At 39.6% G+C, this 279,243-nt stretch overlaps 12 protein-coding genes and 1 long non-coding RNA gene across 20 annotated transcripts; 6 read left to right on the top strand and 7 right to left on the bottom strand.

The window, feature by feature from the left end:
• Nucleotides 1–4,492: 4,492 nt before the first annotated feature.
• On the bottom strand, nt 4,493–24,451 carry slc71a1-2 (solute carrier family 71 member 1-2). Its single transcript, XM_026149023.2, has 12 exons — nt 24,182–24,451; nt 21,283–21,378; nt 17,570–17,632; nt 14,734–14,861; nt 14,485–14,599; nt 14,180–14,398; nt 12,588–12,701; nt 11,632–11,703; nt 10,691–10,803; nt 8,871–8,968; nt 7,698–7,855; nt 4,493–7,589 (listed from the first exon to the last, which is right to left on the bottom strand). Exons 1-12 carry the CDS (start codon nt 24,266–24,268, stop codon nt 7,377–7,379), a joined length of 1,476 nt encoding a protein of 491 aa, XP_026004808.1. The 5' UTR covers nt 24,269–24,451; the 3' UTR covers nt 4,493–7,376.
• A 1,523-nt stretch (nt 24,452–25,974) lies between these two features.
• Nucleotides 25,975–57,259, bottom strand: myo9b (myosin IXb). Of its 3 annotated transcripts, none has more exons than XM_026149528.2 (41): nt 56,399–57,259; nt 55,353–56,193; nt 47,948–48,042; nt 47,722–47,784; nt 47,441–47,540; nt 45,615–45,715; nt 44,485–44,608; nt 44,175–44,264; nt 43,252–43,368; nt 42,849–42,983; nt 42,346–42,467; nt 40,531–40,672; nt 40,116–40,305; nt 39,837–39,906; nt 39,500–39,622; nt 39,383–39,422; nt 39,155–39,277; nt 38,897–38,977; nt 38,685–38,795; nt 38,444–38,566; nt 38,041–38,190; nt 37,719–37,861; nt 36,864–37,187; nt 34,833–34,911; nt 34,407–34,598; nt 32,396–32,481; nt 32,207–32,286; nt 31,701–31,885; nt 31,251–31,355; nt 30,934–31,104; nt 30,810–30,842; nt 30,612–30,723; nt 30,451–30,524; nt 30,156–30,348; nt 29,849–29,977; nt 28,915–29,020; nt 28,710–28,841; nt 28,488–28,611; nt 27,836–27,933; nt 27,614–27,747; nt 25,975–27,016 (listed from the first exon to the last, which is right to left on the bottom strand). In XM_026149528.2, exons 2-40 carry the CDS (start codon nt 56,130–56,132, stop codon nt 27,618–27,620), a joined length of 5,376 nt encoding a protein of 1,791 aa, XP_026005313.2. In that variant the 5' UTR covers nt 56,133–56,193; nt 56,399–57,259; the 3' UTR covers nt 25,975–27,016; nt 27,614–27,617. The 3 variants fall into 3 exon arrangements, with proteins under 3 accessions (XP_026005313.2, XP_026005310.2, XP_026005312.2); XM_026149525.2 differs by having other exon boundaries at nt 27,626–27,747; nt 56,399–57,255; XM_026149527.2 differs by lacking the exon at nt 34,407–34,598 and having other exon boundaries at nt 27,626–27,747; nt 56,399–57,253.
• A 27,806-nt stretch (nt 57,260–85,065) lies between these two features.
• Nucleotides 85,066–93,814, top strand: LOC113011174 (uncharacterized). Of its 2 annotated transcripts, none has more exons than XM_026150584.2 (3): nt 85,066–86,500; nt 88,678–89,319; nt 93,209–93,814. In XM_026150584.2, the coding sequence occupies exons 1-2, from the start codon at nt 85,511–85,513 to the stop codon at nt 89,215–89,217; spliced, it is 1,530 nt and encodes a 509-aa protein (XP_026006369.2). In that variant the 5' UTR covers nt 85,066–85,510; the 3' UTR covers nt 89,218–89,319; nt 93,209–93,814. The 2 variants fall into 2 exon arrangements, with proteins under 2 accessions (XP_026006369.2, XP_026006370.2); XM_026150585.2 differs by having other exon boundaries at nt 85,109–86,500; nt 93,212–93,814.
• Nucleotides 93,815–107,270: 13,456 nt separating this feature from the next.
• Nucleotides 107,271–114,437, bottom strand: loxl5b (lysyl oxidase-like 5b). The gene is made up of 7 exons (XM_026148801.2): nt 113,367–114,437; nt 112,382–112,490; nt 111,798–111,935; nt 111,441–111,597; nt 108,659–108,754; nt 108,436–108,551; nt 107,271–107,598 (listed from the first exon to the last, which is right to left on the bottom strand). The coding sequence occupies exons 1-7, from the start codon at nt 114,289–114,291 to the stop codon at nt 107,592–107,594; spliced, it is 1,548 nt and encodes a 515-aa protein (XP_026004586.1). The 5' UTR covers nt 114,292–114,437; the 3' UTR covers nt 107,271–107,591.
• Nucleotides 114,438–116,620: 2,183 nt separating this feature from the next.
• LOC113010031 (uncharacterized) lies at nt 116,621–120,644 on the top strand. Its single transcript, XR_003270277.2, has 3 exons — nt 116,621–116,736; nt 116,966–117,153; nt 120,301–120,644. It is a non-coding gene; the product is annotated as an uncharacterized LOC113010031 (long non-coding RNA).
• A 1,052-nt stretch (nt 120,645–121,696) lies between these two features.
• nmrk2 (nicotinamide riboside kinase 2) lies at nt 121,697–124,315 on the bottom strand. 2 transcript variants are annotated; one of them, XM_026148806.2, is made up of 8 exons: nt 124,092–124,315; nt 123,891–123,981; nt 123,117–123,165; nt 122,702–122,879; nt 122,530–122,601; nt 122,316–122,422; nt 122,080–122,165; nt 121,697–121,979 (listed from the first exon to the last, which is right to left on the bottom strand). In XM_026148806.2, exons 1-7 carry the CDS (start codon nt 124,115–124,117, stop codon nt 122,080–122,082), a joined length of 609 nt encoding a protein of 202 aa, XP_026004591.1. In that variant the 5' UTR covers nt 124,118–124,315; the 3' UTR covers nt 121,697–121,979. The 2 variants fall into 2 exon arrangements, with proteins under 2 accessions (XP_026004591.1, XP_080149378.1); XM_080293252.1 differs by having other exon boundaries at nt 121,697–121,976; nt 124,092–124,269.
• A 2,111-nt stretch (nt 124,316–126,426) lies between these two features.
• Nucleotides 126,427–140,316, bottom strand: atcayb (ATCAY kinesin light chain interacting caytaxin b). Of its 2 annotated transcripts, none has more exons than XM_026148802.2 (14): nt 140,110–140,316; nt 139,660–139,845; nt 136,367–136,473; nt 135,132–135,181; nt 134,806–135,033; nt 133,126–133,284; nt 132,830–132,932; nt 131,009–131,140; nt 130,754–130,840; nt 130,411–130,509; nt 128,634–128,669; nt 128,489–128,536; nt 128,091–128,137; nt 126,427–127,082 (listed from the first exon to the last, which is right to left on the bottom strand). In XM_026148802.2, the coding sequence occupies exons 3-13, from the start codon at nt 136,441–136,443 to the stop codon at nt 128,098–128,100; spliced, it is 1,059 nt and encodes a 352-aa protein (XP_026004587.1). In that variant the 5' UTR covers nt 136,444–136,473; nt 139,660–139,845; nt 140,110–140,316; the 3' UTR covers nt 126,427–127,082; nt 128,091–128,097. The 2 variants fall into 2 exon arrangements, with proteins under 2 accessions (XP_026004587.1, XP_026004588.1); XM_026148803.2 differs by lacking the exon at nt 140,110–140,316 and adding an exon at nt 139,968–140,102.
• Nucleotides 140,317–146,133: 5,817 nt separating this feature from the next.
• On the top strand, nt 146,134–150,936 carry cplx4c (complexin 4c). The gene is made up of 3 exons (XM_026149975.2): nt 146,134–146,460; nt 149,366–149,453; nt 150,366–150,936. Exons 1-3 carry the CDS (start codon nt 146,294–146,296, stop codon nt 150,582–150,584), a joined length of 474 nt encoding a protein of 157 aa, XP_026005760.1. The 5' UTR covers nt 146,134–146,293; the 3' UTR covers nt 150,585–150,936.
• A 3,100-nt stretch (nt 150,937–154,036) lies between these two features.
• On the top strand, nt 154,037–161,650 carry LOC113011408 (retinal homeobox protein Rx2-like). 2 transcript variants are annotated; one of them, XM_026150979.2, is made up of 4 exons: nt 154,037–154,279; nt 154,927–155,239; nt 158,282–158,538; nt 161,062–161,650. In XM_026150979.2, the coding sequence occupies exons 2-4, from the start codon at nt 154,957–154,959 to the stop codon at nt 161,500–161,502; spliced, it is 981 nt and encodes a 326-aa protein (XP_026006764.1). In that variant the 5' UTR covers nt 154,037–154,279; nt 154,927–154,956; the 3' UTR covers nt 161,503–161,650. The 2 variants fall into 2 exon arrangements, with proteins under 2 accessions (XP_026006764.1, XP_026006763.1); XM_026150978.2 differs by having other exon boundaries at nt 154,114–154,279; nt 154,788–155,239.
• Nucleotides 161,651–164,690: 3,040 nt separating this feature from the next.
• On the bottom strand, nt 164,691–201,788 carry LOC113010180 (dynein axonemal heavy chain 8). Its single transcript, XM_080293030.1, has 87 exons — nt 201,635–201,788; nt 200,228–200,339; nt 199,993–200,127; nt 198,780–198,864; nt 198,331–198,482; nt 194,874–195,057; nt 194,615–194,778; nt 194,139–194,375; nt 193,164–193,277; nt 192,446–192,553; nt 192,246–192,347; nt 191,999–192,145; nt 191,715–191,912; nt 190,990–191,109; nt 190,768–190,903; nt 190,489–190,676; nt 188,295–188,411; nt 188,041–188,214; nt 187,812–187,944; nt 187,608–187,714; nt 186,993–187,116; nt 186,422–186,588; nt 186,199–186,325; nt 185,815–186,050; nt 185,441–185,545; nt 185,201–185,314; nt 185,047–185,109; nt 184,786–184,886; nt 184,513–184,650; nt 184,164–184,404; nt 183,852–184,051; nt 183,441–183,594; nt 183,184–183,347; nt 182,762–182,864; nt 182,328–182,432; nt 181,884–182,045; nt 181,233–181,457; nt 180,667–181,105; nt 180,144–180,331; nt 179,975–180,061; nt 179,784–179,891; nt 179,572–179,706; nt 179,256–179,417; nt 178,928–179,174; nt 178,595–178,836; nt 178,348–178,488; nt 178,029–178,260; nt 177,795–177,937; nt 177,570–177,704; nt 177,349–177,471; nt 176,859–177,072; nt 176,671–176,780; nt 176,423–176,586; nt 176,154–176,346; nt 175,929–176,051; nt 175,714–175,844; nt 175,271–175,424; nt 174,951–175,115; nt 174,559–174,785; nt 174,308–174,426; nt 174,105–174,208; nt 173,805–173,981; nt 173,546–173,713; nt 172,647–172,862; nt 172,264–172,401; nt 172,044–172,171; nt 171,724–171,895; nt 171,472–171,627; nt 171,230–171,385; nt 170,965–171,147; nt 170,686–170,791; nt 170,342–170,594; nt 169,978–170,168; nt 169,767–169,888; nt 169,570–169,685; nt 169,269–169,471; nt 169,094–169,167; nt 168,673–168,825; nt 168,405–168,560; nt 167,217–167,333; nt 167,019–167,123; nt 166,760–166,920; nt 166,500–166,656; nt 166,268–166,420; nt 165,681–165,870; nt 165,357–165,478; nt 164,691–165,231 (listed from the first exon to the last, which is right to left on the bottom strand). The coding sequence occupies exons 2-87, from the start codon at nt 200,267–200,269 to the stop codon at nt 164,944–164,946; spliced, it is 13,419 nt and encodes a 4,472-aa protein (XP_080149156.1). The 5' UTR covers nt 200,270–200,339; nt 201,635–201,788; the 3' UTR covers nt 164,691–164,943.
• A 396-nt stretch (nt 201,789–202,184) lies between these two features.
• Nucleotides 202,185–205,873, top strand: calr3b (calreticulin 3b). The gene is made up of 9 exons (XM_026149127.2): nt 202,185–202,363; nt 202,746–202,847; nt 203,158–203,361; nt 203,452–203,546; nt 203,655–203,864; nt 203,960–204,073; nt 204,181–204,324; nt 204,412–204,504; nt 204,636–205,873. The coding sequence occupies exons 1-9, from the start codon at nt 202,267–202,269 to the stop codon at nt 204,843–204,845; spliced, it is 1,269 nt and encodes a 422-aa protein (XP_026004912.1). The 5' UTR covers nt 202,185–202,266; the 3' UTR covers nt 204,846–205,873.
• Nucleotides 205,874–206,733: 860 nt separating this feature from the next.
• Nucleotides 206,734–226,650, top strand: eps15l1b (epidermal growth factor receptor pathway substrate 15-like 1b). 2 transcript variants are annotated; one of them, XM_080293064.1, is made up of 23 exons: nt 206,734–206,954; nt 207,398–207,439; nt 207,590–207,679; nt 207,780–207,827; nt 207,946–208,041; nt 208,219–208,284; nt 208,399–208,524; nt 208,622–208,681; nt 208,763–209,047; nt 210,235–210,392; nt 212,802–212,967; nt 214,276–214,361; nt 215,808–215,880; nt 216,129–216,290; nt 218,341–218,538; nt 219,402–219,566; nt 219,834–219,945; nt 220,093–220,232; nt 220,493–220,553; nt 221,938–222,023; nt 222,300–222,366; nt 224,654–224,670; nt 225,102–226,650. In XM_080293064.1, the coding sequence occupies exons 1-23, from the start codon at nt 206,928–206,930 to the stop codon at nt 225,246–225,248; spliced, it is 2,478 nt and encodes an 825-aa protein (XP_080149190.1). In that variant the 5' UTR covers nt 206,734–206,927; the 3' UTR covers nt 225,249–226,650. The 2 variants fall into 2 exon arrangements, with proteins under 2 accessions (XP_080149190.1, XP_026004787.1); XM_026149002.2 differs by lacking the exon at nt 224,654–224,670 and having other exon boundaries at nt 206,736–206,954.
• A 1,084-nt stretch (nt 226,651–227,734) lies between these two features.
• Nucleotides 227,735–230,526, bottom strand: klf2b (Kruppel like factor 2b). Its single transcript, XM_026149005.2, has 3 exons — nt 229,834–230,526; nt 228,714–229,626; nt 227,735–228,583 (listed from the first exon to the last, which is right to left on the bottom strand). The coding sequence occupies exons 1-3, from the start codon at nt 229,903–229,905 to the stop codon at nt 228,408–228,410; spliced, it is 1,161 nt and encodes a 386-aa protein (XP_026004790.1). The 5' UTR covers nt 229,906–230,526; the 3' UTR covers nt 227,735–228,407.
• Between the last annotated feature and the right edge of the window lie 48,717 nt (nt 230,527–279,243).

Genomic DNA, 279,243 nt, shown 5'->3' with positions numbered 1-279,243 from the left:
AAATCCTCCATCACTTTTACCAGGTGTGAACTTTTCATTTCCCCAAATAGGGCTAAATCGCGAAAGCGATGGAGGATCGCCCACATATTTATGAGCTGCATGCCAAATTATAATTGTATTTTTCGAGAAATATTTTTTAAACTTTTGCTCAATTGACTCTTTGAACTAACCTTGGTCTTAATGATAACTGCTGCATATGAATTCATTATTCAGAATTTGACTTTGAAAATACCAGCAGATTAACATAATGCAACTTTTTATGAAAGAAAACACACAAAATATATTTTTTTTTTACTGTGTACAGAGTACACTAACAGTAAACAGAAATCCATGTAAAAGTCCAGTAGAAGTATATAATGTATTATTTTAGATTTTTACTCTTCATCCATCATGTGTCTCTGATTCATACAGATTTTAACCATTATTGTGCAGAGACTGATTCAAACTCTATATTCATATTCTTGGACTCTGCTTGAGTGACTTTGCATGGATCGCAGTTCAAAATAATCTTTATTTATCTTATATTCATCCCCAGAGCCTTGGAGGAGCCCTCAGTTCATACACTGTTTGTAACAAACTGTTTTAGGTCCTCTGACTTTAAGGCTGCCTTTCTCCTTCTGGCTCCCTCTCAAAAATTTAAACAGCAGGTGTTTAACAGGAGGGGCGGTCACAGAACAACAGAAGAAAGAAAATAACGCGTGTATTTATAAACCTCTCAAATTAAAGCTCATAATCTGCATTTCAATCACATCTTGATTCTTTGGCTTAAAATCAACTGCAGGGGCGTAAAGAGGCAAAACTAGAAAAATTACGTTTTTGTCCAACAAATTATGAAGCTAACTGTAACAGGCCCATTTTAATCACTTTTAGTTGGGGGTTGAAAACGGGTGGAGATGTTCAGCTAAAGATGAAGGCACTTGGTCTAATCGTTTGTTGTGCTGTGGAAAACAGCAGGATGCAGCGCAACAGGCATGTGGTTAAAAGCCTCACAGATGCGAAAGCCACCGCTGTGGTACTTTGAGCTGCCACTCATAGCACAGGTGCGTTGGTGTGTGCCGTCTCCCTCTCAGTAATGACATAAATCTGTCTGAAATGATCAGCTCACTGCTGAGAGGGATTAAAGTGCTCTTACATAAAAGCTGAAGCTGCACTTTCTGCCACTTTACCTTATTCCAACATATGGTTATATGTAGGTAACACCCTGTTTGAATGTGACAGCAAAAACAACAGGGTCAGGGTTCAGAGCGATAAGGCCGACTCTCTCTCTGAATATCACGTACTTGGGTTCCTTTTTTCAGTCCGTGCGATCTGTGAGAGGTGCTGGAGATGCAGTACCGGTGAGGAAAATCCAGTTTAAAGTTAGTAAAGTATATTTTTAAAGTATAGACTTAGAGGAAAAAGTCAGAGCTGTGATGTTAAACCTTGTTTAGGCCCACGCCTATCCCAAAGTTAATCGTCAACCACAAGTGCCAGGAAGTCATGTGAGAACGCATCGGTGGTCTGCTTATAGAACATGGGAAAGGAGTCAGCGAGGGAGAGGTTAGCGAAAACCCCACCTGCTTGACTGGAGGGAACAATAAGGTTCACATATGATTCATCTCAGTGCTCTTCCTAGACGCCAGTGTGCTACACTTTTTCACTGCAGGAAAGCTGCTCCCGTATGTGAGGACGTAGTAGGACATCCACCAACTCGGTCCGTTTCCCCTTTCCAGGGCGTCCTCGGGGCATACGAGATGTACGACTCCAGAGAAGGATTTCTTCCTTCCGTTGCTTGCAAAGATAATACTTTGATGGGTGCCTCTCTGAGGTTAATGGACACTCACATTTTTAGCAGTGGTGCTGTGGACTGGCCTCCAGCCAAGTGCAGGAGGCCCGTTTTCAAACATGTAAGCGCTCTTTCACTCTTGTGCACCTTACAGAGGCCTGGAAAGTAAATGCGACATGACAGCTACTCTGCATCACAATGCATTCCAGCAGCTCCTCCAAACAGTCACACGGCCTCGTTTCATCCAAAAACATGAGCACAAATAAACGACAGGGGAAACACTAGATGGGCTCCTGCACTCACACTTACATCTTGGAAGTCACCTGAGTGACTCAGTAAAGTTGCTTGTTAAAACATGCCCAATCCTTTCCCTGCCAGAGAGCTGTTAATCCCGACAAGACTGTGTGGCCCTAATTCTCGGAAAGCTGGAACCTGCTATTTGTTGACTTGCTGAGGCGCTACAAGCAGTGGAGGCTGCAAAGTTAAAGCATCTCCTCTCGTTTCTTTTTTAAAACCAAATGTGTTCATGGGATATGTAAAGGAAGCCAAAATCATTGTGCCATGTAACCACAGCAGCACAGTGCTTGTTTCCCACGCTGCACATTTGTTTACTGAAGTATGCGTGTCTGTGATTTACTGAGAACTGATAGAGTCCACACTGTCCTGATAAAGCTGTCGTAACTAAATCAAGCGAAGCTTCCAGTGCTGTTAGAGTGCTCGTCGGGAAACAATGGGCATGGATTATGGTTAAGAGCCTTATTATTATCTCTTTTATCCCAGGTTAAGACCACGTAACACCTGCTGCTCCACTTGGGCACTTTTGCGGACATCATCATATTCCTGCTGACACAAGGAAACACTGGAGAGGAACTCTGCACAGACATGCAAAGATTTCTCTTTAAGTGCAAATGTTTACGCATAGAGTGGCTGGAAGTTCCCCCAGTTAGTCATCTTTCCAATGCAAGAAAAAAAGTGATGAAAAAACAGCCTTAATGAAACAGCAACATGTCAGCATGTGTGAAGAGTGTGATGACAGGAAGCTGTCACGTGTCAACACTCTCTTAACAATCCCACAGACTTATTATTTTGCAGGACAAAAGTTTTCTGTCACGTACGGTCGTTCATGTCATATCTCCATCAGGAAATGGGCACACTAAGGTCATAAAGGTCTGGACACGGCCAGCACAATACTCTGTTATCGCGGTGTGTTTAAATGATGCCCCCAAAGTGCGGTGAAATCATTACATTGATCCACACTTTCATATTGTTTATTCCAAATTCTGATTCTACCATCCGAATGTCAAAGCGTAAATTGAGACTTATCAGACCAGGAAATGTTTTTCCAATGATTTATTGTCCAACTTTGGTGCGCTCATGGCACTGGGTGTGGTCTTCTGCTGCTGTAGCCCTTTCTTCCTCCAAGATGCACTTCTGTATACTTTGAGTGTAACCAGTGTTTGTGTTTCCTTCCCATCAGACCAAGGGATTTATCCACTAGATAGTAGCTCTTTTTCATACCCTTCAATGTAAACCCGAGAGACAGTTGGATGGGAAAATCCCAGCAGATCAGCCCATCTGATACCAACAACCACATTCAAAGTCGCTTAAAATTACCTGTGTTTCCCTGTTCTGATGGCCTGTTTGAACTTCAGCAGTCTACGTCAACTTGCTATCATTGATTGGCCAACTAAATGTTTGCATCAACAAGCAATTAAACAGGTGTGCCTAATAGAATGTATGTCTAAGTAATGGCTGTGACCAAAAAGGTCAATTTCAGACAGGTTAACGGGAGTACACATCGTGAGATACGGCAGGCAGCGCTGGCTGTACTTCCATCAACTCTAACCACCTGTTGTTCAAACCTACTGTTTAAATCTAGAGCCAATCAGAAGAAAGCTGGGGTAGTTAGGCTGGCTTTATGGAAGAATTAATGAATCTAATAATTCTCCTTTCGAACAATTTTATCCACAAGCGCTTTTCAAAAGAAAACAGTAATTACAAGTAAGGCTTCAAACAGGAAACATTGCTTTATATTATGCAAATACTCATTAATCACATTAAGATTTGAGCATTGACCCAGTAAAACTTCATCATTCACACAGTAATTCAACAAAATGATGGGCAAGTTATTAGCTGCTAATTGTAAGACATTAAATTCCCCTACATTACATTGATAACAAAAATAAATTATTCTGGCCACTTTATCACATTCTTTTATTTTGGATTAATATCACATTTTAGGTTTTTTTGTTTTGTTTTTTTTACATATCCCGCTTTGCATTCACTGTTACTCAGGGAGAAGACTCTAAAGTTTCTGCCAGATGTAACTACCGCCTCCATGTGGATTTAATTACAAATCCACCACCCATAAATGAGCTCAGGTCAATGCACGACTATATACACAATGTAGGTGGAGGAGGCATTAGTGGTACCATTAAGCTTCAAAGGGCAGGTTTACTAAACCAACAGCCAGCAAACTCAGAGCATTACATTACAAAACAAAGGGGGGGGGGGGGGGGGGGGCAGTAATATAACAGCAAATAAAGCCCAACAGGAATGCTACCAGTTTATAGTGAGATTCACTGGGATTTAGCAGCCGTTAACTATTGGATCATCGCCTTAAACGAAACGACCGAGTGATTATCGCTGCTCAGACTCTCACTCACTGCCACATTAACACGATTTCACCTGTGTTACCCACCCAGAAAACAGAGGCAACCTGAAACGTTTCATTGTACAATAAACCTTTAATAAATAGTTTATCATTAGTTTCCCATATTTACATTAATAACCACCATTTTACTTACTTAGGTTGCCATACTCATTTCTTGGCTAATTTTAGGCACACAAAGAGGGGGGGTTCAGGCCACAAACCACATTGTACTAAAAACAGGAGTGGCTAGCAGGTAATTCTGGAGAAATATATAGTAATTATAATAATTGCACCATACAACCAAATTGACCAAGAGGTGGCCATCTCCTTGAGGAATAAATATATACATTTTTCTCTAGGTACAGGTGATCTTTGTACATTTACAGTCGTCTGCTTGGAGGCTGTAGGTGTGCACGTGGGTGGTGGTGGGGGGCTGGTGCAGAATCTTACCAATTTATGCAGGATCTGATTTTCTGTTTTTCCAATTACATGATTTAAAAAAACAAACAAAAAACATCCCCTCTTAAATGACAAAAACCCCTTGAGGGTATTGAGGGTATGTGTGGTCAACATGTTCAGTTTCATTCGAAACATTCAGAGAAATCTGGGAAAAAATATGAGCTTAACAAACCATGGTGAAATGCTTGTTATTAAATGAAGACAGAGGCTGGAAAAAAAAATCCAAAACAAACATAACAAAGGGGACACATGGACATTTGATAATTTCCCATCCAATTTTGACAATTAATCCTAAAAAATGACTGAAGTTTTAAAAAGCTATTAAAAAAAAAAAAAAAAAAAAAAAAAAAAAAGCATTAAAACTTAAATCTTCAGTCAAAGAAATGAAGACGAGAAAATAAAAAGAACAACAATAACACTCAAATCACACAAGTGTACATTCACACACACACAGTACAAAAGAAAAAAGCAAATCAAGAAGATATGGCACTAAATACGTGTTCATACAGATGTTAAACAGCATGAAACCAGTTGTTAGCTACGAGAGGCATTCACAAATCAAAGTTACAATGTGGAAAGGTGGCGATGTATTATGTGAACGAAGGGAACGCAGTATTGCTGATCCAAATGACCGAAAAAAGAAAAAAAAAAAAACAAAAACACACAAGCACCTCACAGGCATGCCAGGTACAGACAGCGCCACCTGTTGACAGGGGAAAATAAAAAATAAAAAAACAAAACCAAAAACATGGCAGCAGCGGTTCAGACCTGCAGACCAACCCAGAGACATCTGCAGGCATTGACGATAATAAAAATTCAGGGCTTACACTTTTAAGTGGATTTTTTTTCTTCTTTTCTCTTTTTTCAAACTAATGAAATCTGGGATGACTGCAGATTTCTCAATACTCTCCACATCGACACAACCTCCAGATTTTACTTTGCTTCACTGTTTGAGGATGACATCAACATTTTCAGCCATCTAATCCACTACTGCTATTCGTTTCTGCCTCTTAGGTGGCGCAGGCTGGCATCTGCAGAGCTTCTACATAAGTTGCCAGACACGTCTGTGAGGTGCTTCATGTCAGGCATTTGGAGAAGCGTGGCCTGCCTCTGAGTGTACACATGTCAGGTTAAACGTCAGGGACTATATGACACAGTTATGATTCTTATCCACCACTTTACGCCACACTGATTACCCTTTGTATTTACTACTGCAGCAGCATGGCTGATATTCTGCTGAACCTAATGATATCAATTCAAACAGTCAGTGCCGACACCGACATCCTGATAGCAATGCTCCAGCTCCAAATGGTCCAGAGGCTTTTTAAAAATAAAACCGTGTCTCTGTAAGCCTCAACTTGATGGTGATAAACGTCAGGAATCAAAGTAACAGGAAGGGCATGAATACAAAGGAATAAAAAGTGTGTAACGGCTCCGATGGGAGCAATAGCACAAGATTACAGAGCCTTCTCAGACCTCGGTCTTCATACAGGTTACGTAATGTCTCCATATATATCTTAAGTGACTTCAAGGCAACATTTGTTTCTTGAATAAAAACTTGAAGCACAACTAGCCTTCAGTTTGAACAGAGAAAAATATACAACCCAAACTGTACTACTAATCTAGAGAATGGCAAGTAAACATTGAAAAACCATTTTGAGCTAATAAAGTGGTCTCTTCTAGTCATCTCTCTGTAAGAAATTTGATATTTGAACAAAACCTGGTCCTAACAAAGCTTTTTGTATCTGAACTGGTTGCCAACCCTGACTGCAATTAGGCAGCGCCTCTCCAATACTGGTTTGCAGGCTCCTTTCACAGGTTTAACAGCTGCTGCGCTCCCACAGAAGAACAACTAGAAGAAGAACTATGTTTCCTTCTTGGATGCCTAAACAGAGCTGTAGTCATAAAGACAAGCATCAGAACAGAAGTTAGCTTGTGAAAGGGCGTTCGTTACGCTCTTCTCAGACAAACGAAGGTGCCACTTGGCTAACTAAAGAGGAATAATCAAGAGTCACACAGGTATTTAGTAACGTATCAGAGATATATCCCCACTCGCACTTTAAACCCAAGTCACTTCAGTTCTGTTTCGCGCCAGGAGGGGGGACAAGCTGTTGTGTGCTCCACTGTTACAACTTCAGACAAACCAAAGATTGGAGTCCAGCTCAGTCTCTCACACACACACACACACACACACACACACACACACACACACACACACACTTCCACTGCAGCCCTGATAATGCTCGACACACTTTCTTCACACAGGGTCTTTAGAAAGTCCTCACAATAACCCAGCTATTAGAAAGAAAAGGGCTGCTAAGGAAGGAGCGCCCAACTTTGTGCTGTGGACAGCAAAACAGACAAACATCTCTTTGCGGCACTCGAGTGTGACGTGTGCCTGAGGTGTGTGTGTGTCCTTGTGATAAATTATGTGTATCTGTCCATGTGTGCAGGGCATTTTGAGGTGGAGCGAGGGAGTCTGCCCCCCCTGAGCTGAGGTTATACGCTGCTGTCCTCCAGCAGCGGCTCCTTGCCCTCTGCCCCGCTGCCTTGCGGGCTGTGGGAGTGACTCTGTGCCCCGTTGCTGTGCTTCTTGTAGGAGCCAGGCCTCATACCGGGACCCGTGTGCTCCGGGATGAACAGCGCCACCAGCAGAGACAGCAGCACTGAGCATGCACCAAAGAGGAAGGGAGGACCTGGGATGATGGCACTCTAAGAAGGAGAAGACAACACTTTGGTCATTATGGAGCACATGAATAAGGAAATTCTGTATACACATCCTTGCAGATGGCTTTAATGTTATCTCTGATTCAAGCTCACCTCATCAGTGGGGTTGGCCATGTTCGGTTTGGCACCTTTCTCAGAGCCGTCCGTGTCGGTCAGCTCCACGTGGAATAAGTAGAAGATGAAGCCGTAAAGAGCAGGACCCAAACCGTTACAGAGGCCTCGAATTCCAGTGATCATGCCCTGAACAACACCTGAACAAGACGCATATGGAAAAACCTTCAGTAGATCCCCCCACAAAAAAATTGGAACGCGAAACACACAACATTCACTCAATAACATTTAAATGGACAAGTTTCTGGTTCTGAACGGGTTAGCTAATGCATTAAAACCACTGACAGATGAAGGGAATTATGTTGATCATTTATTACAATGATATGTTCTCTCCTGGCCCTTGAAAAATATCAACCACCGACCTATATACTGTAGACGAGCCACTGTGTGGAGCATAGCTACCCCTCTAATAACACAAGTACACAGCTGCTCCCTTATTCACAAGGGGTTGCAAGTTTGATTTGGCCGACTTTCCACACCGGATGCCCTTCCTGATACAACTCCAACAGGATTTGTATCTCCTCCTGGGATTGTACTGGAGGATCAATAAATATGATGATAGTGATGGTGATAAACTGGGCCTCCAGCTGCATCTGAGCAGTTTACAGTGTCCAGGACCTCAGGTGAGGAAGAAGATCAGGGTCATGATTGTTTTTTTGTTTCCCCCCCCCAACAGTCACAGGGTGAGCTCTACTGTATCGCCATGTGGCAGAACATCCTGTGGAAACAACCCGGACTCTGGTGGGCTGAGGCAGCAGTTTCAGGCCATAATAATACGTTGCTTTGCTCAACACTTGCCTTGATCCCCACACCTTCTCAAAAATAAGAAGCGAGTTGAAAGGTCACCACTTTTGACAGTACACACATTAACTTAAGTGCAAGTGGTCAGAACAGGATTCCCACAGAGATCTAAAACTGGTCTTTTCCTGTAACCTTCGATCATATGTGCTCATATTCACATCTACGACCAATAAAGAATCACCAATTAACCTAAAATAGATGTGTTTGTACTGTGGGAGGACGCTGAGTGCCCACAGAGAACCCACACAGACACGGGGAGAACATGCAGACTTCAGGAAAGACCACAGTTGGCCGACATTTGGCAACAGGCATGTTTTTGTGCATCTTTGACCTCTGTTCCGATGACACTCTCACCTTGCTGGTCAGGGTCCGCATTACGGGACACAATGGCGCTGATGGCGGGGAACGTAATGCTGGACATGGCAGCAACGGCTCCAGCTGCCCACATCATCCTACAGTCACCAAACACAACACAAAGATTTTACTTGCCTAATACTTTAAGGAATAAATTGTGAAATATGCACTTTTCTGATGACAAAGCTAGTTTTAGATGAAGCTGCACTTCCTGTTTTATTTGAAAATCTAAACTTCAACAGTGTGTCAACGTGCATTTCATCAGAATGTGATTTCTATTCTGATTTTAAAGGCAGATTTTTTTACCCTTCTGTGAGCAACATGAGGATTCTCCCCTTAATATATGACACAGCCAGTCTAACCTTTATTTAACCCGATTTAAAGAGTATTGACCAAAGCTCAGAGGAGCAGCAGAGAGACATGCTGAATGTTTTCTTTCAGAATCAATAGATATTATAGTCGCCCGTCTTCTCCTTCAGGCCAAAACAACATGAGAAACTGAAGCTGCTATGACCACACTTGAAGAGAAATGAAACAGAGCGTGATCAATGTGTCGGGGTGGTCGTTTATCGAGTTCTTCATATCAGCAGGTTTAAAGCAAGAAAAGCTTGAAATATTATTTTTCATTCATCTGACTTAAAATAAATCGATTAATTGTTTGACTGAGAGTCAAGTGCAAGTTTGATAGGGTTAAATATCTACACTTTTGTTTTAACGTCTCACAATCAATCATTTATGTGTTCAAAGAGTCACATAAAAAAATATTACATCTTATGTTTAAGTTACAATAGTAGCATTAGGTAAGCCTCTGCTTCCCTCTAGTGGTCTCTCAGGGTAGTGAAATAGGAGTGCCAATAGATAACTAGCTGTAGTACAAAGTTGTTGTTTTTTCTAATTTATCTGCAAAAATAAGAAAAGCTTTTAGTGTTAATGGAGAAACAGTCCTGATATGCAGATGCTGGTTTTAACGATAGTAAATGTAATTGTGCTGATTGATGAGTAAATTAAGTGTTTCTGATGATTTCTTATTATTTTAAAGTTAAATAAAGACAAATAAATGTTTTAAGTTTTCTCAGACATTTAATACTTACTTGTTTTTATTTTTTATTTTTAATCCTGAAGGATTAGAACCACTGTCACAAAAAGGGCAGGAAATGATTTGTCAAGATAAACTTCCTTCCCCAATTCTTTGAAATCATAGGCACAACAGTTATTGTATTTCATTTTGTGTTGAAGGGGTACGCAAGGTATTTGCATGTTTTCAGATTGTGGCTGTTTTATAGTCCAACTGTCTGTGTTAGGACACCTGCCAAAAAAGACCACGCCCAACTGAGGCAACCGTGTTTACGAGGTATAAAGAAATTCAACCCACATGGATTCATTACAAAGGGGCTATAAGTATGCTTTTAACACTATGAAGTTGGACATTTTAGCACTGGAGTCTACGGGAACCAACTGGCGTTTGTAGCTAGCATTGTAGCTAGCATGGCCACTAGAGGAGCCGCAGTGCTTTTGCACTCAGGCGTTGGCTTCATTTCTTTAACTCTCCTCCGTCGCATTTGTAGCCCTGCTGTTCTGCACACAATCAGCATTACAGCGGCTGGATGGTGTTACAACATTTAACCGCAGTCACCAGAGAAACCATGCTACACTCTCAACCCGGGCTCCATGAACACACACATTACACATGGAGGAAGTGAAAACAAATATGAAATACAACTACACGTTCCAATTTTCAACCAGTAGGATCTTGGTGACCTCAAGTTCTGCTGATGCGAATAAATGAAGAAATGTGAGTGTTTGCATTAGGAAATACTAACCAGGGCTGAGATCCAAAGCCATACCAGGCCAGCTGGAGGATCTGAAAGCCGAGGCCAAGCAGGATTGTGTTCTTATTTCCTATAGAGCGCATCAGGATCCCCAACACAACCGTCTAAGGGAACACAAAACATAAAGACCCAAATTATACCAGGCACTGATCAACAACAATCAAAACCCACATTAAACTTAAACAGCTTCTCATCCAAGTCCTGAAACGCAGCTGAAATAATTATGCATGAATTCAAATGAGAGAAATTTTGTTTTTGTCTTCTTTTACATAACACTCCCCCATGTTTTTCTTGACGGCACGGCTTTAAAAGTAATGTAGGGAGCAAATTGTACAGACAATGTGGGTCCACAGAGTCACCATGTCAACCAACAAACTAAAAAAAAAAAAGTGTCAGAGACCCCCAAAAATGATGTTTTAACAACTCTAACCAAATGGCTTTTAATGCCTAACCCATCTATGATTTCAACTTGGGTCTCAGGAGTAAAATCATCATTGCCACAACAAATGCCTCCAACCCCCAAATGAGGTATTTTTTTGTGTGGAAAAGAATAATTTGGTGGACATCGACAGCAAAATGAGACCGCAGACGGATTGTGTTCAGGAACATGAAAATAATGCTGGAAAACTTGTGTTCGGGAACACAAATCAACAAAATAGAGACTATAAGAGATAGTAAGAATAGTAAGACAGCGCTGCATTAAAATAAAAGCATAAATGAGAGAAAAAGAAATCCGATCAAAATAGACCAATCAAAGTGGGGCAACATGATCCAAAAGCCAGTCTATAAAGTTTACAAAGACAGCATTTTGACTGAGAAAATAAATCAGCCAGTAAAAAAAAAAAACAACCAAAAAACAAAACACCGTCATGCTTAATGGAAGTAAAGTAGAATGATTGATATCAGATGTAAATGTAAATAAACAGCAGTACCTGAGCTAATATTGAGAGGATTCCCAAAACAGCGATGAAGGCAGCCACTGTCTCTGAGGAGAAGCCTATGACCTGAGGGTGAGAGAGAGCGTTGAGCTATCGCAGGTTAGGACATGAACAATAGAGCACAGATCTTACCATAAAACCTTCAATTGTGTGCACATTGGAAGAACAGGGTTTGGTTGGAGTCTTCAGTAACACTACTTTTTCCTCAGAGAAAATGCGTTCTTTACATTCCTGGTGTATTTATGCTAAGTACACCAGGAGTGCTCCCTTTTATTTCCATCAATGCAGACAGCAGAGAGGGGACAAGGGGTGTGTTAGCCCTGGTGCCCCAAAACGACAGCGTCGCTTCTTCCCCCCACAAAATGAGCCTGCGTGTGAAGGACCTGCCTAACTGGTTCACCTGACACCGTTTACACAAACTAAACAAACCCCCACTCGAAACTTTCAGTTAAACAGAAACAATCCCACAGCTGCTCCCGTATGCTCCTGCAGCATAATGAATGAAGCCGTCCACTTATTTCTGCTAGGGTGTAAAGCAATGATTTTCCTGTGATAGCATTTTGTGGAGAAACCTAATGAATCTGCTCTAGTTTTAAAGAAACGTGCGGCTCAGCAAACCTGTTCGGCCAGTCTTGGAGCAGTGGAAGTGAAAGTGTGTGGTCAGCAGGTTTCTCATGTCCCTGAGCTTTTCAGCCTTTAATTACCCAAAATGTAAAATAATAAATTTTATTGTCCTCAATAAAAAACAAACAAACAAAACACCCCCCCCCCCCCCAGTATACTATATTTTACACTTTTATAGCATCTCCTTTATGCTCCAGTAATGCCATTTTTATTTAGCAGCTCAGTCCCACCAAGTGGTTGTGATGTGTCTAAATTTTGCTTTGGTGTATATTTCAGGCATTTGTGGTCTTTCTGGAAATGTGTGAGGAAGAAAGTTTGGCGTTCACCTGTCTGAGATAGAGGAAGAAGCTGGAGTACTGGCCGGCCTCAGGGAGGTAGGAGAGGAACACTGTGATACAGATGAGGAGCACCGTAGAGTCCTGGCCCACTTTACGCAGAGACTGACCAAGAGAGCAACAAGAAGAGTTAACATGAGCAAGAATTCAAAACAGGAGTGGTTTCTGACATGCTCGCTTAATCAAATATACTTATTTATTAAGCCATAAGCTGCAAAGGCTGTGAGGGCGATAAGGGTGAAGTGTTCAAATTAAAGCTTTACTTTCACATGTGCTACATATATACGCTAACATAACTTTATCTTAATCTGCAAACCATCAGCAACAATGATAACGACTCTGTAATAAAAGGACTTTTTGAAGACGCTGTGTGAAAATGAGAGAAGTCCATAATCTGCACATTTAAACAGATTGTTCTGTTAAACAGAGGAAATGTATTCCTTCTGTTCTTAATGGACATCAAAATATTTCATCTGAACATGTTTTCACTGGAAAACTCAAGAGATGGGAGGAAAAACTCCACAGCGCAGTGCCTTAGAGCAAAAACAAAGTTTGCATTCAGTTTGACACTTTGCAAGTTTTTGCTGGTGGGAATGAGGTTCTAGGAATAATTGGACAGATTTGCATTAAAATGCTAACAGACATTGGCGGTCCTAGCCTGTTTGGCGCCCTGGGCGAACACTCCCTCTGGCGCGGTTATTGGACTGTACTGACTAAAGTCAGAGTGTCTTTTTAGCATTATGAAAAAGCTCAAAATTGGACATCCACATTGTATTTTCACAAATACATATTGAACTGAGAAAAGTAAAACTGGGAGACATCACCTAGATGTTCAAGAAAATATCACAAGCTAATCGAGATCCAGATAATCCTCTTGGATCCAGGGATGCAGCTCATGCATGTTGTCAATGCTGGAATTATCAGCCTTGGTATGAAACCTCAGACTGCTCTTGTTTACTACAAATTCCTCCCAGTGTTATGTGTTCACAGCAGCTCAGCAAAGTACTTACAGAGTAAATTTGCTACTGAAAAGATTAAGTTTGGAAGAGACACGATTCCAATAATCCAGACTTCGAAAGTCTCAAGGAATACATATCGCCACACAACAGTGGATTTAAGCTTTCATAACTACACTGTGAAGTTATGCTTTAAATAGTTTAACAACTTTAGGTAAATCATTTGTTTTCTTGTCAGCAGCACCAAGATCTGAGAAGTGCGCAACCAGCAGCTAAATGATTAAATGCATAATTTGGATTTTTAAAGATTATTATTAATGACTCATTTAAAAAAAAAACTGTACTTTTTGTGTTGTGCTTTGAACGTAAAGGGTAGTTACTTTTCTCATTATTTCTCACTTATTTCAATTAATTTATCACTGGTTGTGAATCACAGTGTTAAGTGTTCTTTCAGTTTAAGGCTCTTAGCTAAAATTAGAAACATTCAATTATGCGTGAAGTAAGTGTTCACACAATGTTTTGTGTTTTTCTTTAAGCCAGAGACTAACAGATAATAAATCACACTGCTGTTGTGTTGGCCCAGCCTGTACACTGAAATTTATCAGTAAAGATTACTGTGTTACTCACAGCGAAGGGGTCTGCCTGTTCCCAGGAGATGGGCGCTCCCCATGATGCTGGCCTCATCTTCTCCGGCAGCGACTCTGGTACAGCCATCAGGATGAAGCAGATGTCGAGCAGAGCGATGACTGTGGCCAGGATCACAACTAAGGTGTCACTGTAAGCCTCAGACAGGTAGGCTCCAATGGCTGGGCTGGTAACCAGGCTTGCTGCAAAGGTAGCTGATACCTGAAGGAAAGAGGGAAAGAGGGATGAAATAATTGACAGATTCTTAACTGACACCTTTGAAAAGCTTTTGAAATGTGCCTCCTTACCAAACCATAAGCAGTGCTCCTCTCATGCTCTTGTGTGATGTCTGCCACATAGGCAAAGATCACAGAGAAGGTGACGGCAAAGACACCGGACATCGAGATGACTGCAAAGTACCACCTGAATAAAAGACAAAAGCTTCACCTGTGAGCATACACAACGGCTAAAACTACAGATTGTTTTGGTTAATGTTGATCAGTGACATGCTGGCGTTTCAAAGCTTCAGCACTGAGCCGTCGGTATACTGCACTCACCATGGACTGATCTTCATCAGCGGAATGGGCGCGCAAGTGAAGAAGACTGTTAGCAGCAGGAAGGACTTGCGTCCCCATACGTCTGACAACGCTCCAATTAGTGGAGCACTCAGAAATGATAACAGGCCCTGAAAAGATAGAGGGGAACAGAGGAATAAGATACTGCTGGATGTGTCAGTAATGTTACTAATGGGTAACCTTCACTTTCAAGAACATGCACACACTGTAAACAAGAACTCAGAGTTTCAAAACTGTAAAATAAGTCTCGATGACTGAAAAAACTTTTTCCATATTTGGCAGCAAATATTCAAAATATGCTGTACTGGATGAGAAATTTTACTACAGAGACTCCAGCTTGGCTCCAAATTGAGTCATCCAATTGTGTCAAAACGTGCCTATCAGCTTTGTTGAGTTGAAGCAGTGAAGCAGCTCCTGAAGCACTTTAATGTTCCCCAGCAACATTTTTTCCGCTATTTACAAATTCGCCACTTTGTAAAGAGTCTATTTTTCTTCATTTCCGGAATTACTTGAAGACTTCTTTGGATTATTATTAAGATAAACAGTGATAAGAGAGGGGCGATTAAAGAAATCGATGCTATATTGTTAGGTCTTCAATCTCCTTCTTTCTCCATCCTTAAAGTACAGTGGGAGAAAGACCTTGGGATGAATATAACAGATGAACTCTGGAAATCTTTTCTCCATGCGGTACAATCTTCTTTGATATGTGCCAGGCATGGGCTCCTCCAATTCAAGGTCCTACACTGATTACATACCTCCAAGGAAAAGTTAGCCAAGTTCTATCCAGGAGCTGACCCCCTGTGTAACAGATGTAAAGCAGAAACAGGTTCACTCCTTCATACCTTTTGGACATGCCCCAATCTTCATAACTATTGGGTGTCTATATTTAACACCTTTTCAGAGATATATAACGTTAAATATGATCCTTCTGTTCTAACGGCTATCTTTGGGGTGATACCTCAAAACATCACTCTGCCAAAATACTATTCGAATTCTATTGCCTTTGCTTCACTCATTGCAAGGCGCGTTATACTTTTAAGATGGAAGCAGGAAGCTCCTCCCACACATGAACAGTGGCTTGCAGAGCTCATGAGGTTTTTGCACTTGGAAAAGATGAGATGTACACTGGCAGGTTCAACCACCAAATTTCTTAAGGCATGGCAGCCATTTCTAATGTACATGGAAACATTTAAAATGACCACCTTATCATGACCGGATACCATATCTCTATATCACTATCATATTTAACTGTACACTGAATGTCCCTTATACATTTTATTTTTGTGTTTGTTGTTGTTTGTTTTTAGTTTTGTAAGGATTTCTTTGGTTTGTTTTCCTTCTCTTTCTGTTATCTCTTGGGGTATTGTAAATACTGAACAGCAAAGTACTGTATGTTCAAAGTTTTGCTATTAACATGCTGCTGTGACTGAAAATAAAATTATATAAAACTTTTTCCAGCTGTCTGTGAGTCATCCTCAGTCCCTACTTACTCCTAATGGAAACTTTAAACCAGAGCAAACAAAATAATAACAGAGCGCTTATAGCTAGCTGGCTGGCATGCTAAATCTAGAATAAATAAAGACTTACAGGCCAACACACGCTGAGAACCGAGACCATCTTTAAAATGCTGTGACCTGTCATAGAGGAACCTTGCTTAGGATTGAATTTAACAAGCTTTGCAGTTTTGCAAGGAAAAATTATTGGGCCACAATTCTTAAATCCTAGTAACCAAAAACTTGAAATGATTACAAGCATGTCCTTAACCAATCTGTAGATTATCTTACGCTACATCACCTTTGAAGGAGCTTCATTTATTCTTAGTCCAGCTTGGGAACCTGCTACAGTTACTGGACAGCTTGCAGTCATATTTCAACATGGAAATACACTGATGGCAAACATGATGATGGACACTGATTGGGTTTTTATGGGAACTGGCCACTTGGTGCAGTAACAATAATGAAAGATTTTAATGGGGTCATTTAAAAACCCTGTTTGTTTTTCCTCTTTTGGTACTTTTAAATTGGCTTTGGTTTTTATTTCCATTCATATATCACTTTGTTTCGCACGGCTGCTGCAGAAGCCTTGAGATATATTGACAGTGATGAAATTAAAGTGAGATTATAGCCTGCTTTAAAAAAAGAAAAAAAAGAACCCTAATTGATTACACTCAATTTAATTTTGTGAGATATAATGTGAAGGACAGATGACCCTTGTAATGGTTGTAAAATCATTGTGAACTACAAGGTCTTTGTAAAATGGTTACTGCACAAATCTCACTAAACTTGCGTAATGTACACATGAGCAAAAACAAAAATTCTTCACCTTTGGCTAAGCAATGACATATGAAGGGGAAACTTATCAGCAAACACACACAAAAACCAAAGCACGCTTAAAGATTGAGGATACTCTTTATCTGATTAGTGGCATTAACTGTGCGATTGTTATCATTCCTCAAGTGCCTTCTATATTTGCAGATTTACAAATCCAATAAATCCACTAGTACTTTTTCTTTCAATAACAAGAAACATAACCAGATATCTATAACATTTGTTATATGTAGTTATTTATGAGTCCTATGCAACTTCAACACTGATAAGATGGTTAAAGGGTGTTTCTCCCATTTCCTTATTTATTTATTTCAAAACAAAAAACTCTGGTGCAATAATTCTGATGTAACACAGTCATAGACGTCTGAGCATTTTCCAACAGCTTTGAACATCACACAACCAATCAGAAGGAAGGACAAGAACCAGCTGTCTTATAGTGAGACACATGAATCGGACCAGTTATTGTATTGTCTTGTTGTGCTGTCTCTTACCTTCACACCATGAATGAGCCCATTCATCAGGAATGTGTGCTGGGGGAATGTCTGGTGTAATACCTGCAGAGCAAACACACATAAAAGTAAATTAAACCACTTTATTAACACTGAATTAAGCCTGCAGAATTATGGCAAGAAACATGATCACAATTATTTAGGGGGAACACTGCAAATTTTATTATTTAATAAGATTACTCATTAACACACAGATGGATATTTAAAAACAAAACCCCAACAACCAACCAAGGCACAGATTTAAAACAAACAAAAAAACAAAACGTATTTTTCCATGATACCACAAACCGTTGTCTCCCTGCTACACTGGTTACAGCAGATGTAGTTTTACAAATTGCTGTCACATATAATTCTGTAACATTATTTTTTCTGCTTGCCATTTCATTCAATAAAAAGTTTTGATGCAGATCTTCAAGAAGGGCCATTTGAAATATTTTATTTATTTTTACTATGAATGCTGTAAATGTCCATTTAGAAAAGGGATCATTTTGAAAGGTCCTAATTTCATGTTTTGTTATTGTGCTGGAAAAAATCCTCCACAAAAGGTCAAGAGCTGCTGATAGGGGGAGGAAAACCAAACAAAAACCCAGCCACCGCAAGAACGTCTGCACTACGACGTCCTTTCCTGTCAACAGTGCAATCTTGTTTGAAAGGTTAACCCGGGCAGAATGAAAGAACCATCTGGGCAGTCGCCCTTGGAAAATGCTTGGATAAGGGCACACTTGGTTGATTGGATGAACAATGTAGCTGCTTTGCATGTTTAAAACAAACAGAAAAAAGATCCCAGAGACTTCACTGTCACTGAAAAAGGTTAAAACTTGCACAAAAAAGGAGGGGGAAAAAAAAAGACTAAAGAATTTGGCACCTGGCTTTTCCCCCTCCTTTTTTATTTTTTAATGGCTTATTACAACATGATTCAATGCTCACGTTGAATCACACAATAGACAAACTTGTCTTCCCATCCACCTGTGAGCACTAAACACAATCGAACTGCAAATGCGCAAAGATCATAAAGGCTCCAGACAACATGCTCCCGGTGGTCCCTAGTAAATCTGAGTTTTCCTTTCCACAACAACTGACCCGAACATGTTGGAGTGCCCACATTTTATTCGGGAAGGAAACACGATGAAGTTGCTTTTGTTCTGCTTATGTTGGGAAGATAAACTCACAGCCTCATTTGTTTGAGCAGTCAAATGACCTGCAAAGTTTACTAAACTAATAAAGCTTCCAGGGTTGCTCAGCGCTATGCTGACTACAGTTTTGTGTTTTTCTTTAGTTTTTGTTTCAAATTTATTTCAAATGTGTGTTTTAAGTTTCACTTTTAGTAACCACGATGGGTTAGACTCCTTCAGTTTAGTTTTTATTGGTCTGAAATGTTTAGTTTCACATCAGTTTTTGTTGGTTTCACAATCACTGTTTGTTATAATAACAGTATACTACAAACCAAATGGCCGAATGTCATAAAACACTGCCATCTCAATAAATTCAAAGGCATCTCAGGTTGAAGGTGCTGATATATTAAAAAGAATTTGTCAGTTGAATCTAAACTAAACTTTTAATTTATTTTGGTTAACCTAAACACAATATTTTCTTAGTTTTTACATTTTTTAAAGTCTAGTGTTCATTTATATTCCAGCTAACTAAAATGACATCAACTACTTGTTTGGTTTAATTTTAGTTAACTATAAATAACCTTTGTCCTCGATGTTATCATCTCCAGAGTGGAGTGGTTAGAGACTGATCAACAAAATGATTATTTCTGTTTTATAGCATATTTGTTTCACTCTGCTCTGTTAAGAGTAAATGTTTACCAATTTGCTAAAAATCAAGAATCTGCAAATAAAGCTGAAAAAAAGTGGGAACTGTCAGTCTCTGTCTCACTCTTGAGATTAAGAAATTCTTTTGTAGGGACTTAAAGGGCTTAACAAAATTAGTAGACTCCACCCAGTGTAATGGTCGAATATAATAATTCTTGTTATCCATGAATTTTTTAAACAACAACAACAAAAAGAGAAATGGCAAATTACAGTCATTGACTTGCATTCCTGAAATCTGTTTGATTCATTTCTAAATTCTCAGAGAAATCTGGTTTTCTAGCTCAAATCTGAGTGTAAAGACACGACTTCAGTTCAGTTAATTTAGTCATTTTCAGTTTTAAACAAGTTTCTGACTTATTTCTCTCTGGCATTTAATTTACGACAGGTGATCTAACAAATTTGTTAAGGACTGTACCTAGCGTGTCTTTTGATGGCAGGAAAAATCCACTATTTTTTTTCTGCAAGTCCAAGAGTAACCCTGTTAAATAAACATGATCTCAGTATTAACCAAATTAAATGCAATTCTGATTTTTGCCATAGTCAAGCAGCTCATTATTAGTGGGTGCAGAACGGAAACAGGCGTTCAGATAGATGAAGTTCACAGGTTTAAAGTCCACGGCAGATATGGTTCATTGACACTGGCGCAGGAACAAGCAGTTTAGGACACGATGAGCACAACTGGGACAACAACAGGATCTGATTATTGTTTGGGGGTACTGAGGGAAAGCTGATGGCAAAGCTAAGAATCCCCTGTTTTCCTCTGGGAGTCAGTTACCCAACACACACACTCTGAATGCTCTGTGAAGACTGTTGCTGCTGGATACTAATGAAGCAGTGCACTCACTGGGAGCAGTGAAGCAGTGGCTCTCATCTTCAGGCGTCCTCTGATTAGTCTAAAATGCAAATCCTGCCTCTGTCCAGGGATTGTGAAGGCAACAGCCCTCCCAATCCACCCCACCCATCCAACCAGTAATTAATGCTAAACAGTTACACATACAACAAGCTCCTCAAACAGGAGACTGCTGTGAAGCATGTGTTGCGTAAGCCTGTCTGCTTTACATCATGTGGCTCACAGATGTTTACTCATTATTTGTTGAGACACCAGTTTCTCCTCACAGACATTTACACGAGAAGGAAAAGGAATGTGCACAAAAAAAAACCCAAGGAGAAACTAGAAAGGAAAGAATTCAGTAAATGCCGAGTTTGGCTGAAATGTGAAAAGGCAGGGTGAGAAGAATGAAAACTATTAACATACAATCCCCCGTTGGCGTGGTGTTGTTGCAGTCCTTTGTTTCACCAGGAGTCTACAGGCTTGATGAACACACAATCCCTGCTGGTATAAACTAAAGTACTTCATTGGTCTCAGTCATCTTAGCCCTTTATTTATTTAAAAAAAATATGAAATTGTGCAAAATACTTCTTGATTGAGACATTTTAGAGAGAAGTTCCTCTAAATGACGCTGTTCAAACTGTGAGTCAAATACTTGGAACCACCCCACGCTGCTGTGTGGTGCAGCGAGGTGATTGTATGGTGTGGTTTTCCGGGCTGACGGCACCAACCAGCGACCCCCTGATAAGCCTTTTAGACAAAGAACTAGTGCTCAGACAATACAACACTTTGGTGGCCTTTTCATATTTTTCAGTTCGTTAGCTGCTGGCAAAACATCTGGCAATGCACATTCACAAAAACCAAAACCACGCCACCCTGGTCTTGCTCAATCGATTGGAGATTCAATTATTCATAGACACCAATGGTCTGAGAAATGCCACTCGCTGGCTGGGGTTTTAAAGGAGGAAAGGTGGGTGTGTTAGACTATAAACAGTTATGTCAGTATACATAACAGAGTGTGTATGTGCATGCGTACACTCTAGGCTTACCGTGAGCATCGGGGCAGTGAGTAGACCCCATGCAAAAAACTCCAGGAAGATGACCACCACGGCATGGTAAACACTGGGCTCCCCAATTCCCTGAGGCTGAATGGAGACAAACACAGACATACAGGTAGAAAGGCGGTTAGATGACAAGCAACAGAGACCGTAACATGCATTTAAGTGCCTGTTTGTGGGAAGACATTAACAAATCAAACCTAGAGCTGGAATCTGCTAAATGATACAGACTCCACATCGCCTGATTCTGTGGAACAACCCACAGATGGGTACAAGAGTGAAATTCACTTCATACCCTGTATTTGAATAAGTGTCCAAATTACGGGATTTTTTCTTTTTGACTTGACAGATACACTGCTAAATAATTGTATTTCATATGCTTTTTCTGCATAAAACGACTACATTTACTCAACCTGACAATGATTAGGAGATTAACATGCACATAAATTATGTGAAAACTATAAATAAAATAGACTAAAGGACACTTACTGAGTAAGAAATGTTTCTTTTGTATTTTAGCCTGCAGATAAGTAAATGACCTTACAGATAACCTCAGATTGCTTCTACTTAAACTAGCATTTGTTTTCACTAGCAATAGCCAAGTTATGAGCAATATTTTGTTACCAACACACTTCTCTGAACGCACTTTACAACAGGAAGTTGCAGTAAATGATGCAGCGTTCAAATCTAAATTGCACAAGCTGACATGAGCAAAAGAAGCACAGTGGTTACATTAATGCATTACATACTTACAACATTAAGACACATCTATACTGCTTTGCCCTCATTATGAATTGCACTAAGTCCAAGACAATGACCAGAATGTAAATCAAGAGGATTCGTTTTTACCAAGAGATGCGAGGTTTGTCTGGAGCCTACTAAATGGGTTTTGACATTCTCGCAAAGTAAAAATCTCCAGAATCGTTTTCTTTGAAGTGGAGTTTCATTTCCTGAAGCTTAAAATTGATTTTTCATTATCAAACAGACAGAAATAACAAGAAATGAACAATTAAGGCAACTCTTAGCAATATTCAAACCAATCATGTTAACCACCCAAAATTCCATTGTAAACCAGGGGAAAACCCAAGTTTACTCAATCATAATTTACTAAATTCATAAAAATTTAAATTATACAGTTTGATTTAACAGATGACATAGTACAACAGTTAGTATTTTAGCTTACTGGGTCACTCTTAAAATAAAGGCCTAGATCTGTAATGAGTAACACGCAAATAGAAATCCCCTTTGCCTTTTATAAAAACCACATCGTGGGGAGGAAGTCACTATATTCCAGCTCAATTTAATCTTTGCAAAGGTGAAGATGTCGCATGATGCCGTGTACATGGACACTGAGAACAAATTATGGCAGGAAATGACTTTGTGTGATAATTGTAGAAACTATAAAATACGCCAGCCTAAACCGAAAGACTCTTGTGCGGTTTGTAATTTCCCAGCATACCACACTAGCCTGCAGGCCTGACAGGGGCGTAAATCAAATAAGCTCCCACCCTTTTTGCTCCATCACAACTGTATCCCTGGGATGCCTGCTTCTCCGAGAAAATGAAGAACAACATCTAACTGTGTCACTGAATGGATGCAGCAACTTCTCCATTTAAATGACACCCTGCCTCGCATTCAGAGCTTAATGCACTGCCATTGACTAGGGAGTCTAATGCTATCATTCACTCCTGCTCAATGTTCATAAATGAAATCTTAATAGCTGAGTGGTCAGAACCAGTCACAGCCACAGTAAAGACTGATTACAAACATGGAGCCTGAGTGGAAAAGAGCCCCATCAAGTAAGGTGATCATCTGAAGTGGTTCTCCTCATTATGATCACAATTGTTAGTCTTCATATGGATTTTCAGTATGTTTGGCATTACTGTCCCACTGATTACGTAACCGGTACAGATGCCTCACTGAGTTTATAACAGCTCCACCATACTCACACTGCCAGCAGCCTAATTTAGGAGAATCACCACCATCTACAGTCAACAGTCAAAACAAATTTAAATGAATCACCTATATAATCCCTTGTATGGGAGTTGCCCTTTAGTCAAGGCAACTTTATACAAATATCCAAAATAAAAAAATGTCACAACATTACAGCTTTACAGGTGTCAATAAACCAGAGACAGGAGAAAAATATGGCAATAGGGCCTGACTCACCAAACTCTGGACAGCTAACGTACACTTATCCTACCTTACATCAGATCGGGATTGGCTCTAAATCCGGAAGCTAATACCAATGTTTTTAGTTGTCCGATGTTGTGTTCTGCTTGTTTTTAACCAACATGACAAACCCCATGTTTAAATATGCTGCCCTCACCTACTTATAAGATTAACCAAGTAACTGCACATTAGCTTTGTACCGCATACAGCACCTTAAAACTACCCAGATGTAACTATTCAGCTAGTAAGGGCAAATAAAAAATAAGCCCAATTAAACACATATGCTTGTAAGCTAACGTTGAGCTAGTCCCAGCTGGTACTTTTAGTGCCACATAATTTAAAGAAACGTGAGTTCCTATTAGCATTAATGTAGAGTGAAAAAGCTAAAAGTAAAGGTAACTGAATGTCTGCTTTATCAATAAAAGAAACAGAGCTAACAACGGTATCAACGACCTACCGTTACCTGAGCTGACGTGTTAACAAGCAGCTAACGCAGGCCGCTAATACTGGAAATGCTAGCCCACAGCTAGCAGTGTTAGCCCTCCCAACACCCAGCCTCCGTTAACGGTCAACGTTGCCCGCTACCACCGACAGCCGCAACAAAAGCTGCATTACCTCGCGTATTTTCACGAAATAAACACACCAGCACAGGCGGCCGAGAGCCCGTTTAACTCAATGGCAGGCTAACTTACGGGAGATAAATAAATATTTAACTCACCCTTCCTCCATCTTTTATTATAATTTTCTTTGCAAGAAGAATGCTGCGGTTCAGCCGCTTCTTCTTCTTCTTCTCCCCCGTCATCATTAACTTATGTCCATTCTTGGGGTCAGAGGGTCATCGTTGCGCCAATCAAAACCAAAAAAACCCACTAATTTCGCCTCCTGGGCTCATCGCACTTCGGGCAAATCGGCTCCAGGAGGCAGCTAGCAGCGAGCTAACTATTTTGTGATCTCTCCTCCCCACCTCACCTCAGCCTGGCTTCCTGTACTAGATGTCAACCCACCCCTTCTGGCGCAATGACGTCCAGCGATTGGCTGTCTAATACAAGGGCGAAGCAGAACAGGGCGTTGGATTGGCTCAGATGATGTCAACGCTATCGATCCTCACACGGTGATTTGTGAGCATCACATAGCGGGTAACAAAGAGGAAATGCTTTATTTGGAGAGTGACTGTGTTTACGAAGAAACGTAAACCGTGTCTGACTACTTCTTCGAACCCAGTGAAGAAAATTCCTTTGGAGGAAATACGTATTCAAACTCAAAATATTTAATGAACATCATACTCTAAAGATGGCTATTTTATTAAACCTAGGATTAAGATTGTGTAGTATGCATACTAAGTTAGCGATTGTGCGTGTGTGTAGTATAGATGTAGGTGAACGTTTGGTTACATGTAGCCTTAAAATAAAAGTTTGCATGGCATTAAAAAATCAATACAGTGGGAGAGAAAATATGTAAACACCAATTGATAAAAACAAATAAGAAATGTGAAATAGTTTAGAAAATTATGATTTAAAATATCAGCAAAAACGGTCTAGTTATATATAAACATAAAATTTACTATGTAAAGCAAATAGGGGCTGGTGCCTCTTTTTGCTTGTGTAGCAGAAAAAGAAAAAAAATTAAAACAAATGAAAGTTTTAGACTTCTGGGTAATGGAAACGCAAAACCACCACAGGATGTGTGCAGATGTAACATTCACAGTGAGCCACAAATAAAGCAAAACAAACCATGTACCTCCAAGTTTGGCCCTCTGAAGAGCGTAATCAATGAAGACGAAATTCAATTAATATCATTATTGAACTCACATTTTTGTGACTGAAATCTCATTTAGAATTAAACAGTAAAAACTTTATGGCTGTTATACAAGAACATTGAAATTTAGAACTGTATCTCTCCAACAGGCATAACATAAGAATCTCACAATTTGAACTTACCAACTCAAGCCTCCCAGTAAATAACTAGAAATGTAAAGTTTTTAAGTAAAGATTTTGAGATAACTTGATATTTTCACATGTGATGTGATTTTTTTTCCAGTGTCACAGTTTTTCAAAACCACCTCATATGACAATATCTGCATACATTTTAGATTTAAGCTCCAATTGTCTGACATTTCAATTTTGATGTGGTCAGGGCTTCACTTCTTTCTATTCTAGTGTAATTTCATACCTTTACTTCATTCTCCGATGTTGTGTTTGTTTTACTGAGTTGTGTTTCACTGTTGACTGCTGTAACACTGTAATTTCCCAGCTATTGGAATAAATAAAAAATACTCTAACACTTATTCCAATTAAATACTCACTTATTAAATTTGCCGCAAATATGAGTTTGAATGTCAACAGCATTACATTTAAATTCAGCTTGTTATGATTTGACCCGATTTCCAGCTTCATTTTTTTATTTTTTATTCTTGACTTGAGTAATAAAATAATCAAAATAAATTTTTCCTATTAACCTTTAACACATGACAGAAAATAAGTACATTAGTGACTAGAGGATGTTGCAGCACGCTGAGCCTTGATAACATTTGGTTTATTTCAGTCGGTGATATTGGCAAAACTTGGATGATGTCCTAAAATAAAAAAGAAAACGAAATTATAAACAGATGCTGACTTGGTGAAGTTGCACAGCTTTGCAATAGCAAATAAAGTCAGTCAGGTAAACTTAATCAGTCACAGTAGTGTAGAATTAAATCAATATAACTAGAAATACAACTAAAGGGATGTCTTTGTGAGCAGGATGAGAACACAAAATGCAGCACTGAAGTCTTTAGGAGACAGAATCACTTTATGTACAAGGTCAGAAGTTTTCTGGTACAAGCACAAGCTATTTATTCCCCAACAACACACAAGGCATTCATTAGTAACACAGTGATTGAGCTCAGAGTTAATTAGTAAAAGACACTCTTGTGTACTTGAGTGCTCTTTATCACGTTCTATATTTCTTGACGGAGCTCGTCACAAAGAACACGTCAAAAATATCTGCCTTTTATTAAAATCAGAGCTGTACAATTCTGAAATAGGTTAAAAAAATTACACGCAGTATACTGATACAAAGAGAAGTACTAATCCAGATCTGCCATAATAATAATAATAATAATAATAATAAAACCTCCCCCGAAAGAACAGTCAGCATCATCTCCCATTAAATACATATACATTTTCAAAGCAGTTCATTTCCATACCAGCATGGACAAATCGAAACGTCTACAAAACAAAGCGCACACTTTTTTGTTTCCATTAATACACATTTGGGAATTTTTCAAATTATAACAATTTATGGTGTTATTCTCCGTTTAAATCTTCATCCTCGTCAATGTAAGGGATGTCCAGGTCGTCAGAGCTCCCGTTAAACTTCTTACTGGCTATCTGGGGCGTGCTGGCTGGGGAGGGAGTGTCTTTTCGAGGCTGGATAACATCTGCTTTTTCTCCAGATGTGAACTCTTTCTGTTCATGATCGCGTTGAACCATTAGATGTCTAATTCTCTGTGTCAGGTCAGCAGGTTTGGGAGGGAGGTCAGGTTCCTGGGTTTTCACATGCGTGATTGGTTTTCCTGAGAACACAAACATTACTAAACACACTTGGTATGGCAGATGTAGTACACAAGAGAAGCTCCCGTTTAGGTCATAATTTGTTAACCTAAGACATAATTTTTGTGTTATAAAAAAAAAAAAGAAAGATTTATTGTTAGGGAATTACTGCGATTTATACATAATTCCTCATTTACATGTGTTTCATGGCCAGGCGAGGCCTGTTCTTTTGTAATTTCATTAGAAATGCGGCAGATATAACACCTGAAGTTGGTTCAGTGTTGAATATGTACTTTAAAGCTTTGCACTATAATGAGAGATCAGTGCAAGTGAAAGATACTATCATATCAAAACAAACAAACAAACAAAAAACAACCCCTCCCCCCCTCCCAAAAAAACAAAAGTAAACACACTCTCAGAGTGAGGGAGGGAGGGAGGGAGGGAGAGAGAGAGAGCAAAAACTTTAAAGTGGCCAAAACAGACCCCGGACCAGCTCAGTGACATCAAAAAACACAGAACACAGGTTAAGTGAATGGTGGTTTGTGAAAAACAACTTTACAATGTTTAACCAAGTGACAAACTCTCATTGTTACACCCAGAGGAAGGCGAAAATACCATACCTCTTTACTGACCTTCCAAGTCCAGTGTCCCTAGTAGGTCCAGGCTGTCGGTGCTCAACCATGATGAGGAGTCTAAGTTTTCAATGTCAGATTCTTCCTGATCCAGCTCAGGCAACCTGGAGACCAAGTCCAACCTGTAAACAAAAAAAGATATTAACATTCAAATGAGAGAAATAAGAGGAATAAAAGGAGTACAACTAGAAGTAAACATTACTAGCTCACTTTTCTTGCTTGAGGGACTCGATCCTTTCAAGGAGGGTCTTCACCGCTTCATCAGGCTGTGTTTCCTGTGGAACCTTGAGCTCAGACTGTTCAACAACCTGCACAGAGGCCAGAGCAGCATTATTGTGAGCTATCTGTGGGTTTATCTCTCTCTCTCTCGTATTTGTTAGTGCTCCCGAACTTTTATAACTTCTACTTAATCATTTACCTACTTTACTTTTTTTGTGCTCAGAACTGTTTGCTAAGGACCATTTGCGCCCGCTATTTTGGAAAATGTCGAAAAATAGGAAGAAAGAGGAACAAGAACGTGATGAGTCGGCGAGCCTTGCTAGCACAATCACAGCTCCGCTAACCGAGAAGCTAGCAGAGCACAAAGCTGAACCTTTGGCAGAAATAAGAGACACCTACAAGAAGTATGAGACCAAATTTCAAGCTGTGTGGGAAGCGGTGGAAGACCACAAACAACGCATCTCGAGCTTGGAGCAGTCACTGAACCCCAGAAAGGACAGTTCCAATATGTGTTTCTGGGATAGTTTACTTTTCTCTTTAGCAGGGTCTGTCTTAATGCAAAACATCACCCGGACTGATGCAGTTAAACAAACGCTGTTTGGTGTCGCATTTGTTCTGCTCTTCCTTTGTAGCGTCCTCTCACCGTGGCTTGTCTTCTGAGTCTGAGTTGATTGACAGCCATGGCCTCCGCGTGTTCCAGCTCCTGGATATTTTGCATCTTTTCGTTGTAGCGCCTGAACTGCTCAGTGATCAGGATCTCCACACAACTGTGCAAAACAGTCAATTAATATTATTATTATTTTAGAAATACAGTGTCTAACAAGGACTGTGTAAAGTTGCAGTAGTGCACAATATGATCACTCACAGTGTAGTCCTAGGCACGTCCTTCATACAGAGGAGGGGGTCATCAGAATCAGGTGAACGCAGGATGCAGGGGGCAAACACAATAGCAAGTGCACTTGGTGACATCTTATTGTGCTCTTCGTCCTTTGCAACTCTGAGAGAAACAAACGGGTCAAAATCTCACTGGACTTTCACCACATGACTGAAGAAAAGTCGACTCTGCCTACCTGACAAGGTGAAAGATCAGCCGCTCTAACGTGCTGAAATTAGCAGGAGGAAGTTCTTCGAGCTTTTGGTACACGGCCTTTATTCTCTCTTCTTCCTCGGGTAATTCTGGGGATGAATTAACAGGGGAAATTTTAAATATCTGCACTCACATTTGTTTATATTTGAAAATACTGAAAATTTTAAAGTCACCATTGAAACACAGAGTCAACATGTACATAGTGTCTGTCAATATTATGCAGAATAGTCACACAGTTATAACTGCTATGTTTCTTTTTAAGCAATAACATATACACATAACACGCCACATTATTAGTTACACATGTTCAACTGTTTATTAACACAAATATCTAATTAACCAAATGCACGACAGCAAGTCAATGCATTTAAACATATAGACATGGTAAAAGTAACAAGCTTAAATTCAAACTGAGCATCAGAATGCGGAAGAAAGTAGACTTTGTGGTGTGGTAGTTTGTACCAGACAGGCTGGTCTGATTATTTCAGAAAGTGTTTTATCTACTGGGATTTCTTACACAACGTTTACAGAGAATGATCAGAAACCGAATGAACAGGAGTTCTCTGGCTGAAAATGCCCTGATAAGCATCTCAGAATGCCACACCTACCTGCATATTGTTACCAACTGTGCCAAACGAAGATCACATTGTGTCATTGCTCTTGTGTCAAAAAGCTCAAATCATCTCAATCTGGTTTCTTGAACAGTTAGTTCACTGTACTTAAATGACCTCCACAGTCTCCAGATCTCAATAAAGTGGAGGACCTTTGGGACGTGGCTGAGCAGGTAATTAAAAATGTGGAGAAGCTGTGTGACACTAACATGTAAACATGGAACCAAAGTCTAAGAGGATGTTTGCAGAGAATTAAGGCATTTCTGAAAAAAAAAAAAAGTGCTCAAAGTTTAAACAGTTCCTCACCCACAGCATGCAGAAAGTCGTGGTAGAGGGAAAATGTCATGAGGGGGTCAGGCAGCTCTCTGAGCCAGCGTTTAATCAGGCCTGTGATGGTGTGGATCGGGTAGTTATCCAAACATACTGTCTCAGGATCTGAAGGTAAAAAACAGGTCACACACACACAAAAAATTATACTCAAAAAGAGGTTATTTTAAATGGCTTTTTTTGCCATTAGGTTATGGAGATTTGATGACTTTTTTTTAGAATTTATACTCTTGTAAAATAGTTTTTCTGGAAACTTCGTGCATTTCAACTTTCATTAATTTCTTACTTTTCTGCAGAACCTGGTGAAGCTCCTTCGCTCGGCAGGCCGAGCCCGACTTGCGGTAAATCCCTTCGGTGTAGAGGCCGTTTAGCTCCACGTGCATCAGCAACGTCTCCATCACTATGGGCACGGGGTTGGCTTTACTGGTGAGGGCGCACACCTGCACGCCAAAGTGAGCTGAGGCTGGTAAACTGCCATCCTATCACAAGATAAGAAGAGTAGACATGAGTCTCAAGCAATAAAAGGGAACGTTTTTATACTTATTCTTTCATACTACGATATTTGATTGAAAAATACCTACCTGCCTGGCACACCGTGTCGAGCAGTCCGTGATGATTTTGCTCAGACATTTCTTGTGACATATCAACTTACACGCTAAAATAAAAACAGGAGGAAAACACAGTCAAATTGAACTGTCTATTGTTTCTTGAAATGCTCATACAAATTGTTTTCTTAACTCACCACTGCACATATAGGCTTTCTCCATTCCCCAGATGTAGGAGCCACACAAGTCACATGACTGCATAATGTTCACCTGGTATGTGCTGAACAGGTGATCCAGAGGACTGTCAAGCTGTAGACACAAGAAATAAAGCAAGATCCCTCATGAGACTCAGCAAGATTCACGAGAAGTAAATTCAATTATGATATTTCACTTACACTTTTATCCTTTTTCCTTCTCTTCTTCAACGTCTAGAACCCAGAAGGGAAATATACATATAAATGAGCTGTACTCTTAAAGTATTTTAGCAACTGAGGATCGACCGAATGCAATAAAATTTACCTTTGCAGGTTCAGACGCTGCTCGTTTCTTTGTGGCCCTGATGAAGCCGTCCAGCACAGACTGGAAGAGGTTTACCACCATTGGAACTTCTCCCTTTTCAGTGGCTCCTGCTAGCGTGTTCACCTTGTTATGGAAGCCTTTCATCAGATCTTTGTAGTGAATCTGGGGCTTCTGAGGGTGCCAACAGAATTATTATTTTCAAGCTATTTGGTCAGTAAAAGTGTAAAAAAAATGAAGATTTTCACAAGGAAAACATGAAAAAGCTGCCTTCCATATTCCTCTGTCATTTGAGCCAACAAGTTAAAACACTGACTGACCTGGACAGAGTACATGTCTTTGATGTTCTCTCTGAACTGCATCGTGGCTGTGAGAAAAATCGTCTCAGCTGGCGACAGATCCTTTCTAGTTTGCAGCTCATTCACCTGATGACAAAGGTGAGGAAAGTGTGAACAACTAGACGTTTTTCTAAACGTGGATAGCTGATATTGAAGCTGAAGACAGGAAATAATGTGCTAAATATGGACAATATTTAGTGCCAAAAAAGGAATTTTTTAAATAACTTGTAAATCTGGTTTTAAAGTTGTGTAAAATAACTGGGCTGGCTATAACTGGGACCCATTTCATGTTGCCCATCTATGTGTACAATGATAATCTACCTAAGAAGTAAGTCCTGAAAATAGCACATTTATGGTATAAATGAGAGAGTCGTGTGGGTTTAAACTCAAGTTAGAAACCTGCTCCTTCTCCCTCTTAAGTTGTGATCTCACCTGATTCCCAAGGAACTCATCCAGGTTTCGTAGCTCCTTGCTGTCAGTAACCTCTTGGTCCAGAGAGGAGTCCCACTGCAACCCCCGTGTGGCACGGCTGATTCGAATGGTGGGGTTACGATTTGATTTCGCACTGTTTTGGTTTGTCGTTTGGTTAGAATGTGAAGTGTGCTTGGAGAAGGTGACTGTTGGCAGCAAAAGGACAGATAGCAATATTAGTAATAACATTACAATAAGATTTGACTTAACTGAAGGTTAAATCCTGTAATTTTAATGAAATGCTCATTTTTTAAAACTATGTTGGTGTAGCAGGAATGGCCATGGAGGAGGTCTTTATCCAACAGTTAAAGCTATAAAACGTATCAAATACAGTTCTAAATCCAACATCTTTTGACTTAAATATCTCCTGCAGCCCATTTAAAGTTTACTACATGTCAGTCATTAAAGTGTCATCAGTGTTGCATTATATAAATACACTGAATCTGCATTTCCAGACTTGTGGTTACCTGCTTTATCTGTTGGAGATTCACTGCTGGGGGATATTCTGGGTGCCATTTTCCTCAGGAATTTACCGAGAGACCAAGTCCTGCAAAAAAGACAACCTGCATAAATTCCATGTAGCAGAATATCAAATTACCACAGAACGTTAATGTTGGATTTTGAATTTTTATAAATTAACTGAGTGAGGGCTTCACCTATCAGGGGTGCTGGTGTCGTGATGTCCTATGCTGTCCTCATTGGTGTTGTGGATTGGAAGGGAGAACGTTGAGCCATCAGTTATCTGAAACACAAAGATTTTAAAAACTGGAGCACAAATTGTGTAAAGAAGCCAACAACAACAAAACAAATCACGTTCTGATCCAAAGTGACAGTCACTCCTTTCCCCCCAACCGTGCTCCCCTGCTGCGCAAGCACCAATATCATCTTAAAGGCTTACATTTAAATTTACAAGTGCCTCCACCAAACCACACCCAATGCACATGATATAACTGCAGCACAATAGTGACAGTCCATCACCAGCTTCCGTTAAACGCCAAAGAAGAAGAAGCAGTCTTCGGTATCTTAGCTGTGTCCAAGTTCAGAGGTGTCTTTTGCATCTTTCGGAAGTCGCATTTGCAGGTCGATTACGTAACAGCGATGCGACAAAGGATGTCCAAACTCAAAGACTCCTCCAAATGCTGCGACAAATGCGTCCTCCCTTTTACCAGATTTGTGTCGGGTGTCTTTTTGGGTCACAAAATAAACTTTTAAGATATTTTTAGGCGAGAATGTAGCTGTGTAAACTTCAAATATTTGCCCAATTTATCAAGACATCACATATTTGCAAAAGTGCCCTGACGTTTTCGGAGACGTCTGTTACCCACCAGCTCGATAGCTAGCCGGGTGGTTAAGGCTCACTAGAGCCGGTGTTCCAGATTAACTGGCATCGCAGATCAGTTGGTCGAATAGATGTGTGGTAGACTTGCTTTTAAAGGGCCGCTACCGACAAGCCAGCAAATAAACACCAAATATTAAATCTGTGACATTTGTGATATTACCTCAAACACAGTCCGTCAGTCTTGTTGCTGCTGAACAACAAAATGTTTAAAAATGTTGCGAGTTTACTTGGTGATATAGTTACAGTAATCACTACTCCTGTTGTTCATCATGATTTTAATTTTCTTTGTTAGAACAAAGAAATACGTTTGAAATATGACACATTAATATTTCACTAGTGTTGTAACATCACATCCTGTAAGCATAGTCTGCCTTTGTCTTTTAACTTGTGACACATGCAGTACAGGCTGAGTGGCTGCACTTACACCTCGAGCATTCAAATCTATACTATAACTACTGTTATATTGTTCACACAGCTGAATAAACGTCAAACAGAAAACCGATTAAACAGAAGTGTGAGATGGTAGAGAGTTTACTCCAAATTTAAAAATTAAAAGTTTAATAAACTATCATCTTGTCTTTATTTTTAGTTAGCACATACCTTAAACACTTCAAGCTGTAAGCTAATGATAGTTATATAAGAGCACATGCATGCTGGTGCAATAAGCTGTACGTTTTACGTCCAATGGATGATGATCTGATTAGTCGACTAATTGCAAAAATAATCGGTTACTAACAAAATAATCTTTTTGTGGCAGCCCTAATGTTAAGCAGTCGTTAATAGACCAGGATGGCTCTGTAAAGAGGAAATCAACAAGTCATATTTGCATATATGCATTATCAGGGTCAAGGGGAACATATGTTACTTTAATATGTACAATTCCTTATAGTTAAATATTAATAGAAGTTTCAGTCCACAATTAAAAAGACTTGATGATAAGTTAATAAATCAAAACTGATTTAATAATGGCCGCCTATTAAATACTGTATGTTAGTTTGTGTTGCATAACCATAACGACAAGAAGTGACCAAACACACTGACATCAGAGCACATAATAATATTCTTTTCATATTCTAATATTCTGTCCTTGCTGACCCTCTCCTCATTTTGGTCGGAAAGACAAGAAAGATCAGAAATGAGCTTTAAAAACGGGCTTTAATATTTCCCTTCTGCTTGAAAGCAACAGCCCATTTTTCACTGTCCTGGCCTGCACAGCAGAAATCAGAAGTCCCAGAACAATCCAAGCTATCCAACCATTTGGTACATACACATGCAAGAGTTGCATGCAGAGAAGAGATCTGGTTGGCAAAAAAATCCCTATATCCAACCTTGGATTTGAGGTCCTGGACATCGGCGCTACTGACCAAGCTCGTCAGACTGGCCACACAGGGACTTATGGGCGGCAATGGAAAGCTCCAGTACTCGCTCTCCTTGGAGCCAGCAAAGTTACACATCAAACCACTGCGGGCGTAGGCTAAGCGCCGCTTGTGTTTCTTGCGCTTGCGGACCCGGACCTTGACCTAATTGGGCCAGGGAAAGTGATGAGGTACGAGGTCTGCGAGACCTCCTTTGATGTGCAAGAAGCCTCCTTTCATGTGTTTTTCACTGTAACATTAGCTCACAGTACACAAAGCTACAACACTATCATACATGCAGCAAGGACACTAACAATCACTCAATAAGAGCACAAAAATAATAAAGACAGGTTAAATTAAACTTTTTAGGTCAATCACTGATACAGGAGCTGATGTTACCTCGTTGACTGAAGATGAGCTGTCAGAGCCTGATGAGCTGATCTTGGAAAGTTCATCTGCAGACATGGACTTTTTGGTGCTGTTTGTAGAGGGAAATAAAAGCAATGAGTGATTGTTTGACTAAATATAAAACACTTTCCAATCATTATTAATAGCATGAGAATCTATACTTTAGGATCTTAAGGCAGAAATACTTATTCAAGATGCTTAAACAGAAAGCATGTCATACAGTTAGACCCATAACTATTTGGACAATGGTATCATCTTTGTAGTTTTGTCTTTTTAGTTTTGAGGCAGACTGTGCAGACTTGCAGCTTTAACTCGAGGGTTGTACCAGTACTATTGTACAGGGTTTAGGAATTACAGCCTTTAAAAAAAACCCAAAAAACCAAAATCACAGACAGTCCCCCATTTTCAGAGGCTCAAAGGTAATTGGACAAACTGACATAATTTCAGGTGATTTCATCTGTCCAAAAAAATTTTTTGTCTTCTTTTCCAGAACTGTGCGAGCCCAATCAAGTTTAATGCCTTTCTTTGCCTGAGTGTAAACCCTCTGCTTTTATTACGCCATTCATTGGAAGCAAGTGGCAGAACCTGCTGCTGTTGTGCTTTTTGTTCATTTTACTAACTTTATCTCCATCTAACATTGTTTTTTTTGGCTCACATTCAAGCAAATGAAGTGGCTGTCTTTTGTTTCCCCCCAGTCTTTCAAAGTCAAGATCTAAAAGCCTACTACTTGTCTTCCTTTGCACTCTCAACGACAGAGAACTTCCAACACCTGATCATCAATGATGATGTGACTGCCCGGAGCAAAGTCTGAAATCCCAGCTGCGATTTGAAATCTGGAGCTGGTCTAACGATCATCGGGGAGCATGTGATCTTTGTGGAATATAAGATGGACCAGCTGTGGTGAGCCGATTAACACCAGAGGGAACAAAGAGTGCAGTTTGATGCGCTTTTCATGAAGACACACTCTCACTTCCCGGACCACAGTGTGACCTTCCATGACTTCAGGACTTTTCAGGGAGACTGGGATGTTGATTGCGTAATAATTTCCTGCAGAAATGCATCCGTATTACTCACTAAGGGAATTTGTCCTTGCTGCTGGTGTTTGGATCTAGTGTGAATCCACACACTGTTTGGATTCCTCTGTCAGGTGATGCGGAGGTCATCCAAATAACTGTGGCTGTGGATAATGACCATCCTCTGCACCACATAGTGGAGATGCAGCTAATCACTTTCTCAAACGTGTTTGCACTGTGCTGCCACAAAGACAGACTCAGAAAACCTTGGTCATACCGCACGCCCTACATTCATTTTGGGATTAAGCTTCTTGCTGAATCATTTAGATTTGGACTCTCTGAGCTCTTCGCTGTTTAACTGAACTCCTTCTTTAGTGTGACTTTCAACTTTCTGAGCAAAGTTTTTTTTTTTTTTTTTAAAGCTGCAGTAACAGACATTTTCCCGGCTATTGTCTCATCTTCACCCTATTCACATTCATGAAGGCGCCTCTTGATTGCAGACCTTGACAATGATACGCCTACCTGCTAAAGAATGTTTTGGACTTGCTGGGTGAGGTTTTTCTTAGCTAAGGAAAAAAACGTGTCTCCCATTTTGGGCCTTTTGGTGTGCTTTGCACTCCCTACTCTTTAAAAATTTATTGGATTTGTTAATGTGGCCACGCCTAAAGTTTCAAAAATCTCTTGGTGGGTTTCTTTTCAGCCTAACAATGGCCTCCTTCACCTACATCATCGTCTCACTGAGTCTCACGATCAGATTTTCAGTGAAAATCTAAAAAAAAAAAAAAAGTTAAACACTTATCTGCTTAATTGATCACTGAAGAATGAGGAAACAGGCATCCTATTAAACTTTTACTTTTGAGTCTTTGTGAGCTCAAAGTCTTCACTTCAAAAACATCAATAATAAAATGCACTGTGGTGGTTGCCCAAATTTGGACCTTGGACTGTATTCAAAACATTTTTCTGAGGCCATGTTAGCAGAACCACTGACTGTAGAAGTTGAAAAACTTACTGAAATTTATTTCTCCTATAATTTCTTTGCCGGAGTGCTTCAGAACCTGAATCTCCTTCACTATGTCTGTTGTCCTTCCACCTATCGGCCTTCTCCTTGAATCCCCCGAAATCTTTGTAGCGCTGAAGTGTGTTTCCCTTAGTGTGGCTGGTGGAGTCATTGTTAATGGAAACTAGATCTACAGGGACGGAGAAGGGTCTGGTGAGTGATGGAGGGGATTTGCCTTGACGTTTCTCATTGCCTTTGTCCCGCTGTACAGCAAGACTATTGACTGGGTCAGGCTGCTCCATTTTTTCCTGCCTCTTCAACTCCCTTTTTCCCAAGCTGTTATTAAAAAAAAAGAAAAAGATTAGAGAAAAAAGTGAAATGAATATGAATCCTAACAGTTTTTAACTGCTAAATTCTCATTTTACCTGAAATTTATTATTAAACCAGAGACCATTTTGCTTCCGTAAAGCTATCACAGATACAGCAGATTAGCACATATCCTATTTTGTCCTACTATTATTTAGCCACCAGAGGGCACTGACAAGCATATTTTTCAAATGGTGCATTTCAGCGTACATACCCTGATAAATGCATGCCTTTAAAAATAAACTGGATTGTCAAGGGCATGTGTTTGTGAGCAAACACATATTTCCTTATAGTATTAATCTGAAATCATCTACTGCTTGCTTGCATGCCCTTGAATGCAGCACTCTGCGCCAGATAAATGAGCCTAATGCACTGAGTGTGGGATACATCATCAATTCAAAGAGATCAATCAGTGTAATGCTCACAATCCGAGTAATGGCATATCTGAATAATAACTACAAGAGCTGTTACTCCTGTAATGCACTTCAGCCACATCAGTACCTTTCCTGTCCGCCCCGGTCTTTGGAGCCGCCATCATCCTGCTTCCACTCCGTGTGTTTGGATGCCTCCATGGACGTCCTCCATGCTGCCTGCATCAATGTAGCGGTTCGATTTTGGGTCAGAGAAAACTGACGCCATCTCCTCTGTAAGAGCAGAAATACTATTTTAGCCCTAATCAAGTATGTTTTTGACTTTGAGGAACATTTTCAGTTACTGGCACAGCAAGAAAAAAAAAAAGAGCCTAAGTGACCCAAATCTTACTGGCTCAGCCTCAGAGTTTTTTGTTTTTGTTTAGCAGTGAGCATAAACAAAAGTGCTGCACCTGTATGATCATTGTAGCATCTCTTTTGTGCAGAAAGTGGAACCTTATGAGGCACGTGCGGAACCAGCGCTGCAGGGTGATGATGCGGCGCATCACTTCTTTGTTGAGTGTGTCTTGAAGCAGTTGCCGTTGCTTTTCCTTAAGGAAAACCTGAGTAGATAAGAAGATGCCATACATATAATAAATGCAGACACATTTGTGCAGTTAACTCTTCTCTAGATTTTAGCACACACACACCCTGCTTCTCTGACATTTATGCGTGTTTATTAGTTTACTTGCGTCAGAATTCTAAAATGTATTATTGTAATTCTGAAATTGTAGTTATTAACGAACGCTTTTAAAGGGAGACCAGAGGCAATTTAATATGGGGCTGATTGGTTTGAAAAGCGATATTGTGATCTACCTTTGTTTTTCCTATTTGGTAGGTCTTCTTATCCAAAGCCATCCACTCAAACAGTGCCGTGATGTGCGCTGGAGTTGCAGCAGTTCCTTGTGGAAACAAAATCCTAAACTTCTCAACAAATTCCTGCCATTGAGAGAAAAACAGCATCAGAAGATGAAAATGAATGAATCAGTTGTTCCTTTCCTGAGGATGATTATTTATATACATTTATAAGTAGAATCACATTAAAATGAGTGCCCACCTCAAATGTGTATTTGGCACTGTAGCCAGACTTCTGGATGTGAACTATCTGCAGTAAGCCTGTATACCTGATTTGGTTTAGGACAAGTTTATCATCAAAGCACAGCTCCTTCTGTTTAAATAAACAAAAAAACAAAAAAAAAAATGATGAAGTTTCTTATTCAGTGAAACATATAAACTTCATAATGATGATGCCACAGATTCACAGATTACCTTTTCAGCATTGGCGCGCACACAGAAAATGAAGAAAGGCTCGGCTTTTGCAATTCTGTCCATCAGAGTTGTGAGTGATGCCTGCAAGAAGCATACAAACAGTGAGCAAGTTTTCATTAAAGTACTTCATCTTAAACGGCAACAGAGTTTTTAAGCCTTTCTGATAGGGTGTCACTTGAGGATATCACCGTTAAGAATGACATAGTATTAAAATGTTTCCACACCAGGGATATTTTAGATGTTATGCTGAAGACAAACCTGGAACTGAGAGCCTACTGTAGAAGGATTTGATTTTCGGTGAGGATGGAAGATGGATTTGCTGGTTAGGTCGTGCCCCGTGAGACCAATAATGTGTCGGAGAGAACGCAAATCAACAAGGTTCTGTTTGATAAAACATAAATATAACTGTGAGCTTCCTGACTCTAAAACAAAATCAAAGACTATTGATAAAGAATCAGTTAACATCCATGAGTTATGAGGCTTTACCTTTGGGATAATCTGCTTCTGTCGACCGCTTTTAGTTCTCCTGCAGAAAACAGACAGAAAGAGGATTATGAAAAACTGTTATATATAATATAACTGTTTAACCAAAAGCAAGCTCACCTTTTCTGCACAGTACAGCAGACGGGCTGGCTGGTTTGGTCGTGACCCATGGCCAAAAAATCAAATACATCAACTGGTCGTTCATCAGAGTGATCAAAGGAGAAATCCAGACTCGTGCTGGTACTGCAAGAATGAGAGAACCTCTTTAACTTTATCAGCACAGAACCGTTCTTATGTTATGTTTTGTTTTTTGCTTATATGACCATGTGAAACTTAACTCACTGGATGTTAAGCTTTTTATTCATCATCCAGTGCTAAACGACATATATCTTGTTGGTGTCTGCATCGAGACCAATTCCCAATATGTGTCATTCATGTACTTGTGTGTTATATTTACCTGGATAGTTGAGTCAAAGTACTCCGGCGCTTATCTAGTATCTCTTTAAAAGACTTCCGTCTTGCAGCAGCTGTGGCGACAGTAAAGCAAGCTAGTTGTACATTATAACAAAAATGAGAAACATTTCACATAAAGAAACTCGACTGTCTTGATAAAGGCTGACAAACTCATTAAGGGCAGAAAGTCAAACAAAGGTGCCAATGTTGTCCTACAAAGGAAATTCACTTTTCTCTCTCTTTTTTTTTTTAGATAACTGTCAACCATAACTAAACTACCCACTTAATTCTTCCCGTCGACGTCCCAGGTTCTTGAATACTGTGAGGATGCGGATGGCTGCTCGGAGGACACCCCATCTGAACTGTGCTTCCGGGCTGGAAGCAACCAAGTGATGGATGAAGGAGCGCTCACTGCTCCGTAGAAGTGATATGACATCAGGACGCATGTGTTCTGTGTTTTTCTTTCTGAAGTCCTAATGAATGAGAAATAGTAATGATCAGTACACAACCGTGTGTGGTTCACAGCCTTCGCAGTGTTTACACATGTGTCTGACACTAAAAACTAACAATGCTTCCACAGTTTTCTCTGTGGAGGGAATTAATGATTTACTTGGCTGCAAAGAGTTTTTTTCCCCCACACTTCCTTATCAAACAAGGTTACTGCAAAGCCAAAAAAAAGAAGAAGAATTTTACTCCACCTTGATGTGATATTTAACCCTCCCAGCAAAGTGTTGAATCACAAAAGTTGGCTCTGTGTGTGGAGATGGTTTGAAGTATGGGTTGTCCTGATGCTGCTTCTTTATCTTTACCAGCAGACTCTTGTCTGTGGCCTCGGTGAGGCTGAAGAAACACAGTGAGAAAGAAAAATACATGACATAAGGCACCAGCCTTTTTTGGGCCACGGACCAGTTTATGTCCAACAGTATTTTTACGGACCGGCCTTTAAGGTGTCGCAGATAAATACAACAACAAAAATAACCCAAAAAAGATTTATTGATAACACCCAGGAAAAGACCCAGGAAAACGGAGTTAACGATAAAAAACGCAAAAAAAATTAAATAAATAAATAAAAAATAAAAACACACTAAAAAAAAGATAAAAAACAATAAAAACCCTGAAGACCTGAAAGCCTCAACTCTCGCAGCCCAGCACCAAACGACTCCTGGGGGTTGGGGACCGCTGACATATGGAATAAATGTACGACTAAACAATGGTAAGACGAGATAAAGGCAACCTCAAAAATAAATAAAAAAAATCATTTCATCCCATAGTGGTTTTTGTTTTTTTTAAACTGACGTTACATAGAGAAATAATTACATTTTAAAAAGAAGAGTTGGCTCTGGCATATTTACTAGACTGACAATACAGAAAGTATACTGTGATGAACTGAATCATCTCTACCTGTTATTAGCTGTGATTTGCCCGAAAAATAATTCAAACTGAATTTTTATTTAACTCCTTTTTAATTTGAGCGTTCATAAAAGATTAATTACAGTCTGTTCTAATGCAAGTGTACTTGATTTTTTTTCTCATTACAGTAACAGGTTACAATCATTTAAATATATAACCATTTGAATACGTGTACAACCTGTTTTAAACCAAAACAAACTTCAATTAATATTAATTACTGAACACTTGAATGAATTTTACTACAATTAAATGAACGCTACACATGAACTACAGCCGCATTAAAAAAAAAAAAAAAAACAATGATTACACACAGAATTATGTCATGTATATCAATGTGTCTTTCACCAGGTCAAATAAAAGCCCGTCTGAACTTGTTTTTACTGAACTAAAAACTTCTTAAAGTGTGAAGAAAAACAAAAATGAAACAAAACAATCTGAATATGTGCAAAATAAAATTAAAACTGCCCAGAATGTGAGCTGCCTCGCTGGAGGTTTGTGCTCTCGGATACTTCTTTGATTTCAGTATATTTTTGGTAACAAATGAACTGATGCAAAAGGCAAAAAGTTTAACTCGTCTGCTAATACATAACTAAAGTATAAAGTATGTCCTCACCGAAGTTATAATTGTCATTATAGGCTATTCATTAATACAAAATTTCTATTTTAACTACATTGCCTTGTAATTAAACAATTAAATAGTTTCAATAATGTAAATTTTATTTGTTTCTTTAACCCCCCCCAAAATATTAACAAAAACTAAACTAAGATTTCACACTAGTTTTAAAATACATTTTAGCGAAAGTAAAAAAAAAAAAAACAAACAAACAAAAAAAAACTAACAAACAATATTTTTTTTAAAAAACATGTCATAGTTTATTTTCCCTACACAGCCAGCCTGAGGTGGCTTTAAGTACTGAAACATTTTCTGTGTCTTGACAGTCTAATTAGAGTGTAAAACGAACACCTGAACTAATTAGACATTTTTATGTAACAAAAAAATAATTTCAACAAGCAAATGAACTATGGAAACTGAATTAAAAAAAAAATATATATATAGATGAAAATTAAATTAATAAGGTCTACAGTAGTATGAGTTCACTTACTTGCTCTCCTTCTCCAGCAGGTCGAAGAGTCCGATCGACTTCTTGTCGAACAGCTGAACGCAGTCGCTGTTGTCGCTGAACTCGATGTTTTTCCAGACAATGCCCTCTTCCACAAACTCCTCCTGGCATTTATCACAACATATTTACGCAATCATGTCATGTGTTACTGTGAATCAGTCTTCCAAGCTCAAGAATGCCGTTAGTAACACAGTGTTGCAATGATAGTAAAATGAAATTTACTATCCGCAAATTTCAATTTATTGCACATATTCAATTTGTTGTCTGATTGCTCAATGTTCTTTGATTTGAAAGTAAAGAAAAGAGAAAAACAGAAAAAAATGTGGCCATTGAGTGTATGTTGTAAAACATGCCAATATGTGCGTGAAAAGCTGTGAAGAAGAACGTATTTCAGAACTTGCCAGTTAAGCGCACGTGTATGGTGTGTCCAGTTATAATAATGAAAAGAACTTTTTCTTGTTGTAAATGTGTATAAATAAACCTACTTGCTCAAGCCTGAAGATGTTGTGGTTGATGTAACATTGCAGTGTCTCGTTGGCGTAGTTGATGCACAGCTGCTCAAAACTGTTTGACTGGAGGTTTTCAAAGCCAAACATATCCAGGACACCGATGGACAAACACTAAAAACAAAACAGCAATGCAGACAAATTCAAAGGCACCATACTCAAAAGTGTTAATTTATGAGCTAAATATTACACAGACCTGTTCCATTTAAAAAAAAAAAGCACACATATATTAATGGATTTATTTGAATCTAATCGTATAAAAAAAACCAACTAAATGAATCTAAAGTGAAGCAGCCTGGCAGGAATGAATTTGGACATGGAAAAGTAAGGAAAGGCTTTTCATCTCAATTATATCGTTATTATATTGAATCATGCGACTCACTGAGATGGACTCCTCCATGTCTCGTCTGTTCATGGTCGCATGGTTGATGTGAAGGATGATCCAGTCAAACAGAGCGCCGTATAAAGATTGGGCCATGGAGTCTCGCATTGCGACGGCCTGAAAGCACAGGAGCATAACATTACAGTCACATAATATTAGCATCACGAGTGTCAAAACTCGTTTTTCAGTGTAAAAAGGGAGTGTTCCCTTTCTACCCTGATGTGTTTACATGCCTCTTCTGTACGGCTTTAACTTGCCTGCTCGTTCCCAGAGTTTGGGAAAAAGCCTCCCCTAATTGCAGTAATAGTAACCAACAGCAAATGATTGCTCATCTTGGAATTGCTGAATCACTAATGTTGCGGTGTCTATACCTTGTTATGGAATGTGGTTGAGGCGTGTTTTCAACTGGTAATATGGACGCTGCTAATAAAGTTACACAATTACACACTGAATTCGCGTTTATTATTATAGTTACAAAACACCACAGTTTTTGTCTTGGTCGTATTGTTGTATTTATCTGCTACACATTAAAGGACGGTCCATGAAAATATTGGGGACCGCTGTTTTAGGGGTTTAATTCTATAAAAGTCTATGAGAGAAACAGGGCTCAAGCCCCTTGATCTATAATCTTAGCAACACTTTTCCTCATGAGTTTTGTTTTGTTTTGTAAATCTTGGTTCATGTAAGAATCAGAATGGAGACTAATTTTGGAATTTTTTTTTTCCATACACAGAGTCTAGTCATCTTGATGATGACGCTGAACATGCTGAGGCTTGAGGCTTCCTAAAAAGAAACTAACCAACTACTGAGTGACATCATCTCTCTCTTCTATATAGCTGATGATTAAAATGTGACGTTAATGTAGGAAGAAGGCAATAAAAGTTGACTTGTAAAATTAAAGATCAAGTTAACATTTAAACTACCTCATCTAGCGTGTACGGTAAAGCTATGGTGAAGCTGGCAGTTATCATTTTTCTCTTGATCAAAGTATTCACCAGTGATTCCTCTTCCACCTGGAAATAAAAAGAAATACATAAGTATTGAGGCATTTCTTCAATCTTCTGCAAATGCCACTAAAATTACAGACTGAGACATGTTTATTTACAAACCACACTGACACAGTTTAGTTTTCATTTTCTCTGGAACTTAACTGGACCCTTTCAAGTGACCATTACAAATGTAGCAGTACGCAGTACACTGCAGTAACACTAAATCGGCTGTTTCTGATCATACCTTCAACAGGTCTGACAGTATAGACAAGACTTCAGGAGGTCCAACCTCCAAACGCGGAGGGTCGTCTGACTGAGTGAATGTGACGTTACCCAAGTGGAGGATGGCGGAGAGGATGGAAAATATGCTGCACATTGGACACAAACACAGTCAGTTAATCTTATCAAATGTATGAACCAAATGTCCACTTTGTCATATAATATCACAGAATTTCAATTTCAATATAATCTGTATCCGTAATATAATCTGTCTATTCATCCTCGTCTGCTTCCTCCCACAGTCCAAAGACCTGAATGGATTGTGGGAGGAGGCTGGAGCACCTGGAGACAACATGCAAAGTCCACACAGATGGATTCAAACCCAAGGGCCTGTCTTGGGGCAGGCACCAGGCCTCCGCCCCTTTAATTAAATAAGTAGAAGAAAATTCATTGGTTTTTTTACTTTTTAAGTGTTCATATTAAAGGTGGTCAGTGTTCCTTAAAACCTCAGATTGCTCTAAATGACACTGGCAACATCTTCAATGTAGTCATCTCAGCAAAACCCACAAAACAAACGTATGAGCTAAATACGGATTACTTAAAACTGTGAACCATGCAAAGTTAATCTAGTTGTGCCCAAGACCAAATGAGACAGCCAAAGGACACACAATTACTTTTACATTACTGTTTAAACTTTTTTCCCCCCCTCAATCGCATCCACACATCACTGATGAACTGGTGGCATATTTAACATTGTTTTGTTGCTCTAAATATATCAGTGCTGCCTTTTGGGACATCCAGTGCTTCACATTATCTTAAAAGAAAAAAGCTTAAAAGCAAGCTGCATGTGTAAGTCTGCACCTCCTTCAATATAAAAAAAAAAAATCATGACCAAATCTATAAAACCCTTTATTACTACTTTTGTTTTTTAAACTTCCCACCTTTTCAAACTATGAATTGCTGTGGGTGTTTTTTTGTCAGGGAAACCAACCTGAACAGCATACAAACTATGTTGTTTTTGCTTTTCTGCACATGCCTTGTCCCGAGGCTGCCAGGTGCTTTCGGACAAGCTCTGACCTGTTACTGACACTAGTATAGTATAACTTTTATTCTAGTCTGTAGCATTTTAGCTCTTTCTATCATTATCATACATACTGTTTCTTAGTGGAGGGCAGGAACCCAACCATCTCCATAGCTTGATGGAGCCTCTTGTACTCTTGCCCAAGTTTCTCCTGATCGTCTAAAAGCAGGTCTTCCTGTGGAACATGCAGAACACAAATACATGTTAAGCAAAGACAGATGTTTATGGATGTAGTTATATAAGAATCCACACACTGCATCATGCAAGAACATGCAAACTGAGGAATGCACAAACCTGTATGTTTGGTTTAACTCAGTAACGCTGAGATCAAATGCTTTCTGTGTGGATTTTTATGTGCGCATGCACAGGTATAGAGTCTGTATTGCAGTGGGTAACGCTGTTGTTTCCATGTATACTTGTGCACTGGCACGTCTTCATGAGTGAAACTGAGCTGATCATGTTGGACTTGAAATACTGAGCAAAAGTCGCTTTTTCTGATACGTACAAGACTTCAGCAGTGATCGCGTCTTCACAGTGAACGAACTATTAGAGGAAAGAACACGAGAGCAGTGGCAGATGTATACACTGGCAGAATACAAGCTGCTGCACTATGGGCTCAAATTGTGGTAATAAATAATTTGTACAAGCACTCTTTTCAGGTGGTTAAACTGTAATTTTAGTTAAATCTACATCTATAAACAGGGAGACAATGGTAAAAGAGTCAGTGAAAAATAAACAAACATGCCAGACTTGTTCTTAAGTCCTGCATTTAATAATGTAATTTAGTGGAGAAGCACAGGCAGTGTTTCAGTTAAAAGTGCAGTTTTTCAGCTTTACGTGAACAGATGTTTATTTCCTGTACAGCAGCTGCATAATGAACAACCTCAGGTAAAGCATACATACACATCTACACTGACACAACATTTATGTTTATCGTTGGCCAGCAGGTTCAAGTCCCTTCACTGTCTGGTTCTTAAACGACAATTCACTGCGGCTGGTGTCTCTAGCTTAACATGTCTCAAAACAGAATCGCCATTACCCAGCGTTTGTTCCTCAGTGGGTGTGTCGCCACGAGAGGAAAAACAATTAGAGACATGAACAGGTTGGTGGTGTACCAGGGACTCTTTTTAGGGTTATGGTTCCTCTTCATCCTCACATAGAAGGCATGTTTTCAGCCCCTACAGATAGCTATTGCTGTTGTTGCTATAGAAATGAAACTGAATTGGATTACTTTTACTCCAGTTTGTAGCATTGCAGTTACTGTTGCATTGTGTGGTGACATAGTATGAGTCAATGTTGCCACAAAATCCAGTCACCTTCCTTTCAAGTTATGGGCTGCTGGCTATGACACACGACAGATGAATGTCACATGACTATAATAAGGAAAACATATAAAAACAAATGTTTACCATCATTAAAATATAAAAGCTGCTAAAAAATAAAAAAATATAAATGGGAATATCAATTTTCCCTGGTTGATGCAATAAACAGGAGACACTCTTATCAGGTGGTTAACCTGTAATTTCAGTTAAATCTACATCTATAAACAGGGAGACGAGGGTAAAAGAGTCAGTGAGAAAAGTAACGAACATGTCAGACACGTTCTTAGGTCCTCCATATAGTAATATTATTTGGAGGAAAAGCATGTGTGGTGTTAAGTGCAATTAAAGTGTAGGTTTTTTTTTTAGCTTCATGTGAATATCTGTTTATTAATTATACTGCAGCTGCTTTCACAGGCTTCTCTTTACTTCCAAGAAGTTTCAAGACACTGTAGGTCTGTTTCCATAAAACATATCTCGCTGGTTTTCACGCATTTGATAACGTTATATATGGCATGTATTTAAGCTGGTCTTCCACTTTCTCTCTCACTGCTGCTGTAAAGCCTGTGGATCAAAGGTACCTGTTTGAGGTAGAGATAATCCTGTGGCTTTAGAAGATGTAGCTCCTCCTGCTCGTCTTTGGACGCGCCCATCAGCAGATAGTAGAACACATGGAAGTTTCTGCAGGAGAAGCAATTTTCACTTCAACTTTCCCAATGACTCAGCGCTTTTATTGGGCTATGGTAGACATAAGGTTTCTTGTACAAACTGGGGAGTGGTGTGAACATGATTATTGCCAGAAGAGATTTTCTAAAAATTGCACATGTTTGAATCTTGTATTCTATTTGAGTCTTATTTATACCTCTCACTCTTATCTCTGGTCACCACGCGGCATTTTTCCAGTAGGTACTTTTCAATAACGGCCCTGAACGAGAGACAAAGGAAGAGAACGTCAACAAAACCCATGAAGCTGCAATTGTTCTTTTGTGACACTGGAAGAAAAACTACTATGAAACAAACGGTTAACTTTGAAGAGACACGACTCAATCAGAGGTGGTCCATGAGAAAAACAATAAAGGGCGCTTTACCCTCTGATGACACCACTTTCCAGGTAGTTGAGCTGGATGAACTTCCCAAAGCGACTGGAGTTGTTATTCTTTGTGGTCTTGGCGTTGCCAAAGGCCTGTTTAAAACATAAAGAACATCAGTTTTCAGTAAAATAAACAGACTAATTCATCGGCATGTTTTCCACAAACACTGGCACCCAAACACAGTAAATGTAGGTTTGTGGATGGCAGATTACTGTTACCATTAGTCGGTTTTATGTAATGACATGGATAGAGTTGGTGTAAATGAGTTGTGCTTCAGTGCACATCTTATAAATCAGGAGTGAACACAAAAAGGAAAGCAAAAAAGCACCTTCACTTTATAAACTGTTTTTGTGTTTTCTGCAGATATTTAACCTGTTTTGCTCAGAGAGGTCGCTAACAGCTGTTCATCTCTATTACAAGCAGGAGCACTGAGAACAGAAGCTCATTGAAATTGTGTTTTGCTCATGAGTTCATAAAAACTAAAACAAAAAAGAGAAAGAAAAGAGATTTGCTGTCATTTAAGGCCCAGTTCCTTCTTTGTTGGCTGGTATTTTCTGCCTGCTGTTGCTCAACCTCACAAATGTTTATTCAAAAACTAAAACCTATCAGCTAAGCGCTGATTAATGCATCCTTTTAAAATTCTCAACATCAGCTGGTTCTTATACCACCGTCTTTTTGTCTTTTATATTTGTTATCAATTAAACTAAGATTTATTTCCCTTCCTTGAAGGAATTTTATGACCACTGTCACGGTTATCAGGTCTCTTCTTAGTCCCGCTATTAAAAGTCTCAGATAAAGGCCCATAATTGTTTGTCACTTAATAGATGCTGCTGACTCATCCATGCCAACCATCTAAAGCTTGCATGCATGTGCGACAGAGTGAGACGCACATGGATTCTGTCTACCAAACAGTCCAATTTGTCCCCCCAGATTATTTGAAAACTTTCTAAAAAGGAAAGCAAAGTTTTGGGGGCTGCTCATTTAAGCCAAATCAGAGCACTTAGGTCAGTTTGACTGTTTTAAAGACAAAGTCACCACCCTGCCACTGAAGTAAGGATGATAAATTGTCTGTGTCACTGTATTTTTAGCATGATGACTGTGACATTAAAAAGTCATGACTCAATTGCTCTTTCTTAGGAACCTCAGGCTGTTCAGGTTTTGTTGTAATGGGCGATGTTTACGGGAATTGATTACGCTTCTTCACACTCAAAGAAAGGTAATCGTCTGCATTTTTTTGGGTAGTGATTAAATAGTTTTTCCTAATCAGGCCCAGGTGCTAAACTAACACCCCTTCTTTATCTGCTCGGCTGACGGTCATGTCCTAACAGGTCAGAGCAGCGGTGCAGACAGTGAGCTAGATACGCACACGGCTCTGATCACATGCCAGGAGGAACAACTTTAAAAATCACTGAAAAGTTCTCAAAATTACACCCATGTAAATTTCGACAGACTATCAAATTTCCTTTTAAATTTCAGATGAATCAATTTCACATAAAGAATAAAGGCAACTAAATAATGTTGGTGGATGCAGCTGGGAAAAAATAAAAGGTATGTGGAGAGACAAAAAGATAGCTGGTATGCAGTATAAAGTATAAATAAAAAGACTTTATACTGGGATCAAGACTCAGTGTAACGAGCAGCTCCCTCAAACACGGGTAACAATTTTAACTTAACCATCACAACACTGACAAACGCAGATGGTGTAAAGAAAACCAGAACAAAAATCACAGTCATCACAGTAAACCACCAATCTGTGAACATAACAAAGACCAGGTATTCTTCCTCTCCCATCCTCAATCACATGCTGGAAATGTGCACTCACTCGTCAAAACTCAGAGAACCCATGATATGCAGAAAAAAGATGGAGGTCCTTTATAGACCCAAAGATAATGGAGGTACTAATTCAGGTAGATATGTAGATGCTTGTGAGGTTGGTCTCTATGAATTAGCCTTGAGAAAAAGCAATTACCATAGTGGGAAATACCAGAAGTGAAAGAAGTTATAATGGGGAACTTTTTTTTTCACATTGAGGACATGCAAATGTAAAAAATAAGCTGTTTTCTATTCTTCATGAAAGAAGAAGAAGAAAATTTCAGTGATAAATTTTAATATATTTTATAGTTTATTATTTTTCAAGCAGTGCTAAGATTATGAAACAGGTTTTAAATGCCGTGTCGTGTTATCTGTTCTGGTCCTTTTCAAAGAAAGTTCATGGTAAATTGGGCCGGCTCACTGTTGGACCGACTATCAGCCCATTCACAATTTAAAGCAGTATTACCAAAACCAGCAAGAACTGTAACTAAAGTTATCTGAATACAGAAGACAGTTGATGGAGACAGGATGTATATGTGCTGTGTGAATATGAGTGCAAAGTATAAATACGTAAATGGGACATGCAGTGATATAATGAAATAGAAATTATACTGGAGAATACGTTATGTCTGTAGAGTGATTATGCATTGACTCTAATGCAGGTGTTTTTTTTTTAAAAATAATTTCTTATTGTTGTGTCTATGAAACTCAATGCTGCTTGTGTAAGAGGAACCTGCTTCTTTCATGTTTATGTGCCGTGGCTGTTGGATGGTGTGTGTACAGATCCCAGGTAGATCAGCTTAGACTGAAGCTGATGGAGATCCTGATTAAAAACAAAAAAATTGGAAATGAAATTATAATTGATGACAATAAAAATAAAGTTGCTAATACACAAAAAAATGTGGCATTAATGTCAAAAAATTCCTCCGATTTTGGAGTAGTTATTTTGTTCTTTCATTAAATTTTGTGGTTCTCCAGCTTGTGTGCAGACAGTCTGCGACACCTTTCACCGCTGATTTGAATATGAATATTATATCAACAGCAGCAATGTTCTGTCTTGTTTTATTTGACTAATGCATTTGCATAATACAGTACTGTTTGACTTATTTGTTCTGTTAGCAAACTAATATACGTAATCACACTAACTAAAGCAAAAAGAAAGAAAAAAAGAAAAAAAGAAAAGTGTGGTAGAGGATGGTTATATGTAAAAGAATTAAAAAAAAAAATCACCTAGCATGTTGCTTTAAGCTTGCATGATTTGGCTTTTGACAGTACAGGTGAGAGGTTACTGTCATGACAATAAAAAAAATGGTTTGGTGCTTTTATTGCTATAGGTACATAAATGCTATCATGCTGCTAATATAATCATAATGCTAGGTGATTGCTAGGCAACACAATGACATGATAATGTCTGATATAGTTAATAACCATCAGGGGCCTGAGATACATTTTTGTTACGTTTGATTGTCCTAGACCAAGACTTGGGCAAAGAAACAAACACTGAGACAGACAGACACGTTCATCATGTAAAATACATCAAGCACATCATCTAAACGCTCTCGAAATCCTGCTCATTTAACTTCTCCTTTTTTGGGGGCCAATTCCCACACTAGGAATGGTTGGCTTAGCTCATGTTTACCAGTGAACACCTAAATGTCGCAGTTGCTGACTTGCAAATCAAAATAAGTAATGGAACTGGTGCCAAATGGACTGTGGAATGCTGAAGGCGGAAAAGGGGAAAATGGGACAGAGAACAGCTTCAAATAATCTGTAATCTCCTTCGATATGTCGACTTGTGAAAATCCATGATCCACGGATTAAACTAACCAGGGGCATGGATTGAAAGAGTGCCTTTATTAGAGAGCAGAGGGATACAGAGAGAGAGAAAAGTGATTTATACTTTGTTCTTTATGTTTAGCAGCAGGCCTGCCCAAGCACGTTCTGACACGTTCCTGTTTCTTTTCTCTACTCTGTTTCATTCCCTTCAAGACAACACCCTGCAAATCCTCCCAGTGGAGCTCAGCAATCTCATTCCTGATCACCAATACCTACCCAATCAATCATTCACCATTTCTGGATAATGCAAGGTGTCGTCATCTGCGGACTAAAGACTGCAAATAGTCTGAAGTCAGTAGCCGTTTCCTAGCACCAGAAAGATCAAAGCTAGGTGTACTTTCCACTACGTGCCAACAACAGTTGAGATAACACTGAAAGTTACAGGGAAAAAACAGAAGGCCCAATATTTTCAGATTTTAGATAAAAAGGAACAAGTCTTGAGGCGTGACTCATGCATACAAGGAAATCCCAGTGGCTTAACTACACGACAATAACCCCCCCCCCCCGAAAGAGATTAACGTCAACTGATCCTGATTGCTACAAGAGTGCCTATTTCATGCTGCAAGGCCAGACTTTCTGTGGTAAACACTGTGGCATGACAACTCAGACATCAGTAAAAATTGTTCAACATTTTGCTGGTTAAAAAAAATAAAGAAATAAAATACAACAGATAAACCACAGTAAACACAAATAAAGATATACTAAATAAACCACGCAGCTAAATCGGCGATTCCCCATAAGCTTTTTGGGAACAGAGCACAACACACTATAAAAGGAGGTAAAGCTCAGCTAACAGGAAAAATATTTATGCTGCAACCTGTTGGAAGGAGAAACTCGCTCAACTTGTTTAGAGCGAAGAAGAATCCATATTTAGCAACTGTCCAGTGAAAAGCTGGTCCTTTGGGATTGTGTTTGCATGTGGGTGTGTGAATGTATGTGTGCGTGCATAATCGGAAACAAAGTGGGATGATATCCTTTGTATGAGGTTAGTTGCTGTACCAACAGAGAGATAAAGCCTGTACATAAACTCAAACAGAGCATTCTTACACATTTTGGTAGCTGGGAGAGATTTAAGCAAATCTCTGTCACCAAGTCAGCGAACTCCTCTCAGTCCTTGAGCAAATACAACACACACTTAGATAAGTTTAAAAGAGGAAAAGCATCTGGCCTAGTTTCATGTCTGCTCTCTGTCATGCACTGTGCAATTGTGCAACAGGCAAATGAAACAGAAAGCAAGTGGGAAATGTGTCGTTACTCATTTACACGGACACTGTAGCATGACGATGGTGTGATAGAAACAACACAGACTACAGTGAAACTACAGCGGTGGGTAAAAAACAAAAACAAAAAAAGAAGTGGGAATTCCCAGCCGGCAGACTTTGCTTTACTTTCTGGTGCCTTCAGATTTTGGGAAATTGTTTGAGCTTCATGTAAATCCTGATGTGAGATGTCATGATGTCCTGATGTGAGACATGTTTGCAAAACAAATAGATCACAAACAAAAAAAGCAAAGCTCATTTGTTTTCCTATTCTAATGTGATGGTATTAATAGCTCTTCAGAGCTTTTCACTAGTAAATGATTACAGGAGCTTCCTTTAGAGCTGAATTTTTTTGTGGTTTTTCTTGATTAAGCTGAGGTTTCTGCTGCAGGAAGTTACTAGTCAGTGGTTTCACTATTTGGAACATTCTGCATTTCATTTGCATGTCTAAAAAAGGATAAGAAAACAAAAATCACCCTCATCTATCAGAAAACTCATATCAGCACAAGTCAGACCTCAGCTTGAAGCAATCTTTCTGCTTTAGTCACGTCACTCACAGCAGCAGAATCAAATGATCAACATTAGTCTGCTAGTGAGATGACATAATCACTCTGTAAAAACCAAAATTGTCAAACTTGCAGGCCTGCAAATGCTTGATTATGCTGCAAGCTGAGGTGAAACTTGAACAAATAGCACAAAAACTGACAAGTCGACATCTATTGGTGCCTGCGATAGTCTGCTAGCTACCAAACCAATCACAGAAGTTTTCAGTGAAGCACCCCTTTGTCCTCCAATTTCACTTTGCAACTGCCAGGAACCACTTCCCAACTGGTTACAAAATCAATCAAAATCATTGACGACCAATTATTTTAGTAGTCGACGCGTCGTTTGAAGCTTTGTAAGATCCGAAAGCAGTAGGATAAACGTCAAACAGACAACTGATTTAACAGAAGTGTGAGATGATCGAGAATTTACTCCAACGTCCTGTTACATTTTGGATAGCAAGGAGTAGCTGGCTGACTTTATTAAACTCAACCGAGACAATCTGCTAATTTCATTAAAAGTTTAATAAACGATCATCTTGTCTTTATTTTTAGTTAGCACATACCTTAAACTGTAAGCTAATGATAGTTATATAAGAGAAGATGCATGCTGGTGCAATAAGATGTATGTTTTACGCATTATCTGATTAGTTGACTAATCGCAAAAATGATGGGTGACTAGTCGACTATCAAAATAATCGTGTGTGGCAGCCCTACTCCACAGTGTAGCAGCTAACACATTCGGATAATATACAAGAAATCTTGGTTTGAGACCGGGAGAAAACACAAATCCCTGTATCGTGGACATGTTAGAAAGGGCACCCAGTGTGAAAATCTGTGCCAAATAACACTTGGTGAATGCGGGCATTTAGTTACACGTGAAACGGACTCCACACAGAGGAATCAGGAACCCCAGGTAAACCACGCTGAGCCACTCTCTTTGGTGACAGTGCTAACCACTACACCACCATCAATGGCAAAAATGCCATTGATCTGAAGGTTTTATGACTTTACAGTTTACAAACCACAGTGCAATGTAGTCTAATGAAAGTAGTGTCAAGCTGTATAGATTTAACCGTTTCCCCACATTTGTTAAGACATTCCATGCTGTTAATCCGTCTGATGTCTGGTGTATAGCTGCAGCTTTCTAAGGGCTTGGCCATGGCCCAGGTGGAGGTTTTGAATGTACTTTTTTTTGCACTTCTTTTATCTTTTTTATGTTACAGTGGTTTTACTGGTTTGCCCCACTGTACCGTCAGCTCAAGCAATGTGTGACCCATAAACTAAAACAAGTTTGACACACCTGTTCGAAAAATTAACCAAAACTAATATGTTTCAACAAAACTTAAAATGTTATTTGGGGTTTGCAGTATGTGCTGGTGAAGAAAAAAAAGAGGGAGAGAAAGAGAGAAAATTGGGGTTACAGGTAGAAATACTGAAAATATGTTTTCAGTAAAAGAAAGAAAAAAAAAACCCAGAGAGGTAGATGGGTGTGCTGCTATCTGCAAGATCTAAAATCTAAAGTGATAATTTCTCATACCAGGAAATCACCTCTCTTTTAAAGAAAAGGTTGAGTGTTTTGTCAAATGTCACAAAGCAAGAACTGATTTTTTTCAATCGTGGGTTTAGCTCATTCAGTTTGCAGTGATATTTAACAGGTAATAGAGACGCTGTGAAAAATGTTTGTGGCAGTTGGAATCAGTCGACTTGGTGAACTGTTTTGGTGACTCAGGAGGCAACAATGTGAATTCTTCAGTGTTTCTACACCTAAATGATAACAATCGAAGGTGATTTTTATCAGATGTTGTGCTATGTGAGAAGCTCTGGTATCTTGTTGCCTCTGCCTCTTTTGAGGGGGGGCAAACTCTGGACTGCTCCAACTTTTATTTTGAAATTTTTTTTTTTTTTTTTTTACATCAGTGGTTTGAGCAGCATCACATAACAGTGACCTACCTCCAACACCGGCCCGGACCCGAGGATGGTCCTTTCCAGCCCGCTGGAGTACATGTTCTGGCTGAGTGAAGTCAAGCAATGAATGAGATAACTGCTGCTTTCAGTCTTCCCTGAGCCACTCTCACCAGTTATCACAATACACTGGTTAGCCTGCCTGTTCAGCATAGCGCGGAAGGTCACGTCGGCGATGGCAAAAATGTGAGGACTCAGTTTTCCCAGTGGCTGGTTCTCGTACATTTTGACGTACATGGGGTTGTAGTAAACAGGCAGGAACTTATTGGGATTGATGGCGATGAGGATCTTGTTGGCGTAGGTGTAGATTTTGTGCTTGTAGAAGCGTTGGCGTAAAACCTCCAGAACATTCTCCTCGGTCAGTGTGGAGAGGCTGCAGAGGTCATCACACTCCCCTGTGCAGATCTCTGTTCTGCACCCTCCATTGTTGACCTGCTGCTGCTGCAGGATGAAGTAGTACCCTTTGCTCTGAGGGTGCCACTTCTGCACCTCTCTGGGCCACAGCAGGACTCGCTCCAAAGGGGAGTCCCCTGCCTCCAGCGGCCTCTCCTTTCCCCCGCTCTTCCTCACCTCCAGCAGGTCGTATGCCTGGTTGGGGTCCAGGTCCAGAGTAACCACAGCATTGTGGATGACCAACGCCACGGTGTCCCCAACACTGATCTGCAGGGGACAGTAGGCAGCTGTGTCATACGACACCCTGGGGTAAATCTGCACAACACGGGCCTCTTCATCATACTCTAGGGCCCCAGATCCATCTGTAGTGCTCATCCTGACAGTCAGAGACAGTCCTCAGCATAACTCACTGCTCCAAAACCTCAGCAGGGGTCCGCTGTGTAAGCGCACACACACACACACACACACACACACACACACACACACACACACACACACACACACACACACACACACTTAAAATCAGGAAAAGAAGGACAAACAGCAGTGTTTAAGTTCCCACTATTCCCATCTAAATTCCCAAGTAAACAGCCGCACAGGTAAACAGCACTAAAGAATTAAAATGCCAAAACGAGCCTCACCTTTTGAGCAAAACCTCTCATTTCATCTTTTAAAAGCAGAAAAGGCGCTGAGAGCCGCGGGAAGACGAAGATCTCTGCACCTCCGTTTGGCGCTAACCGACTCCTAACACACTACTTTTAAGGAGGAATAAATAAACAAACAAAAAAACTACCTTCACCTGAGTGTTAAAGTAAAAGCGAGCCAAGAAACTGTTAAGAGAGACTTTCAAATGAAGACAGAATAATTTCCCAGCAGGTCGGCGTCGTCCTTCCTCCTAGAAATCACAACTTCGTTCAGAAACTCAGGATTTACGTCTCCGCGTCGTCCTGGTCCGAAAGTTAGGTTAACGTTACTTCCTACATTTCTACACACACACACACACACACACACACGAACAGCAACACGCCCGTCGATGTTTTCGTACGTCACTGACCTGTAAAATATTTATCTTTGAATAACAGCAAAGAAACAAAAGCATCACCAAATAAAGAAAGAAAGAAAACCACAGAAGAAGTTACGTTAACAGACTGAATGAGAACTTTAATTGCCCCAATTTGTGTGCACAGGTGAGCGTGGGGTTTCAGCTCCACCTAGTGGAGAATTGGAGTATTACAACCAACTAACACCACTTTTTAAATGTATTTTTAAAACCAGTAACCAATCATATCTACTGTATTTACACTCCTTATTGTCTTTTACAGAATGTTTCTGTTTTCACTTGGATTAGGAAATCACTAACACATTTCATTAATGCCGTCTGTACGTGTCTAGTCCTAAAATAATTTTAATATTCTTTTCACATTAAATAAAAAAAACCAAAAAACTTTTTACATTATGCCATCAACATACCTATCACTGCTCCTTATTTACCTGCTCAGGCCCTTAAAAATCAAATTTCTTTTAAAAAAACTTTCTGAAGCACATTTTTAATGTTTGAAAACACCAATAATAGGATTAGAATTAGATGAAAAGGACATAATTAAAGCTGCTGCTGCTAATGTTTGTGGGAGTCTGATCTAGCTAAAGAGAACTACTGATTGTGTAAATGGCTGCTGATGTCTGACATTAAGTTTGAGTCTCTATTTAAACTAGCTGACTAGGCTAGTTTAAATAGAGAGTATCTTTGTGGTACTCAGTCACTGATTAAATGAAGGATGTCTTAGGTGTCCCTTGAGAACTAATGCCGTAGTTTGGTAGTAAACCAAATATTTTTTTTTTGCCTTTTGAATCAGGCTATTTTACGCATAAGTTAGACATAAAAACTTATGCAGAAGTGGAAGAACGCACACCATGTCCTAACAATAAAAGTCAAAGGAATAATGTCACAATATTTCATTAGAAGTAGTAACCTGTTAGAAAAAGCTAAACTTTATATGATACTTTATTTCATTTTACTGACTGAGCAGTGAGTAAGGAGTGTTTTATTGTTTGTATATATAGTACTGTGAAAAAGTCTTGAGTGACCTCTCATTTCTTCATATTTTCCTGTGAAAATGAGAAATAGGTGCGCTGATTTATTGTAACATGAGCAAACATACATGGAAACACAGTGTATATAAGGCAAAAACAGCTTTAGCTGCCACCAACAGGGTTTAGGCCACCCCAGAAATTGTTTTCTCTCCTCAAATGTGTCCATTTATTCAACCCGTATTACAAAATACTGATGATTGCATCTGTGTGGGTCTTAAAGATATTTGAACAATTTCAGAAGTACTGTCTGAGAGCTTTCAGGCGAGTTTTCTTTCATCAACTCACCACAAAACACTGCATTATGTCACAAAAATGTAAAATTATGAATTAAGAAGTAGCAAGACTATATTTTTAAATCACCTTCTTTGTTTTTTGTTCTTTTATACCGTATATAAAGTTGCTGTTTAGGATGGCAAAGATGTTGAAATCCATACATTAAAAAATGCTTGGTGGGTGCAAAAGGAGTTTCATATAAGATGATTTAAATTTACATGTCTTTTTTAAGGTCTGCTGAAGCCGTTTGTGTGCTTGTAAATAACCCTACAGTGCTTATAGTTCTCAATATGGAGACTCAACGTGTAACAAGCAATAAAAAGCAACACGTGCATTATTATGCAAATCAATACAAACCTGAAGCAGCCTTTGTTTAATCATGAAGTCCACTGTGGAGGTTTGTACCGTTGTACGAACAGTGTAATAATAAAGGGTGTGACATCCAAATGCATGCATAATAATGTCTGCACAAAGTTCTTGGGGGAAACATAAGATCTGACTTTTTACAGTTAAACAGAAGTTAATGAATCACTACTTCAAATAAACTGGAGTACGTTTTCTGTCACCTGCTCAAACAGGCTCCAGTGTATTTGACTCCCCTGCTGTTATAACCACAGTTTCATTGAAAGAGAAAGCAAAGGGCGCGCCCCCACCTTTAAAAAAAAAATTGAAAAAATGCACCGTACACCCTCTTTAATGCTCTCTTGTTGTTCACAGTAGCACTGTGCTCACCTACAGTGAATTAATGAAAATCTATATGAAATTCCATTGCATTTTTGAGTAGGCTCTTCTCATTTTTGCACATCTCTGCAGATTTTTTTAATGCATGAGTCCACAGGCTGATGGCCCAAGGTGAAAAGCAATTGTTCACACGGCACCTCAACAACTGAGGACGTCCAGAATCGATAGCATGTCTTATGATGATCAGTTTTGCTTATGCTAACGCAGGGCCTGTCCATTCAGGTATATAATGACTGCAGAGGTGTTGGAGCCGGTGTATCCCAATTTGGTGAAGACGCTTGGAGACACCCTGACAGCTTATTATCGTGTGAGGAATGAAGAGAGGCGACGCAAAGTGTTACTCAGCACAAATCAGCTGCTGTTGGTAGCGACTCCCTGCAGAGGCAGCCAGATTTACCCACACAGGGAGACAAATTAGGACACACACACACACACACACACACACACACACACACACACACACACACACACACACACACACACACACACACACACACACACACACACAACCCCGTTCAGCTATCTTAGTGAGGACCCTCATTGACATAATGCCTTCCCTGGCCCTTTACCCTAACCATTACAAATGAACAGTGTTGGTCAAGTTACTTGAAAAAAGTAATCAGTAACTAATTACTGATTACTTCCCCCAAAAGTAATCCCGTTACTTTACTGATTACTTATTTTCAAAAGTAATTAATTACTTAGTTACTTAGTTACTTTTTAAAAACACAATTTACAACCTGAATAGGTGATAAAGCGATAGATCTCTCAGCCCAATTCTACTTTTTCTACATAATCCATCATACAAAATGTAATCAAATGGACAAGTCCCTTTTTAAAACTTGTTTTATTAGTTTTAATCTTTTAACTTTATGCATCAAGCACAAACCTAATTATATGCAACATTCACTGACTGGAAGAAATTTGTTTAATATTTAAACCTATTTTCTGCACATTCCAGCACATAATTATTTTTTTTTTGTGTTTACACTCACTCTTTCAAATAGATGCAAGTAAAACACAGCAGAAAATAAATAAAATCAAAGACTAGCGGTCCTTTTGCTCTATTTTCACCTGTAAAGCAGGAGTAGGGTAGGCGGAGGTTTACCCTGGTGCAGGTGTGCCGCAGCGGTCAGTGGAAGGATACGGCAGTTTCTCTGTGAATTTCCCATTACGTGGTAGCGCACTCGGAGCTTGCTTGGGAATTTAGGGGGTTTTTTTCGCTGTAAAAAGAAGTTTTCTTCCCACGCACAATGCTAATGGACGCTAATGTTTTTGTCACTTTTTATGGAATCAAACTCAAAGTAAGGTCAGTACTTCCACGCTTTAAACGCTGCATGCTCATACTCTCTCCCGTACTCGATATATGATCCACTGTTGATCTGCACACAGCTGTTGTCATGAATGTCACACTTGCTTATGCAAAAAAATCACGGTTTTAGTAACGCAGTAACGCAGCGTTCCTACGGGAAAGTAAAGGTAATCTAATTACCGTTTTTGCAATAGTAATCCCTTATGCAGTAACGCGTCATAAGTAACGCAGTAACGCGTTACTGCCCATCTCTGCAAATGAATGCCTAACCCTAACCCTTACCATAAACCTAACCATAACCTAATTGTAACCCTGACACTAAAACCCAATTTTGAGCCTCAAAAATGCCTTTAAACGCCTTCAAAAATGTGAGGATCGGGTTGTGTGTCCTCACAAGTGACTGCTGGTTCTCACAAGTATAGTAGAATGCAGATTTCGGTCCTCACAAAGATAGCTAGACAGGAACACACACACACACACACACACACACACACACACACACACACACACACACACACACACACACTGGATGGATGAATGAGGACACATAATCTCTCTATGTCATCATTTCTCCTGAAATCATGCTGCCGAGTGTGGTGATAAACATGTTTGTGGTCATTTTTTGCCACGTTGTGATCCTTTCGAGGGGATATTGATGGCATCCTTGGTTATGCTGATGGTCATTAGGTGTCACTCTTGTTCCTGCTGGACTGAGCCAGTTCTGCAAAGACACACTGAATCCAGTTCAGTAGGCACATGAGTACACACCCCGGAAAATGATTCATTATTTCACTCCCCAAAGCACCAACTTTGACAAGATGTGGTTCTATTTTTAAGCTCTGCAAAAATAATAAAAAGAAAAGCGCAAATTTGACACACCAGTATTCTTGTGACTCAAATCATGAATAATAACCCCATCAGAAAGTGAGATGTAGTGCTGAAAATCCTCTGAGAATTAGGGCTGTGCAAATTCACACTGATTCAACCTGCTGTTATCTGTCGTTGCCCCTTTTCTTCTTCTTCAAACCCCCCCTTAAATCAGAAGAACCTAAACTACCTTCCAATTTGTCTGGAAATGCAAAGTCTTTTACAGCATTCCTCTTTGTTTTACGGTGCAGCCGCTTTTTGTTCATCCCATGCGTCCGTTCTCTCCACTCGGCTCTCAGTTTGAGGAAAGCTTAGACTCTCAGGTATGCAGGAGTTCATTCTTTCATGTTGGACACTGAACTTAGCCACTGTGAACAATTTCCTTTTTTGTGTAATGCTCACTAATGAGCTAAGTTCTGCATCTTCAGAAAACTCTGCCCGGTGCGTGCCGCTTGCAGCAGGAAATCTGAGCTCGGTGAGGCTCATTCTGCAAGAAAAAGAACCTTTATACAACTTATTATAGTGTGGAGATTTTTTTTCTTTAATGGAGCTCACAGATTAATAGTGTCTGCTGCAGAAAACAATCAGCTGCTTTCATGCGGTGATTCATTCCAAATGAGAACTCCGGGCTTGCTATAAAAAAAACACATAATTCACTCATCAAAACAGGCTGTATCAGTCTAATCGGCCACAAACATGACATAAGATGAGGGGGTGGCCAAAGAGTTAGAGCACATTTTCACTTTCAAATACAATAAATGAGTAGCTCTTTTCATGACCTGCGTTTTTAATAACGCTTTCAATCCCTGAAGCGATGTAACAAAATACTCTTCTACACATAAAGGTATTTAGGCCTCGCTAAAGTAAGGGACAGATGACTAAAAGTAAATTGTGTTCATGATATGAAAAGTGCAAGTTATTTAATCGCTGTGCTCTGATAAGCTACAGTTTAACGTCACAGATTAAAAGCTTCATATAGTGAGTTATAGTGTCTAACACTTTCATACATACATATTTTTCCTGTGAAACACAGAAAATGTTAAAACCCAAAGCACTGAACTAAAGACTGCCTCAGTACTTGAGCATACTACTACTAATCAAATATCACCACAAAAGAAGAAAAGCTGGCCTCTCACATTCATGATCCAGCTTTGTGCAGGAAAAACTAAAAAGATTTACTGAAGAACATGTGAACATTCACGATGCCTTTGTGCCCCAGAATCTTCAAACCCAAATATCAGCTTTCTCTTATTTCTTACCTTATTCTTTCCCCTGGCGAGCGTGCTCTGTTTTCGTCGTGTGGACGCATATAGTTTGTCTGAGCCTCGGGACACGGGCTCAGTTTTCAGAATAAACTGTTAGTCCGCTCGAACGGCGGTGTCATGACATCACCGCTCAGTGGAAAACAACTTACTCTCAGGTTTGTGTGGCCTCGCTCAGGAGCCTGCACACATCAGCTCTGATGCTCTACACTTTGCTCTTTTCTGCCAGTTAAAAAGTCCGAATGTGTTGCCTCTTAACTCCTCTCAGATTTACGAGTTCAGTCCTAGTAAATGCACAGAAAAAGTACAAAACCCCTCCCAAGCTAAGCTTTTCAAATTTATAAATTATTCCTATAATAACTTGTAGACTCGGCTCTCGAAATGAGTTGGATTTCACTCTCTCACAATGGCACAAATCTCATAAACACATCCCAATAGATGGTTTAGTTTCAAGGGTATCGGTGTCCAAGTGAAGTTACCTGAGCTCGATGGCCATTATGTCATTTTCACCCAGCTTTCGGAGAAGAAAAGGCAGCTGCAGCCTTTGTCATCCCACCACATCCTCCTCCTCCTCCTCCTCCACCTCTCCTGTGGAGAAAAAGTGTGATGATCCCTCTCAGAATCAAATAAGCAGGATAAAAATAAGTCTCCGCTATCAACTTCACACATAATCGTAATCAGGTTCTCTGGATTTCTTCTACTCAGGGTAATGTTATCTCCAACAAAGGTTAGCCGAGCAATGCATTTAAAACTTGTTATTGTAGAAATGAGCAAAAGAGAAGGATACAGTGGCACAGGCAAAAGAAAAGAAAATAGTTGCAGCACCAAATTCTGCTAAAATACTCCCAGAATAAGAAAAAATGCACTTAGGATGATCATTCCATTGCACCTTGCATGCAAAGCAAAGCACCAACTGATCTCAAAAAAGCACCTGTTAAAGATGTGAATCCAAACTTACCTGTGTGCAGGGGGGGTGGAAAGCAGAATGATGAGACAGAGCGAGGCCCTCTGTGTGTTCAAACCCTTCTCTGCTTTGTTGTTGCATGTTCTTAGCAAGACAGCGCTGCTATCTGCTCCTCAAGCTGTTCGGTGTGAGGTGTGGAGTGAATGGGGGGGGGGGGAGCATGTGTGAAAAGAGAGAAGGCACAAAAGAGGAAGGGGAGGGAAGGGGAGAGGGCCGAGGGGAGGGAGGGGGAGAGGATGATGGGACAGGTGTGGAATTTACACACCCCGCCGGTAGCGCATACTATTGGCATACGTGCTTTAGTGTGATGAGTCACCCTTGTTATGGTGAAAGTGAGGGAAAATGTGGCTTTTTGAGTGAGTAGTCTGCAGGCCAATCTGCTGAGTTTTACGCTGTCACGTTTTTTACATTTCAAGTGGCCCCGAAAACAACTCTGCAGCTTCTTTAATGAGCATTTTGCAACAGGCAGATTGTAGGAAAAGCACAGAAGACTGCTAGTTTTCATTTTGACATCGGTGGAGCACTTTGCACTGTGATTTTTCTTTTTTTGCCCCAAAAAGCATCGTTTATATAACCTCTACCTACTTGCTTACTTACTTATAAACATAACACCCTGAACATATAGTCAAGGTACTCAAACATTTAATATCAACTGCTAGGGTAACACTTAAAACAATGTAAAGGTGATTCTGATTTCTGGCTGTTTTGTTACGGCTCCATGTAAAACTTGTTAGCTACAATGACATAAAAATGTAAAGTAAAATAGTGAAAAATCATTTACAGAAGTACCATATCTCAGGGTTTGGCGGAGGATTGTGAGGACTGGGGTTGAAGCAGGGATCAGAAATCATAAGTAGAGCCCTTGTTGTTTTTAACTTTAAAGTTCAGTATTTTAACATTTATTAAAGAGTGCAACGCTGATGTGAATTATAAAACTGATTAAGGTCGAATTGCAATAGGTAGTTATGTAGGCAGTGAATAAATTACCCAAATAGCTTATTCATTCTGTTTGTTTAACTGACACACATTATAATAAGGACTTACAGTAAATGTCTATATTTTTATTACATATATATTTTATTATAAAATGTGAGCCCCAAAATTAGAAACTTTCAGTCTCTTTTATGCAGAATGTTATGTAATTAAAATAAATATGTACAAAAGACGAGTTAGCAAAGCACATTTAAACCACAGCTATAACCAATGTCCCCAACACAGATACCTATTTTACTCCTCATATGATAACCTTTACCCAAATGTACCTGAACAAAGGCATTGTTTGGCCTTGTACATCCCAGCAGAATATTAGTCCCACCTTCATTAGAAACACATATGCGTGGGACTGAGCTCCAGGTAGGAAAGTTAGAAAACACCGAGATATGGATTAACAAATGGCTGATTTTGGTTTGTTGACTAAAAATGTGAGAAATTATTGATTTTGCAACATGTGATTTTTCTTCCTTTTGCATCTGAATATGAATATCTTGCATCAGCATATCGATATTAAAACACGGAGGCACTCTAAACAGTTTGATTTACCAGAGTCGCCACTCCACGAGTGTTTGTGGGTGTTTATGAGACTGAAAGTTAACCAACTTGCAGCAAAGGAGAAGAAAGACACCAGGAGACACATTTACAGTATTTACACTGAATAATGACATCACAGTGCAGTGAGACAATGCATGCCTTCTCCAATGAGATGAATAAGTAACAAAATGAAAGTTTTGTTACTTATTCATCTGGAATTGTAAAACTCTAATCCTGTGTCACACGAGGACCCTCAGTCATCAAACCTTCCTTGTACATTCCTGCCGTCACTCCATCAGGATCATTGTTTTGATTGGACAGCTGCAACCTGATATGTGGCGCTCCTCTACATGGCTGCTACATGTCACTGTCCCTCCGCAGCGAGGCTGAAAAAGCAGGGAGGCTGCTTTAAGTTGTTTTTCTCTGCTCGCCTTTTAAGAGCACTCTGCAGAGAGCTCCTCCCTGGCCCCTAATGCACCCGGTCCATTTAGCAAGGCAGAGCTGTGAAACCCAAGATCACAGGCATGGTCAAAAACAATTTCACCCTCTGATTGAGCCAATATCCACTTTACATTTTGAGGAGAAACAGGAATTTGATATGTGCTACTGTATGACTTCTTCATCTCACAATTTGCTGTGGCGAACATTTCAGAGTGCATGTTAAACTTGTGAAGCCCTTTTCGCCTGTAACAACCCTGAAAATGTGTAAATGTACCAGTTCTTAACAGCCTTGTAAGACCTTTTTATCTTCTAAAGACAGAAACTGTATTTGTATGAGGGAGAGAAAAAAGGGCATCATTCTCTGTGCCGCATCCAGCAGCAACTCTTCCATGATCTGCTCTGTCCGGTTTCTCAGAGGTCATTGTTTTGGAGCGAGAGTTGCCCCGAGCACAAAGAGATGAGGCGGCTCCTGTGTGAAACCAGATCCAGTCTGGAGTGATGGGCAGCGCATGGCGGGGAGTCCTGGACGCATTAGCCCAGGCTAATGGGCTAGCTGGCTCCGAGAGGCCTGACTGTCCATTATGTGCTGCTACGGCTAGAGGAGTTTAAAGGTAAATGGCTCTCTGACTGCTTTGATAGCCAGCAAGTCCCTGAAGTCTCATACCATTATGTGATGCTGATTTTTAAAAACCTGTCTAAAATTGTGCTGGACAACCAGTTTGTTTATTGGCATTTTACTGCACGGCAGATTTTTGCTTTTAAAAAAACATAAACTGATGATTTCTGTCTGGCTTTTCTCTCTTTCAATCACAGTAATGGATGTAGAGATGGCAATGTTGCCTGAAATATCTCAGCAATAAATACTGTGCAGTCATCCATGCTGCACCTATTGCACGTTTTTGATCCCCTCCACTATTCATCTAGCACCACCAGCAGGTCATTGTTTTCACTTCACCAGGTAAGGATATTTTAAAGGCCTGCTCAGTGGATTCATTCAGTCCTGCTGAAGTGGTCGATCCTGTGTCATTTCTGTGATTTCAGCCTCTGTTTTGATAACTATTAGATGAAATTCTGTACTGCTATCAGCTGAAATTAATGACGACGTTTCTGCAAACAAGATGATATTACCACCAGCCACAGCAGCACTGGTATTTAGTGCAAAATACCACTAAATACCAGATGATCCGATTACTTTATTTGAACCTGTGAGTAGATGTGGTTTGCAGTAGGTGAGTCATCAGTCCTCACATCCACATTTTCGAAACATAAGCATATTGAAACACAATGAAGAAGAATAACGAGTTCACACAGCAGGACATCAACAGCTACACTTTATTCATTTGAGTGATGGCTGCTTGAACAAAGCTGTTTTGCTGCTGATGTGTTCTGCACCTTTGGACTACAAGCATCTGCCCAGAAGGACGAAACTGAAACTCACTATGCAAAGAAAAGAGCAAGTCATCGGGTAAAATCTGACCGGCCAATCGCTGTAATGGGAAGACTGGGTTCAGCTGTGACTTGCAGGTGTCAGCATGGTAACGATGTTAAACATGGTAAACATACCAACGGTCGAGCTGTCCTTTTATAGTTTTGTGGTAATGTAGGCAAGAAATCTGAACGTTTGAGTCCCATAATGACAGGATCAGGTGGTTCTGATGCATCAAAGGTCATTTTGCAGACATATTTGGGGGTCCATCCATTTCAGGTTAACTGGTGATTTTAAATTGTTCGTAGGTATGAAACTGAGCATGAACTGTTGTCTGTCTCTTTGACAGACTGACGTCCTCTATGCTGTACCCCGCAATATGAGCTGGGATGGGCCTGAGCCCCCCTTGTGATACTAAAATGGTTAAGAAAATGATTTTAGCAGTACCTTTGGAAAAACAAAAAAAGGCTTACAAAAAAGGTGTTTATTTTTCTCCTTTGTTTCATTTCTATAATTTCATAAATGCACAATTGTTATTGTGATGAAAATACAAAGTTGAAGCATTGAATTATCTTAAACAGCCAAGAACAGATGGGTCACAGTGGTAAAAATTCTAAATATTTATACAGATCACTAATGTTGACAGGCTTATCTGTACTTAACAGGCTGTGTCACCTTGATCAGATTGTTTGTGGCTCCATCAATATTGGTTTGGTTTAAAGAAAAGTCTCGTTAGATTGTAAAGGTTACTGTTACAGTCCCTACATTTATGGCTCAAGGGAACCTGACATATAAAATATATAAGTCATGTTATTTTCAGTAAGATTTTAATAATAAATTTATAGTTACTTACAAAGGAGAACCAGGCAAAACAATCAGAGGAAGAAGGCCTTGAGCTAAGTCCTGGAAAATGTAACTATCAGAAACAAAACTGGAGGAAAAAAAGGCCTGCTGGTAACTCCCAACTCAATTCATACCTAATAATCTAATCTGTGAAACCAAAAGGAATATAAAGCTAGTGCTGATGGAGGTGAAGGAGGAGAAAAGAAGTGGCTGACTACCACTCTCTGGGTTTATACTCGAGCAGTGAGCAGCTAAGAATAAATCAGAGCAGTGAGAAAGCAGGCCAACAAGGGCGACAGTAAGAACACAACAAGTTGACTGGACCAACACGCTCTGCCTCTTCCATCTTTAGGACATACTGGGTCACAGACCATAGTTTTCTATACCTAAGCACTTTGTCAAACATTCACACACACACACACACACACACACACACACACACACACACACACACACACACACACACACACACACACACACACACACACACACACATTTTCATTTGACCTGACATTAACAAAAATGTCTGGATAAATGAGAAAAGAACTTGAGATTGTTGATGTTATTTCACTAAAGTCAAATGGAGGACTCTGCTTTTGTCCTTGAGGTGACTTCGGGATTTTGGCACAGCCCTGAAGGAATGCGTGTGGTAGTTAAAAAGGCCACAGGGGCTGAACAGCTCTTTATGCAGAGAGAAGTAGATTGATCTGCATGCTTTGCTGCATGTGTAGCCAACGGGAAATGTGGAGGGAGTGAGTAATGTAATAGAGCAGGAGAGAGAGACGGAGAGAGAGAGCGCACTTAGGCAGCAGCCAGGTTGTTGGATGCACTGCAGGTCTTTAGAGGATGTGCCATAGAGGGTGCTGTTGCATTAATCAGCTCTGGAGGTGATAAATGCCTGAATAAGAGCTTCAGCTGCCAAGAATGAGCATTAAAATGAAAGACAGAGACAGTCTGTGTTTTGTTGGCAGAAAAGGTTGTTTCACTCGGTGGGTGTATTCAGAAAAACATAAAGCAGATGAACATAATTTTACTGCGATCAAACCTATACTGTTTGGGGATGTAACAGGCATATAAAAGACATTTTTCTTCATCAAACAGGACTAAAAATGTTAAATCTTCAGGGGAAGAAATGGATTTGTTGCCGACTCACAGTCTGAAGGAAATTTATTCCCGAAAACAGATGACCTTGCAAAACTGTCAAGGATCATGAGTGCCACCTATTGATCATGATGAGAATGTATTTCAGAGGCATAAGAGATCATTTCAATCAATTTCATGCTTGCCTGGTTAAAACTTGGATGAAAATGTGACAAATTTCACATTATACAAGTGGGATCATTTACTTAGAAGCAGCTTAGGTGATATCCTTGACTTACTGCAGGATCAGCAGAGACTCAGTTGCCTTTAAGAGCAAAAGAACACCTGTGAAAACAATTTGACAGCTGACCTTTGACCCTCTCTGTGGTTACTGGGACTTAGTAACACTTGTGCATACCGAGCTGTCAGCTCAGCTGCAGAGCTGCTCTCTGTGGTCCACGTGGTATCACATGTGGTAATTATAGTGAGTAAATTTTAAGTTGAGCTCCTAAATAAGTGTTTCAGTTTTAAGCTAAAAAACAGAGTAATGGCCCAGAAATAGCGGCGTGAACTAACAGTGCATATTTCATTGGTTGAAGGAAAGTTGGAGCTGATATGAACTCTGAATTCAGCTTCCTGTGAGTTTCACTGGATTCTCTGTAAGAGATATAAATATCTTCAGTCTGTTTTATAAACCTTTTTTGTTGCCTTGACATAAAGAGACAGTGAATTTTCATATCTGAGAAACTGGAACTTCTGCTGCTTCAAAAAAATATTAAAATTGTTAACAACATTCAATTTTCTGTCAATCAGCTTGCCATTGCCTCGTCACTTACAGTTATTGTCAAATACTTGACCTCGGTTTAGCTCAAAGGCAGTTGACTAGTATGTGAAACTCTTCATGTTACTATTTCTCAGTCTTGCAGATGTTTGAGCACATTTAGGGAAATGACTAAGCACAGTTATCTACAGTCATGCTGAGCAGTCCCTACAGGCCTCAGTGAGTTGTTAAATGTTAAAGTTCATGACCGTACAATAAAAAAAAAAAAAAGACTGAACAAGTATGGCTTGTTTGAAAGGTGTGTCTGGAAAAAGCCTCTTCTCTCTGAAAAGACCATGGCTGCACAACTAAGGTTTGGAAATTTACACCTAAACAAAACTACAACTTTTGGAACAATATCCTTTGGACACCACAACATCAAAGTGGAGATCTTTAACCATATTGCACAGCACCATGTCTGGAGAAACCCAAACACAGCAAATGGGCAAAAACATCTCATACCAACTGCCAAGCATGGTGGTTTGGTTCTACAACCACAACCTGGGCATCCTGTAGTCTCTGAGTTGACCATGAGCATCCCTTATCTACAACAGAATGAGTGAAAGGTGTTTCAAGTCAAAGTGCAGAACTCTTAATAAGCTGAATCAATCTTGTATAGAAGGGGGGGCCAAAATTTATCCACAAAGCGAGAGACTGATGACATCATACAGAAAACAATTTATAAAAGAGTTAGTGCTACCTGGGCACCGGTTTAGCTCAGTGCTTTGAGCAGGTGACTACTTGCCACATGGCTGAGAACGGCTGGCTCGGGTTCAAGCCTGACCCGCTGCCCTTTACCGCATGTCTTCTGTCCCCGCTTTCCTGTCCTTTCTTCACTGTATCTATCAAAGTTGAAAAAGGCCTCCCTCCAAAAAAGTTAATGCTACTTAAGGTGGCTCTACAGGCTATTGAAAAGGGCGTACTTAGTTCTTACAATCTGAACAGTTCCTTGATGCATGTACAGTATATTTATGATCAAAATAGACACAGACAGCTGGAGACATGAAAGCCAAGTTCTCATTCCTATTACACTTTGAAGTCCACTTGCATGTGCAGTTGCTGCATTGTAATGTAAATTCTCTGTGGACGATTCCAAGCGGTCACTAAAGCAGGCATACATGCAGACATTCACACGGACCCTCGTGCTCATCGTGTAATGATGACATTTTCATCACTCGGACTCAAAATAGGATCAAGGCTTTACTCTGTCCAACAAGTTAGAGTTTTAGTCATTAAACACACAATAGTCCATCTATACTGATCAAAAATATAAAACAAATTTTACATTTTTTTTCCTGTTCACTATATTGTACTGGGTTGCGTGACCACTGCAGGAAAAATAAAATTGCTTTTTTAATGGAAAGAAAACAGAGACATGAGAAATGCCCTTTGAGCCCAGATCAAAACACTTTATCCACACAGAGCTACAGTGTCAAAGCAACTTGTTGTTTTGATAGCAGTAACCAATTTACAACTTTTTTAACACATGGATTAAAGGTTTTGTGCGAGTTACAACTTCTTGCAGGTTGAGAGCTAGTTTAGGAGCTTGAAAAATGTTTGGAGAAATGTGCCAAAGTAGTGAAAAAACTATGAGAGAGAGCCAGGGGCCGTGTCCTGTACACCAGTCAGCTTAGCAAACAATTCAGGCAGGAAGAGGGTGGGGAGGAAAAATCAGCTGAAAAATTATACATGATAAAAAACAAAAACACAGACGGAAATATAAAAAAAGCTAGAAATGTTTACCTTTAAGGAATCTGCCAACTGTTCAAGATAAGTGGAATGCACAAAAACAGAGGTTTTAGAAAATCAAAGTCATAAACGACAGAAACAAAATCCATGAATACTGTGTATTTGCATGCTAATCTTGATGGATTTAGCCAGTTTGTGTATAAAATACCAACAGGAACTGAACTGGAAATTCATAATTGCAGAATTCTTGTTTTCGGAGATCCTTCAGCAGCTGCCTCGACACTACTTTATTTAAATTCTTCGCAGGTGTGACCACCACTCCAGTACCCACAGTGCATAAATGGCATTCAGTGCTCTCACGCATCAAGCATTTTTAGTGTGCAGCCCCATGTTTTAAAGCACACTTAATTTTGTTGTCTTTTTCTGCAAGAGCACACTATGTGTTAGACTAGCTGTGACCTAAATGTCCACACCCAGAGTCCTCTTTTCGAAGAGGCGAACATCTGAGGAAGAAATAATCAGAAAATGTCTCTAAAACGTTTCTGTAAATCATGCAGAAAATGCTTGCATGACTGCAAGCTGCTGTCTACCAATCAATCTGATGCCCGCCGTCCAAAAGCTCTTTCAGGGAAAACATTGTTGTGACTGAGGCCAGCTGCTGAGGGACATTTCATTTATCTGAAGTGGCGCGCTCAGACGGCTCATGAGCTCACGCTGTTGCTTTCAGCATTTCGCTTCCTTTTCTTCTGCATGAAAGCAGAAGGAGTTTCAAAGTTCTATTTTTGAAAGTTTGTGAACAGCTGCTTTACTGTCTCACTATATCCAGTGATATAATGAAGATCAAAAGAATAACACCATAAATTAAAACACATGCCTGCGTGTTCATACATGAGCGAAGCGAACAAGCGCCGCAGGCTAGTACATTTAAATAATCATGAGTATAAACTGGAATAATTCACATTTTAAATGACTGATCTTTAGTTTTAGCCAATAACTTAATCCTTCTTTAAACCTTTTAAGACTAAACTTCAAAATATGGGCCTGAATTGGACTGAACATTTCCTCATATGATCTTCCCCACAGTTCAGACAGTGAGTTACAGGACAAAGAAGCCTCGGCTCCTGTGGACAATGCTAGATGAGCGCTGCAGCACTACTGCCACTTAAGAAAATAAAAGAGGTTGCGAAGCCAAGATTGAAGATTGAACAGCACAGCGTGTTAAACCACGTTCCCAAACCTGGCTCTTCCTGGAACCGGTTCAGCCGCGGTCTTTCAGGACTGCCCGTCTCTCTTTAATGGGTGTTTATGAAGCTTAAAAGCCCTCTCAACACCTCCACTGACCATCAGTAGCTCTTCTAACTCAGACCATAGATGAAGTAATCTTTGCAAACTTTCTGTAAATGAGGTCAGCAGCCGTTTTAATGAGGCTCGATCTATGTTGGCACGCTTCTCCTCAGATTAGACATGAACCAAGTAATAGACTCACCACCAAGAGGCTATTGCTCTCAAGTGGCTCGACAGTACATCAGACAGCGATTTTTATTCGCCCACCTCCTCATAATAAAAGCCCCGGACATCCATATAAAGATGTATATAAAGTTTTTTTTATATATTTTGTCACTGCAGCTTAATATGTCTCTTTTCTTCTGTGTGTTTAAAGTCATTGTTTGAAGATTATGTGAAATGGTGAGAAGCAAAGGATGTTCTGACATTACCTTGTTATCTTGGTGGATCTCATTGCATTATCGTAGCTGATGTGAATTTTAACACAATAGAAAGTGAGGGCCTGTCAAGTTGAGTACAGCTTTGATTTCTCCCTCGGTGCTCTACTTTAAGTGCATCATTTCAAAAGGGAAAATTATGAAGGCCGGCTGCTTCACCATTTGTGTTAAAAGTCTTCTCTTTCCACACTTACCTCTTTTTCGCGTCCCTCAGTTTGCTGAAATTCCTGAAAGTTTTCAGATGCAAATCTTTAAATGGCATTGAATGAAATATTCAACTTGTTTATGTGGGTAAACATGAGAGATAAGTCTGAATAAAGCGATGATGACCCAAAATTTCCCTTGGCTGTAGTGCAAAATGTCTTAAGGTGGTGGTTCTAATATGTTTGCTTGCCACTGGCGGTTGGATTTTTGCAATAAGGTTTTAAAAGCTTAGAAAATGACAGAAAACTAATTTTGGCAAAAAAATATACACGCGTTTTATGTATAGTCAGCATAATGTCAAGTGGTCAGACCATTATTTTACTTCAAAAGGAAGTATCTCAACAGTTATTGGGTCGATTTTCATAGGATGAAGAGCTTCCACTTAACTTCACCCGCATGATCGGCACAGTTGCCTCTGTTCTCAAATGTCAAAGTGTTATCCTCCCATTTTCCTAAGATCAAAACCTCTTAAAGGCTTAAAACCTAAATAGTCATGAAAACATGAAAGTGTTCAAGGCAAATTTATGATCAGAATTTCATAAATAAAGGATGCTGAAAAGCATCCAAGCTGACAAATTTAGAATTAAAATATTATTTCTCTTATAGCGAGGAAACACCTTAGGGGAGAATTGATTTCTATACTCTTTCTGCATTTATTGGATTACAGTGATCTGCTCTATATGGTTGCACATGTCTGATATTTAAGGGAGTAGGATACTTTATTCTACTATGCTTTACGTTATATTACCGGCTGCTAAGTGACCATATAAATCCCTCTTTTCTCTGTAGATACATGTGTAAAAACCAGAATGGTCTTTGCCAACACAATATTTGGAAAGTGTTTGCTTCCAGAGCTACAACAGAACTTGGCAAGAAAGCTTTTAAATAGAGTGCTCCTTTTTTATGGAACAATTGACTGCTTCAACCTGATAGGAAGGCAACAGTAACCCCATGGGGTACCACTCTGGTCAGCTAAGAACAGGAAACTGAGGCTGCAATTCACCAAAGTTGCCTGCTCTCATGACTCTATGTTCCTGCTGTGACGTTTGGATGGTAGAGCCAAAATTAGGCATGAATGCACAAAGCCATCCTGCCTTTTATTAGCAGTTCAGGCTGTTGGTGTTGTAACGATGTAGGAGATATTTTCTGGGCACACTTTGGAGCCCTTAGTACCGAGAGTTGTTTAAACACCACAGGCTACCTTACCCTAACCTCTGAAGAATGTTCACAGCATGTTTTTGTATTCATATCATGAAGAATCAGCACTCAAGGTGACCCAATTGTCAAAAAAATTATATCAGCTCTAGCAGCAATTGGTATCTAACGTCACATAAAATTTGAAGATAATATCTTGAAAACTGTGCATGCTAGATTGCTAACAAACAGACAAACAAACTGAACCGATTAGATACTCCCTCTCTTTGGAGCAGTTATAAAGGTAAAAAAGGGTCCAAGCCGGTACCGAACAAAGTGTTCAGTCTGTGTTTATATTTCACATATATATCATAAAGTCCATTGCTCTGATATGCTAACATGCTATAAGAAAAGAACCCTTAGCGTGTTAGCATGCTCGTTAGCCTTTAGCGGCTTTGTTCCAAGTTTCAGTGTGATGGCACAGAGAAATTGTTAAGACTGCTCTAAATAGATTTCAGTTTTCCTGAAACACAAAATGATAAACCACTTTGGCTGATAGCTGACAGCACTCTATGCTGCAGGTAAAGACAGACTGGGTGAGTAGATGAATTTCTTTCTTTCTTTGCTATTTCCAAGAGCCTGCTGTCAACGCAACACGGAACAAACTTCTTCCACTTACTGTACATGCAAACAAAATGTAGCATCTTCACAGAACATTTGTGCTTTGTTCCCTATTCATGATTTTTCTCTTCAGCAGTTGGATCGTTGAAAGCCAGTCTGTAACACGCTGAGCTTCTGTTGCCTCAAATATGCCTCCTCCTGCCAGTCCTACAAAATGTTTAGAGATGCACCAAATGTTTCATTCAGATTAAATTTATCCATGGGACACTGACACTAATTATTGCTTTGTCTAATTCTTAACTTCAGCTTTCACCAGTGCATTTTTCATCATAATGAATACTTTAAACACATACTTTTACCTTCCAGGACTTGTAATTAAGTATGTAAAAGCTCTGAGTACTTCTTATTCTATTGAAAAATACATACAGTGCATGTAGTCGGTAGAGTTTGGCAGTGGTCATTTCAAATTTTCAGCGCCGGCCTAATGACCAAAGGCACTTGCACTGCTTAATGAAGATAGCTGTGTGGACTTATCTGGGTCAGTATATGTTATTGCTGCAGGTCAGATCTGAGTGAAAAGCAGTCTGACTTTTTGCTCCTCTTTCAGGCGCAGAGTCAAAGCTGAGAGACGTCGAGGGGCCAGGCTTTCATGTCCGTGACTCACATGTCACACTGTTTACTTCGCAGATGAAATACTGTACGGGTAGGAGCCAGACTCTTCAGTGAGATGTTTTTATGTTGTGCTTTAGCTTGTAGCAATGCTGTAGTTTTTGAGTCAGAAGTAACGCCTTCTTGACATACTGAACTTCTGTCTGCCAGAGACGGTCGTGACCGTTGGAGTCTTGAAATGACTTTTTTAGCATACAGCAGCTCTCTTTATGACTAGACTGAATAGATTGCAGCAAAGTCTTGATTGTGGATGTTCTTCAGGGGATAAATACATTTAATTCTTCGTCTTTAGAAGTAAAATACATGGACTGTATATACAATATGGGCATAACCTCTGTGACATTACCCATTGCTTGTTGAAGTCTCATTGTGAAACCTCTAGCTGAGCATTATTACTGTCATTATTTTGGTGTTTTGAAATGTGAAATGTTCTCAAAGTTTTAAAGTGACTGAAGAAGCCTTGGACACTGCAAATGAGTCTGTAAATTCATAAGGAGAGTGTTTGTTAAGGCCAAAATATAAAGGCACTCAGTATAGACAGAAGCAAAGACCTCCCATTGTTTTTTGAATCCACAATTTGGAGCTTTAGTCTTTGTGTTCTGGCTACACTATGTTATGAGCTTAGCCTTGAGAGACTTTGTTCTTGGGAAGTTTTATTTTCTCAAGTTATTTTTTCATTTTTAAATTATTTTCTCTGAAGTTTTGCAGTGATGGAAACAAACTTCCAGTTTTTTTCCACACATTTTCTTGTTGCAACCTGGGGGTTCGACCCCCTGCTGACAGTTTGAAAGAATGCACGTTTGAATAAATTTTGGAGATGGGAGAAAAATTCATGTCCCTCTCAAGATAAATTTGTTCAGTTTTGTGCCCATGTTTCTTTTCCCCGAGCCTCACAATAAGATCAGCATTTTAAATTGTAAAAAAAACCTTCAGATAACAGATATTTAATGCTGATTGGCTAATACTAACGCTGATACATTAAACTGAGCAGGTAAACATGGCAAACATAAACACTCACTACACTAAAATGCAACTTCAACAATATCCTAACATTGCTTTAACAAAGCTTTAAACACTAATGACTGATCTGTATTCCACCAGATACAGATATTCACATCAGAAACAATACAAATAGAGGGTTTAATCTTGAAGAAGAAGACATAAATTGCACTCCTTTCTGTCTTGGCGTGGGCTCATGAAAAGAAATTTCTCTTCAATATTTCACACATAGATGTGGTCTTAGAATTGCCTTGATCTGAGGAGGCCTTAACTACAGCCCTGCACCTGCATTTGCTGTAATGTGTCCTTTTGTGCTGTCAGTGCAGAGCTGATAAAACTGGGCTCCTGTGCCCACCATCTATCTCTTCTCCTTCCCTCTTGTCATCATTCAGGAGCCGCGTAAACACAAGCTGTTTTTTGTTCTCTTCTCTGCACTTTGTCCCCATGGCAAGTGCAATCCTATGCTAACAGGGCAAAATGAATCATTTCATTCCCATTTTCTTACTGTTAGCCATGGCAACAGCTTTCTGTGAGCCATCTCAGCTGTGCTTCTCAAGGCAACACTCTCACTCCTGTCATTATGCTGTCCATTAGTGCTTTTTGCCATTGTCATTTGGATTTCAGGCCTTTTCTTAACAGCTGGCTGCCACGTGGTGTCCTTGGTGCTGGTCATATAAAGACAAATTAACAACAGCGCCCTGAGGTCATTGGAGGTCTTTGCAGATTCACTCTCTGCATGTATTGTGAAAGGAGTCGCATGTGATGATTCACCACGTTAACTCATGTCAAGGACTTAATGCAATAAATTTGATTTGAATTCATGTAAAGTACATTTAAATGCATGAATGTTTTCTGTCTTCTGAAGAATGGTTTTTAAAAGCCTTGCACAAAGAGTTATAAAATAAACCTTTAAAAAAAAGTGCTTTTGAGACCTTTAAAACAAAAGCACAGCGTCTCTGAGCTCCCAACCAAGAATAACTTGTGAATGAAATACATGACGCAGCATTTTCTGTGGCACTATGATGCAATTGAGTTTCCTGGCTTGGAAATGGGAATTGTTTTGTAAATCCTCTTTGGAACAACCTAACCATTGTGCTCCCTTAAAGCAGGACATGCACAAGCACATTGAACCCTGATAGAAGATAAGACCTCCCTGTGCGTTTGATCTAACGCGGTCCTTTATCAGTGAGGCTTGACACAAGTCACTATCCCACACTGGAGATATTGCTTCTGTCTGAAGTTTTTTCTTTAGCCCATCTCTCTTGTCGGAGTAAGTTAAATCCTGCTTCAAAGCCTTTCAAGCACCTTTAGTAAGCAGAAATCTGCATGATTAAGTATGAATCTTGTCAGTTTTTGATGTTTCACACACAGAGTTGTTCACGTATTATTAAAGAAATGTAATCTCATTTCAAGACTAGATGAAATTTTTTTTGCTTGCTTTTTTACCGTGATGGGGGCTTCTCATGAAATCCAATAATCTCCTCTCAACGGGAGATCAGTTTGGAGTGAAATTACATTGACCTCATCTACAGATACAGGAGCTCTTCATCCTCATTAAAGCACTCAGAGGGCTCACCCTGTTGTGTACTCGACAAATAACATGAAAACAGGTAAAGTCCTTTTTTTTGTCCCAGATTTATTAACACTGTGATGTCTGAATACCTTTAAGCCCTGTTGTATCAGAATATGTGATATTTAGGTTTTGAAAAATTGTTCTCCCATGTCAATACAATCATAGGAAATATAATAAAATAAAAATTATTTTGCCTTACGTAGGTTTAGGGCTATTTCTCGGTCATGTCAGAGTTAGAAAGCTTCTCTCTGTAAAAGGTGTAAAGAGAAGTTTGACAGAAAAAAAACAACAAACTGTGAAAATTCCCCAGAGAGATCTATATCCACATAACATCACAAAGCCAATCCTCCTGTTACGCCACATCCAAAAAATACTCACCTAGATTGAGCCCCTGTGACTGTAGAGGCCGTTTGAGTAAAGAGAACTCAGTGTTGTGAGTTTGAGAAAGCAGTTTGCAATGATGTGAACTTTATAACATGGTCCCTTCTGCTGGAAGCAGCCATTAGCCAGTAGTGTTGGACATAGTCAGCAACAACAGCCCATTCTCACTCCCGAGGCGTAACGTGACAATTTGTCACGTCCCGCGGCGTTCCTGAGGGACTCGAAAGGTGCCATAACCATAACCTTACCCCTAACCTTAACCAGCACCTTAATGACGTTAAATAGTGTTTTCCAAAGCGATTTAAGTATCATGAATGAACATGTGTAGATTGATTCCACACAGTTCTCATGTTTCTCAATTTTTCCGATCTCTTCATTTAGGGACGTGTTGGGTGCCCGGTTGACGATTTGTCACCTAGCGTAAAATATTACGCTTTGGGAGTGAGAACGTGTTGGCAACAATGTTCAGGTAGGCTGTGGTGTTTAAATGATGTTCAACTGGTACTAAAGAGCCCAAAGTGTGCCAAGAAAAGACACCGTTACACCTCCACCACTACCCTGAACCAAGGCAGGATGAGCTCATACTTTCTTGTTGTTTACACCAAATTAGACCGTAACATCTGAATGTTGCAACAGAAATTGAGATTCATCAAACCAGACAGTGTTTTTCTTCTGTTGTCCAACTTTGGTGATTTGTTTGAATTGTAGCCTTGGTTTTTACTGCTCTTAGCTGACAAGAGTGGCAACAGGTGTGGATTCTTCATTCATATTATTGTATTATTGTAGGGTCCTTACTTTACAATACAAAGCACCTTGAGGCAAGTGTTGTTGTGATTTGGCACAATGTAAAATAAAATTCTCCTTTCTGTTTTGATAGTCTGTTTGATTTTTAGGAGGCCATCTTCAGCATGTCTACATGCCTAAATGCACTGAGTTACTGCCACATGAATGGCTGTTTCAATATTAGTGCTAATAACCTGTTGAACAGGTGTACCTAATAAGGTTATATTATAGAAGACAAATTCTTGTGAATAACTAATCAAAATACTAGTCAGCTGTTGCTGTAGCCACTTTCACACCGTGTATGATCCATACTGTTCGGAGATCGTGTGCTCTGATCTGTGTGCCGTCAAGATACCAGCACAGTACGATGTGGGAGTCATGTTTTTACATTTTGTTGTCAAAGTCTCACAACTCTCTTCTTTTTTGAAGAGTTTTACTATTACTTTATTTTTCTTGAATTATGACAACTGCTGAACATCAGAAGCTTTAACTGAAGCTTTTTCTTACATGTAGTTTGATCACATTTCTGCTTGAAGACATAGTTTGCCCATCTTATAGTGTTTTGTTTACTATAATGCTTGCCTGACAGCATGTGTTTTGAAAACAGTTGAGAACTATGGCTTTTCTTTGCTGTATAGTAGAAAAATATTTGTTTTATCGGAGTATGAAGTGGAAAGAAGATGATTCATTCGTGACTGTGGAACCTGGAGCCGAGAAGACAATATCACCACATGGCCCGTCGACTTGCATCTGAAGCTTGAGCAGATGGAGTTTGCCCACTTCTCGTGGAATTGAGGATGTTCGCATTTCCATTTCCCTCTGTAATCTACATTTTTGTGATAACAACAACTGGGGAAACTGCATCTGCTTGTGATGACCATGTGATGTGACCCAGAAATTCTCCTAAATAGATCTTGTGTGGTCATCATGAACAGTGAGCAATTTCAAAAAATGCCTTGACACATTGAGGATATGCATTTTTTGGTCGCTCAGTCATGCAGTCTGACATTTTCTTTGTTTTTATCCAAGTCTGGACTAATAGTATACTACATTCATGTTGTGTACTTGATTTTATATTATGTTACAGTTACAGTAGGGATAAACAGGAAATATCAGCAGAAAGCACATGGGTTGAGTTGTGAAGAAGGAATTAAACTGTGGATTTTGAATAATAAGTGACTTTTAAGGCAGAAATGCTGAATACTTACAATGAATGGCACATTTCAAAGATTGTGCAAAGGTGCAGAAACCTTAAGGACCACTGCAGATTAAAATCAGTACTTTAACTTTTGGAAAAATTTGTTTTTTTTATATGCTGGATTACAAATCACAAGGATAATCATCAGTCAGATGTTTCTTGTTGTGTTTGCATGGAGCGGTGAAACGAATACACATGCACACGGTGAAACAGGAGAGGACAACAGAAGGTCTACCAGCAATATAAATGACAGGAAAAACAATGGGACTCACACTACGCTGAAATGAAACGAGTGCACTTAAAGTATGAGAGAAGCCCTGTGATACTAATTAGACAGCATAATAAAAGGACGCAGCTACCCTGACATCCATTTGTTTCTGAAGGCTCAACATTAGCATTTTCTGAGGGTTGGGACAGACTGTGAAACCACTTGCACACCAAGGATAATCTGCAATATTTAAACATGGTATGACCAAGATAAAAAAAAAAAGGCTTAAATGAGTGACTGAACCCATAAACTCTGCAATGGAGGTAAAGTCAAAAAAGTTGTTTCTTCAAGGACCACAAGTCTTTTAGCAACTACAGCTATCGCCGTCTTGTGGACTTCAGAGGAATGTTTTTAGGCATTTCCACATTGGCTAATTTTGTTCGACCTGAAGGCAGTGCCCATGTTTTATAGTTTCTGAGTTAGCTGACAAAAATTTATGTTACTGTAATTTAATTTACGAGGCCCAGCAAGCATTAATCTGGGTAAATGTGTTGTTTTTGATGACAGTTTTGTTTAATAGATGCAGTCACTGAATATTTTGAGCCGACCCCCCTGACATGCTAGAATAATGACCTTTCCCCCTTGGACGCCTGCTAGGGGTGACCCTTGTTTCTCTTTTCTGGACTGAGCGGGTTTTGTCATGTTTCAGGTCTGCTTCCAGATCACTGCCTTTTCTAGAGCTACTCATGGAAAAATCCAGAAGCTATTGTAATTGTCGTCAAACCACATCTTCATTGATAAACACTGAGGTGTCAAAACTCATCATTAATGATACAGGAAAGGCCGTTAAACATTGTCTTTATGGGGGAAACAGCGAAGGAATGTGTTTTCCTCCTTTTGCTGAACTAAACGCACAAGTGGGAACCTAGCAAGAGAAGCTGTGAGCAGCTGGGGCCAAGCTTGCCCACAATTGCACACTAAGAGTGGAAGACTGAAATGGAGGGAGTGCATACCAGTCTGCAGATACACACATTTGAAATATGCTGTGAAGCAGACTTACATTCACTCTATTTCAATCCATAAAGAGATTATTTCTAATGGAAACAACTTTGGTATATTTAATTGTGATGAAAAGGGATGAGTGTTTAGGGGATAAATCAATAAACATGGAGTAACAAGAACAAAGGAGGATATAGGTATTCTACAGAAGATTTCAAAATAAAAGGGCAAAACTCAGGGCCCATAAACTCAGGAATGGATTTAGAGGTCAAGTCAGAAAGCTTTTTTCTTTTTATTATAAGGCTCATGATAAAAGGACTAAGCTCTCTTCTCTTCTTTCTTTCTTTCTTTCTTTCTTTCTTTCTTTCTTTCTTTCTTTCTTTCTTTCTTTCTTTCTTTCTTAGCATGAGAACAGTTTGTAAATTTACATTCAGCAACAGAAAAGGGTCAAGCTGATTCTAATTTGTTGGACCAGATTTACAAAAGCCCTTTCTGTTTCACATTTAGGTTCAGTCACTGGGTTAGTTGGAGTATTTGATCATATTCTGATGCTTGCAGACTTATTGAGGGACAACATGGCTTGAAATATTCAGCAGTGTATTCTGAGGTAATAAAAATAAACCTATATATTTATACAAGTTAGTAGCTAGTTCAGAGAGGCTAAAACTAGCCTATATATTATGACAATAAACAGTATAATACAGACAAAACATACTCAAACACTACACATTGAATTATCCACAGTAAGTCTGTACATCTGCAGGTGGGTAAATAGGCCACATGCCATCCAGGACATTCCAGACACCATATTGAGCTCTTGTTAAGGGCTCAGTTCGAAATATCCATATGTGCTAATTAGGTCATCTTGACCATGGCGAGGACAAAAGAGTTCAGAGTGGTGAAGTGTGGCTCCTATTTTCTACTCGGTGCTTCCCCTCCAGTCGTGCAGTGAAGCGGGCCGGCTGACAAAAAACAGTGTGATGTAAGAGCTGCACAAGCTGGGAACTTTCTGAGGCAACATGCACACATATAGTGCACCCATCTATATGTATGGGCACAGACCGTGTGATAATGACAACCTTTGATATTCCTTTTACCTCACAGACAAGGATCTGGCTGAGAAAACCCTCCTGAGAAGCACTGAGAACCCGATGACAGGCTGAGGTGTTGCTCTGTCTTCTCTTATCGACTTTCTCATCTGTCTGTCTGTCTGGATTGAATGAATTTATATGTATGAGAGCGAGATGGCTGGAGCGCAGGACTTATATTCATGGGTTTAAAATGGCACCGAGAAAGTGTTCAAATGTGACTGATGACTGCTTTTTTCCCTCGCTCTCAGCTAACTGACTCTTTAGTATCGGCAGGATTGTGCTAATAAAAGCAGTCAAAATGTACTCAGTCTGGTTTGTTGTTCTCTATAGACAGATAACAATGGGGCATTTTGTCATAACATTTAAATAAGGCATCTATCCCTTTAATATCTCTGGCTGGAAATGGGGATCAATCACTCCTGTCAGGATTGCTAACAGTCATGTGACTAGAAGCAAGCCCAAAATGGCTGCTCATAGAGATTAACCCAAACAAAATTCAAACCACTTGTTGGTTCCCTTTAGGGATATAAAGTCTTATGGCTTCCTTCAGATCTTTGTTTAGCTTTCAGTGCAGCAGCTCTACCTTTTAGGTCCACCCTCACTGCTTTAAAAAACCCAGCTGTAGCTGCTTGCATACTAAATAATGTACACAGTTATCTGCTACTGTAGCCGACAAATACCCTGACAGAAATTATTCTTTAAAGCAGCTGTAATTAATATTTTTACTTTATCAGGGTCCTATGACTCCTAGCTTGTGTAAATGGCGTTTCATGGTGATTAACCCACAGAAATTTTAAACCGTCAGTTCCCTTGAGCACTATAGAGTCTTTGACATTCTTCAGATCTTTGTTTAGCTGTCTGTTTTGCAGCTTTGCTGTCTGAGTTTAACCTCACTGCTTTCAAAAAGCTTTAAATGCCGACTGTAGCCACCTGCATACCAAATAAAAAAAGTTATCAACTAGTGAAGCTGCTAAAGCATTCAGCATCTACAGTGGCAGATATTTCCCCCCGAGATGGTGGAGACTAAAACACGGCTAGAAGGAGAGGAATTATTATTGGACTTGCAGTCATCTAGTGGCCAGACACATGTTGCTCTGTAACATCTGGATGTGTCAACAGGTCGTGTTGGTGCATGTTCAGCATTGGAGGTTTCTACTTAATTTATATACCGATGACCGATCACAGCTTGTTCCCACAGAAATCAAGTGGATGAACATTGAGTTATTGCAGATTTTAAGAATCACTACACACTCAATCTGAACAACTTTACCTTTGTATATTTAAATATGCATATCTGTGCCCACATAAATAAACTGCACACAGATATATAAATTCCTCCGGCTGTGTTACACCAGTCTTTTCCAGCGGCTGCAGCTGCACTGCTCATCCTCCTGCTGCGATGGATGAATCCCCTTCATCTTCCTCTGCTGTTATTCTCAGTAGTTCTTTTTTACAACCCATTGTTTTCAAAGCTCCAGTTATTTTCTTTGAAAATAAACGCCTTGCCGTCCTCAGCCGCTGTGGACAAAGAGCTGCAATACTGACGCACTGTGCTATTTTGGAGGGAGAGAAAGAGAGAGAGACAGAGAGAGAGAGCGATCTTGATTACTCATCATGCTTATCTAATTCTGTTTTTTCTTTTTTGCTCCATTCATCTGGAGATTATCTTATCTGAAGAGAGAAGAAACTCAATCAAACAGATGATGAAATTAACATGGCTTGCAAACATTTAACAGTGTGCTGTTTAAGTGGCATTCAAATCCCAATGTATAGATTTGAGGGAGCAAAGATATCCTGCCTGTGCTTGCCTCAGCAGAAGGAAGTTTTGCACAACTGTTGAGGTGAAGTCACTTTAACTGAGACAGTGACAGAGTGCGGATGATAGGAGAGGCAAAGGACGAGGAGGAAAAGAAATTGGTGTGGAGAGAGGTAGAGAAAAGTGAAAAATGCTCCCCTTGTACAAAGGCAGTGGCTCTGTCTCCTTGACTCAGAGAGCTGTCTACTCCCTTGTGTGTATATGTTAGAAACCCCACCTCCCCCAAGTGCTTCTCTCCACCCCTCCCCTTCTCTCTCAGTCTCTGGCCGAGGAATCCCAGGCAGCGTTTAATTGCAGAGTGCAAAGGCTTTAGTTGGTCTAATGAGCTCAGCACCGGAGCTGGGACTCTTTCACACGCTTCTCTCAGAGACAGAGATCCATGGAGTCCTTTAACGGAGGAGCCTCACAAAGCTGCAGGATTTCAGGTGGTGGGTGAAGAAGAAATTCTCAAATTCAGGTACAGCCGACGAAGTGAGAGAATATACCAGAGGCAAGAGACGGAGTAAGAGGTGGAGAAAGAGAAGAGAGCGGGAGAGGGGAGGGGAGGAAACGGGAAATACACTGCCAGAGTGAGAGAGAGAGAGAGAGAGAGAGAGAGAGGGACTGAAAGCCTGCAGCAGCAAATGAGACAGAACAACGAGGCGGGAGAGGTAGAACGAGAGACAGAGAGAGAGGGAGGGAGGTGGAGAGGGGCCCCGTGCAGGAGAGAGGGCTACAGGGTGAGGAAGAAGGAGTAAGAAAAAGTTACGAGAAGTAGGAGAAAGAGGGTATAGGGAAAGTACCTACGCAAAGATTACTAACTACAGAAGTGAAGACGAAAGGAAACAACAGGCAGGAAGGAAGGGGAGGGAGTCTTGGGTAGAGAGTTAAAAAAAAAGAGCTGGTGAAAAGTTTTCTTGTGGGAAGACGCAGATGAGGAAAACAGAGCGAGTGAATGACTGGGCTGGAGAGAGCTGGGAGGGGAGGAAACCAGTTGTTTTCTAAGTCGTTTTCGACGCAAGTCTTTGGACTTCTTCGGACATGTACACAGAAGGCGCACAAGCAACGGGACACCAACGATTTCTTCAGCACAGCAACAATCCTGCCCCATGCCCCTGCCAGCACTGCATCCACTATGAGCCGTACGGCCATCACGGTGGACTGGGATATCAACCAGCATCACCCAGACAGACAGACCACCCATCGCTGGACTTCAGGAGAGACACCCGGGCTCCTCGGGTTAAAGATGTAGGAGGTAGAGCTTTCGTGGTGGACAGAGTTGAGAAAAGTGGTCATCACAGCCCACAGAGGAGGTCTGTGTTTGCAGGGCAGGGCCCTTATAGCCAGTCAGATGACTTGAGCCAAGTCTTCCCCTGGGAGTTGAACGCTGCCCAGTGGAACTACCCACTGGAGCCTGGGGTGAGACACTATTCATCTGTCAGAGAACAGTGTGGCTGTGTGGTGCGCAGCAACAGCAGGGCACACCCCTTTAACGCTGGGATACCACATCCTCTCCCTCATCTTCAGGTCAAAGGTCAGGGGTACAGACACAGGAGGACTGTCAGGTACGTCTCTGTGGATGAGGAGGAAAGCGATGGATGCAACTTTGAGAACCATCATTTGGACCTATACAATCCCCAACTGGGCCATTTGCACATGCCAAATGGCCACTGTAGACCGAGGCCTGTGTTCACCGAGGGAGGGGAGGAAGGAGATAGCCATCAGGACCCAGGGAGACTGAAGGGTGGATCAGAGGAGGTTTTGAATGGATGTGGTGGCTTTTTCCCCACTGAGGTCCCACAAAAGAATTTGAACCAAAGCAGACGGAAGGGGTCCTACATCCCTCCTTCCGACATCCCCAGTCCAGAAACCTCAAAATCACCATCCGGAAACAACCACCAGCTCCAGGGTTTGGAGGTGACAAAGCAAAAGAGACGGCAGGATTTGGTGAGGGATCAAATTCGACAAGTGGTGACAGATCTGGAGGATGTGTTGGGGGGTTTGAAGCAAGTTCACGTCGAGATGAAAGAGGTAGGAGGGTCTATTATTATAACTGTATAATCCTTACGTATACATCAGGTGTCTAATATAGAAAAACCTGCATCTGGTGCAGATGACCCAGTCTTTCATCAATTCTCTCCTGGAAACTGTGACATTTAAAAGGATTAACACAAAGCTCAGATGCTGACATAACAATCCACTGTGCAGAACAGATTGACACAGGTCGTGTATCTCTGAGTGCACGTTCATGAAGAGCATGTCATTATATGTGTCCTTGTGTATACGTGTGTATGTGTATGTGTGTGTGTGTGCATGCTGACTGCATTGTTTGCAACTCAGTCATCATCTCCTACCGAAGCAGTGATTGAGAACGATTTGCTCTGACCTTTTGAAAAACGCTGCCGAAATTGGCAGCGTTCCGGGCAGCACATTAAAAAGCCTGGCTTGAGACTGTTACTAAATTATGCCCTGCTCTTACAGTATCCATTTTGCATGCAGCTGTAAAATGGCATTGATTCACAGCTGACTGCGTTGGTGCAAGGTCTGGCATTTTGCTGTTACAAATAAAAACCGCCATAATAGTGAACTGAGACAGTTGTAAACAAAAGAGATCCAGAGACAAAAAAGAGCTTTAATTTGACTAATTGGTTAAATTGTCTCAATCTGTTGTAGTTAGAAATAGAGTTTGGCAGCGGAGGAAGAAGCTTTCAGATCCATTACTTCAGTACAAATACCAAAACGTAAAAACAAATTCCTGCATTCAAAAGCCCACAAAAGTCTCCAAACTAAAGTGTTATGGCCTCGAAGAGCTACAGCTATCAACAGCATGTGCTAATACTGATGTATGTAGCATGTGACTGGTATTAAGGTGGAGCAATAGGTTAGGAAGAAATAAAAAAATGTAGATTTTTTTACGTTTTTAAAGTTTTCACACGAAACATGAAGTGTAAACCATTATTCAGTCCCTTGTAGAAGCACTTTTAGCGGCAGTAACTTGAAGTGATTGTGTTCTGTGTGACTTTTCAGTCTCACTTGTTGTTGTGGAGGAATTTTGGCAAAATCTACAATGTTGCTTCAAGTCATTGAGGTTTGCGGGCATTTGTTTATGCACAGCTCTCTTAAAATACCACTTCAGCATTTTGACACAGCAGGTTGAGGTCTGGACTCTGGGCCATTGCAACACCTTGATTCTTTACTTTTTTAGCCATCCTGCTGTAGATTTGCAGCTGTACAGTGGGGATCATCGTCATGTTGTATGACCCAGTTTCGGTCAAGCTTTATCTGTCTGACAGATGTCCTCATATTTGGCTCTAAAGTACTTTGGGATACAGAGGAGTTCGTGGTTGACTTGATGGTAAAAGGTGCCCAGGTCCTGTGGCTGTAAAACAAGTCCAACTCATCACCTCCCCACCATCGTGCTTGACGTGAGGTTGTGTTGATATGCTGTGTTTGGTTTTCTCCAACTGTGGTGCTGTGAATTATGACGTCTCAACTTTGGTGTCATCTGCCCAGAGGTGTGGAGTCTTGAACTTAAACCATGCTGAAAAGCGAAGTCTTTCTCCTAAACTCTTCCACAGAAGCCATATTGGTTCAGTCTTAGAGCAATTGTACCTTCATGAAGTTTAATAATAATAATAATGGATTGGATTTATATAGCGCTTTTCAGGGCACCCAAAGCGCTTTCCAATGCCACTATTCATTCACTCTCACATTCATACACTGGTGGAGGCAAGCTACGGTTGTAGCCACAGCTGCCCTGGGGCAGACTGACAGAAGCGAGGCTGCCATATCGCGCCATCGGCCCCTCTGGCCAACACCAGTAGGCGATAGGGTAAAGTGTCTTGCCCAAGGACACAACGACCAGGACAGAGAGCCTGGGGATCGAACCGGCAACCTTCCGGTTACAGATGCGCTTCCCAAACCCCCTGAGCCACGGTCGCCCCAATATTAATATTATATTCAACATGCTAACTGAGATCTGTAGGTGTAGAGATTGGGTTGTTTTAAACTTCTCTGAGCATTACACAGTTTGACCTTGTTCAGATGTCCACTCCTGGGATGATTGTGGCATTTCGTTGACACATGAATGCTACAGACCAGCAAACTGCAGCAGAAAGTCGAATAAAAATGCAAGTACACAAACAAAGTACTGTAACTGAAACTCCACTGCAGTTTGTTCATATGTATTTCTCTCTATTTTCATTCAGGTGGTTGAGCAGATTGATCGTCTCACAGCGAATATCGACCTCAGTGAGGAGCCGCCCTGCATCGCTCAGGGGTCATCCAATAACTTTCACGACTCAACGCATTCAGGAGACCTCAGGGTCACCATGCTGCCCAATCACAAGCCAGCTTCAGTTCAGGCATCACAGCACGTCGATGAAGACCGCGTCATCCTCAGATCTAACTCTCCTTCTCCTGTCCACATGGCGTCGGTAGTGAAGACCAGCCACTTCACCCCGCCCAATCTAATTAAGGACCACGAAAAGCCAGGTTTGAACGGCCACCCGCCTCACCTGTACCCCTCGAAAGACTCCAACCACACAGGCCAAGCTCGTCCCGAACCCCACCCGCAGACCCTAGACCCTAAGGTCATCATAGGGAACAGCACCTCCAATCTAAGAACTCAAAAGCCTCCGCCTTACCCCCAAAACGGCCGCTGTGGGAAGGGCCCATACCCACCTCCCAAGCCTGTGAGGACCCCTGCCTACCCTAGTAGAGGTCGCCAGAGCACCAGCATGGTGTGAAGGAGGGGGGTGGTGTCCTCCAGTGCCATGGGGGCCTGAAACATGAGACCCTGCTGTAGTGACTGGAGGTCAAAGAGGGACCAGGCAGGGGAACAATTAATGGTACGTTTAGAGGAACTTTTTTTTCCTCCCTGTCTCTCTCTCGCTCTTCTTTTACAATGTTGATGTTTCTGTCCGGGCTCACTGCTGATTACGTTGGCTCTGTTTACTGGCAGCGCAGGGTTTAAAGGCAGTAAATGAATTGCAGCGTTCCTCCCTTTTTACAAAAAAGGATGTATGTGTTTGATATATGTGTTTTTGTGTGCGCGTGCGAGTGCGCGGTGTCTGTGTGTGGGCGGCAGCGAAGGGATTGTTATGCGTCTGCTTTTGTTGATGTCACATGATTTCCCAGTCTTCACTACACTGCAAAACGTGTCTGTCTTGGCAAGTGAAATGAGAAATTAGAGTTCATTCTTGAGTCTGGTTACACATGTGGTTGCAATTAGTCAACAGGGTGAGAAAATTTCATTCGCTGAAGTAAAATTCTTCTTTTACGAGTAGATTTGAGAAATTTCTGATCTTGCGAAATGCAATTAGCTGTTGATTATTACTCATTGCTGTTATTTTGGCTTAAAAAAGCACTTTAATATATTGAATGTGACGGCCTTAAATCTTGAGACTTTTTTTTGCAGTGTACCTTAGTCATAACTTCGAGGGAACTTGAACTTGGCAGGAGCTCAGCCGTTACTGGCAAAAGAAGACCCCACAGCCGCCTGACTGCAACCATGTGACAAAAAAAAAAGTCGTCATTAGATTTACAGGAAGATCATAGCTCTGCCTCAGAGCTGGCATAATTTACTGTTATGGGCTGATGAGGTGGGACTGAGCCTTTCTTCTCATGCCACAGACAGATGTATCATCACAGAACCAGACTTAATAACAAGATGACTCTGTGAAAAAGTCCCTGTAGCAGAGGCAGAAAATTAGACAGCAGATATAGAGTTAAGCACTGGTTTTAAGAGTCCACCTTTGCAGATGCTGAAGACACGTGCGTGTTTCTGTACTTCCCTCTTGTGCAGAGTATGCGTAACTACAATCTATTTTTCTGGCTTCGAGTCGGGCAAGCACAGTCTGGTTTTAATCATAAACCCCCACCACCCCACCCCCCGGCCATGTGCCAAAACAAAATGAGGCAAACTTTGGGTTTATTTGTGATGTCCATATAAACAGAAGCACTCCACATCCACTGCTGCAGGAAGAGGCGCACATCCAAAGCTGCAGCTTCAGGTCGAATCTGACAGGCAGATGAAAAGGGTCGGCAAGGCGTGCGCCTTTGAACATTCTTTCAGTTGAATGAGATGAGGGTGTAAGTGTAACATAGCTCGTCCGCTCAACACTGTCCTTTCACAGTTTTTCAAAGCATCGTTGCTGTTGACATTTTAAAGGTCTGAGTCATTTGAATTAGTCATCTAGAGCAGGTTCAGTGTCAAAATGACAAGCACAAGACATTCTGTGCCTCCATAAGTTTTTCCTTGACTCCTTTTATTTATCGCTAAAAGATTTTCAATTAGCTTCCTTTAACGTGATCAGTTCCTATGACGTGCATGACTAACACTAAATACCTCATTTACTGCGCAAAAATTAAAGGTAAGACATTTACAGGAGGAATGTTTAAGGCTCAAAGTTGATCACTGGATGTTTTTGTAAAAGTGCCGGCAAGAAAAAATTACATCCTGGCCAGTGGGGACAGTTGCCTGGTTGTATCTTTGTGAGGACTCATAGGTGAATGTGTTATATACAGCATTATGTCTAACTTCAATTAGGGTTTATGCTTTGTTTTTTTTATTATTAATGATGTTTATTTATTAATATTTAACAAGAATGATACGTATTGATGTATTTTATTGATATCACTATTAGCTAGTTTGTCATTTATGAGAAAACCGGTTGAACTGGCTTTAAACAAACCAGAGGTCATTCAAACAGATAATGAGTGATACAGTTGTACATTTACAAATAGTGGTTTCAACTGTGGTAATTCATTATGAATAAGCTGCTCCCTTACTTGTAAGAGGTCACTACAGCAGGTTGAGCTGCATATTTGATCACTGCCTTTAAAGCAACTTCATGGCACAATTGTGTCATAAATTATTTTGTTATAGTCCAACTACTGCTGTATTTTATAGTCTCAGGTTTAAGAGTGCTCATGTTTTATATTTAGCAACACTTTTAAATTCATAACATGGAGAAAGTTGACAAGTTATTAAACCTTTTTTTTTATCTCACAGAGAAGAGTGAAGGGCAGAAAGTTTGATCATCTTAAACTTAAACAAACTGAATGAAAAAGATGAGTTGTATAAAAAGTCCCTCTCCTATCATCGGTTTGTAGGTGCTTTTTGCCAGTACTTTTCCATTTTTAAATATATTTATTTATTTATTTATTATTAATTATCTATTTATTTATTTTTGTCTTTAATTTTATTTTTAAGGACTTTGATCAGCACATGCTTTTTTCTTTTAAAAGTACCATATAAATAAAGTTGGCTTGGCTTAGCTTGGCTATGATGCATTTTAGGAATTGAGACATCCTTCAGCACGGCGCACTGAGATTGATTGTCATAGGCGGGAATATGGAGGAGAGGAGGAGGCACAAATTAGTGAAATGAGAAAAGCCCAAAGGCTAAGCACACACCAGGGAGAAGGGCAAAAAAGCACAGGTGAACTCAATCAGCGGGAAGAAAACAAAGGCCCAAATTTATCACAGGCGTTTCTTTTCTTACTCATCATTGCATCTTGTATTAAAAAGTGAGGTGGGCCCACTGGAGAATCAAAGAGAGCAGCATTATCATGAAATATGATGTTTATTTACAAGGCCCTGCTGCAAAGACGGATTGCTTCCCTCTGCTCTTTGATTGAACTGAAACACAGTACTTACAGTGTCTGGTCATTAGCCGTACCTCTGATTCACCCTGAATTTTTAAAAACTGCTGCCTATAAGTGGGAGAAGGTTAAAAAAATTGCATAATGGGTTGTTTTTTGGTGTGTCTGTCTCAAGTTTTGTGTGTGCTTTTTGTCCACGGTTGAAAGAGAGCTCTTGATCTCAGTGAGACTTCCTTCCTTCCTAAAGGATTTAACCATTAAGAACTTGTAGAGCCACATTAGGTAACTTTCAAAATAAAACTGGGAGGAACAGAAAGGAATAAAGTCATGCAGACCAACAAGAAGGCAAAGGGAAAGTTTGGCATAAAAACCAAACAGAAATAAAAGGGTAAAGCTAGTAAAACAAAGCATCTGTGGCTGGCTTCTTTGACAATGAGATTGTGCCTATTTGTTGTTACAGTTTACTGAGGTTGGACTGTAGATTTTCTTTCCCAGTTTACATTTAAAAAAGGATGGAAATTTAAAAATGAGTATAGTCTGTGCAGGAAGTAAATAGATCTGATTAAGTCCTGAAACACTTTTTCTATTAAAAGTTTAACTTTAAAAATGTGCACCTCATGTTCTGTGTGTTTAGTGTATGCTGTTTGTATTTTATCCTTTCACTGCTGCCTTGGTTACAAATAAAAAAAGGGAGTCAGATCAGGAGCATCCTTTATAAACTCGACCGTGACCACTTCCAAAAAAAACCCACTCCATGGCAGAAATATCGTTCCTCTGAAAGCCAGAAACCTACCGCGGCTTTCTCTGAAACAGACACAAAACTCTTCTCACAAGTTTGATAAAAGCCATGTTTGAGGTGCTTCTTTACAAGTCAGCAACATGACTCACAAGGACACACACACACGACACTACACACACTGCCTCACTGTCAGTACAGCACAGACTTACGCTCTGTTTCCATGGCTCCACCAATGAGTAATGCGGCACGAAAAGCCTTGAGAAGAAGCATAGTTAATATGAATGTACTGTGTTTCACCGGGAAGGGCAGGCGGCACCAAGCCTGAGCTCACTGAGGTGCTGAGTTCTGCATTTAAATAATTTTTCCCCCTCTTCTCTGATGTGATGTTTCCAGCAGGAGCTGATGCCACTGAGACGAGCTGTCAGCTGGTGGAAACAGAGCACGGCCTGAAGGTGGGGTTATTTCCAAAGGGAAAGCTCCCCCGAGAGTCGACCTGTGACTGCACGTCACGTGAGCGCACAAGTGTGGAGGAGAGGCAGTCGAACTGTTTGAGAATTTAAATGTGTGAGAAAGTAATGAGAAGGATAAACTGCAAACTTATTCTCAACAACCATCAACCTGAAACATAAAGGTAGCTTTTCATGACAGTATTTATTTCTACTATTTTTATATTGAAAAAGATTATCTATTTTCAGGCAGCTTATACTAGTCTGGATACTACCTGTACTATATTAAGATTTATATCATATAAACTATGGTGAAGATATTTTCCATATCAACTATTTCTCTCTGTAACATGGCTTTTAAAGTACAAGAGGAAAGAAAGTGAGGATAGAGGAAGCTAAAATTAAATGGCAATACTTTTGATTTTCCTGCACCTTCCTCATGCAAATAAATCCAACATCTTAATCATCTGATTCTTGATAAGTTTCACTGACTGCTGAATGTCCCACTAAATATTAAATATGAAATAAAAGAAATGACACCAGCATTTTATTACCCCTGCCTCTGAGAAATGATTTATACACTCGCTGAGCCTGACTGAAGTGAGAGGAGCTGTTGTAGGAATACTTCTGGGCCTGATCTGGAGATGGCAGTGTGTGATCTCTCATGGCCTTATTCTGTCAGCGCGCTTGAGGCTGTATCCATGGCCAGCAATGCCAGCGTCTGTGTCTCTGTTTGTTTAAATCTTGTCTGAGAATTTCACCACTCTCCTCTCGCAAGCGCCTGCTGCTATCCAAGCGCTTGTTGCTTCCTCTGAGAGCCACTACAATCCAGCTCCCTTACAAAATATCCCAGTTTCTTGGCCTCTTTCCGTGCCCGTATCGCTGATGGAAAGCTACAGTGACAGATGGAGCATGCAAACTGTTAACTGTCCTGGGTGTTTTGTCACTCACTGTCTGCAGCCTGAAGCGGTGTAAGTAATTGTGCTGTGTGACTGGGAGGCAAGGTTGTAAAGAGTTGATAAGCTGCTGTGGATAGATGGGGAAGGTCATGTGCCAGAGGCTGTTATTAACTTGTCAACATTAAAAATTAAAAATATTTTTTGGCCCCTCAAGCAGGGCCTTGTATTGCACCATTGTCTGGTAACAATATACAATAACGCTGTAGCCAAAGATTTTTTTTAAATTATGGGTTTTATAATCTGATCTGACCTGAAGTGTTTCTCAAGTTTGCAAATAAACAAAGAAAATAATGATAAATTCCTAGCACACCTCAACAGCTCAGTGTTAAGCCAAAAATCATTACAGTTGAATATACTAACCCAACTCTAGCTGTCTGTCAAGCTCTCCAGCTCAGCACTTTAGGCAGTGGATTTAACACTCAAACGCCACGGTAATTTTTAAACAACTGGTTCTGAATGTTGATTTACACACAGAGGAAAATGCACTCCTCAGTTCTGGCCATGTTGATTAGCTGAACGAGATCATTTTTTAAGTTCATGAGATTGATTAAAGCACCATCTCCAGGTTTAAAGCTAATGCCTCTGAGGATATCAGCCATTAGCACTGAGAGTTAAACAGATTACTTCAGAACTTCATCAAGGTGTTACGATAAAGTTCAAAATCCAGCCATGCATGTAAATAAGGATTTACAAGGTTTAGCAGAGGAGTGAGCAGACCAGTTTACATCTAAAAATGAAAAACCACGTTCTGACTTAAGAATTTCTAAAACACAGCACCGCTATAACTTTGGATATAAACATGGAAAGCTAATTAGCAGGAATCTTTTCAGGGATAGTGAAGTTAGGCTAGCTAGAATAACTGAACCAATGACTGTAGAAAACATTTACTTACATACATGTTTCCAAAAGGCATTTTTTATTCAACAGACCCCCATTTTGGATGTGTGACAATCAGAGATGGGCAGTAACGAGTTACTGTCATCCGATTACTTTTTTCGAGTAACGAGTAAAGGGAGTACATTACTATTGCAAAAAAGGTAATTAGATTACTGTTACTTTCCCGTAAGCACACTGCGTTACTAAAACCCGGATTTTTTCTGCAAGTGTCTCATGACAATGACATAAGCGAGTGCAACGTTTGTGGCAACAGCTGTGTGCAGATCAAAAATGGATAATATATCGAGTGCAGCGTTTAAAGCGTGGAAGTACTGACCTTACTTTGAGTTTGATTCTGTAAAAAGTGACAAAAACATTAGCGTCCACTGCTCACTGAGTGGGAAGAAAACTTTTTACAGCGAAAAATCCCCTAAACGTCGAGCAAGCACCAAATACGCTGCTGCTGGAATGTGAAATTCACAGAGAAACTGCCGTATCCTTCCACTGACCGCTGCGGCACACCTGCACCAGGGCAAACCTCCGCCTGCCCCACCCCTGCTATATAGGTGAAAATAGAGCAACAGGACTGCTGGGTCTTTGATTTTATTTATTTTCTGCTGTGTTTTACGTGCATCTATTTGAAAGAGTGAGTGTAAACACAAAGAAATATTTTATGTGCTGCAATGTGCAGAAAATGGGTTTAAATGTTAAACAAATTTCTTCCAGTCAGAGAATATTGCATATAATCTAATGTTTGCTTCATGCATAGAGTTAAAAGATTAAAACTAATAAAACAAGTTTTAAAAAGAGACTTTTTCATTTGATTACATTTTATATGATGGATTATGCAGAAAAAGTAGAATTGGGCTGAAGCTAAAGCTATTCCGCTTTATGGTTGATCTGATATCCTCGTGTTGGTGTTGTTCCCAGATCATCATACTAAATGTTGTTCCAGGATCAACATTGCAAGTGACCAATCAGAATGTTGTGACGTCATACTTTTGCGACTTCGGGAAAAACCGGCGTAAAACAAAAAACTGTACTTAAGCTGCGTGAAACCGCCTCTGTCCGCCGATCAACGGACCCTGACCCTAACCCTAACCCTTTAATAAACAGTAAGCAGAATTGATATTGTCCTTGCAACATTGGAATTTCATAAATGCACGAATGGCTTGGCGCGCAAAGAAATAACGTCACAACAATGTGATTGGTCACTTGCAATGTTGAACCTGGAACAACATTTTCATGATGGTCTGGGAACAACACCAACACGAGGATATCAGATCATCCTTGCTTTATCACCTATTTAGGGGATAAATCATCAGAGGTGTGGACTCGAGTCACATGACTTGGACTCGAGTCAGACTCGAGTCATTAATTTTATGACTTTAGACTTGACTTGAAAAAATGTTCTAAGACTTGTGACTTGACTTGGACTTTTACACCAATGACTTGGGACTTGAATTGGACTTGAACCGGTTTACTTGAAAAGACTTGATATTTTACCCCAAATATAAAATTTAACATGCATATTATATAGAGATTGAAAATGTGACGTCATTCACGGGTAGAACCGCAAAGGATTCTGGGAACTCGTGGCAAGCGGTACTAGCGCACGCAGGCTTTCAATTAAAATCAGTTATACAGCAATAAAAAGAAACACAAAAATGTCAAGAAGCCGTTGTATTATTAACTGCAATAGCCGGTCGCATGACAGCCACGGGAAGCCGACGGGTAAAGAGATCGGTTGTTATCGGATTACGTCGTTGAAGAGAAATTGTTCGAGCCATGTTTCCGAAGTGACAAAGAGGCGACGGATGGCCTGGATTGCAGCCATTCAAAGATCAAATATAACGTCCCAGAACACTCCAGCTCACAGGTTAGTCTGCTCCAAGCATTTACACGAAGGTCAGTGTTTTTTAGTAGTTAATACGTCATTTTCATAACATAATTGGTGATATAGGTTACAAGCAAGTCTGGCGCTGAACAGAAATTGTCGCGCTATGCTCCTTTATTTATTGTGCATAAATAGTGAATTGTCCTGACACAATATTGCGTTTCGCTTCTGTTATTATGGTACATTGACAAAAACATATACTTTTATTCACAGGATAAAACAGGTTTTTTGTATCACTAATTGCCCAGTACGATTACAGCATACAGTATTATTGTCACTGCTACATTTCTGTGATGGGTACCAGAAATTATTTCCACTACTAATTAATTACCGTTGAGCTCAAAGGTCCTATTAATAAACGGTTAAGGAATGTATATTTATGACGACGATTTGTGAGACTGGTAAACTTATGATACGTACGATGGTCTTTCGTTCGACACGGTGCATTTCAAGGTCCTGCACCCATCCGTCGGTAAACTGTACCTGGGCTTGTTGCAGTGACCGGAAGTTACTAAACTTCATGAGTGTATGCGCTCACTCCAAGAACCGTATGATTATAAATATGCATATAAATATGCTACAATGAGATAGCTGACTTCATCTAACTAGCAAATGTTGTCCAGGCTACGTTGGTGATACAGTTTTTTTTAATGTGTATGATATTTTTGTCATGCGATTTTAAAGCTGGTCCTACAACCGCATCCAAGAATAACATGCAGCTTATCTCAGAACTGTCGGTGAAAATTATTCTTGGAGCTAGGTTTAATTGAGCTGCATTTTAAAGAGGTGCAATTTCACAATTTGTGTATATTTTCTAAGTTCACTATTTTGTCATGTGTTGAGAAAAACACAGATTTTAAAATTACATGGTCTAATATTTACATTTAGCATAACTGCAACATGCTTTTTTTCGTTTTTTTTTTTTTTTTTTAAAGACTCGAAAGGACTTGAAATTCAAAGTTTCAGACTTGTGACTTGACTCGGACTTTTACACCAGTGACTTGAGACTCGACTCTGACTTGCCTGACATTACTTGAGACTTGACTTGAGACTTGAGGATAAAGACTTGAGACTTACTTGAGACTTGCAAAACAATGACTTGGTCCCACCTCTGTAAATCATGTCTTAAAAAGTAAACTAAGTAACTAAGTAACGAACTACTTTTGAAAATAAGTAATCAGTAAAGTAATGGGATTACTTTTTGGGGGGAAAAAGTAATCCCATTTTTCAAGTAAGTTGACCAACACTGGTGACAATCGTGACGATAATTTATAATCAAGTGACACAGGCCAACAACCATCTGACAACCACCTGTTGCTAGGGACTGGTTGGCAAAAGCCTCTGAGTGATTGTTTCGGTTACTGGCAGATTGCCATGGTTGTCTGTAAAAATCCTGTTACGACCCAGACTCATGAAAGCCATGACCTGCTGTTGATTGCCTGGCATGGGAGGATTGTCAGCTAATGCAGGTAAGTGTCTTACAGCCTATAAAGCGGGCCCAGATGAACTGTTCAGTTCCTCTCTTGTACTCATCCTGACATCAACCCATTAGTGATCTTTGTGCCTTAGATTGTGTTTTCTAAATTATTTTATATTTAAGTAACCAATTTGTGTGGACTCTTTCCTTGTTACATAATTTGAGCCAGTTCGTGATAATTCTTGCTAACTACCAACACCCTTTGAAACATGTTCACTCCAGTGCTGAGGAACAACTTTAACTTTTATTTTCTTTGGTTTGCGTCACACTTTTTCAAGTAGTGTTACCACTCAGCTCGTTTTTAGTGAGCATTTGCAGACAAACTGCAGGCAAATACAGCAACATGTTAAAAAGTGTGCAGCTAGTCTGCATTTCTAATTTCCATCGCACTTCTTCAAATGTACACAGTACAGGAAGTTAGCGAATATTTACAGAGAAACATGAAGAACTCTAAGCTTTTTGGTGTAGCACCTTCTTCACAAATAACCACTGTTGCTGAGTACACGTTTCTCAAGCAACCAGTGGTTGGACAGCTCTGAGCAATGTGTGCATGATGTTGTGTTAAAAACCTTAGTAATGACATGCTACCTGGTGGCTAGCTACAGAGCTACGGTTAGGCTAATATAAAAAATGAGCACAGTGAAGATCTAGTATGAGGGTTAAATTGTTCGTAACCAAAGTTTATGTTCAGTGCCTGAACTGCCTGAGACAAACATCATGTGGAAGGAAGAAGATGCTGAAAAGAGACCAAACTTCAGACAGGAGAGCGTCTGAGATGATCCATGCTCAGGTCTAGGTTAGTTATTAATATGTTGCTGCATGGTTTGGATTACTTGCTATGAAAAAAATCCGATCCTAATCCTATTGCCAAGTGATTCTTTCCTGAAGAGTTTAAATATATTTGGTGTGAGCCCATGGGCTGTAGTGTACACTGGGAGTTTTGAAAAACCTAGCTCGAAGATATTCTGCACATGAATTGAGAAACCAAAAATGGCTGCTGATTATTTCTGGGGGGGGGGGGGGGGCTATTTATCTTAAATAGCACATGACAGACTTTAAAAAGACACAGCTTCAATCAAAGCAGCAAATGCCTGGTACTGGAAACAGGGTTTTTTTACACCATCGCTTCCATGCGAAAATTCAGAGACGGCATAAATATGTTTGTAGCTACTGTGAGATCACCCAATGGTTTTGGATTTCTGCATTTTGAAGCTTAGCTTTAGCTTCAAAATGCAGCTTAGAGAAAATGTAAATCATATCAAGGAGTCGAAGTGCATTAAAGGCTAAAAGGTTCTGTATCTAAATGATTTTCTCTGGAGCATGGAGCTGAACTGCCATGTCTCAAAAAAAGGTTGGGACATTTTATTACCACCAGTGTATCCAAAAAAGTGGCCAAAGTTATACTTAATAAAATGGCCAAAGTGCACTTCACAGAGTGGCCACAGGAGTACCTAATAAGTCAATCAACGTGAAAGCATGTTGGTAATCTGGTCACAGTTTGTTTCTCAGTGATGGCTGTGTTTACTTCTCTCCATCAAATAGAGTGGGACACAGAAATGCACAGAAAATCCTGTTGAAGGATCCTAGAATAGCTCCTTGCTAGACAAAGACAGCAGCTCTTAGTGAAAACATTTTTTGCCATTATGAGCACAAGGATGTGTTACTGAGGTAGTCCATACACTTTCTTTTTTAGTGTTAATAACACTAAAAATGGCACAGAAATTGCTGTTTTAAAAGTGCCTCCACTTCTGTTTTTTCTAAAGAGAGAGGAAACAAGTTAACTTTGGAGTGAATTTGAGTGAATATGGAGGAAACATTATAAGTCAGTCTATCTTTTAAAGGACATTTTGTGAAAGACCACAAAGAGAGCACCAAAATGTCTACTATTTGAAGGGCAAATGTGTAGGTGGATTAAAAATGTAGGAGTAAAAAGAGCTGAAGTAGAAAAAGGTTGTAAAATGAAAGAGCTGAAAATGTTCATTGGGCAATATCATTGCTGATGTCACCCACTCTAACTGGAAATACATTAAAAACTCATACTGAAATTGGCATGAAACTTAAGCTATCATCATTTAAAACCCCCCAAAGATTTGAACTTAATACAGCTTTAAGAGTTCAAGGTATTGAGGCCATATGAATGGTGTCTTTAGCTCAAAACAGGATGAACTACTTAACTACTAAAGTCAGCTGGGTTTGAAGAAGATTTAAGGTTTGTTCAATTATTTCCATTATTTAAAAAATGCTTTAAACCCAAAATAATTAAAAAGTTGCAGAAAAAGAAAAGCAATAGCACAATTCTCTCCCTAAAATTGTCTGTCCTTACATGGGGGACATCACATTTAAACTTTTCTGTGCCTTATACTTCTGCTCTATGAGATGCTTCATACTTTGTTAAACAATAGCTCGGGTCTCTTGAGGTTAAGAGATTAACCTTAATTAACCTTAATTTTAAAATGTAATCTAACATTGTAAAGGCTGATCCATGAAATAATTCAGCGTTTTTGAACACTGAGTTTTTACTGAACCTTATGTCAAATAAAAAAAGAAGAAATTAAATATTCACAAGTTATGATTTGCATCATATTTGTTATGTCCAGATATTTTCATTGATTGCTTAAAAATAATTTGTGCAATTTATTTCGTTTTTTGGGGAGAAAAAGTACACTGAAGGCTCAAAAACTCATGTATCAAACATGATACACGTGGCGTTGCAGGGTTAACAGGAAAAAGCAGCACCTCCTTCCTGTTCAGAAACATGAAGACATTTGTTTTTCTTTAGAAAAGTTATTAGTTTCTATCTCTTGACACATTCACAGTCCACTAACTGAGTCAGCACTTTGAACTGTAAGCCATTTATTCATCATTGCATGATTTAGTCCTCTAGATTCAATAATATGCTGAAGGAGTGAATACTAACTCTTTCCAGACTGTAACTGTCGGAATATTTTCTTAATGAAGATACAGGATCACCCTGCTTTCTCAAAGGGCTGGGCAAGAAAGTAAAAGCTTATTTTGTTTTCAGCTGTTATTCTTGACTGAAATATAACTTGTAAGCCAAATATATTAGGACAAGGAAACTACCATCAATCCTCTGGGCCCTCATTTTAGTCTGTAAGGCTGGATGTTAGTTAATGTCTGCAGAACCTGAAGCCCAGTGGACTTTGACAAAGGCCACGTCTCAGCCTGCTGTCCAAGTCTTGGCCTTTCTGCACATCCTGTCTATGAATCTTGTCAGACCAAAAGTGCACTGGCTGAGCTGTTGGCTGTGCCGCTGTTGTAAATACTGGAGTGAGTTTGGAATGTCAGACACAGATTCAAACCAAGAACAACACCGTCTGCAAGTATTGCCACCTCCAGTTTGTCTAGTCCTACCAAAAATAATACATGAGTAGGATGCAGTTAATGCCAGAGGTGCTCAGTGCTTGGCTGATGGAGTATTGTTTCCTGGTCTGTTTAGGTTCTGGATGGAAAAATACAGCATGATGAACAACTGCAGTGTTTATCTCAGAGGCAGCTACAACAGCTAGGTGCTAATGGGTCTAACCAGCCCCCCGAAACACAGAGCCAAAGGGGGAAAGAGCAGAGCAGGGCTCAAATAAAGACAAGAAATGCAAGAAAACAAGAAATATAGTGAGATGAAAATGCACACAGATCAGATTTGGGCTAACAAGATACATTATCAGTGTATCAGAGTTTTTTTTAATTCAATTTAATTCAGAATCAGAATCAGAATCAATCAAGCTTTATTTGTCACTAGCAGGTTGCCCTGCAGTGAAAATTGAGGCTTTTTATTAGAGCACCTAAGCAAGGACTGGGTGAAGTCTGTGGCTACATCCATCTTTTATATACAGTCCATTGTTCAAACAGGGTTACTTATGAATGATACGTTGTCATTATACGTGAGCTTATATACGTTAATTTCCATCGTATACCCTTTCTTGTTTCTCATACTAGAAACCAGAACTAAAAAAACATTTTCAGAGTTTAGCAGAGCAGCATGAAAGCAGGGTGTTTTTTTTCCGTCAGAAGCCAAACATACCAGGAATTCATTTTCTAAAAATCCCTCTCAGCTCAAAATCAAAACACTGTTTTGTCATTTCATTCATCATTGGGAGATTCCTTTTGGTAAATGAATTTGCACTAAACAGATTGCTTCAGAGAAAAATTAATACAAGTGTTTGAAGTAAGAGATGAAGAGCTTATAGACGGTGCAGTGGATCAACAATCAGAGAACAGCAAATCCTTTGAGCCATCCCACCAAATACCACCCAAGTCAAAGTACCACCCAGCTTGAAAGAGAAACAGAATTCATCATCAGTTTGACTCCGCTGTGTTTTGTCTCCGAGCTCTGTGTAGTTTTCATTGGCCAAATTTACTACAGTGTGTCTGCTGGTTGTGTAACCGTCCCACCCCCAAGGAAGTAAGAGGAAGTAGCCCAGTGCGTCTACCCTGCACACCCTTGCTGGTCTTCAGCTGACCTCAGCTCTGTTCTCGATCTCGGCAGGATGACAGAGCTGCTGAGGAATTTCTCTGCCCTGTGCCTAAACCAACCTGCCAGGATGCTCTCTTTAGGCTCAGCACGTTCCTCAGTTACGTCCCTGCCGACTCTCACATGGCCCCGCTTTGTTGAAATATGACCTTCAAATACCAAACCCTGCCCTTAGTAACGTCTCCAAACACTGTCCACCTACGTGCAGATGCATCCGGAAAATGTCTCTCCTTGCCACAGCAGGCTGCAGGCACATGGCAGACCGGTCCCTTCCACACCTAACCTACCTGTACGCTTGATTATATTTGCTGAGCCTGAATGAAAAGTAGTGCCAAACTCCTTTTTTTTCTTTTCTTTTTTTCCTTTGGCTTCGTCAGGCTTGTGTAAGCCTAACTCAAGACTCTGTCCAGATGTTGGTGTGAAGCTACACAGCTGAGCAAACAGCCACTGTCTTCTCTGCAGCATGACATGATTAAAATGACATGCTGGGCCAAAAAGACCAGCTGAAATCTGACAGAGTTAAAGGTTAACATCTTAACTTCAGAGATGGTAAAGTTAGCCTGACCTACAAATGGGCAAAACTCAAATGTTAACTTCAGTGGTGAAATATGAAGATAAATACATACATTTGTTTACTTTAATGATAGTGTAGACTTTAACCTCATAAATCTTCCATGCTGATTATACGTCAGTTAATGTATAATAGTGTCACATATTAAACAGTGTAGACAGTTTTTTGATATCACAGGTTAACCTTTTATCATAAACCCTTAAAACAAAAATGACCCTTTCAAACATTAGTGTATTCATTAGTCAATTTTAAATATAATAAAATACTACTAGTGAAATAATTTAGTAATAATAGTAGAAAATGTGTTCAAAGGCAGAGATACTTTCATCTTGTTTGTGGATTTTTGCTTTTCCCCACCTCAGATTTCACAGTGATTTTGACATTATGTTTTTAGCAAAATACCTTGTGAAATATTAAGAAGATGAAATCTGGGTTAAGATGATTCTAATGTGTTTTTTATCCAACACCTCTAGCAACTCAGTTTCATGTCAGTTATCAGTTCAAGTGTTATCATCTATCATCCTTGACATTTCCAGTTGTAGCACAAGTTAGATGGCCTTTTTGTTATAAAAATACAGACATTACTTTAAAAAAATACAATTTAAAATACATTCACTTTTAATGCAGTGCTATCACCAACACTAAAATTATGCTGTGGTAAAGAATATGCCTGAATAAATGAACAATGTAAATCAGATTGTGAGACTTTGAACCCCTGCACTTAATACAACCATGGCCACGGACTCTTAGTCTTCATTTATTTTTGTCTGTGAGCATGCTGAGACTTTTAAATCTCTGCTGCAGATATCCTCTGCTGAAATAGTCACAGTCTGTAAATATTGTCTCCAAAATGCCTGGACAGACTGAAATGGAGTCGACTTAATAGGAGCAGGGGGGATTTTTTCCAGACAGTTTCAATAACATAGACAATCTATTCTGGCAGGGAAGCACCTTGGCAACTTCCAAACCATTTCAATTGTGTCTAATCTCCCCGGTTCGCTTCTTTTTTAAGCCGAGGCTGAGCTCTGTTCCGTTGCAAATACCCAACATCTGTGCATTTAACGGCGCATACATTGTCTGGGGCCTGTTTTCCAGTGCATCACTCAAAACCACTTCATAATGTACAAAACCTGCACGAGTAAGTAAAAACATCTTTGAATCAGACAAACCATCATCCACTCAAAGCGAACGTGATTGGAGCAGGTTTGCTTTTTTTTTCTTCCGTCACTCATTGCTGTTTGAAACCGTCTACTGCTTGCTGCAAAAACACGGTTGCCTTTAGAAAAAAAAAAAATTTTCAGCAACACGCTGGACATCCTCCCTGGCGTGATGTGTCAATCCTCCCACTCAGACAAAATATCCCAGAGCTATTAAAAACACCTCATCCCGGACAAGCCCCCGCGCATGTGAGTCAAACCAAAATGTGGTGAATTCTGAGCCAAGAAGGATTTTACAACCCTTTTTTAAAATATGCATCGAAGAAGAGAATTGGAAAAGGCCTCCATTCATCATGCTCTGACTGTGTTTTAGTAGATATGGCAAGGATGCAGAAGATCTTGTGTCTTCACAGAGCGTCTGCCTGCAGGCCTGTTTGTCTCTGAGGCCGCACACTGAGGATAGAAACTGCTTTAATCCTGCAGTGTGCTTATGAGTTATCTCAGATCTTACATCACAGCTGTTGTCCAACTGTGATGTAAGATCTGAAACTGTCAAAAGTATAATTTATACTACTTTTCATATAGTAAATCAACAGACAATCTTGAAAAAAATCCAAACATATTTTGGCATTTTCTAACATGAAACTTTGATTTGTAATGTAATGCATCAACACATCAGACTATATTTTCAACACTGTTTTATCATGTGAACATTTCCATTCACTCAGTTATACACTAACACACACTTGTAGAAACATACTCATAACATACATCCTTGACAATTTAACATAAAACGAGTATTTGCAGTTTTCTAATATGTCCAAGTTAAAGGATGAGCTGGATGTGGTTGTTTGTTTCCTGTTGTCAACAGATCCCCTGAAAAGATTAAAATGAAGGATTTCTACTAGGCCTTGTCTGTGTTTATTCAAAACCTGATGCATGTTATTCATCTGCTCCCAAGAGCTCCACTGAAAAATATTCTGAGTCACACTCTTTAACCGGCTGACTTATTTCTTCTTTTATCATCAACATGGATGCTGTGGTTTATTTTTACTGGAGTCTTCATTCACTATCCGGCTGCCATAAATACTGCTGTTTGAGTAGTGTTCGCTTACTTAGTGTGCTGCAGTTTTAGAAAATTATGTTTTTTTTAAAGCCACATATATTATACATATGCAGTGTGATCCTATAGAAGGCCAGGATCACACTACACAATAGTCACCCAGTAAGAGCTCAGTCCTGGGACTAAAAATGGGCTGCTTTGACCCATGGGGTGTTTTGTAGTGACCTATTGGAGAATACAACTTCTCTTTGTCTTTGTAAAACCTTCCACCATGTGTTGTGGATCTTCTTCTCAGTTTTGGTTTAGATGTTTTTCCATGAGAATTGTTGACAGTAGCGACGATCTAGAATATCTTTTATGTAAAAACCTCTTAACATCCACCAGATTGGATGGTGATCTGTTTGGGGTTATGTTTAGGATGTCTCTGAGCCACAGGCTAATAAGCAGGTTTCAGATTCTATCAGTAACCTTTAAGATGTGGTTTCATACATGTGTTCGGACCTTCTATTATAACTAATGTAGCTCCTGTATTATAAGAGGAGCTAACCTTTTTCTTATTTTTTCTTATATACAAGGTATGGTCAAAAAGCTCCAGGAACACTATCATAAAATAACAAAACAAACAAACACAAAAACATACCTGATTTAATTTCAAATTGAAGACCGACTTCCTTGGTGGTACTTGCTGGTAATTAGAATTGGACCTCCAGCTATGACCCAGCAGTTTTCAGTTGAAGCGTCCTAAGTTTCCAAGCCCGATGGCGACACTTCAGGTCAGGAGTGTGACGAGGAGTTTTTGGAGGGGGTTTGGAGGGTGTTCCATGAATTCACCCGTCATGACCAGACTATCAACATGGAGTTCTACAGTAACATCCTAAGTTGTCTACAGGACAACGACAGACGTTATAAAACATCACTACTTTGCCTGTTGGCTCTGAAGCGTCAACCTTAGTGTTTTGGTTGCCATGGTTTTTCAAGCCTGATTTGTAGAGCATTTGATGATATCTGATGTACAGTTTTACAGTGGTTGATATTCATATGATCAAAGTTTCAAATAATAATGTCACTGTATGTGGAAGTACTGTACTCCCTGTGATCCACAAGATCAGGCATCAGACTGCTCTAAATGCGTGGTCAGCTTTTTTCCCCTAATATGGTCACGCCTAATATATCAGGCTCTGGGTGTGAGCAGACCAACCCGATCCAACGTGATGTTTAAGGAAGGGCAGCCAATCACTGCTGAAATCCAGGGGACCTTGTTTTGAACTGGTAATCACACAAAACTCCTCTAGTAGAGAGGAAGAACAAATTATGGAGCTGACAATGAGCAACATTAAACCTTATCCCTAAAAGAGTTTCCCCAAAAGAGTGGATGTTATAAGGTTAAATAAAACTCTAGATGTTAATAATGTGCACATAATAGTAACAAAAATCAGAAAAAAACATTAACAACGACATCAAATGACAAACAATACACACATTTCAAGCGAGTAAGTAGCACTTAAAGGAAGAAACGTGTCTACGAACAGTACTTGTATTTGTTAAGAAAAACAAACCAAAACATAATTTGTAACCAATCGTAGCACATTTCTAGAAATACACAATCAAGTAATTCTGATGACATCACTAGTTCCATATACAAAGTTTGTGTAAACTAATTTTGCATTTATTCTGAATAAATGCAACCCCAAGACTTGCAGGAATGCAGGAATGCAGCTCACCATTACAATACAACATTTTACCAACTGCATAAACCTTTTTTCACTGATGTCGTTGAGCCTGTGCAGTACAGACGGGGTCTTACTGCCAAACTTCTGCATGTTTCCAGAAAAATTTATATTTCAACCCCTGAAAACAGATAAAGAGAAAATCATTAAGCATTAGGAATTAGAATAAAATATATTTGATACAGCTTTGATGCAACAACCTGATAGTTTTCACTAAAACATTTCTGGGAAATGTCCCAGATTTTTGGAACCACTAATTTAAACTAATTTGGATAACATATATAAAGAGACATCTCGTGTTGACTAAATCTGAAATATTTACCAAATGAATCATTCATTCCAGTTCAATAAAGGGAATGTGGTGTTTAAAATGTCCAGAGTACAAAAACACAGCCTACAGTCACATGAAAAGGAAAGTGTTTGCAGTACGAGTGCAGTCCTGTGAAAACCTAAGATACAAACCTAAGATGTGCTTTCATCTTTTTTTCTTTTTGGTTTCTTCTTCTTCTTCTTTGTTTAAGAAAGAAGAGACTTTCTCCTGTTAGCCCTTCCAAATAAACCATGTTCAATCTTTTTTCAAAGTGGTGTTGTGAACTTTAATCTTTTAAATGCTGTGTGGCCTGTAGAGTCGGAGATGCAGCCGTCTGTTTTTTTGCTGTTTCTCTGAGAATTGCAGTCTGACCTTGAATTTGCTGAGATGTCAACTCCTAGGAAGATTGTGGCACTGGGTTAACACAGACCAACAAACTGACAAAGCTTCTGCTTGCTCACACTTGCTGTTGATCAGTTAATCAAATCTATTCGATTAGCAGCACTTTAGCTGCTACTTACCTTCCTAATTCTTATGAAAACAGGGTGGACTTGGTTTTTCACAGGACTGCACTGAGCCCTCTAAAAAGCATTGTTTTTCACTCGAATCTATGCTACGATCATGCTCAGAGAAACCCTCTTATAATACCTCGTTATTCGACAGTTGCGTGTCTGAACATAAACGCCTGTGTAAGTAATATCACATCTCACTACGTTGTTGTTGAAGTCTGACTCCAGGATGTGGAAATTGGGATTGACTGTAACCTGACAAAAAAAATACATAAATCATGAATAAATTCTGTAGCAGGAGGTTATAAACATTTATTTCTGTGTTGTGAAATACACATACAGAGAACGAACATGTGACACACCTTCAAGATGTAGTTTCCTGGAGGCACATCAGTGATGTCAATCCACTGACAGTCGATGTTGGCAGCGTAGATGTCATGGCAACCTGGGCTCAGACCCTACAAAACACAGTCACCTCAGTGAGGTTTTATAACTTGAACAGGCGCACGCATATCTGTCATAAGAAAGCATTAACCTTAAACATTATATAGAGTCAGAATCACAGAGCTCACACAAAAGATACGATAAATATTCCTGTGGCAACAGGATGTTTAGTTTTATTGGAATAAATGTTCTAGTTAGAAAAACATTTCTCTGAAGTGGATTTGGAGGATTTGCAAAAGACAAAAAACACAAAAGCATCTTTATTTCTAATGTGATAAACTAAACAGAAGGATCAGAAGTCTGCTGAATAGCTTATGAACTTTTTTCCATTGTTACATATTTTTCTTTTTTTCTGTGTGTGTTATTTTATTACTCAGCCTCTCATTTCAAATACCTCCTCCCGTTTCTCCTGTTTGATTGCGTGCTCCGCCCTAATGCGTCCCACTGCCTCTAACTGTCTTCCCTGTGTATTTAAGCTGCATGTCTTCCCTTTTTTCCCTTCCAGACTGTCTTAGTGTGCAATTTGCTTTCCAACATGCTCTTAATGAGCGCTGCCTTGTGTTTTCTACCCAGTTCTGTTTCCTGGTATCTGGTTTAGTCTACTCCTCGTGCTTTTGTCTGTCTGGATTCATCACCTGCACATCAGACTCACTTTTACCTCAATAAAGACTCGTATTTTCTCCTAAAGCTCTTCATAAAAGTATCTGGGCCTTCAGAATAATGCAAATGAACACTTGCAGTTGTTTTCCTATTGAACTACTTTAAAAAGTCCTACCCATTCTTACTTTTCTTGTTTAGCTCTTATTTGCTATTTAAAGTGGGTCTCCAGTGATTTTACAGCTCAAGTATATTTACTCATCATGGTGAGTGGCTGTGAACACAGCTGTTTAATGTCGTCTGTGGCTGTGAAGGAGCTTTGTGAAATAAATGGCGAGAAGCCTGCGAGCCAGTTCAGTCAACTCAAGCAGCATTGCTTCAGACACACGTGACATGTCTCACTTTCCTCACATCACCCTCCCAATTTGGTGGTTTGTTTAAGCTTCATAATTTGCAATCTCTGTCCTGCACTGCTGCTCCTTCCACTTCCTTAAAATCTGCCTGTGCATATTTAAGTATCAGTAGTGTCCCGGAAGTGTGTAAGTGCTGTGCACAGCTTTACAGATCCACATTGTCAGGGGGCAGGGTCAAAACTCTGTAGAGGAACCGGTGAGCTACTTTACATGTTTTTGCTGTTGGGCCTGATGCAGTCATAGTATACAAAGAATGTGTCTGTACCGGAGTTACTGTAGTTTTTTAATTTGTTTTTTATTTTTATTTCGATTTGATATGGGGTTTTTTTTTCAGTTTCTTTACAGAGTGAGTTTTCATATTTCATTTTAGTTAGTAAAATTTTAGTTTTAGTTTAGTTTTTATTAATTTCAGTCATAGTTCTAGTTTTGTTTTTTAATTTTCATTGCATGGAGAGAGGCAATATTTAGGAAAATCAATGCAATACAAATACTGACTCATAGTCTTGTAGACATTCAGAGCTTCAGTAAATGCCCATCAATGCCTCTTCAGGCATTAATCAAAGTAACAGATACTAAAACTAATGATGTTTTCTCTACATTTACATATTTTATTGCAGTTAGTTTTCCAAGTTCGCAAAATCATTTCAGTCTGCTATTTTTTTTCCAAAAGTCTAGTTTTTATCTATTATTTTATTTTATTTATTTATATTTATCCATGATGGGTTTTTTTCTTGTTTCTCCTTCAGTTTATTTAGCCAGTCAGCTTTCTACGGTTAGCGACATCATCTTCGGGCTGCAAGCCGTTGGTTTTCTGGAGGACTTCGCATAAATGTGTCTGTGTAGTCTCTGTGCTGGCTGAATTGTGTGAAGTTAGAGCTTTGGATGGATGTTTCACAGATACGTGAAGCCATAATTCCTGCATTACTCATCACTTTCAGGCTTTTACATGTAACAGATTTGCAGGGAGAGTATATTTTTCTGCTGCTGTAATAAATCATTTTACACCCGGCTTGTCTGATTGAGCTGATCTCACCATGAACTTGAAGACCTCAAATATACCAGAATCCTGGAGAGTCCAATGCAAAAAATACTGCTTGAGTTTGGCACAAAGGTGGTGATAGTTGATATATAGCAAGTCTCTACTGCTGTTTTAGTCTTTACTTTACAGGGTAGTTCAGAGAGCAGAGTGGGGGAACAACACCCAGGAAATAGCCTGAAGCAAATTAGACTTCAGCCTCCATGCTTCACCTGAGGTGCATAGGTCAGCGATAGCAGTAGCTTTACATTTAAATTTAAGTGCATGTAAAAGTATCTCCGTCACAAATCTCTTTTTACCAGATCGGGAATGATGCATCTCATCTCAACTTTAAACCTTCACTTCACAAAGATCTTAAGACTTTGCATGTCTACTGTTGACCTATCCCACAAAGTTATGGAGGGTTCTTCCTGTTAAAAAAGACTTTATCTCCACACTGCCCTCAAATGAAGTTGGGCTATGAAATCTTGCGAGAACTGTTGTAAATCCGCAAGCATTCCGACTCAGAAAACAAATAGGTGGATGAATGTTTTAAATAAAATTAAACCTAACTGAACTGAGCGTCTTCTTTCTTTATCTTTTTCCTCAGCTCTCGTGTAAAACAGATATCAATCCGTGCGGCGTTATATCACATAACATATGATGGTGTGCTACCTGCGTATGAGCTGTACAGGCGTAGCGTCGCCTGAATCCAGGATCACAGTTCGTGTCCTCCAGACAGAAACTGGCCTTGTGTCCCTCTGCCACTTTACGTCCTGTGATAACATCCAGCAGATCGTAGTTGCTGAAGGCGTCCATGCTGTGGTAGTGTCTGTGGGTGCAAAACAGATGGAAAAGAATCAATAGCGGATATTTTGTTATGGCTCAGGAATGTCTAAAAAACCCGCAATTTTATTGTCTTATGTGAATTTTGAGGGTTTGGTGTTCTTCCTAGTTTGTCATATCTGAATGGCTAATCCCTTTTTAAAAATTTTTTTTTAAGAAAAAGGATTTAGGAGTCATCAAACTCACTGGTGACAGCTGTGCCAGTCCCACTGATATCTGGGCTTGAAAGGGAGGAAGTCAGCGGTGCCTTGGTTCTTCACTTTCTGTGGAAACCGCAGGAGGACTCTGAAGTTGATGTCTCGCACAGTGGGTCCATAAGCCGATCTTGGATGAATCACAGGAGAAAAAAGCGTAAGCTGCATTGGAAAAGTGCTACTGGCTGAGCTCCCAGGTCTAGTTTTCTTAAAAGTAACAGAGCGCAAAGGGTTTGTTCCATTGTGCTTAATGCTTTTGGGAAAACCAAACCAGAACATTTATGTCTTGGCAGGACATGATGTTGGACAGTCATGTTGGACAATCATTGCTACGTAATAAGATCAAATGCTTTTGTAACTCGCTTAACAAAACAGTTATCCCAGCATGCTTAACAGCTTACACTGGCATAATTGAATGCAACCCTAAAACAACTAAAAGTTGTTCTTAAGCACGTAAAAGGGATCCCCACTGAGAAAAAACAAAACAAAGGACATAAGTATGCGTGTCTGCCTCAGTGTCTACGTGCTGCTCTGTTCATACTGAAGAAGTGAATCACTTCTGGCACCTCAGATTACCTGGCCAGACAGTTCTCCTCAGCTGCACAGCGAAGCGCGTACATCTGCATGCGCTGGACATAGGTACCTGCTTGGATGGCATATGGGTCTGGCACAAGGTCTGGCAGTCCTGTTGGGAGGAGATTAAATGGACAGTCCAAGTTTTTTTTTTTCCTCCTGACATCTTAATGTTCCCAACTTATTCAGGCTGAGAATAATCCACAGAAATAGACACCCTGGAAATGTAAGCTGCTTTGTGTTTGTTGGCATAATTTAACATGTTTCACATTCCTTACAGCTCCAAAAGCCAAATAAGACTTTTTTTTCTCTCGCTCCTTGGCTTTTTGTTTAAGGTGAGACATAAAGTTATGAAAATTGTCCTTAAATAATCAAACAAGCAGATGATTTTAAATATAACAGTGTTTTTGTGTGTTCATAGAACCGTTACATGAATGTAAAGCCAGTAATATTCATGCCAAATAATGGATAACAAGCTGTTTTAAAGTAGTGGCCAAATTAACACTAAAACAGGTTTTGCTTGCTGGAATTATATTATTTTAAAATATTGATCACAGACACAGTTTCTTAATCCACTCTTAATTTTAATAATTTACATTGCAAATCTATCCATTTGGCTAACTATATGAAATATAAAATTTGAAGAACAGCTAACAAATATCAGGGATCTCAAACTCATTTTACACCGTGGACGTTCATGTGAAGTGGGCCTGATCAGTGAAACGAAATGATTAAGGTGTAAAGGCTCTGTCTTGTTATCATAAATTTAGAATATAAAGTTTTCATTAATTCACAGAAAATGTACTTTTATGTAGTATGAATGGATCAATAGCAAAAACTGTAAAACTTAATAAATTACTTTTAAAAGTTCAAAATCTGAACTATCCTTTACACCGTCCCGTGGGCCAGACAGAGGCCTTATGTCTGACACCCCTGATCTACATAATCTGACTTCTCTAATATTATATAAATGGAACACTTGACCTACCGTTTTGGAAATATCCTGTGCCGTACCCTGTGCCAGGCGGACGGAGGGTGCGGGCCGCTGACCTCCCTCTGGTCGGATACATGTTGTAGAAAACAGAATTCCTGTGGTTTTTAAGCGGGTTTCGAGGGTCGTCATTGACCATGTCCTCTCCATTGCTGTTTTCCTCAGTAAGTGCAGGAAATACAGCCGGTGCCTCAGACTCATTTTCCAGACCTGACGGGTTTGCTGAGATGGAGCGATCAGTCTGAGCAGGTTGCCTGGAGACGGGCGTCACCTCCGGCCCCGCGCGTAACTGTTGGTTTTGCGCACCAGGTCCGGATTCACCTATTCTAGTATGTAGTGCGGTATTATCCACAGTGACAGAACCTCCATTACCGCCAGAAAAATCTGTTGAACTCCCCGGTGAAGAGGCGTTCGTGGTTCTGGTGAATTCACCATTAAAATGGCGTGCGCCTGGATGTCTTACAACTGCTGCTGTAGGGCGTTCAAGTCGCTGTCTGAACCCTGACGCATGACGATTCACGGGCGCATACGGTCTAACATCGTGTCCAGGTGTGAGAAGTCCCGACTGTGCACTGTTATCAGTCCTGAACTGTCTGGATTCATTTGGTCCGGTTCTCACAAGCGTCATTCTTCTGCGCGCTCCAGACATCTGGGTCCCGGTACCATCCCTCCGACTGCTCACGTAAACCCTCGACTGGCTGGTGGACCGATACGGAGCCTGGTACTCCAGCCCAGTGCTCATTAAACTGTAAACCTGCCCGTTGTTCTCCCATTGAATCCGGTGCCGCCAGGGGCCAACAGTGCGCTGCTGCCCAAAGCTGAGGGGGAGTAGTCCTTGGAAAATATATAAAAATAAAAGTGATCGTTTAGCCATGGCAATTAAACTTAATAAATTAAAGCCTACGTGTAAGTTAGCAAACATCACGTAAGTTTGCGGGCACAGACGTTGAAGTTTCGTGGAGAATGGATTAAAATCGGCAGTGCGCTTCCAGTTTCAGCTCTGACACAAAACAACATAGCACTTCTCAGGAGGACTGAGAGATGGAGAGGAGAGGAGGGCTGAATCCTTTTTCCCCGGCTCGTTTGTCGAATTCAGTCCAGTTACTTTCACTAAGTCAAGCTTCTAAAGAATTTAACCCATTCCTTGCTGTGGTTACGTGCGGTTAGACAAGTACGTTTGCTGAGTAAATTTCACGCAAGGGTGTAAACTTAACTCAGCCAAATGCATCACCTCGAGCTGGTAAAGCTCAGGGAACACTAAAGAACACAAAAGGATATGAGTTGTTGTGTTTAAGTAATATTTTTTGTTGAGCAGAACTTTTTTATTTCAATATCACTCCTTGTTATTTGACACGTTGATCACGGCTAAAATGCGAAAAAGCTAAAGATATCTTTATATGGAGTTAAAAAATCACGCACGACCAGTTTATCAAGCTAAAAACCCCACAAACGAACAAAAAACAACAACAACAAAACAACGATAACAGTTGACCGTTTCAAATGAAACATGAAGACATGCAACAATCTGGAAAAACTTTACATTGCGTAAATAGTCTTATTGACCACAAGGTGGCACTTTGCATCTGTATCAGACCATCCCAGTTTGCAGTGCCCTAACAGCTATCACGGAGGGAGCCCGTTCCCATAAAATATGTCCATCTTTTCTTTTGTCATTTATGACTATAACTCTTTTTTAAGGCTAGCTGCACAGGTTTTAAACACGCTTCTGTTTGTTATGCTCAAAGGTGTTTCTTTGGGGATTTCTTTTCAAAGCCTATGGTCAGTGCCTTCATTGTTCAGCTATACCTTTTTTTAAAAAAATCAATATATTACCAAATAAATAATACAAGCAAGCTATTATGTTTAATCTGATTCCAGATTTAAATCCTACATAATATAAATATATTTTGCATCTTTTCTGTTTTATTACAGATAATATGATCTGTCTTTACAAATTTTTAACCCACTCTTTAAAAACAAAATACAGTTCATTTGCCCTTATCTGGAGCAGAACAGTATCATGTATATTTAGCTGAAACTGCACCACATGGTATTTGAAAGTGAGGTGGAGATTTTATCGCAAGGGGTTAAAGTTAGGTTTAAGATGGAGCGGAGTGTTGTGTAACAGTGTGAAGTTGGCTCAATGGTCTGCAAGGCTGCAGTTGGACCTGATAGTAGCTGTGTTCGACACACAAGCTGCTTGGGTTCAAGCTTAAACACATGTTTGGTGTATACTATCATACCTTGTTTTTAAATTAAGTGTGCCAGAAATGCTGGCGTCTCCCACTGCTGCTCTGGACTTTCTGCCCCACGATGCTCTCTGCCAGCTACACAACAGCAGAGCCTGAAGGTAAGCAGGTCAAAGCTCAAGGCACAATGTTAAGATTGTTACGATGAGCTAGTATGTCCCAATCACATTGTATGAACTGCTATAACAGTATGAACCTTGTGAGAGGATCTGTAGTAAGTACTGAAAGAAAAACATCAGTCTGCTATTAGGAGCTCAACAGCTGTCTTAAACATCAGCAATTACAAGACGCAGTGACTATGCACAATAACGAAACACTGTCTTGTTCCAGACAAGTCCAATATATTAATAAAATGATTATATAAGTCCCGTTTCATGCTCCCTATTTTTTAAACTACAGTAAGAAAAACCACTCAGCAACACAGAAAGTGGGAAGAAATTAGAGAACCAAAAACAAGAAAAGCACAACAAAAGCAACAGACATACAAATCTTATAATGGACGTTTGTGCTGCTGTGTTAGTTCCCTTTAAGCCAGACGTTTTCTGATTGGCTGTCCCATGCAAACAGAAGGTGTGAAGTTTTTGGCTCACAAGAAGTTCCTTTATGTCTACCCAATATTAGAACTTTATTGTTTTTTGTAATATTGTGACAGAAAAAGGGAGAGCACAGTACTTTCACTCATTAAAGAAAAAACTTTTTTTTTTTAAAAGAACAGGGACATAAATACAGATAATATTTCATTGTGACAAACAAATATACTTTGATACTTTCTTTTACTGCGTGTCTTAAGTTTTAAATCTGAAAATTAGCTGAGAGTTTGATTAACATCAGCAGGATCTTTTTTTCAGGTAAGGTATGAGTTAGATATGGGTCACGAACAGGTTAAAAGACACTGACATATGGAGAAGTGCTGCTGAAGTGTCGCAGTATCTTTCCTCTGCCAAAAAGGGCATCGAGATGGTGAGCCTTCATGCTTTTCTATTCTTAGCTGGAGAAACCTTCTCTCTTCCAAAGTCTGGCACCGCCCCTGCATCTAGATTTATAACAGACGCAGATCCTCGGCACTGGTTTGGCACAAGACTTCCCGAGCAGGACAAGTAACCCACAAAATGTAGCCAGTAAGTATTAATGTTGAATTAAGTCTTTCTTGTGTGTCTGAACTGAAAGTAAACAAATCACGACAAATGCTGCCACAAAAACTAATCTGTGACTGTGAATTGGGAGTGCTTGGAAATAAAAATAAACAGTTTCTGGTTGTTTTCATGGTACACCTACAGCAGCAGCAGCAGATCCTTCCCCGGGTGACTAATTCTTTTACACTGAATATATCTTATCCCGTGAATCTAGGTATCCAGGGCTGCTCACAGCTTTGCTTCTTGTTAAGGAAGATGATGGTCTTAAAATGGTTTTACCACAAGAAACTTCCCCTACATGGAATATACCTGTTGCTTTCCCCTGAGGCCTCACACTGCCACTCTGAGGAGTATAATGATAGATCCAGAGGGTTTACCACAGATCATGGGGAGACAATACAGGTGAGATACTGAAAAAAAATGCTTGAAAAATGACATTTGTTAGTAAACTGTTTTGGGTTCTGCGCTCATGTGGATGTTTAATGCCTGTTAAAGCAAAAAGCTTTAAATAAAACAAGTTCCTTTTTTAGTGTAACCTGAAATAAAATGCTTCAATGTCTAGTGGAAGATTAATTATAGGCTGTCGGAGCGGCAGAGCGTCAGCTTTCTTGTGAAACGCTTCTTGCTTATCTTTGATTAACCCTTGGCACAAATCAGCCCGTCAGCGCTCCTCACATTTCATCAGTGAGACACATGCTGCTGTGTCCATCGTCACGTTTTCATTCATTCATTCACACGTGGCGATTTGTCTGGTGAACTTTTGATATGTAACCTATTAAAAACTGCCTTAATGTGACCCCGGGCCAAAAACTTTGTGTTTTCAAGGTTAAGCTTGTCAGAGTCCTTTTACTTTACTGAGTGGTTCCATTTTTACAGTTTTATTCAACTTTGTTTCATTTAAAACTTAAGATGTGAATAATTTTCCACATTTGGATCATTTGTTAAAATATTCAGTGTGATGTGTTGTAATAAATTAAACAAAACTCTATAAAAGCAGCAAAAACAAGCTGCAACATTACAGCCAATAAATAATATACATGCCTTATATCTAATACATATATAATATATATTGATTTATTATGGGCTAATCTATATGATGAGCATGTTTTTTAACTTGGTGCTGAAACTTCTGTAAGTTTAAGAAAAGTTTCTGAAGCCACACTGTAGTATACCAAAGTACTTAAAGGTTGAGCGCTGTTATACATTTTTATGTTCGATGATGAAATCACATTTTTAAAAAACATATTAATAAACGAATCTTGTGTTTACTTGTAAAAATAAACGATCAGCCATGTGGTGTATTGTTTCAAATAACAATGAGCAAGTCAATGAAAATCCAAAACTACATTAAATCACTCTTGCGTGGTACATGTTAAGTATTAAAGACTAAACTATTGAATTTTAGCCTGTTTATGTTAACTAAACAATGTGTCTGCTCCTGAGTAGGTGGAGTGCTCTTCTGCTGGGAGGGTCAATTTGCACTAATTGTGCAGTTTCTAATAGCAACTGTCAGTCATTAATTCATGGAGTGTACAATCATGTGAAAAAAAATGTTTTCACGGGACTCAGTGCAGTCGTGTCAAAAACAAAAAAAAAAAAACTAAGTACACCCTTACTTCTTCCATAGGAATTAAGAGGGTAATTAGCAGCCAGGTGCTGGTAATCAAATGCACTTGATTAATATTCCTCAGGAACTCTGAGCACCTCTATGAAAGCAAAGGTTTGGCAGTGGACATTTTTCTCAGGAGTGGACATCCCAACAAATTCATTACAAGCCAAAAAACCCCAAAGAACAAGAACCCAGACTCTACAGGCTTCAGTTAGCATGTCAAATGTTAAAGTTCACAATGGATAAATTAGAAAAATAGTGAACAGCTGTTGTTTGTTTGGAGGATTTTCTAGGTGAAAGCGTCTTCTCTCTAAAATGAATATGGCACAACAGTTTAGATTTCAAAGTTGCATCTGAACAAACCACAAGAATTCTGGGACGATGTCCTTTGGGCAGATGAGACAACATCGGAGATACTTGGGCAAAATGCAAAGCACCATGTTTGGCAAAAACCAAGCAGAGCAGGGGTTGATGATTTCAGCTTGTATTGCAGTCACATGACCGGGGCATCTTGCAGTAATTGAGTCGACCATGAAGTCTTCTGTATACCAAAGTATTCTAGAGTCAATGTGCAGGTGTCTGTCTCACAGCTAAAGACTGACTGAAACTCCCAAGCACAGCATAAAATCTGCAACAGGATGGATGAAAAAGAGAGGAAATAAGGGGTTACAATGGCCTGGTTAAAATCCAGACCTCAACCTGACTGACATGCTGTGATGGGACCTGTGCATAAACAAATACCTGCAAACCTCAATGAACTGAAGCAAAGAACAGTGAACCAAAATTCAGATAAACAGAAAGTCACTACTTCAAGTTAATGAAGTTTTACTTCAAGTTATTGTTGTTAAAGTTGGTTCTACGAGTGACTGAATAACAGGGTATGGTTCGTTTTTCACACAACTGCATAAAGTCCTGCGAAGCTTTCTTTTACACAACTGTTTTTCCTCCTCACTTGAGTTAATTATCTTCTGCTGCCAGGATCATTTGTTGGTATCAGGTGGGTCGAGTTTCTAATAGTTGCTGTCAATAACACACATACTGCTGGAGGACAGGACCAGAATACAGTCATGTGTGTATTTTGGCCTAAGACCAAAATACACATATGACTCTATTATGGTCAGTCATGTGTTTGACTGGCAGAAGAAGTCATGCAGATTAAGCTAACATGCACTTTCAGCACAAAAGCCTAAATCTTTATTAATTTATCATCTTTTCTTAGAGATATTTAACATTACCCTTTAATACTTGCTGTGTCTGCAGTTCTTTATGTTATCGGCTATTACAAAAATGACAAATCAGTTGAAGATCTCCAATTAAACATTTAATATTTTATAGTAACTCACAAAAATTTGTTTGTTTATCACCTACAATTCAACCTTGTGGGATCCATAAGTAAGTATGGAGGTGGGTTTATTAATTTAAAGGAGCTTAAAAGTTATTTGAAAATATTTGAAATGTTTTAATCCCCGCTTATTGTTACACGTGTAAGTCATATGATAGACCACAACTGATTCAGTTGTTCATACATGTTTGTCTCAGTGAGCCACCATAAATTTTCCTGTCATTCATTCACTGGTGAAACCACAACTGTTCACATACCTCAGGGGTCCTCGTTCTCTCATACAGAGGCTCTGCTGAGCTTGTGACAGCCAGTCATCTCCTGTGTCACTGCCTCTCCACCCTAATATGGACACCCCGGCTCTTTATTTGGGGGTTTCCATGGCGTTGGGGTGACGTGGGAGCACATGCCACGTATCGAGGTTCTCACCTTACTGGGCGGTTGCATGAAGGCAGATAGCCCCTGAGTCAGACTGGGCTGCGGAGCCTCGAGTGGGTGTGTGGCAATAAGTGATTTCTGTAGGCATGCTAAATCTATTCCCCTGACACCTCAGGCACTTAGCCTAAATATAAACTAACAGAGCAGCTACCCCCTGCTGCAGGCCAACGCTGGCATGTGAAGACTCCAAGAAACGAATCACAAGACCCTGAACTCTCCCCGACACACCCTCTGTGGATCTGCCAAGTCCAGGGACAGAGCTGGCTGGACTTTTCTCACAGTAATGTACAGTATGAGTAAACTTTTATGACCAAAACCTTTATCCAACACTGAGCTATTGAACTGAGTATTGCTATTGTTGTCACTGGCCCCTTACAGCAGAAATTGTCCATTTAATGGTTTAAAAATGATTCTGTGTCATCAGCTGGAGTAATTAAAACCCCTTATTGTAACCATATAATTCATTTTGGTGCTTGATATTAAAATATCAATAAAAGTGAAAATGCATTGCTCAGTGTCTCCCCTTGTTTCTGTCGGCTGAGGCCGGGGATTGTGCTATGTGGGTGACTCTAAAGGACTTTGAAGAAGTGCAGACATGGTTCACACTGCTGCTTGTTGAAGCTGATGCCAAAAATGAAAGATTTGCTCCTTTATTTCTGTAGGAGTGTTACAGAATAGGTGATAGAGAGGTCGTGTAATGTTGCTGGATGGGGTGTTGAACACCTCTGGGAAGCATATTGAAGTTTTCAACCAGCCTACCTCCCAGTGCTAAAGCTTTAGCACGACCTCCTGGTGGGCTGTGACCTCTAAGAGTAGATGTAAGCGAGAAAATCATTTCCCCATCAGAGCTTACAGAAATATCACGCTGTTAATTTCACAAGAGCCTTAGAGGGAGACACTGTGTCTTGTTAAGTGCTCACTGGTTGAAGCTGCTGCTTCTTCTCTCCAAGACTACATAAAGCGTTTGTTGTTATAAGCAGTAGAAGAATATGGTGTGCAGGTTTCTCTGAATGAGGATCAGAATGACTCTGAATAAACTTGAGAATGTCTGAAGGACTTCTCTGTGTTAATTATTATTTTCTACATTAATCACCAAAATTATACACACTATGAAAAATGAGCAACGTGTGTGGGACAAATCATTCAGCTTAGTTACACAAATAGATGATTAAAAGTAAAAGACCTTTAATGAGTATGACTGAGTTTTTTATATTATATATGTTTGTTCACCATGTTCTTAAATGCATGAATGCTCCAAGTACATTTAATATATTGCTTTATCAGAAGTTTTGAGAAAAAAAGGAGGCAGGTCTAATAAATAACTTTTCCCTGAAACATTTCAATTCCTGTCTTTCAAAGGGGAATCAGCCACTCCTACTATTGTGGAGCACTAAATCTTATCTATATGATAAGAAGGCTCATTCAAGTGCAGCCAGATGTTAGGTTTGTGCCTCAAAAGAGGAACTACGCGGATGTGTGTTTGTTTCATGAGATACAGAAGGAAGAAAAACAGGAAACATGAAGTGGTTTCAGTGGGGTTTTAAATCAGGAGACAAAAATCCTTCCAAACAGTGAGACTTTATTTTTATTTTTTTTAAATACAGCAAGACCAAAGTTACTGGTGTTTAAACACTGGGCGGTCCAGAGGTGGCTTATCTTTGTTAGAAAAACAACAGTTACAGAGGATTATACAAAACGCAGCACTTCTGCCATTAGTTCTTCATATCTTACATGATTATCTATTTACAAATCAGGCTTAGAGCTACTGAACGGATGTTATACATTTACTCAGATTTCTATATTTACAAGTTTATACACAAATCCGCTGTTAGACCCGTTCTGCTGTAAAGAGAGAGAGAGAAAAGCAAAGTTAGTCACACGGAATCAAATGATTTTACTGATCTGTCAGTGAAAATGTCCAAGATTTGATTTTTTTATTTACCTATAAGCTGTTTAGAAGGGAGTTGTTAATGGTTTCATACACTTTGTTGTAAATCTCTTCCTTTGAAGTCATCCCATCAAGGTACTCTGCACAGAAATGAAAGGAGTATGAGAGCATTTCTGCTCACTGGTTGGTGGTTAAATAGGTTTTTTAGATCTGTGGCTAGGCTTATGGACGAATGCGGGGATGCAGAGTCTCATTTATATTTCAAGAGGAAAAGCACTTGCTTTACAAACCTATTCTGTCGCAGTTGTCCTCCATCTCTTTCCTGTGTTTCAAGTACATGGGCCAGACGTGGCCATCGAACAGGCCGGCTGGGTCAGGGACCGTGTATGTCCTTGTACTGCAGAGAAAAAGAGATCAGTGTGGGGTTGTTGTGTTATTAAAAGCTGTGCTGTGGTGTCCAGCTCTTAAGGGGATTCTGGTAAAGTCACTGCAGGAGCTTGTTACCTTCTCCTCCTTTTGCACTCCTCATAAGGAATGGAAATGTAGAAACATTTGTCATAGACATCAATAAGAGGCCTGCGGAGAAAGCAGAGGTCAGATTACTCAAAAGGTTTAGAGGTCAGAAGGTTTGTAGGTCACAGTTTAGAAAAAATGAGTAAGGTCCTGGGAAGCCCACTTGTAGTTGTAGATGAGGAACCCCTCCACGATGAGAATGTGGATCCCCTTCTCCTCAGAGCCGGCTTCTTCAGCTTCAGGTGACAGGCTCACGCCGTGTGAGCGGGCAAACTTGATGGGGTTCTCCTGCCAGCCTTTGACAGTGTTGATCATAGCCTCCATGTCCAGAGCGGTGATCACTGATACAGAACAAGTAGAGAAAAGAGAAGAGCACGTTTTACCACACACGAAACCAACACTCCTCACCAATGTGCTTTAACACACATTAGTCATGGTTAGTGAATGTCTCTAGCATCCACAGAATATTTGATTGAATATCACAAAGTTTAGGATTGATTGGTTACCAAACTACAGAAATGTGCAGGAAAGAAAGAGTACATTACTGCATGGTTTTCTTACGCGAAATCCATTCTTACCATCCCACTGTCTAAAGCCGTCCTCCCCGACTTCTATTTGATCGGGTTTCTGAAATAACAGTCACCAACAAAACATTGCTGCAACCTAGTAACCAGTCGGAACTGATCACACCTGGACAGGACAAGTCAAGGACTCGTCTCCACCAAAAGTGAACACACGGTGACGGCTTTCAATGCGGCTGAATTCGCTTCCCAACGTTAGGCTTAGAAAATCTGACAATTTTTTCATCAAATCTTAAAACTATTCTAAAAGGTACTAACGCTTGTTGTCGCCTCATCTTGATAGTGAAACATGCTTTGAGATGGAATATCTTGAGTCTGTGAAATAGAGATTCTGATTTGTCTTCAAAAGGCTTAAAAACATTTAAGGGGAAAGTTTAAGAAAAAGGCTTTCGACGTCAGTCATCCTTTACTGACTGTGAGTGGATCATGTAAAGATGGGTGTGGTAGATGTAAGACCTTCTGGCTTCTTTTACTCGAAGTGAGGTTTAAGTCTGACTTTAAGTGGGGACGCTCAGCCCTTTCATTAGCTGTCCAGGAGACAATCAGCCAAATGCATTACTAGACTACTGCCATGACAGGACATCTGCAGGTCAGACTGAGGGTTTATTTCTGAGCACAAAATGTCTTCAAGGACAAATTTTAAAGCAGCGAATGACATATGAAAAATAAAAATGCCTTGCACTAACTCAACTTTAATGCCATTAAATTATTACTTTAGCTTTCAAGTTTACTTCAAATGAGAAAAAAATAAAATACTTTCATGCATCTTACCTTGAAAAAGTCATCCTGATGCACCACACAACAGTTGGGTAATGTCTTTAGTAGTCTATTTGTCAGAGTGGTCTTCCCACCGTTGGTCACTCTGAAATGGGTGCCACTTAGTTTTATTTTCTCTCAATTTCCATAAATGAACATCGATACATGAATATATATATATATATATATATATATATATATATATAAAAGACTTACCCTCCTATGCCAATGATGAACTTCATTTTTTCTTATTTCTTTTCTGTATTGGTCACCTCTGGAATTCAGTAAATAAAAGCAGGGAACCCAGCCAAAGCAAACACTCTCTCAAAGGCTTCTACTGAAAACCTTTCCCTTCTCCTCCTCCACAAATGTCCCCTCCTTTTACTACTTCATTGATAGACAAAGTCTTTGCCGTGCATTTAAAGGATTTGGCTTCAGTGTCACAGCCTCCCAAACCAATCAGCGTGCTTTGTCTCGTAGCCAATAAGGTGCCACTTCACAGTCCACGGCACCAATGATGGGGCAGGACTCGGGAGCCTCACAGCTTCGTGAAAGCAAAGCCCATAATTTGCACCTGCTCTGAGGAGTCAGTGAACACCAGCCAATCTAATGCACGAATAATCCCACACCCAATACACGTCTTAAAAAGATAAAGAAAATAATATGAGACTAAGGTGTGTGCCACGGTCGTATGTAGTGCCTCAAACAGGAAGCTGTTTGTTTTGTTCTAAAATTTGGGATGTATTTTTGCAAAAACTGAAAAGCTTTCCCATTTAAAAGTAGACTGTGATTTACATGCAGAGGACATTTCTCATAAAGGAAGAAACTATATAGCAAGGGTGTAGACTGTAAAAATCATTAAAAATGTAATATTGTGTGCATATATGTATATATATATATATATGTATATGTATATACACACATATATATATATATTCCAAACAATCTGCATCACAGCATAGTGTGGAACCTGTGATTTTAAGGGGGAATTTTCCATGCATAGACAGCTCTGGGTAAATGAAAACCAGGAGCACTATATTTAACTGGCTGTGTCTGACTGCTGCGTCACGAATATTTCTGATGCAACTAGTTGGAGTAAATGGCAGCCAGCCATGTGACCACAGTGTCTCGAGCTACAGGTGTGATAAACCACGGCTATTTCTTTGAAGTTAAGCGCCCACTGCTTATCAACTCAGATTGCCGCACATTCCCAGATGTGTGCGGAATAAACTCGCGTTCATTTTGTTTGCACAGTATTTGAGCAATCTATGTTACTACTGCGCTTTTCTTTGTTGGTGTAGGAAGGAGTTGAACTCTGACCTGGAGATACAGGAGCACGTGGTCTTTTTGCCAGGAAAGTCTCAGTGGAAAAGGGATGCCTCACACTAAGTTACTGACAGGTCTTATGTTGTGTAGTAGTTTGGCGTTAGTAAACAGAAAATGTTACGTACACGTAAGAACCTGGAGAGTACAAATCTGTTCCATATAGGGGATCAAACCATCTGGTCTAGCACAGGGAAGCATGTGGTGCACATACGTTTTCCACCCTGGAATCAAAAGACAGACTTACCTTTGCTCTCAGTCTAAATTTGGCTTTTTAAATATATGTCCATACGCTCGTTACCAGGGCTTATACACCGGAAGACAAAAAGGCAGATTCTTGTCTGCATGTCTGTAGATCTGTAATAAATATTTTAGTTTAACTCAGCAGAGACAAGCAGCTAGTCTGGTTGCACAACATTAGTAAATAACCAGATCTGCAATGCCTGTGTAGTTTCAAGATGTACAAAAAAAAAATAAAAAATGCTATTTGGTGGTTTCAGAGGATGTTGCATAACTCCTTCTGGACAACATGGATCTGGAAAATCGTTTCATCCCAAAATCAGTGGTCAAAAACTCTTTCCAAATATAGATTTGTTTGCATACAGCAGTGTTATTCAGTCAGCTTTAGAGGTGGTGGTGAACTTTGGACAGAGGCAGGCTGTTTCCTGGTGCTTCAAGTATTAATACAAAATCTAAATGTGTTATGGCTCCATGCCTTTGTGTGTCAGGCGTCTCTTTATTCCAATCTCATGGAATGAAATCCATATTTCAAAAGGCAAGATTATTCTTATAAAACTAAATAACAATTAAGAGTACATAATTAAATATAACATCATAATTTAACTCAAGCTGTTTCTCTTTCACATCTGAATGATTGAATTTACACAATAGAACATGATTAAAATATAATAAAAAATGCAGGGCAAAGTTCAGTTTCTAATTGGTTATGTATTGTGTACATAAACAGAAACGGGTTACTCCAAGGGCATTAAGACCTCCATAAAACGCAGCACAGGACGGTCAGGTGACATCCACCGAGCATCCACTGACGATTATCCCCGTTAATAACTCAACTGCCAAAAACATTCTGGACCGAAGATGAAAACACGCAGCTGCAATAAAAGGATGAAAATATCAGCTGCAACGTACATGAGCAAGTCTGTGCTTTTGTTCTCTTCTGTTTTAGGACTTAAGGCTGAATGCGGGGGACAAATAATCATGACAAAACTTTAGATCACTCATTTATTACATTTTTTTTTTTACAAACAGTAAATGGCACGTTTTCATAAATAACACTAAGCAATTCATTTTAACTCTCTTATTAAATAGAATTCTTTTCATTTGTAACAATGTTTCTTCCCATCTTGCAAAATTACTTTTTGAAACTTAACAAATGTAACAAAGACAGGAAGGATATAAACAAGCATGCCACCTGCATATTCAACTCCGGAAAACTTGAAAACACACTTTTTGCATCAGAAACATTTAGGAGGAGCGATATCATTGCACTTCTTTTTTCAGCAAATAGCCAATAAACCAAACAATACCAACACCGTCTGTGTGCAAACACTTTTTTCTCAAAAATATATTACAAATATGTACAAAATGCTCCCGGCAAGTCTTTTCATTCACGCATAGGCAAAGTCATGCTGTAGGTAAAGGTCAACTTGACATGCAGGACAGTTTTTGATTTAACTAAGCTGCGATGCTTTGGTGTAACTGAACCTTAAGTTGTTAGAAGCAAGCGTGTCACTTGAAACAAGAGGAATATTGAGGAATGATTGTCCTCTGGCTAATAGATCCATTTAGGGGATATAATCCCAGCTGAGAAGCTTGTGGGCTTCTGTTTTTACGACCCCCCCTCGGGCTCTTCAGTTTAAAGCTCTGCAAGGCAAATACAGAAAGTTTAAGTCTCACTTTAATCCCGTCAGTCACAAAGTTTCATGTAATGCAGTTGTTAAAATTGGCAGTGTGTCAGTGAGCGGCAGTAAATCTAAACTACTTGACACATATCAGGTTTGACCATTCATTTTTTTCCCCCTGCTTCCTGTGCTGGCATTTAGTTAGGGGACAGTCCCCGTGTCCATTCCCGAGATGTCAGCCAGTCCACTGGCTGGCATCTCGTTTGATATATGAGGGCCTATAGGAACAGTCAGCAGCCGGGGACAGTTTCTAAAATAATCCACTTCACCCGCCCTAACCCATCCCGGCTGGCTGTGGTGGGCATTTCACCCAGTTAATGACAGGCTCGGTGGGGCAGATCAATTTGCCCAATAAAAATAGAATTGATTGGTTGCACGCAGGCAGGCCTGAAGAGACAAGCAGCTGTGCTTTATGTAACATGGGGTGATGTTTGAGGATTGAGTAACGTTTCTTGGATCCATGCACAGTCGGAATTTAAAGAAGTTAAACATGACTTGGCAAAGATGAAAATGAGTTGGACAGGGTGAGTGACAGAAGTCAGTCAGCAGTGTATGACATGTTCCTGTTCAGCGTCCAGCACTCTCAGAGAAGAATTGGAAACCTGGAAGGAAACTGAAGCGCGATTTTTGCATTTTTAGATCAACACCTCATCAAACTCAGCATAAAGCGGATGATTGTTGTCTTTTGCACTGCACAGAGACTGCACAGTTTCAAGGAATTGGAAATCTTCGAGTGTGTCATAGTAAAATTTGGATCCCACAGCCACTGAACAGAAAGCTGATCCTTTGGGCCCAAGACAGGCCATCGTCCAGCATGTGATTTACTGTATCGTGTCTCTTTAGCACACGTAAGCAGATATGTGCAGAAAAGAACATTTCCATGTATGTCGAAGATTAATTACTGTGGGCTGACATTACAAACCAACCTGAAGAGTTGATGTAGAGGCACTCAGATGGATGAGTCCCTTACCTTAATGTCAGATGTCACGGCCAACCTCTGCTATCATTGACTTCGGCCTGGAAATAACAGATTAAAATTGACGATAAACAAATATAAATATGTTGCCTGGTCGTCTAAACCATGTTAGGCTGTGTTGCTTAATCAAATCTATATGTCTGCAGAAGTTCAAGCATTCACAATCACATTAAAGAGAAGCAACGCACTGATCAATTTGCTGGTGAACCTCTTACATAATATGCTCTTCATGCCAATGGAGGAAGTTGTTTAATTTTTATTGCTCTAACAGATGAAATATAAAATCAGTGGCTTCTTGCAGCCACGGGATTTAAGTGCAACAATATATGAGTACTTTTCCATATTGTAGCTGCATGCGCTGTAGGACTGTATGTACTACAAAATTGGGTCACCTTTCTTTGGGGAGTGTTGAATTACTCTGCTGCTGGTCTTGCTCAAGTCTGGGGGAGAGGCACATAGTAGTAACATGCATGTTTAAATGAGCATGTGTAAACAAAGAAATTTTAATATAAAATCACTTGAAAACATGTGACTCACCTTTCCTTTTGTGCTCTGATCTTCTCATCGTCATACCTTTAAGAAAAGGGGATAGAAATGCAGAATGATGAGGAGTTCTGTAACATCCTTCTCACCAGTGCTGAAGTTAAAAGTTCATCGCTCTGTGTTGATGAAGCTCATATGCAGAGACATGTTAAAGAGAAGGCTTTTGAAGGAATCTGCAGTCCTGAGATAAAATTCAGTCACTTGTAGAAGCACTTTTAGGAGCAATAACTTAAGCGAATCATTTTCTGTATGACTTTATCATTCTCCCACATAATTGAAGCAGAATTTCAGCTCACTCTTCTTTATAGTGTTGCTTCATGTCATTGAGGTTTAAAGGCATTTGTGTATGGACAGCTCTCTTATGGTCCTTCCACAGCATTTCATCAGGTTGAGGTCTGGACTCGATCCTTTTCTTTTTCATCCATCGTGTTGAAGATTTGCTGCATGTCCTCCTGCATGACACAGTTTCGGCCAAGCTTTCGCAGTCAGACAGATGGCCTCACATTTGACTCTAGAATATTTTGGTATACAGAGCTGACTTAATGGCTACAAGGTGCAAAATACCCAAATCATCACACCTCCACCACCATGCTTGACAGTTGATTTGTGGTGTTTGATTTTATTGAAATGTGGTGCTGTGTATTACGGCCATTTGGTCTAATCTGTCCGAAACTTTCCCCTGGAATCCTTCCAAACAAGCAACACTTATTTAATCGTTTTCTATTTGTGTTGTCATGAAAGGTAAAATTTAACATGCTAACCAAAGCCTTGAGAGTCCGATATGTAACTCTTGGGTTTTTTGCAGTTTCTCTAAGCATTGCATGGGAAGATTGTGGGGTTGTGTTAACATTTGATTAGCAGCATGTATTAATTTCTATGGAAGCAGTAAAGGTGCACTTGGTTTTCCACAGATTCCACAGAGACTTTCTTTTGCACACGACAGTGGAAAAGTTTGTCTGATGTTGGCTCTGTTTCTTCTGTTTAACTATGCACTGCAGTTCTTCCAAAGCCTCAATCATCTTTTGAATTTGTTTTAAAATCAGTCTGCCATAATTCAGTTTTGAGCACTCTTGCACAGTTTGCCATAATAAACAAAAAAAATGAAAAGTGAATGCCTACTCAGAGTTGTAAAGCTCATGTTGGATTTCTTATATGTTTTTAATTTCTTTCCGTGAGGCACATTGTAACTTTGCTACATATATAAAGTGTTTTTTAAACATTAATATTATTTTAATCACCTGCTGTTTCGTCTGCACAAGTCCATCTAAGTAAACAGTGAGAAGCAGACATTTAAACAAATGTGAAAAACTGTATATCAGTCTTAGTTATCCATAAACACTGTTGGACTGTTTGAATTCTTTCAAGATGTCAGGATTTGGACAATGATGCATGTTTTGTAATTTTGCCTCTGGACATCATATCACAAAAAAACATTAATGATGTGACCAAAGTGCAGACTTTCAACTTTAATTCAAGGAATTAAACAAAAGTATTGCAAAAATAGATTAGGAATAAAAACTATTTTTATATATTCCCTAATTGTCAGAGAGTCAGTGGTGACTGAACAATAGACTAACAACAGTTTCGTGACCTCTTCCCTCTTTATTCCATAACAAATTAAGCAGATAACAGACCTGGAGTTGAGTCTTGCATTCAGTAGTAAATACTTATGGAGCTGACTATATTGCTGTAAGCTTGCAAAGCAGAGTATAAGCTATGAAAGACACTTGAAGCATCTCAACAGGGACCCTTGGTGGCTGAGAGTACTTACTGCAGCACACATTCAGGAATCTGCACGTGCTCCATGGGGATAATCTGACCGAGTTCCTTCAGGGTGTGAACGTAACGGATCTTATCCATGAACTTCACACTTCAAAAAATATAAACAACATTGGGTTACTGTCACAAATTAATCCTAAAATATATGTGCATTCAGCCACGTAGCACAACATACGTACTCTGATTATGAAACAGCAACACTTTTCTCTTTTTAATGTTTTCAGTGTAGCGATGTGACAACTTTAAAATGCTCCAACCTATTTTCCCCTTTCTCTCTTTTGTTTTTAGATTTGTTAAGAGACAAGCTTTCACGGCCAAATGTGTCATAAATATACCTAATGAAGGGTCTTGAGATGGCCAGGACAGTGCGGATGAACCATGTTGGGTGAGCGATGATGAGACACTTTAGATTCTTCCTCAGTCTACAGGAAACAAACAGAGTTTATTACAATCCCCATTATAACTTTTAACTGCATGAAATCCCATGTATATTGGTTATCTTCATCTCTAGCATCAAGAACATCTTCAGCTTCACTATCTTCTAATTTCCCAAATTGTTTTCCGAGTTATTTTGACACTGTTCATCTTACTTTCTGTCTATCATCTGGTAGCATCTCTTCAGCCAGCTGATGCCAGGCATCTTTCTGCGAGGAGTTGCTCCATTCAGGTAAACAATCATGTAATCCTCTGCTACCAGCAGCTCCAGGCTGCTCACAACATACCTGAGAACAGACATGAACAACCTATAATTGTACATGAAAATAGCACATAAAATCCCCTCATTTGATTTATGATGAAAAAGAGTTCTGATATTTTATTTGTGGAGATAAAATGATCTTTCATTTAAAGGGGGATCCATTAAACTCACTTCCAGCTCTAGTTCATCTCATAAACTGTACCTGCAGGATGTTACACTTTGATTAGTGAGGCCCTGTTTTGAAGCTTTAGGCTGAGTATTTTTGGCATCACCATTTCATGTTTTGAAGCCAAACATGTTGCCCACGGTCTTCCCCGATCCATATCATACTTTAACACCCCTTTTTAATGGGGGTGTTTTCTGGTGTCTGTGTGTGGCGCTGCTGGGTAGTCTGTGCTGGCAAACAAATGTTACCGGTCTGGTAGTTACTCCTGGGTGGGTCTGGGGCAGGCTTGGGGACTTGGGGTACCTCTGGGCGGGGGTTTTGGCTGGACCTGGGGGGCTTGGGTGTATTGGTGGAACGAGGAGCCTCTTTAGCTAACTCTTAACCTGGGTTTTTATTGGCTTATGTAGTCTGGTAGTTGCCTGAATGCTGGGGTGGGTATAGTTCGGGCGGAGTGAAGCACACACACTCCCGTTCTCTGTTCGCCATCCAGGGCTGGAAGAGCTGGCTGTCTGGTCAGGGTCTGGGTTAGGGTTATGAGGCTGTTGGGCTGCTCTGCTGCTGCGGAGGCCAGGGAAGTCTACTTGTCTCCATCCCAGAGTGAAGGAGACCATCTCCTGGGTCTGTGGGCTGATTGCCCTTCTACGGGTTGTTGGTTCCAGGACCTGGGAGTGTATGGGGAGTGTGAGTATGTGTACGGCGTCCATTTCTGTGTCTCTATGTTGGGTGTGTGTGTGAGTGTTTGTATACCTGTGCATGAGGGTGGGAATGCATGCTTGTGTTGTCCTGTTTGTCTTTGTGTGTCAGGTCAGGTCTCTACCTCTCTTAGAACATCTCAGGCCAATAATGCCTAGTAATGCTCCACTTGTGAAAGTAAATCTGTTTGTCATTTTATGGCCTTCAGACAACAATTCTGACTTCTACACTGCTGCAAAAAGACAGGAGGAAAAAAAAGAAGAAGAAAGGGGTGACTCAAAACTCATGCACAGTACTGGAGGGATTTACTGAGGTCATAGGAGCAGAGGATTCTTCTCTAGAATCTGAACTCAGGAGTGCCACCTGCTGGCTATTAGAAATAATGGCACAGATTTCAGGCACTTTACTGGCTCAAGTTCTCAACATGACGTCTGGTTTTTTTCTTCATCAGAAACAAACTGTTTTAGCTCCCTTTAAGGTCAAGGGGCGGGGCTTCCATGCTCAAAGCCAGAGCAGCGTGACTGAGATGACCATATCAGGATATCCTCTCTTACTGACATCACACAGCGCCAAGAGTAGAACAAGCCGTTTAGAACTGACTATTTTGAGCAGTCTGAAATCAGGGATCACTATCTCAAACTTTAATATAAGCTCTCCCATTACAACAGTATGGATTTAAATAACATAAAAAAAAACCCATAACAGGTCCACTCTAATTTTAAGAATTATTTGATTCATTATTTTACATCCTCATTGGATAGGAGACTTTTTACATTGGAAACGTTTAATGGATTGTAGAGTGAGAAAAGAAGGAAGTAAGGTTGTCGCCATGTGATAACAAAGAAAGGATCTTACAGGAAGAGATTTTCCATGATGTACGTGTAGTCGTCACAGCTGCTGTCAGGAAGGTAGCAGGCTGCAAACACGATGATGGCATTCAGACCTTCCCCGTAATATCCTGACAGAAGAGAGAGATGCAGTTGCTCCATTCGTAGTGGCAAATTATCACGTGGCAGGTAGGACATGTAAATGTGTCTGTACTCTTTTACATTTCACCTACGTTTTACATTTAATACCAGGAAGTGGGCTGATAAGATTTATAATAGCATAACCATCCTAAGGAATCCATTTGGGGAAACAGTCTAACTAACCTCCATGTGTGACCACTCTCAGGTACGGCCTGATGACCTGCATATCGATCCGTTGCTCCTGGTCGCCAATGATCACTGTTCGCCACAGACGACCTGACGAGTCTCTCTCCTCTTCGCTCTCACCTGGGAGACGCTTAGCAGTAGCCACAGGTGTGTCGTCTGAAAACAAGGTGACACCAGAAAGCAGCTGCTCACAACACATGTAGCCAACATGAGCAGAGCTGGCAAAGGGAAATGAACCTTTTCAAAGCTATAAATCACGATTTATGATGACATTTAGCATACAAACGTAAAATGTACTCTAAGCTCTTTTTACAACATGTCTAATTCATACAAGCACCTTTTTCTTCTTCTAAATGTTTCTATCTAACATTCAAATAACAATTTGGGGGTTCAGCATCTTGCCTGAGGATACTTTGGCTGACTGGAATTGCCTCAAACCACCATCCTTCCAATTAGTAGCTGACCTGCTCCACCTCAGAGGCAAAAAAGGTCCATATTTGTCAATGTAAACAACAATATTGCTGAAGTTACTGCACATAACCTGGTGCAATTCAAATTTTCCCTTCTTTGTAAAATTAAATATCATGAAATTCTGAATTTTTCCACCTCATTTACAATGCAGGCTTACTCTTCAGCTCACCTTTATACTAAATATGTGGTATTGGCTTGTTCAGACAGCTCAGAGGCCACACCAACAACAATGCACAATACAACTACTCAACATGACTGACAGAGACAACGCCTTTAAATGGAGCATAGAATAAGCGCTGATGTCACTGCATGGCTCAAGCACACGATCAAAAATATGTTACCAGAGAGCAAAATATCTGCTCCCCTTGGATGTGACCTTCTTGCGTTGCTAAAATTTAATAAACAAACAAAAAAACCTGCTCAGCTGGGTAAAAACTCATCCCAAAAGGATACACAGACCCAGCAGCTATTTGTTTTAAACCAGCACGATCCATCAAAGCTGGAAGCACAGATTTAGAACAAGAAAATCCAGAGGAAAAATAACTAAAAGAGATGTGAAGAATGAGAAGCAGCAAAGGATACACCAAAGGGCTCCTAACAAAAGCCCCTGCAGAGGGGAACGAAAAGCTACTACTGCTTAGAAAAAGCTGTAACATCTGGACCTGAGCTGATCACTGACTGTGCTTACATTCATGTACTGCACAGACACGAAAGCCTCCCTTATACCTGGAACCTGAAGGATCAAATGTAACCCCTCACTAGACTGTAAAACTGCTAGAGCTCCAGAGCAACACAGGAGTTAGGATTGATAATGTTAGAGCCACCAGCCTTAAATTGGTGTTAAGGCTAATTTTTAACTCTCTTCGGCTTTTCTCCTTTGTTTAAATCAACACACAGTACAATGTAATATCATGTTTTATTGTTATGCTTTGTCTTTTGTGACAGTACCCAGCATTCCCTCTTTTTTAGAGTGTGTGTCATTGTTTTCATTGTTATACTGTGTGTGTTTAATAGTTATTGTGTTGTTTTTAGCTTGCGGAAATAAATGTGCCTCTATTCTACATTTGTTCTGGTTTATTACAACTACCATATAAAACTATATCATTACAGAAAGATTATGTACAGTTTGTTGATTTGTCCTCATTATGTGTTCTAATAATTTCCCCCATAGAAGTTTTTGGATGCTAAATTTGAACATGCATGTACCTTCCCACTCTAGCTCGTTGCCGTTGTTGATGAACTCCAGTGAGTCAGTCTCATCTGGAGTCTCGATGTCATCAACATTGATGTCCAGGTCGTCGGGCGTTTCCAGGAAGTCATCAGAGAGCACCGACCCCTCGCTCTGATCCAGAGACAGGTTCATGTCGGGGGCGACCAGCGTGCGACGCTTACGTTGGGTCATGGATTCGCCGACATTCAGAGTGGTGGGAGGATCTAAGACAAAATGTTATGAAAGTATGGATACACCTTATACGTATAAACATGAGTGTGTCTGTATAAAAAATATAATGGTGTCTATTTAGTCCACTTACTGGTCCTGCTGTCAGAGAGGCCACATGCATCTCCATCCTCTGGCAGTGGCCTGCAGGGAAACGAACGCAGCATAAATAAACAGTTAAATTGGAAATAATTGTACATACATAAGAATTATATCTGGCTTAATGTCTTCCTGCTGCCAAGTAATGATTGTTTTGGCTGTTATATAATTGTATATTATAAGCACAACTGTTAAACTAAATAATCTGCGATGATGAAAACCACTAAAAAACCATGAAGTACTAACAGTCAGTCCCAGCATTTTGCTCTTTGCCCTTTGTTTTTAGAGAGGCTGCGATGCGAAACCCGATTTAAATGTATTTCACCCTGTCGTTTGAGAAAGCAACACCAGCAATTACCAACTCCCCTCTGATTTTATAATAGGACAGCTGAAACCTCGGTGAGGGACTGAGCAGGCTAGATTAGAGTGCACACACATATGCAGACAGGCAATAACAGAGACTTGCATACACAGACAAACACACCCTGAAACACCACAAGTATGGACTGATGGAGCTGCTGGATAATTGCTGTTATTAAATTGTCAGTAGCTATGTAGAAGCAAGGTTAAGACCGCACCGACAAGTATTCAAGAGCGAATTAAGCAGTAGGGAAGAGAAAAACAATTTTCAGTGTTAAATAATTTGCTTCTAACACAGACCTCCAGGTCTGAAATCCCCCCAGATGAATCACAATATTCCACTTCTCTTACCTAATATTCCACCACCATAATTCATGTGAAGTCATCCTGAGATATTTTTAGCCTTGTTAAATGCATTAAACACACGCATTAGTGATTCTGACACAAAAGCATTTTTCAGACAGTCACAGGACTTTGCTGCATGTACTATGTGTGGATGTTTTTGGAAGATAATGAAGGTTTCTCTGATCAGCTTCTAAAAGCATATTTCCCCTGCTGTCAAAGAAAGATTTTGGCCAGCAGTAGAGCGAGTGGCTAGTCTCCCATAGCTTGGACACTGCGAGGTATTTGACTGCTCCTCTTTTTCCATCTGCTGGTTGCTATTTTGTTCGCTGACTTGCTACAGCCTCATCACATAACACCTGATGACTACATCATGGAAAGTACACACCTGCTTCCTTTCGGCCCTCCGCGCACTCACACAACATGTGACAGACTTTCCATCGAAGCTTGATCTCTTTGAAAAAGCTTCTGCACAAATCAGACAAACTGCACGCACAAACACAGACTGTTTGTTTCTCTGCCTCGTACCTGGGGAAGTCTTCATCCTGCCACTCGTCCTTAACCTCCATGCTGTCCATACGTAAAGTGGCTTCCGCTGTACCCATCCTCTGACAGCGAGGATGGGCTTCAGCTCGCTGTAATAGGCAAACAAACAAAAGAATTCATTGAGCCGTTCACCAGGAAGTTCACCGAATGGTTTAACACACTGCTAACTAACTAATTCAGTCGTTGCAGCCTTATTAAAGTAGACACTCCACCCAAATTGCACAACCTGAATGATGTCTTTTTCTGGCTTCTTATACTTGTCTTTATTACAAACTGAAAGTGGAGATAGATGAGCGTGGCTGCTTTATGATCAGGATTTAACATAAAAAAGTTTTAAGCCACTACCAAGGAGTTTGTTTATCTCTTTGTTTGCTTAGACGCTTAACCTGACCTGTCAATCATTCGGGCATTAAAAAAGACACCTAACTGAAGGGATGAACCAGTGTTGTATCTTCACTTAACAGAAAATATGGGGAAGAACCTGTTTTAAATTATATCTTTAGGCACTTTGTTACTAGCAGCCTGTTGTGACACATTATTTGTTCCTGTTTCTTTGGTTGAATCTGTGAAAAATACCACAGATAACACCATGTGACAGACATAAAATAACATTTTTGCAGCAACAAGGTGTTTCCCCAAAGCTCTTAGCTGAAAATTCTACATAGTAGCAGACCTAAAATCTATCTACTGCAGATGAACAGCATCTGAAAGTCATGTTCTTATAAAATGGAAAAACAAAACAAAACAAAACAAAACAGAGAAGATGTGGCACAGAATATGAGAGATGCATCTGGCCTCTAAGTTGATGTATCTCTCTTCTCCTCACTGACGTCTCCTCAGAAATGACCTCAGTAGAAGGGTGGCGGCACAAAACTATTCTTAAGAAAGGGAAGCAGGGACAAAAGGCTGGTGTGTGCCAAATTACACAAGAACTAGACTGAAAACCATCCATAAACAGGTCTTATGGAGGGATGCATGTCTAAGGTCAGGGGAGCAATATAAGAGTGTTTATAGTCGTCTGTAAAACATGGTTGGGACTGAATTTCAGTCGGTGGTGTTGGGAATTATGTCGAAATTGATGGAAACATATATGCAGAAAAGAACCATCAGATTTTGATCCAGCATGCAAGACCATGTGAAAAATGTCAGATTGGAAACAATATCATTTTGTTCAGCATGACACTGATCCCAAACACACTGTAAATGCTGCAAAGTGCACTTGGATAGAACAAAACACACAATGGAGCACTACCAGAGCCTAGACTTCAACTTCACTGCAGCGGTGTGGGATCATCTTGACAGAGGATGCATTAAAAGTCACAGTATGCACAGTATTGTCTCTAGTTGCATCATGGGAAATGTGTCATGTATGAAGCTTGACCCTTGGAGGTGACACAAAAATTTGGATATGTCACCCACCTCTGATTCTGTCAGCTTCTCTCTGTTAAATTAAAATGAACTTCATTATGTAGCTGTTGCACTAAAGTAGTTGAGTATATCATAAACAGGTGAAGCAATGGACTCAGAGGAATTAGAGACTGGAATTGGACGATCAGGAAAGCAGAGTAGATGCGTTGTCTTGTTTGTGTCGGGCAGACTGTATTTAAGAACAAAATCTGAACCCAAGAACAATTTAGCCCTATGTGTTCTGTTGTTAAATCACAGAAATGATAGTTTGACATAACCAAGTCCCAGTGGGTTTCCTTCCCCATGATCCCTGGGGGAGGGTGACATAAACAGTTTCTCATACAATACAGATCCTCAGGGCACAACAAGCACCTGCTTCTGTAAAGCAGATCATGATCTAAGCTTCCATATTATATAGAATCAAAGCAGATATCTCCCTCCATGACATCATGCTCTATATTTGGTATTTGATGTAAAGGTTCACAGTGTTTTATTTATAGCAGCCTGACCATTAGGGATTAGTCATGCACAAAGTAAACATCATGTGTAAGTCTTGTGTCTCCCTATGTCACTCTCCTAGCCAGAGTTCCTCAGGCTACAGACACAGACTTTACTGTGATCCATTTGTCCACTGGGTTGGCACTGATGTGTGGAATAAAAAAACAGCAAATGTGGGCTAAAAGGTGCAGGTCCTCCAGCTACATGTTCCCAGTACAGCTGTATTGTAAATCGATTCTAAATGATGGAGAAAAGAGGTATTTGCACTGCATTGCCTGATAAGAAAGTTGCAGTGTTTGGTGCAGATCCTTAAATGCCATTTTAACTGAGACCTTTCTGCTTAAATTACATTTCAAGTTGCCTTCCTCTGATCTCACACGATGACTGCATGTGGTTTATTGTGGTGCGCATGTCTCTTTCAAAGGCTCAGCTGCATGCACAGTGAACTGCTGATTGATGGACACAAAGTAATGTTGCAGCAGCACGTGTTTGGTGGGGATTTATGTCCAGATGGCAGGCCTGTCCTCATTTCCCAAATGCTGTCTCGTGAACTATTGATGCTGTTGCGCTTGGCAAACCTGAGACCTGAAACAGGCGCAACACTTGCATAAATGTTACCACATACTTTTTTCTGACAAGTACTCTGTCTTTGATACACAACAGGTGGGATCAAGTGAAGCGGAGAGGTAGTTTTCGCTCGTCTCTGTTATGAAATCATTTACTCAAAGATAAGCATTAATAGAACAGTTGAAGATGAAAGGCGACAGAGAGGTGGTCATGTACAGCCTGAAGAGAATGATGTCCAAAGCCTAAAAACTTCTCATCTTTTCAACATCTCTTAATATCTCTGACAACACTGAAAACAAAGTAAAAAAATGATCTGTTTGAAGAGTGTGACACCTGAAATCTGCTTCATCCTGACTGTGTAGTTGCAGTTTGATCAGATCAGCTTGTGTTCACAGAAAACCAGCGGCTCCCACGACTGTTATCCCACTGTGATCTAAACATTTCCCCTTTTCCTTTTTTGAGCCCGCTCCACTTCAGAATAAACAAACTAATAATAAAAAGAATAATCTTGGGTCTTACTGTATCACTCTTATTGAGAAGCTGACAAAGAAAATTTGTGTTTGCGTGGCCTTTAAATGCGTGCAAAGAAGCTATTGTGTCACGACTGCCAGTCCTCAATTAGCAGAAAAACTAAAACCGTCTCAGTGATTAATTGCGTGCAGTCACAGAACGAAACAAAGCACTGAATGTCACGTTTGATGTTCTGCCCTCTGGGCCTCCCATCAGTAGAATCTGTTCAGAAGAAGAGCTCTTTATGAGAGCGGAAAGCGGAGAAAACCATGGTTTAAAAGCAGGATACTCACATACTGTAATTACAAAGGCTTTCTGCGTCCCTGCTTCCCTTTCAGATGGTCCCCCTTCCTTAAAGCTGCTGAGTGTGGATCATCGCTGATTACATCTGCAGGTGTGTGCTGAGGGCCTGGGCTGCTGGATAATTCTTGTTGTTTACCCCTGCTGTTAATGGAGGCTGAGGCAGTAACTGTGTCCTCCTGTAGAGAGGCGAATGAGAGGAGAGTCTGTCACCGTGCAGCAGAAACATCCCGCTCTCACCTTCCCAGCGTCCTCACTGTGCTGCTTTCTGATCTAAATAACAATAATCCTGACCGTGTACCTTTAGCATGTTTCATGATGATCACTCTCCTCCTCCTCCCTCCACCAACTCTAATGCCCCCACCCCAGGCTTTAATCCTGCTGCGATGATGTCAGCCGTATGGGAACAGTGTTATGATGGTTACGTAATAACAACTGCCTACCTTCTCTTTGATTCTGTCAGGCCACTTGGAGTCAGGATCACCTGTTTCCCTCACATTCAGTCCATTCTGGATTCTCCATCACTGACGGAGTTTGTTTCCTCCGGAGAGCAGGAAAAAAATGGATGTTTCTATTTCAGCGCTGTTCCCTGGCAACAGCATCTTCACCCATTACGCGCACAGTTTCTCGCTCTCTCGTTTTTTCCCCCACCATCTCTTATAACCTCTCTCTCCCTCGATGAAGCCCCTCCTCCACACAGATTCCCCTCCTTTTCTCCTGCTTGCTGGCTCTGACTCTAATTCACCTTCCTCCCTACTTCTCCTGCGGTCCTCACAGCTGCACACAGCTCTCCGCAGTGTCACCGCACACGGAGTGGCATCCCTCCGGCATTGCCCTCAATACCCAAAGGGAGCAAGCACAACTTCCAGCTCTTCAGCTCAGGCAGAAAAATTAAATTCAGGTGTTTTTACACTTTATATTAACAACATTTCACTGCACAGCACTGAAATATGCCTGATTTATACAATAAGCGCTTAGCAGATGCAAATTTTGCATTAAGCAACAGTTTTATCTCTGTAAGAAATCACTTATTTTGTTGATGTTTACTGGAATTAGGATTCTATTTCGTTTCTACTTTATTTCACAGAAAATCATCTGTAGCTTTTTTATGGCTTCTAATGTTGTTATTAATTCCTTTTAATAGTTAATAAGGTGACAAAATATCACATGTTGATATTTTGCATTATTTTCCTCAACAAAAAGCATGCTTTTGTAACGATTTAGTTTAGTTTTTTAGTTACTTGAACTCAGTTATTTATTTATTTATTTTTTAACAGCACGACATAATCTATGTCGTGCTCTTCTTCTTTATTTTTTCATTTTTTTCCATTTGCCAGCAGATGGCGTGAGAGTGCTCCACAAGTCAAACTCATCAGTGTAAAATAAGAGTTGGGCTGAGCTGTATTACAGTTTGTAAGGCTAGTATATTCAGCACCCTAATTTAGAAATAAGAAATTTAATCCTGTGACATGTGCCACAAAAATGCAGCTCTGCTTCCTGGAGAAAGCAAACATCTGTTACTTTCATTCTAGCAGTCTGGAATAAGAAACCAAAGGTTTGATCAGGCTATGACAGCTGGATAGGCTCCAGCGCCCCTGAAAAGGATAAGCGGAAGTGAATGGATGGATGGATGGATGGAATAAAAATATAATGTTGAAGTAGACGGATGATCACGATGGCTAGTGTTACTTACACACTGTGTAAGTACTGTTTCACTATATTTTACATAATATTGGACAAAAACAGTTACATGCATGTCAGTGCTGTGATTTTATCTAATGAGCAGTGTTGATTGTAAAGTCTGACTGCAGCAGGAAGGAAGGACCTGTGATGTCTTCACCTGAGTCTCCTGAGCAGATGTAGTCTGTGATCTATTCTTTCTTGAATAGATCAGAGAACATTCAGGAACCTAAAGGAATTTATCATTTCAATCTCTTCTCTTCTCCGATCCAGCAGAGAAGCTTTGCACCTCTGAAGTCTAACGTCTGTTCTTTGTTTTTGTTTGTTTGTTTGATCTGGAGGATTTTGGGGTATGAACGGCCGGGTCACTACAAAGCATCTTAGTCTGATTTAAGTATGGATCATGACTAGGACCCTGCAAAATGTTCATGGACATTCTTCTTCAGGATTTTCTGGTAGAAAGCAGAACTCATCGTTCCATCAATTACAGCAAGTCATTAAGCAGCAAAGCAACACCAGACCGTCACAATACCACACTACTATATTTGACTGGGAATGTAGTAAGACACAAACCTTCTAAATATTTGAACTTTTGTCTCGTAAGTCCACAGAATATTGTCCCAAGAATCTTAGGGATGATGATCAAGATGTTTTTGGCAAATGTGAGATGAGCCTTTGTGACCTTTTTGGTTTCTCATCTCTTCTTGAGTTTCTTTAGATTCTGACATAACATGTTGCTTTTTGAGGTCTTTAAGCCTGCTTCACTTTGTCACACACGTTATATTTGGATATATTATATTTGGACATGTTATATTTCTTGATTTAACAGATCTGGCAGTGATCAGGCCTGGATGTGGCTCATAAAATTAAACTCAGCTTTACATGATACATTTAATTACTTTTTCACATAGGGTTGGATAAGTTTGATTGCATAAGAGGGGTTGGATAGCCCCTTTCTCCTAATAAATTAAATCATCATTTTAAAACTGAATTTTGTATTTACCTGAGATGTCCTTCTTAAATTTTGAAATTACTTTAATTTTAAATTACCTGAAACATTTAAGTCTGACAAATATGCAGAAAACCAAGAAATCATGAAGGGGCAAATACCTTTTTGCAGCACTGTATGTCTTAGCCTGGAGCTTTAACCATTACAAACATCCTCCAATCGAAATGTCTTCATTTTCCAAAAACTTTATCAAGATCTGAAAGAAGTACTGCTACTTACTGGTTTAAATAAAGTGATATATCTGTAGTGGGCAGTCTGGCTAACACCAACACAATCTCCATGGATACCATGCCCATCTGTGTGACACCTGCTGCATCAGAATTTGCAGCTGTGGCAGTCAGACTAAAAAGGAAATCAGTGTTTGTCTTCTAGTGTAATATTGGTTTTAAGTTACTCAAAATGATGAATGATCAAAGTCTTAAGCTTGAAAAGTCATTTTTGTGGAGGCGATTTTTTCCATATTTGCTCAGCCCAGGTCTTACATAATGTTCTTTCTGCTCTGTTAAATCTGTAGTGAACCACGAAAACCTAAAAATATTCTAACCATTATTGTACTTCACACAGAGGTCAGATTTCCCCTGAGGTAGAAATCAAGCATGGTCAAACAAGAATAAAGCCTGCACAAGTAAGTGCGAGTTTTATGCTTTAGTAGGTCAAACACACTGTCTGGGTGTCTGTACCGTAAGTCTTACATAAAAAGTAGATCACCTGGAAAATGTCCAAAACTCGTCGTGAGACCCTGGAGGATGGGATGAAGAAGAGATTCTCATGCGTCACAAATGGACTTGTTAAAGACATGGTGGATTACCAGGTCAGAGGTCAAAGTGAGAGAACACTTGACCACTTTAATCGGTACCTAGTACAGACAGACTGTACTAGGTCTGTACTAGGACCTTAGTACTAACAGATTGGACCCCCTTATGTCTTCAGAACAGCCTTAATTCAACAAGGTGCTGAAAACATTCATCACAGGTTTTGGTCCAAAGTCACATGATAGCATCACACAAATGCTGCAGATGATGCAGATCTCCTGTTACACCACATCCTAAAGGTGCTCTGTTGGATTGACATCTAGTGACTGTGAACTCGTTGACATGTTAAGGTATGGAGCAGTAAGGTCAAACGCGCTGTTTCTGTGGCCGTACAGTCAGAATCAGAATCAGAATCAGAATACTTTATTGATCCCTGGGGGAAATTATTTTTTGTTACAGTGCTCCATTTTAAACCAACATTAAGACAAGACAGACAATACACTAACTAAGAATAGTACAATATATACATATATATACATACATACATACATACATACATAAGTCACTCATAAATAAATAGTTGGAAAAGAAACATGTGTAGTTGTAGCAGCAAACAGTGTGTTAAGTGGATGCGTTGTACAGGGAGATGGCCACAGGCAGGAATGATTTCCTGTGTCGTTCAGTGGTGCTTTTCGGTAATCTCAGTCTCTCACTGAACGAGCTCCTGTGACTGACCAGCATGTCATGGAGTGGGTGGGAGGTGTTATCCAACATTGTCTTTATCTTGGACAGCATCCGCCTCTCCGACACCAGTGAGGAGTATTTAAACTGTAGGTTACCTGGAAAAAGTCCAGGAGTCTTGGTGAGAGTCTGAATGATGGGATAAAGAACCTATACGACACAATAGGCTATGGTAAAGACGACGTGGATTACCGGGGCAGAGGTCACAGTAAGCCAATTCTTGACCACTCCTCTGTCTGTATACTCGCAGCAAATAACCTGTGGTATAAAGCAGGTGAGCTGTAGTGACACAGGCTCACAGGCTAAGCTGTGGCAGGTTGTTATAGCTTGGCAGCATCTCTTTTTTGTTGTTTGAATTCACAGCAAGGACAAGTGAAGAAAGAGATCTGAAAGATGTGTTTGTGTGCATTAATGAAGCAAGGACGATTAAAACAATGGTCCTAAAGGAGTTTTCAAATTTTGTCAAAAGACCTAAGAAAGTATGACAGACAAAAGCAAAGGAGGCTAAAATAGTAAAAACAAAATTACATAATTGAATGGGACCTCAAAAGTTTTCTGTGACACTAATAATAATCTGTGAATAGACATAACAATCATCAAGCAGTAAATTAAAAGAAATCTGACGTCTTCATCAGAGAAAAAATCCCACACGAATTTCTAAAATCTCTCAAGGGATATTTTATTTAGACGTTTCCATCTCAGTATGTTCATTAAGATACACTCACAAACCACTTTATTAGGTATACCATTTCGAGATGATTTGAGTTTTGAGACATGGTGTGTTATCCTGCTGAAAGAAGCCATCAGTAGATGGGTATGCTGTTGTCATAAAGGGATGGACATGGTCAGCAACAATACTCAAGAGGCTGGTTTATTTGAACAATCAGTTGGGATCCAAAGTATCCCTCACCATTAAAAGAACACCACCACCAACAGCCTTAATAGCTGCTTGAAGGCGAAATGATTCCATTAATCCATGCTTTCATCTTCACTGTCATTTTTCCAATCTTCTTCAATTTTGGTCTGTCTATACTGTAGCCTCAGTTTCCTGTTCCCAGCTAACAGGAGTGGAACTCGGTGTTGTCCTCTGCTGCCATGGTTGTAATACGTTGGCTGCAATGAGTTAGTTGCTGTGCTTTGTATCAGTTTGAAGTATCTGCCCATTCTCCTCTGGCCTCTGACATCAACAAGGCATTTTTACACAGAGAACTGAATATTTTACAGTGTCTGTAAATCCAAGAGAAAGTTTCTGTGCAGTTTTTCAGTTCTGGGTGTTACAGAATGTTTATGTTATGAAAGTGTGACGTCCACAACATCACTAAAATACTCCTTAGCTCTAACTAGGACAATATATGGCAGTCATGGCAGACAGGAACGCTTCAGGACACCTTTGAAGTATCATTCGCCTCTTTAATTCCTGTTTTAACATGCAGATAACCTGCAAAATCATTTTTAACCAATGCAAACTGCACTTAATGTGTGATCGATACACAAACTGATACAGACATTCTCTGCTTGTATCATACGATTTGGCAAGAGAGGAAGACAGGAAAGCTGGGGACAGTGCACAGGACAAGACACGCAGTAAATGGCCTCAGGAAAGCTTCAAACCCAGGACTGTGCATCAGCCCTGTAGCTTATGGGTTGCCTGTTAAACCCAGTGAGCTAAACCATTTTTATGTAAATGTCAGTGACAAGAAAATCTTGCTTTAAAATATGAACCATTTTTATTTCTACTTAAAGGAAATCAAGACAGCTCTGTGACTGTAGAGTCCACCTTTAAAAACAGTCAATACTGTGAAGCTCAATAGGAAAAGAATAGTATTTTCCAAGTGTATAACTCATGCTAACCCTAATATCAATTAAATAACAGTTATAAATAATAATATAGTAACAAAGAGCTGTGCAAAAGAGTTTTTAGTGTTTTAACCTCAAACTCAAATAAGTTGAGTATCATTCATGATAAATAGCTGTATCTGCTGTAGCACTGCTGAATTTAACATCCACTGTGGTAACCACTGTTTATATGAAATGTACGTGCGTACGTTTGCATGATGGAAGTTATTTATGTTTTACCTACAGTTAGTTTTTATTATTCGATCACACTAGTTCCATTGCAGTGATTAGTGCTGGTTTGGCAAGTAGATAATAGTGAACTACACCCAGAGGGTCTATCCTGCTCCATCTTGTTGACAAGATAAACACTCTCCATTGTCTGCAGGCTGGCAGTTATGAGCTAAGCTCTTTATCGGTTTTACTCCAGCTACAAGTTATTGACAAGGTCTAATCATCTTGACACACATCTAGGGAAGTTTGTATACAGCTCTTGTAAACAGTATCTTGTTTTAAACATACAAAATTTAATTTTAACGTTACCCTTCTCCTCTCCACCGGCCCTTAGCTTTATGCTTTCCTTGTAGGACTGAGAAAGATTACAGCTGAAATATGGCATTCCTCATGAATCAAATGTTAGGTGACAAGTTGAAGAGTTTTACCGGAGGAGGCGGTGAAGGTAACGGTAAAGCAGGAGCAGAAGGAAAGGAAACAGCAGAGTCCAAAGGCATGTCCAGAGAGGAGTTTGAGGAGTACCAGAAGCAGATGGTGGAAGAAAAGTGAGTAAACCTTTGCAGCATTGGATGAAACACTGAAAAACAGTGCCTTAAAATAATGTTAACAACAGCTAAACTGGATAGCATGTTTACAACTATTCAGCAATATGTTTTTTGCACTGAGGTCACAAACTAGTGGTTAACATTTTTAAATGACAATCTAAGTTTGATGTAAGTGTGAATACTTGTGTGTTATTGTGTGCTTGGACTGGCCGTTTGTCCACAGCATACCCCACCGCTCATCTAATGCCAGCTGGGATTAAAATTTATGTAAATGTTTAAATGTTTAACAGTGTGTAATTTTTTTTTTAAAAAAGGGAAAGATAAAACTCATGTTAAGCGCGGGCTGTATTACTCATCGGCAGGATTAGTAATACCAGGCTATCGCGTCATGTTTGTTCCAGAGCTGCAGATAAAAGCATATAGCACCAATAAAAAGTGCCTCTCTTAATCTCAAAACCCACTCATGAATTACTATTACATTGTGGACCATAGTAGCAACATTTAGAAAGAAAGAGGTTCGTTTTCATTCCCTGTCAATACAAGCTGTATTCTACATTTCAGACATTTGTATGCTGACCAGATCCCAAAAAACTAAATGTGGAGCAAAACACTGTGTTTGTGTGGGACAGTGTGGGACAGGTTAGCATTGGTGGGAGGTGGTCTGAAGTTTTCATATGCAAAAAATACCAACACAAGAATCGCTGTAGGTTACCAAATTTGCATTTAGCATGTAAAGTCCAATGTATTTCTAAGTACAAACGGCCACTTAATTTTCTTTGTACTAGCTTCCATCATATTCACCCAAATCTGCAAAACGTGTTACTTTTTGGTGATGCCTACCTTATGGGGAGAGCATTAGACAAGCTAACTTCCACTTAAATGTAATAATCCCTGCTCTCTTTACATGCACTGGGCATAAGCCAGACTTTAGGGCTACTTTGCCCTTTAGCTGCATGATCTTAAGACTCATTTTGGAGTCAGCTTCTGCCATTATGAGAAAATACTGTCAGTCAACATTCTCAAACTGTATTGTTTTCTATAGTGTGTGGGTGTGTATGGACTCTGGAGTCTTACTTGTGTGACTACATATGTGACATCAGCGGATGTGAGACAGGCTTATAGTTTAGCTTTAGGTACGGTTTATTCCCTTGAGGCTCAAATTAGCCAGTGAAGGAGATTAAGCTCTGTGTGTAATAACACGGTTTGGTTTCAGGAAGCCACCATTAAACATGTCTGTTAAGCCAGTGCGTTTTAAAACAATAATTATTTAATCACCTTAAAATCTGAAGGGATGCTACAATGTAAGCTAATTTCAACTAAGTGAAAAAAGAAGGTCTTAGGGCAGATTGTATAACAGATTACAGTAATTTTTGATTTATTATTTACTTATTCAAGTGGAAAATGGGAGTTTAGTCTTAATCAGGCAAGTATGGTGGTCAAAAATACAGGTTACTGTTAATTTAATAAAGGTAAGTTCAGCAAGAAAAAAAAGACATTTTTGTGATTTTCTTTTTTATTATTGTTAATTTTTAAATGTTTGTTTATTTAATTATTTTTAAGTGGCAAATGATGTTTAACTGGAAAAGGAATAGTAGTTCATTTAATTAGGGTAAGTTCACCAATACTAATTTCATTTATTTTGTGGTATTTTTTTTATTGTGATTTTTTTAAAGTAGATTTTTGTCTTTATTTAAATGTTTATGAATTTTTTGAAGTTCACCAGTTTGTTTGTTTTTGTAACTTTTTTCTTTAAAGATTATTCGAGCTATATTCTACAACAGGAAGTTGATGGACAACACTGAATAATAATGTTAGTAGAAGTGATTAAAAAATTGGTCTGCATCTTTGATTTTTTTAGAATTAGTAAAAACAAAAAAACAACAAATAACCTAACTAAGCTATTCAGGATAAGCTAAAAATGTACTTTTTTGAGTTACTGTGATTCTATTTGAGGATGAACTGCATTTAAGTAGCTAAATGCTAATATCGCCTTTGTGTATAAATGGCACAGCAATGGGAGTGAATGAGGTGAAGGAGTGCAGCCCTGGCCAAAACATCAAGTAACCCCGGATTTGGGCCAACTGCTAGCTTTCCATGTAGCTAATCTTATTATTAAGCAGGGCATTACTGCAGCTACAGTTACAGAAGTGGGCTAATAGCACAAATTACGGTTCTCTGGTCCTGTTCTGCTGCATAAATGTTGGACAAGTGGTGGTTGCCAGGCGACGATATGTCATTATAATATATTAAATATATTGTTTTTTGTACATAAATTAGATTTTACGGTCATTAAATGAAAATTATATGTTGCATCATTTGTCCATGCATGCTAAAAATGGGTCCCATTAGCCTGTTGATAAGTGGCTTGGCAAATGATTTCAGGGGGCCTGAGATGTACCTCTACCCCAAGTCTGGTCCCTCAACTTCTGATCACATAGGAAGAGTTTGTGGACAAACAGACAGTCAGACAACTACATAATCCTCACAGATCCACACAAGGTCAAACACAATAGATGAAGGCAGGAAAACAAGATCTGTGCAGTGAGACTTGCTGATCAGCTTAACAAGATAATGTTTCATACGACATTCTAATTGACGCAGCTGGCAGTCCTGGCATGTCTTCTTCTGCTAACAGTATGATGCGTGTGATAACATAATGATATGAAAGGAAATATTTACTTATATTAGATATATTTTAGGGATTCTGAGCATTTTGGAAAATATGATAAATAAATAAATAAAATCATATGATCATACATTAAATGTATGGTAAAAATAAACACAATTACATTCCAGTGATTGATTTACTGTTTCTTTTTCCTTTAACTCACACTCACTATGTGGCAGGGTTGGCCTTGTAACTTGTTCCATTTACTGGCTTACATAAAGTGCATGCATTTTGCAGGATTCAGCGTGACAAGGACTTTGCAACCAAGAAGGCTGAGAGGGCAAATCTCCGAGTGGCTTTAAGAGATAAATATCGACTTCCAGATGTAAGAAACTATATCTTTAGTTGCATTAACCTTTACATATATCAGTTTATTGTGCCATTTTTCCAAGTGTATCTCATTTACCAATGTTATTTTACTTTTATTATTATTTACTATATTGATCTATTAATTATATTTATTATTTTCATCACTGTATTACTGTTACTGATTTTCATTAAATCATTTGTATTACTTCTCCGAGCATTTTATGTGTGTGCAGCAGTTTAATGTCTGTACTATTGTGCTTAAATGTTCTATATAAATATGTTTACTCGAGTTGTATCAACTTAATTTTAACTTAGGTAAGTTTACTCTATGACTAGTACTGCATGATTTCTGGCACAACCCTTTTAGAATTACTTTACTTACATAATTACTTTCTTTAAATGGTAAAAATCCATTATTTTTACACATTAATGCAGTTGCTATTGAACCATACCAGTGCATTTGTATAGTTATTGTGAAACATTTCATATTTTCATCAGATTTAAGTAAATAATGTTTCCACATGAAGGTGAACACAATTTTTTCAACAGGGATTTGGGGAAAGGATACTTTTTAACACAGTTAATTATACTTATATTCAAAATAAAATGTGTATTTTACTTATTTATTGTGTAAGTACTGTAAAGTAAGTTATTTTAGAAAAAGCATGCAATTAATTGCATGTATTTGCTATTAATACTAGGAAAAAGACTTGTTTTTGGGTTACTAGCAAAGCTGACTGAGACTCATAAACTTTTGTAGATGTTACTAGTAACACCTGATTCATTAATATGATGCATTTCTGCCCAGCCATAATCATTCAGTCTCTTAAACAGCTCTAAAGTGCATTTCCATGGTAACTTATTAAATCTTTGGGTTTTAACATCATTCTGAACTTACTGCATTACAATTTTGTGACTTTTGTCACAGAGCACTCAAGACACGGCATTAGTGGAGATGGCTGGGGATGACATTGATGTGCCAGAAGAGCTTGCAAAAATGGTGGATGAGGATGAGGAGGAAGAGGAGGCCAATGACTCTTTCCTCAATAGACTTCAAAACCTGGACATGGACACACTGAAAACCAAGGCCCAGGCAACAATGTCGGAGATGAAGCAGAATGCAGAGGAGAAATGTACCCTCATGTGATAACTACTTGTCTAAAACTCAAAGTATAAAATATACAGTGCTCGCATTGTACCCAGGCCTTCACACATTACTTTTCACCTGAACTGCAATATTTGAAATTAAGTGTCTATTTCACAGATAACTGCTTTTATTTTTCAGTCTTCATACTCAGACTACAGGTTAAAGTGCTTTGTTTATGGAGCGCTTCTCTACATACAGGTGCTTCGTGAAATGATCCGGCCATCTTCACTTCACTTTTGCTACTTATACACACAGTATGACACTCAGTACGGTCATTTGTATTATATTTAATAATTTAAATATCTCTTCATCTGTCTCTGTAAAAAATTCAATAAAGATTTAAGGGTTCTTATTTCTTATGTTTGTGATATTCATTCAAAAACTGTCTTTAAAGAGGTTAAATTCCCATTAAGGTTAAAGCATTAAGTTCCTAATCTGGCTGAGTGGACGAGAGAGAAACTCTGGTTATTATGACAAACTAAGAGATTAAAAGATAAAGTACCTGAACGCCCCAAATATTGTTTTCTTTCAACTAACGTCTATCTGCATCATTTTCGCAAATACATTTATCTCGGATGAGATTTACTGCATATTTGGAACTTTATTTGACAGGAATTTGGATTTGCTTTTATCTACAGAAGACATTTTAGGTCACAGAGTATAATCTAGGATTATGGGCCATAGGATTAATCTAGGACCCATATAGCTTGTTATCTCTTCTATTAATTGACAATCATCCCATTATGTTTTTTTGTTGCTGAATACATTAAAATGTAGTTTTTAATACCTCTGTAGACATCGGAGGTATCCTTAAGAGATATTTGAAATTTGTTTTTAAATCATTTCATTTGGACAGTGACTGGTTTCAGTTTCAAGTCTTTAGACGTAAAAAGATCACATTTTGTACAGACTTTTAATAATAAGCACAAAGTGCACATTTACAACCGAACACCATGTGACAGATTAGACTTTTCTTCACATTTGAACATGAGCTGATCACATCTCCCAGCATTTAACCCTCCCTTTCCATTATGCCTGTCATCCCCCTGCTGTTCACCATCCCCCTTTCCCCCTGTAAGCTGACACAGCGCCTTTAAACATTAGCTGCTTTCTTCCTAATGGGATCTCAGGGACTTAAACTGTCATCTGATAAAACTAAGGCGCTTGATAGCTGCGCTGCACCCTCTTAACCAATTTGTACTCAATTAGGATAATGGGGAAACAAGCAAAGAGGGACAGCTTTAATATATTAATATTAATGTGATAAAATGATTATCAGTTTCCCTTGCTTATGACCTGGCTACTATTAGGAGCGTCCAGCAGGTGTCATATAAATACGATCTGTTATTAAAGTAGTCCAAACATTAAAGGGCTTTACAAATGATTTATAATTTATAAGTAGATACCTGCCAAAAATGACAAAAACAGTATAAGAGTCTGAGTTATCAAACGAAACAATTCAGTATGGACTAAAATCCGACTTTACATACACACATTTTACATACATGCTTTAGTTTACTAAAACTGAGCCATAATTAATTCTACAAATATGCCTTCACAGATATCACATGTCAACATGATGACCTACTGTAACAGGGATTAACTGCAGCGATGGTGCAAGCTTTTCCGAAGATGACCTTTTATATTTGGAACCAAGTAAATAAAGTTTCTTTATACAACAGAAATTCATTCCAATTTCTTTAAATGGCAATTATTGTTTTTGTGGAGGCGTTTTACTTTCAACATGCAAATATGTGAGATTTTGCAAAATAAATGCCTGTCAGAGTCACAGCTAACATTGTTTAGGGGTGAATTCTAATTCTAATGAATTAGGAAAAATAATAACTTTAGCAGGTTTTTACTTGCTATTCGTTTTTTCCCCCCCTGACATATTGAAAGTTAGAGAAAGGTGACGCTGCACAACACCTTACAGGGTTGGCTTCCTTCATAGTAAACATATGGTGGCTACCTACTTACCAGCAAATCTCTGCCAGGGGGGCATCTTTAACTTCTTTATTTATTCACAGGCAAAAGTAATAGGCTTTTCAGTCTCTCCTTTATTGGAAAACAACTTTGACAACCCAGAAAAGGTGGTCAGCCAAAACCACTTAACCTATAGCCATTCAGCTAATAGATCGAACTGACAATGTAGCTTGGTGGCTCAAGTGAGGCCAGATGGCTTTAAACTAGCTAGATTAGCTTTAGGTTTCCATGGATTCTTAACCTTCTCACTGACTCCTAGAAGATGGTTTATTCCCTGCTGCTCCTTTATTGTGTGCCAAAGGGCTAATAATAAAAAAACCAAAAAAACCCCAAATAGGATCAACATTTACTACCCAGCAGATTGCTGGACTTATGGACTTATTAACTGTTATTAATTATGCAAACATGTAAAATTGAAAACTTCGCGAAAACTATCTATCTAAAAAAAAACACTTTACGTCAGAATTGACAGCAAGACTCTCAGTAAACCTCTTTGAAGGCAATTTGTATTTTTTAAAAGAAAAGTTCTGGATTTTGTTTGGCATGCCAAGAACGCCTAAATATATCTTAAGGTGGGTGGGGTGAGGTCAGTGGAAATCTCCAGTCAAGTCTTTAGGCTAATTAAGGATGGGGTTGATCTCTGCAACACCTACTGTAGCATCTACGGCTTTGGCTGTGCCAGCTGGCACGGGTGAATCTTGCAGGCTGCAGAATGAAATACCCAGTGCCACCAATCCAAATCCACTGTGTACTATCAGAAGCAGATCAGCAAGATTATGTGTCGATTATGTGTTGATTTGAGAAATGCAAACATGGTACTGAAGAAAACCTTTTAGCTAAAAAAGTTAAAGGAGTGAAATGGATTATGTTGAAAAATTGACTGCTCAAGCATGAATTACTTAATTATTTGTCAAGTGGGGTGCGACCCCTTACTTAGATCACTATTTTTTGCCTTTTTGGCTTGAAAAAAAAAAAAAAAAAGTATCATTAGACAGTGAAAAGTTATTGCAATGATTATAGTATACATGTATATTTGAACCCAATATATCAGTGTGTATTCCACTTTGAAAAATGTAATGTGATTAAATCCATTTTAATTTATCAAACCTGGTAAAATGAGGAGTGTGAGGATTAAAATCTTTCACTTGCTTGAATGAAACATTATTTTACGTGTTTACAGTGTGCAGCCATTTAAGTGAAGTCTATCTGTGTGTCTTTCCTCTCTTATATTGTCTATAATGAAGGGATTAGTAGGGGGGAAAACTCTCAGTACAAGCCATTATCTTTCAGACAATAGATTTTTTGAAAGAAAGTTTTGTTGAGCCTTCATTAGCAATGGCCTCCCTCTGTGGTCTGAATGCAGGACACATTTGGAGCAATTACTTGACCAGAAAACAACTGTCAGTCATTCTTAAAGGGGAAGGATTCCAATTAATAAACCTCTTAAACTCTTTGATTTTACTAGCATTCAACCTCCAGCTTTGGTGTCTTGTGCGGTTAAGGAGGAGTTTTGTTGGGGGAGACATGTTGCATGTTCTTTCTGCACAGAACTTCAGCAGTAGGTCATTTGCTCAGTTGTTTGCAGGGGATTTCAAGGACTTAACAGGGAGTAACAAATGCCTACGGTAGATATTGTTAGAGTCAGTTGTCTACTTACGGACTGCAGAGACGTCATGTGCGCAGCCTAGCCTGTGGAAGGAGAACGAAGGAAGGTAAGATTACTTTATGTACTTTCTCGCTATGCATTCGCTCAAATATGTTGATAAACACTTTCTATAAAGCTGATTTATATTTAGGCATGAGATGAGTTAAATTCACTCTTTTGTGCCCTGAAGGCAATCACAAAATGTATCCAGCTAAATTCTTAACCATGCTGATTGCCTTCCTATTTGACAAACTTGAATCGCATTACAATAGAAATGGGAATCAGTGTAAACTCAGGATCAGCTCAATTTAAAAAAAAAAAAGAAGAAAATTTTACTCACTCAAATTGTTTAATTATGTAAAATAGTTTTTACTAATTCATAATTCTTCCAACTTTTACCAGAAGCTAATATTCCCAATAGGGACTCCTACTCTCATTTTAAACTAAAGGATCACGATGAGCAAACTGGGGCTCCCGTAAAGTCCATCAAGACTAATAACAAACCGTTAAATTACCTTCAAGTGCAGAACTTTACATTTTTGTCTTTTTTTTCTTTCCTTTTATTTCTTTTGCAGACAGATATGTGAATTGGCTTTGCTCTTGTGGAAACGGCCTGCACACTCCACAAAATTCTGCTCTGCTGCTCTATGTGAAGCAGAACAACAGGTGCTCTGCCTCGTCTCACTTGGTAACCTTTTGCTTTTCTCTGACAAGGAAAAAGAGACAGTGTCTCCGAAGGTTCGAATGCATTTGTCAATGGATACCCTGGGAATAGTGGATGATAGTTGCCTAGACAACTATGACATGGCAAAAGGTGCTGGGTCAAGTGCCGGAGGCAGGGTTCACAGTATCGATGTCATACTGGGATTCACTAAAGACCAGGACCCTTTACTCCATTCAGCAGAAAGTGATGAAAGCCAGAAAGCAAATGAAGCAAACCCTCAGGATCCTGAAAAGATGGTCCCATCGGACCACTACGCTCACCTACCAGACCTCGGAGACAGCTCCCAAAATTCTTCCTACCATGGTGAGTCTTTTAATAAAAGGCATAAAAACCAGGAAGTTTTTTCCTCTCAGTTTAAATCATTGAGGGGATTTTCTTGTTAACCGACTAAAGAGTGGAATTAAACCTGTACTAAGGTTGTTAAGATCTTGTACATCCAGTTTAAACATAGTACACACATTTCTGTATCAGTGCTCAGGCGCTTTAAGCCATCATGTTAATTGAGTTGCTTTTCTGAAACAACTTGTTTACACTAGTTTTGCACCTCATGCAAAGCTATTTAACAATAAGATGCAATTAGTTCTGGCAAGTGGTAAAGTAACTGACAAACTTACTGTACTGTAATATTTAAGTTTGTGTACATGCTAAGGACAAAAAATAAGCATTACTCCAAACTTTACAGCCCATCAAATTCAAAAGTTAGCCCAAGTGTTTAAATAACTTCAAGCACCCAAATTAAACTGCTCACTACTGAGTTTCATCAGCAAAAATTATACATAGATGAATAGATGGTGTGGTTTAATTTTATCTATATCTTTTGACTAACGCTCTTTTATACAAAATGAAGATGTGAAATACATTTAGTGTCTTTTACATAATTTTACTTTACTTTCACTTCGGCACTTAAACAAGAAAGAAAGCTATCTTACTCTCTTCATACTTGTTAGCTGCAGGTGTAGCTACTAACACAAAAACTGATTACATATTATTATGTTTTACTTGTAAAGTAACTGGTACATCTCACTGGAAAGCAGACCATCCAGTTTGCCATATTTCTTCCTTTACCTTCTGAGGATGAAAGTAGTGCCTGTCGATACAAGCAAGGCAGGTGGGACCAGTTTGAAATTAACTAAAATTGAGTGTAATAAGTATTTAAGAATAAAGTTAATTGTCCTGCATATATCATAACCAGAATTACAAAGCGCTGTAGAACAACTAGATAGAAAAACAATTAAAAACACAGTTTATGTGTATGAATAAACAGTTTACACAGACAGGAAAAATAATAAATACAACTAAAACAAAAAGACTAATATAAAACAAAGGATAAGCCCCAAAATATATTGTATTTTCTTCACTTGTATAACACTTTTTAGAACACATCGATGCAAACCAACCAATTCTAAAATTGAAAAACAATTAAGTTTAACTGGATGTTTTAACCTCTTAAGCCCCAAGCCTAACTGATCTCCTGCCTTTTGCCCCCGTATCAGGGGGCGTTGGGGCTTAAGAGGTTAAAACTTGAGATGTACATGGCTCAGATCTCCAAGAATAAGAATTATTATCGTTATAGAGCACATCGTTCATCGTGGTTTTAGCACAGAAAAGAGCTTGATGTCATTTATCGGGACCAAAGATAAAGATTTAATTAGTTGTATCTGACAGTGACTTGACTGAAGAGGATTTGTGTCTCCCTGGTCTTTCCCAGGAGACAGAGCTGTTTATTTCATTAGCAGCGAGCTGAATGACAACAAAGGAAACGGTTGATATGTAGTATGGTTCCACTGGCTTTTATTGAGGGTTCCTTTATGACAACTCATTAGCTTAAAAAAACCTATGCGCTTTTATTGAGCTTACATGCTATATGCTACAGATATGTCATGCTACATTGCTATATGTTTTTAATTTTTGGGAAAACGACAAATTTCTTCTGCCTTGCACACTTTAAAGAGTTAAAACTGTGTGTGATTATAGACACCTCCATATTTACAGTGGCCATGCTTCAGTGTGACTGTTTGCTGGACAACAATACATATTTCATACACATTTTGTGGACAAGGGTTGAATTCTGGACTGTAAAAGATGACACACACAAAAATCCTGTATATGAAGGATGAAATAAAGCATGGTCGAATATACATTTCTGTGCAACTGCTATTTTATTACATATCTTTATCGTGAGTCTTTATCCCTGCAAGTTAAAAATATAATTCCAAAGCCAAACAGTAGTTCTGCACCAGCTTTGAAACTTGTACCTCAAAACTGTGTTTTAATATTTAATGTAGGGTTTACTATAATGTGCATTAAACACGAGTCCCTTTAAATAAGTTTTAAAGTTCGGCAGTTTAGGTTGATTTGACTGGACGCGACTTTAGAGAGGCAAGGCTGAGATGGTTTGGACATGTGCAGAGGAGTGATAGTGGATATACTATATATAAGGTTGTAGAGAATGAAGCTCCCAGGCAGGAGGAAAAGAGGACGACCACAGAGAAGATTCATTTATGCAGAGAAGGAGTAGGTGAAAATTGTGACAACAGAGGATGCTAGGGACAGGGTGAGGTGGAGGTGGAGGATCCCTAAAGGGAGCAGCCAAAAGAAGAAGAAAAGCAAGTTGGTTTGTTAAATTAAACATAAAAAAAGAAAACAACCTACATTGAAAGATTTGGAAGACTGTTCTTTGATTTGTATAAAAGCAGTCACTTTCTCCTCACGTGCACTTTTAGAACAAAGATACTTTTTATCCATGACCATATTGCGTGGAACGATTTGCTATGACTAATGAGCTTTGGTACATCACTCACATGACTCCCTTGCTCTACATCCATTTCTTAGAAAGCACAATCGACACTACAACTGTTTACCTGGCTCGTGCAGAAGCCAGTTGTCAGGGACTTGCAGGTTTAACTGGTAGCATCTGTCACTATGGGATTACTGCAGGGAGGAATTCAGTGAAAGACATGATGTCATTTAGACCTAGCCCTAACCCACCCTAAGGTTCATAAGCCTTTAAAGGGCTTTGAAAAGAGTTTTCAATCATTGATTTGTTTTAACATGGAAGCTAATAAAAGATTTCACTTTCTTAATTGGTGGTAGAATAATGCATAAAACATTTCCCCCAAAGTATTCACTTCTTATTAGAAAAATCTTACATATATCAGGTTTTCTCGGTTTCTGATGACTGAAATAGCAAAGGGCAATTAGACCATTTATTATTGTTTGCCATAAAGTGGAAATATATAACAAATGTTGGACATTTAAGTAGTGTGCAATTTAAGCCGAAACATCAAAGCACTTTAAAACCTTAGTTTCACTGCTCGGTTGTGTCCTTTTGTTGTTGTTTTTTAGAATCTGACATTTTCTCTGGTGACAAATGTGAGGGAGAGATGAGCAACTTGCAAAAGGAGGCAGATGATGCTGAGGGATCACCAGAGACCACTAAAGATGAAGAGCACGCTAAAAAGAAACACAGAAGAAACCGCACCACTTTCACCACCTATCAGCTTCATGAGCTGGAGCGAGCCTTTGAGAAATCTCACTATCCAGATGTCTACAGCCGTGAAGAGCTGGCAATGAAAGTCAACTTGCCTGAGGTTCGAGTTCAGGTAAAGGCAATGTATATGAAGATATAAGCACATGTCATCCAGACATTCTCACAACCTAAATAACACCACATGGACTGATGGATAGTGTTTACCAATCTTCCAACAGAAATCCATGAAAGAAATGAATATTTACCAACCGTTTGTGTTTGATGAAGGGTTAGAAAAAATCAAAAAAGTAATATGGAACCTGAGTGGGATGGTGTTGATATGGAAGATTATTTGTTCACCTTTTAACAAACATGCTTTTTCTTGGAGGATTCATTATTCAAAGCTAATGATCCGATGACCATATTGCCTGAAACTCTTTGGCATGATTAATGGGCTTTGGTACACCTGACTCCATTTCTTGGAAAGTCGAATCACTGTTTACCTGGCTCGTGCAGAACTCAGTTAAAGTCTCTGTTTAGATTAGAGAAGGCACAGACTTACAGGTTTAACGGAAGCATCTGTTACTATGGGATTACTGCAAGGGAAAATTCAGTGAAAGGCATGATGTCATTTGCAAAAGGTGCAGCTATTGGTAGTAAAAAATTTTTTATTTCATTCAGAATCAATTTTAAGGATTTACTTAGTTTTTTCACCATGCAATCATATGGCATTTAACTGTTAATGCCCTTTATGTTCACTATTGCCCAGAAAGCAATTGTCCACTTTTAGGTCAAATACTGTGCACACAGACACAGAAAAAAATATTGCACCAACTTGTGTTATTACTAGAAAATACCAGAGGTGGGACCAAGTCATTGTTTTGCAAGTCTCAAGTAAGTCTCAAGTCTTTATCCTCAAGTCTCAAGTCAAGTCTCAAGTAATGTCAGGCAAGTCAGAGTCGAGTCTCAAGTCACTGGTGTAAAAGTCCGAGTCAAGTCACAAGTCTGAAACTTTGAATTTCAAGTCCTTTCGAGTCTTTAAAAAAAAAACGAAAAAATAATGTTGCAGTTATATGCTAAATGTAAATATTAGACCATGTAATTTTAAAATCTGTGTTTTTCTCAACACATGACAAAATAGTGAACTTAGAAAATATACACAAATTGTGAAATTGCACCTCTTTAAAATGCAGCTCAATTAAACCTAGCTCCAAGAATAATTTTCACCGACAGTTCTGAGATAAGCTGCATGTTATTCTTGGATGCGGTTGTAGGACCGGCTTTAAAATCGCATGACAAAAATATCATACACATTAAAAAAAACTGCATCACCAACGTAGCCTGGACAACATTTGCTAGTTAGATGAAGTCAGCTATCTCATCGTAGCATATTTATATGCACATTTATAATCATACGGTTCTTGGAGTGAGTGCATACACTCATGAAGTTTAGTAACTTCAGGTCACTGCAACAAGCCCAGGTACAGTTTACCGACGGATGGGTGCAGGACCTTGAAATGCACCGTGTAGAACGAAAGACCATCGTACGTATCATAAGTTTACCAGTCTCACAAATCGTCTTCATAAATACACATTCATTAACCGTTTATTAATAGGACCTTTGAGCTCAAGGGTAATTAATTAGTAGTGGAAATAATTTCTGGTAGCATCACAGAAATGTAGCAGTGACAATAATATTGTATGCTGTAATCGTACTGGGCAATTAGTGATACAAAAAACCTGTTTTATCCTGTGAATAAAAGTATATGTTTTTGTCAATGTACCATAATAACAGAAGCGAAACGCAATATTGTGTCAGGACAATTCACTATTTATGCACAATAAATAAAGGAGCATAGCGCGACAATTTCTGTTCAGCGCCAGACTTGCTTGTAACCTATATCACCAATTATGTTATGAAAATGACGTATTAACTACTAAAAAACACTGACCTTCGTGTAAATGCTTGGAGCAGACTAACCTGTGAGCTGGAGTGTTCTGGGACGTTATATTTGATCTTTGAATGGCTGCAATCCAGGCCATCCGTCGCATCTTTGTTACTTCGGAAACATGGCTCGAACAATTTCTCTTCAACGACGTAATTCGATAACAACCGATCTCTTTACCCGTCGGCTTCCCGTGGCTGTCATGCGACCGGCTATTGCAGTCAATAATACAACGGCTTCTTGACATTTTTGTGTTTCTTTTTATCACTGTATAACTGATTTTAATTGAAAGCCTGCATGCGCTAGTACCGCTTGCCACGAGTTCCCAGAATCCTTTGCGGTTCTACCCGTGAATGACGTCACATTTTCAATCTCTATATAATATGCATGTTAAATTTTATATTTGGGGTGAAATATCAAGTCTTTTCAAGTAAACCGGTTCAAGTCCAATTCAAGTCCCAAGTCATTGGTGTAAAAGTCCAAGTCAAGTCACAAGTCTTAGAACATTTTTTCAAGTCAAGTCTAAAGTCATAAAATTAATGACTCGAGTCTGACTCGAGTCCAAGTCATGTGACTCGAGTCCACACCTCTGGAAAATACATTTGCAGCCTCCATAGTCTCCAAGATATATTTTATTAATATTTTAGTTCTTGCTAATGTAATTCAAGGCTTCCTTGTCCATGCATTTCATATCATTTTGTTCGGTTCAGGTGTGGTTCCAAAATCGAAGGGCAAAGTGGAGACGTCAAGAAAAGATGGACACCACAACCATGAAGCTCCAGGATTCCTCCATGCTATCCTTCAACCGTCCACCGATGACTCCAAACGTGGGGCCAGTAGCCAATCCAATGCCGCTAGATCCCTGGCTGACCTCACCTATTTCCAGTGCCACACCCATGCATACCATTCCAGGTTTCATGGGTTCACCTCAGAGCCTGCAACCCACCTATCCAAGTCAAAGCTTCCTTAACGCCCCGCCAACGATGGTCCAGTGTATGCAGCCACATATGGGGCCACCTCCTTATCAGTGTCCTCCCAGCTTCAATGACAAATACCCAACGGAGGATGACAGGAGTTCAAGCATTGCAGCACTCAGGATGAAGGCCAAAGAGCACATTCAGTCAATGGATAAAACCTGGCAGCACATGTGATGTGAAGCAGACAGATTTGATTTAGCTGGTTCTCTATCACATCAAGACTATCTCTCCACTCTGTTACATATTCCATATGTAGGGGAAATGATTCCCCTTTGTCAGGGTGTGCGGATACTTCTTTAAGACACTCCGGCTTGCCCAGTCAGGCCCCACAGCTTGACTATAAAACAGCTGTGGAGATGTGAACGGAATGTGTCTCCGAGCCTAAAGGCTGGAGATATAGTCTCTCACTCAGAGATCCGAGGTTACAATGTAACCACATGTTCCGTTAATGTTTACAAACTCCCTTTAAAGCGTTTGACTCGTGTTCCAGTGACGCGGACACGTGATACCAAAGAATTTTTTTAAAATCTATTTTATGTCTAACAAACGTCTAACCATTTAAAAAAATCACTTTAAAATGTTTACCCTTGTTTTAACCCTACAAATACAATTAAATCCCTGCCAGGTTCTTGAACAGACTCTTGTTTAACTTTTGTAATCATTCATTTTGTAAACCTTTAGTGAATCTCTATTGAACTGAGATGAGAGATGACACATAGAGTCATGTTGGCAGAAGTAGCAATGTTTTTGTATTGTACTACAACTTGATGAAAAATTCATACTTGAGATTTTATAATTGAGTTGTGTTCTGACTGTTTTGTGGTGGTAAGATATTTTACAACACACACACTGTCACCGTTTATGGATGCATTATGTACAGGTATTAATGATATATGTTATTTCGATATAAGATTTCCGAGCTCCTATGAAGTAACTATGACCAATTAGTTGCCTGTTAAAGGGCTCCAGAGCTCCTCTGTTTTATTGTAAATTTAATTAGTTTGATGTTTTTCTTTCATTTGCTGCAAAGAAAGTGAAAATGTGCATTCAAAGCCAGTTTTCCACTAATATCAATTTTATTTAGTCTTTATAGGGAATATGAGTGTTAATGGGCTTTTGAAGAGCACCGAGTTCTGATGGGGGGAGGTTATCGTAAGTCATGGAGCGTAATCTATCTTGGAGGCTAATCTAAACAGACATGCACACCTCTTAACACCTAATTACTGCTTTTAAAGCGATTAACCCTGGATTCTCAGCCATAGACAAAGTGCCCTCAAATGGCCCTGAAAACTCTTTTTCGAGCTCTGGTTTACATGGCCCCTGCTCTAAAACTGTGACAATTATAATATTAATTAATTGATACAGAAAATATATTTTTTTAATCATGATTTCATCTTCATGTTGATCCATTTTGTCTGCTCATTATTTGAATGTTGACTAAATATTCACTTAGGTCAGGTGGAGTTGGAATTAAAAGATTAATGGGTGGTGGAAGTCTCTCTTATCTCTTGGAATTAGAAGAGTTGAATGTAACTGTGGGACCACAAATAAACAATCTTTTACTGCCTTGGCTCAGAGACATGTATGCATTAAGTCAATGCTGAAGGGTACTGGAAAAATGTTCCCTCTCAATTTTCCTTCTGCTTCTTATGGAATTTGCAAGGACTTCTAAATATGCTTAATTCTATATGTCAAAAGTACTGTATTAGCAATACATGTATAAGGGTAATACTAATAAGTAAGGTTATGAGGGAAGTATTCACAAATATTGTCTGTATATCCCATCCTTGAGAAACGGCACCATCAACAGTCAGTTTTACAGGCTTTGCTGCTCTTAGTGATCACCCTGATCATAAAACCAAAGAGAAAAAGAAGATTTCACAAACGTTTGAAGATGTTTGTTTTCTGTTTTCAATTATATTTCGAACCCCTTTATGTTTTTAGGCACGTGACTTTTATTTTCCAAATGCAAGACCCAGAATAAAGTTACAGAGCACAACTGTTGATTGTGGACCTTGTTTTTCTCTCCACGCATCCATTAGCCACCAACATGACTTTGTACTGTTAATGAGTGCTGGTGTACAATAGGCCATGTAAGATGTGACCGAGAGAGCTGGCCTGACGGAGGCCTGTTGTGCTCGTGCAGGCCTGTGGAACCTTGCCAGGCTGTTAGGCAGATGAAGCTCCACTCCATCAGGCCCAACCGGGGGTGTCAGGGGCCCTGCCTGCCAGGACGCTAAGGCCACAAGGGCTCAAGCTGTATTGAGCCCTTGTGGCCAGTAGCCTAGGTGGCTTAATTGCCCCGTTTATTTTGGGACCAATGATTGTATAAAGGGCTATTATGCATCCAGGTACTCTGCAACAATGCCTTTTAAACCTTTATTTAATCTGGATGAAAACTCTTGAGATTAAGAACCTCTTTGGCAAGAATGTCCTGGGCCTTCTGAAGAAATCTCACGCAAGCACACCAACAACATGCAGTCCACACAGCAGCGCCCTGCATGGGCTCAAACTTACACTTGCTCCACACTGATATGTCTTGTCTGATAGACACCATGAACTCCATAACCATTATTTTTAGGATATTTGCCATCAGAGATTGTCTGATTTTAGAAAAGCCTCTTATTAGAGGTGTTCAGGCTCAGTATAAGGAGTCAAAATTCTCTCTCTGCTTTGCTTTGCAGTTAGAGTGCAAATAAACGAATACCATTTACATGCCTTAGTAGTTAAGCACAATAAAGCAGTAGAATGACTTCAGATGAAAACTGTCTATGCTATATTTAGCCTTAACCAATTCTCACCACACCTTTGTCAGAAAGACTTAAAGCAGCAAATCCCAGAATATGTCCAAGACACACTCAGAAACAGCAATTCATTACACAAATTATTGTGTTATTTTGCTTGGCCAAGCATGACCTTCTCCGAGTCTCAGGCTCTAGTTAACAAGCTGGCTAGCGGGACGTGGTCCACGGTGGAAATAATGAGAGTAAGGAGCGGAAATAATTGGGTTTGATTAAGAACGTTTTTTAAAGGGACACCCTTTTCCTCTGCAGATCCCTTAGAGGATGAGGGGGCTTGAACACTGGCGCCAGTTGTTTGTCTTTGCTCCTGTCTTCACTTTGAAAATAAGTTTCTCAAACAGTGCTCCCTGCTTTGTCTCACAGACCTGCATGGCTGTATTTACAGTTTTCAGAATGATATTTTTCTTCTGAATAACCATTTTTAATAATGACAAAGAAAAATGAAATAACACTTCACCCTTTATCGAAATAAACGTTTTAAAGTCAAAAGTAATCACTAGTTTTTTTCTTATTTTAATTCTCTAATCGTATATATAAAAAAAAAACGCATAGGAGACAAAAACATGACCAAAGTTTTGATTATTTATTTCATTTCAGAGATCAGTTTATTAAGTAAACATGTGGTTTAAGTCACCCACACTAACTACCCAGCTCAGAACACAAACATAAAATTGAAAAAGATGAAATTATTTTACACCACTAGGAGGAACTGTCAAGACTCCATCTATGTTAAAAGAGTATGCTTTTCTGAAGGAAATGTAATTATTTCTGTTTTTATCACTTTTACACGTTAGTAAAGATAAGCAACTGTTTTTTATTTGATGTCACAGAGCAGGGCAACCCCACGCAGGATCCAGTGGTCTGGTGACTGGACTGTAGGCAACATCACTGCTGTGATGTAGTTCAGGTCTGTGCGCTTTGGCTTCTTGTAGATGGGGCACACATAAAGCTCAGGATGCGGAGGGGCAGTGGAGTTGACAGCGAACATGTGAATGACAGGCAAGGGTGTAAACAACACTTTGGGTGAGGACTCGATGAGACGGGTGTTCTTTCTGTCCCAGCCAGCACCATCAACGTACAAACCATAGACATAAACTCCCTCCTATTGAAGAAAGGCAGTCAATGACAGGATAGTCCATTATTTTATTCTCTCTTTAATAAAAAAAAAATCTGTTAGTCAATTGCCTGTTATTCACAATTTTCAGAAAATACTGCATTTTAACTCACTGTTGGTGAGGCTGTGATCTCCTCCTTTGTGTGCTTGAGTACTTTGTTGTTGAGTGTGACCGTGTCCAGAGCCCAGCCTTTGTTCGCTCTGGTTACTTCTTGCCTCATAGCTGTCAGAAATCCTGCAAACATCCAAATAAAGACAGGATTAGCATCAGTGTGAAGGATTTTATTCCCAGTTGACGGTAACATTTTTAGGTTTTCAACCGACTGACAGCTGGTTTTATTTATCTTCATTTAGCTTCAAAGTACAGTGTTAGGGATCGATATCAGCAGTCCTGCTTGTTTTCTCATTGGCTGTATATGCTCAAAGGTTCAACTAACCCTGTGGGTTGAAGAAGCCTGTCATCCAAAATGTTTTTGGTCTTCCTTCAAACACCCAACTGTGGAACTGTTTGTTTCTCTCCAGGAGCTCAGTGAACCAAAAGCCTAGCGTGGAAGACTCCCAGGAGATTTTCCTCCACAGGTTTGGCACACGGGCATCAAAAATATTGTCGAGGGCATCACGCAGGTTCTAGGAGTGAAGTACAGACTTTAAAACTTCATGAGTGCAATTAATCGTATAGTTTAATCACTATGTGTAAAAAAAGAAATAAACCATTTCTGAAGTTAACAGTTAAAATGATTCCAAATATGGGGCGGGGGATCGTGGCTCAAGAGTTGGGAGTTTGCCTTGTAATCGGAAGGTTGCCGGTTCGAGCCCTAGTTTGGACAGTCTCTGTCGTTGTGTCCTTGGGCGAGACACCTTACCCGTTGCCAGTGTCCGGCAGCCTCGCCTCTGTCAGTGTGCCCCAGGGTGGCTGTGGCTACAATGTAGCTTGCCATCACCAGTGATGACTGGATGTGTAAAGCGCTTTAGGGACTATTAAACTGCTATATATGTTAATATTTGAACAGAGAAGTAAATTTACCTCGCTCATTATTATAGTGCCATCGATGGCCAACTTCAGGTCTGTCAGACTTATGCGCACCAAACTTATAATCCTTTGCATTCGATCTACTTCCTGACGTAGGAAGATGTTCATTGGGTTAAGCGCTCCCATCTTCAAGAGCCTCGCTTTGACCTTAACCAATCAAAGTGACAGCCATTAGATTTTAGTTCATGTAAACGTGACAAAAAAGCATTTGAACAGACAAACTGACCTCATGAGGTACATAGTTAGGTGGCAGCTTCTCCAACATGTCCTGTGCCATGTTATAAACAACAGACTCTCGAGTCACTCCTGATCCCCCTCCACTTTCCTTGGGCTGAATATTTGTGATTGTGTCTAGCACTTCAGCAGATGTGTTTGTCTGGTACCTGGTTAATATTCGTTACAGAGCAGAAATGCGTGGTTAGCAATTATATCAGCAATTACAAGCAAAGCATTCAATGTTTCGTGATGACCACATCCTCTCCTTACGTGATATCAGCATTAGAGTGCAGTCCTAATGCCTGGGGTGAATCCACAGTGGGCAAGCTCTGAATATATTCCATGTACTCCTCCACTGTCTCGCACACAGGAATCTTATAGCCCGTGTAAAAGCAAAATGCTGGATCAAACATCTTTTTACTGAACCACACCTGCAGAAAGAAATGCAAAATGCAGAGTAACCAGGATATAAACCTTTATTCATCAGTGAAAGGTAACTCAAAAACAAACATAAAACTGGGATTCTTACACGAGAGAAACACTTCAACAGGCGTTTGTCATAGTCATCTGTGACTCTTCCTCCATATTGCACCTCAGCTAGCATGTATTGCACAGTTACCCATGACACATCATGCTGGAAAAAAACGAACAAACCACACACTGGTAAGTGAGGGCAGACGATGCGAACTCATTTTTCTTTTTTACACTGTCCCAGATGAATCCTCACCTTCTTGTAGCGACAGTCATCCAAGTGCTTTTCAACAAATTCAACACTTGCTGTGAAATCAGCTGAGTTGAACTCATAAGGTATGTTCCAACCCAATGGTCCGAACTTGCGTCGCTCCTTAAAAACAGAGGAATAAATAAATAAATTTAAAAATATGAAACCAAATCAATTTACATGGCTTCTCACCAGGTCCTCTAAAAGGTCCTGCTTGACAGCATTTTTGTCTTGGTTACACTGGCTCCCCAATGAAGTTTAGGGTTTAATTTATAAATACGGCGATCACTTTCAGAGCCTTTCACAGTCAGATGCCTTCTTATATCAGTGAATTACTTCAACCAAACATGTCTAGATCTCTGGTGTCACCTTATTAATGCTTGTTGGCTGTGCCTCGGTCCAGATTAAAGACAAAAGGTGATGTGATTATGGCCGCAGAGCTTTGGAACTCGCTTTCATTGAAACTAAGATCTCTGGACACTGTTGATATCTGTGCACGTTTGCTTTTATTTAGCATTATCTTTTAAAGTTTTTATTTTTAATTTGGTTTATATCAACTTCTGAAAATGTAAAAGACTTTGAGAATTTTGTTCTTGGAAGGCGCTATATAAATAAACCGTACTAACAAACAATCAGGATCAGAGTAACTGCAATTAAACTTTGACAGACTGGGGAAGGTTTTTAAATAACTGCAGTATAATTAATAAATTCAGATAGATTGCCAAAATGTTGCAATCAGTGTGTAATCTAGCTATATTCTTATGTCAAAATAGGTTACTGAGGGTCATTTTGTAGTTAAATTGTCATGCTGCAGACACTACATTAACTTTTGTGGGGATTTCCAGATGGTAATTAATGCCAAATTAAATTAATTAATTCATGTGAATTTCTGTATAACCTGATATCACCGCATTTTTTGCATGATTGCATGAAATTTCCAACTTCACCCAATTAAATTTAAAAAAACTGATGTAAGACTGTAGATCCCAAGCTGACTGCACACAGGCTCAATAATTCTGGTGTGGTTTTCAACCAGTTTTCCCCTAGTGTGCCTTTAGAATTCAGAGTGATGATTCTCACTTATCATAACACACACAATTAAGAATTCTCGAAGTCAGTGATCCTTACATTTGTATATTATTCTGGCCTGAATCATGTCAGGAGCTACACTGATTATCTTAACCTGGACAGTACCTGCACAGCAGTGTGGAGAAAGGCCACACTGTACAACAAGGGCTTCCACGTGGGCTGGTTGCATACTTCCAACTGCTCCCGTGAAATTCCTGCAAATGTTCGTTTCAAGCCAGCACGTATTCCCTGGGGTGGATCGTTAGTAAATTTGATGGAGGACTAGAGGTAAAGGGTTGAGAAATATTTGCTTTAAGCTTGTACACAGCATCGGGTCAAGATGGGAAGTAATAAATGAAGTGCTGCAGCATACAAAAGCTTTGTCAAATGTCACCTGTAAAAGTGTGATGGAGAATCGATTGTGTGGCTCTGTGGTGATCCACACTCTAAAAGTATTGTGCATGGTGTCTGCAGCTGTGATAGTTTCGAGCAGCTCATCCATAAACTCCAAGCCCAGGTGACAGTTTTGCAGTAACACCCAGCCTCCCTATACGTATCCAGGTACAGAGACCACAGATTAGGTGAAATACTCAGCCATTATTAGGGTTATAGTACAATGTGATTGGATATCGTAAAGCTCTTCTTTAATGCTCTATCTGATAGAACATTACTCAACAAGCAGTATATCTGAGAGCAGACACAAACAGGTCAGCAAATTTGTGCATGAGCAGGGAGGGAGATGATTAGCAACTGGAAAACAAAAACTCATGTGCTAAAATGAAAGGATCATGCTCTTCATTGAATTGTATTCACACCTCTATCATTGATGTCTTAACAAGCTTCCTTGCATGCACCTCTTGTCCTTGTCCCATGGAAATTGCACTACATTCTGTAGGATGAAACAATGCAATGACAAATCATCTTCTAAGTTAAAACTGCAAATTAAAGGTTGTAGTGTAGTGTAGTGTTTTATGGTTTAGTCAAACTCACTAAGTTGAAGTTTCTTAGCTAGTGCTTCAATTTGCTCTGTGGGATCTGAGCCCATAGAAAGGAAGCAAATTAAAGGGGTGCGAGGGTCACTTTCCTCCCATGTGCTGTGAAGGTTCAAGATGACAGGCTCAGCAAACCTTATGCCCAAAGAATCTCCCACATATTTTACAGCCTGAGACAAGGTACGGTCAGGACACCAGGACCTGTGGGAAAAAAACCCAAACTTATATGGTTATTGTCTTGTGTATGTATGTGTGTTTAAAAACACAACCACATAAAAAGACCAGCAGGACAATCCAACCTTATCAACAAGAGTTTATGGAAAACATCAAGAGAGTTGTATCCATCTGGAATGACACCTTCTTCTGGTGCATCAAGACTGACCCAAGCTTTCCAATGTTTTCCACTTTGAGACACCTATAAAATATATCAATATTAACTCTGTAAGTACACAACAGCAGAAACCTCAAATTTATGATCTGTGGAAAGTAGCCTCACCTGCTTTACAATGTTTGTGAATTGTGGCAATTTGCTGAGCTCCACCAAGTTTAGCCATACCATATCCAAGATCCAACTGAATGGTTTTGAGGGGCAGGTCTTCAGGTCCAGAGCCGCTCCACCTATTTAGACATTTAATGAGCTCATCATGTTTTATAGCAATAACAGAAAGGTGCAAAATTACATTTCCTGGAAGTGCCGATGACCTCACCTTTAATAAGAACCTGAAATTTGTTGTGCTCTATTCTGTTATTCTGTATGTCAATCTTGAGGGCCAGCAAAAGGGTAAAGATGAACTTGTGGTTTTCATACAAGCCTCTGACGGTGTATCTGAACACCTCAAAAGTCAGATATTCAATGATGTTTTCAATTCGCTTCTGAGTTTTTGGGGACTTTTCAGACCTGCAAAAACAAATTCACAGTAAGAGTAAGTAGACTCTTACTTGCTTACTCTTACCTTACTGTTAGAGTAAGCCATACTTACTCTAATGTGAATTTTATCAAAGCCTAATGCTTCATACTTCATAAGAGACACACATTTTTCAGTATATAAACTGGTACTGGTGAAAACATACCTTTCCAGTGACAGGTCAAAGATTTTCAGGAACTGACTCAGGGACGTCTGGTACATGACATTAACCATGCTCATCTCTGTGATGAGGAAGTAAAGGATGCTGCCTCGAGAGGCAACAGGACGATATTCTGCTTGAGCTATATAGATCTTCACCTCTGCTTCTGCTGCAACGCTGAGCTTTGCACTAACTTCTGCTGCGGTTTGCTTAGTTGTAGTCAGAATGCCGATCATGGACTCGTCATCAACTAAAGAACCTTTAATCACACAGAAACAGCTTTTTTAATAGAGCAGTAAATAAAATACAAGTATGTCTTAGATGTTAACATACAGAAGAAACAGGGTTACCCTTAGTACTGCTGAGTTTGTACAGCAGGTTGTCTTCCAGCTCTTGCATTTTTCTCTTATTAGCAGTCACATCTTTAATTAGCTTTAGTCTTTCGGCTTCTAATTCCTATTAAATAAATAATTGTAAAATTTCTGTGTAACCAAATGCCCCATCAATATTACATGCGGGATACTGAAATAACTTTTCATCAAACACATTAAAAAATGCACTGATTTTCACAATGCATTAGTACATTTTCTACCACTAACCAATGTGAGGGGAGACTGTTTTCCACTGACCTGTTTCTCTCTGAGGATAACACGGCCAAGCAGCTGGTTCTCTAGACCCTTCATGTTAACAGTGAAATCAATGATGGAAGTCTTGGCACTGACTTCTGGGGAATATGCTGGATTGGGCAGCTTGGTGGTTATATAGAGTTGGAAACCATCCATTACATTTACTTCTTTGTCTCCCACTTTGACCTAAACAAATCCGATTTATGAGACAGCATGGTTTAAAGAAGTAGACGTAAAGATTGTTGAATGTTAATGGTTTGATGTTTACCTTGAAACTTGTCCCAGATTTGACGAAGTTTTTCTCAAGGACATTGTCCAGCACAGGATCCAGATCCTCAGCTATATCTTCAATGAGCAGTGGATTTCCCAAAGAAAGAGAGTCTTCCAAATGATTACGAAAGAACTTGTGCTTCAGTGATGTGACCTGAAAAGACAAGACAGCTTGCCTCCATAAGATGCATAACTAAAACAACCAAGTTTGTTAAAAGTTTGTTGTAATCGACAAAGTACTTGGAGTGAATTGGCCATTTCTTTTTTCTTTATCCAAGCCTTTCCCTGAGTCTGAGGATCAATGAGGAGGGGATATCTTGTTGCTTTTGAAACAATGATACCATTCTGCACAGACAGGTCATCTCCAGGGAGTCCCTGAAGGTTCCACTCACTTATCTTAAACAAAAATAGGATGATAAAAGTCTTTAATAAGTCACAAATATCCTTTGAGATGCTAGTAGATATGCAGAATTAGATTTATTTTGTTCTTACAGTGGGAGGGTCCACTAGGGCAGAAATGATGTTGAGATTTTCTGTAAAAGGGATTTTATTACTCTTGAGCTCTGCCTCCCAGATGTCCTTCAGCAGGATGTCACGGAAACTCTGGTTGAACGGCCCGCAATAAGACAAGAAACCAGTGAGCTGCAGCACGTCACCCACCAGTCTGCCAAGAAGAACAGAAGCAACTTGCCTCATTATTATTCTACCCCAATCAATACACTGCAAAACTGCAAGCAAACATGCAGACATGAAAAACAATCCCTTCCTAATACAATATTTCAATATAAAATGTGATTTTCTTTGTAACCTACCTGTTTATCTGTGATTTAAATTCTTTGCTCTGCTCTGTCCAGCGAACTTTCTCTCCACTAAGTCCATCAATAAGTGCAGATGCAGCCTGCATTTTATTCTTGCATTTCTCAGCATCATCCAGCAGGTCCTAAAAAAGACAAAACCTTGAATGATCTACAATTTCAAATTCTACATAAAGGTTTATGCAATATTAATAACATTTATCAGGGTGTACTGCACCTGTTTTTCTTTCATAGCAGCATCACATTTGGCCTTGACTTTGTCAAACTCTGCTTGCTTCTCAGCAAGCTGAGCCTCTGCATTCATTAGTTCATTATTTGCAATTCTTAGTCGGTTTTCTTGAACAGCCAGGTTAGCCTGGAGAAAGATAAAAGACACTGAGATTCACAAAAAACATATGAGGCACAGAAGTTTCATTACACATACTAACTAATATAAAAAGGCTATGAGCTAGAAGCTAGGATTAAAAAATATTGACCTCTAAATTACAGACTCAAAGAGGCTGAAAGAAGAAAGCTTAACAATACAAGTACAACAGTCCCATGTCAGATCTACTTTGTAAACAAATTATGTCTCTCTGTCACATTGAGCATTAACATCACCTTAAGTGGCAGCACTTCTTTGTTGATCCCAAAGAATGTGGACATAGCCCGGGTCCATGCTAGCAGACCAGCTACATTACCACACACCTTCTTTGCATTTTCCATTGTGTAATCTTCCATATCAAAGTAAGGAAGTAGCAGTTCTACTGATTCCTCATTAATTTTGTCTTTCTGGAAATGTTGGAGGGACGTCATAAAACCAGCAGCACTCATAAGCTAAAAGAGGACACAAACATATGGCAAAGGTATCAAATAAAATAGCATTCAGTGATGTGCAACTCTCATAAACCTATATTTTATTCTCAGGAGACTACAGAAAACATCAGATGTTTAAAGTGAGAAACATACCATTTAAAAAATGAAAGATTCAGCACAAAGCCATGCTGTTGTGATAGAGGTATGAGGATGAGGATGCAGTGTCCATGTTTTCCAAAGATTTCCAAATTTTAATTCAACTGATTATAGAATAGTTTTCCACTTTTAAACAGGATTTAGCCCAGGGACGACAGCAATGTTACTGCATCATGTGCAGACTTGCAGGCATGGTGAACTGTTTTTAACTGACAGTACCTAATCCCTTGTGGTGTTTTCCATGACATAATCATGTCTGTTTTTAAACAAACTGTATCATATTGATTTTTAGACTTGCCCTCTGCACACAGATTTCTCAAGATCTTCATAATCGTGCAATAATATTATGTACTGTGGATGATGAGCTATTCAGTCTATCTATATTGAGGAACACTGCTGTCAAATCATCTAATTGATTTGTTACCAATTAAGCTAATTAAGCTAATTGGTTGCAAAATGTTTCTCCTAATATTTAAATATTAGGCCTTAAATATTTTGCTGGAAAATAACTCCATTTAGTGAGTTTTTATAAGAAACGTTTTTGTTACCTTCAGTGCTTCTGCCCACGATGGCTTAAGACACTGTCGTTCAGGATCAATGGAGACAGAGTCTAACTTCTTTTGAAACAAGAGAAGGCAGGAGTCCATGATCCGCATAATCAGATGTGGCGGCTTGGCTAATTTTCTCACAGTGGCAATATCAGTTGGCTTTATGGTCTGTAAAACATTTAAAATATATGTACTGTGTACATACAGTATATATGAGAGAAGTACTTGTGTATGTAAAAAGTAATCACAGAGGTCTCACATTCAGTGCGGCTTTAGCCTCTTCTAAAGCTGGTTTAGCAGCCTCTAGTTTAGCTTCAGCAACAATCTTCTCCTTTCCAATCCCCTCCACAATTGTCTGGGCTTTATCCTTCACAACTTGGACCTCATTCTTTACAATTGTAGCAGCTTCAGCACTGACTGTTACCTCTGCCAACACCTATGTAAACGTAAAACAAGAGTTATAAAATGTGTAAAATATATACATAATACACATAACATTATGTCTATAAGTTGTGCATTTTAGGAGGGGGGGTCACAGGAACCACTATGTATTATTTACCTTGTCAGCTTTGAGAGATGCTACAGCAAGCTCTTTTTCCTTTACTTTCAGTTCTTCGGATAGCTGAGCCACAGACTCACTAGCCTCTTTTAGTTTCTCCAACCCTGGAAAACAATAACAATTTGAAAACCCCTTTTACCTGAATAATCTTTGCAAAGTAATCCATACATGCCATCTACAGATTTCCTATTGAACTTTCTTACCAACATTCATGCGTTCTGATAGTATGTTGATGCTGTTATACTTTTCAGTGTACAACGTTTTGTAACCATTTACAAAAGAGAGGTAGGATTTAGGGGTAACGTGAGTTCGTCTTCGGAATCTAAAAGATAATAGATACCATGCTGCATTGATGTAAAATATAAATTATATACAAATAAAAGAAAAATTTAAATTACATACATGAATATAAAATCATTTAAATGTATATAAAAATATCTTCTGTGTTTTCTACCTCTCAAAGTAGCTTTCACATGTGACAGATACTTTGTCATGGTATGTTCCCATAGCCGTCACCACAGACGCTTTGACTTCAGCAGAACAAACCATATTAAACTCAGACAAGAAATAATTGGATACAGCCACCAAAGCCTCATTTGGCCAAGGGGTGAACCAGTCCATCGTGCAGCCAGAAATCAACCCTGGAAACTTCAGAGACCGGGAGCGAAACTTCGGTCCCACCTGTCAAGGTTGTAAGACAAAATGTGCTTCACCACAGACTCATACAAATATGTCTTTGTGTGTCTTTAATGTAATATTATAAACAATACAGGTGAACAAACAATACAAAGTCCCAACATCTGAGTCACTGCTTTTGTGAAACAAGCATACAAATCTTTGACGTACCGGTGAGAAGCAAAGAACAACATGGAGATTCTTTCTTGACCGTGAAATAAAATACTCGTAAAGGTTGTCAAAAGTTGGTGGAATACGAGGAAACTCCTTTTTCATCACAGGTATTAGCTTCTGGGTGATCTCTTGGATCTCATCTTTAGCAAAAAGATTGGAAACCTGCAAACAGTCAATTCACTATGAAGTCATCTGGACCAAATATGGCCACAAACGTGGCAGTTTTTAATTACATGGTCTAAATTTTGACTTTCAGCTTGGATCAAAGTGGATTTTTGTGGATTTAAATATATCTGAATTTTTTTAAAGATCCCCACCTCTCCAGATGAAAGAACATTGTTGAGGTACTCAAGGAAGGCCTCATTCTTGATATCATTATCAGTAAAGATAAAGGTGATGCCTTTGCCTTCAGCCCCAGCTGTCCTATACAGCACTTTCAGGTCATCCAGGAAATTGGTCATGTTGTATGTTCTAAGAAGAAGACAAACACTATAAATTCTGCTAATTAGCTAAACCCCAGATGATGCACATGTGTTTACATGCCATAACATGCCAGGTGCAACCATGTGTTTTCATCATGCTTTTGACCCTCAATCTATGGCTTGTGGATCCCTGGGGCTCCAGGGGACCCAGTTTAAGAGCCACTGGTATAAGGTCCTTACCTTATAATATAAGCAGCTTGAGGTAACTGTTGTGAATTAGCACCATATTGATAATATTAAATTGAGCTGAACTGAAGTTTTAGTTTTTCTGTTCTTACCTGGTCAATGTGATCTGGAAGACGTGGTATCCAGCTATGAATGAGGCTAGCCGCGTAAGGCTCTGTTTACCTGATCCTCCGACACCCACAAGCAGGGCATTTCCTTGGTCAGTTCGAATTATTCGTGAGATCTAAAGCATTGGAAATCTTCAATAAATCAGCATTAATTGTAGCCAGATATAAAGAAAATGTATTCGTTGGGCTTGTAGTCTGACCTTGACGAGATGAGTCATTGCATCTGTGAAGAAAACCAGATCCAGAGTCGAGCCTCTTATGATCTCATTGTGTTGAGTCTGATACATCATTAGTTTCTCTGATAAGAACTTGAAATTTGGCACCTGAAAAAGTGAGCGTTTTCTTTCTGATTAGTATGACAGCTTTCTATATCAATGTTCAACTGTATCAATATTGTACTGTGGCTATAAATACAAATCTTTTACCAGTTCATAAATTTTAGGGGCATCAAAACACGCATCCTCCCCTTCTTCTCCAGTTGGCTCAGGTGCATCGCGGAGAAAGTCCACAAAGTATGGCTCAGGATGAAGTTTTGGGACAAGGCTAGGCTCAACATGCTCTTGGATCACCCGGGATACACCCTTCTCAAACCACTCTCTGTCCTCTGAGCAAATAAACCTACAGCAAAATGATGTTTCAATTTTAGCATCTTTGTTCTGCTTATAAAGTGATTTGATGGATGTGAGAACTTTACCTGTCAGCAATCACCCTTGCACATTCACTCTTGAAAAGAGCCAAGAGGGTAGGTATATCATGACACTCCTCTGCCTTGATGTTTAACATCCCTTGCCAGATCCGAGACAAATCTCTCAAATTGAAAATGTAGTGGAACTTGGATGGTGTGGGAAGCATTTTTACCTTCAATGTGAAATCATCGAATAAGATGTCTTTATTAATACATCCACTTTTATAATCTGTTCACATCATCTTTTAAGTAGTTACCTTTGTCCACTGCCATAAAATCCTCCCAGCAGATACAAGATGCTTAACCATATCTGAAATGCTCTGCTTGAATTTTCTGCATTCATGGAAGTAACCACCACTAATTATACCTGCAAAAAAATTGCATCAAAATAATCTATTTGTTGATACAACTAGTAATGAGGGGAAACAAATTTTGAGGTACTTACCAAAGATCTTATCAATTGAAGTATTTGATGGCAGAGTACAGTTAAAGACAGTAAACTGCCTCTTGAGTCTTTGAGGGATGTCATTTCTCCCACCACCAGGGTGAATCATGGCAGCAAGTATCTGCACATCTTCAATAGTGGAGAAGTCTCCTGGTTTGTCCAGACTGTACATGCCACTCATTTCCATCATCTGTCGAACTATCTCATTGGTGATCTGGTTTGGAAAGTTATATAAAGGAGTTATGCCTGAATTACTGTTCAGTGGAAAATCTACACCGTAACCTTCCACATAACCTGACATGCACCTTCTAAAAATGCATTTATGCATTTACGTGTTTTTGGTTATGTCCTAAGTTATGATGTAGATTTCCCAGAGAAGTCTAAATCAAACTTTACTAAGACTGGAAGCAACATGAAATAGTAAACAGTATATTTGCTGTTTTGTGTATTTTGTAAAATAAATATATTATATACATATATATATAAATACCTGATCTCCCCATTCATTGACAACTGGCATGTTTATATCATCAATAAAGACTGTCATCCTGCGTCCTCCTGGGGGTCCATAGGTGCTGCCAATTCTTTTCTCAATGTAACTTTCCACTGTTCGCTGTATATGTATGTATATAAAAAAGCTTTTACTAACAAAAAGCCATATAGAATTTGATAAAGATAAATATAAAGAACATTTTATAGGTTACATTTTACCTGAAACATTAGGGGTTCTGTTGCAGATGAGAAGTTCAGCGTCTTTGATAGGTCTGTCTCAGGATCATATTTTTTTGTGTAGCTTTTTATCATCACAGTTTTAGCAGTTCCTTGTTCTCCAATGAGCAGCACAGCCTATTTATACACAAAATTTAACTGTAACAGAAGTACATACCAAGGATAAACATATGCTCTTTTATTTAATATTCATATTTTAGAGGAGACCTTGTGTTGTTTAGCAATGGTATCCAGCAAGAAAGAAGTTCTTGTGTTATCCACATTGGGAACAAGAATAGAAGTGTAGTCAGGCAAATGGTCAGTTGGATAGATATAATCACCCACATGGTTGTTCCAATGACACCAATCACCTGAAATAAAAGATGAAGCTCTTATAGTAATTACATTTCAAAATGCAAAAGACAGCATAGGGGGTTTATGTATTGTATAAAATGTTTTTACCATTTGTGCCAATCATGTACTCAAACATAGTTTCCCCTGGCCGTGTTGGAGGAACATCAATATTGCTTTCATGACCTCTGATGTAAGTCTCTAGTTTGTCTCTATCATCTAACTCCAAAATGGCTCCAAGGCTCCACATCAGACAGAAGGCAAAGAGACGCTCAAGGTGTTTGCTACCAGCAAAGCCTCCTGTCTCCTTGGTTGGGAGGAGGCCTTCCAGCAGATTCACAGACTGAAGGTGGAACATAATGAGACAATTCAATATTTCTAATTAATTTAGAAGCATCATCAATTTCTTCTCATTTGTCAGAATACATACCTGCATTACATAGTTACACTCCAAAAGCTCCATTTTGGGTTTAAGGTTCTGCTTCATATACAAGTAAGCATCCTCAAATATCTTGTCATATAAACTTAAAATACTTTCTGCCTCCTTTGCATTGCGCTTGTTAGCCCATCCCTAAAACATAAAGGCCACATTCCATCTGAATACAGTATTGTAACAGCAGCACTGATTCTTTTCTCCAAACAGTTTTTGAATGGAAAATTTCAAAAAACAAGCCTACCCTGAGTATGGGTTTCCAACTGAGAGCTGATGAGCTCATGAAGACCATACCCACCCGGGACACTGTAGCAGGGGAGGCATTATCCATGTTGTGCACCTCAAACACCAACTTGCAACATGGTGACATTGTGATGCGGTCACCATTAGCCAAGGTCAGTGTTTTGTTATCATCCAACACAGAATTAAGATTCTCAATCCATATGGCGTCGACAGGACCATCAAGCACAATCCATATGAACTCCCCTGAAGTGTTCACATTTTAAAGAAATGGAAAATTATATATATATATATCTGTGTGTGTGTGCGAATATTCATTAAATATTGTATCATAAACCTTTCTTAGCTTTGAGTGTCCTCCTCCATAGTGTGGAAAATATCCCATCTGTCCAATCATTGGTGGCTGCATCAAGACGGCCAAACATCTGCGCAGCAGTGATTGCTTTGGGGTTCATGCGCATCTCCCTATGCAGGTATCCACATTCAGTCATAGCTCGCATGAGAATGTTGATGACTGTGGTCTTCCCAGCTCCACTTGGTCCTAAAGTCATCAGCCCATGGCGCACTCGTGAAGTCTCATAAAGCTGATAGTGATGTATCAGTAAGAAAGAGTTATTTCCAAACAAAATCCAAATAACAACAGCAGATGAACATGCAGATGGTACCTGAACAAGCTTGAGATTCCAGGGAGGATGGTTGATTATACCGGCTGACTGCACTTGATGGGCAACAGCTGCCTGAAGTTCAGCATATGTGCTACTATCCAGCTGGATACCAGGGAACAGGTCATTGATGAGACTGAGGAAAAGTGACTCATCCTCATCCACCTGAAACACATGCACATTACATATATATATATATATATATATATATATATATATATATATATATATATATATATATATATATATATACATACACACACACACATTACTGTCAAATATTTGACTGCTGTCCTTTAGCACTAGGTTTGTGTCATACCAGTTTAGACAGATTCATGTCACGCAGCACTCTCATGACAATGCTGGACTCTGTGTCATCAGGCCGTGCTCTTTTAGCAGCCCCAAGTGTTCGTAACACGGACAGGATGTTCCTCAGGCCAAAGTCATAGTGGACCTAACAAAGCAAGAGCTTAGCTTTAGAGGGTTAATAATTGCTTATTATAGGAACTAAACTGGCCACAGGATTATTACCTGTTTTGTAAGTTGTTCTTCACACAGTTTATAAAGAACAAAAAACTTCTGGGCTAAGATGATGTTTTCATTGAATCCACAACTGGCTAGCTTAACTCTCATGATGATCTGTCAAAGGCAATAGTGAAAACGAATTAGAACTTAAACAAAACAGACAATATTTCTCCCTAGAAAAACTAATCTTTACCCACCTGTCTGTCTGGCACCATCATAGAAACCGTCCTGAATTGCACTTTTAAATTTTCAGGAAGTTCCTGACGACCGGCATATCCGGGATTCTATGTATTGAGTGACAACATGTTTTATTATATTCATACTAAACATCTGCTGCCTAGTAAACATATAAATCCTGTATCTTACCATAGTGATAAACAGGCCAAACTCTGGATTCAGATCCACAGTGTCTCCATCAGTAAAAATAAATGTGCTCTTCTGGTTCTTGCGTGCCGTCAGAACTATGTAGATCTGCTGAGCAGCAACAGAGAGCACTGGCAGGTCGATTCTGTTGAACTCATCAAAACAACCCCAGGACCCTGACTGCGCGAGGCCTGAAAAAGAATGAACAATTTACCAAATGTGGATATTTTTGGAATGTGAAAAGCAGCTGGGAAATCTGAGTAACAGAACATGCAAACACAACTGAAGACCCTCGTAGATTTGAACCTAGAACCAAAATCTTTCTATGAGCAGCATAAGATAAAATGAAATCTGAGTGTTTTGCTCATTAATCCAGGTAAGGAAATCCCAGAAAGTTGATTCGGCTCACCTGGATGTCAAGACTGAAGAAGTCACTTGGGTGAGAGATGAAATGTTTCTCCCACTGAAAATGCTACACAATACATTTTCTAAGATATCTGATAATTTGATTAATTACTTAGGATACCTTTATAAATCCTTCCAAGTCCTCTGAAGTCCATCTGGTCAGAGCAGTTGAACACTACAACATACTTGCCAAGACAGCGACCCATGTCTTTGGTAGTTTCAGTTTTCCCAGTTCCAGCCGGTCCTGCAGGGGCTCCTCCCATACTCATACCTAGAGCTTGGGCTAGTGTGATGTAGCACCTAGGTAAACAAGAAGGGGTTAATGAATGTACCTTAGTACTTAAATCTATATAAAAAGTAATTAACAAAATCTCATTATTTACTTGCCTGTCTGTCAGTGGAGTGATGACCAGACGATCAGTACAGCCTAGAAACTCATTCTGATAAATGAAGTCAACATTAGTAATAGACACAATGACCTTATCCAGGTAGCCCCTGAAGTAAAACCTGCTCTGCTTCAGCCATTCGAAGTCGCCTACAGATTTTATACGCTTTTTCACCTGAGGAAAAAGCAGGACATGAAGAGGAATGGTTGACCATAACAGTTTAATAATAAAAAGTTATCTGTGATAGTAGATATGGACAAGTAGCATTTATCCAAAAATAAAAAAATAACAAAAAACTCACTAGGTCATTAAATATATCAGTCTGGTGCACATGAATTGTGACAAGTGTCTCATATTTGACTCTGTCAAATTTGCTGAGGTCATAGGTTGTTTGCTTGATGAGTGTAGTGAGCAGACTCAGTAATTTCTTTTGGGTAAGAGACATGATGTGCTTGTCATCTTCTGTATGGTGCAGGGCCTTCTCTGCATCTCTTGTCCAAATCATTTGGATTCCCAGCAAGCCCACCTAAAAAGTACGAATCAAACAATACACGAAAAGATGCGTCATGTATAGTACATACAGGTAAAGTGGTAGAAATATGATGCTACATGAAAGGTACTACTGTCAAAGATATCCATACTTGTTATTTTACAAACGTTGGAAAAAGAATGAAAAAGAACCATGAGATCTGTTAAGCTGCCTCTGCCACTGATAAAGGCAAGAAGGAAATGTGACATGAAAACAAACAGTCATGTTGCTGGATAGTTTAATCTTAGTAACGAGAGAGTAACGTCTCAAATCTTTAAAATCTTGAATCCCTTTAAACACTACTAAATGGCGGTTGGTATTACAGATGGAAGAAAAAAAAATCTCTGTTACACTTAAATGAACAAAATATTTTAAAAACTCATGAAAAAGATTTTACTAACAGCCACAATTCAGTCTTCCTACCTGTGCTTGAAATCTGTTGAGAAAAGCAAGAAGATCAAACTCCTCATCGTCTATCTCTAGATCTGCAGCTCTGATAACAGAGTGCAGTGAAGCCTGTTGTTGCACCAAAAGCTTCCTAAGCCAGATCTCAACTTCTCCCTGAGCCATTACAGGACTCTCTAGCTGAAAACACAGAAACACATTTGCTATGTTGTACCACACCTGTGATAAAAATTGGAAAAATATTTGCTGACAGCCTCAATTGAACCTTATTCTTTTTGAATATCTATTTATTGTACCCTACACTTGTCTGTAGAAAATAGCAATCTGATATAAATTTAACTTTAATTTGAATTTGACTCTGTTGACCGCTTGCAAAAGTTATTTGCACTAAACGTAACAAATGCAATTCAACATATAGTTGTATTATAGCTCTAAACTGAAAATGCAAATAGCATTAAATACCGGCAGTTTTTCCCCTTCTTGTGAAATAACAGCTATGATCTTGTCATATTCTGTTGTGTGAAACTCAGCTTCTTTTACGTTGTCAAACACTCCAAGAAGATGTGCCTGAAAAACAAATGCATCTACAATTATTTTTGCTATTTTACCCAAAATCAAAAACCCAAAAGAAAAAAAAGAGAGAGAAAAAAATAAACAAAACCCAAGAAATCAGATTTCAATACACAAACCATTTTCTTAATATTTCTATCCTGATCGTCTCATTCTTTGCCCATGAAAACTCCAAATTTAAATTGTATTTCTTATTTGCTAAGATGAGTTTTTAACATATCTACGCAGACAAACAAATTAGGCCTTTTGCAGTAGCAGTATAATTACATTGTTTTATACTTTTTATTTAAATTTAAGTTTCTTACAGTGGCAGTGAATGTTCTGACCTGAATTGTGTGAGAATCACTGGCTTGTCCAAGGATTTCCAAAAGGGCAGGATCAGACACAAAGAAGAACCGTGGAAACAAGAGTCTCTTTTTCTCAAGATACCTGTGAAACAAGATCATATCATCTGCAGTGTACACATTGAACACAGAAGTATTGTTATAATTATGGGGCCCATTTATTCAATGCTTTTCTTTTTGTTGCAAAGCATCTGTGGGTGACAAAAGGACAAAAAGGGGTAGAAAAGGAGTAATTATACTGCATAAAAAGTGCTTGAGTAAAAAGCTAATTAACTAAATAGTTAAATAATGTCATGTAAATTTTTTTAAAGACTGAACTACTTTTCTACTTTTCTTTTTACCCTCCACTGTTGCAACCAACAGAAAGACGCAAACTAAAACAAGGATGGTGCCAAAAAAATTACCCTGCAAGAGATTTCTGACAGAGCTCTAGTTGTTTCTGAAGATCTGGAAGCTTTTCTCGCAGAGAGGGATCACCTACACAGCACTCCACAGCATTTGGGACCTTTTGTGCTCGCCGCATGATTTCAGTCCAAGACTTGTCAATATTCTGAAATTGATTTGCTTCCTGCAAATGGAAACATTTTTATGTTAGCATTTACTTAAGGATGCTTTCAAAATTGTTATTTTCAGGCCACAGGGCAGAATTAATGAACTGTACCTGTGGCAGATCTTTGGCAATATCGCCCCCAACAAACACAGCCTCCAAATAGACCCACAAGTTTTGCACTATAACCCACTGTTCAATGACCTCAGATGATGTTGAAAGCTTGAAGACCCAATCTTGGATCTCTGCTTTGTGGAAGGTACTGTACCTGTACAAAGCAGACAAAGCTTGTTAAGTTCTTTAAGACATTGCAGAAATGGGAATATGTGTGGATATTTCACATCTTGAATGATTACACCCAAACTAATCTTTGTCACTACTAATGTTTCTGGGCTGAATGATTTGTTACAGTTAGGTAGGTCTTGCAGTCTTGCCCTTTTATTACTCCAAAGTATTAAAGTTTCTTGGAGATCAAGTTTATAAAATCTGTTACAAAATTATAAGCCGGGGTTTATTCTTTTCTACCTGTTGCTCAGCAGTGAACCTAGCACCATCAAACTGTCCTCCAAGTTGGTGAGAATCTCGGATGTTTCTGCTCCTTTCAGCATCAGTTCTCCTCTACTCTTAAATGTCATCAAGCTCAGGGTCTGAGCAGACCACAGCTCTTTTACTTGTGATAATTTGGCCTCAATATCCTTCTCCTTTACAGCTGATATGCAAATGTCCTACAAATACAAAAAGCCAAACTTGGGATGGTGCATACACATGAGCAAATCAAATCTATAAAAAAAATCTTGAAATCGAAGTATATTATAAATGTCAAATCTGCCAGCACACCTCAATGTCGTCCTTGTACGTCAACAAAGGCGCCTCCATGATGTTCTCAAGTGTAAACGTACTGGACTCCACCTCAAAATGGTGTCCAGTCACTTGTGCAATACGGTCCCAGTGTCTCCGTTTCATAGACTTGTTTGCCATCATTTCAAGAAGAGGACACGAATCATTAAAATCATCAATGGTCTTTTTTAGATCAAGAAAGGCTTGCCAGTCCTTTAGTGCTTTGGGTAGCTTCCGACACCTATAAAAATTGGATAATAAACTTTTGTTAAAATGACTACTCTTAAAAAAACATTCACTACACAACAAATTTTTAGGTCTGTAAGTTATAATAACAGATATACTCAACCTGTTCTGAAAATCCAGAAGTTCGCCATTGATCTTTTCAATATCCACTTGTATCCATAGTATCTTATAGTACCCACTAATCTTGTTCATCACTGCATCATACAGGCCATAGAGTTTTTGAAGCAGATCAAGCTCTTTTCTAAAGGAAGCATTAGGAAGCATAATATTTGAATATATTTTATAATGTGATAGATGTTAACACTTAGCATAGTATTAATAGAGATGCAAAAGTTATTCTAGCACAGAACAAGGTTTGATTTTTTTGCTGATGTACTTTTTCTTGTGTAGACAGTTGTATTCTGTAACTGGTAAGCCAAGAAGCTGCTGTCCAGAAGTATATGTGGTGAAGTTTCTCCAAAGCTCTTCAAATCTAGCCTGCAAACAAAACATACAATTAAATCTCGCAAGACTGTTTGTTAAATATGATTTTGATGTTTTCTTGCCCTATCAGCTCTCTCTTATCTAGTAATCATTTACCTCTAACTTATGTGAATGATTATAGATTTTCACACACTGAAAGAATTGAAACTGTCACCTGATAGATCTGAAGCCTGCGGCTGGCTTCTTGTGGAGCTAATCCTACAACCAAAGGGCCTTCCTGAAAAACAAGACATAAAATGAAGAATAGGTTAATATGAATACATTGATTTATTGAAAACCACCCGCACACAGTTTTTAAGATTACTCACAGAATCAAACTGTTCCATATAAGTGTCAACATCTTTTTGGAAGATAGCCACGCTCACGAGAAGGTCTTGTTTGAACTTGGGTTGCATACGAACAAGCTCATATTGCACCGATCTCTGCACAAGTCAATATCAAAAATAAAATCAAGATCACAGCTTATCACATTTACAACACACAAGATCACATTTATTTAAAAAAAAGTCATCAAACAAAATAGGCATTAATGTCATGATAATACTTACAGCTTTAGACTGCAGCATTGTGAATGAGTCTCTCAGACTGTACACTTCTTCTACTTCTCTTTTGGTCTCTTCTGCTTCATATTTTGTCAAAATTTCATATGCTTCCTGTAAATACATTCTTATATTTAAATGTTCAACATTTAGCTCACTCTGAACACGCAGGCCTCTCATTTATAACTAACAGTAGTAACAGTAGATAGTTAGGTACAATTAAAATTACATCCTCAAAATGTCTTTCACTAAAAATTTCTGGGCTTTATTTAATGTTGTTACTGGTACTCTGCAGCAGTTCATATCACTTTGTTTATTGTGTAGTGCTATTGCCAGTCCTTTGAAATATCTGCAGTTACACAATACACTTAAGAAACTGATACCTCAATGGAAATCAGTGTCATGTCAGTCTGTATTTCAGCTTCTCGAAGCGTAGACAGGGCCCCCATAGTACAGCGTACATCTTCCAGATTAGCCACAGGATGTGATAGCTGTATAAGGTAGTTGTTCAAATGTATGTGTGTGTCAGTCATTTTCTTCTTGTACCTCTCCTTCAGGTATTTGCAAATTAGTTTCTTCCAGGCTTTTGTCTCATCTGTTAGGGCCTTTTTCAGTGAACCTGTATATAAAGGAACTTAGCATTAGTCCTCCAGTTCTCAAACTAATAACCACCTACATGTGACATGTGTAATAAAACACACTAAATATCCAATTATCCAGTGGTAGCAGAATGGAATTCAATCCTGGTCCTCACAAATAAAAATTACCTGTTGTTAAATGAACAGATTCAAAAGCAATAACAGGCTTGATAGCTTGAATTTCTTGCTCAACTGAGTCATAGTGTTCGATTTCAGATGTAATGTGGATCAAGGATGGTTTGCTTGCCATGAATTCCTTTGTAGAAATTAAGAGAAGGGATATGATAATGATATAACTATATGAAAGCAACAAGGAACATGTCATGGTGAAAGAAAATCAAAGACAACTAACTTTGACTTTAGCGTTTTTGTCCTCTTCCCAGATCGCTCTGAAAGTATTGAACTGTTTCAGAACATTGGCTGCTCGTCCCTTCTGAGAGTTGATTGCTGTTTTCAGAATGCCCACGAGTTTTTTGATGTCCTTGTGTTCCACAACAAAGTTAAATAAATGATCTCTTTCTGCAGAAACACAAATAAACAGTCAAAAGTACAACCAACGATTGTGCTAACAGCTAGCAGCTGACAGTTTCATTCAAAGTTTAACATTTACTTTTGTAAATGTTATTTTATGGGTGAGTGAGCCCATAAATTCAGCAGGAAAGTATAAAGGGAAACAGACTTCTACTGGACCAGAAGTCCATTTGCAACCACAACTATCACCATCTAGTGGCCTTCAGATAGAATGCAAGTTAGAGGCACCTCTGAAAGGTACTACCTTCATGTCTTACACAGTCCCCACAATAAGCTTAATATTTACAATCTTCATTCATAATAAAGGATGTCTTTAATTTAGGAGCTGTCATTCTTTGAACTTGTGCATCAAGTGTGTTTGCTCCTGTATGTGTATACTGATGGTGAGTTACCTGCTTTCTTCCTTTCATTAGGAGTGTACTCCCACTGCCAGGCAATGCTCTTGCTAACTTCCAACACAGAGTCAGTTAGTTGATTTATGGCCTGCTGGATTTCATCTAAAGTGGGAATCATTACCTGATAATGACAAATATCAGATATCAAAACTAGATTTTCTGTTCAACAAAACTTGCAAAGAATTCCAGATCTCTCTGTCCTACAATGCAAATACTGCCCCCTGAACATGTACTGAAAGAAAAGTAGAAACTCACCACGTTGGGTATATCCAGGTGGACTTCAGATTTTATTAGCGGAACTATCATAGGTTGAGGCTTGGATTTCTTGTAACTTCTGTAGTATATTGATGAAAATATGAAAGAGTTCTTTCTCTTTAACTTATGATACTGCACTGAGCACATACCAACTAACACAAATATACTTACATAGCACAACTAATCCTCTTTTTCAAGGTGTTCAGAGATGACTTTGTTGTTTTGAGAACTGCATCAAGTACCCTTGCAGTGAAGGATTCATAAAGCTTCTTAAACTCCTGAAATTAAAATTTGTATGCAAATCAGTGGGTCAGCTGCACATAGCAGAAGTGTTTTACAGTTGTTAGACAAATATACCTTTTCAAATTTAGTATTTTTGTCTTTCAATGAACTTTCTGCAGTCCCTCTCTCATCCTCATGAGCAATCGTGTGTCTCTCTCCAGGGAAGGTCATGGTCCTCCCGACTACAGTGTTGAAAGTGTGAAATACAAAAAATACATTTAAATACCTAATTTCTGCGTTCACTTGTATGCAACACTTAAAACTCTGCCTTGACATCACCTGACACAGGTTCCTCTGTCTTGTAGCCTTTTGGTTCATAAACAGCACTTAAAACAGTGTCCAGCTCTTTGATTGCTGTTTTGACATGACTACATTTGTAATTCAATGTTTTCGCCCACTTTTTACAAAGATTCTAAAAAGAGGTTGAGATATGTATTTGGTGAATAAGGCACAACTTATTTGTAAAGGCAAATTAAAAATGAGGAGAAGACTTTAGCAGAATTAAATTCATTTCGGTTGATAAACATCTAAAATTTGTGTTTTGATTTGGTACGAGTGGCCATACCTTATTATGGTCAATCAGATGCTGAACTGAAGTTGGATCATCTGAGAGCTCAATCAGCACCGTCTCTGAGATGTCTTTAAGGACATCATCAATGTGTAACTTGCTAATATTTAGCACCTGAAAAAGAAGGAAATGTGGTTCTTGCTTATTATAAATGCACAATAAGGAAAATTTTAATGAATGACACAGAAACAGACCTTATTCACAAGATGCTGGAGCTCATACAAAGCCGTGTCAACTCTTTGGAAGAACTCGTCCAGGAGTAAGGATGACCAGGTGATCAGCACTGCCCCATGTTGAAGAGCAGATTCAACCTTGCGAGTTACCAAAGACATTAAAGCTTATTATGATGCAACAGCCATAAAAAAATTTTTTTTTAAAAAGCATGGCAACAGCAGGGTTGAGACCTAATTTCTCAATGGTGCGACTAAAGAAAGCCTAGGTCGCACCAGTACGACCAGCCGGTCAAGTAAAAAAAAAAAAAAATCTTCGTAACTCTGAAAGCCTCCGTGTGGTCAACAAGAGACACACATCATGCCCATATCATGGTCGTAACCAATCGGGGATAGTCAAGGGAGGGACCTCTCTGATTGGCTGTGGTCCAGATATTCCTGTAGGCTTACGTGTATGTACATTTGAAAGTGCAGGCTGATAGAGAGAGGTGAGTAGCCTAGGCCTGATAGAAATGGATTGAGTTGTGGGTAATGAGAAAAGATGAAAAGAACAATTGACAACTTTTTCGTTAAGTTAAGGCCTGATCTGTCTGAAATTCATAGCCAGTGCTCTGACATAGAGCCATCAACCTCTCAGGTAATGGGTAATGTCTAACACTGGTCATGAGACGGCATCAGATAATGAGCCACATACAATCGACTCCGAGCCAGAGCCCACTGAAAGTAAAAGGGGGAAAGTGTATACATTTCAAAGAGAGTGGCTTGACCAGTTTCCCTGGCTAAGATACAGTAAATCTGACAACATGATGCACTGCATTTACTGTCATGAGTGCGGAAAGAAGCTCCCTGGCAATACTGCATTTGTGGTGCTAACACGTTTTGAATTGAAATGCTGAAAAAGCACAGTGTATCCAGAAAACACATTATATGCTGCAATAAATGCATTCCCCAAGTCTCCCCTCTCCCCACTGCCAGCAGCAAACAGGTCGTCAGAGGAGGCCGAGATGATGATTAAGTTTAACATTGTCTACAATATTGCCAAAAATGAAGTTCCGTTCATTTCCAAAGTTCAAGTCCAAAATAATTCTTCACAACACCCCACGTACAGTAATAATGCCGCCCAGTATATGGGTGTCATCAGAGACATATTGAAAAAAAAAAGGGGGAAAAAAGGCCAAATTACAGGAGTTGGCCATCTCAAGGGCCTGTTACTGCAATAGTCCATGCGATAGTCCATAAGATATCAAGTTGTTCAGATGTTAATTTAGATTTTCTTTTTATTTAATATATCTTGAGATGTTTTAAGTTTAAATTTCAGTTCAGTGAAGCACTTTAAGCACCAGCACTTTTTAAGTAACTCATCTTTCTTGTAGAACTGTGCTCAAATAAAGAACTTTGTGTTGACAAGCTTGTTAGCTAATTATTTACAAAAATCAATATTGTCTGTATGGACAGCAATTAAAAAAAAAGTGAACTTGCAAAACTGCGGTGTTAAGCAATGCGGTTGAAAAATTTGGGTGCACCTAAGAAAAAAGTTAGGTGCTCCAGTGAAACCGTGGCAGTTAGTCTAGAGCCCTGAACAGTGGAAAACATATTCACACTGCCATTAACTAACAATGTTTAACAGCTGAGACATTTCTTCCACAAAATGCTCCATCTACTGTAATGTACTTACATTTTTGATTTTTGAAGCCATCCAGCTGGAAAAGTCTTCAGGTATTTTCTCACAAGTGGACTCATAATCTTCCAAAATTGTCTATAAAAAAAGGACAACAAGTTGTTTTATCCATCCACTCGCTTCCGCTTAACCTTTTCAGGGTCGCGGGGTGCGCTGGAGCCTATCCCAGCTATAGGACGAGAGGCTGGGTACACCCTGGACAGGTTGCCAGTCTGTCAGGGTTAACACACAGAGACAGACCACCATTTGCGCTCACATTCACTCCCACGGGCAATTTGGATTGATCAATTAACCTATCCCCACAAACTGCATGTCTTTGGACGGTGGGAGGAAGCCGGAGTACCTAGAGGGAACCCACGCAAACACGGGAAGAACATGCAAACTCCACACAGAAAGACCCCGGCCTTATGGTGGAATTGAACTCAGGACCTTCTTGCTGTGCGGAAACAGTGCTAACCACCGTGCCACTGTGCTATAATATAAAGTTATTTTATATTAAGTTAAATAATCATTTTGTGAAAAAAAATAGTTATTACTTGCCTGTAATCGATGGTGATCAGCACTGAGTTTTGTTTCGATGTTGAGAAGATGTAAGGCTTGCTTTGGAACCAGGAGACCCATCTTCACCAAACACTTTGCCTCCCGTATGACCTCAGTTACTTTAGGATCAAAGTTGACAACTAGCTTTTCTGTCTTTGGGTGACGAACCAGCAGTGCGACATTTAAGACTGTTGTGAACAACACAGAGAGTAAAGTCATACTAACAGAATCAGATACGGTGTGCCATCAAGGTTATCAATATATTTAATTTAAGCCAACCATGATTCATCTGCGATACTTCCTCGAGCCATGCTTGGTGGTAAATACACTCAAACTTTACTAACGAAGCTGCAGTCTGATTGTACATTTTGACTGCATTTCGTCCCTGAGGACTGAGCAGGATGTCCGAGTTTTCCTGTTTAGGATGACAGAGTGAGGCAACATTAAAATCTTTCAGTGCTAGTAGCTTTAAAATGTTTGCTGACAGAAATCTAGCCTTACTTTTATGTGTAACATGGGTTCCTCTATTTTTTTGAAGAGGTGCCTGGCCCAACCAATTCGTCCAGCCACAGGAGGCATGTCCCTAGCAAGTGGAGGGTTGTCTTTGTGGTTGCCATAGTGCTGCAAAGGAAGTTTGTAAAACAAAATCTGTGCATTTATATTTTATTTTAAATGGCATTAGCGAATAACAATAAAATAGGTACCTTTCTCACAAACTCTACTTCTGAGACATAACGCTGAAGAATATGACTCAAAAGATGGGGAACGTGTGCGTTAATGCAGGGAATGTTCAGCCTCTGGAAACTACAAATTTAAAAAAACAAAGTAATAACAAATCATTACAGTATTTAATGTTATATTTCTAATATAATATTTCCAGTGATATATTAAATTGCTTAAAATATCATATATAGACACTTACCGCTGTATCAGGTGAATGGCACGCTCAGATGTCTTCACATGTGAGAAGCATGAATTCATAAAAGTCTGCAGCTGGTTCTGTAGAAAAGGTAACAAATGTAACCTTCATTAGTACTTTATCATGTTTCAGTTGTGACCATGTCTTAATGAGTGATGTCTGTGATTAGTGGTTTTGTGTATATGTAAATTCTTTGCAGGTCTCTGAGAAAACATCATCAACCCTTATGATGCTTCCTGATTTAAACAATGCACAGGAAAACAGCAGCTACATGTTTTAGGCATAATGAGTACACAACTATACATACCTCAATGTAACAGATTTGCTCTGTAAACTTGACAAAATTTGCTTCAAATTCAGCACTCCTTGGAGCCAACATATCATACTGCTTTCTTTTCAGATTCATGGCTATAGTGTTGAACTGTCTGGCTAGACTCTCAATGCCCTCAATGTTGGACTTGTTAAGTGATTCAAATGTCTTGAACACTGTGATTATTTGTGTGATCTAGAAAAAAATAATGCTTACTGTTATATGGCAAAGCATTATGACAAGACTGACATACATATTTTAGGAATTAAAATAGACCGTACCTTTTCAAGCTGCTTGCAGAAGTTGGAAAACTTCAAAAAAATTTCCATCTCTGAAACCTCAAAAGGCCTCTTTCCAGGTGCAGCCATTGTTTCCATCTTTGTTATCTGGAAACAAGACTTATATTCCTGGTACAAGGAGGTACAGTGCTGCAAAAGACAAAAGATTAACAACAGCAGAAACTGTGTACTGCTGCAGTCATGCCTCTGTAATAACACTGATGTGTACTAATCACAGTGTAACAGTCACCTGCACTTTTGTGATGATGCTATCAGCATCTTGGTCCCATATGAGACGTTTGCCATTGTCAGTAATGTACGATCTGCACATTGTAACCATCTGATTTGTGACCTAGAAGAGTTTTCAGTATCACATGTTGTACAAAGGGAATTGGATCTTAAATGTTTGTTCTTTGAATGAAATGAAAAAACCCAACAAAGTAAACTTACTTTGATGAACAGTGAAGATATAGTTTCACTCGTGTTGTAGTACAGTGAAACTCTGAAAATCATGTGAATAGTACTGATGACATTTTGCACATTTTTCATCATGGCAACCTGAAATGACACCAAGTATAGTCACATTATTTATAATATATTGTTTGCTCTGATATAATTTGTATTTCTTAAGTTTGTAATGAACAACTTTACTGTACAAAAATTGAACTATTAACAGGCTATTATCCATATTTATTTAAAAGAAAAAAACAGTATGTAAGATGGTCACTAATGTATAGTACATGGACTATGAATTGAATACTAGCGTTGTTTCTAAGTGAATAGTAAATAGGCAATTTTTGATCATTTTGTTGTGATGTAGTCTGGGGCAAATAAAAGACTATTTTAAAACCTGTCAAAGACCTCCTGTATTCAGTGCATAGCAATAGCTACTCAGAATTTTGCATTTGTTTGTTATTGCCTTCATTTGGTAAAAAAGACCATACTTTTCCCCCCAACACTGTTGGTTTACAGCCTGAATGCTTTACAATTTATATACATGTCTTTAAATAGCTGTGTATGCGATATAGGTGCTTTCATACTTGGCTTGTGCTTTAACATCAGTTCATCAACAAAAACACTGTTTGGCTCAGAGGTAAAACTTTATTTAATACTAAAAATTCTAACAATTGCAAGTTCTTAATGGAAAGGAATTGTTGACTGTACATACCGGGTCACTGATGTAGAGAGGTTGAAGAACTTTCTCCAGTGTGCTCAGGAATTTCACATTGTCTTTTGCCTCATTGGCACACCTTGTTATCCTAGTATCCAGCTTCCGCCACATCTACAGAGGTACATGTTTATGACAGTGATGAAGGTAACAATATATGTTGTTTATTGTAAATGTTTGTTTATTGTTAAATGTTTCAAGGAGTAATTTAAATTTCTGATTTTATCATAATTATTATTATTGTTAAATTTTTTAACATATTTTTTGTACATAAAATAGAGGCAATATCCCCTGAATTATATGGTCACGATGCAAAATACACAAATCACATTTATGGATCCATGATACATCATAGAACAGCGAAAATTAGTAATTACTGATCATTCAGGAATAATCTTACTATTATATAATTTGCATGTAATTTTTATTATATATATCAAATAGATTCAGTTTTTCATATTGCATCTATGCACACAGTGTTATAGATGCAATATGTCTGAAGGTATTCATTTTTAGATTTCGATATTGTTATTGTTATACCAAAGTTATTATTGTATAAGTGGGCCTAATGGCATCATAAAAACAGAATAATAACTAAATACTAAAATACTAAAAACTGTGTAGCACAAATTATTTTTTAGTGAGGAAAAACGCCTATTAGTGTTTGCCTCACTTTCATTGTTCATTGTTGTTTCATTGTTATGTGTGGAGGAGCTGTCTGACACCAACCTACAATAAAATGTTTCCCTTTGCTGATTTTAGAACATGAGATTTTTATTGAAAGAGTTTTATTCATTGAGCATATGTTTGAAGTGACCTACTGACTTTGCATTTTTGGACACATGTGAACAAGATTAGAAATAGGTATATCAGAGGTATATCAGAGGTGTGGTAATTAAAAAAATTATATCGTGCAACAAATAATGTTGTTACAGTATACCAGTATATACATTATACTGCCAAGTATTATCTTACATTAAACAGTGGACATAAAAAAAATACTATAATAGTGTGACTGACACTGAGAATGAGTACCTTTACAGTTTTGGATCTGCTAATATGGAGCACCATCACCGCTGTCTTGCACTTTTGGCTTTTGATGTGAGTGATGATAGAATTGAACCTTATAGACATTCCTTTCCAGTGCTCTAAGTCACTCAGTGGCCCTTCTGAATCAGCTCCTTTTCTCAGCTGATCACTCTCTATGAGGACCTGATGTACACCGAAAAAGTTACATTAATTCAGTCAGTACTCTACAGCAAGCCACTACAGCAAGTTTTTCTTTTCCTTTTTTTCCTTTTCAGTCTCTTCTTTCATTTCCTTTCTCTCATACTAACAAAATATATACCATTCATTTATGAAGTCATCATCTCTGGCCAGTAAACTGTATTCCTTGAAGCCACGGGTTCATAGGCTGCACTTCACTTGTGCGTTTGAATGATTTAACAAACCTGCTCAATTTCCTTGCACCACTGCAAAAGATTTTTTTCCAGTTGATGGACCATCTCACAGTTGGCAGCTGCAGTTTTCATATCATTTAGGCTGGCCAGTTTAGAGAAGTCAATATGTGTGAATGTAGTCAGATGAACAATGTACTTGTTGCTTATATGGATTTCTGCAGGACAAACATAACAAAGTACAAAATTATTAAATTATTAAAACCAGCCATTTAGCTACAGTATGTTGTTCTGAAGAAGCATTTTTTTTTACCTTCTAAGGACTCAAGACAGCGTTTTATTGTGTACATTAAGTTCTCTTTACATTTTACTCCATGTCTGGACTCTATAGTGCCCCAGTTTTGTGGTGCATCGAGAGCAGGCAGTAGAAAGTTGTAAGTGTTCCTTATTCCTTTCAGGAGGCCGTCTCTGGCATCAACTACTGCAAAAAAGATCTCCTACAAAGTATGGAGACAAGTCACCCATAACGTCATAAAAACCAAAGCCAAAACATCTGTGATATAAATCAAAGTATTTTAAACAGATTTATTTTCTACAGTACAGTTACATTGTAAATAGGTGTGGACGTCAGATTGTTTTATAATGTTAGTGAAACGGTTGGATGTCAAATGTGACCTCAAGATTTAAAAATATGTTAAGGAAGGAGGGTTAGATCATATTAGCTTTTTCCTAAACTAATATAGGGAATGCTGAAAAGTGACAAGTTTATTATGTGATGTTTATTATGTGAACACAAGAATTATTATGTGGATGCAAGAATTTCTCCGCCATGGGATCAATAAAGCCTTATCTTATCTTACATAAACTGCTCAAAAAATAAAAGGAACACAAGAATAAGACATCCCAGATCTGAATGAATTAAATATTCTTATTAAATACTTTGTTTTTTAGTAGTTGAATGTGCTCAAAAATCACACAAAAATTATCAATGGAAATCAGATTACGCTCAACATTAAAGTGGAAAAACACACAACAAGCTGATCCAACTTTGATGTACTGTCCTTAAAACAAGTCAAAATGAGGCTCAGTAGTGTGTGTGTGGCCTCCACGTGCGTGTATGATCTCCTTACAACGCCTGCGCATGCTCCTGATGAGGTGGCGGATGGTCTCCTCAGAAAGTTCTTCCTAGACCTGGGTTAAAGAACCCGCCAACTCCTGGACATTCTGGGGTAGATGGAACGAGACATGATGTCCCAGATGTGCTCAATTGGATTCAGGTCTGGGGAACGGGCGGGCCAGTCCATAGCATCAGTGCCTTCATCTTGCAGGAACTGCAACATCCACATGAGGTCTAGCATTGTCTTGCATTAGGAGAAACCGGCATATGGTCTCACAAGGGGTCTGAGGTTCTCATCTCGCTACCTAATGGCAGTCAGGCTACCACTGGCGAGCGCATGGAGGGCTGTACGGCCCCCCCAAAGAAATGCCACCCCACACCATTAGTGGCCCACTGCCAATGGAGTCTGTTTCTGACTGTTTGAGCAGACACATGCACATTTGTGGCTTGCTGGAGGTCATTTTTTAGGGCTCTAGCAGTGCTCCTCATGCTCCTCCATGCACAAAGGTGGAGATAGCGGTCCTGCTGTTGGGTCTGTGGTCATCACCTGCAGAACCACTCCTTTATTGGGGATGTCTTGCTAATTGCCTATAATTTCCACCTGTTGTCTATTCCATTTCTACAACAGCATGTGAAATTGATCGTCAGTAAATGTTGCTTCCTAAGTGGACAGTTTGATTTCACAGAAGTGTGATCGACTTGGAATTACAATGTTTTGTAAAAGTGTTCCTTTTATTTTTCTGAGCAGTGAACACAAAGACATATAAAATGCACACTTAGGTTTTTAAAAATAATTTCCAACCCAGATCCTAAATCATGTCTGTATGTCCAATGAAAACTACCATATTGCTGTCCTGTGAATTTAAAACACTTTATTGTGTGTTTAAATTGGATTTTTTTCACAGATAAACCATTTTCTTTCAGCATATAAAGAAAATTCTGACATCCGCTTGGAAGTAAGTGGGACTTTTATTTGATATGTTTTATATGTTCTATTGTGAATAAAGTATGGGCTTATGAAACTAATGAGATTATGATTTCTGTTTAATTTACATTTTACACACTGTCCCAACCTTTTTAGAACTGGAATGGTTATAAAATCACATATCTATATTATATATATGGTTGTTAGGTTGTTAGATATGATTTTATAACGATTTATATGGAAACAATTGTACATTTTGTTTAAATTTATATTAAAAAAATATTAGTTTTTTTTTATACCATTCCGATTCTAAAATGGTTTGGACAAATGTAAATAAAAACACAAATCATAATATTATTAGACAGTATCTCACAAAAGTGAGCACACCGCTCACATTTTAAAAAAATATTTTGTCATATCTTTTCATGGGACAGCATTGAAGATATGACACTTTGATACAACGTAAAGTAGTCAGTGTACAACTTGTACAACAGTGTAAATTTCCTGTCCCCTTTAAATCAACACACAGTCATTATTGTCTAAACCTCTGGCAACAAAAGTGAATACACCGCTAAGTGAAAATGTCCAAATTGTGCCCAATTTGCCATTTTCCCTTCCTAGTGTCTCAGGTGCAAATCGGAAGGTGTGTTGAATTTGGTGTTCAATCCAACTTTATTGATAAAGTACTTTAAAAACAACATGATTGACCAAAGTGCTTCCCAGTAAAAAACAGTAATAAAAGTTAAAAACCATACATTAAACAGACAAAGAAAATTAATTAAGTGTAAAATAAATGAATGAATGAAAAAAAGATCAAATAAATCGGTAAATATTGAAACGTGAATAAAACAGACAATATAATAGACAATAAAGAAAACTAACAAAGTAAAGGAGATTAAAAGCAACCCAAAACTGATTAAAACTGACTACAAGCTGACTCTGGTACTACAACAAGAAAGCCCGCAAACAGTTTGCTGAAAACAAGCAGACTAAGGACATGGATTAATTGTGATCTGATGAGACCAAGACAAACTTATTTTGTTCACATGGTGTCAAGGATGTGTGGCGGCAACCAGGTGAGGAGTACAAACACAAGTGTGTCTTGCCTACAGTCAAGCATGGTGGTGGGATGTCACTGTTTGGAGCTGCATGAGTGCTGCTTGCACGGAGGAGCTACAGCTAATTGAAGGAACCATGAATGCCAGCATGTACTGCGACATACTGAAGCAGAACATGATCCCCTCCCTTCAGAAACTGAGCCACAGGACAGCATTCTAACATGATAACATCCACCCATCTCCATGATGTCATCATGGAGGGGTGGAAGAGGATTTCAGTGGCACCCTGTGAAGCTCTAGTGATCTCCATTCCCAACAGAGTTAAAGCAGTGTTGGGATGGCCACACAAAATATTGACACTTTGGGCACAATTTGGACATTTTCACCGAGGGGTGTACTCACTTTAGTTGCCAGCGGTTTAGACATTAATGGTTGTATGTTGAGTTATTTTGAGGTGGCAGCAAATGTATACTCTTATACAAGCTGTACACCGAGTACTTTACATTGTATCAAAGTGTCATATCTTTAATGTTGTCCCATGAAAAGATACAATAAAATATTTACAAAAATGTGAGGGGTGTACTCACTTTTGTGAGATACTGTATATGGATATTTTAATTATATAATAGTTATAGAAACAAACCACCATACAAATTCAGTACCCTCTTACCTCATGTACGTTTTCAGAATTCACAGCTATGTCCTCTCTTGTCCGTATAAAGTAGCAGCAAATACCTGTCAGGGATATTTGGGACAAATCGGGCATAAACAGCCTCAGTGTTTTTTCTCCTTTTACAGCACCAGGATATGAGCGACCACACTCTGCAATAAAATATAAATAATTTTGGAAGAAAATTAAAAAATGAAAATGACACATAAAACAGATCTTAATTTTTTCTGCTAAAACTAGGATATTTCACCAGCACAGGGATAAAATCATTAATGATCACATGAACTTGGTAAAAACTCCAATTATGACTGGCCTTGAAAATCAGAAAAGTAAAATACTCTAATCTTAGTTTGTTTTAAATTAGTGGTCAGTATTACTTAGTATGAAATAAAAAAAATAAGCAGGATAACATGTGACAGTCAAATACTGGAGTCGAGATTTATTCCAACCTGGTCCTGGCGCTGCAGATTCTTGATACACAAAGGAAATGGTTTTGCAACCTCCTTCGGCAAAAAACTGATCAAAAGCAGCCAGCTATTCATGATAAAGAAGGAAAAAGAAAGACAAAAAATTGTGAAATGAAAAATGTGTAACTGTATAATATCAGATGTGTTTAAACCATAATTGCCATATCAACATAGACAATATAACATGTGAAATGAATGAGATGTTTTGACTTTTGCATGTTCCAGTTGTACTTGCAGCAGCCAAAATATACACTTCTGATTATGATATTTTTTGCTTTTGATATTTTGCTTCCAAGGAGCCAAATGCTCATGTATTTTTTTAAGGTTGCCTTGAGCAATAGTTCTCCAGACTTTCTGAAAGTCTTTTCAAAGCTTTTCTGTTGACATTGACTGTCTTCTCTAGTCAAGTCCTTGCATCAGACCATTTTCCGAGAAACGATTTCTTTGTTTGTTGATCCCTGACCTATGAATCACTAAAGGGTAAAAGACTTAACTCAGTGGATGAACCAGGACTGTGTCTATACATAATAGACGACTTAGACGACATAAAGAACCGATTTAAAATTGTATGTTTTGTTATTATCAGCCTGTCCAAAAACACATAATTTTTGGACAAGGTTTGACAAGGATACAATATTTTTTTGCACCACCTATTTGATTCTCAGTGAACTATTAACTGAAAACTTGGTCCTTCAGTTAATCTATCTATTTTTCACTGAAGCCTCAACAGAAATGGGATCAGTAGAAGGATGGCTGTCAAGAAGCTATTCTTAATTAAAGGAAACAGGGAAGAAAAGGCTAAGGTACGCAAAATTACACAAAAACTGCTCTGAAAATCAGTGGCAATAGGTTTTACAGAGTGATGAATGATAAATATGAAATGATTAAAACTGTTGTTAGTATCTACGGCAATCAGGAGAGCGGTACAACGGTGAGTGTCCACAACCTGTAAAACACGGTGCAGGCTTTGCTATTATTTGGGCATACAGTCAGTGGTGTCGGGATCAAAATTGATGGAATTATAAACACAGAAAAGTAATCTCTGATTGCTGCCATGCAATATCATCAGAAAAGTGATTGACAGTGGCTTCTTTTTTCAGTATATCAATCATCCTAAATACACTGCCAGTGCAATAAAAGTATATCCGGATAGAACTTTGAACATACTTTGTCAAAGTATATGGGAAAAACTCACAGAAGACGAATCTAAAATAAACTCCTCTACATCTGTTGGGGATAGGGCCAGTCTCTCAGCCAAGATGTCAATGATATACTTGTGTGCAGGGGTGAGGAGCTTTTTTCGCTCTTCTCTTGCCTCCTTATATTTGGCCTGAGAAATACAATAGATGTTAATTGTAGTAATTGTAACTGCTCTGACAACAAAAGTGGTTGATGTCAGTAAGGTTTCATTAAACCCATTATCAATTTACCTGACATCCAGCCTCGTTTGTATTTTGGCTAACTTCTTCCATCGTATTGTTTGGCAGGAGGACTCGCCTCCTTGATGTTTGAAAAACTCAGTGACTCTTCAACTTATTCTGCCTGGAGAAAAAAAAATTAATGAAATGTTATGAAAATCAATAACTAACTAACTCCAAAGTAGAACACAGTGAAAAAGTATTTGCCTCTTCCTCTTTTTTTTTGCATATTTGTCACATTTTCATGTTTCAGGCCATCAAAGATTTTTAATATTAGACAAAGATAACCCGTGTAAATATACAAAGCAGTTTTTAAATTATTTTATAATTTATTAATAGAAAAAGCTATCCAAACATCATTTTGTGGAAAGCTTAGATCAATTTCACTAGTTCCTCCCAGGCCTGCTTACTGTCAGACCATTTGAATCATTTCCATTTAAGAATCTGTCTGACAAAGATGAGATAAGATAAGATAAGATAAGATAAGATAAGATAAGATAAACCATTTTTAGTCCCACACGTGGGAAACTTTTTGGTTACAACAGAGAGTACGTTTAAGTTTAAGAGCAGTATAAGTTAAGAAAAACACAACAGAATAGGATAAGATAACCTAGAATAACATACTATACAACAACAGTAAAGTACTATATACAATAGAATAAAGTGAATTTGGCTAAAAGACATCAAAAAAAGCAAGATATCACTGACATCTGTCAGTCTGAAATGGGTTACAAAGCCATTTTTAAGGTTGTTTTTTCTTCTTCTTAACTTTAGTGAGATTCATTATCCACAAATGGAGAAAACTTAGAACAGTGGGGAACCTTTCAAGGAGTGGCGGGCACAGCAAATTAGTTCAAGACCTCACTTGCTTCAGGCAGGGTCAGGGTCAATAATAACAAAGAGACTGAACAAAAATGGCACCTATGGAAGAGTTTCAATGAAAAAAAACCCACCGCTGACCACAAGAACACAAAGGCTTGTCTCACATTTACCAAACAAAAAAAACAAACAAACGACACAAACATTTTAAAAAAAACATCCTGAAGAGCCACAAGACTCTTGTAAAATACATAGTACATTTTTTTGAAGGTTTGTGTCTCATTACATCTGACATAAAACTAATGTAGCACCATTAAAGGAAAATCACACACACTTGGTGGTGGTAGTGTGATGGTCTAGGGCTGAGCAAAGTATTAATTAAAATTGTATCAGTAAAACAGAACTGTTTTTCAATCAAAGTGGCACTGAAGATAATATAATTAATAAAACGTTCTTCTTTCTTTAGTCTTTTAGCTTTACTGCCATCTGAACGAGCTAACTGGATTATTTATTACAAGTTGGAGACTTGTTATCGAGGTCATATCTTACTTATATAATTCTAACCTTTGATATATATATATATATATATTCTGCCCTTACCAAAGCGTGGTCATTCGAGAAATGGTAGCTTTCTGTTGGGCACATGTTTGTGCCAGTTTTGTTTTAAGTAAAAAATAGTATTTTGTTTCCCGTTTTACAATCGTGGAAATCACTTCCAAGTCCTGCAGTCGTTATGAGCCGTTACTGATACCTGCTGTTAACGCAACAGTTGAAACGAGGTGTCACGAGCCCAACCGTTACCACACGTTATAAATGTTAATATTCACAGTAAACGTAAAACACATTCTCAAAGCGTTTTTCATAGTTTGGGGGGACTTCTTGTAGTCGTATTGCTGACCGTCCTCTTGAAACACATCAGATAAATAAACATTCACAAGACAGTCATTACTTTACACTCTTTATTTGTTATTACCACCCTCTACAGGGTGGTTCCCGCACCAACACGACCGACATAACTCAAACAACAACTGATCTTGGACCAGGCTACGGACAGGACATATGTTTCGTGGTCTACTGTGATTGGTCCAGCCACACCGTCTGTTTGTCCAATAGCGGGTAGACATCTGTTCGCTGGAGCAACTCTAAAATATTCCCCTCTCTTCCTCCTGCACAGTCTTTTTGCTGTCCTGCCCGGCGACGCTCCTGCAGAGCTGCTGAAAGTTGAGCTGAAAATGGGGAAAATGCAAGTCTTAGGAGTAATTGCAGTAATATTAGCAGTGTACTGTGTACATGCGAAGATTTACTTTCGGGAAGAGTTTCTGGATGGTGGTAAGTTGTGCAGAGAATTTTTATAACTTTGCAAGGTTAGCACTTCACTGCCTGTTAGCTTGACTTTCAGACATCGTTGTGTCACAAAAATTGTTGTCTAGACTGTGAGTCCTCTCAAAAATATCACCTTTCCCCGTTAAATAATCAAAAGTCCATTGATAATTGGCAACATTCATTAAGGTCGAAGGGAGCAGACGTAATATCGATATCAGTTAATAATCGTCGTCCAAGTTGCAGTTAGTGAAACTAAATTTCGACATTGACAATTTGTCGTCGCATCTACAATTACTGGGAAATTGTGAGACGATTTTCATGACGTACCATGCTCTATTGGCCCGGTAGTGTTAATCCTCAGCAAACTTACTGGTTGTTTTCTGAACAGATGAATGGAGAAGTCGCTGGGTGAACTCCAAGCACAAGTCAGACTACGGAGAGTGGAAGCTCACGGCTGGCGACTTCTATGGCGATGCAGAGAAAGACAAAGGTACATGTTCGGACTTTCTAATGTAAATCTTCATTACAAAGTTTTCTTTTGATCAAAATAGCGTTTACTGTTGTCCAAATGGCAGCAAGGCACTTGACATTTAATGTGTTCCTGTTTTTAAAAAAAAAAAATAATAATAATTCTATTCTAGAAGTGAAAATAAGTCATTTGATCATAATAAGCAGTAGTAATGTCTCGAATAGCTCCTACAAAGTGCCCTCATGTCTGATTTCCATTATGGTTCCTACTTTATGTTTGTTTAAAGCTGAACAAAATATATTTAGTTTTGGTTTGATACTTTCATTTTCAGGTCTGCAGACAAGCCAGGATGCACGTTTCTATGCGGCCTCTGCCCGTTTTGATTCTTTCAGCAATGAGGGTAAGCCTTTGGTCATCCAGTTTACAGTCAAGCATGAGCAGAAAATCGACTGTGGTGGTGGCTACGTGAAGGTCTTTCCTGCGGACTTGGAGCAGACTGAAATGCATGGAGAATCCTCTTACTACATTATGTTTGGTAAGTAATAATGACCTGTGTGATTTACAGTGCTTCCAGCTGTCACTGGATTTGATACGTGTAATAATTAATTTTATTCCTTTCCCCTAGGCCCTGACATTTGTGGCTACAGCACCAAGAAAGTTCATGTAATTTTTAATTACAAAGGCAAGAATAATCTCATTAAGAAAGAGATTAAATGCAAGGTAATTCTTGTGTTTTGAAGTCCATATTTTTAAATGGAAACCTGCTTCTGCACCAAAGGCTTTAGTCTAAACCCTGCTTCTTTTTTTTGTTTTGCTTTTTCTTTCTAGGATGATGAGCTGACCCACCTGTACACACTAATCCTGAATCCAGATCAAACCTATGAAGTAAAAATCGATAATGAGAAGGTGGAATCTGGGAGTCTGGAGGATGATTGGGACTTTCTGCCTCCTAAGAAAATTAAGGACCCTGAAGCCAAGAAGCCAGAGGATTGGGATGACCGTGCCAAGATTGATGATCCTAGTGACGCAAAGCCTGAGGTGAGTAAACTCAGTACAGTCATTCTACCACCTCTTACTTTGCTCTGTGCAAATAGTTGTGTATTTTAACCTCAGTATTTTGTGTTTTTCTCTAGGACTGGGACAAGCCCGAGAATATTCCAGATCCTGATGCTAAAAAGCCTGAAGACTGGGATGAGGATATGGACGGAGAGTGGGAGCCACCCATGATCCCCAACCCAGAGTACAAAGTAGGCTAGAAATTGATCACCAAAATACTTTAATATTAATATATAAAATACTTAAAATGCTTTTAAATTGCATTACTGATAACCCTTTTTAACTTCCTGTATTTCAGGGAGAATGGAAGCCCAAGCAGATTGATAACCCCAACTACAAAGGAGCCTGGGTGCATCCTGAAATTGACAATCCTGAATACAGCCCAGACTCGAACATCTACAAGTTTGACAACATTGGTGTTTTGGGTCTTGATCTTTGGCAGGTGAGACACGGTTCATCTTTAAGGTATGTGGTAGCGGCAGTTGAGCTACAGTCTAACAGTTTTGGTTTTTCCCCCCTTCCTCCTCAGGTGAAATCTGGTACAATCTTTGACAACTTCCTGATTACAGATGACGTGAAAGAGGCAGAAGAGATTGGAAAGGAGACATGGGGTGTGACAAAGGTCTGGCCTTATTCTTTTTAACTCATAACTTGTTGTTCATGCAAAGCACAAAGTCTGCCCCTATGAACTACTGCTGTGATTAAAAGACTTGATTTTTTGTTGTTGTTGTTGTTGTTTGTGATTCCTTACAGGAGCCAGAGAGAAAAATGAAACAGGAGCAAGATGACCTGAAACGAAAAGAGGAGGAGGAGAAGAACAAAGAGCAGGACACTGAAGCTGCTGATGATGAAGATGAAGAAGAAGAAGAGGAGGAGGAGGAAGAAGAAGAAACGAAAGAAGACACAGACGAGGCACTTTCAGAAACAGATGAAGAAGAAGGAAAGCTTAAAGATGAGCTTTGAAGGGTTGTTGGCATAGAATTTCTTTGTTTTTTTTTTTTATTTTATTTTTTTCCCTTTTTTGGGGGTGGGTGTGCTCCCTCAGGAACTGTCCTATATTTCCCAGGGGTATTGTGGCTGCTGTGCATCCTTTCCCTGAGATTTGGACACAACCCAGCTAAAGGGTGATTTGCAGTAGATTGGAAGGGGGTGGGGGGCAAATGGTTTGTAACATACTTGGGGTCTTTCATTTTGATCTTAACCCTGAACTGCTGGATTAATTCTAAGGTTTTCCACTCAAAGTACATTCTTTATTTTGTAATAACAGATAATAACTATAAACCGTCACCTGCTGTTTGCTAGATTTTTTTTTTTTTTTTTTTTTTTTTTTTTTAAGATTCTCTTAAACTAGACCACAGACTGTATATAAGATTAATCTATGCAGTCTGTGGTCTGCATGTCTACTTTTTTGCAAATACCCTCTTTTTTTTTTTTTCTCTCTCTCTCTTTTTTTCTTTTAGGGTGTTTGAAAGAGCTGAAAATGTAGTAATTATATTAAATTAAGAACATCAGCCGCTCAGATTTCAACGTTAACTCTGAAACAGAACATACAAAGCATAAACCAAAAGTTGTGACCATAAAAACAAAAAAAAAAAAGAAAATATGTGAAGAGACAAATCAATACTATGATGACTTCTTTTGGTTATGTATGCAGCACTGTCTTTTTCTTTTGTCCCCACACTCTGAATTGAATTAATTGATTAGGAATGAATTGATGGGACCTGCATATTTTGAAAGTCTGGACAAACCGGTGGTGAGCCCCTGTGTGTGTCTTATTTTTATGGGACAGAATGTTATTGATACCAAAGTTTTTATTAAAAGATTATAACCTTATTGTCCACTGATATTTTGTGTGTGAGAGTTCACAATTTAGAAGCACTGCTTGTGGTTTAGATGTAAATTAGTGGACTCCATGCCAACTGTTTCAAAAAGGAATGTCAAATGAAGTTTCATTTCCTCTATCTGTGAATAAAACTCTTCTAAAGATTCAATCAATTAAGAAGTTTCTGTTTATATCCAAGCTTGGTATGAATAAATATACTTTTTTTTTTTTACAGAAAAAGCTGGAAATTTTAAAAAAACACTGTCAAATGCATACTATTTTTTTCCTTATTGTTTCACCCAAGAGCAATAGATAAAATATTCATACTGTGAAAGTCACTTCATGTCAAGGAGACCATACATGTTAATGATATCTAGTGCCTGCTTCATTATATCTTCCCCAGAAAAAATTCTGGACAAGTATAGAAAACGCTAGTATTTGGGGGCCTGTAATCCATGTGTCTTTGGGTTAACTACAATTACACTTCACCTAAGAAAAAAAAAAATATATATATGTGTGTGTGTGTGGGTTCTGAAATGTAGTTCACAAATAGCCATGGAAATTATCTGGTGTGAACTTAAAAACTGAAAACAAAATGTGTTTGTAAAAACAACAGAAACATAAGTCTTCATAAAATTTGCCTGTTTGTATGATTTTTTGGTGTACCACATCTCGGAAAAATGAATGTGGGACTAAGGGACATCTGAAAAATTAAAACATAATTGAAACTATTTAGCGTCAATCCAGTGACTGCATTAAACTGAATGTTTTTCTAATTCATTAGAGACCTTAAAGGACACTAAAGCTTGGATTTATGGGCTTTATCCACTCGTGTATGTCTTAAATTTCTGTAAAACAGTTATTTGGGGTTTTAATAGAGACGCAGCAGCGACGTCATCCCTGTAAGACCCACGTGTTGTCTGCAGCCAATGAAAATGTAAGACGTTGTAGGACCGGTGTTCTGACAAAACCCCGGCACTAGGGGTTAAAAAATGCCGTGCAGTCCCAAGTAAAGTTGGACACCTGCTGACCACACATGCAAACCATCCCAGGCATGAAAACCTCATTTCATTTTAATAGGATTCAAATTTGCGCAGTTGCTCTGCAGCTCTGACAAGGGCGCGGTGTCCACACCCACCGGAACCGCGGTCCCCGCCGGTCCCCAGGCGCTCGCGCCCGCTCCCTTTAAGGACTCTGTGCGCACTCCCGAGACACCAGGAGATATGGCGGCGTTCATGACTCTGAGTCAGGTAACAACTCCAAACAGCTCAAGAAAAGTAATAAAATTTATTAGAAAGCGTTAACATCTGACAGCGACAGCGGTTATGTGATCTGACTGCTTTAGGTCTTCATAAGATAGGATGAATATAAACTACTGTGAACGCTTTATTAAGCTTTCGCTGTCAACTAAGTTGACAGGGTTAGCTAGGTTAGGATAGCAAAGTTAGTGTACGCTTTAAAGGATAAGGAAAGCGACTGCTGGCGAAGACAGTAATGAAGCTAGTGTAGAGTGTGGTGTTGTTGAAAACAAAACACGACTAAGTGGCAACTAAAAAAAAAAAGATGGCCTTTACTTTATGAACTAACTATGTTGGAAGTTTGTTGCCATTGAAATTAGCCATTCGTTTTCTAGCAACTTAATTTAGTATATTTGATGCTTAATACACATTCATTTGTAATTTGTTTCCTTTAGTTATCAAGTGGAAACCCAGTTTATGAAAACTACTACAGACTGGTAAGGTCTACGTTGTTTGCTGTTGCTCCCCACCTCACTTCAGATCATTTACTGTGCATTCATCTCTGTATGATCTTTTATGTAACCCCATTCTTAAAGACACTTCTATCCTCTGTATCCTCCTGGTAATTTCCTCATGATTCTTTATAGCTCGACCCAGGAAACACAGGCAAAATATCAGCTGGCGATGCAGCTCAGTTTCTTAAGAAGTCTGGCCTGTCAGACAGCACACTGGGAAAGGTGGGTAACAGTGTCACCTACATGTACACACAACACACAGTCATGTATTTGACCTAACTAAAATCTTGTACCTTTGCATTTATTTATGTACGTATTTTAGATTTGGGATTTGGCAGATTCAGAAAGAAAAGGCTATTTGGACAAGCGGGTAACGCAGAATTTCTTTGTAAATTTGATGGTATTGTCGTGCTGATACATGCAGAAAAAACAGGATTTGTTCTGCTTTCTTCCTCTTTTTTTTTTCTTTTTTTCTTTTTTTTTTTTAGGGTTTCTTCATAGCTTTGAGGCTGGTGGCATCTGCGCAGGGTGGAAATGACATAAGTCTTCACAATCTCAACCAAAACTTAGCTGCACCCAAATTTGTAAGTTATAATTACAATTAATAATGATAATTATAAATAACTCCAAAGAACTGAATTAATCAATAATGTTATGGGAATTATTTCTGTGGATCATATGAAAACGTCATTATTTAGTGTCTTAGAAAATGATAAGTTGATGCATTTCATTTCACTCTATTTCTTCTTTTTTTCTTATAGAAAGATACAAGCAGCCCATTACTAACTGTTTCAACAACAGCATCTGATTCACAGTGGGCCATTAAGGTAAAATGTTATAAGGTTTCAAGAACTGTCATGAGGATATCACAGAAAAATGGGCTTGTCACTTAAACTTGAGCTGTTGTTGTTGTTGTTGTTGTTTTTTTCTTTATTTCCCAGCCTGATGAAAAGGGAAAGTTTGAGGGAATTTTTGAGAGTCTGTTACCTGTGAATGGCCTCCTCTCTGGTGATAAAGTCAGGCCAGTTTTGATAAACTCCAAGCTACCTCTGGATGTGTTAGGAAAGGTGATGTTACATGTCAAGTACTACTATGCAGCCTTTTTTTTTTTTTTGTAATTTTAACAGTTTGTTAAAATTGAGCACTTACTCATTGTTTGTGCAGATTTGGGACCTAAGTGATGTGGACAAAGATGGACACTTGGACAAAGAAGAATTCACCGTGGTAAACTGTGATTCTGTACTGACATATTATCTGGGTTCCCTTCTTTATTTGTATTAATTGGTTATACTTTCCATTTTACAGGCTTTGCATCTTGTGTATCGCACCATGGAGAAGGAGCCGCTCCCCACTAGTTTACCCGCTTCCCTTATCCCCCCTTCTAAGAGGAAGAAGACTGGGGTTGGACTTCCAGGTGCTGTTCCTGTGCTGCCTGCTCTGTCTGGCCTTGGAACTGGTCCAGCTCTTCTCAAAGAAACTTTACGCAGCACTTCTCCTCTGGTCAACACTACTCCCCTCGGCACTGCTGCTCTTTTTGGCTCCGGTGCTGCCAACCTTTCTCCAAAACAGTCATTTAAGTCCAGTTCTCCGGTATGTTGCCTCACATTGCTTGTGTGGACAGTATTATTAGTCGAAGATGCACAAATGCCTCTTTATGGCCGTTGAGTCATGTGATTAAACCTAATATATAATATCAATGTAATGGACAGCACAGCGATGTTGCTTCAAAAAGTTTCTGGGTTTGGACCTCCTAGGGTTGGTCTTTGCGGAGGTTGCATGTTGTACCTTTACCTGCATAAGTGTTTGAGTCCTCCAGTTTCCTCCCACAGTCCAAAGAGAAACATATTGTGTCAATTGATGATTTTAAATTGGATATGTGCATACAATTGAAGCACATAATAAAGTGCTCTCTGAAGCTGATGTTGGTGGAAAGCACTTTAAATGATCATATCACATATGACCATGCATTTCAAACGAATGGTCACATGACTATTCGTTTGATGTAATGAGGGAAAATCACTACATTTGTTTATTTTATTTTTTTTCTTGGTTCTCTCTACGTGTCACAAGGGCAGATTCTTAACTCTTAAACAAGCTAGGTTGCCATGTATTAACTGTCTTTTGTTGCAAATGGGTAGACTTGTTTTGCCACATTGTTCTGAGCATTGTTCAAAGGCCAACCTCTCTCTACCAGGATACAGCTTCAGGGATTTCAGTTTTGGAGAAACAGGTTTTCTTGAAAGTAACGAGTAGCAATACTTGTACTACCTTTGTACCTTGACCACTTGATCAGTTGTTATGTTGTTCTGTCTTTTTTTTTTTTTTTTTTTTTTTTTTTTAAATTCATGGCCCTTTCTGCTTCTTTAAACGCTTTATTTTATATTTTGTTTTTTAATAGTTTGTTTTTTTGACAGAAATAAAATGCAAGGTATGCATTTCATCTTGCATTTTTTTGCATATATTTTTTGTATTTTTTATTAGCTTGATTAGTTACAGTTTTAATGTATTGTGTATGTTATACAGTTGTGTGAATGTTTGTGATAGGGCAGTGAGAAAGCATCCTACAAATGCAGTTCCATCTAGCTGAGGACTGTGTTTTTTTTGGGGGGGGGTTTTGTTTTTACTGATCTGTTTTAACCATTTCATTGTGCAGATTCACAAATTCCTCTTGTTGCGTGAAGTACACCTGTCTGCACCGAAGAAGAACTGTGTGTTTGTTGTATACTGAATGCTGTGTTCATCATTTCATATCACACAATGTCTTCTGTTGTCTCTAGCCGGCGGTGAACTGGGTTGTACCAGTGGCTGACAGAGAGAAATATAAAGAAATTTTCAAGAACACGGACACTGACAATGACGGCCTCGTCAACGGCGGCGATGTCATCGAGCTCTTCATGAATTGTACGCTCTCCCAGACGATGCTCGCACAGATATGGTAAGACCACAGCTCAGACATATTTAGAGATTTTGTTTGTTGGGGCTTTTCTTTTTTTTTGTATGTTGTGAATAACATGTTCCCAAAGCACTACAGTGTAAGAAAACACAAGCAAATTACATTTTCTTCATTACACTTTCACAGTGGCTTTTAAAATACAATAATTCATATATGGTTGAAGTGCAGACTTTCAGTTTTCATTCATAAGGGAATCAATAAAAGTATTACATTAATCATTATTAGGATAAAAATCCTTTACAGTTAATGACTGCCTGAAGTCTAGAACACATGGGCATTGCCATATACTGTCTCTCCTACATTGAAAACCTCCGCCAGGCCTTTACTGCAGCCACCCTTAGTTGCTGCTTGTTTGTGGCTCTCTATGCCTTAAGTTTCATCTTCAGTTACTGAAAAGCATACTCTGTTGGGTTGAGATCAGGTGACTCACGTGGCCATCAAAGAATATCCAATTTCTTGCCCTTGAGAAACTATTCGGGCTCTTTTGCAGTTTGTGTTGCGTTATTATCCATTTGCACTGGGCACTGTGTTGCTTACACATTCATAAAGGTGTTTGATTGTATGTGTACCTCCTGGAGAGTGTTCTTGATTTGGTTATATGAAAAATGATGGGTCATTTCTCATAACCATAGAAATAATTCTGTCATCATGAACTTCGGGTGTTCCTGAGCTTTCATTTGCATTTCTTCTTATTAGGAGAGAACAAGTTTGTGGATTTGACCAGTCCTAAAATTGTTGCTATCTCTCTGATAGGTTTATCTGGGTTTTTATCTTAACGTGTACATTTAAAATCCACTGTGTTGGTGTCACAAAAACTGTTTCATTGTTCAAAAAGTTATAGACTTAACTCTTTTTGTTGCCATTGTGTTAAATTGGTGAAGATGTCAACATTTTCATACATTTTTACACTTCGTCCTGTTTTGATTCGATTCAGTTTTGACTCGGTCAGAAATATTATAATTCTGATAATTCCTCTTGGATGTATACTGTTGAATGAACTCTCTAAACATTGTAAGTTAAAAATGCATCATTCCAAATTATTTGACTATTTCTGTGCAATTACGAAGGAGGTAAAAAAAACAAACAAACAAACAAACAAACAAAAACCCCCAGAACTGACACGTGTGAGACATTATCAGAGGTGTAAGCATCACAGCAGATGCCTTTGTGTCAAAGTAACTGAGGATAAAACAGAGAAAAATGTGAAGGAGATTTTCCAGGCCTGATCTTTTATAGCATATAACCCCCCTGAAAATATGCTGCAGTAGATCAAAAACTAAAGAAAACCACGAATCAACATGTGGACATTACCTGTACAAAGACTGATGCTGCTGAAGCAGAACAGAGCAAAGTTACAGCGGTTTTATCGCTGTCGGAGGTTATTTTGGGGAGAGAAAAAATCAGAAGCTGACAACAATGTATACAACAGACTGGTGCATAATAGGCAAGTGAGTAATGCAGAAAATATTTTTTTAATGGGAAACTGGTCTTGAAGTATAGAAGTATATTGGGCAGAGAGTGACGAAGCCTGCAGTTCAGAATCTGTCAGATGTCGGCTTTCAGCACCCGACATGTCCATGTACGAGCTGTCGGGTTAACGACGCTTTGTTTACATCTTTTTGCAAAATCCGTTTACCTGCTCTTTAATCATTTGCTGTTTTAGCTGTTTGGCAATTGTTGAAATGTTTTTGTGAGCTTTTAGCGGAGGTTCTGGCTTTTATGGCAAAATACATTTATATTTAAAAATTAATTTTAAATGAATCAATACCAGATTATTCAAATTAAAGTCGATTTGAATGGGAAGTCGATTTTTTTTCCTCTTTTTTTTTAAAAATGCAAACATAGTCAGGAGGATTCTCCCAGATAAAGCTATATAGCACCATCTTGTGGCCACTTAAAATTAGATTCAAGAAGTTTATTGTCATATACACTGCAAAACACAAATGGTTACAATGAGCAATGAAATTCTTACTTTGCAAGTTCCCTTCACACATCTAAATACACAACTAACTAAAAAATAAAATAAACCTAAGAATAGAAAATAATAAAGTAAATTGAATGCTGTGTACGCAAGAGTAGGGTGTAGTTACAATTTTAAAAGGCAGTGCAAATATTAAAATTGTTTATATTGTATGAAGTTGTATTATAGTGTATATAAATGTTCAAATCATCTGAGTTCAACCAAATGACTACATTTGGTCTAGAGAAGTGGAACAGAAGTGTTTTGTTTTTTTTTTTTTAATGATTTAAAGGATGCTCACTTAACCAGCATAAAATGGACCATTTGTCCGTGGTAACCACTCAGTGGGGATTTATATTTGTAAAAATTGCTGATATTATTGCTCAGAAGTATGTAATAGGGTGAGAAAAATGTCTCCTCTTCCTCCATAGGGGACTTGCTGACACAAAACAAACAGGCAAGCTGAACGAGGAGCAGTTTGCTCTAGCCATGCATTTGATCCAACAAAAGGTCAATAAAGGCATCGACCCTCCCTCTGCTCTCACTCCTGACATGATCCCTCCATCAGAACGATCTGCATCATCAGCTATGGGCTTTGTGAGTTCTGCCTATACCATATTCCAACCACTTCTTCATCTGTCGGTTTGCCAGTTTATTACAATTTCTTTCTTTCTTTTTCTTTTTTTTAACAAAGTGCTTATTAAAAATTGCCTTCTGTGAGACCAGAACTTGGTTTCTTTTTTTAAGGTGCACATTGTGAGTAGTTGGGCCTTTGCCACAAGGTGGCGCTCTTGTTCTATTATATTCTCTCTCTCTGTTCCAAAGAGAAGGTGAACAATAATATGGGAACATTTAAAGTGCTGCCACCTGCTGTCATCATCACTGGCTTGACATTTTTTGATCTTCAAGGAAACGCAGCATAAGAGAATACAAATTCTATTATATTAAAGAGGATATAATAGAACAAATAATTTTTAATATGAGTAGTGAAATGGGGCCACTGTTAAGTGGGCAATCAAGTAAACCAGCATGTAACCTTTTATTTAAATTTATCTGGGGGGAAAAAACATGAATTACCATTACCAAGAAGTTAGCTTTTTATTTTTCAATGAGTGTAAAAGTAAAATTTAATCTGTCTGAACTAAGTGGGTTTAAGCTTGACTGCCAAGGTGAGGAAAACAAATCAGTTACTCCAGTTGAGCTTTTCAGACCAATCATGCTTTTATTATTAATATTATCAGATTAATGTCATCATGACAGTAAATTCTAAGAAACACAATTTAATTTAAATGCACTGAAATTCTGGGCCAATAACAACTTTATAAATAGGAAGTGAACCAATAGCTGATGGTGTTGGCATCAGCTATCAGTTATATATCTGTATCAGTTATATATCATGGATAGTCTCCTATTTCAGGTGAAACACGAAGCTTAAATAGATTATGTGTTGTCTTGGTCTGCTTCAGCAATTTTGCGAATTGCCCAATATTTTTGTTTAGGCTTCTTGATATGGCATGGGTCTGTTTAACAATGAACAGTCTTCCAAAATTTACTGTTGCATTGAATTCTTTTAAATAGCCTTGTGTGCAATTTATGTATCGTCTGGCTGGCTTGCTCCTACGCTAACTGTGTGAGCTGTTTGTATTTCCTTCCTCTGACTTTTGTTTCTTTAGACACAACAGCGGGGAGCACCTCTTTCCCACTGCATATCACTCACATCTTCCCTGACCTCTTTTCCCTCCTTGTACTCCTTCGCCTCTTAGAACAGATTCTTCGTCGTTCGCCTGTCCATTTCCCAGTCCTAATCAACTGTTTCTGTGCTCCCCTCCAGTCACCCTCATCATATCTTCTCTCCTACCTTTTTTCTCCTGTCTAACTCGTCTGTCTCAATGTCTCTCACCTCAGGACGGTATCGGCTACACAGGGTCGACAGAGCCGACAGGTATCAAAGAGCTGGATGACCTCAGTAAGGAAATATCTCATCTGCAGAGGTGAGCCCACTAAACCGTAACTAGCAGTAGGGACAGTTTTGTTTCGCTTCCTGTGAGGAAAAAGTAGACAAGCTTTTAGTAAGGTGATGTTCTAGATCAAAGTTTTTTTTCATACTATTGTACTGTTTGTATACAGGATGCATTGTACTCAACAGCTGTCAACATACTTCTCACTGTGTAACTATACGGATTGCTGACAAACATGAAAATGAATTGCAGTAAATGGTTACAGTTGACTACACCTTTGTCTGTTTTTGGACTGTTAAATATATTTGTATTATCACGAGACATTTTTCTAATGTAATTTGGCACCAGGGTTTAATATAATCATTACCCCAAATGGCCCAGAGTATGTTTAATTTAAAAAAACAAAACGAACAAAGACCCCACACAAACAACCTGTTAGGCAACTTGATTAACTGGCTGCTGGCCTTTTCTGGCTATTGACAGCAGTCCAGGAAGTCATGGTCATGAGTTAACATTTGATGTAAATAGTTTTTTCTTGCAGTCAGTATTTTCACCCTATGGCCAAACACTTGTGGTGTAAGAAGGAAGCAACTAAGAGAATGTGTCAAAGAATAGTGTATAAAGACTGCAGCGCATGGAAGGTGCAATCGTTCCATTAGCATTTACAATTCAAAATAGATTTGTGCATACTGTAAAATACATTTATAAGCCAATAAAAAGTATTAAAAATTCATCTCAAGTAACCTTTTTTTTTTTTTTTTTTTTTTGTAACAGGGCACTTGATAACGCACCAACAGTGACATAGTCATAATGAATGTGCTGCAGAAGGACTATGAGCGAGTTTAGCCTCTTTTTGTTTAGTCTCGTTGCATTAGGGTGGCTTGACAAAACTAGAAAACCACAGTCAGAGATAACAGATATCGCATCACGTTAGCGGTTTCAGCATTCTTTGTTAAACCAGATATTTGGCTGCAGGCTCTGTGCACGTTCACGTAAACTGGGGCAGTTGATGAGTCGCTGGAGATCTGTAGTGTCCGTATAAATAAAATAAAATAAATACCAGTAAAAAGTAACACCGTAGCTGGAAATAACAGATGAAAGTAATTGTTGTGAATTGATTTCCATTTCAAGCACACAGAGTGCATCAGTTCACATTAATACATTTATTTTACTGCTCGGTGCTGATGCCCATTAGACCTCTAAAACGTTGAACTTTTTACATTTAAAACATTAAAGGTTACTAGGTGTGTTAATTTCTGTGACTTTTCCATAGCCTTGTAAAAAAGAAATCAATGTTGGCAGATCATTTTGATTGAATATTTTAATTCTGATTTCTCTTATCCATTATGTTGCCTGCAAATCTAGACAGAAAAATGAAACACTGGGTATAATTTTTGTCATTTGCCTGTCGTTTGTTGGTGAGTGATGTCCATTTTATAACCTCTCTGCCATTGTTTGGCTCGTGTTTTTCATCTGTAGAGACAAATTCATCCTGGAGCATGAGATCAGAGAAAAGGAGGAGGCCCTCAGACAAAAAAACAGTGATGTGCAGGTAAGACTGAATAAAATAAAATAATTTAGTTTGCCTGGTTAAAGTTAAGTTAGTTAATGGTATTCATGAGTAAATTCCAGTCCGTTTTATTCTACAATTTAAAAAGTTGTCAGAAATACTTCAAATCCAGCACAAATTGCATAATTTTGAGGGGAACTGAAGGCTTAATAACTCAGAAAAGATCATGCCTAATAGCTATACTTTCTGCAAACACATGTGCCTCTGTGCGGGTTTTCCTTGACCCTCAGGGCTTGCAGAATAATTTGGAAAGGGAGAGCAGCAGCTTGCAAGACCTGGAGTCCCAGAAGCAGGATGCCCAGGTACGCCTGGAGGAAATGGACCAACAGCGCTCCAGGCTTGAGGGAATGCTCAACGACATCAAGCAGAAGTGCCAGGATGAAACCCAGAAGGTTAGAGATGTGACACACTGAAGTGATGCGCATGTATTTCAGTTGAGAAATGTTATTGGGTTTTGTGTTTGGCTACTGGTGACAGTGGTACACATGCATTTGTGGTTTTACTGTAGTGTAATCTTTTTGGTCTAAGCTGATAATGGTTTGGTGTCAGTGCGATCTCGGATATCAGGCCAGGGGCCCGTTCTTCGTACCTCGCTAAGTAGGTTAGCTGGATTTGATTGTTGACGATTTCACGTGATCCTGGATCGTTCGGTTCCCCGAAGCTCATCCGGGACTTGCTGTCATAGCAACAGAGCCGTAAGCGTAAACCTGCTCGGGAGCAGGCTTACTTTATGTAAACAGGATTAGATTGCGGCCACTCAGGTATGTCCGCTTCATTTATACGAAAGCAACAGCGATATTCCACCACTGTTTCACCATAAATAAATAACATCAATGTAACTAAAGATAATGCAGCACTTGATCCATTTATTGATTTCACACAGATACATACAGGTCATTCCCTAAAAAAGGGAAATGTACTATTAACATTCTATTACATGTATGTGATTATTACAGATGTAATTCATATTTCAGAGTAGTAATTGTAAATTACTTCGTGTAATCAAGATGAGAGACCACGGCTATAAAAGCGAAGGTGGATTTGGGAAGTCTGTCGCAGCCATGTCCTGTCCGTTTACGCGAGCAACCCATTGCGGAAGGTGCAAGATTGATAAGGAGAGTTTTCAGAATTCAGCGTATATTGTGGGACAGACAGGATCCTTTAGCTCAGCACGACAGTGTGCTCATTGAGAGATATCGATTTTCCCGTGAGGGTATTATTTACTTAACCAACTTGTTGACGAGGGGGTGCAGGACCACCACCTGTCTTTTTTTGCTCTGCCCTTTTCTTGGTTGCTGTTATGAACAAACAAACAGATTATTTCAGGGTCTCTTTCCAAGAGACGAAAAGCAATATAAGTGATAAATATTACCATTCTGTAGAATATTCTTATATTTCACTTTTACTTGTTCCCATGTTCTAGTGGGTCCTGTCGTCGCTCTAATGTGAAAGGGGATATAATATAACATAATATAATGTAATATAATATTGGATAATATAGTGTCATATGATAAATCTACCCTACCGCCTACTGGTGTTGGCCAGAGGGGCCGATGGCGCGATATGGCAGCCTGGCTTCTGTCAGTCTGCCCCAGGGCAGCTGTGGCTACAACCGTAGCTGCCTCCACCAGTGTGTGAATGTGAGAGTGACTGAATAGTGGCATTGTAAAGCGCTTTGGGTGCCTTGAAAAGCGCTATATCAATCCACTCCATTATTATTGTTATTATTAAATTACTTACGAGTTTAATTTGTCAGCAACTTTCTGCCAGCCCTCGCTCCTTGCTTTTGCAGCCTTTGCAGTGTTCCCTTGCGTTCTGATTAAACTCTGAAACTCCTGAAATCCCTCACTCAAGAGTTCTTGCTCTGCTGCCGAAAAATACCGAGCCGAGCGCGCTCCTTCGACATTTTCGCCGACCAATCAGAGTGTTGCCGATCAATGTTTCTATCGATGCGTAGCCCCTTTTACGACACCCAGTGATGTCACATTACTGCGTCCAGCTGTACTAATCGTCAACAGCAGTTGTGTTCGGAGAACCGGATTAGCGAGCTCACGGTTAGCGCGATGATTTGGTCTTGGATGTGTCATTTGATCTTGGATGTAGTGAGCGACGTACGAAGAACGGGCCCCAGATGTCAAAACATTGGTCATCTGAGGTTAAGATTTGTTTACATGAAAGTGGTGAGAGTTAGTATTTTTAAACACATTCACCACATGTACAATAAGGTCTTTGTTTAGAAAGTCAGTGTAACTGCTTTAGAGGCAGCTGTGCATATTTGGCTTTTAGTTTGTTGGTGCAAGATGGATGTGGAAAAAAAAATATGTAAGAAGTGAAGCACTAATTGCATTTAAAAAATTTATAATTGAAATCTACAATTTCTAAATGAACAGCAAGCAGGATGTTGATCCTGCAGATATAAACTCCTTTCTTTTTGTTTGGAAGATTTCATCCCTGCATAGCCAGATCCGCTCACAGGAGACTGACCTCCGCAGTCAGGAAGATGAACTGAGTCGCACCAAAACGGACCTGAATAGAGTCCAAGAGGAGGAGGCACAGCTAGAGCAGAGATTGCTCTCCGGTCGGACTCAGCTGGACAGCATCATTAAGTCACTCAAAACCACCCAGGATGAGATCAGTCAGGTCAGTTCAGAGGGAAAGGCAACAGGTTACTTTAGGATGTTGTGCCACTTCAGACCACCAAGCTCCATAGTAGCATTGTTGGGATTAAAGATCAGGTTGGAAAGTGGGATAAAGGTCTAGATATCCAGTAGTACTAATAATAACACTTATACTAATTTATGCTTATCTACTAGTGAAGTTTCAACTAGTACGTGAAGTTAAATTCAAGTTTGAATTTAACTTGTTTTTATTTTCTTTTGTTTTTTTTAAATAATCATTTTGAAGCAGACGTTTACTCTCTTACCGGTACTCCTACCTTTAAAGGTACAAAACACCTAAACTGCTTACAGGCAGTTCAGTTTAGTGACTTTAATGTCTGGTGCATTCATCAGATTTGAGCACCATGTTTGTTTCTGTTAGCTGAAATAAATCCAGATTACAATCCTGCCTAAAAACGACAGCCAGCATTTCTACCCAAAAATTTGTTAGCCCCAGTTGATACAGATTTGTTATGCTCCCTTTAAGTTGTGGAATTATTGTATTATTTTTTTGTATTTTTCTTTTGAAGTCTGTTTATTTCAGTTGGTGTCTGGAAACCGTTTTCTTATTTCAGTTTAGTTTTTAATATTTAAAAATGTTTCCTTTTACTTTTGATTTTCTTTAGTTTCATTTTCAGTTTTGGCTTTTTCTTTTGTCATGATACGGGGAACGTTTGTCAGGGCCAGAGGAGGTCACAGTATTTATATTGTCATAGTGGAAATTATTGGTTCATAGACAGTGAATGATTTAACCTACCTACCTTTGGACATAAGTGGATAGATATCAGTGTGGTTCTTTAGAAGCATGTTGGTATACTGTAGATTGACATTCTTTGTGCTTTTTAGGCTCGTGGTAAGTTGTCACTGATTCAAGAGAGCCAGAAAGAGTTGACCAAGACCATTGAGCAGTACAACAATGCTTTGAAAGAAATCAATGCAGGAAACTTGAGCAACCTGCCGGACCTAAATGAAGGCTTTGCTGAAAGGGAGGATGGAAGCTTCAGAAGTACGGTGAGGAGACCACAACTACCTATGAAGGATGATTCATTCACAATACAATTTTAGTCTAAATCCAAGAAACTCATTTTTTCTGTTCTCTAATAATCTGGATTCAGATTTTGTTTCCTTTGTCGTTTTGCTCTGGAGATGCTAGAGAAGTGCAAATGTACCCAGACTTGTAACGTGGAAGTTAATTTCTGGATATTTTCCGGGTACATTGGTAAAGGGCTTTACTGATAAGATTGTTGATGATTTGTTATTTTCTGGATGGTTAATCAGGAGGGCTCTTTAAAGTCAAGGATAGCCATGTTCAACAACAACAGTGCTGCCAAGGAGACTCGAGCAGACCCCTTCAAGATGGAGGATCCCTTCAAATCTGACCTCTTCAAAGGTGTGAATACTTCCTCAAGTCTCCTTATTTACTCCTTTTTCTGTAACGACTGTGGCTCTGTCAGCTGCTGCTTGCATTCAGTTTGTATCCCTTCTAATGAGCTTTTCTTGTTAGAGGATGTAAATGATGGTGGTGTCCTTTTTCTAGATCCATTTGGAAGTGATCCTTTCAAAGAAAGCGACCCTTTCAAAGGCACCTCATCTGAAGACTTTTTTAAGACAACTGACAGGCCAGACTTGTTTGGATCTGGAGACCCCTTTAGCAGAAAACCTGTACCTCCAGTCAAGGTATTGACTCCCCCCCCCCCCCCCTCCCCCTCCCCAAGTGATGCTACTTTGGAGTGTTAATATGGCTCTTTTAGATGCAGTGCGATTATTAGTTCCAAGAAGATTTTCTTTTTTTTTTTGTGCTTGTTGCAGATAAATGGAAAAGCAAACCAGAAAGAGATTTGTGGCGTGGTCATAGTGTGTACATTTTAAATGTGTTTGACTGAATTAAATCTCACTCTGTTTGTTTTTGTTTTTTCCCCTTCTTTTGCATTTGTCAGCCAAGTCCTTTTGGCAGCAGTGACTCCTTCAGATCAAACAGCCCAAAAACAAAGGACTCAGGTACAGAAGCAACATGGGAAGTCAAAGCACACTGAAAGAGACTTTAAATCTTAAATTATTAAAACCCAGAATAATTTGTTTGCACATAGCCCCAGAGTTCTTCAGTTTAACATTTTTTCAATTTCACTTTTATTAAAATAGCAACCAGCTCATACCAGCAGTCATCTCAAGAACTGTAACAATCTGATGATCCCCTTTAATTAAGTACTTTGAGAGGCAAAAAAAAAATCTTTTAACTTTAACAGGAAGAGGCCTAGCTAGTTTGTCGTACATAAGTTGGACAGGTCATATTTAAATATGTTACTCATCCTTCTCCATTCGCTGTTATTGAGACGATGATGTATGATCGTGTTTTCATGCACGAATCCATGCCGATTTCCACGTATAGTCATCCCTGTACTAATAAGAGCAGATTTTCCAAGCCTTTTACTGAAAATATGACTCTAAAAACAGACATCTAAACATGAGAACTCTCTTTAGTTGTGAAACCCATCTTAAAAGAGTCTTTTTGCCCATTCTGGGTGACGTGTTAGATTTAGATTTTATTTTGGGGGGAGCACCAGGGGCAAACAATTTTTACTCACTGTGGCTTCAATTTTTCCTGTGGTTTTGGGCTATTTTTAGTCGAGTACCTACACATTTAACTACTGACCAACTAAAAATACCCCCCACCCCCTGGAAAAACAGGAGGCTAACCGGAGCCAAGCATAACAGAAACTCTGTGACTGCTGGTCCTTCTCTACTAGAATACACTGCCACTCCTTTAACCAGTTCCCTTCTGCCTCTGTCCTGTCTTTATACTTGCTGCTGTTGAACTGCTGTGCCTCTTTTGGTGCGGAAGTTGTTTTAAGTTGGTGGCTGCTGCTGGTTGATGCTCTGCCGTGCTACACGTGTTTAAGATGAACACAGAGTCGACTGTAGACCTGAGCTGAGTTACTGTGCGCAAAAGAAAAACACCGATCCTGCACATGAACGGGCCTTTTGTGGTCGAACACTCACAACAAACATATTCTCTTACGATGTTTTGTTTTTTCACGGTGAAAAAATGCAGGGTTTTTTTTTTTTTTTCATTAAGTGGCATACTGCTGAGCTTCAAAACAAGCCAGGCATGGTTATAGTTAACAGGACGCCAAATGACGCCCGATGCATACGTCAGGTTAAACAAAACCTCTGCTTTACAGTTTTTTTGTAAAATGTCATGGAAAATTAAACGGTCATGCCACATTGCCTCTTCTGAAAATAGAAAACAGGCCCTTTCAGAATAAGCAAGATGCAGAGAGGATTTTGAATGTGTGGTTTGGGGCTGAACTTCATTATAGTTTCTGGCTCTTTCCATAAATGTATTCAAATGTTCCAAATGCATTTCAATGTACTCTTGTCACAGATTTGTTTGGGAAAGCAGACCCCTTTGGAAGCAACTCTTTTGGAAGCAAGGGGGGTGGATTTGCTGACTTTAGTCAGATGTCAAAGGTAAGCTCTGGAGACTTGAAGTTATGAATCAGTTGCACCATAAAGCATAGTTTTCCACTAAAGCTGAAGAAAGCCGTGCTGTTAATTTAACTTTCATCGTGACTGAGGTCTTGTTTTTTTTTGTTTTTTTTTTTCCTTCCAATTTATCACATTTCTGAAAAGGGTCTACCTTGTATAAGTCCAGAGGCTTTACATCTTAGCTGACATTTCTGTTGGGGTCATCGTTTTGTATACAGCTAATGGTTTTTCTTTTCTTTTTGTCTTGTGTCTGAGAAGAAGTCGGACAATCCTGTACTCCCAATCCCAAAGAAAAGTGTGCCTAAGAGGCCTGCACCTCCCTATGGTAAGCATAGAGTTTATTCATATGTATATCTATATAAAATACCATAAAACGTGTTTTTGATGAACTTGACTGCGCATGTGCAGGCATGGTGTTCATAACTAGGAAATAGAAATGGGTCAGATCTGCTAAACAGATCACACTTTTTTTTTTTTTTAATATGCCAGTGATGATGGTACATTCTCTTTACTCATATGTAACTCAAAATAAAAGCATAAGAACTTTTGGGGGTTTTCACGGCGAGTAACCGTCCTGTGAAATAAGGATTTGATGCTTAATGGTGGTGGAAAAAGAAAAAAAAGAAAAGAAAAAAAGAAAAAAAACAACTTCCCTACTGAGGTGCTAGGGTGCTGAGAACATAATTTCTTCTTTTGATTTGGTAAACAGGAAAGCTGCTGGCAGAGATACGAGTCCTTTAAATGATAATGCTGTTATTAAGACTCTGCCGCAGTGATGTGTTAAGATATTCTTGTGTACAGGATGAGGAGCCTTGAGAACAACTTTCTCATCCTTTTTTTTTTTTTAGTGGTTTTGTTCGTGTTGTTTTTTTTATGCACATGTGAATTCACACATTACCTAGAAGCCATGCCCAGTACATGCCCTTCCGCTGTGACCTTGCACTTATTCTTGTAGCAGAAGCATCAGCCTGGGAAAGTTAGTGTTCCCCTTTACCGCACAGAAAAGGGTAGAGATGAGTAGAGACGTGCTTCAAGGGTGATGGGGAAGTGAGAAGTCCACTCTCACAAACCGTGGGCACTGTTGACTTTCTGTATTACAAGGACAGTTGCTCAACAGTTAGAACTTTTAATATATTTTTTTATTTGATTGGATTTATTCTTTTGCAGCTGTGTTGCAGCAGCATTTGTAAACAACTCTAATAATACTTGTTTTTCTTTTTGTTTTGTTTTTTCTTAATCAATTCTTTTTAATTTGACAAATCAAAGAATTAGTTTTTCGGAAAATTGAGCCCTTGAATTTGCAGGAGCAGCCTGTGCTGCATTGGTGCACAAAGTCCGTGAGATAAACAACATTCTCACTTATTAATAGTACCATCATTATAAGAAATGTGTGCTTACTGTACACAAGGGTGTGTCCATCTTTTACAATTGCAAGTTCCAAAAAAGCAACCGTGTGCATGTTTAAGCTTCACTGCATCAGTGAGCTGTACTGAAAAAGGTGTTAACCACATTTTTTGAATCAATGTGGCTTTCCCCTGGGTAACTACTCTGCTTGCATGAAGCTGTTGGCTTCCTGTGAATATTTAGTGGCAAAGTATTATGCGTTAGCCTTTAAAGTGTGAGTTCAATTTCCCAAGGGGGGTATCGGTGAGAAATATCTCTAATGAAGATGCTAACAGCAGCATTTTCTGTCATGTTGGGTTTTTTTATATATATTATCTTATTTAAATGTCCTTCCTTCTCTGATAGGTTTGAGTCCATCAGAGCTGCTCCAGAGCGTTGGCTCCACAGCAGACGGTGCAGACTCTTTCTTTACGACACAGTCGAGTAAAACATCCAAAGATTATCCTATGGATTTTGCATCTGTAAGTGTAGTGTACTTGCTGTAGAGTATATTTGCCTGCACAAGCTGCTGATCTCATCTCGATCTTTAGATTGCTGTGTTCAAGCCACAGAGGTGTCAGCTCTGTGTCATTGGGCCTCATTCTGTTAACGCCCCAAAAGCAGTGTGTTCAGAAGGCACTCAAAGAACTTTTGTGTTTACTGGCTGTTAACTAACAACTGACAGAACATGTGAGAGCTTTTCAACTGCTTGGTTTAGAAGGAAAGTAAATGATTGCATGACTGAGTTGGACAGTCCCTCTGCTAGTCTCTGTCGAGTTATAGATTGGCTCTGTGCACCTGGTAAAGGGGCTTGCATGCTTGCTGTCATCTTTGCCTTTTCCTTTGAGAGGAAGCGAGGATTTATAAACTCATAGTTGGCGAGTTCATGAACTTGCCTGGTCAGGTATCACTTGAGGAGCATTTTTCAAGTCTCGAAGTGCAAGCTAAAGGCTTATTCGCTGTCAAAGCATGATATGCCTCAAAGCAGAGAACAACAGAGTAAATCTCCCTCTTTATGTCCCACCTTCCGCTTATTTGCCATCTTGTATAGCCTAACGGCTGACTGTGCTCTCATGTGGAGAGGTGATGCATGGCAGCTTTTTGTGTCTGGTTTGTATCACTTGACATGATATGTATTTATTTTATCCCTCATCCCAGCATGACTGTTGTGAAAGGGATTTGTGGTTTTTATATCGAGCTCTGTGTTGTAATTTTTGTTTTTCTGCCAGGATCTGAACATGTTAAGGTAAGACTGTATAAAGGTGTGCTTTTCGATTCTTTGCATGTGAAAAACCTGTCGGCAATGCATAATCTAAGTAAAGTGATTCTCGAGCATAATTATTTTCCTGCATTCCTGCATCCAAACACAGAATTTGGGAAATGTGACCATTGATTTGTTGTAGTGGAGCAGCACCTTCTTTGCTGTCTTGTGTGACGTAAAAGTGAAATCTAATTGTCTTTAATTTGCATTCAATTTTTGATCAGTATTTTTCTATGTATCAGATCATTTAGCTAAATAATGCAGTTTTTTGAGAATCAGCCCAACTAGAAACGCTTGATTTTTATTTATTTATTTTTAATTTTTTGCATATTTCTTCCTGTGTTGTCTGTTGTGTCTTATACGACTACATTCCTGCTTTTTATTGCGCACATCTAATGTTTGTGTCTCTGCTCCAGTTTGGAAGTGAGAGCGAGCAGCTGGAGTGGGCCAAGCGTGAGAGCGAGCATGAGGAACGGGAGAGGTTGAGGAGGCTGCAGCTCCAGGAGCAGAAGGACCTGGAGCTGGCCATCGCTCTCAGCAAGACCACCATGCCGAACACCTGAGCAGGCGTGCTCCAGCACAACTTTCTGTCCCCTTCACTTTTCCTTACAGCCCGCCATCTACAGGCTCGTGACAACAGTACCATCATTGGCCCGACATGACTAGCACCCCCTGTTACCAACTTGTGCAAGAGCCCAGTGTTTCTGCAGCTATGACTGTACTTGTGTTCAAATGACTCCACATTTAGCTACTAGTTAAGGTTCATTGCTCCCAAACTATGTGGAAACTATAATCAGGGACAATATGGAGGCACTTGATTTAAGCCTTGCTTCATCCTCCAAGAACATGGATTTAACGCAAGCCAAACCGGCAGGGTACTCGACTACTACAACCTATATCTAACTCCATATCTGGTTATGGCTAATCAGCCTTACCTTATCCAAATTTGTGGGGGCTTTTTTGAAGGTAAAATAACATTTTAAAAATATTTTTGTTTTATTTAGAAACGAAAGCAGCTAATTTGTCATGTATGAAGTGAGATGCATCCTAAAACTGTTTTTATATCGCTCAGAAAATACACAATGAAAGTCGAAACATTTGCTCTGCTGACATTCAATTGACTTTTTTCAAATTTATTTTGTTTTGTTTTTATTTTGTTTTATTTCATTTTTTAGGAAACCTCTTCTTTTAGTGTATATAGTTATACGGTTTTATTTTGAGCTCAACCAAATAAAAGACAGGGGGAAAAAACTCCATTCCTGTCTTAAACAAGTTATGAGATCATCAGTAGCATGATTTAATTCTCATTTTAAATGCTACTGGTGTTTCTGGGCATTTATGCTTTCATAGCTAATATTTATATAAGTAAAGTGCATGAATTAAAAGAGTACTGGAATATATTGGAAATCCTAAAGATGCTAATGATACTCATTACGGTCTTCCTTTCCTGTGAACCCAGCTCTGTCCACTTGGAGCGCTCTTCCTCTGCGAACAGCTTGTTTGTCAGATAGATCATCATTGGTTGCATTGTTGTAACACCCAAATAGCTCCCTGCAACTAATGCCTCTATTAAATGGAGGAAGTGTAAACCTCTCTTGTTTATACTGGTGCTGTTACACCTTTTTACTACTTCTGCTATTCAGCCAAATCGACCTTTTGGATATTTATTATTTTTCATATGGATTTGTGTTATCACTGTCTAGTAATCTAGTGGGAGGACTTTTCTGCAAATGGCCTGAATTATTGCATCCTTGTAATCATACAAAACACTAATCAGGTTTATGTGGCACATAATGTATGCACTGTTATGTGGACATGCACAGAGTGACGGCGCCTTATTTTTCAACACGTTAACACTGTAATGTGTTATTGCTGCACATTATGTATATAATTTTGAGGTAAAGGTTTGAGTTGCTCAAAACTGTAAGGACTTTTAATTGAATAAAAGTTATTTTTAACACCAAGCACAGAGAGAGGTAGGTCTGATTTCTTAAATATTTCCACAACAGCATAAAAAGAAGTGAGTCAGGTGTAATTGCAAAATTAATGTTTCAGTGGTAAACAGAGAATGAATATACAGCAAGTGGCCTTGAGAAACCGGTGCTGAGCATTGCATAGACTTGTTATCTTGTTATGAAGGGGGGGGTAGTTTAATTGTTCTTGTGATGCTTCTTTCTAAATCTAGTTCTTGAAGTAAAACTAGAGTGACTCGAACATTGATTGTTTTTATGTCTTAGAAGTCTGGTTTGATATTGGAACACAAAAAAGTGAAATGAGAACGACATATTTGCATGTACTGGGTAGATATTTTTGGCCCAGTGTGTGCTTCCTCTTTTTTCGTTTTAAAATATGATAAATTTCAGTGTGTTGATAAACGCATTTGAACTCTCTTTGCATTTGCGTTTTATTGCTGCAGGTGAATTTACTATACAAAGTAACTGAGTTACACTGATTCAATTAAAACTGTTTTATTAAGTTTTTTAAAAGACTACGCTTTTTAGAAAATGCCATCTGGCTTTTATATATGCACTCAATGCACTCTTTGATGCGGGCAAAACGACTGCTCACTGACACTATGCAGCCATAATGTGCACGGACTTGGATACTTTGAAACTGTAGTGCAGAGTGACTGTGTGTAATTGTAGTATTAAGGCTCTTTGATGTCCTACTATAATTTCTACCCATCAGAAAGGGAGTCTAAGGGCTCCCTGATGAGGGTTTGCTGTGCCCCTCTGTCCAGACGGCTCCTGGCTCTCTCTGTAATTATGGAAATGGAGTGTTTGTATTTATAGGCTAAGCCCACAAGCGGCTGCCCTTCTCTGTCTTGCAGCTGCAAAACATCACAGTGGAAATCAAGTGCTCGTGTTTTAAAATTCGATGTACAATTTAGAAGAACTGATGTGACAGTCCGCAGGTCTACTGCACCTTTTTACAAGCAGTTATGAGTTATGTTGAGTGGCTGGATGTATCCAATAAAAAAGAAATGTGTGAACAAGTGTAAGGAATGAGTAAGCACGCAAGCGAAGTAAAGACTTCTCAAGCCAAACAATTCAGTTCCATTTTTTTTAATATTTACAATAAATACATGATTTACAGTATAAAATCCAGGTACTTTTTTTTTTTTAATATAAATTTAAGTAAAAAATAAAGCACAGGACATCAAGCCCTGATAGTGTACAGAGGGGCTGGAACCAAGAGTTTCACACTGAGATGGACAAAAAGCATTTAAAAAAAACAAAAAACAGTATAGGCCATTCAGACATTGAGGCAGTTTAAATAAAACATTGTCTTTTGTCTTTGCACATATTAGGCAACTGTATGTGCATTGCATTCCTATCAGCGAGAACATGTACTGCTTTTTTGGCCATGTCTTCTTTCACAAAGAGGTTTTTTTTTTTTTTTTTTTTTTATACAGTAGCACAACACAGAAAGGCACTTTTGTGTCAAACACAGCATTCCAGTTCTGTCAAAGGAGAGTAGTATATACAGGGCCAGCCCCTTCTTGGTCTGCCTGCTCTAAAGCAAACAAAGCTTTTCTAAAGCTTAAACAACCAAAGTAGTACCAGCTACGTTATTAAACAATAACACTAAACATTTTTTGAATTCAATATCATAATATGCGTCTTTGGTCATGTGAGGAATATTTTAAATAAAAAATACAGTTGAAATCGTAATAATAATAACCCCTCCCCCAATCGCCCCGAGTCCTTATGTGGGTTACTTCACATGTGTCTCTTCATATGAAGGGCCAGGTGGTCAGACCTTGAAAAGGCGCGCTCACACAGGTGGCACTGGAAGGGTCTGTGTCCGGTGTGTTTGCGGAAATGACGGGTAAGCTCGTCGGAGCGGGCGAATTTCCATCCACAGCCTTCCCAGCTGCAGTGGTACGGCTTCTCACCTGCGTGAACAAAATTTGAAAAAAAGTTTATTAGGCTGTGCTGAAACGGCATTTTGTTTTAATCAATGCGCTGCTTTGTGCGTAACTGCGCACTTAAAAAAGATCATAGCATACTTCAGCTCAAACTTACCGGTGTGAGTGCGGAGATGTGCCTTCAGGTGCGAGCTCTTTGTGTAGGTTTTTCCGCAGCCTGCAAACGTGCAGGTATGCGTGGCTGTGCGCTTCCGTGGCCACGTGCGCCTGCCTCTTTTGGGTTTGGACTCCAGCAGTTCGAGGGGAGATGAGGGTGGAGTAAGCATCACCCTCTGTGCGCCCGGCTGCAGGCTGAGAGCTTCATCATACATGCCAAAACCAGCATGTGGAGCGTGGTAGGCCATCTGCATCTGTGGAGCCTGAGGGTGGTGCTGGAAAGCCACAGTTGTGTGATATTTCTGCTGAAAGTTCATGGGCTGGCATAACTGTCCCTGACAGTCCGAAACTCCCTGGTCATTGGGACTCAGCGGCGGGGTCATGTTGCTGGCCGCTCGGGGAGAGATGGCCACTCTTGGCTGCTCAAAGGACATCATGCACGAAACGTTGCCTTCTTGCTTGATTTTGCTGCAGCTCTGGGGCACCATGCCCATTACGGGACCATAACTGTCCATTGGTGGCTCTACTTTGATGTTCTCCGGGCGGGGGAAATGCGCCGTGCTGGCATAAAATCTTCCCTGAATGCTGGGGTTGCGCGTAATGCCATAGCTGTCTGTTCCTTCGGAGCGGAGTTGTTCTGTCATGAGGCTGGCGCCGTACGGGGGCGGTGGGGAGCGATGGTCGTCTGCTGGGAACGATGGCATAGAGTTTCCAGTCGTGTACATGTTGGGGTCGGCGGTGCCCAGATAGTCCATCGCGCTGTCTGAGCCAGTTGTATTGGCGAGAATAAAATCCAGATCCAAATAGTTACTCAGATCCTCGTCTTCCTTTTTGTTTTGATTGTCCAGGTTTTGTACCATTTCAAGCATGGACCAGCTCGAAGAGACCAGTTTGTCCATCTCTCCCTTCCATCTCTGTAGGAATGAGGAGAAAAAAGCAGATGAGAAACAAGCGACTGCAAAGTTTTTTTTAGAACCAAAATATATATTTTTTCGAAGCAAATAAATTATTCTTACATGATATTTATATTATTACAAGCAGAATCAAAATCACGGATATTTAAAAAAACAAACACACACAAAACACATACACACAATTGCGTGACATTGTTTCAAACTTACATTTTCCCAGGGTTTTTCTCTTTGGTTTGAGAAAGTCGAAAATGACGGTAGCATCACTCCGGATAAGGCCATCGTTGGGTAAAGTAATATAAGTTTCTCTTGTCAAAATCGTGCTGTGTTGAGCGGCAGCCGCGCAGGGGTCTGTGCGCCTATTTCACTGTCGCTTCTCCACAGTTTCACATCAAATACATGAACAAGTTTAAAAGTGGTAGGAGGTCCTCCGAACCTTATAACCCTATTCCGAGCGCGCCTGGCCAATTGTGAGAGCTCAGGAAACAACGTAAAGTTTGGTAAATTTAGCGCTTTATAAAGCAGCTCGTGCAGACTCACAGCTCACTTGTGTGTGACAGGCAGAGCGGCTCGCACCAAGCCTCTTTGAAAAGGGCGGGCCCTAGCTCGGCCCCTCCCACATTGTGACGCAAGATATTTGAAGTTTGTTTTTTTAAATGATAAACACACTGTATAGCAACCATATATACTTACGTAATAATCTAAAAAGAACAAGTACAGTGACAGAAACTGCTGGAGGCAAAGCCGCACCAGCAACTTAAAAATAAAGGCTGTCAGTACTCGAGTTAATCACCAGGACACAAAGGAGATGTGGCTTTTCTGATGAACAGTAATAAAAATATCATTAGATTGGGATTAGCGGGTTCAGCTCTGGAAAGAAACTGAAAGATTTGCCACGAAATAAAAAATATATGTATATATGTGGCATACATTATTAATTATTATATATTTATTATTTTCTGATCTCGATGCCTCTCTAAGCCTCTTTTTCTTTCACACTTCCTCACGCACTGGTCCAAGAGCCTCCATTAAAGGGGTTTCTATTTAAATAAACACGTTTTTGTTAAACTTATAAGAGCTCAGTAAAGATACGCGCAGTGTAGGTGTCTGTGCCGGCTCATTATCATTAATGGTAGATGCTTTTTGTTCTCTCACAACGGGCCTGTCTAAACAGGCGCCAGGGTCGTCTGAAACTCCCCCCCCCCCCCCTTTTTTTTTTTTTTGAGGGGGGTATTATTACGCTTTAACCATTCCTGATATAAACGTAATTTAAGCTAACGTCCCGTTCACATGTAAATGACATAATTGGGGCTACTGGTTTCGATTGGGTTCACATTTGCATCACAAATCAGCGTTAGTGTTTGTTGCTACTTCGACCGAGAGATTTGAGGAAAGGGGGATTGTTTTCTGGAGGAATCCGAGGAAGTCGCCTGGCTCCAGAGGTCATGAAGACAGGCTTTCTGCAGGGTACGACTCCGCACTTTTTTGTGCCACTTTTTCCCAAAGTGTGATGGAATTAGAAAGATTGGTGCCTAAACTTTATTCCTTGGATCCAATTCAACATAGAATAGTGCAATGAAAGAAGAGACTGTTTTAAGAAGCACGTGTTTTATTAAATGTCACACTGAAGCACGATTAGTGGAGGCAATTGGGGATGAGTAATGATTTAGATTACCTGTAAGCAGCCATTTATCTGCACGTGAAGCTGATGTTAAGCTAGTTTTTTGTAAGTTTAATGTAGACTTGTTATTTCAGAAGGAATGCTTCCCTCTAAAATGCAGCACAGAATAAGTCAAAAGAAACCTATGCAACTCCAAGATAGAAACCTGAAGTACACACTATATTTTAGGTACTCTCCAACTGTACTTTATGTAGGATTTAACCTGAAACCCCAAGAGAGACACACACCTTATCCTCAACCTCAGCAGGTTAAAAAAGCGCAAAAGTACTCAGTGTGCCAATGACCTGATCCAAGTCAGCTTCTAATGAAAGATACACCACCTCTCATCAAGCTGTCATGTCCACCACCTTCACCAGTAAACTTTCAGCTGTGAGGTTTCCACATCCTGAGCCCTGTCAGCTCTGTGTGTTCAGTGGAAAGTGCGTCACACAGAAGAAGTCCAGTAAGGCCAGAGAGGAAATGTGTTTTTAGAGGCAGCGCAGCAGCCGGCCTGATGTCTGAACCCATGACCGCTGTTGTTGACCCTTGCTCTGCTCCGCGAGCCTTTTTTTGCTTTGCTACTAGTGAGAGTGAGAGCAATCTCACTTCCTCTCTTACTCAGCTACCTTTACTGCCCTGTAATGCCTGATAGATTACATTTAGGCAATTACCAAAGAACTCAAGGTTTTTTAGAGACATTGCTTAAAATCTTCTTGCACCACTATGTTTAAATTCAGAAACCTTATGCAAGATTTGTCGCTCTGCGAAAGCCCACATATGAAAAAAACCCCAACAGGCTGTCTCAACAGTATATTACACCAGTGCCATTTGAACTTTAGCATTTTACTACATGCTTTTGTCTCACTTAAAGGGAGCACTATTAATATTTGCCTTCTTTCTAAGAGAAAGATTGGATCTCACTTGTTTAACTTGTAAAAACAAAGAGGCTAAATATTTGTGTTTTTATGGCATTTTTGTGGCTTATTATTTACTGGTCTGTTGCAGTGACTTCAACATACTTTATATATGTCTCATAAATGTCAACAGATTCCTTTCAGGACACTTGAACAGGGGGAGTCTGGGATGAAACATCAGGTTTTTCTACCCACTGAGCCACAGCTGCTGATTTTATGTTTATACAAGCTCTTGCTCAAGGTTTGTATTTATAAAAAAAAAAAAAAGGTGAAAACGACAAGAAGGTTAATTTGGCTCGTTTAATTATCTGTAAATAGCCCTGAATTTGTACTGTATCTATTAAATAACCTCTACCTGAAGCCTTTTACAGACTTACTGATTCTCACAGTGCACATTTTAGATACTTTGTTTCAACTAACACCGCTTAATAGGAAATCTTTGACTCAACGATGCTGCACCTGGCGGATTCAAAACCAAGCCAAACATGACCGAAACGTTTATACGCGAGCAGCCCATACCCACGTTAAACTTCACTCAGCGTGCACTGGTCTGTGAAGCAGAGCAAATTGATGTGAAAGGCAACAAAAGTAGTTGGCATGTCTTGTGGGAATACTTGGTACAACATTTAGGAGACGGGTTTGTATTTCGTTCTGAGCTGTCACTTCCTGTGGAGAAGTGTGCATACCCGAGGAGAGAATTTCATTTGAGCGCACCGGGCATATACTCATGCTGGACATACGATGGGCGGGACACTCTTATGACTGCAGCAGCCCACGTAAAAACATCTCTCAGGTTGCACTCAAAGATTTGTAACAAGTTCATAAAGAACTGGTACTCAGTTGATCCCTGTGGGGAAAATTGCCCCCACGTGCTTTCCACTCTACAGAGGTCAGAAGTAAAAAAGGAAAAACAGGACAAATATCTTGGTTTCAGTGCACTTGTCAGTAAAAGCGCCGTCTCTCTTGGAGTCAAAGACTGCACTTTCAGCTCTTACTGCAGAAGAGGAACCACTAAAGTCATCATATGGCAGGATTAAGTATAGATTAGTACAATTTCCAGCGAAGCCTCTTTCCCTGAACTGAAATTTACACAATCGTTTTACAATTGGGCAACAATGTAATTTCACAATTGTTCGAACTATTACTGTTGCTGTCTTATCTGCGCTGTGAGGTGATCAACTTATCAACAGGCTGTCATGTTGCTCAGGAGTAATGAAGCTGCTGACATGTTGTTGCATTAACAGCAGCAGTCGTTCTGTAAAATCTATTCTTTTCTCTTAAGAAAAACTTTCCCACGTAGGACTGTGACAATACTGTTGAGAATTTTAAGCATCCTCTTTTGTTTTTGTCCAACATGCTTTTCAGGACTTGGTGTAAAATAAAGACGAGCTATTTCTAAAGAGAACCTCCCATCCCCGTGCAGCCAAAAATGGAGAGATCAAACAAACTACAAAGTGCAGTTTCACAGAGAGAAAGCACAAAAGAAGAACGAGACAATGCTGTTCTGCGAGAACATGCTCGACCTCAGCAGAATAATACTGTACACATCATGTCCGCGTCCAGTATTTCTTTGAGTGTGGAAAGGCAGATAACTTTACGGGTTTCCCAAAATGCCAAGTTTCTGACAGAATACAAATGGGAATGTTAAAAACACCAAGCATGAGGTTTATTAGCTCATCACGCTGATGTATGCTTCATGTTCTCCATGATGAAGCTTCATGTTGTCACTGCCGAAATTGTTTTGGGCTGTTTAACTTAGTGACATGAGCACAGCCGTGCATAGTGTTTATGTCACGTCTGCAAGTGCTTCATCACCCGCACTGAGGATTTGCCTTACTGCATTAACTTTCATGGAAAAACAGTGTGTAAGTGTGAGAGAGCGGACTTGGCGGGCCCGCTCCGACATCCCGACTGGGCGAGAGGCAGCGAGAGTTTGAGAGTGAGTTGGATCCTGCTCTGTGCTTATATACCTCGGTTATTTTTAACCACCCACCCCCTTGCTTATTACAGCGTTTCCCCCCTCCGAACACTCAGGAAGCACGTTTGGCTCCTTTTCCTGCTCACATGCGGCCAGATTCAAACAGAATCAAAGAATGATAGCATTGAGGCTCGCCGTCCCCTCTGCTGGAAAAAAAATGTAGGGGGATGTGGACAAGGTGGGGGGATGGGGGTTTCGGGGGGGGAATGTTAAGCAGAAAAGGTTGGCACACGCCAGTGGCATGACATTCTCAGAGCTGGCTCCGATCCTACACTAATTTCAGACACCGTCAAACATTTGTTAGAAAAGTCAGCCCAGAGACAGTCCTGGAGACTTTCTGTAGCTGCTGGGGGCCTTCAACAAGGTTGCTTTGTTGAATTAGCTTAACTAAAGTGCAGCTGAATTTCACAGCGACACTTGACTGTCACCATTCAGAGCTGTCTGTACCTTTGTAGATCATTTTCATTTCTTCCTTTTAACAATGTGTTGCATGACATTGCCTAAGTGTTATATTGTTAAGTAACTGAGTTGATACTAAAGATGAAAGATTATTGAGAGACCAGTTCAACTCTTGACCTTTACCACATGCTCTTTTGTTGTTTTGTTTTTTAAAGTGGTTCACTAGTGAAGACTTTTAAAAAAAAAAACCTTAATGAATATTAATTGCATTCAGTTGTACACCTACAAACAGAGAAAACCAGTTAAACCAACCAAAGCCGATCAAGACAGCCTGAATGAATAATGGGATCCAGAGCAGGATTAGTCGCATTCGACCGCATTAGCGCGATGTCGGTTCATTTAATAAACTGCCGTGTCAGTTACAATGTTGAAAACTTGTAGACAAAGGTGCAATAAGCTCCTCTTTTTGTTCTCGGCTCTATCTGGCTAATAAACCTGTTTGTCGTCTCTGCTCACAGAGAAACAAAGACCACATGCTGGCCCCTGCTGCGCTCCACAGCACCTCTGCATTAAAACAGCCAGCGTTTGGCTTCCACAGAGCCCAAACATGTGTCCCAACAACCAGTGCAGCTTTCAGCAAGTGTTATGGAAACCCACCTTTTAAAAATATGCAGCACACTCAGGCTAACATGGCAGGAATACTGGCTACATGTGGATATAATTGAGCCAGTAGAGCACAGAGGGGATGGGCCCCAATTTATTAGCTGTTAACACCAGGAATCATACTGGTCCAACTCGTCACACCACACACACATGGCTCCACAGACAGTAAAAATGTTGCTTTTTTAATTCGTTCTCTCTCAAAAGGTGCAAAGAGAGGTGCTTTTTATTTGATAAATGAGAATAGGGGAGTTCTCCGGGGCTTGAAGTGGGCCACTCCAAAAGGCACTGAAACACTTTCAGATACCCTGTGGACACATAACAATTCAAAGTGCTGCTTATTGTATTACACAAGCACTAAAAGGCATAATCCACCTTTGAAAAAAAATACACTTATTAGTTCTCTTGCTTAGAGTTAGATGAGATTCATAGCACTCTAATCAGAACTTGGCACTTTTTCAATGTGCTGGACAACCGCAAATGCTTTGTGATGGATAAAACTCCAGAGCCATGCTAGCAGTACCCCACTGTCCTCCCTAAAGCAAAAAAAAACCCTGCAGTTTCTCAACTGCACGACTGGTGTTGGCGCCAAATGAGAGTTAATCACCATAAAACAGGGCTGGCAATTAATTTTCTCAAGCGGCCACATGAAAACTGGGACTGTTGTGGAGGGACACATGAATAATAAATTCACTTCTCCTTCATATTAATGTAATCTCCTCATACTGTGGTACTGGTAAGAGCAAATATTACAATTAAGTCCTAATTGTGGACTGCCCACCCTTGCCCTCTTCTTCTTCCATCCTTTCTTTACAGCAGAAATAAAGGCGTTTATTTCCTGATACGGTCTTTAAGGTTAATTTCCCTGTTTGTGGCCATTGTAAGGATTGTGAATTTTTATACAACTACCACATTACAATTGTATTGAGGGTTAAAGTTATGAATGATTAAGCCACTTTCATTGGTGACAAAGGTGGCTACAGATGCTAGCTGCCTGCTAATTGTAGTCTGTGTTTGTGCGTTGAAGTCTGTGTTTTTTAGACAAGTTATGGTTTGATATGCGGTTTTAATGTCCATCCATCCATCCATCCATTCGCTTATCCTTTTCAGGGTCGCGGGGGGCGCTGGAGCCTATCCCAGCTGTCATAGGGCGAGAGGCGGGATACACCCTGGACAGGTCGCCAGTCTGTCGCAGGGCTAACACACAGGGACAGACAACCATTCGCACTCACATTCACTTGCACATTTATACCTAGTGGCAATTTGGATTAATCAATTAACCTATCCCCACAAGCTGCATGTCTTTGGACGGTGGGAGGAAGCCGGAGTACCCGGAGGGAACCCACGCAAACACAGGGAGAACATGCAAACTCCACACAGAAAGACCCCGGCCTGATGTTGGAATTGAACTCAGGACCTTCTTGCTGTGCGGCAACAGTGCTAACCACCGTGCCACTGTGCTGCCGGTTTTAATGTCATTATATGTTAATTCATTCATTCAAAAAGGTCATTTAGGGCTTGAAAATACAAAGATAAAACAAACATAGGAGTGGCGTCAATTTTTACATTTTTCCACTCTGCAAAAAGCAAATAAACATAATTCCTGAAAGGTCACACATCTCTTTTAAAGTCACGTACTGACTTTGTATGATGTGCGAATGGTATTCATTAATAATCCACTGTGCCGGTATAAAAGGCATTGTGCTTTTTCTGTTGTTTGCACTAATTTGTAACCTGACTACTGTCAGCAGGTTAACTCAACTGCTCGATCAAGCCTTTGGTTGTGATGACACTGCAAGTCCCGCTGAAAACTGGAGTAGGCCTGTGCTTTCCCCCCGCTGCAGTTCCACAACTTCAGACCTGTGTGCATTTGAACATGCCGCACTAAACTGTGCCAGCTGTTTAAATAACATATCCATGGCCTCGACACAGGTTCCCCATTGAAGGCACGCTCGGCTTGATTGAGTGATCGAGCCTGCAGTGTGCTTTATAGTGTGCACACTTCAAAATGGCGACATTTGTGGAAAGCCTAATAAAAACATTCCAGGAATAAGGTATGCGCCAGGTATTTCCTCTCCTACACCTTACCATTCCTTAAGTGCACTCGTCTGTTTTTACAGAACCGCACTGTTTCAGTGAGTGGACACAGATCCTGTACTTGTGAATGGAGTTGTGTTTTTGCTCAATGGATGACACTAAAAATGCGGCTCCCTTAAAAAGCAAAAGATTTGTGCTCTTTGAGCCAAATTTTTGGGAGCTGATTCCTCAGTCGTTTGAGAAATGGGGTGAGGTTGTAAAACGAATGAAATGCTGTGAGTGGGCGTTATAATGTATGAAATCCAGAATGACAAGAGTACATTACCTATCATTCGCACAAGTGTCATGGAAAATCGTGACAAACTCACATCGGAGGGCGTTAAAAAGGTCAGGCTGAGTGTCAGTAGAATACGGCAAGATTGCATCAGGGTTACATGACAAAATGTACTGTATATGAAAATTTCAACATTTCAGGGTTACGCAATCCTTAAAATGAATTTTGAATTTCCTACCTTACTCATCATCTACAATTCAGTGTGTAAAATCAGGTGTCCATGTGTAGGGTCATCACTAAAAGCAGTTTTTATTTAATTTTTAAATAAACTGTCCTCCCGTCGCAAACAGGCAGCCAACCAACGAGGCAGGTGCTCACGAAGCTTGGTTTCAGACAACGAATGAACTAAAGGTCTGCTCCGAGGCCAAGTCTAACATAAACAAGAATAATTATGAACATTTTCTTTTTAAATTGTACATGAGTTATATACTCTAACTATTTAACAGCAACAGAGATATGGCAGGAAAGGAAGAAAATTCAGATTTCAAAATTATGACTGAGCAACAAGTGGAAGCCATTGCCACACTGTTTAGCAGCACAGAGAGGAGAGGAGATGTCGGTTAAATCCTAGTCATTTTTTACAGACAATGTGATGAAAATGTGATTAACATGAGTACAACTCCTCCACTGCAGTCTCATCTGATGACATTAACCAATATACGTTTGATCTTGAGAGCTTCTGCTACAGCCTATGTGCACGCAGCAACAATTGTAACAGAAAGTCACACTTACTGACCCAAATGAACAAACCAGAGATGTGGGGTGGGTGATGATAAGTATAAAATCTGGGGGTTGGAGCTTCGCTACATTTTAGGATATACACAGGAGAGTTGTTTTACAGTACTATATTGCACACTTTTTTTTCAAACACAGCAGGAGTTTGATTCTTTCCCCCAATTTCATTGTAATATCTACTGTGGCAGCTGTTTGGGTGAGGGTTATTTTAGTTGGACAGCACTTTGGTTACCATTGCTGCCTCACTGAGTTTGAATCCAGTACTTGGGCTTTTTGGAGTTTGGATGTTTTCCACATGTCTGCGTGGGTTAACTGGTGCTCTGTCTCTATGAGTTAGCCCTGCAACAGACTCACGATCTGTCCAGGATGTATCCCACCTCTCGATCTATGGCAGCTGGAAGAGCCTCCAGCTCGTTTGTGAACCTGAACTGGAAAGAAATTGAAATCAACCCAGGTGAAGTCTGATCTCTTCTGTGTTTCAAAGGCAAGAGGCTTCATGTTTTCCTGCAAGGTGTTCAGCAGTCAGTCAGTAACTCATCCAGGTGTGGCACCGTTGTGGGGGGATCCTCTGCACATTGCAGATGCTATCTCAAAGACGCACCGGGACATTAACCCCCAGTCAAACCGCAATAAAACACCATTAGTCTTACAGTGGGTGGTGGGTAAGAAAGATGCTGATATATGGAGTTTAGTGTAGTATACTTAGTATCACTTCTTCTTTTCTTTCACAGTGTAATTTGGAAACTGGCTACATGTTTGATTGAAAGATAGCTTCATGCGATTGCTGGAATGTCGGGTGTTCAAAATAACAGATGATTGAGTCAACTCTGAGTGGAAAAACAGCTAAATCAGCCTCTTCTATACGTTTTACAGTTGGAAACAGTTAGAGGGAGTGTTCAGGTGTTCAGGGTGGATCTACAACTGAGTAATTTAGATTTTTGGGTTTGGCTACTAAAACGAGGAGAAGATAACAACCTGTGGTTGTCAAACAAACGAGATCCGGTGTGTACCGACATTTTGGCACGCGCTGAATTCATATTTTGATGTGTCCTTCTTTCACTCTTAGCCTGCTGACAGGAACTGGTATTTGTAGTGTGGTTTTGTGAACTAACCAGGTGGGTCCAAGATGCACTGAGTGAATCCACACCAATGCAAAATATTCACTTCATGATGTGTGAAGTGTGCTACCTCAACGGAGAGAGTGGTTTGCTGAGCCGCATGTCGGTTTCCTCTCAACTTTCAGCAGTTTCTTTTGTGGCTATGTGCAATCCACTGATGGAACCTGATTTAAAATCTGTTCGAAGCCGTTTACAGTTGGAACATTTTCATCTGTTTTAAATATGGCAGTGTTTTACTACTCCAGTAGAACTGAAAATACCCACGCAGTTACCAACACAAAGTCAAAGATAGCTTTGAAAACGCCCAAAAGGAGTGAAGTGAGTCAAATGACTTCAGACACTGCATAGCTAATTGATTTATTTACTACACCTGGCTTCAATAAATGGACCCAAAGTGCAGGTTACTGGCCTATTCAATGCTGCAACTAAGGTATAATTACACTGTAATAGCTCAGGGGCCTCACTGGACTGGTTACCTTCAAACTCGCCCTCTTCCTTGCAGCGCTTCAATAACTTATAACTATTGTTTAATCTGTACCTCCTCTCTCGCTTCCTGAATGAGGCCCACTATTGATCAGGTTGTAATTTATTTGCTTTTCATGACGGGGATGAATACTGACGGAGGTTGGTTCTTATCATAGCCGAGGGAATGATGATTAACCAAAGTCAAATTCTGGCATCAGAATAAGGGTGACTACAGAAATGTATAATTAACATGTATCGGTATCGTCAGAGCCGTCAGAGCCGTCAGAGCATTTTTTTCGTCATAAGTCAGCTCACGGTCAGGTCTGTTGTGAATGACAGGGGTTATTACTACAGGGAAGGACTGCTGACATAACTGCTCCGTGGTGTTTTATGACTGGGTCTCTTATTCATCAACCAACTGTGCCGAAAATATGTGATCATTTTGTCCTCTTACTGTACGAGTATGTGCATACGCAAACACCCACGCACGTGCCCAGTGCTTAGCAACCGTGTGTGTTGTGACAGAGCGAGGATAGCTAAATCGGAGGAACTCTCACTGCTCGACATCTGAGCCTCTCACCACTCCTCGGAGGCATCTTTTAGGGTCACAGGTCAAAGCTGGCTGCTACCCCGAGGTGTCCTTGAGCCCATGACCTTTGAAGGGCTTGGGGTCTCCACCCTCTCGACCTTGACTGACCGCTTAAAACTCACCTGAGCTCTGCCCCAGGCGCTTATCAGACCCATCTTGTTTGCAGCTCAGATGAACTGTCAGAACCTGTTCTTGCACCAGCTCATCACGAGACCTTTTGACTGCGCTGTCCTTTGACTAAGCGCACAGATAATGACTCTTGGCTCGATTAATTCCTTCTTGCTTTTGTTCCCATTTGAACACTTACAACTGTCAGCATGCCTGAGCAACTCTCTCCAGCGGGACAGGTCATGTACTTCAACCTGTTGCAGGCTGAGGGGATAAACACACTTGATCCATAAATGCATGTGCACTCATGGAGCGAGAGCTCTGCAGCTCTGGGTCACATTCTCAAATGCAGCTGTTGCGTTTAACCTGAGGCTCAGACACAGTGCAGGAGAAAAGCCTTTGCTAATCTACCTGCCTGGCATGATTTGCAGTGGAGACATTCTTATGTTAAAGGTACAGAGATATTGTTTTTTTGCTCTCGTGACAAAGCATGCATGTGAAAGTACGTCTTTCTTATGCTATGGGTGTGGTCCTTCTTTCTTCTGTTCAAGAATGTCACCCCAGCATAATGAGAATCCCTGGATAATGTACTTGTGTATACATACATCTGTCTATCATGCAAATGAAGCAAATAAAAATTTATTTTAAGGAGGTGGTGGAACATTATTCTCAGTTCTGCTTTAGACTTTTTAAGTAGTCATATATTGGAGGTTGTCAGTGTATTTTGAGTTGTATTACCGAGGTGTACTCTGGTTTAATGCAGCTGGTAACCACTTCCTGTTTTTCGAACAGTGAATCTTCTCACAGTTTGGCCATAATTTCCTGAAGTGTGTGTTTCGTGTGTGTAAGCACAAGCATTTGTGTGTTGTGGCTTAACGCAAGCTGAGGTGGCTTGCATGTTTGCAGTGAACAATCACAGTTCCTCTCTACTCAAGGTGGTGCACCTTTTCGAGCTGCAAACGGCAAGGCTGGTAAACATTTTGCAGCTTATATGAGTGTGTGTGCTTTTTTTGTATGCATGTGCAGCCATCCAAATGTATCTGAACGTAGCTTATTAAGTGTATGTAATGGCGATGGTTTAATGGAATAAAAATGAAGCTGAAGACTCGTTGTTTATTAATGCAATCAGGAATCGCCATTCTGGCATCATGCTGTACGATTCCCGCTCAGCTTAAATGTTAACATGTGAGATTTGTGTTAACACTGTGTCCTGATCTGTGCATCTCTCTCTTTTTAAAGCTTTGTCTGTGATCAGCTCAACAGTCTGGACCTCACACAGCTTCATGACAGAGATTCACATTCCTGTCTGTGCAGAGGCCCATGTCTGATGTTGTCTTTCAAATCAGAGATTAACAGGAACACATGTACGCCAGTTGTGTATATATGTGTGTTTCTGAGTGAGCCAAGGAGACTCATACGCGGACCCTAATTTGTTTTTGCAGACTCTGAGGTCAGCAGTGCCAAGATTTATACTCAACTGGCTTTTATCCCCTCACCCCCATTGAACTGTGAAAGCCTGACAGATACGCTGTTGGCTTTAAAAACGTAGACAAAGGCGCACATCACATTTTTACATTCTCTGTGTCAGATGCATTGGTGATTTCATGATTAGTCATGTGAAAATGCTTATGCGTTACTGATCCTCTCTATCAAGATTGCATATCTGAATTTAAATTGCGATCACCTAGATACTGTTCATGATTTTGTAAGTTGTTGACTTCCTACCGAAAGCCATGCAGCAACAAAGAGCGCACAGATAATCTAGCAGCTGCATCACATAGGTAGCCACACATGCCACAAGTTGGAGAAGTGGGCCTGCCTTGTGGGGGAAGAGGCTCCCCACTGGTTTTACACACAGAGATAAACAGCACATTTAACTGAAAATAGATCTCCTTCATCTCCCTTTGACCTAGAATTTGTGCACCCACACTGAGGGTTTTCGAACTCAAACCAGTTGTTACCTGCTGAGGAGAACAGCTGAGGAGAAATATCTAACATTTAGCAGCTCATATGTGAAGGCCTCAGCCCAAACTAGCCCCCAAAAAACAGAGGGTCCGTGACCAAAACCTGAATAAACTGTCATCCTTCATCCTGAAATATCCTCATCAGAAGACAAACTGGGGTTATAATAGAAATGTATGGCAGGGTGTGTCGTGTTATGAAAATGCCACAAATTATGGGCTGGTGGGGAATTGTTCTAATCCAGCAAACCAGTGCTGCGGAAACAAAGCTGCCATTTTGGAGAAAGGGAAAGAGCCCGTTATTTCCTGAGTCCACGCTGAGATCTAATGGATCGCGAAGAAGTTGTGTGGGCCTGATGGAGGTTTTTGTTTCTTTTTTTTTTGAGGTGGGAGACCCCACAGTTTGGAGGGTTTGGGGGTTTTGCGGCTGTGAGTGCATGAAAATATCTTTCACTGAGACTGCAAGACAGATTTTTATAATTAGGGTCAGTTCTAATCTAAATAAGGTTCAGTTTCATGTCTTTTTTTCACATTTCCCCATCTCTCAGCAGGCATATGTGAACAAAAGATATCGGTGAAAGCGCCTTATGTATTCGCTTGAGTAATTTAAGTCATTTCTCTTTGTCTTCTGAGTCATTCTTTACTAATAATTCACGGCACTTGCTCGAACTAAAGCTTTCATCAGATGTTCAGACGCAGCTATGTCCTGGATCATGTTGTGTTTCTGTGGCTCGCTGCTTTTCTTGGAATGTGCGCTGGCTCTTTGATTGTTCTGTTTCCTGTGATTTCAGAGGCCCTTTGTCTCGACATGGTAACTCACTAATCAGGGAACTCCGTCATAGCTCCCCGTCGCTAGGCCGCGCTCCCCTGATGTCACCCTCTATGTAATGATATTTTTGGCTCTGCTCTCATGTCTCTTGCAGTCCACTGAAGCAGAAAAAAAAGCTACATTTGGGAAGAACAATCACCTTTCGGAATGTGCCGAGTGAAAAAGAGAAACTGTGGCATGAGCTAAAGAGGTGACAGCTCTGTCACAAGGCACGGCTCCAAAAGTGAATACCTATGAAAAAAGAGAGATTATCTATCAATCTTTTTTCAACTGAAATTCCTCTCACTTTCATGCCTGTGTATGATTTATGCCTTGATATACTTTAGGCTACTGGTTACATTCATTCATTTTTCTCTATTCATAAACTGTGTGAAAAGAACTGGTTTTGCCAGGACTGAAGAATCATAATGAGGTTAGTTTTTTTTCTTTTCGTACTCTGGGTTTCCCCCATCTTTTTTTGCTTAGACTGTGGTTTTGTGATGTGTTATGGGATCCATGAAACAACAACGAAACCAGATGTGCTTAGTAATGCATCTATATACAGTTTTAACACATTTGCAGAAGTTGAACTGAGAGAACGCCGTGTAGTCGGTGTTAAAACTCTAAGCTTTCTGGTAAAGCTTCTGCTCTTATATAGCAGCTCTCAAAATAACCCCCCTCCCATTGGCTGAGCGCGGCCGGGTCGGTGAATCACATCAGGCCAATTAGAGAGTAACACTTCCTTTACTGCGAAAGATGTTTCCTGTTGATAGTAAATGTATGGCCTGCCGAGGAGCAGAGAAGGGAGGGTGGGCTGACATGCTGCCAGTGTTTCCCTGACCTTTGTGGCCTTCGTGGAGGAAAAACTGATGGTGTTGTTGGAGCGAGGTGTGTGTTTTGACTGTGTGTATGTGTTCGTGCGGTGGAAATTAACTAAGCACAATAACTCAAGCACTGTTTTGAGATTCCTTGACAGAGTATTTTCACTTTATGCTCCTTTGTCTTGATGCATGCTCAATCATCCCAAAAAGTTGACTCTGTTCAACTGGACGTCCAGAGTCAACTTTTGAGATTTATTATTTGTAATTGTAATTGTTTCCCATCACAGTTTCTCTTTTGAATATATTTATCTAACATCTGCTTGCTTTTTAATCTTATAACAAAAACTATTTTATGGTAGTTTTAGACAGAAGTTTTTGTTTTCCTTTGTATTCCCTCTATTCCTTGATTGCTTAGGCATTCCTTTTCAGGACAATGTCCCCAGGACGTTGTCCCCCTCCACACTGCAAAAGCTGTTCAGGAATGGCTCTAAGAGCACCACAGAGAGGCCAAGGTGTTGGAGATTGTCCAGATCTCAATGTGATCAAGCATCTGCTGGATGTGTCAGGCTCCTCGGAGGCCCTGCTCAGGAACCCCACAGGATCTGAGGGATCCAGTGCCAGACACCTGGAGGATGACCAGCAGAGGTCCCCTGCTCATGCCCAGTCGGGTCAGAGTTGCTTTGAGGGCATGAGGTGAACCTACAAAATGCAAGGAGGCTTATTTCAATGTTTAATGTGTAATCCACTTTGTCAGTAGCTTAAATACTGACCTATGAACTAAATCTAAACATTTACACTTAATCTTCTTCATTTTACTAATAATACTGTGTTTTACTTCAGCTTGTTTTATTTAATTATGAATACTCGATCTATTTTATCAGTTGCTCTTTTACTCTGCATCTGGATCTTTTCTCACCACTGCACAGCAGTGGTGAGAAAACGGAGAGGAAACGCTTAAACATACACACACTGACACATGCAGAGGAATAGATTTACTCTGAAACTGACTCATATCTGCCATGTCACATCTTCGCCCGTGTCACTGGTCAGGGGAGACGGCTGTTTCACAAGCCTGTGACAACCTAACGGTGTGAAGTGGTTTACTCTCTGCCGGAATTATAGCTTTGCTCTGATCAGCTCATTCAGATGACATTCAGAGGCTTTAATTACAGAAGCGAATAGATGTGATGTTTAACTTTTTGAGGGGCAGATGTCGTGCGTTTTTCACAGCCATCAAAACAAAAAGGAAACCGCAAGGGGATCGTTTTTCCCTTTTTGATGTTTGTGAGAAAAAAATCAGGGTCAAATCTGAATTCTTGAGTCTCTAAACTGTTGCTGAAGAGTTTCAGCCTTTCAGTGACAAGTCTCACCCCTCACGCCCACCTGTTTCTGTGGCCTGCATAGACCGAGGATTGTTTATCTCTGACGGTGCTCTGCTGCGGAGTTAAAACTGTGGGGCCCAATGGCTGTGGCCACAGGTTGGAGGAATGTCTACCGTCTGGACGGGAAAATGTAATCAGCTGAGATCAGCAAATTAGAGGCCAGTTTCTCTTTCCCCCTTCTCGCTCTCACTTTCCCTCCATGTGTTTCTCATGCATGCAGGCCCTCTTACTTTTTCCCACTCTGCGTAGCAGAGTCGTACATGCACACCCTCACACACATACAGACACGAGTTCCTTCAGATGAAGAAAAATGACACCTTTTCTTTCAGCTATTTCCTCTGTTTTTACATACTTGGGCCCGAGGTACAAGAGGCAACGTTGTGTTTTCATGTGACAAAACACACAGAGGTCTGTGTGGATTCAGGAGAGGTGAATAGTCTAATTCATCATTTGGGCTTAGGCATGTCTAAGCCTCATCTGGGAATATCTCTATCTACAGTTAAAAAGTGCAACTATTGGCACTGTCTCTTGAGCTTAAAGGAGCTACAGCTTAGTCCTGTCCTCCGTTTGACTGATGACTTCTCTGGAGAATCAAAATTCCACAGTTAAAATGTGGTTTAACCTGAGAGCCTGAGTTTCTCTGTAAAAGTTCTGCTGTTACACTGAGGAAACAGCGTTTTGCTTGAATCTTTAGTGATTTTGGCCACATTCATAAAACAATAAGGAGTTTTTAATTTAAGCAAAAGCACAAAAAACACATAAAAATCATCCTTTACTATTTCATTCATGCATTTAAACCAAGGCCATGTGCATATTTCTGATCAACTTGTTGCACCGTAATGTAGAATTCTATGTTCTGTTTAAACTTTGAATAAAATGCACTAAAAAACTAAAGAGAAGAAATAAAAGTATATGTGATAGCAACTCTGGATCTCTGTATTATGTGAACATTTCACTATAAAGTACTTACTAATAGTAAATAGAGGCCAGAGTGTTATGAGATTAGTACTGTCTATGAAATATTTTTTTTAAACATGTCAGACCCATTTTTAAGTAATGCCTTTCCATGTATTTTTAAACACAGACCCTTTTGTTCTTTTTTCCTCCTTTCCCCCATGGGATCAAACCTGTGTAGCCACACACAAAGGACTCCCAACAACTGGTGCATGCATGTAGTGCACTAAATGTAGACAGAAAAACTGGAGCATGCACAAATTTCCAGTATTTAGTTACAAGTTTAGTATGAAACAAAAATGAAGCCAAGTGCTGTTCCTTAAATGGACATTTCTTTGTCAGTTAATTCCAATAGTGCCAACTTTACCACAGAAATACACACGTTTGCAGACAAATTTACATGTTTACCCATCCAAAAACTGTTTTGCTCTCTAGCTAATGAATCCATCCACAAAACCTGTACAGGGCCTGGGTTTTTATAAATCTTGGGTATTTAAAATGGATTAAGACTTGAAGTTATGCACAAATAAAGCTGCTTCAAATCAAAAGTGGGTTCCACAACACAAGTTTTTGTAGGTGATAGCTGTCTACTACACGTAACCAGAACATTTTTCTTGTTATGTGGCAAATAGTACGTCTCGCTCTGTTCCTGTTTTATGGTTGTATTTTATCTATACTAGTACATGCCTGTGCTATAGTATTGTCCAACCTTTTTGTGACGCTGGCTGTGAACTGAAAATGATACAATGGTTTTATAGGGTGTTCTTGGTACATACATGGAAAAAATTTGTCATTTTAGCTAATTACGAGGCAGTATAAAGGTAGCATGATGTTATCATAATGTTAGATACAGATAAGAACCTAAGAAGGCCATGAAGTCAAGAACAACGGACAAAGAAACAAACGCACAGACAGAGATTTCATGTATTACAGTGAGATGTTAGCACTAATTAGCCAGTATCTGTGCATCAGTGCAAGGTGCACCGTGTATGGATAGGCCTTTAAAATCAAGCTAGCTAACATTAGCCAAAGATTAAGCACAAAATCTGTCATTTGAATGCGATCACTTCTGGCTCTAATCAAACCAACATCATAATGGCTGTAATGGTAATTACAGTAGGCCACAAGTGGGGATATCACAGTTGCTATGTCCATTTGTTATAGACAGTCTGTGTTTTAATTTAACCCTTGTATGGTGTTCGGGTCTGTGAGACCCGTGTTCAGTTTTTTTCAAAAGAAAAATTAAACAATTAATTATTTTTTCACGTGTAAATGTGTTGTGTCTTTCCACTCACTCCACTTGATTATAACTGATTTATTTATAACATTTTATATAAAAGAAAAACGAGAAGCACATTAATTCATAAATGTGATCTAACAAAGGTAAAGGGAAAAAATTAACCATGTTTGCTGTTCATATGTCTTGTAATTGGGATGAAGTAAACATCTGTTGAGTAATTTAACATAAAATTGTTTGATAGTGTTAATTTGGAAAGCCAAAACTCTAGCGGGTCCACCAGACCCATGAACACTGGCTGAGTAACAAAAATACGAACACCACACAAGGGTTAAGAACTTGTCATTACCACAAGCAACCTTATGTGTCACTAAACACTTACTTCCTTTATAATATAATTTTCTAATGTGTACAAACCCAATTCCTCCAGATCTGATAGAACCATCGACCCATTGATAAGTTTTCCTCTGCTTATCCAGTTTACTTTTGCAGTGGGAAGGAACCTGAGTCATCAGTCTAACGGTCAGTGTGCTACAATGTGAAATACTTTGCTTCCAAAGTTGCCTTGTATCCAGTACGGGTTTTTTAAAAAAAAGTTACAAAGTGCTTCGATTCCACATCAGTTAACTGGTAACAATAACAACACAAACTGTGGAAGAGTCATGAGTTTCACTCGGTTGCCGGTAGCAATGACTGCAGACACACTCGCAAAAATATGGGATGAGTTTTTGACTATAGTATGGACTTATGTCGTGTGTCCATGTGTTTATTCATAAATAAAATGATTTTTATTCATAAAGTGCCTCAAGACCTTTTAACTACAGTGCTATTAATATACTTTGAAAAGAGTACATTAGTAGAGCCTGAGTAAATGGGTTACTTTCCCTACACTAAAAAACACACCTGTCATCACTCACATATCACACAGTATATAATAAGTCTCACCACAGGCATTATTTGTGACAATTAAGCCTCCTCAGTGGACATTAAGAGTAACAGGTCAACCACAGGCACGCTTGGGCTGCACTATATTCCTGTATGCCTGTCACGTACACTCACTCTCACACATTCTCACTCACTCTCATACACATGTCGATAACCACACTTGTAATGTGAACCTCGCTGCTGAGAAGAGCAGTCTATAATTACAGAGCAATGGTGGGGAAGCCATAATCACAAAGACTCAAATAGAAATCTGAATCAACAGATGATTCCAGATTGTTTCATTCCCTCTGTTTACACAAGGTCATTGTGATTTACATTTGCAAATGGAAAACCTATTGTCCCTCACACAAATGTTAACATTTCTCTGATTGAGCGTTTAGGAAGCTTGCAAGTGGTGATATACAATTGTGCTTTTTTTTTTTTTGCTTTCGCTCACAGCCCACATCAAAAGTGTTCTTTTCAGCTTGGCAACAGCTTAAACAAAGTCAGTGTCATTCTGATCATAACCCCTGAAAGAAAAAAAACAGATTGATTTCAATCAGTGACCAACTGTGAATCACACTTGCGTTTTTAACCGCTTACAACAGATGGCTCTTTGTGTTTCAGTTACACAAACAAACACAACATTTCCACTATTTCAGTCCAGCTGGTGGAAACCGTTAAAAGAGCAGAAACTATAACACCTCTGAGGCATGAAAATTAGATGTAATGCACATTTTCTTTCAATATAAAAGAAAATAATTTAAATAGAGGTTTAGGTCACATTGTTTATAGACAGCTTGAGCATGTATGAGTTACCCTATCTATCTATCTATCTATCTATCTATCTATCTATCTATCTATCTATCTATCTATCTATCTATCTATCTATCTATCTATCTGTCTGTCTGTCTGTCTGTCTGTCTGTCTGTCTGTCTGTCTGTCTGTCTATCTATCTATCTAACTTTGTCGTTTGCTGTAGCTTTAAAACGCTGCTGTTTAAAACACTGTCGTTGCTCAATGGCAATTGCCTAAGACACCCCATTCCTGGGAAATGAATGCGTGCCCTTGTTCCAAATTTAGTTTTTACCCGCCACCATGGTTTGCTATTTGGTCTGCCATTTCTCAGGGTTGTGGGCTTCTTTAATGAGCACTTTGATCCCACTCAGGTCTGGCGTTGATGTTTACGTGACCCTGGAGGGAAAAAAAGGGAAAAAAGAGCAAACGTATCCTATTCTTTGAGAGAGACCAGCACTGTGGTATCAGGACCCGGGGACCTCGTACTCATCCTCGGCACCCTGTGAGCGTCCGTAACAGAGGTCATACCTACACTTTCCAGCCAGACCACGCTGAGTTTTCTGTGGAAAGAACAGCAGCAGATGAGAAATGTACACTGAGGAGAGTTTTGTAAAGAACAAAATATGAAAATGATTTTGAAACATCCACTCGTCCTGTCAGATTCATCTGGATAACCGGTTCATGTTGCAGATGTTAGGGGCAGATGTTTTATAGCTTCATTTGTGCACTTGATCAGGATTTCTCTTTATCAGCCCCATAACTTTCATAACTACACTACAACAGTTTCTTGGCTCTACGTACCACATATTTTATTTCCAGCACGGCTTTGACATGGACCAGCTGTGTTGTGAGCGCAGCGGGGCAAGTTCCTCCTAATTGGCTACATCTGTATACTTTCACTGTAAAAATCCATAACTTTCCAAGCTGTTTTTCCTCCATTTTTGTTACACCTTAAAGTATCTCAGATTTACCATTGCATTTACTGTAGAAAGAAGGCTTCACAGGGGTGGAACGCATAAAATAATTACTCTCAGTTGATACTTTATCCTAATTTTGCTTGATTTCATTTGAAAAAGACATTTAAAGTCATTTCTGTGGAATTTGATTCTATTTTGTTAACTTGTGCTGCTCCACTAACAGCTAGTGAATTTCTGCCAAGCAGCTGAAACTCTAAAGCTCAGAAATTGCTGGGTATTTGCACCGAGCGCACTGAGTATATGCTAAGCTTTAGTCTGAGATGAGCCCCCTCACTGCAGTCTGCTGTTGTCTGCTGCAGGAACAGTTACAGCGATTCCTCTTACCTTAGCATTTTTACATGTTTGTGTTAGTAAGTCTTAGCATTGCTGGGCACATTTTCAGTCCTGCTAGAGACTGACAGAGCCCACAGACCTGTTCTACCTGCTTCCAGCACACACTGTTGTAAGCAATTAGAACTCAGTCAGTTCCTTGTGTGAGAATTTTCAGACGTGATTCTCTCTTTATAAACTAAAGCAGACAGCCTGCTCTGCTTTAGTTAAAAAATCTTCCATCTATCCACAGTCTCCCTCTCTGCCCAGGTGCAGACACCCTACAGCAAGAGCCCCCGAGCACAGAATAAAGCAAGCAGCAGCACCAACACATGTGACAAAGCATAAAATGGAATACTTGGGCTGGAGGTGGGTTGCAAAGCAGCTTGACTCAGCCCTTTATGAGAGCTGCCAGTTGGATCGAGTGAATTAAAATTGTGTCAGAGGAGACATCCGCCAATACAGGTTGCCAACAAAATGACCATATGTGCTTCGATTGCTGGCTGACCTTGACTTCATGGCCTGCCTGGCCTAGTGCTACTCTCAATTTAAGTACAAAACAAGTAGCTTGGTGACAGGATCGATAAAATGGGTTATAAATTGTGCGTTTGTTAACTGGGAGAACTTTGCTGGCTACAGTTTAGTTGTGATTTAAACGTTGGCCAGGCATTTTTATCAACTGAAGTACACTTAAATAAAAGTTAAATTATTTAAATGGGATCCAAGAACACATTGGTTCACTTAAGTAAATATACTAAATAACTTATGAGTAAGCAGTCTCAGGAATATTGTGGAAGCACGTCAAATCAAATAAAAGCCCTTCACACCAACTTATTCTTGCTGTTGCTGAAAGAAAGAGATTTTAAAAGCTTTTACATTATCCCACAAGAATAAAAGTGTACGGCAAGTTTTGTTCTTTTTATCGCCCTGAAGGCATCAGCAGGCAATACCACATTCCACTAAACGATTTAACAGCTTTATGGGCACACATTATACAACAAAAAGCTTCAACCGGGAGCACTGAATGTTCTAGAGTCAATCAGCATTTGGCATGGAGTCTCACCTAATGTCATGATGAAGAAAGCTTGCCCTGTTTCACTCTGTGGGAGCAGCCTAAACCGAACAATCCAGCCCAACAGTAACCATACAAATAGTTCAGCAAAAATGCACATGACAGCACCTGGAAAACAACCCATGAAAATACAACACTGGGTTATATCAACTTGGAGAAGATGTTGCCTTTGTACAAAAGTTTAATCTCTTATCCTGTTCGAAAAGGAAGTCAGGATATGCAAAGCTACCATAACTGTCTGGGTGACAGGTGTGTTTGCTTTTCCAAACCTGGAACTGGAAGAAAGAGACAACCAGCCATAGAAGCAGAAATTAAGTTAGAAAGTTGCACACATTTCTTTGAACTTTTTAAAATGTACCCAAGGGACGTTTTCCCATCCTTTGTTAGGAAAGTCTTGAAAAGTGTGATGGGAAGTTTTGAGAGCCAAAAGACAGAAGACAGCTTGCATGCTGATGCAATGAGTCAGAGGTTGCTGTTTGCACTGGGCTGTTAATCACAAGTGTGTATGACCATGTGAGCAGGTGGAGGAGCAAGAGCTGCAGAACTAATCCAGATACACAACAAAGAATTAAAAAAAAAAGGGCATGAAACAAAAGCCTGGTATGCATTCACATGCATATTCACGTGTTTACACACTTGAGGATGGTTTGGTGTGAGGTAGATTTAGGGATTAATTCAGGTGTAAATGGCTGCAACCCTATGCCTGGGCTTGTCTGCTGTGCACCCATCCACGTGTTCTGGATACCCATGTGTCAGTGGTTATGAGTCACGCCAGACAACGATGTTTGCCCAAGTTGCTGTGACTCACTCATGCTTGCTCGATGGGACCCGAAGTGTTGTTCCTTTCTCATGCAGTACAGTAAAAATGTGCAACTTTTTGCTACGCTAATTAATCCGTAGTTTTCTTCCCTTGCACCTTGCCTGGCAGTTGAAGCTGCCTTTAAAGATGGATTTGACTCCAGATTCAAAAGCCTGCTCGTGAAGATTATGCCAGTGATATTTTGAACAACATACTTCTACATAAGCCCATGCAGAGTTCTTGGCTTTGGAAACATGCGTGGGCGATGTCAGTGGCGTGTGTTGGTGCCTGACCAAGGGTTACAGCCCAGCAGAGACAGGCTTAGCCTCAGTGCTGATACAGAGGCATTATATGTATCTTATCTCTTCCCGGGCTCCTTAAGTCTGATATATACCACTTCAGCGGAGTTTTACAGCAACACAAAAAATGGTCATAAACATAAAATGACTGACTGATAGCTGCACTCAGCTAAAGGATGCCCTCTAATTAGCGTGTTTTATGAGCCCAGGATCCACAGTGAAAACATGCTCATGCTGTGCCAGAAAGCAAACACTGCCTGGGAGGTCACGGTGGCCAGAGGGAGCTTTGGAGTGTCCTCAGACCAAGTTCAGGGCAATTCATAGAAAGTCTCCCAGTAGACCTTTAGCCTCCATATGTTTTTTGCTGATTGCACAGTTAATTATTGTGTGACTAATGCGATAATTTCATGTGTAACTGCCCAGAAACGATAAGATGTTGTAAAAAAATTCACCATCATCAGTACTGTTTGGCAGCGGAAATAGCTATAAACTTGTCGCTTTAAAAACGATTACACAGTAATAAATTAGAAACCAAATGTAATATTAGAATTCACTTGAGCTTTTCTATTTGCTTCCATTGCCACACTTTCAGAACAAAAAAAAACCTGATGGAAAAAAAAAATTGATGATCCTTTACCCATGATTCAAAACAAGCCTTTTTGTTTTGACGTACATTTTAATCAAGCACAGTGTTTTCTGCCTAAGCTGATTTTCTGCTGTTTGCAGTAATCTGAAGGGCCGTGTGGGTTTGCAGTCAGTGCAAGCTATCGTTACCCCTCTCCTGTGCATGTGACAGTTTTAGTGAGCAACACATGTGCTCCAAATGTTAAGTGGCGTCACTTTTTTAAACATACAGATGTGTCGGTGTTGGTCCTGCATCAGCATATTAATGTTGGCCCAAATGACCAATCAGGTTATTGTGACGTCACAGTTCCGCTATATGGAGAAAAAAGAAAATAAAATGCCTTTGTTTATATAAAACTCTCTTCCTGAACAAATAATAAGCATTTAATGTGTCATATTTGTTCATTCGTTAATATAAAAAGTATATTATGAAGTTACACCCGATTTCCTGTAAGCCAAGTTTACGTTATTCAAGTTGGTTTGCTAGTGATAGTTTTTAATAGCATTAGCTTACCTTTTAGCTATTTGTGAATGGTAACTGGACTGATTTGAATGACATGCTACATTCACACAATTCAAACAAGCACAAGCATGTTATTTCTACTTAATATTCAGACTCCAATAGAACTTCGAGTTTAGTATCTTTCCCAGGGATACTTTGGCATGATGACTGGAGCAGTCAGGGATCGAACTATCAACCTTCTGATTAGCTCTACCTCCTGAGCTACAATTAGCATCAGCTATCTGAATTAGCATTAGCAATTCAGGTGGCTAAAGATTCATACATGTATATCATTGGTCGCAATGTTGATCCTAGGCAAACGTTATAATGATGTAGGAAAAAGACCGACACAGGGATCTCAGAGAGTGCTTAAAGAAAAGAAATTCTAATCTTAACTCCTTGGAGTGAATCCTAAATCGGAGAACCGGTGAGGTCTCATCCACACCGACAGCAGGGAACCTCTTGACAAACGCTATTTAAATGGTTGAAATATTTTACAGGTTCCTCAAGACAAAAGAAGTAAAAACAAGAGAGCTGAGTGAGATGCTGGAGAGCTCCCCATCACCCCCTGGTCAACCAGAAAGAGGGAAGGGTTAATCCCCGGTTAACACTGACCTCCTCAATCAGCAGCTCCTCAGCACCGCAGTGATAAACATGAGTAAGAACAGGATTCTCCTCATGCATGGAGACGGCTCAGCGCCCCAAGCCTGACCCCAGAGGTAATGAAAGATGTGACACTTGATTCTAAAGATACAGCTGTATTAAAGGAGAGAGAGAAATGAGGCGAAGGTACTGAAGATACAAACACAACTTTCTTGACGTTGCTTATTTTGTAAAGTAATTGCTCATTTGTCAGTGAAAAATTTCCACCTTTCCTGACAAACGACAGAGCAACGCAAACACTAGTAGGGTAACAGAAAAGGGTCAGTTTTTGGAAGCAGCACATTCTCTATGAGCCTGTATAAACGGGTTTCAATTGTTAAATCCATCTCTGCTTCACTTTTCCCTTTGAAGTAAATGTGAAATGTCTCCAGCTATCAGTCAGCTTAGCAGTTATGCCTTCTCTCCATTGTTGCTTCTCATGTTGCGTCTTGCTAACACTGGCTCAGCGGGTAATAATGATGCCAAATTCTCAGAAGACGGGCTAAGGAAATGCTGACACTTTCCAGGTGGTAGGCTTGGCACAAGTTTGAATGTCAGATTATATAAGTAGTCCAAATGGGAATGGTTAAGAAAATCAATTTATGATTGAAGAAAAAATAAGAAAAGGATATGAGAAATCTACAGAAATTCAACCTATTATTTATTAACCCCCCTCACCGCCCCCATTTCTTCTGCCCTAGTACATTTCGGAGAAATCAGCATGCTTTTTGTCACTCTCACAGATGATAATATGCCTGCTATCATCCAAGGTAAATGCAAAGTTCAGAGAATGTCACAACTGTTTGCAAAGCATTGGGCGTTGACATGAGCTTTGCAGTAATTTGCTTTTTTTTTCTCATTTGTAACTTATCTGTATTTCCATTGATAAGGTGAAGCTGATTCATCAGTGTCAAGGGGTTTTTGTGAGCCTCGAGTTTTAATTTTTCAGCTTGATTAATGTCACGACTATACGTTGAGCACACGGCAGTTGGATGATAGCGAGGTTTCTATCACACGCTTGTGTGTAAGTTATGCCTATAAATCAACCGTGGACGTGTTTTTGTAGACGTGTAAGACAACGTGTAGGTGTGTTTTGCGTTGAACAGGCTTATAAAACTATTACTACATTCCGTGTGTGTTTACCTGTCTGTTCAGGTCTCATCTTTAACCGCACCCTCAAAGTGTTTTTATAGTAACAGGCACAGATTCATGTCGCCTTTGAAGCAGACATATAAAAGTCTTTGGGTGAGCTGCATGCTGGGATATTTTTACTGTGGTTGTTAACATTTTTTATTACATTTCTTTTTTGAAAATTATTATTATCCAAACCGATCCAGTGAAGCACTTATTACGTTACAAATCTGCTTGTTTCCTTTTATATCTACAGGTTTGCTTCCTGGAGACACACAACACAGTAAAATGTCCATTTAAGTGAAAAAAAACCTTGGAAACTGTTCAGCTTTGTTTACATCTTAAGACACTAAAACGGTTATAGAAACGACCGCAAGGCTACTTGTACAGAACATCCCAGAAAAAAAAATGTTAAACTCGCAAGTATTTTTGTGAGCATCATAAATGAAATATGCACTTCTGTTGACAGACACAGAAAAATAAACCAAAGACGCACTAGGTACATTGCGTCTGCCTTTTAAAGTAGAACAATCTGTGCCGCTCAGGCCTGTTATTTTGTAATTATTTACCCATCGTGAGAAACATTAAGTCACACAGGTAAGGCAAGTTAAAGGAATGATATTCTCAGAGACAACTGCGTAAAATTCCCTGCAGCTCAGATCCCTGCAAGTGATCTTTCTGTTCCATTTCTTGCAACTCCTGACTGAACCTGTTTGAGAAGGGAACATAGGGAACCTTAACTTGTTTGCTCGCTTTGCAGAAAGAAACAGTTCGTTCGACTAATCTGCCACTTTGAAGTGGCTCTGGGACTCAGAATACATGTCCCGGTGTCTGAGACCGAAACAACAAATGTTGGTGAGATTTAGCCAAATTTTATCTCTGGAGGCAAAAGTAGAGTAACATGTGTTAGGAGGAGGCTACATTGAGTCAAACAGTATAACCACACTCACTTTAACACGAACGCACTATGCACCTGTGCAGGATTGTGCTTAGAAGAGTTGATAGCAGACTGAAAGGACTTGACATTTGTTTTCCTAATCACCTGCGACACCTCCTTTCTGTTTGTGCAGAGCGAGAAGTATCAGGGAGCTCAACAAAAGCCCCATTTACTCGCCGTCCTCATTTGTCCAAGCGTGTTTCCCTCCAGCTCCCTGAAACCACAAGCTCATTATTTCATCCTCTGTAATGTTAGCTTTTAAATCCACATCAGCACACTCATTTGGTTAGAGATGGCAAATATTTATGCAGTGTCAGAAAAACACATGCACACGTGCGCACACACAACCGAAAAACACATGCACACGTGCGCACACACAACCGAAAAACACATGCATATGTGCGTGCACATTTTTTTTAACTCTTTCATTTGCTCTTTCATTTCATTTCTTTAAGGCTGGAAAAAGTTGTACTGTATCGCCAGATGACTGAGGTTTGATTCTAAATTTGCTAATGCTTGTTAACCTCTTAGTAGAAAAAGAGTCAGAGTTAGCAAGTGAATTTCAAAATAAAAGTAACAAATGGTAATAAAATGATGAAAAAAATCGGATTATGCTGCAGTATCGAGATCGTGATAAGGAGAAACTAAACATTCCTGATGACCGTTCTTGACACAACGCGTTAAAAACAACAAATTCAACCTGCTCGAGCCCTTTGGTCTGTGCCAGTATCATTAATCATAATGTCTAAGTGTTATATGTTGTTAGGGTACATATTTTGGGAGCGGTATCTGACACTAGGAGTCTCTACTACTCCGGTCCATACTATCCCACTGTGCCTCGAATAAGAGAAGCTTCAAAGTCTTGTGCTTCCCTGTGTGGCTGCTGAATGTTTATCCCAAAATTTGCAGAATAATTAAACAACAAAAGCGGAGATGCGAGGGAAATCACCAACAGCTGTTTTTAATAGTTTAGATTATTTTGTTCCCAAAAGATTAGACAACAATGCATTCAACCCTCCAAATGTCTCTGCAGCTCCCTCTCCTTCCCCCGTCTGTGTCTCAGGTTGCCTACAGTCAGGTATGATGGCCTTAGGCCTCCGGTTAAATCCCCAGCCCAGACGTCTGCAGTCCTGGTCTGTCTCTTTGGGAGTCCTGAATTGATTGCTGCTTTAGTCCCCTGTCTATGTTAATGGGAGCCCTGCATTGTCAGGGGCCACTTGCATTGTCAGGGGGTCCTTGTATTATTGTATTACTGAGGGGTATGAGGGGACTCGGCTGCCAGCAGCTTGTTGGTTGTGTTGACCTTCTGAAATGGGGACCACCTTAAAATCTGTGGAAAATACCCCAATAATGTGGAAACAGTGCAGCTGTTTCGATTGACAACATGCGGCCCAATGCCAGTGAAAGTGAATGATGTACGCAGTCATGTGAAAAAGAAAGGCTTCACAGGGGTCCTGTAAAAAGTTCGCCCCTAATAATTTGATAGGAGCAGCCAGGTGCCGCTAATCAACTGCACTTGATTTTAATTGATCATCAGCAAGTGTGAGCATTTCTATAAAAGCAGAGGTTTTGGCAGTTAGGTTGAGGGTGTGTGCCACGATTCCACAATCTTCCCAGGAAATCTACAACAGGATGGGTGCAAAAGAAAAGAATAAAGATCTTGCACTGACCCAGGACCTTAAGAGAGCTGCGCATCAACAAAAGGTTTGCAAACCTTAATAAAACAAAGTGGTGAAGAATACCTCCACAATGATGTTAGAGACGGATAAAGTTAAACAGAAAACATTTACTTCAAGTTATTCCTGCTAAAAATGGTTCTCCAAGGTACTGAATGGGGCGTGATTGGTTCTTTCACTGGAAAGCATAGAGTCATGTGAAAACTTTCTTTGTCACACGGCTCATGTATGAAATCAGGGACTGCATTCAGGTCACGTAACACGTGACAATAATAAAAGTGTTTATCTATCTATTAGCTTTGTTTTTGCTGCTGTGGCTGAAAACACTACAGAAACTTAGTAGCGTGTCTCTGCTGTCACAGTGACGCGTTGGATGAAACACAGACAATGAACTGAAATAAAAAAAAAAAGCCCATCATATAATGTATTTTGGTATTATATTTGGTAGTGAGTTCCTAAAACTTTAACCATAACAAGTGAAAAAAAAAATCTGCCAGTTCAGCAAACACGCATTTTGTCTTTGTTAGATCTTCCAGAGGATGGCCTCTCCACTGTATTATTTTGTCAACCCAAAGCAAAGTCATATAATTCCAAAGCTGAATACCCAAAGGTTAAAAAAAGGGTAGCACAGACACAAAGTCGGAACAAGTTTACAACAAATGTTTTGCGGACATGACCAGAATAAATGGGTGAAACCGAGATCTGCCAACATTTCATGTCTGTGTTATCTTTTGTGTGTTTGGATGTTGGAATACATGTTTTACTCTTTTCCCAGCAGAAATCAGCTCACTCCAAGAACATGTAAAATTGAATAGTGAGTCTTTATGCTTACGTTTTAAGTTTCAGATATATACTAGGACTTGGCTTTTTCAATGACTTTACATTAGCACTGAAATCCTCGACACTGTCGTTTGCACACTGCCTGCGTACTGCCACGCTACACCGAAACAAACCTGTGTTTAAACGCACTTATCTCCCCCACCTCAGCTGTGCCACGCTTATGTTTGGACTCCAGGTTGTTCCTGCAGGATGCTGTAATTAACTGTTCCAATCAATATCTGGCTCAGCGCTCTCTTTCTCGCTGCGTATCGGTGTTTTGAATTCTTTCTTGTGTTCCTTTTAAAGCCATTGTTTCCTCCCAACTAATCATAGACCATTCTGCTATCAGATCAGGGAGTGCTTTAATGTTCGTCAGCAGGCTCAGAAACCAGGCGAGCCTCACTTTTAGAGAACTTTGAAGCAGAAGAGAGACAAGTGCGAGGCTAATTTTGGACATTTATTTCTCTCTGAGGTGAAACTTTAGAGTGATACTTTCGATTTCGGTCACTGAATAATTACATATCGAGACCGCTAAACAGGCTGGACCCAGCACTAATGCTACAAGCTTTGGAGAAGCTTGGTCATGGCTGAAAAATGAGCATGGGTCATGTTAGGTGTTGGATAATCAGCATGAAAGTGATCTGGGGAGGGGGGGTGTTGAAATATTGATTTTATCTATTCTCATATGTAAACCAAAATAAAAACAAACTATATATAGTAGCATTTGGAAACACAACACTTAAACAAAACCCTATACTGATGGTCATACAGATAGCCGAGAGGTTAACTCATCAGTGGAGTCAGGGATGTGTGTGTGGGGCTCATGTTTCACAAGCTCACAGTAAATCTCGGTGGATAATGACGGTGGCTGAATCTGCTTCTATTGTTCACCTGCATTGTGTTACATGGGAATGAGGACAGCAGGAAACCTACCTTTTGTTGAACTCAAATATTTCGTATTATCACACCAGTCCTGGTACATTCAGATGTACAAAAAAAACCCCAGAGCACACGCACACATACGTCTGCATCATTGGAGAGCTTCACCACTTCAAAGGCTTCAATCTGCGCGCAAAGCAAACAGCAGGAGGAGGCAAATTAGAAGGGGCGCATGGGCACTTCATCAGAGGAAGAGGAAGCACACTGGAAGAACCTTTAATCTCTCGCAGGCCTTCCAAACCGAACACCCAAAAGGAGACGAGATGACACTGATGGCTGTAGTCACATCACAGAAACAGAACACCGACTGCTGTCCCAGATGTTTTTGTCCCCGGTGTAACAGAGGTTAGGTTTCGTCATTCTACAAAGTTCTCAGTGAGCAGCATCTTTCTGGTATTATGTTGCTTAGCCACGTTGATAATGGATGATGTACCTAAATCAAGTACACTTTTTTAAAATTTATTTTTGGCCTGTTTTCATGACAGGACAGTAGAGAAGGGCCAGATAGTGATGGGTGAAATGACGTGCAGGAAATGGCCTGGGGCAGAATCAAACCTGGGCCCCCGCAGGAGTCCTTTTGGCGTATGGCTCGCCAGCTCAACCCACGGACTTAAAGTTAAAGTTTAGCTCTCTGGCGCCCTAAATACAAAGTAAGTAGACTCCTTGCAGAGTTTTCTAGTGAAATTAAATTCTATTAAATGTTTGATTTTCATGTCATGCGCATGCTATGTTTAATTCCACGTTAGCCCCATTCAAACACAACAATCCCTTCTCTTGTAACAACAACCAAGTTCTTTTTATTCATTTTCAGACCCAAAGCAAAACGGACACCTCCTTGTTTTCAGTCAGGTAGTTTTCGTTCTAGTGTCTCGCACTTGTAAAATGAAACCAAACAAATGCTGTGAAATCATTAATTGAAGGGATGAAGATTTAGAACAATGTTTGATGTAAATTGTAACCTTTGCAGTAAGCCTGTGCGTTCCAGCAGCCCGGCTTAACTCATCATCCTTCTCCTTTTGTGACAACCCTCAATTGCAGACTTTTTAAGCGGCACTGGAGATGTGTCGTAGATAAGCTTCCAGCTTAACGCAGACAAGACTTCTCAGTGGTTTCCTTAAGGCACTGTGTTCCCGTAGGCTCCGGATTTTGTCCTGCAGTGTCATATTTCAGAGATGTTACTCAAATGCATTAGAGTTACTCTTTCAATTAGCTGTAAGGAAATGATCTGAAATGAGTGATGTTCTTCCTAATTATGATTTGGACGTGTATGGACAAGACCAGGAAAGGCCACGAGAGGAGGTGATTAGTGGCCATGGCTTTTTAGGCACACTCTTTAATTACAGAAAAAACCAGTGGAGGTAAAGCTCCGTCATCTGATAGCATCTTGGGCAAAGCAAGCCCCCCCACCCCCCGTCCCGTCTCTCATCAACACCAAACACTATGTGCCAGTAATGAACCTGTAAGCCCTGAGGTCTCTCTCTGTCCCCAAACTAACAAAGAATGACAATAGAAGCAAATCTCATTTATACTGCTAGAAAAAAGGATTTCAGCTACAAGAAACAGAGGTGTTTTCCAGCATCTGCATGCATCTGTGCCCTGTGATTACTGAATTCATTTGTATGTGCGTTCTTCCTCGAACAAAGCAATGCACGACTTTCCTGTGGTGGTAAAAAAGTTCCACAGTGAATTTCTTGGCACATGCAAGTGATTTCTTGTGTGCAGCTGATTAACATCCTGCCGATCTCATAATGACGCACCTTAGTCATCCAGCGGCGGCTTCCTTTGATCAGTCGAGATTCAGTTTAACACTCGCTCTGCTTTACCCGGCATGCACCGCCGTGTGTGTATAAAAACTCCAACTATAAAACAGATAAAGAAAGTCAAAGGCAAAATTTTATGAAACTACATGAGCGATACTTGTGAGTTATTTGTCCAGGTGGGGCTCCTCAGGCAGGTCTTTCCAAACCCAGGAGGCAGGTCAATTCTGGTCTTTAACCTTGACAGAAGAATAATTAGGACACTTTTGCATGAAAATTTAGGGTCGTTTGAGGTATTAACAACACTGAAACAAAACCTGCAGCAAATGTAGCAGCTAGGACACATTAGTCAGTAACTTGCGGATCAACCAAGGAGTAAAGGATTATTCATTTTGCACAAATAGGTGCAAAAGTAGGTAAAAAGTTCTTGATAAATAGGTACCTATAGACTGCAGTAAATAAGATAAACCACATAAGGAGGGGTACACTCAGTCTTTGCTGTAGATTAGATTAAAAATAGGCACATCACCAGATTAAACAACACCTATGGCAAATATTTAATTTATTTTGAACCCGAGATAAGGCCTTGACCTTTGCAAGATATTCGTAATAGGAGAACGTGCGACTGGGAAGGTGTACACTCACTGCAGTCCTCCTGCAGGTCGCACGAACTTCACAGATAAAATGTGCTAATTACCCAGCGTTAACACTGCAGTCATCATGCCCGAGCACACCTCGAACAATGAGATGTGATGTAAAGACCTGTAAATAGTCTGCCATAAGAAAAACGTGATCGGGTTAGGCGTTTGGAAAGCAAGTCACGGCCTATACCAGCAGCAATTATCCCTTCTCATTCTTTGTTCTGTTTAACATTAAAATGCCTCTTTGATGAACTTAGGATGAGTAATAATAGATGAAACCATGTGCGGTCTTGTCCTTTTGCTACCAGCACGACAGATGAGACGAATGACTGTTACCCGTGATGCACAGTTCATAGGGTACATACAGGACAGAGTGTTCTGGAGCATGTGAGGAATAAAAAAGGTACTTTGTATTTAATACCTGAAGAAATCTCTCTCACCGTCACCAGTTAAAATTACATGTACAAGTAACTTCTAAATACTTAACCCTTTATTGTGAACATTTTTTTCAGGGAAAATCTGAAAAAAAAAAAAAAAAGGAAGCTATTTTGGTAAGAGTCGTAATCCATAGCTCTGCTTTTCGGTAAGTCTTTACAGTTCAAAGGTTCAACACGTTAGAATTAGCCATCTTTACAGCTGTTGATTTGGAGCTGTTACAGTTAAATGCGTACAGTTTTGAGGTGTTTCTATATGCTTTATCAACTATGTAAAACAAAATAAACGGTTGTTGAATTGGTTGGTTACACAAACAGCTGTAGCTGTTGAAAAAAAAAAAACAAATCACAGGAAGATGGTTTTACTTGGGGTTTCCTCACTGCAAAAGAGAGAAAAACAGTGCACCAATCAGCACTCGTACAGCTGTTATTACACAGAACCTCAGAAACTTTCATATCATACACACAAATTCATGTCCAAAAAATATGTGTTACTCATACGGGGGTTAAAGATCGTATGACTAAGATTTTCGTTTCCATCTACACGGCCTTAATACATTACATATTTAAGGCTTCGATAGGGCTGTCAACCAATCCCAGTGACTCACAGATTTATTTGCACGCCACAGACCGTCCTGGCTTTCAAGCCAGACTTTCTGTCCAGTGCTTCATTAAAATGGAAGGAAAGCGAATCTTTAATTTCTTTGAAACAGGCTGATTTTATGACACAATCAGCCTCTTAACTACATGGGTTTCCTTAGCTTTGTTCAGCTGAGGAAGAAAGCTGAGTGCAAGTCACTGATATTGCAACACAAAAAAGACATAAAAGCTGACAATATCTGACTTGGCATCATGATATATTATTGCTTCACTTTGTGTTTGTCCAAGGCACAGATGCGTTATTGAAATTCCTCATCATATCAGTAAACTTTAAAATGGTATTTATATTCTCTGAATCACTAACTTATGCACAGAATTCCAACCTTTACTCTGAAAATCCACCCATTATAAGGTAATCAAAGTAGCTTTAACCAGTTACACCTGTTACTGAGAAAGCTGGGCTCGGTTTCTTTTCTTGGACGAAGTTGGAACTGGTTTCAACTCAAGTGAACGCCTACCGATCATAAAATCACCAAACTGGACAATGAAGCTGGAGTTGTTAAAAATTTATAGTGAAATACCCCTGCCTTTTTCGCTCAACCTCGCACTCTCGAGCAGAACTCAAACATTTACTGACCCTAAAAATAAATGTTTTCTGCAGATTGTATAATTACATGGTGCGGGGAGCGGGGATGTTAGCGTGTAATGTGATGCCTTTTTGTGTGTGTTTGTGAAGGGAAGGGGTTGCGGAAAAGGGAGGGAGATGGGGCTGGGGAGCTTTGGTACAATATAATTAAAATAGGATGGCCTTCGCGGAGCTCGGCTTGTTATTGTCTTTTCAACCTCAAAAAGACAACACGTAAAAATAGACATGTTTTCTTTCTCTTCTTCTGTATAGTTTACAGCAATTCGATGAATGAAGTGGTGGCGCTGATCAGCACCTCGGGCAACGACGGCCTCTGCTTGCTCTCAATCACGTTTTTGTACCTGTACATACCAGTTGCATGTATGTCTGGTGTAAAACTGCCTACACAATAAATCCTCTTTCATTAAAAGAAAACAAATAGCCTTACAAACTTCAGGTAAAATTTCAACCAGCCCCGCTCCCTGAGTCTCACCCCGGCCTGGCTGGAGCTGCTTTTTTGACTTATGCAATTCCATCCGAGAGGTATTTTATTGAAGTGGTTGCCTATTTGCCCTCACATTAAACGCCTGAGGAATGTGTCCCTGGGTTTGCTGAGGTTGTTTTGATGTGCATTTAAAAAGCCTGTGTGTACAGAAGGAGCTCATTCACAGCTCGCAGCGACTCAATGGCTTCATTTGTCCTTGAAAGTAAACACTCACAGAGGAGGCCCACAAATATGGCCTTTTCAAATGCCAAAGCCCCCTCGGCTCTCCATCTTATGTGACAATGAACAAATTCCTATTCAAAAGCACTTACTGTGCGATAGCGTACCATTGTGGTGCCTTCGACACACCTGAGCAAATGACTGAACCGCATCACTGCTGAACAAAGCTCGCCTTGAACTGTAAAAGTGACAACCAGCTATGATGCACTCACGCTGGACGGATGCCACATTTCATTACTTAAAAACCTGTTTGACATATTGAAATGGATCCAAAATAAAGATGCTTCAGTGGGGATTAAAATGCTTCTCTGAGGCAGAGCTGCCTGGGTCTCTGACTTCCAACGGTTTTCATCTGTCTTTCACCCACAGGGCAGATCAGAGATGAGAACGTAACCTTCCTGCATTGTGACCACCCCTATTAATACAGCTGGATTATAAACTGAGTGTTACTGCCAGTGTAAGCGCTTCATATGAAAAAAGTCAATAATGGGTGACATTTATGAAATCTCATCATTAACAAATGCAACCTTTAACAAGCCTTTTGCAATATTTAATTATCACTTTTGACACTACGTGTTTGAAATGTGCCAGGTTGAGAGCAGGAGGAGACCCGTATCTCTGGCAGCGTCGTGTCAGGAGGGGTATCAGAGTAAAAATCTATGCCAAATCAAACATGTGGACCCCAGCCAGTGTGGTTTGCCATTGGGAGTACAGGAGCAGCCAAAGATGAAGAAGACTATTCCTTTATACAGTTACCGTCCCAGCAAACATGATTTAAACTCATGACCCTGATCCAAACTGATCGCAGTGTGACTGCAAATACTGAACCGTACAAGGGCAGATGATTGTGTTGATTTTTTGAGAAATATCAAATTAGATTATTGCATATATTGATTAATATGTTTTTATTTGTATTTTCTTAAATGGCAGCTGATCTGTTCATTACATGATTGCAAACAGATGGTCAGACACCATTTTCTCCCTGCACACAAACTAGGATTAGTGTCACCTGTTTTGTTTTTATGGGCTTTTTTTTTAGTTTTTTTGGTACCTTATTTTAAAGAAGTGAAGGCAACACTTTCAAATCAGTTGTATTCATGTGCATCTAAATTCTGTCTGATTTGTTTACAACTACCACGTCTTTGTTCCTGATGTCAACGTCACAAAACCATGTCATTCTTGAAATGTGAAGTCAGTTAGCTCAGCAGGACAGGAAGTGGGCATGGAAACTTAAAATTGTCTGAGTGGGTTGCTTTTCATTCTTTCTATCAAGAACTTTTTGGTTTTATTCTTATCAATTAGGAGATAGTAAGTAAAAAAAAAGTTGAAATGGGACAGGTGTCCGGGCAAGAAGTGCCTCTAACCCATACTGAGGTAATGTATGCAAGTGTTAGCTAACTTTAGGAACCTCTTCAGCGATTTATTGTTTTTGTGCAATTTCAAACATTACCACAGACTTTGAACCAAAATGCACAGGTACGATAAACATTTTGATGAAAGGCACCTTGCTTGCATGCTCATTCACAGCCCAATCTCACCGCAGTTTGTTGTAGTTAATGAGAGTTTTACACCAGAGAACCAAATTTAAGTCATACAGGTCGTAGCTTTTTTCACATTTGTATGATTTTTAGGATTAGTGTCAGCTTGGGTTTAAAAATACAGGGATGCCCTGTCTTTTAAAACGTTGTTTTCTTGGTTACCATGGTGACGGCTCTGATTTCACAAAGTGCTCTGAAAGTGGAGCGTCATACAAAAATAGCTTGTCAATCACAAGGTACACCCACCCTGAAATATCCTCCATTTTGACTCTAATGGGGAAATGATTCACAAAGCGAGTATCATGTTGTGTTTAATAAATCATGAACCTGGCGACTATGGGAAAAGTGTAGAGAGATCCGCGGAGCTGAAGGATCATTTTAGATGTCTTGAAATATGGTCGTGTTGTAAACAGAGAAGTCACTCTCTGCTATTTCTAGGAAAGAATCCAGTTTTAACACACTTATGCACTGGCTTCATTTTTCAGACCTGTCTGGGTTGGAGTAGTAGACTAGTTATGAAACTTTGTCCGGAAGAAGATTCTTTTCATTTGACTATATCAGCCGTCCCCAACCCCGGGCCTCAGACTGGTACTGGTCCGTGAGTCGTTTGGAGCGGGCCGCGAGAGTTGAGGCTCGGGTGTGAAATGTATGGTTTTCAGGGGTTTTATCGGTTTTCAGCGTTATTTTGTTATCGTTTTTATCGTTAACTCGGTTTTCCTGGGTCTTTTCATATGTGTTATGAATAAATCTCCTTTTTTTCGGTACCGGTACTAGTTTTATTTTGTTGTATTTATCCGTGACACCTTAAGGCCGGTCCGTGAAAATAATGTCGGGCATAAACCGGTCCGTGGCGCAAAAAAGGTTGGGGACCGCTGGACTATATTATATGTCTTCACGTCACTGGTGACAACAAGGAAGCATTCTTGCATCAAGCAATGTTCGCTTGCTCTTTTTGTTGGCATATTTGTTTTCGTGTTTGTTACGTCAAAGGCAAAAATAAAAACATGTGGATTATACGAATCATGTGTACGCAGTCACGCAATCTCTTCATCAGATTCAAATCCTTAAAAACAACAACAAAAAAAAATACCGCAGCAACCAAGCCTTCTAAAAATAAAGTCAAATATTTGTAACCATGTCTGATCTGATTATCTGATAGTCAGAATACCGAGACACCGCAACACATTTCACTCCGCAGGTTCCCACTGACTCATCCAGAGATGCACCACGCCATGCAGCAGTGTGCGTTTCTCAAGGCATTCCCAAGTGAGGTGTGTGCGTTAGCGCGTCTGCTATGTCTTTCGTTGCACTTATTGCACACGCAGTCTTGTGAGATTTTGACAGCGCTCACTGTTAGCATCTCAGGAAAATGTGAAGAATTACTTCCGGTCCAGCAACAGCTAAAGATGTTTAAGACGGTGTTGTTGTATGTGTTGTTTTGTTCACAGGAGCCTGACATTCCCCGAACACCTGTAAAATTCCACTCTGGATTTAAATAGCTAATGCAGCCAAGGGGCATCCACACAAACCAAGACGCATATTTTAGCTAGAGGAAGTGTTTTTGTGCATGCCCAAAAACAAAACCCTTATGATTAACATTTGGTTCCCATGCCAAATATCTAGACACTAAAACCTTAACTGCCTGTATTCACTTTCAGTTTGTTATATTTCTATTCAACCATACATTTATTTCAACTTACAAAATTCAGGTTTACAGGGTGGCTGGAGCCTATCCCGGCTGTCACCAGGTAAAAGACAGCCAGCCAGCGTTCACACCTACAGCCATTTACTTTCACCAGTTAAGCCTGTTTAATTAGTCAGCCGTTTTCACTTATGCACTGCAGACCTGGATGTTTCTAGAAATCATCCCCACATGCCGGATGGTACATTAACCGTTTTTTTCTTCTGCCAATTCTGTAGTAAAAAGTCCGATTGTGCCAATGTGAGAATAGCCAGCTAGCAATTGGACGTCGTGTGCGCTACCTCATGCCGTTTCCTCCTTTGCACTACATGTGAGTAAGGAAAACTGTGGAAAATCTCTAAAACACACACACACACACACACACACACACACACACACACACACACACACACACACACACACACACACACACACACACACACACACACACACACACAGAAATGCAACATCTACAAACAAAAAGAAATTAAAGCAGAGCAGTATATAAATGTACACTGACATATTATTGCCTAATAAGCTACGGTAAATGTAGTTACTGATAAAGAGTAAAGTATAGGATGTAAAAAATATTATATTTTTAATTCAGTTCAATTCAATTTTATTTATATAGCACCAAATCACAAGAACATTCACCTTTACTTTATACTATAAAGTAAAACCCCAACAATAATAAAGACAAAACCCCAACAATCAAACTACCCCCTTACAGTGGGAACGACAAACCCCTTTTTAAAAGGAAAAAACCTCCGGCAGAACCAGGCTCAGGGAAGGACAGCCATCTGCTGCGATCGGTTGGAGGTGATTGGAGGAAGACGGGATAAAAGACACGCTGCGGAAGAGAGTGCGAGATAAATAATAACTCTGCATCAGGGGAAGCCCCCAACAGCCTAGGCCTTCTCCCGTTAACAAAGGGGGGATTCAGGTTCACTTCTATTAGGACATGTTTTCTTTTATCTCTGCTTTGGCCTCCACCAGTGAGCCATTCGGTTAATATAGAATGAATACAAACAGCAACACAGCTAGAAGAAGGAAGATTGGCAGAAACGTCACATACTAGGTCAGTTCGATGATTAAAAATAATAGGATTTGTTTTAGTAACAACTACAAAATTTGTTTTGCTTTCATGTTTTTTTTAACGATATCCAACAGACACTTATGGGATCAGCACATTTAAAACACTCAGTCTTGTATAACCTCATTAGTTTTGTTTTTGTTGGCTATCTGAATGGAATAATCAACATTCGTTTTCACAAACATTTTTTCTCAATTGTTTTAAAAGCTGTTAGACAGGTGATCTTTCACGGGGTCTGATTTAAGTAAATCAATTCAGTGAAAGAGAGGCGTTTCCTGCTCAGTGATCCATTTCTGAGTGATAGAAATGTCGTTTATCGCTGAATGAATCAAACTCCCTTTGTCTGCTTGTTTTATCAGATAGCTTTCCGTAACACCAATAACCAAGAAAGAAACGTTCTGTATGTAGTGTATCAGCATTGTCCGAGCTCACCCCATCAGCGTGCGAATCATGTAAATTGCAGGGAAGGGTGGGTATGCACGCTGTAATTTCAACGGAATATGTGCGCTTAAATTTAGAACGCGGCGTGGTTTGGGGGGGCAAGCTCACAGAGGAGCTGGGGCCTCTGGCTAGTGATTGGCTGCGTGTTGTGCTAACAGACGGGGCCTTTCCACTGCTTGTGACGGGCGGCTCTGATGTGGGCGACCACGCGGCCCTGATGATGGGGTTGCATGTGTTCCTTGACCCTGACCATAATGGACAACTTTTACCCGCCGGAAGAAAATTACAGCCCCTCAGGAATGTTGCTGTTATTATTTTTCCTTCTTCCTTTAAAATTGGAGAGGACATTTCAACGTGTAAGCAATTACAAAACCATTGCAGTTAACCATCCACGGAGGGAAATGGGCTTTTGTGTTGTTGTTGTCCATGTAGGAGGGTAATAGATGATTAGCAGGGAGTGCAGATGAATTTATGGGGGATGTTCAGCTAAATTAGACAGAGGACAATCAACACATTTGACTAATTTCTTCCTCTATAATCCGCCTACTACTCCACTAATTCTCTGCCGTAGCCGAAACGCATCAGTCACTCAGTTTCAGTCAGATGCAGATGCTGCACATTGTGCTTCAGTGTGAGTCAACAAGCGGCATGCACAGTTTTCATTCTGAGGGAACGCATGTTTCCCACACAAGTTTCTAACAATATAACTCAAACACTTTAACACATCTCCTGTGGGACCGGAGCAAGTTAAACTCCTCTGACTTTTAAATCATCCTCGAAATATATATCCTCAAGGATTCCTTCAAACCGACCCGTGTATGCTGGTAAAACTAAAAGTGACTCACTAAAAGTCGACTCCATATAAACTGAAATTGCTTGATATATTTGGCTTGAGTCATTTGGGTAAATTTAATGGGGTCTGCAAGGAGCTAAATAGAATTACCACATGGGTCAACACTAAAAGTGAGGCTGGTTTGGCTACAGTGGGACAAGCATCTGTTTAAAAGCTATGAGCTTGACACAAACGGGGAAACTCTGGCTCACCCTCCTCTTTTTGGAAAGCAGACTCCAAACAGCATACAAACAGGTGGCAGAGCCGAGTTGTTTCATCCCCCCGTGCAGTGAAACTCCTCATTAGGATTTAGGTCAAGAGATTCTGCTGAACTTTGAGACACAAACAGATTTCTTTAGGGAGGGGGCGGGGGGGTCCTTTGGTCGTTTTTTTGAAGTGTTGAGATAAAGATCACTGAGATTAGTGCAGCTTGAATTCAGGGAGATGACTCCAAAGGTCTTCTGGTGGGTATTGAGGTTCCGTCAATGATTATATCTGCTGTGGAGGATCAAAGGAGAAGAGCTTCAGCCCTCAGGGATGCTGCTGCTTGTTGCTGTTCACCTAACCTGGGCTTACCCTGCCTCACCTCACCTCACCTCACCTGTCCTGGCTGGTGCGCCTGGGAGAGAGAACACAAAAGACGTAGACACATTTGAGCTATTACGCAAACGCCATTCCTTAACTTGCATTTCTGTTAGCACCATGAATTTTAGCTGTCATTTATAGAGTCTGATTCACCACTTACACCCACACATGGATACCTGTGGCTCGTTTAGCACCATAGAAAGCACTCTAAGAAAGACATCTCTTGTTAGAGGTTTCTTAGCTGCTGTTGCACCTTTTTATGGTCAATACGCCGGTATTGTGCAAAAGTCTTGAGCCACCCTTTGTTTCTTTATAGTTTGCTTCCAAAACATCACTCATACTTTTTACACTGATCTACAACACAGCAATAGTTCCCCAGGCTTTCTGAAGGTCTTTGAAAGCTATTTCTGTGGACACTGGCTGCTTTTTCACCCATTTTCATTCCAGTCCTTGTACCTGACTGCTTTCCAAGCAGTGGTTTTTGTTTGTTCAGCAACGTAACACTGACCTTGAAATTACACGAGCATAAAAATTTTTTATTGTGTCTTTAGGCACTTTGTTGCTAACAGCCTGTCACTAAAAGCGCATAATTTCCCAGTTTCTTCAGATTAACATATGAATAATGCCAAAGATAACATAGTTTAACGGGCGTGAAATAGTTTTTTGAAGAACGTGACTGAAAATGTGGCGTATCTCAGCATGGCGTGCAGCGTGTCCTTAAAATATTTGAAGAAACCGGAAGCCAGGGTAAAAACTGTCTATAGTAGATGACTATTGTCTTCAAGAAAGAAAAAGTCCAGCAAATGCCTGAGACAGGACCCGAGAGATGCATCTGGCCCTACTGTTCACTGACATCAGACCAGAAATGGTCTCAGTGGCTCTCAAGAAGCCATTCTTATGGACGGGAAACAGGGAGAAAAGGCTGAGGTAATGATTACACAAGAACTCGACTGAAAATCAGAAGCAATGGTTTCAAATTTGATGAAGCCAAATGTTGGATCAAATCATCGTCAGTTTGTACAGAGGAAGTCAGGAGGAAGTCATGGTTTGGGGCTCTATTTCCCATTTTCCTAGCAAACTACAAAAAACAAACAAACAAAAAAAATTGAGTGGCTCAAGACTTTTGCACACTATTGCATATTATCATTGCGCAGCATGCATTTTCTCTCACTAACTGATTTTAGTCTTGATTTTAGGCAGTTGCACAACTAATGAAATCTTATTTAGCCTGTAGTGTGATATCCATAGGTGTCTTTTTCAGTGTCAACACCAAAAAAACAACTTCAACTTCCTGTCACATCTTTCACTAACTACAGTCTAAGAAAATTAACAAAATTACCTAAAAAACAAATAAATTCCTTCATTACTGTGCTGAAATGTATCATAAGAAGGTCAGTTTGTAGTACCAAGTTTTTGTTTTTTAGACTTTTAAGGTTTCAGCTGAAAATCTATTCATACTCAACAGTAAACCAACTTTGTCGTCTCAATTTCCTTTCAGGTCTCTTATTTTCTGCACAATAAAGTATAAAAAAAAGTCACAGTGTAAATTTTTTGTAAGGCAGCTGTATGCAAGCACTAGTTCAGATGCTGTGTAAAGTGTGTGCTGAAACCTTTCTATGCAAGAAAGGGCATAATTCACACAATCCTTTTCACAATATTCATTTTTACCTATAGTTGTCAGAGGGGTTTGTAACCATGTTAGTGCCCTCAGATATACTCCCACAATGACAAAGAAGCTTTTCAGGAAAAAATAACAATGGATGGTATTTTAATTGTGATGGATGACCTCAGTTTCCACGTATTATATTTTTCGTACCCTGCTGAGACAAGTAGCTAGTGGCTCAAAGTTAGAAAATCTACCTAAAAACAAACATCGGGACTTGGAGAATGGTTGTCAACAGTGTAAATGGTGCAACAGAGCTGCCACAGCCTTATTCACACTTAAACCTCCTTTCAGCAGTGAGCAGCTACACGCACAGTAGATGTAAAGACGGAGCTCTTGTAGTATGGTGAAAGCAAAGTAGGATATCCTGTGTAGTTAACAGAAGACAATGTCATGCTGTTCTGTGTAACTCAAACACGTGTCCTTTACAGTGCAGGTGATTTGCATACCTTTTAAAAGAATTATTTCCTGCGTGTTTACTTGGGACAATAGTGATGCCAGCGCAGATTAAAAGGAAATATCCCTTGTGTATTCCTGTTAAACAATGTGCATGAATCAACTAGGAAGCATATTATATGGAGATAATTACACGGAAAACAAGAATAGCAGTAAAACATTTCCACACTGTTAACATGTTAGCTGGGAAATGTGATTTTGAAATTTTGCTTCCTGTTCAGAGATTGGAAACTGCAGCCACTGATTCAGCCCTGTTATTTATTGCTTGAGCGCCTGAAGATCTCCTGTGGGCACGAGAGTAAATTGCCCCCTCGGTGTAGATGCTGAGATAGAGATCACAGTAGTGCACCCTCTGCTTTGGTGTGAACCCCTTCAGACACCTGTGACTGCCGAGAGTCAAGCCTGGGTTGAAAAGGTCAATTTAAGAGGACTTGCTACAATAGTGTCTTCTTGTTCTTTTTGTAAAGTCATTATCAAAAGTGCATTTTCATATGTTGTGTTAAAAAATTGCAGTGTTCCTCTTTTTGAAATCAAGGACTGCAGATGTTCCTCATTGTGATGAAAAAAAGCTAACAATTGCTAGCCATTGGCATCCACCAGGAATGGGAGAAGCATGAACATTTGTTAACACTAAGTTTAACTTTAGCTCTTTGTATGTTTTAACTTTGCTCTTCCCTGTGGCAGCTGATGGACCAGCAACAGCATAAGCAAGAGTAGCCCGCAGGCTGGTTGTACCACAGAGGCTACTGTGGACACTGACTCCATCTGACAGCAGACGCTCTCTTCAGGTAGACGGGCTGTCTGACACTGCCCACGGGCTGCCCACACTTCCATCGCTGAACCATAATTTCCTTATTAGAGGGTACTCGCAAGAGCCTCAGTGAATTGGAGGCTGTGGAGCTAATCGACTATAACTATTTGCAGGTTCTACATGAAAAAAGAAAGCCCATCTTTTATTTTAGCTTTTTCCCACAAAGGATTGATTATAGGCCTCTACCATTAGAGAAAAGTCAAATACTCGTGCCATTTTTTTTCTTAGAGGGAAGGTGATGTTTGCCCTACACTAGCCTTTCTGTTTGTGGAACCATCTTAAAACAATTAATATAAAAATAACTGTTTAAAACAAAAAGTCACAATATCAAATATTAATCCATCCATGTTCATGGGCACCACAGTGTAGTAGTTTATACATTCAGTTAGTATGTGAAGGTTCGATTCCAGTCGGAGACACAAAGACGCTTTCAGCTTGTATCAAGAAGGGTGCAGAACTGCCCAATCAAACATGTGGCGCTACTTGCTGTAGCAGCCCCCATGCTGAAAGTAACTTATCTGATTCAGGGTCACAGTCTGTCTCACCTGGCAGTGTATCCCAGACAGGTTGCCAGCCTATCACAGGGCTAACACAGAGAGTGACAGCCATTCATATTCCCACCTACAGCCAACCTAACCCATGCATGTTTTTGGTCATGGAAGGAAGGCACACAGAAAGGCTCCGGCCTGGATTCGAACCTGGGACCTTCTTTATGTGACATAAAGATAAGATGTATTTTGTTATTACGTTCTTTATTATTTGTTAATAATTTATTTATTCACTACAGTTTAAAAGGTGTGGTTTATTTTAAAATAGCTAAATTAAAATAGCTGTTGTGTGGAAGATGCTGGTACCAGATATCCGTGAAATCAAAAAAGAGCAAATGTCATAAAATTCCACTAATATTTAACAGAAACTCATTTTACTACAGTTAAAAGGCTGTTATTCAGAAATTCTCTGGTAAGTTCTCCATGTTTGGTGCTTTAGTGTTTCACTTTTCCTAAACAAGCACCAAACGCACTGTGACAATGGGATTGTCTGTAGTTTTGCAATATTTCCTTGCATATTACTGGAGAAGCTAAAACACTGATATGATAATGACGAAAAAAAAAGTCCCTGAACAAAAAATACAGAGCAATGCTCTGCACCAATGAACCAACTGACCCACCATTATTGCCTGCTTATAAACACCCTGCTATCATGGCTAAAAATCTACAGAGACTTAATGCAATCACTCAAAAGCTTAAGACTGAACAAAGCACGTGACGCAGCAGTGAACATATGTACCAACCTTTCCTTTCCATTGTGAAATACCAAAGACTACAATCCACAAAATGCCATAAATAAGACACAATAATTATATAGACAGAAATCTCCTTAATTGCTCTCAGGTGGGTGAAGGTTGTGTGTCTCTGTCTGCACACATCATACCACATTTACAGGTTAATCTACGTGGGAGGCAGCAGACGGCGGCCGCACCTTCGAGTTACTACACAGCATGTCTTCACAGTGTGTGAAGACATGCTGTGTTTGCTGAAAGACTGAAGAAAGAGCATCAGTTAATCTCATTAATTAAGTCTGGGATTTACTATAAGTGGCATTCTCAACACGTGTGTTTATTTTGGGAGCGCAATTTGTGTAATTTACATTTCAGGACGTTTGTTTTCAAAAGCTGCGGGACGTTTGAATTCTTAAACTTTCTGCGTCGTATGCAGAAGCACACAGTGAGCTAACCACGTGCGCAACCACGCTACCCCAAATCATAAATGGGGGAGCTTTTAAAGCTCCTTGAAGAGACCCCATCATTGCGCCACTGAAATATATACCCATGAAAAGAGCTATTTCTGGACCGAGCTTCTTCATGTGGTTGAATTTCTATTTTTGCCTCACCCTTGAATTTAAACTGAATGATACAGTATACCCTGACCGTATTCCCATCCCAAATTATACGAGGAGAATCATCTCCAGACAGGGTGAATCACATTAGGTTATCATGACCAGCACAAAGTCAAGCAAAAGTTGTAGTGAATATGTCTTCAAACCCCTGTCCCAAGGATGCATCCAAAGGGTTTATTTTTACTCAGCTGTGAATGGTTATGGCAGCAAACCGCCATATGGCTGTAAGATTGAGTGGTCTTGGTGGAAAATGGGGACGGAAATTATAGAGGGAGAGAGCTGGTGTCACACAGGCCTCTCATTGCTCCTCTTCTCCACATTTAATTGGGTAAATACACAATTTTTCTGTGGGACTGGGACACGGTGACTGGTCGGGTTCATGAGGATACTAATCACAAGCATCACCTGTCTTTACAGCAGGAGAATTTGATCTTTGAACGTTTTATTGGATTGATGTAAAATTTATCTTTTTCTCAACAGCATTTCACTCAACACCAGCCAGTGGAAAATGTTATTTATTAAGGATACATACTCACTGGGCACTTTGCTAGCTGCAGCTGTTCAACTGATTGTGCTTGTGAATATCTACAACACAGTGCATTTAAGCATGTGGACATGATCAAAATGACCTCCTGAAGTTCAAACTGAGCATCAGAATGAGGAAGAAAGGTGATTTAAGTCACTTTGAATGTGGTATGATTGTTGGAGCCAGACCGGCTGGTCAGAGTATTTCTGAAACTGCTGATCTGTTAGGATTTGGTTGTGTCTGATGGTTTTGTGGTCTGAGAAAGAGAAAATATCCAGTGTGCGAAAATGCCTTATTGTTGTCAGAGGTCAGAGTAGAATGACCAGATTTCTTTGAGCTGATAGAAAGGAAACAGTAACTCATGTAACAACTTGTTACATCCAAGGTATGCAGAAGAACATCTTTGAATGCACAATCTGTCAAACCTTGAAGCAAATGGGTTACAGCTGCGAAGGACGGCAGTGGGTACAGAGCAGGAAACTGAGGCTCGTCAAACTTGGACGGTACCAGACTGGAGAAATGTTGCCTGGTGTTATAAGTCCTGATTTCTGCTGCAGCGTTCAGATTGCAGGGTGACAGTTTGGTGAAAACAACATGAAAGCATAGATTAATCTTGCCTTATATCAACAAGCTGATGGCTGTGGAATGATACTGTATGGGGTTATATTGTTTAGCATATAGAAATAGATATAGATACAAACCAGCCAAACAAGTGACAGTAAAATAATTTTCACTCTATTTTGTTGGCAGAAAAAAGGGTTTGCCAAAAGTATTGTTGTGTAGATGTACACTGTAAAATAACAGTTTAACACAGCCAGATCCAACTGACAGTAAATAAGGGTAATCTAACATGCAAACTTCAAACAGACTCCCATCCCAAGGATGCATCCAAGTGTCAGCTCTTCAGATAGTTGCACTGAAATTAGTGTTAGCTAAAAGGTTTAGTATTTTACAACAAAGCAACAATCGAAGAAAAAAATCACAGAAAGGTAATGTAATAAAAAGTGTGGGAATCACTAAGTAAATTATCAGTATGCTAAAACTATTTCTTATTCAACAGGAAAATACCTTCATGAAAATCAGTGCATAGGTAAACGACTTTACATTTCCATTTTGATACAGAACAAGTGGTTTTTTTAAAAAGCATTTTGTAATGTTTTCTTTATTTCCACGTTCCACAAGCTGTTTTACCAACAGGAAATGAGCTGAATAGTTCTTTGCGCCACTGAATTAAATTCAGGGTTAAATTCCAAAGTATCAGCTGTAATATCGTGATCCTGAATAATATAAAAATCTTGCTCTATGAATGACTGAAAACATGTTTCTATTTACAGTCAAACTAATACAAATCTGGTTTTATACATGTAACAAAAAGAAGAAAAATATGATGTATGAATAGGGTTTATCCTCCACTCTGGGGCTGAAAACGTGATGAACTGAAAACTTGGCTTGGATTAAAACTCAATCGGACAGATTTTAGGGCAAATCCTCCTGAACTCTGCTGTTTTGATGTGTCTCTTTTGTCTCCTTTGGTAATCCCCTTGTTTTCTTCTCCTGCGCAGACTGAATTTTAATGTCGTACTAGTTTCAAAATGTTTCATAAGACAAAGTTTTATGTGATCTAATATGATTCATAGGATAATATATAATAAATGTTACATTCCCACACCCCAAATGTTGTTTTATTTCCATGATATCGTCAGCGGCACAGCTGGAGCACTGGAATGGTTGGGTGTTTTGATTATGAGCTCTTAACAGCAGTTGTTATGAAAGCTTGCTCATTCACTTTCCCTGCCCAGACTGTCACATCGCTTCACGTTTCTGAGTAATATAGTGATTTAAAGTTGTATATGACTGTGCCTTTTGATGCTGAGCATGTTGTACATGGTATCATAGTCTTGAAAAGTTTGTTGTGGCGCAGGACAAGCTGTATTTTGTGCGTGTGTTTACTTTGCTGTTGGCTATCCAGAGCCCTTTTCAAAGCGCTAGTATAAACAGATTCAAAACTAGACACAATGATGGATCCAAAAACCATTTAACCTCTTTAGGCAGGGCTTTCCTCAAATGTGAGCTCATTGATCGGACTGTAATTACCAGCACTGTTTGAATGCAGCTATTGTAAACCGTTAATCTGAGCAGAGCTGCTGTAAGAGGACAATGAAGCCCCGCTGCAAAACGTCTAGCGAGTGACACTGATGTCAAACACATGTTTCCCCCCGCAGCCCAACAGAAATAGACAAGCCTATTTAGAGGGCTGGTTTGCATGCAGGCTCCAAGGACTGATGTTTGCAATCTGGGAGCCACAGCGGGTTTTTACATGATCAGTAATTCAAAACGTGGTCGGCCAAAGAATTCATCTTGTGCCTCTTTGTTTTGCTGTTGCCATGCACTTGTGCTAAAATATCATTTGGTGCAATAGGCCAGCATTAAGACAGCAGAAAGTATGTCGGACAACGTCCAAGGCCTATCAAATGTCCAGAAGAGCAAGAGAAGGGAAAACACAAATATTTTCAGTAGCAGGGAGTGAAACCAAAAGGCGCCCTGGTGGACAATCAAAGTGAATTAGGGGGTTTCTGATGAGTGCGTCAGTGTTTATTACAGCTGTTACAGTCCAGATAATATCCAGATGTAGATCTGGTAGACATGTAGCTGGTTAAAATAGCAATTTGAAGGTTGGAAAGTAGAGGTTTGTCCACTGTGGCGCTGCTG

The sequence above is a fragment of the Astatotilapia calliptera genome, chromosome 18 (genome assembly GCF_964374335.1).
Source record: "Astatotilapia calliptera chromosome 18, fAstCal68.1, whole genome shotgun sequence".
NCBI lineage: Eukaryota > Metazoa > Chordata > Actinopteri > Cichliformes > Cichlidae > Astatotilapia > Astatotilapia calliptera.
This window is presented reverse-complemented; position numbering and strand designations above follow the sequence as displayed.

What these genes read in the sequence shown, in the direction of transcription:
- atcayb (XM_026148802.2), bottom strand. Translation starts at nt 136,443, where the DNA reads ATGGGTACAGCGGAAGCCACTTTACGTATGGACAGCATGGAGGTTAAG. An exon ending in CCTCTCTGACAGCAGGACCA is followed by an intron (nt 135,034 to 135,131) that starts GTAAGTGGACTA and finishes ATTTTGTCTTAG; the next exon opens with ATCCTCCCACCACTCTGAAT. An exon ending in TACCAGATGATAGACAGAAA is followed by an intron (nt 130,841 to 131,008) that starts GTAAGATGAACA and finishes TGTTTCCTGTAG; the next exon opens with ACTGAGGAAGAATCTAAAGT.
- slc71a1-2 (XM_026149023.2), bottom strand. Translation starts at nt 24,268, where the DNA reads ATGATGACGGGGGAGAAGAAGAAGAAGAAGCGGCTGAACCGCAGCATT. An exon ending in TCTTCCTCTATCTCAGACAG is followed by an intron (nt 11,704 to 12,587) that starts GTGAACGCCAAA and finishes TCTCACCCTCAG; the next exon opens with GTCATAGGCTTCTCCTCAGA. An exon ending in TCCTCTCAATATTAGCTCAG is followed by an intron (nt 10,804 to 11,631) that starts GTACTGCTGTTT and finishes GTGTTCCCTTAG; the next exon opens with ACGGTTGTGTTGGGGATCCT.
- klf2b (XM_026149005.2), bottom strand. Translation starts at nt 229,905, where the DNA reads ATGGCCTTATCCGGAGTGATGCTACCGTCATTTTCGACTTTCTCAAAC. An exon ending in GAGAAAAACCCTGGGAAAAT is followed by an intron (nt 229,627 to 229,833) that starts GTAAGTTTGAAA and finishes TCATTCCTACAG; the next exon opens with AGATGGAAGGGAGAGATGGA. An exon ending in ACATCTCCGCACTCACACCG is followed by an intron (nt 228,584 to 228,713) that starts GTAAGTTTGAGC and finishes TTGTTCACGCAG; the next exon opens with GTGAGAAGCCGTACCACTGC.
- eps15l1b (XM_080293064.1), top strand. Translation starts at nt 206,928, where the DNA reads ATGGCGGCGTTCATGACTCTGAGTCAG. An exon ending in ACTTAGCTGCACCCAAATTT is followed by an intron (nt 208,042 to 208,218) that starts GTAAGTTATAAT and finishes TTTTTCTTATAG; the next exon opens with AAAGATACAAGCAGCCCATT. An exon ending in GAAATATCTCATCTGCAGAG is followed by an intron (nt 214,362 to 215,807) that starts GTGAGCCCACTA and finishes TTTCATCTGTAG; the next exon opens with AGACAAATTCATCCTGGAGC.
- loxl5b (XM_026148801.2), bottom strand. Translation starts at nt 114,291, where the DNA reads ATGTTTGCTAACTTACACGTAGGCTTTAATTTATTAAGTTTAATTGCC. An exon ending in GAGGAGAACTGTCTGGCCAG is followed by an intron (nt 111,936 to 112,381) that starts GTAATCTGAGGT and finishes GATTCATCCAAG; the next exon opens with ATCGGCTTATGGACCCACTG. An exon ending in CAGGAAACTACATCTTGAAG is followed by an intron (nt 108,552 to 108,658) that starts GTGTGTCACATG and finishes TTTTTTTGTCAG; the next exon opens with GTTACAGTCAATCCCAATTT.
- LOC113011408 (XM_026150979.2), top strand. Translation starts at nt 154,957, where the DNA reads ATGCATTTGTCAATGGATACCCTGGGAATAGTGGATGATAGTTGCCTA. An exon ending in CCAAAATTCTTCCTACCATG is followed by an intron (nt 155,240 to 158,281) that starts GTGAGTCTTTTA and finishes GTTGTTTTTTAG; the next exon opens with AATCTGACATTTTCTCTGGT. An exon ending in TGCCTGAGGTTCGAGTTCAG is followed by an intron (nt 158,539 to 161,061) that starts GTAAAGGCAATG and finishes TGTTCGGTTCAG; the next exon opens with GTGTGGTTCCAAAATCGAAG.
- myo9b (XM_026149525.2), bottom strand. Translation starts at nt 56,132, where the DNA reads ATGAGCACTACAGATGGATCTGGGGCCCTAGAGTATGATGAAGAGGCC. An exon ending in ACCAGAGATAAGAGTGAGAG is followed by an intron (nt 47,541 to 47,721) that starts GTATAAATAAGA and finishes CTTCTCCTGCAG; the next exon opens with AAACTTCCATGTGTTCTACT. An exon ending in TGCTGTACTGTGCAGAAAAG is followed by an intron (nt 39,423 to 39,499) that starts GTGAGCTTGCTT and finishes TGTTTTCTGCAG; the next exon opens with GAGAACTAAAAGCGGTCGAC.
- nmrk2 (XM_026148806.2), bottom strand. Translation starts at nt 124,117, where the DNA reads ATGAAGTTCATCATTGGCATAGGAGG. An exon ending in CGGCTTTAGACAGTGGGATG is followed by an intron (nt 122,880 to 123,116) that starts GTAAGAATGGAT and finishes GTTCTGTATCAG; the next exon opens with TGATCACCGCTCTGGACATG. An exon ending in GGACAACTGCGACAGAATAG is followed by an intron (nt 122,166 to 122,315) that starts GTTTGTAAAGCA and finishes ATTTCTGTGCAG; the next exon opens with AGTACCTTGATGGGATGACT.
- LOC113011174 (XM_026150584.2), top strand. Translation starts at nt 85,511, where the DNA reads ATGTACACAGAAGGCGCACAAGCAACGGGACACCAACGATTTCTTCAG. An exon ending in TTCACGTCGAGATGAAAGAG is followed by an intron (nt 86,501 to 88,677) that starts GTAGGAGGGTCT and finishes ATTTTCATTCAG; the next exon opens with GTGGTTGAGCAGATTGATCG.
- LOC113010180 (XM_080293030.1), bottom strand. Translation starts at nt 200,269, where the DNA reads ATGGAAGAAGTTAGCCAAAATACAAACGAGGCTGGATGTCAG. An exon ending in CGTGGGCAGAAGCACTGAAG is followed by an intron (nt 172,863 to 173,545) that starts GTAACAAAAACG and finishes GTCCTCTTTTAG; the next exon opens with CTTATGAGTGCTGCTGGTTT. An exon ending in AAATGGCCAATTCACTCCAA is followed by an intron (nt 171,386 to 171,471) that starts GTACTTTGTCGA and finishes TTGTCTTTTCAG; the next exon opens with GTCACATCACTGAAGCACAA.
- cplx4c (XM_026149975.2), top strand. Translation starts at nt 146,294, where the DNA reads ATGGCATTCCTCATGAATCAAATGTTAGGTGACAAGTTGAAGAGTTTT. An exon ending in AAGCAGATGGTGGAAGAAAA is followed by an intron (nt 146,461 to 149,365) that starts GTGAGTAAACCT and finishes TGCATTTTGCAG; the next exon opens with GATTCAGCGTGACAAGGACT. An exon ending in ATAAATATCGACTTCCAGAT is followed by an intron (nt 149,454 to 150,365) that starts GTAAGAAACTAT and finishes CTTTTGTCACAG; the next exon opens with AGCACTCAAGACACGGCATT.
- calr3b (XM_026149127.2), top strand. Translation starts at nt 202,267, where the DNA reads ATGGGGAAAATGCAAGTCTTAGGAGTAATTGCAGTAATATTAGCAGTG. An exon ending in CGATGCAGAGAAAGACAAAG is followed by an intron (nt 202,848 to 203,157) that starts GTACATGTTCGG and finishes TTTCATTTTCAG; the next exon opens with GTCTGCAGACAAGCCAGGAT. An exon ending in TGGGTCTTGATCTTTGGCAG is followed by an intron (nt 204,325 to 204,411) that starts GTGAGACACGGT and finishes CTTCCTCCTCAG; the next exon opens with GTGAAATCTGGTACAATCTT.